The sequence below is a fragment of the Manis javanica genome, chromosome 3 (assembly GCF_040802235.1).
Source record: "Manis javanica isolate MJ-LG chromosome 3, MJ_LKY, whole genome shotgun sequence".
Classification (NCBI taxonomy): Eukaryota; Metazoa; Chordata; class Mammalia; order Pholidota; family Manidae; genus Manis; species Manis javanica.
Genome location: NC_133158.1, coordinates 204,230,415 through 204,518,772, shown reverse-complemented (window position 1 = coordinate 204,518,772; position 288,358 = coordinate 204,230,415). Strand labels below are relative to the sequence as shown.

Here is a 288,358-nt window from a genome sequence, read left to right as displayed (position 1 = left end):
CCTGTGCCCTGGGGAGTAATGGCAGTTTGGCAGCTGCTTCGATGCACAGAGCTGGGCATCTCTGAGGAGCACCATGAAGGGATAGCGGAGGAGGATGAAGAAAGGCTCTTCAGAAGCCTCTAGTGCTGAATCCTACAAGGAGGGCAGGGTTTCCTCAGCCACAGTGAGAGTTTGTGCAAGTACCCTGGACAGAGGCTTTATCCTCTGTCTGCCCAGTTGGTTGCCACATCCCTGTTTATTAAGTCCAGAACAATGTTACTCAAAAACAATTTTCTTAGCTCTACTGTGGGCCAACATGTTTTCCAGCATGCTGTTATTACACCAGGAGGCTTATTACTAATAATGGCAATAATATGACTATCACATCTTCAGCAAATGAGCTAGGCTCTTTGCAAAGTAATTTAACTGTGCTACCTCAAATCCTTGGGACAACTGGATGAGACAATTAGTATTATATCTTTTTAAATGCCTTGGCATTTCCAAATAACTGGCAGCTATGCATCACTGTTATTTCTGTATTTTTGGACTTGGCTTGTTGACAATCTGCCCACCTGCTCTGTTCAATGCAGCGGTAAATAGCATCAAAGCTGGGTTGACATCACTCATTCTCAACATATGTCCTATCTACAGAAGCTGGGCAGAGTTGATGTAGAGCATTATCCATGTTGTCCATTTGCCAGATCAATAAGCATTTATTGAGCTTCCAGTAGGCGTCTAGAGCTGTGCTTGATTAGGTGCTACAAGGAACACAGAAATAAATAAGGCATAGTGCTGGCCTTCTAAGGGCTCACAAGGTAGCAATCTAGAGATGCACAACCCAGCACAAGGTAAGTCAGATATGATAAATGCTAATACAGACAGCATTTAAATGTTATGCTTTAAATGCCTTCAAAGTTATCACTAGAGATGCCATATTTACAGCAAATGTGGTCGCTGTTTGTTTTATGTCTTTGAAAATATATATACAGTTTGAAACTAAGATCAATTCACAGTTAACCCACAAGATTCATAAAAGCATAATTATTAGTTCATTGTAATAACAGGAAAAATAATTTTTAGCAGAATATTTCTTAAAACAGAGACCAAAGGGAGAACTAAATTTTGTTTTCTATTACCGTGCTGTTCCATGATGGTCTACTTGACAAAGAACATAGAATGTAGATCTAGTAAGTCAGTTTCCTCAGAAGACTTGCAAAAAGGAAGTGGAATCAAGATATCACCAAGCTAAGCTGCACTTTGTCTGCCTTACTTTATGACTATTTTTGTTTCTGGCCTGGGTCCTAACTGTATCCCAGCTATGTGCATGGACAGCAAGGTCTTCACCCTAAGCCAGGATTCCTCCACCTTCATATCTCCCTGATACTGAAAAAAAAACTCAATCAGGTGGGCTCCACTTGCTCAAGAAGCTCAGAAATAGTCTTTTGTTGATCTATTTCTACAAACCAAGTCACCTAGAAGGTCAAGGACTCCCAGTGTTTTGGTCTCTGGAGCTCTCAAAGTTAACTTCTTCCCAAGGCCAAGCAGCCTATCCATTTTCCTTTAGCTAAGGTTCTTTGGCATGAGTGTAACTCTTTCCCAAGGAGGCTATAGACCAGGCAGCTAACAGGAACACTTTTATTTGCTGGATCCCACAGGCTGTAGCCATCATCTCTCTTAAAACTACAGTTCCTGTAAAATGAAAGCCAAACCTCACATTCACCTAGATGCTGACATAATATCTGAAGCCTTCTAACTTCAGAAGAGATCCGATGATTAGGGATACATGCAGTGACCTAGGTGGGTGTTGTCTACGTGTTGGAAGTCTTGTCTACTGTAGATTGTTATCCTGATCAATGTTGTCCAATCTATTTCTGCTTTCAACATGCCATGTGGCCAATACCACCTTATATATCCTAACCTCATTGTAGCAGCCAACACTGCCCTTTGTGAGTTAAACCAGCATCAAACTTGCCCCTTCATCTGGAACAGCTGCATCACCATGATGTAGACAGCAAGCTCCTTGAGGAAAGGCACTGTTATGGACTAACTACTTGTGACCTCCCAGAATTCATATGTTGAGGCCCAATCTCCAATGTGATGGTATTGGGAATTGGGACTTGGCAGATGCTTAGGTCATGAAGATGGATACTTCATAAATGCCCTTATAAAATAAACCCTTAGAGAGTACCCTTGTCACCTTCTATCACGTGAGGACATGGTGAGAAGACGTCTGTCTGTAAACCAGTAAACAGGTTCTCACCAGACACTGAATTCATTGGCACCTTGACCTTGGACTTCCCAACCTCCAGAATGGCAATAAATGAATGTCTGTTTTTTAAGCCAGCCAGTGTATGGCAATTTGTTATAGCAGTCCAAATGAGTTAGGCTTGTAACCATAGTTTAAGTTTTATGGTATGTCCTCCAGGATTTAGTATAGGGATGAACCACACAGTAGGCCTTCAGAAAGGACCAAGGAGATACTTTGTATTAGCAAAGGGGTCTTCTCAAACATGTGCAACAATAGTCATTAACCTATAGAGAGGCTCTGTTGGCTATGTTTTTTTGTAGCAGTGCCGATCGCCCTAGCCCCTGGCCTATCACTTGTCAGCCAAGCCTCTGAGCCAGTGCTGACCAGGACTGGAATAATATTAGTGACCCATAACACATACCTGGGAAGCTTATAATTAGAGTTAGTGGTGTGCCATAGAGATAATGTCCAGTGAACATTAGGCCTGCCAAATCCCTGCCTTCCCCTGTTCCCCATAATGTTGGCCAACCTCCTGGACAGGCCATCTACTTCAGTGTCCCTACTGAAGTCACTTGCCTAGCATCTGGATTTCTGTATAGGTTTTCATAGTTTCTTCCCTGATACAGAGGATGGATGGGTTACCTGTATGTAAAGATGAATGTGTGAGGCATAACATAGGAAAAGCCTGCCGACCCAACCTGAATTGCAGGTCTGGCTCTTGCTTGCTGCTAACACCTGTCAGAACCTAACCTAAGCTTGTCATTGTCCTTGGGGCATTGAAAGAATTAAAGAATAAGCCTCTCCCAAATGAGAAATGTTGGCATGTGGACTATTTTGAGCTGAAGGCAATCAATACTTGTGGGTTTGGGAGAAAATTTTATCCTCCCCACCTTAACTACCTAGAAAAACCTAACTTGAGGTCTTTCCCAAAATAAGGGTTAATACTAGAGATAAATTTTATCTGTGTGCCCCATCTGCATGACAGGACAAACGTCCAATTAGCAAACATCTGCTCTGCTTATTGCCCTCCTCCCCTCTGAAGCTCCAGGCCCCTATTCCTATTCCTTACCCCAGAATGGCTTATATCCCTCATTTTACCTTTCTGTCTTGGAATTTCCCATGTATGTGGGGTTCCCATAGTTACAAAATTAAAGTTCATTTTCTCCTGTTGATCTGCCTTATGTCAACTTGACTCTCAGACCAGTGAGACGAGCATTGGAGGATAGAAAAAAAATTTTCATCTAATGCTGCTACTGCTGAGAGATCCTGGCTATCTGACATATGGCCAGCAGAAAGTGAGGTTTCTTCCCATGTCAGCCTCCCAGAATCTCTGCCTGCAGGATCTGATGGAGCAAGAATGATAAGAGTCTTTTTTCTCGCTTTATAAATTTAGATTAGCAGGAAAAAATATTAGTGAAACTAATTCCTTATGTTTAGTGACTCTTGGTAAATTTGTTGAGTACACTTGTTTTGTTCTTCCCAGACATGGTCTTAATTTTCCTTTGTCTTTGTCATTTGTCCCATATTGAGAGCTTTTTGTGACCACTGAGAATGTTTGCTCTGGCTTCTATCAGCCGGAGAATGCGTGTGCCAGCCAGCATCTGGCAGGCACCCCACTAAGCTACGGGTCTGATAGTCCCTGTTCTTTCTCTAGCAGTGCCAGCTTTCAGGAGGATTTGTCATAAGAGGCCCCAGCCCATCACAACCTTTGTCATCTTAACCTTTGTTGCTTCTTAATACTGGAAAAATACCATTCCAGGAGTGTCACAGCTTAGTAGGTCTGTGACTGGAGGTATTTCATGTTCTTCTTGGGGACTAGAGCTTTATTGTTTTTCCTGTTACAGGTTGAGTTTGTTCCCCTCAGTGCTTGTCCCTGCCAAAACACAGAATTGAAAAGTAGAGGCATGAGAGTGAAACAGAGAAGCAGGTTTATTTGAATACACTCCAAGGGAGGAGTGGGCTAGAGTCAAGGGAGATGGAGGCACAGAGCTTTTAGGGGAGGATCTATTTATTAGATCCTAGTTGGGAGGTGCCTTTTTGATTAGCAGGGGGAGGTCATTTGATTGACAGGTCCATCTATATGGGACAGAGGGACAGAGCCATCCCTCTCAGGGAGCATGTCCTTTCCCATGGTGTGTGGTTTAGGCAGTTCTTAGTTTTGTTCAATTATGCCCATGTTAGGATCTGTTTGGGATGAATTTGGCCTGGTCCTCATATGCAAGGGAATTATCTCCCTTCAAAGCACTGTTGTCTTCAAGGGATTTCTTTCCTTGAACCTTATCTTCCCATTTCTTGGTTGCTCATTTGTCCCATTTGTCCCATTGTCTATCTTTCTACCTAACATGACCACCTATGCAATGAAAGCCTAGGCTTTCTTAGACAAACTATGGGAACAAGTCTTGGGGGGCTACAACATGTATCCACACCCAGAGATGTCTCTTGTATCCATGGTAAAGATTTAGTCTAAGCCTAGAAAGTTACCTTTGGATCGTTCTCTGTAAAGGCCTATTGGTTTGAGTTATTGCTATATAAAGTCCAGACAATGGACCTTTGAAATGGCCATATTTGGAAGAAAACAAAATCTTTTAGAAAGCTCCCAATTGTCTCATTGTATAATTGTGTAGGGAAAATGGAAGTTCCATCCTCACCTGATCCTAATCTATCCACCCACTGTGTACATGCAATGATGTAATACTTAGCCTGCTGTGCAGGTGCATCGCATGCTTGCACACCTGTTGATGATAAGCCATTATTGCCTGTGTTGCTCTAAAAAGAGCTACGCCCATTGCTAAGAGCAAAGGACAGCAGAGTCTAGAGTAGAGACAGAGCCTGGAGTGGAGGAGGTAGTGCCTGAGATGGTCTTGCTACTTGTAGATTGCCATGGAGGCAGGTGGGATTCTAGCACTTGACCTACTGCCATGAGAATAAAGCTTTCTGTAAGCCTGTTTTTACCCCAAACATTCTGTTGACATTTTTTGGTTTCACTGTATCCACAGTGAACTTCCTGGAGCTGGAAAACCCTCTAGCCTGGAGCTACATTTTGCTGTAGTTGGCAGAATTAGCTGTAGACCAAAAAATGGAACAAGCTGCCCTCATGGACAGGGAACTTCAGTGTGCTGCCCCTATGAATGGGGAGTCACCAGGTATCCCCCAGTGAGCATATGGTCCAAGGTGGTCGTCTTCCTAGAGGAGTGGGCCCCTCCTCAGTACTGAGGAGAGGTGGAGGTGATACCTGGGACAGTGGTGTTAGAGGTCCTCTATGACACGGGGAAGTCCTTGAAGAAACCAGACCCCCACATGGTGCTGGGACCCCTGGGTTGGTTATTTCTCACAGTATTAAGAAAGGCCATAAAGATTTTCCAATTTCTCTCTTTCCCCTCCAAGCCATCTGCCAGGGTGCATTCATGGGTATAAGTAAAAGCATGCAATTCATTCATTAAAAAAAAGGAAAGGCCATAAAAGAGAAGGACACTCCTGTGAAAAGCACAAGAAGTGGCAGCATGAGAAGGCAGGCTGCCAGGTGCTGTGGAGAAGGTAAAAGATTGGTTGACTGAGATGGCTTTGATGTGAAGCACTGTAGAGAAGCTGCAGGATGTAATTGCAGCACAGGATGAAGCAGCATGAAAATACGGTGCTGTGGGGGAGGTAAGGGACGAAGTGGTGACGAGACGGAGGTGCTCTGTGAAGTGGCAAGAGAGTGGCCATCAGCCCCAGAAATGGTAGAAGATACATCAGAAGAGGACAAGGGTGTGGGAGGGGTGCCAGAGGCTCCAGTCCTTCTTCTATTGAAATCATGCTTCAGTATAGTTAAGAAAATAAAGATGCAGCAACTGGGGAGGTGCAGCCCTCTCCCCAGGTCATGGAGCCCTCCACGCTCTGCCCCTATACACAGGTGGAGATGGTGGATTTGGGGCCCCAGTTTTGACAGAAACCCTTGGAGTCCATGTCAGTCTGGCTCCTGTACCTTTGGGATGTGGGGGTGGGTGGGATTATTCTGTCCAGGTTAGAAATGGGAAAGCTGGCTTCCCTGATAATTCATCCTTGCCCTGTAGCAATAATTACAAAATGCATACCAGACCTCAGGCAACCACTTCCTTCTTGATTGGCTTATGGCTGCACCGCATGCTGTATGGCCCAATCTGGGTGATTTAACATCTTTCCCTGCTAGATGGCAGACATATGCTGAACTCCAACCGGTGTTATGGGAGTTGGGCATAGCAAATGCCATTTATAACCCAGTCATGGCCTAGATGAGGAGCTGTTTACCATGGGAATGAGGGATATGGTGCTGCAAATGGCTCCCCTTCCCTCTATGGGCCCCTAGTGGCCATTCTTACCCCTCACTTAGGGCAACCTATAAATGAAGTTATTTGTACTGTGGCAGATTTGGGGGAGGCTGAAGCAATGTGGGCATGGAAGGGAGTGTAGTCTGCTACTGAGAGGGAGTTTATAGGGCCCCATGAAGGTCATGAGAACCCAGATGTTGGTTGATTTGATAAAGGCTAGAGCAGACAGAGAAATTACAATGGAAGTCAAATAAAATCTTGCTGGAGCTGTGCAGTAATTGAAGCCAGAGCAGTAGTTTCAGCCATTGGCTAGAGTGAGGACCAAGGAATGGAAGGTGGAGACAAAGCCACAAGTCTGGACCATGTACCTGCAGGACTTTCTGCTGGAGAGTGAGCTGACCCCACCTGGACCCTCACAGGAAGCTGATTGGGTGATAGGGTTTGACTGAGGCAGGGGTCAAGGCACCCACCTCAGGGAACTGGGTTGGGACTGGAGGTCACATGTTGAAATATCACTTCAGTGGTTCCCAGTGAATGCACAATGTATCCTAGATCCAGTCGACACAGATTTGAATGTTCAGTGATTTATGGCCACCCTGAGTGGTTTCCTGGGACCCCGTCTGTTATAGATGGAATGGATATGGGGGTAAGGCCATCAGAGTGAAACAAGCCCAAATCATATCGGGAGTAGGGTGTCTAATAACGTGTCTGACGTAATGCTTACTTCTGATTCTCTTACAGACAACTGTAACACTATTGCAGGAGTTTTTGGGTCTTTTAGGCTACTGGAGAGCATTTATCCTGCATTTGACACAACTTCTGAAGCCATTATACCATTTGGCATTAAAGGGCATCGGGTGGGACTGGATGATGACTTTGTCACCCTCTCTGGGGACTCCTCTTACACCCAGGGGGGATTTATTCAATACTTCCAGAAATAATTACTGTTTGTCCAGGCTGAAAACTGACAAGCAATGTAGTCAACATTTGGCCATATTAGAGGCTGATGTTCAGAGCCTGATAGGAATGCCTTCTTCCTTAGGTTAAAATAAAGCTATGTATCCACAGGGGAAGAAGCAAACAGGGGAGAATGTGATTGGATGTAAAGCTGTCTTGTAAGTTACAACCCAATTCTCTGAGAAATTTAAGGCAGTGGTCCTTACCTTACAAATCTTTGTGAAGCTAGAAATATGACGCCAGAAATAAACCTGTCTTTTTGCCAATCCAAAAACCTTCCCCTCTTTATCTCAAAAGCCTTGTGAGAATTGTCCTCAGGAAACCAAAGTCCCAAAGTCCTTCTTAGAGAAACTTGGCTGTATCTTTGTGCAAACTTTAGGAAGAGATTTCTCATCAGAAAAAAGAGAGAGAGGGAGAATTTAGAAATTGAAAATTCCTCTCCACAAATAATAGTAGCCATGAGGTTTCTGTTTGCATATGTATTTTTATATGTATGTGTTGTACATGTGTGAGATTTTTCAACATCCAGATGTTATTACTAAAATTAATTTTTAAAAGATCTGTTTAGTTGAAGGCAAGCATTTGCAAAGATTGGCTATTCAAAAACTCTCAGAAATATAAAAACTAAAACTAAAGCTTTTCAAGTTCACATGCCTGATGTCTCATGAAGGTTTTATAGGTAATCTAAATATAATTAAGAACAAGTAAATTGAATAGATATAAGCAAGATACTGGTTTATAAATGAGCTTTGCAGTACTTACTTTTATAACTTACAGTTAATTGGACATAACTAAGATAAACCAAAGATAAATTCGGATCTGTTGGCAGACATGTTTTGTACTTTATTGAAAGATAGTACTAGGAAGTATATATTTCTATAAATTATGGCATGTATTTATAAATTTGCCAATCTAAAGAATGCTGGTGTAACAGTTTATACTTACCTACCAGTTCATTTTAGTAGAAATTAAGGTTTATAAAAGGTAAGAATTTTAATAAGGGTAATTAATGCTACTAGATATATAAGAGAAACATCTATGTATGCAAGAAAAATAGGATATGAACTTTTGGTAAAAAATTAATTATGGGAAATGGAAATGCATTATTATTGAGGGTAAAGAAAAAGTAATTTTTCCTTAAAGTGAAGCTGGTTTTTTAAAGAGGAAAAACATAAGACAAAATCTGAATGTAAAAAAGAAAGTTTGTGGAAGTTTCATGGAAAAGGAATCTTAGAAAAGGAATTCAAGCTGGCTAAGGTACACAGTTTCAACATTAAAATTTGGTTTTCTCTCTGTAAAAGGACGAAGTTTTCTTGTACTATTGGTCTGCTTTTTATAATAAGAAATAAAGGATTTTTCTTTGCCCTTAACTGCCCCCAAAACAAAATCCTGTGTTTTATCAAAGTAATTTTCTGTGCTTCATGATATCTTCATGATCAGGTCTTTGATTACTTAAGAAAACCAAATTTTCTTAATACTAAAAGAACTAAATTTTGCTCCAAATATGTAGTCATCTGTATTTGCCTTTAAAATCTTTTCATATGGTAGGTGTTTACCTTTTTAAGAATCTGCCAAAGTGTTTTCCAAAATGAGTGGACCCTTTACATCCCCAGTGTTATGTAGTTATGTATGAGAGTCCAATTGCTCAATATTGTTATTATTCTCTCTGATGATATCTTCTTTTTATTAGGGGTTATTCATAACATTTATAGTTAATGTTGTTGATATGGTTAGATTTAAGTATGTTATGTTGCTAATTGTTTTCTATTTGTATTTTCTGTTATTTGTTCCCTTTTCCTCCTTTTTATTTTGGATTAGTACTTTTTTATAATATCGCTTTATCTCCCTTTTCTTAGTTTATTAGCTCATGCCATTATTCATTGCTTTACCACTTATGGCAAACCTTTAACTTATCACAGTTTTGTTCTAATAATATTATATGATGCCACTTCACTTGCAGTGTTAGAGTCTTACAGTAGTATAATTCCATTTCCCCTCTGATGCTCTGGTCTATTGCCATCTGTCTCCTTTTGAGTATGTTATAAAGCACAATTCTGTGTTGTTATTTTTACTTTAAACAGGTAATTGTGTAAACACATTAAATAATAAAGAAAAAAACCTTATATAGTTACCCAAATATTTGCTATTTCCAGTGGCCTTTTTTATTTTGTGCAAATCCATATTTTCATCTGGTACTATTTTCTTTTCACTTTAAGGAATATTTAATGTTTCTTTAACATTTCTTGTACTGTGTGTCAGAACACAGCCCCCTCCATGTAGAATACTGTAATAAATAAATAAAGTACTGAGGTGTGATGAACTGGTTGGTATCCATAGCGCAAAGTGCACTTAGCAGGAAGCCTTACCACCACACACAAACTGTGTCACTAGTCACAAGGGGTGTGGTACAGGATTAATGAAAATTCATTCTATCCTCTAAGAAGCCCAAGACATGTGTCTTCTAAGAATAAATTTATTGTGCTATGATTGCATATGAAGCAAATTCATAATTAAGCATATCATTACTGATGTATTTGGGAGACAGGATGAGGTAAATGAAGGAGGGTGCACTCAGTTACTAATCAGTTAGAATGGGTTCCAGTTTCATGAGTGTCACTGACTAGCAGTACATCAGGCAGGTCACTTAACCTCTCCGAGCCTATTATATCGACCAAAAAGTGAAGGTATTGTATTAAGTGATTTCTAATAATACTGCTACTTCTAAAAATGGCTGTTAGATGATATTCTAATTTTAGAAAATTCCAATAAGATTTATTTCAGAGTACAGTAATCCTTCGAATAGCATTTCTACAGTAAGAAAAATGCATCACAAATGGGCCTGCAGTTTAACTGAATCAAGGCTAAAATAAGACATTTTTAATAGACAGAATTATGACAGCATTCACTGCCATGTGCTCGGCCCCACGGTAGATCAAGCTAGTGTTAGAGAATGGTGAGTAAGTGCTGCAGAGATTCCTCTTTTGGAGCAAGAGGGGATATTCCCAGAGTATGGTTTCCATAGGTCATCAATGCAGCAGGTGGTGGACTCTAACCCCACAGGCTTACATGGGCAGATTTTTAGGACCTTATTGGGGCAACATTTATATGCCATAAAATTTGCCAATTTTAAGTGTACAGTTCAATGACTTTTTAACAAATTACAGAGTTATGTGACCATCACCACAATCCAATTTCCATCATCTCAAAAATATCCCTTATATTCATTTGTAGTCAATCATTTTTCCAACTATCATTCCCAGACAAAGAGTAAATCTTTTTTTTGTCTATATAAGTTTACCTTTCCTGGAAATTTCATAGGAATGGAATTGTAAAAATCTGGTCCTTTCATCTATCAAATGGTGTTTGAGGTGCATCCATGTTGTAGCATGTTTGTTCTTTTAATTTCCAAATAATATTCCTTTGTATGGGCAAATCACATTTTATCTCTTCACCTATTGATGGACATTGAGTTTACTTTCACTTTGGAACTGTTGTGAATAATGCTGCAATGAACACTTGTATCACATCTTATGTTTTCATTTCTCCTGAATGTATGCCTAGCCATTGAATCACTGGGTCGTGTGGGTTAAGCTCTACAATTAATTTAAAAAAAAAAACTGCCAAACTGTTTTCCAGAGTGGCTACAATATATGACATTCCCATCAACAATGTATGCAGGTTCACAGTTCACATCCATGCCAGTGCCTGCTATGGCACTCATTTTTGAATGTATCAATAGGCATTGATGGGCAGTGAGCACAGTATAAATTGGGTCATCTCTTCCTGTCAGAAGACCCTATCTCTAATTGACAATGGAATTTTGGGTCAGTAGCCACTAAAACAGTTGTTTTCTGGACTAGATTCTTCCTTTTTGTCCTACTAAGTTATCCTACTCAGTTGCATGGTGGGCTCTATGTTGTTCTCTTTCATTATCAAGATAACTCAAAGCAAAGTTCTAAAACAATGTACCCTTCCATACTAAATAGTACATTTTATTGCCAAAATGCCACTCACTTTGTAGCTAATGAGTAGGCCTCAGAGTAGAATACATTTGAACAATGTATTCCAGAAAATGTTCAAAGATATTTTTTTATTCACCTAGCATTCTACTCATGAAAAAGTACTTTTCAGGCAAGGAAAGTCTTGTGTACTTTATTTAGGAAAAAAATCTAAATCATTTTCCTCTATAGTGAGTTTAAAGGATCTCTTAAGTCTTTGTACAAGTGTAAGATATAAAAAATAAAATATAATGTGCACTGTAATTTTTAGAAGCTGAATTTTTTACCTTAGTAAAATTTTGCTGAATGAATCTGCCCTAAGAGTAAATTTCTTTTCAGGGGACTAAAGTGATACAAAATAATGACTTAGTGTTATAATAAAGTTTTGTCAATTTTATTAAAAGCAGATTCCATTTCTTCACATAGTTAAGTAAGTTTCATTTTTTTTTTAAAAAGCCCATTTTATTGTATTATTTAATAAGGGTAAGCTGGCTCAGTGAGACCATCACTGATAAAAATACACAAAGTTAGCACCACATGTTCATAAATGCAGTAGCCACAATGACCTTTCCAATATGTACAAACTCCCCATACTCATACACACACATATTTACAGCTAATAAATAACACTTAAAGCCAAAGCAATATTGATATATATAGTGAAGTCTGTAGAAGCCAGAGTTCCCCAGGGCCATCCTCTGATTTGATGAACATTTTCTAAAGTTTATGCACCCTTGCTGAAAACCCAAATCCAGAAAATTGATGAATTAGCAAAAAAGGGGGATGACAACAACAAATCGCACAACATTTTATTTTTAGAGAGAATCCATTCCAAGCTGGCTGATATCAGGCACAATGTGTGTCCTACTTTTTCTAGGCAGAGCCAAATTTCTCAGATGAAGGGCTGAAATTCTGGCACCTCTGGAACAACTGCTACTCTAATGTGTTCCAATACATCTCTTGAGTGTTTACCTTCCAAGCCACACTGAATAATAAGCATGCGGGGCTTTATGTGTGAGTTTATGTTCAGATAACCACACATGTTCACAGTCTAAATTCCCAGCAGTAGCCTCTGAGACATTTGACTTCTTTACCAATTTATATCAATATATAGAAAAGCATTCTGGAAATATGAGATCTAGTTTATAAATAGTTGTTCACGCACTCTTGACTAGTTGTTAAAAACAACTCTCATGGCATTTCAGGTGGCTATAGTAATTGAAGTTTCTTTTAATCATCCACAATGGTTTTAAGCACTGTTTAGGAATATATCCCAGTAACTTTTCCATTTATTTACTTAGTAAAAGTGGTTCTTGTCTAAGATGTGTCTTTGCATGATGTAAAATTTGACCTCAAACAAATATTTTCTTACTGAAACCAGGGAAGGAAGAGATGCTCAAAGTATGACTAAGGTAAACTTAAAATTGAACAGTAACTATGAGAATAACAGGCTCACTTTAAATGCTTACTCAGAGAAATGTAATCTTGGGACAAAGCCAGAAAAAGAGGGGAGAGGTTAAACAATAAACTGAAAAGCCCATTAAGACTTCATTGATCTAAATTTTGTATCTCCTGTAATTCATAACTTAGCTATGATGCAACCAACTGCAGTGAGTGTTTAAAGGTTTAGTGCTTTATCAACTACATTTTCCATTCACCTTTCCAAGTCACTAACTAGCTCCTTGTTAATGTCTGGGCTACATCTCAATGGTAAGAGGAGAACCATTTCAAAAAAGTTAGATGTTTTAATCAGTAAGTAAATGGGTCTACTCATGCCACAAAATATCATCTTTTATATTCAGACTTGGAGAAAATTTTGAGGTGTCAGTCCAGAAAATGCAGAATTCCTATTAAAATATGAAGCTCTACTGAGTCTTAGGTTATAGCTAAACTCACTATGTAAGGAAGCCTTATTATTTTACCATCGGCCCAAGAAATTCTCATTTCTTTCTCAAAGGACAATATGGAGTGCCTTTCAGATCTGCTATCTTTTAATGTTAGAAGACATGCTTTTGGGCCACTATACTCCTCAAATTGAATTAGCCAGTTTTTGGGTTTTGAGACTGTCTCCTAAAATAACGAGCAAGGATAGAGCTGGGATTAATACTCAAGAAAATCCATTTAACCACCCAAAGCACTGGGCGCCTCTTGTAAAAGTTGCTTCATTCTTCACTGAATTCATGTGCTGCTCCTCCTTCTGTAGATTTGCCCAGTTCTGAGAAAAAGCAGAAGAAGGGCAATTTATTTATCTGCTTAGTGTTTTAACAACCCTCCCCCCTTCCCCACCACCTTCATGATGAAAAAGTATTCACCTGGCAGTTCAAAGCAAAGGTTGTGAGAATGAACCCAGGGGACATGTGGCTAACGGAGCAGGGGTATTGGCAGGCTCATAGGAGTGGAAGACACTCTAAGAGCGACTCAGCCATGTCCCAGTTAAGAAGGATCGATTTCAGAGGACTGATCCAGATGATTTCAAAGTTTAGGAAGATTTCTTACTTCTAAAATTTGTCAAATGAAATGCCTGTTTCTGTGTCTGTGTGCATGTGTGATATGAGACTGCTAAAGAGTCTCAGAAGATGAGAGAAAGAGTGCTTTTATTTGGTTATTAATTTAGTTACAGAGATAACAGAGGTTGTTATAGGTTATACCTGCTTCATAGGTATCTCCTGGATAAACTTCAGATGCATACAAAGAGCTGCCTAAATATCTATTGTCTCAGTAATCCTATTATCAGATGAGGTATGTATAATTAGACTTCCTTAGATAAATGCTTGTAACTTATATAAATAAATAATATGATCAGAAGTACTTTAGAAACAAAATCCTAATTTGGGGAGCTCTGTTTTTACATTCACATGTAAGTTTGAAGTTTGGATTCTGGATGATTGTGGTGCTATAAATGCACATCTAAAACCTCATGTAGAAGTCTCATTCTAGAAGGTCTCATTCTAAAAGTTAAAGAAAATGTGATATTGCCTCAGATTTGTGACAGGGAAAAAGAAAGCAATAACCTCCAGAGTAGAGCAGTCTTCACTTAGATAAGAATTCAGTTATTCTGCCTGGCTTAACACCAGTAACTATGCTCCATTTCAACTTTATCTTGAGTGCCCTTACATTCATGTTTTAATCCAGATGGCTTCATCTTATCACTCATAATTTTAATTTTTTAATGAAAAAATATATAAACATTATATATATTTAGAGATAGTCTGAAAGGATATAAATTAAAATGTTAATTGGAGGTTGTCCTAGGAGAAAGAGTCACAGTGATTTTGTCTTTCTTTTTGCCTGTGTTTCCTAACGTATCCATTACCCATAATTCTCCATGGGTAAATTATAAAATAGAAATTAAAAATAATAGAGATATTCCACGTTGGGTGTCTAATATGTTCCCTCTGATTAGGCAAGTCTAAGTCTGTACTTTGGTCTATAAATGTAACTAGGAGAAAATAAACTAAAAACAATTGCTTTTTCTATTTCCAGATGACATTGTGACGAGCCTTTCCCATCATTTCTGGTGTCACTGAAGCGAGCTGAGCTGCCCCCCTTTGCATGTGTGACCTGTTAGCACTTGGCATCTAGTAGAGGAATGAGCGGAGGAATCAAAGTGGCATAATGTGGGAATTCAGGAGGGGACAGAGAAGGTCACATGCTTGGTCTCTACTCAGTACTGACGTTTTGGAAAGATTCAGCTGCCAGCTGCCATGTGGATTAGCATTAAAGGTCGGGAGGAAGGAGCCTGGGAACTGTTTTGAGATGGGAAAGAGAGTCACTTCCTACATCCCAACCTCTTCAGTCCCCCATCTGCAGGGTTTGAGCTGGATGCTCGGGAGCGCCCCTTCTGGCTCTCTGTCCTGCGTCTGCCGGTGCTTGGAGAGTCAAGGATTGGGTGGCTGCAGCTGATGCCTCACTCCCCTGGGCAAACACTGGGAGGAGCTTCACCCACAGCCACAGTGGCGACTCCTAACGTGCACGCTTTGCACACAAGCTTTGCAAAGGATGCGGGGATGTGGGACAGGAGAGCGTAGAATTGAAGATGGTGCAGTAGTTCAAGAAGTAAAATGAAATCCAGAAAGCACACCTGGGGTGAGGTCAGAGTTGGCAGGAAGCAAAAAGAGGAGTTGCTGAAAGCAATGGCCCAGGCTGCTCTGTAAGCAATGGCTAAGACAGCCCACCGGGGCGGGCCTGCTCACTAGCCAGTGCTACAGTCCCTGCAGCTACAGGGACAGTGGGGAGGACGGCACTGCGTGAAGCAGCATCGCTCAGGAAGCGAGCTCAGGGCACCCGGACAGCCTTGCTCACCAGCCAGACTTTTTACTCAGGGACTTATCGTGGCATTTCACAAACACCGCCGACGACTTTCCTTTCTTTAGATGAGACACTTTCTCCCTGGAGCAGAAGATCACCCTGTGGAAGAAAGTGGATATGAATAAGCCATACGGAGCAACAAAAACAGCTGTTCTTCAAACAGTGGTCAGGGCTGTTTACATCCTATATGTATCTGATGAATCATTTTGACATTTCCAATTATTAACTGTATACACTCAGGCCATCTGGTCAGCAATTCATCTGAATCAGAGAGTTATTTGGGGGCCTAACCACTGTTTAGCAATAAAGGTAGTTACCGATCTAGACAGGCATAGAGACAGCCGAGAGCAGCCTTAAAATCACAACACTTTTGGCAAGAGGTGACACAAGATCAGCTTCACCTCCTCTTTGCGTCTGCATTAGGGAATTTGCAAGCCAGACTTCAATTGGCCTTGCTGGAGAGACAAATGCTGCATGGCCTCTCCACTCACAACCTTTCTCTTTCTATTCCCCTTCCTCCCTTCTCTCTCTCTCTTTCCTTTTTTGATTATAAAAGAAAATGACAGAGAAAGAGAAAAGTATACGTCAATCCTAATTTAAAAAGTCATCTTTATTATCAAAAATGGCATACTATAGTTTGCAAAGTTCCCATACATTTAGCATAAATGATTTAAATCCTATGGGACTCTATATGCTGTGCATTTAATAGATTTACGTGGGGTGGACTGGGGAGACAGGACGGGATGATCCCGGAGTCTCATCCTTCTTGAAGGGGTTGGTTTGAATCTTTGAATGTCAAAGTAACATGTCCAGGTTCTTTCCGTAAGTGTTTTGTGCTTGTAAGAAACAGCTGTAAGTGAGAAGCGGGGGCTCCGACTCCTGATTCAGCTCTCACTCAATAACTGTGACCAATTCAGGGCTGGTGTTTTTTTCATGAAATGCAGAACTCCTCTTACTTCTCTAGTATGATAATAAAAGAACAACCCTCCGCCCTAAGTTATAGGTGTAATTATCTAGGAAATACAGTTTTAGAGACAACACTTATGAAAGTTTCATCTGACTGTTGAAGGCTCCAGAAATACGACCCCAAGATAATAACATGAAAGTGAGTCTAAACTGAATGGAAAAACATAAATTTCATTACTTTTTTTGAGTCTCTCCTGCCTTCACTCTGATCTTCTCAATGGCAAAGCTGGGGCTGCCCCACCAGTCCGACCAGCTGAAGTACGAATCGGTCTTCCACTTGAGTTTGAGCATTAGCAGCTCCCCAATATCCACTTCCGTGTAAATTAGAAATGAGTATGTCTTATTTGTGGAAACTTCAGGCCTGAATAAAGAATCAACATATTTGGTTAGTTCTGAAAATCAGGCTTTTTCCCCCTTTTCCTTCCTTCCAGATGTAAATAGCCTTATTGTTTGAGGGATATTTAAAAAATGCGAAAAAAAATGTCCAACAAAATGCTCAGGCTGAATGCCAATGGCATTTGGTGTCTTTTAAAAGACCTACACCCCTTTACTCTATTCCAACTTTGAGCCTAACAATACAGACTATTTAATACAATTCTTCAGAGAAAAAGACCCATAGGTCATTCAGAGACATAATTTTTATGTTCATATATTCCATTTCGATTTGTATTTTGTGAACATGCTTACTTTGTTAGTCAGAGCGCATATACAATTCTCCACCCTTCCATTGTTCACTTCATACTTTACCTTCCACCTTTTGCCATCTTTCATCTGGTATTCTACGATTATAGTTTTTAGAGGCTAGATTGATTCTATTGACTTGTTAAGCCACAATTCACTTAACCATTGCCTCAACATCAGGCACTTGCTTCGTTTCTAATTTGCGCTGTTTTATGTACTACTGTCGTGCACATCTTTTGACATACAACTCTTAAAAATATTTCTGCTGCGTATTTATTTCTCTAGAGGTCCTACTTTTCTTCTGTTGCTCAGATCGATGGCCATGGCAGGGGGCGATGCTGTGATAGACCCCCGGCTAGGAGCAATGTCATGTGGCTACTCACAGGGTGAAAGGGATGTTCTCGCTTTCGGCCACAGTGCCATACAGAGAGATCTCGAAGTCCTGGTTGGTCTGTGTATCACTCTCAGTCCCAGAGAAATGTATCTTTACTTGGTAATGGAAGACTAGATGGGGAAAATTGGAACAAGAGATCATCACTCTTTATGGAAACACCACAGGCCTCCAAATAAGCAGGCAATTCAGAATCACCAACCGCATCTCCCTAGTGATTGAACAGGTGCGCATGTATGATTCTCAGGGCCACTTGGTAAGATTTCTTCGTGTCTGTACAGTGTTCACTACTAGAAAATTTAGACCTTGAATTCTATGCCCTTCCAGAAAAGTGTGGTTGTAGTGGAAAGGAAAAATCCAGGCGTGTTTGAATTGCCAAGCAGTCCTAGAAAACAGTCATCTTTGATGGGGTGCTAGGGAGAGCCAATCAAGAGGACACAATACCCGTGGTGCCTTCTCATGACCTCCACCCTTCCTTGGCCTTCTTGTCTCTTAGCATCTGCACCACGTATATCTGGTATTTGTTACTGTGTCACTGTCTGTGACCACATTTCTCCATGTTTCATGGGTATGTCTGTCTCCCAACCCAGGGTGTAAGCTCCCTCAGGTCAGAGGATCATGGTCACTGTCTTGATTGCCTCATAGTCTAGCACAGAGCAACTATACTGCAGGCTCACAATAAAGTTCATTTCACTGAATCATCATTGAGGCCATAAGGGCTGCCAGTTCCTAGTGCGTTCTGTGTTAGGGGGCGCTTCTGGGAGCAACTCCTCCCTGCTCCCCCCCTCTCTACCAAAACCTGGAGTAGAAGGGGTGGGGACGAGGTTAAGGGGACAGGAAAGGCAGCAGGCTGAGGCACAGTTACTAACAGGTGCAGAGAAATAGAGTTTGGAATTAAATGGAGATCTGGCAGGCATCCCCACAGCCCAGGGCAGGAGAAGCCAAGACCACCACAGTGCCCCCCAGAACACCAGTGGCATGCTGGGTGGCATTGAGAAGGAAGGCTGGTGATGTGTGAGCCCTGCCTGGGCCCTCAGAAGGTTGCCATCTCCCCTCAGCCTCACGTGCCCATCCTTGTACATGTGGTACAACATCTTATAAATTCTTTCCCCTATCAGAGGTATTTTACCCCAGGAAATTGTCTTTAATATCATCCCTTCCCTCAGACTTCCACCTGACTCCATATAAGCCAGCCTTTCTGATTTTAGTCCCTCTCACTAGGTTTAGATGATTCAGGCTTATCTGCTTCAATGCCTATAGATCTTACTCTAAATAAGCTTCCAAGTTTGACATTCAACTGTGAACAAATTCATGATAAAATCAAAATTTTAGAAGGTTTGGTGTATTCTCCTCTTCTGTGAATAGTATTATTTTAAAATATAGGTGGTTCTTACTGCCACTTAAAGCAAACTTCAGGAATTGGTAAACCTTTCTTGTAAAGGGCCAAAGAGTATATATGTTAGGCTTTGTGGGCCATGAAGTCTCTGTCCCAACTACCCAAAAGCAGTTGTCTCTTTGTCAATACAGAGACAAATGTGTGTGCTGTATCCTAAAAAAACTTAATTTTCAAAAGGAAGTGATGAGCTTGGTTTGGCCCATGGGCCATAGTTTGCTGACCCTGGATGGTTAGTTTCAAATTAGCTCTGAGCCTGGTGCTAGTGGGCTGGCTCATGCTGATGGTCACAGTTACAGAGGGTGGAAGCAGGGTGGCTGTATCGGGTAGTGAGAGCTGTGCACTGGGCCTTGCTGGCAGTGAACATGGGGAGTTTCAGTAAAGTGGGTCAGTGTAAACCCCTCTCTACCAACAGGAACACTAGTGAGGGCTCAGGGTTAAGTAACATCATTTCATTATCTCTGTTGCAATGGACAGAACCCATATGTGTGATGTAATAAGGGTAATAAAAAAAAAAAGCAGGACCAAATAGATTTTCCGAGTTGCAGCATTTCCAGCCTACCTTTGTAGGGCATCTGGGAACGCGTCTTCAGGTACATCTTGCTGCTTCTTTTGGCTCTGACCTTATTGATCTCGTAGCCCAAGTTGTTACACCGGTTCTTTCTGCAACTCAGGCAGAGCCCTTTCTCGAAGGCTTCCTTTGAATTGCACCGATAGGCCTTGCTTGGGTTTTCTTCATTCAACAGAGAGTCAATGAAGAGGTGAATGGAGCGTTCGTGGGAGCACTTCACCAGCTGGTCCACATCTGGGGGAAAGAGTGGGAAATTTCGCTCTGTGAAAGTCCACAGTGAATTGCATGTCTAAAGGACGTTAGGTGTGGTTTTAAAATAAAACAACCTCAGATTGTAGCCCTATGATTTCTTGACTGTAGGTCCTATTTAAGGAGGTATTTTTGGTGGCTGGATCTCACCTACTGCCAAGAATATCAAAGTTGCAAGTTTACAGAGAATGTTTTACTTTTCTGCTATCTTATATTTGTATGTTTATGAAGTTATAATAAAAGATATCCAAGTTAGAAGTTGATTTCCCCCAGTTTACCTTGTCCTTCTCTTATACTGAAAGCATATACTACTTCTATATGCTCCTAAAACATTCTTCTAGAAACCACATCATAAAAGGCAGAGTTGTTAAGTGAATAGTATCTTACTATAGATGCTATGTAGGATTGAGAGTTGCGTCATTACTAATGACTTTTTACATTAAACGAATGATAGAAATAATCATCAATGTCATGAGTTATTATTACTATGAGCTTAATACCATAAGCTTTTATAATTGTTGAAAATGGAAACATTATGCTTTAAGTTTTATAACACAAAAGACCTGAACTATTGACTACAGGTTGGTTCACAAACTATGACAAGTTGCCTTAAAACAAATCACAAATTTAACACAAACTAACATAATTATTAAAGTAACTATTAAATGAATATTAAATTGTATTTTCTTCTTATAACTTCGGGATATGTATTGTTAGAGAATGGTGTTTTGTTTCTGATTTGTCAAAAAGGCTGACCAAAGAAATTTGGACTAATTAACATGTCCTTTACTTTCAATAAAATTCAAAATACTCTACTTACCTTTATCACTGCAAGTGCAATACTCAGTGTGTAGTATATGATATAATACATAAAATATAAAATGTCTTTTCGTCTAACCACAGGAAGTATTAAGGTCCTAAAGTGATCATGCTGAATATGACCACTTCTTCAGAAACATATCATGGCTAAATGTATATATTAAAACCACATCCTTGTGGAGAATGAGTAGGACACTGAGTCAATAAGAGTTATGAACAAAATTTATGTTTAATTAACTACTAAATCAAATTACCTCCAAGGCCTCTCTCTGCAATCACTCGAATAGCTTCCCCAATGTTACATCCTGGTTGAAAAGTGCCTCCATTAGGATAAATGTCAACGTGCCCTACTGGTTTCTGGATCCCAATACTTCGGCCAGGTGATCCTCTGGTGAACGTGTGTAAGACATCTACAAAATCCGCATCATCGGGAGAAAGGCGACTGGGAGCTTCTGCATACTCAAAGTTAGGTCCGGCTGGATCTAAGCCTTAATAGGGAACAAAAAAGGCTTCTCATGTTACTAATTCCCATTAGTTTTGGGTCCCTAAGAATCCCCTTTATGGTCTATTTCTCATCATTTGACTGTTACTGGCAGCCACATCGATTCTCATGAGCTCTTCTTCTATAGTGACTGGATCCTTAGGTTACTGAGAATCATAAGAGTAGGCTTAGCTCCTTCTAAAATGGAATTTTAGCCTCTTAAACTAGCCATTCAATGCCAATTTTCACTCAGGATGACTTGATTTCCCTTTGTAAATGATTCCTGAATCTGGGGAGAAAGCCTTTAAACAGGGGTGTGATCTTTCTCCCTTTCAGCATGTGCCAGACCATCTCTGACCACTGGTGACTGTCTTCTCTTTTCCAAATGGCGTCTGGTGCTGGTCCTTTTTCATTTTTCCCAGGACTGATATGAGAGGTGACATATGCGCCACACAGCACCAAAGTACGGAGCAGAGGGGAGAGGGAAATGGGCTTCTCAGAGACATTGTTGGGCTCCTGTGTCTGACTCCGCTCCATATTTCTCTTCTTCTGCCAGTAGTGGCAAGTCCGTGAGAGCAAGGGTATATTCCGCCCTCCTTACTCTAGCAAAAGAGCCCTCCCGTGAGATGATGAAGAGGCTGGGCAGACCCAGAAGAGCACTGGGCATTTGGCAAACATTCTGATTCTCTTGAAGAATGACAGGCACCTCAACTCTCCTGTGATAAAGACAAATGGCACTGCTTTCTTACCAGTAATTCTATTGACTTTCTTATTGGTCAGACTTCCTGCGATGCCAGCAGCATGGGCCCCAAGGCTGTATCCCAAGAGATGGACATTGTCCAGAGGGTAGTTAAATTCCTCCTTTGGAAGAGAAAAAGAAGAAGGGGTCCTTATTTGATCTGCAAAAGATCAAAGCTAAAGCAAATAGAGTATAAGTATTGTTTTCAAAATATAAGCAATATTGACAACTAATTTTATTTGTTTAAATTTTGTGGTATAGATAAGAGAAACACATGTTCTAGTGTTAAGAATGTTTTCTTCCCTTAACAACATGTTTAAATTGGAATGTGTTCCCATTCATCTGAAACTAATATGTATGGGAATCTGAATTGCCATACACTTGAAAATATATCTATGCATGGATATGTATATGTGTATGTATACATTTAGATAAAGATATATGCATGTGTATCTACATGTAGAAGCACACACGCCTTTCCCTTCACCCTGAAATAACACACTTTTGTCTGTCGGCTCACTTAGCTCTTGGTCTCAGCAGACCTACTCACTATGAAAACATATCAGAGCGCAGAGCAGGGCAGGCCTAAGCCTTGGCTCTGTGATTTTATCATTCTTATCTTAATGCTGTTTGGGCTAAAAAATTATGCCTACGCTCATTCTGAAGATTTGAATTGCCCCAGAAAAATATCCCTATTTAAGTGAAAAAGAGCTAAGACCAGCTACCTGTCCAGCTCTAGCCAAGAAAACTGCTTGGGACAGACAAGGCTACTTGCCAAGCCTTACCGCCATCCAGTTGATGAACCTGGCCACATCCTTTCCCACCAACTTGGTGTGCCCGGCGGACACCGGGTAATGCTGCTGGGCCCGCAACAGCCAGTCCACCACGATGACGTTGGAGTCTGGTTCTCTCTTGTAGAGGGCGGCCACGAGCTTTGGCACCCAACTCTCATACATTCCAGTCACCTGAAGAGGATGACACAAGCTTTCTCAAAACGTCCACCTATGACTTGTTATAGATATGCCAGCCCAATGCACCTACATTAAATGGAAAAAACAAACTCATAAGAAAGCCTATTGGCTCACAGAGAAAAATCAAACCATGTAAAAGGATGTTCAGAGACTCATTCCTGCCCCTTCTGAGGTGATCTGGAGTATGCCGGGAATGGGGCTGCTGAGCTCAGGAGTACAAACTGGGGCTCACCGCATTGTCCAATTCAAAAGCACATTTTGTGATTCAGTAAAACTCCAGTAACTTATAGTATGAAAAGTAAGATCAATCTGAATAAGTGAAACTTTTTTTTATTATTAAAATTTTTAGTTTAATTCTGTTCAATTAAACGAATAAAGCTTTCCCAACAGAATTATTTTTGGGGGTGTCAATTAACTCTTTTCCTTTAAAAGAGTCAGTTACATATAACATTTGATATGCTAATGAAATATAAACTTTTAAACATATGAATCTATCCTAACAGAAGATAACTGTGTTTAGCAACCTCTGTCTTAACACAGAAGAAAATGATCAGCTTCAACTCAAACATTTTCACAATTCTCTTAAATTCTTAACTAGCAGAGTAGAAATTAATGAGTTTTAATAGTCACATTCCCCAAATTAGTAGATTGGTCCTGCTTGGAGATAGGCAGACTACTAATTATAATTCTTTGCATCTTGTTAATAAAGGCCCAAAAATGCAAAGTCAAAAGAACTTTTTGTTGGTCCTCAAATTAACTCTATTCATGTACAATTTTAGTATATGCTTTTAGAGAAGAGGCATTGGACACCTTGGCAAAGATATACATTTTAAAAAACTGCAGATAGTACAATTCCACACCAAACTGCCAACATGCTATAAGCTTATACATAGCAACAACCTGATTTAAATCACCAAATCTACCCACCCCTAAAATGACCTGAGAGCAGATCTTATTGTAGTTACAGTGAAGGTTACTGAACTATGTACTCAATGGACAAAGAAGATTCTAAAGTCAATGTTTAAGGCAGCTTTTGAGAGGAGATCTGTGAAATCTATATCCTCCTTAGAGATCAGAAAAATAGGAGTCTTGAAGACCAAAAGACGTCACTTGGAACTTTGATCTTATATGGAGGGCTCTTTCAGATTTATTCTTCTGCTTTGTATAGTCTAAAACTATCAAGGCAGGTGCTCTCCCTCCACTCCTGCCACTAAAAAACCCCACAATTTTTCATCATATTGCTGTGCTCTGTCATTGGAGAAAGCAAGCCAGAGACTCAGGAGACCTTGGTTTCCACCCCAGCTCTTCCACTAACTACTTCTATGACCACAAGCACTGTTTCAACCTTACAGGCCATTCACAGAACAAAGTGGTCAGATTCAGATGGCCCTGAAGTTACCCTCCATCTCATAAATGTCCTCCTGATCTCATAAATGGTTCCCGATCTATTTGCAGGGATAAATGCCAGCTCTGCAGCTCTTCCAAGCATGAAGAGAAATCAAAGATGAAAAGGTACAAAGGTGATGTTATCCCACTAGGAACTTCCTTAAATCTTCTGTGAGCATGTCTCAGTGAGGCTGCTTTGAGTCTGGGTACAACCAGGGTCTTTGAGGGCACCAGCTGGATCAAAACCCTGAGGAATTGCTCCTGCCCCTACCCTTCTCCTGTCTTGGAGGTTGGGGGCTGGCGTCCTTTGCAGCTGCCATTCAGGAGAGGATGATGTCATTTCTCCAGAAGGCAATGTTAATCACTGCTCCTTTCAGCCAGGACTGAGGACCTACAGCGCAATGAGAACTGTGTACTTAACACGGGTCTGTAAAACCCAGCAGGTGGCAAGCCTCCCAGACAGCTGTATCTACCCTGCCATCTGGGATGCACCTTGTGCACACTGCATGCTCCCTATGCACACTGCAGGCTAAGTATTCTTTTGGGTTTCTCACAACAAGCTGCAGAACCCCCACATTCCCTTAGTTTTATGTCCTTGAGTCACTGAGTAGTTCACCTTAGATAATGCAGGAAAATTTTATTTGATTTAAGCCCCTGTTATAAGTTTGTCTGTACAATGTTTCCAAATTAGGCAATCTGTGAAAGGGCAAGTAATCCAATTTGCTCCTACCATAGTGACTGATACTTTTTTTTCCAATTCAATATACAATACTACTGTAAGTAATCCCCAGCAAAGGGAAGGGAAATCTAAGAATCCACCTTCTTCGACTCTGAAAAGGTATTATTTACTAGCTTTTTCTTCAGAGATTCCTCAAATCAGTACTAGCTTTTAAGACCTTCGATTCTCAGACATGCAGCTGAACTGAGGCCCCCCTCAAAACCCACACCAGGTGGGCCAACTGAACCAGCCAGGGAGCTCACTGGGATAAGCGGAAATCAGTTATCCAGCAACGCTGGATTCGTTATTACACAGGTCAACCAGCTCTATCCAGTGAAACTCGGTCCCATGGCCAGCAGCCCAGGGACTGGAGTTGTCAGGACACATGACGTGAAGGTTGCCGTGAGCTTAGAGGACAGGGGGTCAGATGATAGAAACTAGCATTATCTACTTAGGATACTGGGTGAGTTTTGTCATCTTAGAATGAGAAGAAAGCATGTTTTTAAAAAAGTCCCTAAAGTATAAAATTCTCTCAGAGATAAGATTGAGATGTCTGAGGTATTCAATTTATTCTCCTTGTATAAATGCTTACTAAAGCTCAAACTTTTTTCAAGAGTATTAAAAGCCCAGTTCCATATACAAACAAAGCATCTGTGAAATCACCAAAGATTACTTTTTTCTGGTTTAAACCTCTGAAAATACAAACAGATTTATGTTAGGAATTTGAATATGTGGTTCTATCATAAGGTATGTCATTTACTATGTTAACTTTAGTAAATAGATGTATTATATTAAAATAAATATCTCTGAATTGTGTTGGTAGTTGCCTTCATAAAGGTTATAGCAATTGACCTATACTGTCAATAAGGAAGACTCTTAAGTTATGTAGGAAAAGAAATCAGGACTAGAAGCATGTCAGATTTTAGTCAATTCATCTCATTAGAATTTAGTATCTTTTACTATATTCACAAGCTCCTTAACTGTTTCATTTTATATAAGTCAATGAAATCTGCCCACTAGGGATTGCAAATATTAAAATCCAACTAAAGCAGTTAAATAAGAACTGTACCATGTAAAGTGACTGTCTGGCATATTTAGAGATAACTACTTTACTCATATTGTTTAAAAATAAATTTAACCGCAGTTTTCACCTTTTCTAATCATCTCACATGACAGTGCCCTGGCTAGTCCTCTTTCACCTCTAGAGAAGCTCCCTAAAGTTTACAGCTGGAAAATATTGGAAGTGGAGGGCCATTTAGCCCAGCTTCTCCCTCTTACACACCAGAAAGCTGAGGCCCAGAGGTGAGATGTGGCTTGAGTCACATCGCAGAGTTGGAAGAGGGCAAAGCCAGAATGGGAACTGACCACCACTCTCACAGATTGTCTTCCTTAAGGACCTTCGGCATCCATGCACTGCAGGAGTCAGCATCATACCAGGTCTCCACCGATTCTCCAAAAGGACAACCTGCATTCTGCTCTGTAGTTGAGCAAAGCCTTACAGGAATGGCTGGTTTGAGGGCACCAGTTGGGTAGCAAGATGGCAAATGCAGCAAAATGAAGTTTGGCCTGTGGGAAGGAAGTGCTCACGAACCTGTGGCTTTAGATTCCACAATCCCTACCCTAAACCAGAACTTCCTTCCCTCAAGATTAAAGCAAAACCATCAGAAAGCAAGCAGAAGTACAGGGTGTGCAGAGCCATCACTGAGTTCCCAGCAACTTGGACAAGCCGGGCAAGATGCCCAACCGCCCCAATTGGCTCCCTCCCAAAGCCGCCCTTACCGTCCAGCCATGGATCACCACGAAGGTTTTGCTGCTGTGGTTGAAGTGGCAAGCGGCCACCGACTCTGTCACTCCAGGAACGAGGTGGCAAGTGTCCTCCGCTATGTCTTCAGGGGTCCTTAGGGCAAATTTACTTTCAATATCTATAAAATCTCTTCCTTCTGTAATTACTGAAAAGGCAACATTGGACAGTAGGTTAAATGGAGGGTTGCTTGTTTCATTTGCTGGAATGGTATATGTTTTAGGTTCACAAGCAAACACCACCCATGTTATTTTTGTTTCTAAAGTTTTTGTTTGTTTGTTTTTAATGAAAAAGTAACTGAGAGTTAAGCAGCATTGATCACTCCTGTGTCTCGCATCCTCTCCAACTCTCCTGTGGGCAGGGTGTGTGTGGGAGGGGCAGGCATGGCGCCGGGAGGGTGATACAATCTCAAGTGAGTGCACGGCCAGTGTGGAGGGAGCTCCTTGGTTAATTCCATCTTCTCTCAAGACAGAACTGGCCAAGGTTACGCAGCTAACAGTGGGAGGGAGATCCAGGACCTGAACCCAGGTCCCTTGGCTCCAATTCAAAACTCATTCTCCCAGTGAAAAATAGCTCATGGTTTGTATATCACTTCCCCTTCTTTAAATCTCTGATTATGTTAAAGGAATATTTTCCTGAAATATTACACCATGAGGCTCATTTGAGGGAAGGTAGTTTCCTCTTTGCTAGCAAAGTTTTTAAAAATCAGCAATAAGGAAATTCAGAAGCATAAGGAAGCTTTTGCATGCAGTTGTTTCGCCCGCCCATGGCAAGATACATGAGTTTAAGATGTTTTTAAAACTTCATTTAGTGAGTTTTTCAGAAATACCTGTGCTATATATGAGCCACAGTTAATTCTTTTTCCAAATATTTCTTTCCAACTTAATGTTTTACAACCTTTCCTATAAAGTTGAAGCTTAAAAAACTATAGCAGAACTGAATTGGGAAAGAATACACTTCAGTTATTCATAGTTAGTCCCAAAGTGAGCAAGGAGAGAAAGAGACCTTTAGCCTATCTTTTGACTCTCTGGACAATAAATCTAAGTATTGTTGAATCTTCACAGGCTTTCAAGACAGTACATATAACATCATAGTGAACATTTGAAGTAAATTGGTTTGCAGATAAACTCAGACTCTTTTAATTAGCACAGTAAAAAAGGGAAGTTATATTAGAGACAATTAATTTCTTGTCAAGTGAAAGTCAATCTATCCATTGACTCTAAAAAATACAATAACTTGTAGATTTTTAGATTTTCCTATTTAAAGCTTCTGGAAGATAAATAAAAATGATGTTGCTTAGAAATATTTCTGACTTCTGAATCTAAATTTACCCTCTTTTCATAACTCAAGTTGAAAATCTGTAATTTCAACTACCACTACAAAAGATAGGCAGAAATGAAAATGAATCATAGTACAGTGAAAGTAGAGGCATTCAAGTCAAGCTTGTCATATAATTATCTAAGGACTGGCCAATACTTTCCTTTTTAATTATTTTCTAAAATTCCTTAAGCAATATTTTGGTTGCTTGCTAAGTTACTCATTATATGCAGCAAGTTGATAGTATACATACATAAATGTCTATCACCTAAACATTCTAAGATAATTTATTCAAAAAAGAGACTCTGGTGAACTATTGATATTTAAAGCTTTTATTTTTTATTTCCATAAGTAAAACTGCACTTGAAATCCATTCATCCGTCAAGAATACGCTCTGCCTCCCATTTGAAGATGCAGTCTTTCTTTTCTTTCCTAACCCAGAAAGCACTCTAGTGGTTTTATTGTTTATCTGATAGTGGGAAAATATTGTAGATTTTTAATCCTATCCTGCTTTCAATGTCCAAGAAGTTCTTTTATTGTTAGAAAGTGCTTCAGAAAACTTAATTACATTGGCTCTGCCCTGTCCTGTATCTCTTCACATCAAACAACTCATGTCTCCTCTCTAACAGTTTCATTCTAGCATGTTTGATTAGCAATCTTTTTAAGGCAGAAATAATCTCAGTTACCTGTCAGATAGATATCGCTCACCACCTATTTGCCAAACTAATGTTTAAGACTATTGCTTTGCACAACTGCAGAGGACACCAATCACTTTTAGTCTATATTTTTCCTAGAATTATGCAACACAGTGGCCCTGGTGTTGCTGGTAGTTTTGAAATAACTATGAGTATTCTTTGAATTTATTAAGGCAGCCTTTGTATATTTCCATGAAAAAAAAAGTGTGTTCAATCCATAGATCCTGTATCAGATTATCTGCATGGCTCAATGAGAGCTTCAATTTCGCACGGCCGACATGTTCTGTTGGGTACATAGTGTGTAAAAAAAAAATTATAGGAAATTCATACATTCTCACACAAATTTGTATTTGGAGACTTTTATTTCATTTCTCAAGGAAATTATTTTTCATTTTAAGTTACAGAAAGCATAATGAAAACCTCAACAGGAAGATAGCACTGCTCTATATGCTATGTGATGTCTTCAATTATTTGTCAGTTCTACATATGTACTCATAAATGTTACTGGCACTTTCCTAGATATTAATGGCTCTGTACTTATCCTTCCAAGTGGATAAGGACCTTTTACCAGGCCCCCTGAGTAAGTAAAGCCACCTTAGAATAGTGAGAACTAAAGGTGCATAGGTGCATTCCTCGTCGATGGCCTCCATCCTGAATTTGGCTTATGGTAGGGATCAGCCCTACCATAGCAATCTGGCCCCATCAGACATGTCCTTTGTAAGCACTAAAGGGAGATTGGGGGGTATCAGGCAAATTACAAGTTAATGCATTCCTTGACTATGTAGTCTTTACCCCTAAATTCCTAAATAGATAGTTAAAAGCCTAAATAAAGACAAGAATTTATCTTAGTGGGGATAATAACTCACAAAGATAAAATTAGGCTGAGAAGTTAAAGCACTTTAAAGGTAAATTTATAGAGGGTACATTCTTATTACTAGATAGGGAACATTGAACATCCCAGGAAAGATACCCTAAAGGCCGTTCACAGTTACAGATGAAAAAGAATAACATTTATATGAAGATTTGAGGTACAAGAGCTCAATTATAATACTGTTCTCTTTGAAGTTTCTACTTCCTCTTTCTTTCTCTCTCTCTCTCTCTCACACACACATACTCTCCTAAAAGACCTCATCAGTATCTCATCTCCTTTCTGAAAATGATGGTCATAGTTATGGACTTAGTCAGCTTCTGCAGAATGCCAAAAAACAAGGTGGATTGGTAAAAATAAAAAATAAAAAAAAGATTGGTGAGGGAATAAAATCAGTGTCATTATCTGTCAGAATTGATTGCTCCTTGCAGATACTCTAGTGCAGACAATGCTCTTGACTTACCTAACAAGCAGATTTACTTTTCATTTTTACAGAAAAAAGGTTTGTAAAAATAGAGGCAGTAACTATATAACTCATTTTATCCTCCTCGAATAAAGCAAGATAGGAGGGCTAAGCTAAAAATATGCTGCCTGAAAGTAAAAATCTTCCATCCTAACTATTCCCCAGTGCCTGACAACTACCTTTCAATACAGCTATTAATCAATCACTCCCTTGCTGAGCTCTGCTGCATTCAAAAGTAGTATGTGCTATTTTGCTATCCTCACCCATCATGTTTAAGTCAGATGTTAGCCTGGAAACCAACTATGGCCAGTCAAATAGAAGTGCAGCTTCCAAGCACTGGCCCATATGCTCAACTCCTGGCTGTCAAGTTTCCTAATGAGGTCAGGCAGAGATGTATCCTTGTGGTGGTTCCAAGAAAAGAGCCTGAAGCAGTGCCTCTTGTCCCTGTGTTTTTCTTAGAAAGAAATCGAGAATAACTAAGTAATCAGAACCCAGAGGAGGTGCTGCTTGCCATTCTTTCACACGTTTCCCTCTGAAATTCTTACACCCCCAGGTGAATTCATACATAGGAGAAATGGGAGAGAAAGTTGCTGTGATGGGGTGTGGAATGGGAGGGAAGGATGAGAGGAATTAATTTCAAGTCTACTTAAAAATATTCTTCCTCGCTGAATGTATTCATAGCCAGGGAAAGCATGTGTAGGTTAAAATACAATTTAAATCATTAATCACTTAAGTGTGCTTTTAAGCCAAAGAGTAAGAATTAGAGGGAAGAGAGAAGAAGGAAGAGAACTCTGGGTCTGATCCAAAATCCTCAATTTCCAGTTGAGGGAGTTAAACCCAGAGAAGTTTAGGGCCATGAACTTGTAAGGGAGCCTAGCAAACACTTCACATCTTTTTGTGTTTGTTTTGTGGTAAAAGTTAACATCATGCTGAGTGTACTTCCTGAAGTAAGAATTTGGGTGTGTTCCTACCATATTCTTAGACACTCTCGAGGGGATCATGTCATCACATAATGTTTAAGACTTTTTACTGATTATCCAGTGTTCTCAAACTGAAATGTCAAGATACTTTTTTTATCGAATTCAGCTTTGATGTACTCTACGTTTTTGAAAAACCTAGCAAACAGGTTCTCTGCAACTCAATGCAGAAACAAACCGACTTTCCGTTGCAAAGTCACGAACAACTCTAACTTGAACCACAGCGGACATGCGGCCTGAAAGCAATCCCAACCATGCAGCCCTAACTGCAGTTCCATCCCTGATGAGAAAAGAAAGTGTCGTCTCCTTTTGTGACTTGCTTCTGTTGCCTTTTCAGTTGCTTTTGCACGTAGCTGAACTGAGGTTCAAGTTGTGCAGGCTGCCGCTATTACGGGCAGGTCTCCGGTGGACGCTGTCCTCCTGCAGCAAAGACGTGAGCCTTTCCCTGACAGTCTTAACCCCCGGCGACCGGAGGCCAGGGCAAACCTGCCAACCCCAAGTTCCCCGGCCCCAGAATGCGGGGCGCTGCGCCACGTTTTCCGGACGGCGCCCACCCTGCACGGTGTGTTCTGGGGACTAAGAAAAGCCGAGTGCAGAAGCTGGAGAGCTGCCCAGCCCCGAGCGCGCGCAGGACGCTGCGTCCCCAGGACTCCGGTTCACTGGCCCCCGCCCCCACCCCCACCCGCACCCCCACCGGGAGCCCGAGTGTCCCGTGCTTCTGCACGCGGCCCGCCCCGGCTGGCCTCTCGGAAAACGGGTCACTTTTGCCCGCGCTGTCACAGGCGGGCGCCGAGCCGCGGCCGCGGCCAAGCCAGGGTCACCTTGGCCCGCGTGCCTTTCATTCCGGGGCCCCCGAGCGGGGAGGTTACTGCCGGGCACCGCCAGCCGGGCCCTTCCTCCCGCCTCCCTCGCCCCGCCCCTCCCTGCCCGCGACCCTGCCCCGCGGAGTCTGGGCTCCCGGCAGCGCGGTCCCAGCCAGAGGGGAGCGGCTCGCGCCGAAACCGGGAGGTGGGGAAGGCGGGCAGCGGGAACTGCCCCGGCGGGGCCGCGGCGGAAACCCACCGGGTGACCCTTCTCGGGCCTGCGCGGGGGCGAGGACGGACCCCGGCGCGCCCCCACGACCCCTTCCGACGGCCTCTTCGCATCTTCGCGACAGGGGACAGTGACCACCGAGCTGAGCTCTGCAGGTGGAGGGGAGTCTGCGCGGAAAACTTACTGTCGGCGGCGGCCACCCCTTGGCGGGGGGCGGTCAGACTCTGGAAGCACAAGCCCAGCACCACCAGCAGCAGCGCTTTGCTCTCCATCTCTGGGCTACGGGGCAGCGCGGGGGCGCGGACGGGCGGGCGGGCTGCGCGGCCCGGCAGCAGCAGGCTGGAGCCGCGGTCCCGCGCGGGGCAAGGCTCCCGTCAAAGGGGTGGTTGGGGCCGCGGCAAGTGGCAGGTTTTGGAGGAAGAGGAGGAGGAGGAATCGAGTCTGACGCTGATTCCACTCCACAGCTGCTTATGTGACTGGAAATATGCAAATAAACCTCATCACCTATTGGCTATAAAATCATAAGTTGGGGGGAGGGCCCTAAATTCACTTCCAAATATTTGAGCAAACTGTAATGAAGTTCAACCCTGCCAGCGAGAAGAGGGGGAAAGGGCAGAAGGGAAATTTTGCTTTTTCTGTACCGTTCCTATTCGCTTTTCCTAAGAGGTCTGGCTTTCCAGGGTCCCCTGACCAAGTAACAGCTACAGTTCCTGTGGATTTATGTTAAATACTCTGCAATCACCCGTTTTCCAAGGAGGTGAAGTTGCACTGTTTAAACTACACTTGGTCAACACTTAAACCCACTCATCTTTTGATGGAGCCTATTTGTAAATTGCAGTATTTTTTTCCACCAATGTCTCCTGGACAATGTCAATTTAGGGACCCGTGGTCACACAGCGTTGCACACCTTGTGTTTGCACAGTGTGGTAAGACTAGCATAGTTAAAATGGATTAGCTTGTGCGGTGGAAAAAAACCCTCTTGCTCTCTCTAACTAGTCTATCATTTTTGCCTCATGCAAATTATACCCAATCCTCCAACTCATCAAAGAATGAAAGGATATTGTTTTTATCCTCAGAGACAAAAAAATATTGAGATAAAATAATCCAAGACTGTAGTGTTAGGCTGGGAAAGAAGTCAGTCACCAAGACACATACTGTATGATTCCATTTATATAAAATACCCACACTCAGGTAAATCCTGTAGATAGAAAGTAGGTTAGCAGTTGCTTGAAGCTGAGGAATAGGGGAGAGGAGAGAATGAAGAAGTTTTGGGCAGAGTGTGATGTAAATGTTCTTCTAAAAGTGCGTTATCACGATGGTCTACAACTGGGTAAACATTCAACATTGACCCATACACTGGTATATAAATTGTATCTTAATAAAGCAATTTTAAAAGGTGTAATGAGGTATGCAGGTAAAATAATAAGAATAATGTTGAAATCACATTGGATATTGTAATTTTTATCCAAAATGCTCAGAATACTTTTAAATATCTTTTTCAACGTAAAGGATTTGCATTCGCTGGGAAGGACAATTAACTCTATATTCTCTACTTTACATCTGAGAAATGGGCTCATAAATCAAAACCTCCAATTCACTGTCTATATTGGATTATTTCTCTGAATACCTTTAATGCTTTCTTTTACTCATCCCTCCGTCCATCTCTGTCTCTCTTTATCTCACAAAATCTACATTTGTATCTAAGAAGAATGAAAAGGCCATGATTTAAACTAGACTCACATTTTAAGTTTTTCTCAAAAGTGAAATACATCTGAAAATATCTAAATATTTCAAAGTTTGTTATTCTGTAGAATAGAGTTGTATATCTTTATGTAGATGCATTAAATGCCACCACACACTATTTTTGTCTTGCATTGCTATTATTAAACAACATACTGTGTGCATTCTTCCTACCCTACAAAGCACATAGAGGAATTTTGAAACCTGCCAGGAATTAAACCCCCACAAGAACCTTAGAAATGGCAGAAGAGACCAAGCAGAGAATGGATAACTATGATGTTATGTTCTCCCAAAATTATATAGTAAATCCTAACTGAAAAAAATAATTGACACAAGATGAGTATAATTGCATTGCGTGTGCTCGAGGTATGGATAGCTATAAACAGAAGCGCAAAAATGCCTGATATCCTATATAGAATACTCATGCAGCTTATTTTCCACATAAATCTCATTTCCTAAGACAACAAAACCAATCTGCCTGTGATTTTCAGAGAAGTGCAAGGTTTTATGTAGTTGTTAAAGGGAAGTCTGATGCTTATAATGTATATTTAAAATGATTTTCCAGGTTAACAGATAAAATCAAAGCACTCAATTTTTTTCATTTATGTTCTTAAATAATATGAAACCTGTTTTGTGGTGTCCTGTCCTGTTATGCTGCATGCACATTAGTGCTACAGAGATTTCCAGGAAGAAAGAACTCATAGCTGCTCAGTCTGGTAGATAAGGAGACAGGTTGGCTCTGATCCCCGGACAGGCGGTGGGCAGGTGGGTGTGGAGGCAACGCGCTCTCCTGATTGGCTGCTCTCCGACCGCTCAGGTGTCTGCGTTGTCTGGCAGAGACTCAGAGGATCTCCGAGTACAAATTGCATGTGCCTTAGCTAAGCGCCTCTTCCAAACTTCAGTAAAGTTAGTTAATCCCTGATAGCCTGAGGCTTGACTTTTTCCATAGGTGACATTTCCTTTGTTAACTTGCTTAAAAAAGGTTCAGGTTAAAAGAAGCCATTTTAGAATGTTTCTAAACATTCTAGAAATGTTTCTTTGATAATCCCAAGACAGAAGGAAAATGTATTTGATTTGTTATATTTGAATCTTGTAATCACAAAATGGAAAAGGCTGGGAAGCAGATTTGTACATGAATAGTTTAGGACAAATTTTATTTTGTGGCTTTTTTGCTAAATTAAAGGATGATGAAATGTCTAAGTGGGCTCTAAAGGGACATCAGTACTGGGACAGGTCTTCATCACACACACACACACACACAAAATGTAGAATAAAAAAGCATAGCTAATACAAATAAAAATTACAGATACAAAATCATAAATATAAAAAATACTTAAAATTGATTGACTTTTAATGAGAAAAAGATGTTTACTAAAAAATTGCCATACAAGATTTTCCCGTTGCTGCCCACTCATGTCCAGCATTAAACTGACACAGTTTGAAGGGAGGAGCACAGGCTGCATCCTAATAGAGCTGGCAGTGTGCCAGTGAGCGTGAGGCTGAGCTGGGGCTCAGCTCCGGGGCCTGCTGCCTGAGGCTGGCGCTTCCTAGGTGCAGTTGATCAATGGCAATGCCAATCTTGCAGACATCTTCCTTTACTTCTTGCTCAAGAAAGCCATGTTGAAGTGTTTCCGGAGATGGGTCCTTGGTCTTGTGATCAAGAATTCAAGAAGGGATGCAAAGGCCATTGAGCATTAACAATTTATTTGGAAAATAAGGTTCAGAAAAAGGCCAGAGTAAACACATAGGGGTTGGGGCACGCGCAGCTCCAGAGGACGCTGTGCAGAGAACAATAGGGAACCGTTCTCATATATGAAAGGAGATAAATGTTCACTAAATGGGATTAGGTTTGGAAGGGAACAGGTGGATTCTTCTTGGAGTTCAGGCTTCCTCCGCCCTCACACTGGGTGGAGGGATCTTTTACCATACTTGGTCACCATTATGTACCCGCTGTAACAGAAGGAATTCCAAGTAGCAGTTCAAATGAAGATTAAACTCAGGCAGAAAATGGTTCTCCATGGGTAAAATCTGGAAAAGTTAAAGTACAAATAAATATTATATTTATCAGATTTGAATAAAGGGATTATTATGCTTGGTAGATAGCCAGATAGGAGCAGGAAAGGGGGAGGGGAACTTCAGCTGGTGTTTGCATTCAGTTAGATACTTGCTTATATTCTACAAATTCCATGTAAGCTGTTCTTATGGGATATGGGATGAGAATATAGATAAGAGAATAGCCAAAACCATCTAGTTCCAACACGAAGACACTGACCCAAACTTCACCTGCAAACCATTGCCATAGTAAAAATATTGCCCCTCCATCATTAGCATAATAAAAATCACACCTCCCCACACCATGACAGTTCTGATGGGGACCAAATACAGTCAAAGATCCGTCCACCCCATGTGAGGGTGGAGGAAACCTGAACTCCAGGATGACTCCACCTGTTCCCTTCCAAACCTAATCTCACTTAGTGGATATCCATCTCCCTTCATATAAAAAAGACTATTTTTCCCTGTGTACCCCTCTGGGTCTGCCCAGACCCCAACCCTCAGGTGTATACTCTTGTCTTTTTCTGAACCTTATTTTCCAAATAAATTCTTAATGCTCAATGGCTTTTCTGTGCCCACTTTTGAATTCTTTCTAAGAAGAAGACCAAGGACCCATGTCTAGTAACAGGAGCTCGGAACAGTTACTTTCTTTGCTTTGGGGGTAAAAGAATTATGAGGTGTGAGGAGAATTGCTTTGAATGATTAAAGTATGTTGTTAAAAAGCCGAGACCCATTTTAAAGATTTTAGTTTTCTTGAATTGGGGTTCCCCTTGCCTCTTCCAAAAACAAAAGCAAACAGAAAGAAATCATCTTTTAATATTAGTATTAAAGGATTTATCTAAATAAAGTAAAGAAAAGAAATAAAATAAAATATAATTTTAAAAAAAGAGAGAGAGAAAAAAAAAAACACAAAAGCCAGTGCATTGTCATGGCAAGTCCTGAAACACGGTTTTATTGGTGAGGGGGACACATCAGAGCATAACAGACAATCAGATGCAGTCACAGAGGAAGTGCAGCAAACCAGGGGGAGAAGGATGTAGGCCTGTCCCAGAAAACAGCTCCTAAACACTAAAAATCATGTCCCACAAATAACCCACTGGATTTAAAATTCATGTTCATTTAAAAGCAGCTTTCACCCCTCCCTTTTCAAAAAGAACCCCGCAACTTTAAAATCAAGTTCATGTTGTAAATCAAAGGAAACTCCTATGAGACCTAACTCGTGCCTTGAATGTGCAAGACCACAGATGCTTCTGCTGAGGGCTTCACATTGGCATAACTTCCGACAACTTCGTAGACTGAAAAAGGGCTGCGACAAACACAGCACAGATATGTTGGAAGTGCCCCCTGCTGACTTCCTGCAGACCCTGTAACTTCTCAAAAAGCCATTTTAGGAGGCTCAGAATGGTTGACTGGGGGATCTTTAAGCTCTTCATTGTTATTGGAGCTTCTCTTACCTGTCCTGTTAAATTACCTGCAGTGTGAAGGAGGTACTCTCCTTCCTGCCTCTGGGGAACTTTCCACCGCATCAAACGTCCTGGACGTCAGGAGGTTCCTGGCCAATAGTTGCTGGGTGATTTAAACACTGAGTACAAGATGATCCGATGTTAAATGGAGAAGGAAGTAGGATTTTTTTTTTTAATTTAAAATCTTCCCTAGATTTAGTAATTATGAACCTGGAACATGAACTGCCCCCCACACTCCCAGCATCCAGCCTAGTTAGGCCCAGTCTGTCTGGGTTAGCGAGATGGAAAGCAAGTTCATTTTATTAGAGTTTTATGCTGGCCTCACATATTTCTCATTTAACTTTTAATTAACTCTTTATTTACAAAGTAACATATTCTTGGCCAAAATAAAATGAAACTGCAAAAAGACAAAATTTCAAGTAGTACAAAACTGTGTGCAGCCAAAAAGTCCTTGTCTGACCTCAGACTACAGATCCTCTAGCTTCTTTCCAGAAGTAGCTGGTTCCCTTTCTTGTGTATCTTTCTAGAAAAGTCTATGCATTTATAATCATAAATATTTGTAAATGTGTGCATGTGTATGTGTATATTCACCCACACATGCACAACTTATTTTTTACAGTCATGTCAGCATACTATTAATACTGTTCTGTAATTTATTTTTTCACCTAATAATGTGACTTAGACGAGTTCAGTACAGAACGGCCCTTCTTTTTCTTTCTTTTTATGGCCATATAGGATTATCTTATGTGGTTGCACCATCATTTATTAGGCCAGGCATCAGTTAATAGTTCTTTAAGTCTTTTGGTAATATAAATTGTGCTACAAGGAAGAAAGGCAAATTCTTTGAGTTAAAAAGTATGAATATTTATTATTTTAATAATTAAAGCCACTTGTCCTCTAAAAAACCTGCACAAGTTTACATTCTTACCTGCAGAGAGCTGAGTGGTGGTGGATATTCGGGCTGTTACTGTGGATTATTGAACTCTTTAATATCTACCAACCTGGAAAGTGAAAAAATGGCCTATTGCTTTAAGTTTCATTTTAAATAATAATAATAATAATAATAATAATAATAACAACCAACTCTCCTATAGTATTTGCTATGTGCCAGAAGGATTCTAAGAGCTTTCCATACATGACAAATGTAATATAAAACAGCTTTATTAAGATAAAACTCACACATCACACAATGCATCCATTTAAGATATACAATTTTGTATGTTCATAAGTTGTGTAAACATAGCCAATTGTAGAACATTTTAATCATACCCAAGGATCTCTGTACAGCTTAGCTGAGACCCCTCTTGCTTCCCTCCCCCGACCCCAGCCCTAGGCTACTTTCTGTCTCTATAGATTTATCTGTTATAGATATTTCACATACATGGAATCATATAATAAATATGTGGTTTTTGCGACAGGCCTTTTCACTTAGCATAATGTTTTCAAGGTTCATTCATGTTGAAGCACATGTCAATACTTTATTCCTTTTTATTGCCAAACAATATTCCATTGTATGGATATACAACTTGTATTTATTCATTCATTAGTTGATGAATATTTGGTTGTTCCTGCTTTTTTGGTTATTATGAATAATGCTTCTATGATCACTGATATACAGGGTTTTGCGTGAACAATAGAATTTTAATTCTCTGGAACATACATGGAGGAATACAATTGCTGCATCATTTGGTAAGTAACTCTACATCGAAATATTGGAGGAACTTCCAGACTGTGAAATACCTCTTTTTCAACACTTTCCCAGTTTTCCAAGAGTTTGTCACCACATCCCTCTGTTGCAAAGTAGTTTCATTCTACTTTAATGATCAGTTGTTCTTGATTATTATATTTATAACATGATATTCTCCACTGTTTCTCTGTTGCATGAGATTGCGCCCTTACAAAGTTGGGGATGAAATCTTATTCACAGCTTCTGTCTCCTTAGCACCAAACTTCGAGTGAGCAAATGATTGAATGAAGGAAAGAAGGAAACGTTTGAGAGGTGAAAATTAGTATACGTTGCAAGGTATTTACATTTAACTTAAAACTAATTTTCTAGTTTCCTTGGCAAAACAGTGAAATAAAAAAAGCCAGAATGAAAAGGAAAAATTGAAGCCTTTGATGTCTTAAAGAGGTTTATGTGTGAATTAACCTGACAGCGTGGTGTTATCCACAAATGAAATAAAAGTGAAAGTGAGAAGAACCAAATGAGGGAGGCCCAGATCTAAGCTTGTGTTGTCATAAACATCACCTGGTAGCGCCTTTTATTGTACATTATAGCAACTGACATAATTCTCCAGGGCTATTTTCTCCTACTTGAATTGATATTTTAGTGCAAAACTAATTGCCATTTTTGTGATTTTCTTTTTCATCATCACGGGTAAAGTTAGGCTACTGTTCTATTAAAAAAAAAAAATTTATGTTGTCCAGTACCAATTCCAGCACCTTTCATTCAAGTTATTTAAACAGCATTTTTCTTCCCCTCTGTACTGCCCTACATTCCCACCACCCAAGACACTGCTGCTCTGAGAGCACCCCGATCAGCTTCAGAAGACACCCTGGGAGGAACAAGTTTGACCGCTGTGCCAGCAAGTTCCCCCTGGCCACTGAGTCAGGCATGAAGAAGGTGGAAGACAAAGGCATGTGTGTTCACTGTGGATGTCAAGGCCAAGAAGCACCAGATCAAACAGGCTGTGGAGGTGCTCTATGAGCCTGATGTGGCCCCGGTCAACACCTGATCAGGCCTGAGGGAAAGAAGGTGTATGTGTGGTGGGCTCCTGATATGCAGCTTTAGATGTTGCAACAAAATTGGGATCTTCTAAACTGAGCCCAGAGGGCTTATTCTAAACAGAAATAATTTTGTCATTATAAAAATTTAAACAGTTTAATAATAATACTTTGTGTCATATATGAACAGTCTTTACAGCTGTGGAAGCTAAGGCATCATGAACTGAGAATTTGTCTGGACCTGACCTAATTCTCGAAGAACCACCTGAACCAATCAGCAAACTGATCTTCAGAATAATTTCCAAAAGTTCCACTCTCTCACTTCGCACCTCAATCACCATATTTCCTCTCACTACACAGGGATTTAACTGACCTTTGTCCAAAATTCTACCCTGCCATCCCAAGGCTACTGCACAACCCTACCCTAGATGCACTCCTTGGACCATTTCAAGCTACAGAAGGTCAATCCAGTTGACTTATTACCTAATAGCAATGTAAGAGGGGCATAAATCTGCCAGGACCTTGAATCTACATTATTAAAGGCTTTCTCCAGAGGCCTTGAATTAAATTTGTGTGCTTGACTGGCCAGGAGAAAATAGTCTCAGCTTGGTCCTGCCTGAATGAAGATGGCTTTTTCATCTCAGACTTCAGCTTTGACAGCTTCAGGGAAAGTTCCCAGGAAAGCGAACCTAATTAGATCTTGATAGGGAAGAGATAGAGAAAAAGATTGAGAATAGCAAGGTCCATGATGAAAGGGGAGGAGGAAACCTCAAAAAATTTGAGCTCTGGGACAATTCCTGGTTGGGGATCACTTGGATATCAGCAGTCTCAAGATACCTTGAGACGGAATGCTCTGTTCACACAATCCCTGCAAACCCTTGTCTATAATGTGCTGAAGCTGGCTTAACTCACTAATGCTGATTGTTAAATCTTTAGGAATTATGCAAGCAGGTTAATAGAATTTGTAGTTTGAAATAAGCCACTGAGGGAGTATTTACACTATGGATATTGGCAAACAGTACAAACTAAGGCTTTTCCCCCAAGATTGCCGGCTATTACAGTACTTATTCCTACTCTAGAAAAACCTACATATAAACTAATGGTTCACAACCACGAGTGATTTCCGCAGGTGGTATTTGGTAATGCCTGGAGATATTTTTGGTTGTCTTAAGGGTGTGTGGGGGGTGCCACTGCCATCTAGTGGGTAGAAGTCGGAGGTACTGCTAAACATTTTGACACGGCTCCACATAATAATTATCTATATCCAAATGTGAATCAATAGTGCTGAGGTTGAGAAACTTTGGTGTAAACCCTGAGAAAGCAGAGCTTCTTGATAGGACATACTCTTTATTGAGTAACAAACAGCTTTATTGAGATGTTATTCACATATCACACAGTTCACCATTTAAAATGTATAATTGAATAAATTTAATGTTTGCAGCATTCTGCAACCATCAACATATTCAATTTTGGGACATTTTCATCACTTCAGAAATAACTCCCAAACCCATAACCAGTCAATTCTAATTTCCCTCCTCTCTCCAGATTCAAGCAACCACCAATCTTTCTGTTTCTGTAGATTTGCCTATTCTGATATTTCCTATGAATAGAATAATATAACATGTGGTCTTTTGTGATCCTGTTGAATTGTGTCAGTACATCATTACTTTCTATGACAAACAATATTCCATTTTATGGATATACATTTTATTTTTTTCCATTTATCAGTTGATGAACATTGGGGTTGTTCCCACTTTTGGTTATTTTGAATAATGCTGCTATAGTAACTGCTACACTTGCCCAGTAAAATTGCTGTCATATGGCAACCTTTTCTTTAATCATTTGAGGAACTGTTAGACTGTTTTCCAAAGTAGATACGCCATTTTACATTCCTACCAGCTGTGTATGAGTGTTTCAATTTCTCCACATCTTCACCAACACTACTTTTTTAAAATTATAAACATCCTAGTTAGTGTGAAATAGCATCTCATTGTGAGTTTGATTACATTTACCTAATAGATAAGATATTGAGCATCATTTTATGTCTATTAACTATTTGTATATCTTCTTTGGATAAGTGTGTATTCAGATCTATTGCCCATTTTGACTTATGAATATGGTCCCATCCTTGCATCCCTAGAATAAATGCCACTTGGTTATGATGGATGATCCTTTTGATGTTTTTTGAATTTGTTTTGCTAATATTTTGTTAGGGATTTTTGCACCTATTTTCATCAGGAATATTGGTATGAAATTTTCTTTTTTGTAGTGTCATTTTCTGATTTTGGTATTCAAATGCTGCTAGCCTCATAGAATAAGTTTGGAAGTATTCCCTCTTCTACTTTTTGGAATACTTTAAGAAGGATGGATATTAGCTCTTTAAATATTTGGTAGAATTCAACTGTGAAGCCATCTGGAACAGCACTTTTGTTGACTGGGAAGTTTTTGATTACCAATTCAATTTTGTTACTGGTAATTGGTCTATTCAGATTTTCTGTTTCTTCCTGGGTCAGTCCTGGAAGGTTGTATTTTTCTAGGAATTTGACTGTTTCTTCTAGGTTGTACAATTTATTGGCATATAATTTTTCATAGAATTATCTCATAATTCTTTATATTTCTGTGTATCTGTTATGACTGTTCCTTTTTCAATTCTGATTTTGTTTATTTGTGTTCTCTGTCTTTTTTTCTTGTTAAGTCTGGCTAGGGGTTTGACTATTTTGTTTATTTTCTCAAAGAACCAGCTCTCAGATTCATTAATTTTTTTCTATTGTTCTATTTTTCTCTACTTTACTTATTTCTGCTCTGATCTTTACCATATTCCTCCCTCTAGAAACTTTGGGTTTCATTTTTTCTTCTTTTACTAGCTTCTTTAGTTGTGATTTTATACTCTTTATTTGGGATTATTCCTATTTATTGAGATAGGCCTGTATTGCAATATATTTTCCTCTTAGAACGGCTTTTGTATCCCACAAAATTTGAACTTTTGTATTTTGTTGTTATTTGTCTTCATGTACTGCTCGAGTTTACTGTGATTTGTTCATTGCTCCATTGATTATTTAGAAGCATGTGGTTTAGCCTCCAAGTGTTTGTGGGTTTTTTTCTTTGTGTAATTTACTTCTAGTTACATACCACTGTAGTCTGAGAAGTTGTTTGATACAATTTCATTGTTTTTGAATTTATTGAGACTCTTTATGTGGCCTAGCATGTGATCTGTTCTGGAGAATATTCCATGAACACTTGAGAGAAATGTGTATCCTGCTGCTTTTGTGTGACATGTTCTGTAGAAATCTGTTAGGTCCATCTGATCTAATGTGTTCAGTGCCTCTGTTTCCTTATTTATTTTCTGTCTGGTTGATCTGTTTTGATGTGAGATGTATGTTAAAGTTCCCTAAACTGAATGAGTTTCTGTTTATTTCCCCTTTTAATTCTGTTAGTCTTTGTTTTACATATTTAGGTGTTCCTGTGTTGGATGCATAGATATTTATAACAGTTATGTCCTTTTTTTGGACTGAGCTCTTTATCATTATTATTAATCATTCTTTTTGTCTCTTGTTACTTTCTTTGTTTTGTAATCTATTTTGCCTGATACAAGTACTGCTACTCCAGCTTTTTCTCCCTGTTTGCATGAAATATATTTCTCCATCTCCTCACTTTCAGTTTGTATATGTCTTTAGGTCTGAACTGAATCTCTTGGAGGCAGCATATATATGGTTCTTGTTTGTTTATCCATTCTGCCACCCTGTGTCTTTTGATCAGTCCATTCAGCCTATTTACATTTAAGGTAATTATTGATAGGTATGTACTTATTTCCATTTTATTAGTTTCTTTATATTTGTTTTTATAGCTCTTCTCTGTTCCTTTATTCCTCTCTTATACTCTCCTCTTGTTATTCGATGGTTTTCTTTAGTGCGGTAGTTGGATTTCTCTTTTTAATTTTTTTATCAGTCATAGGCTCTAGGTTTTCGGTTCTCATAAGGTTTAGGGATGGTTTCCTAACTATATAACAATCTGTATTAAGGTTATGATTGCTCTATTTCAAAGACAATCTGAAAGTACATTTTTCTCTTCCTTCTCCTCCACACTTTATGTATTAGATGTCATAATCAGCATTTTTTGTGTATCCATTGACTGATTTTTGTATATAGTTTACTTTACTATTTTTGTTTTGTTTTAATTTCATGCTTGCTTAATAAGTAATTGTTCTACTACCTTTACTGTGGGTTCATTTTTTACTGCCGAAAACTAGGCTTAAGAACATTTCCATCTACAGAAGTCCCTTTAATACATCTCGTAATTCTGGTTTAATGGTTATAAATTCCTTCAACCTTAATTTATCTTGGAAATGTTTAATCTCTCCAAGTTTGAATGATAATCTTGCTGGGTAGAGGATTCTTGGTTCAAGGTCCTTTCTGTTTCAGTACACTAAATGTTTCATGACACTCCCTTCTGGCCTGCAAAGATACTGCTGAGAAGGCTGCTAATAACCTGATAGGGTTTCCCTTATAAGTAATCATTTTTTCTCTCTTGAGATGGCTGCTCTCAATACCCTCTCATTATCCTTAATCTTTGTCACTTTAATTATTATATGTTTTGGTGTTGTCTTCTTGGGGTTCCTTTTGTAAGGAGCTTTCTGTGCTTCCATGACTTGACTATCTATTTCCTTCCCCAGACTGGGGAAGTTTTCACTAATTGTTTCCTTAAAGAGACATTCTGTCCCTTTGTTTCTCTCTTCTCCTTCTGGTATCCCTATTATGTGAATATTATTTCGCTTGGAATTGTCAGACTTTGGCATTTTTTCTTTGTTCCCCAGCTTTGTTGTGCTCCTGCTGTCTAATTTCCATCTCCTTGATTGTCTCCTCTGTTTGCAGCGATCTATTATTCATTTCCTCCATTGCACTTTTCATTTCACTTACGGTATTCTTCAGCTCTCAATTGCTCTTTTTCGACTCTTCTTGTTGTCAAAGTCCTCCCTGAGATGATCAGTACTTTTCTGCAGATCGGTGAGCATATTTACGACTGCTACTTTGAAATCTTTATCAAGAAGATTGGTGATCTCCATTTCATTTTGCCCTCTTTCTGGTGGAGTTTGGTTTGGAACATATTCCTCTGCTTCCTCATTTTGTTAGGGTTTCTATATTTCCTCCTTTAGACAAAAAACTATATGTATTAGATGGATCTGTTATGCTTCCTGGTCTAGAGAGTAATGGCTTTATGAAGAAGGCATCCTGTGGTGCCTAGAAGCTCAAGAATCTTTATTCTCCAGTGCCTGGTTCTCCTTTGCGGTGGATCCCCAGTTGCTGTTGGTGGGCTACAGCTGGAGTCTCCTTTCTGTCTGTCTGCTGGCACTGGTCTGTCTCAGTCCCCATGGCTGGCAGTTTGCCTCAGCTATACCTTTGCAACCAGAGCATCTGTGGTACTGTTAGGATCATTGTGAGTGGGGCTTCCCTCTGCCTGCCCTGAAGCTATGATGGTGCTGCAGGGCCAGTGGGGTGGGCAGGGCAGTCGAACAGTTGTTGGTGGCAAAGGGCATTTGGTACCAGGCTGGGCTGCCCATGAGGAAGAAGGAACACTCAAAGCTGGCTCCTGCAGTTGCCTTCCTTATTGGGCTGAAGCAGGGCCAAGAAATCTGGGAAAGCCTCCCTCTGCTTTCCAGACAGTAAAGTCTGACACTGCTGGGTTCAGTGAGTGAACACATGCACAGGGAAGCACGTGAGGACTGATGCCCCAGAGAGGGGTGATGGAGTTTCGGGGACTACCAAGAATGTCTGACCTGGGGGTCTGAGAGAGAGCTGGGGAGATGTCATGTAACTACCCTTTCTGTCAAGAGAGCTCCATCCAATCCTCTCTCCTCTGGCACCTGTCCCACTGCTGGCAAATCTTTCAAACTGCCACCGCTGCTTTGGGTCCCAGCAGGACCAGGGGCATGTGCCTGTCCTCCACAAGTTGCTGGATTATCAGGCTCCCACATGCTCTAACTCACCCTGGTGTCCAGCCCCACTAAATACCAGAACCCAGTGCAATGTGGACGTATATTCCCAGAGCAGATCCCCAGGGCCAGGTGTGCAGAGTTCCTGAGTGCCTGTCCCCTTTTGCTCAGTTCCTCTTCCCTCCTTTTGTGGGCTGGGATGGAGAACTACTTGGGTTCTGCACTGTCATGACTCTGCTATTTTATCCTTCTCTGGGGGGGTCTCTTTTTCACCAGGTGTAGGTGGTCTGTTCTGCTGTGTTCAGGTCATATACAAGTTTAGTTGTATTTGCTGTAGTTGTTTCCTTGGTATGTGTTGTGGGGAGGTGGTTTCAGCCTTGCCTACCTACTCTGCCATCTTCCCACTCCCATCCCTGGCATTTTATGTTTTGAATGAAACAATTTTCATGTTTTTGCATCATGTGGCCATTAACAAATTCCTGTTGCTTTAGCTATTTTTAATGCACTTTTTTCCTTTAGCTTTTATATTTTAGTTAAGTAGTTAACTCATAAGCATATTTTAATATTATAGTATTCTGAATATGACGAAGAGCCTGCCTTTACTGTGTGTGGTATGTTTTCATAGTATTAATTAGAATCCTTTTGTTTTAGCTTGAAAAACTCCCTTTAGCATTTCTTGTAGGATAAGTGTAGTGGGGATGCATTCCCTCAGCTTTTGTTTGTTAGGGAAAGTTTTTCTCTCTCCTTTATTGTTATAGACAACTTTGCTGTGAAATGTATTTCTGGTTGGTAGTCATTTTCTTTCATTCCTTGAATATATTACCCCAGTTTCTCTTGGCCTTTATGGTTTTTGCTACAAAATCTGCTTATAGCCTTAAGAAGGTTCTGTGTATAGCAACACTTTTTTCCCTTTTGCTGCTTTCAGTATTCCTCCTTTGTCTTTGCTTTCAGAGAGCTTTGTTAGAATGTGTCCTGTGGAAAAACGCTTTGGTTTGAAATTTGAGGATGACATACTAGCATCATGACTTGAATAATTAAATCTCTCAGTCATTATTTTTTTAAAATAAGCTTTCTACCAATTTCTCTCTTTCTTCTCCTTCTGGGACTCCAGTGATGTCTACACTGTTTCTTTTCATTGTCCTACAAGTCTCACAGGCTTTTTTTATTCTATTTATTTATTTTTTTCTTTGCTCCTCCGATTAGGTGATTTCCATTGATCTGTCTTCTGGTTCACTAATTCTTTTTGGGCAAATCTACTGCTGAATTCTCTGTTGATTCCTTCAGTTCAGTCCTCATATTCTTCAGCTTCAAAATTTCCATTTAGTTCTTTTATGCTCTTTTTTTTGAACTTCTCATTTTGTTTTTGTATGATTTTTCTGATATCATTAAATTGTTTATCTATATTCTCTAGTAGCTTTCTGAGCATTTTTAGAACAATTATTTTAAATGTTTTTCCAGGCAATTCCTGAATTTCCATTTCTTTGGGACCATTTACTGGAGAGTCACTTTATATCTTTGATGGAGGCATGTGTCCTGAATCTCCCTAATTTATGTAGCCTTGAGTAGATGTCTGGATGTTTGAAGAGGCACACAGTTTTTAAAGACTTTATGGATTGACTTCTGTAAGGGAAGGCTTTTACCTGTAAATGAGGGCACAGTGGAGTGTGCTGACTCTAGTGGTGCAGGACACCAAGTTCAGGGCATGTAGTGGCACTGGATCTGGGATGGCATGATGTTTCTTCTGTTCAGGCCACTGAATCAATGGTATTGACAACTGTGTGTCCTTGGCAAGCAATTCAGGGGCTCCAAGATGGCTTCAAAGCTGTTACCTTAATGGTGCTTTCAATTACAATGGCTAAGGACCAAGGTAAGTAGTAGAAGTGGCTGGAGTCAATGGCACACACGCACATGGCTGTGGGGGTAATCTCAGGTCCTTGTGAAATGGCAGGATCTGGTTATAGTCATAAATGTAGTTGTGTGGGGTCAGGGAAAGCAGCAAGGGCAAGGGCCAACTATGGGCTCACTATATGGACATCCTAACTTAGGCAGGCTTCCTGTGGCTATGCAGTTGGTCTCAGGCACATGCACTGCAAGTAAAGGGCCGTGAGAGGCATCAAGTCAGTGGTGTACAAGTGCAAACGAGGAGGTGCCAGACCTGAGATTTATTATGGTGGTGGGCAGTCGTTGTAGGGGTCCAGGCTGGTTTCTTGTACTTGTACATCTCTAGAGGGCTGGACTGGATGCTGGTTTGGTTCTGAGGCTCTGGCAAATGCCAAGGAGAGGGAACACAGAGGGACTCAAGTGGCTGGTGGGAGTGAACATGAATACCTGTGGACTGAAAGCAGATGACGTCTGCATGGGATCCATGGTGTCTGTGCAGTTAGTTTCTTTAGTAGTGAAATTTCTGGGTTTATCTTCAGAGCAGGATGCTGAGCCATGATCACTGCATGGCTCCTTTTGGTAAGCCTGGCTTTTCCTCCTTTTTTCGTAGCCATCTCTATACATCTCAGGTTTGCTGGTCTGAGTCGAATGAAACCTGTGTGTAGTGCTCTGTGAGGCTTTGAATGTCAGTCACTCACTCCATTTTCTTTCCCTGATGAGGGAACTCAGGGAACTCTTTCTAGCCAAGAAGTTTCCTCTTGTCACTGACCAATGCCAGCTTGTGGGATAGGATGATGCCAGGAAAATGGATCTGTCTTCCTTCTCTCCTGGCGCAATTATCTTCAGTTTTGTTGTTGTTCCACTGTGTTGCTAAAGTTTCTTAAGTGGACTCTGGAGCTCTCCTACAGCTATTTATGTTCATACATAACTGTCTAATGATCTTTCTGAGGTGATGGAGACTGGGTTTCCTATGTCATCATTTTGCTGCCAAGACAATTTACCTATGTTACAAAATGACATTTGTGTTTTCATTATCATTTGATCCATAAATATTTTCTAATTCATGCTAATTTTCTTTGCCCTATGAGCTTTTTAGGGAAGTATATTATGTGATTTCCAAATATTTATGGATTTCTAGATGTAATTATTTGAAATTTCAATTTAGTTCTGTTGTAGTCAGAGGAGATATTTTGTATGATTTCAATCCTTTGAAATGTATTTATTGTTTTACACCCTACCATACATTCTGTTAGTGAATTTTCCAGATGCATATGAAAAGAAATTATATTCTTCAGTGTGTACAGTATTCTATAGCTTACAATTAAGTAAAATTTGCTGAGAGTGACATTCAGACTTTACTGATATTTTTGTCTATATTTTTCTCATCAATTACCAAGTGAGAGTTGTTAAAATCACCAAAGATGATTATGTAATTGTCTATATATCTTTTTTTTGTTCTATTTTTACTTTATGTGTTTGGAAGGTCTGTTACTAGGTACATATCTATTTCAGTTATTCTTGTGTCTTTTTCACATGGGTATTCTTTTATTATTAAGAAATGACTTTAATTATCATTAGTAATATTCTATACCCTGAATTCTACATTGCTATTAACATAATGGCTCTATTTTTCTAATAAAAATGGTTTACATAATATATACTCTATTGATACTTTTTGGTTTATAATTCTATAAGTTTAATCCTTTGACAGACACAGTCATGCATCCATAACAAAAATCAATATATAGAAACTTTCTATTACCCTGTATATTTCTCTCCTGCCCCTTCTGTAATCCATATATCCTTCTCATCTACTACTAGTCATCCCTGAAATGTTTTCTGGTCCTATAAATCTTCATCTACAGAATGTCATATAAGTGGAAGGATATAGTATATAGCCTTTTATCTGGCTTCAATCTGGCATTGGGATTTTTCTATATGTTGTGTATCACTGGATGATTTATTTTCATTGCTAATTAATAATGGCACTTTATAGAATTATATACCATAGTTTGTTTATCCATTAAGCATTTGAATGGTAATCTAGCTTTCTGCTTAGTTTTTAATGGATTATGAAAATAACAAAACATTTGTCACAGGTTTTTATGAGAATATATGTGTTCATTTCACTTAGGTAAATATCTGGGAAAGGAATTGCTGGAAGAATGATGAACATATGTTTAACATTATAAGAAGCTGCCAGGCTATTTCCTCAGTGGCTGTGCCATTTTTTATTTCCTCCAGGAATGTATAAGAGTTAAAGTTGTTCTACATTCTGCCCAGTACTTGGTATGGTCAATTTCTTTAAAGACATTTTAATGGTATATGATGATAAAATACTGACGTGCTTATTTTCATTTCTCTAATAACTACTAATGTTGCAAAGATTGTCATGTGCAAATTCATTATCTGTGTACCTTCTTTGGTGCAAGTATATTGCCCATTTTTCATTGGTTCATTTGCTTTTTTATTTTTATTAATTCTTGATACACTTAAGAAACAAACTTTAAAGATAAGTGTTTGCAAATGTTTACTTCCAGAATATGATTTTTCATGTTCTTAAATGTGACTTTCTAAGAGTGTACATTTAAAATTTTTCCCAATTTATTGTTTTTTAAGTTTTATTTTTCATCCTTTTTAGTGTCCTTCATTACTTCTCATAGGTCTGAATTTCCATCTATTATTTCCTTTTAACCTGAATAACATCCTTTAGTTATGTTTTATAGTGTATGTCTATCAACAAATTGTCTTTGTTCTTATTTATTTGAAAATATATTCATTTTGTCTGTATTTCAAAGAATATTTTTATAATATAGAATTGTAAGTTGACAATATTTTCCCTAGAAGTTTCAAGATGTCATTCTTTTTTCCTGGTCTCCACTCCGTGATAAGAAACAACTTGTCATTATTATCATTGTTTTTGTGCATTTAACATATCTTCTTTCTTTATCTTTATCTGTTAACAATTTGATTACAATGTTCCAAGGTATAATTTTTCTTGTATTTCTTTTTTTTGGGGTTTATTAGTGTTTCCATATTTGTGAGTCAGTTTTTTTAAATTCAAATTTAGAAGAAATTGATTAATATGCAAATAGACTATTTTGCTCATTTTCACACATGTGTCTTCCTGGACTCTCTTTAAATTTACTTTGGACTGCTTGGTATTAACCCCTAAGATATTTCAAATATTTTAAATCATTTTTCTCCCTTGCTTTATTTTGGGTGATTTCACCTGATCCATTTTCAAGTTCACTTATCCTTACTTCTTCATTTAAAATCTCCTATTAATCCCATCCAATCAATTTTTTTATTTTAGATGCTGTACTTTTATGTACAAATTTTCATTTTTTTTAAACTTATCCTGTCTCCCTGGTACTCCTTAACTATTTCCACATACATCCATCTTTCTTTAGATTTTTAAACATTTTCTAATAGTTATTAAAAAGTCTTTGTCTCCTCATTCCAACATGTGCATCATCTAGGGGTGTTTTTGCACAGCTCTTTCACGCCTACTAGAAACCATGTCTCTGGTTTGTTTGGAATCTTGGCCTGTGAATTTTGGGTTTAGAAGTTGTCAAAGGACTTGAAATGGATTTATACAGAGATTTTACTGATCACTTTTCATATAATTCTGCAACAAAATACATATTTTGAAGTTAAGTTTTTCTTACTTTCTGGCCAGGATAAAATTCTAAGACTTAAAATTGTATTGAATTGAGTTATAATTATAATTACACAATTAATCAAATATAATGCAAGTTTTAATACATAATAAAATGTAAAAATACAATTTTGTTGGAAAAGCAGTTTTTAATGGATGATGTATTTTTACAAAATTTAATTTACATGCATATGTTAATTACCTGTAGAATGATTCAGAGTTCACACTGTTTTATTCTTTTTAGTTTTACATGTGTAAGCATTAAAAATCATTTTTCATGTAAATAGGTAGAAGTGGACAACAATATGTAATACTAATGTCATTCTGTCTTCAGAATTTCTTTGTAGTTAACATACAAAAATCACATAAAGATCTACCATTAAAAATGACTTTTAAGAAGAATATTTTGACAACTGCATTAGGTCCCCCTACTTTTTTTTTTAAGAAAGAGAAGAACTATAAAGTTATTGTTCCTGAGGTACAGTCATTTATTTCTCAACACCAATACGAATATTTTGAATTGTCCCATTGTTTAGTGTCTTCAAGGATTTTATGCCCCAGGGCAAAGACTCAATGAATGGTAGCTATTATTAACACTATCTCTGAGTCCCAGATACCCCTCAAGGCATTGACTAAACTGGTAATGTGAAAATCCCCTTTTGTTATATCTTCAGCATACCGAACATCAAGCAATAGTTTCTACTGGACTATAGACCTTTGTAGATAATTGTTACTTCATGAAAACTTTCTTCACATTTCAAGCCTTTGGCAGAACTCAAGCATTACAAACTATTTCATATGATGTCCAAGGTTAGCTACATATTGTTTTATGCTGTTTCATTTCTGGTGTCAGTCATGTGACCCACCTGAGGATAACAATTATGACTTATAATTCTATAGACTCTACCTCATGGATGAACATTAATTAGGTTTTTATAACATATATGCCACATTGCTCTTTCAATTTAGATTTCTTGGCTTCTAATCAGCATAAACTGTATTTTTGTCTAATAGGAATTTTCTCTTGTCACTTGATTATGATTTGAATTTAATTTCCAAGAAACTCAGCCTTAGGAATTATACAATTTCTCAATTTCACTCTTGAAAGTGAGGAAAGAGAAGGGAAAAAAAGCATTTAGCTTCTACATGGAAGAAATAATACTTACATAACTAAGATTACAATCAACAGTTTTACATTCTTGGCCATTACTATTCCTGAATATTATGAATATACTTGTAAATAAATAAGAAAATGAGATATGTAATAATAATACAAAAATTATCTAATTACCTTCATTGATTTTATATTAATTTTAAAAACATAAATAAGTTAATGAACTATGGATGCCTAGGGGAAATGACCATCCAGCACTCCATACCAATTTTTCTATAATGAAATTTTGGATATTTGGGTCATGTCAATTCTGACAAGCCCTTCTGTGGGTAAATTTGTAATATTTCCAGAATATCTCGCCTGGCTTTAGTACATCTGCATATCAATAGGCGTTCAGAGGTGGAAAGAAGTATGGCTTTAGTGCATTCGCATCATTCCTCAGGGGTGGAGAGAACTTCATCTCCGTATCAGTGGGAATTACCTGGGCAACTAGGGCTTATCAGTACCTGAGAGGGGAGGGGAGGGCCGGTTTTGCTGCTGCTGGAGCAGTAGAGAGAGATGGCCCTGGACTGCAGTTTGTAAGCAATAAGCGGGTTTTAAACTTTATTTCTCCCTTTGACTGATTTCGGTTTTTAGAGGTATTTTGCCCCCAGGATTTCCTTTCCCTGGACTCACACCTACTAAGGAAACAAATATATACTCCTTCATTAATCGCTTCATTGTTCATTTTTCATTCATTCCTTCACTCAGTACACATTTATTTAAAACACTGAGTCACACAAAGATGAATACATAACATAGCCCCTGTCCTGAGACTCGTCCTTGTTCCTGAATATAATGTGTTAACTGGAAAACCACTGTCCTCATGCTATTGTCACTTTTCTCCACCCTTCCCCCTATACAAATAAACAAATAATATGCTAAACTCCCAGTTAGGATAATATTCTCAAAGTCACTTAGAATTTAAAGAATGTAGTCTTGAGTAGCATTTCTCAACTTTTTTTCATTATCATCTTTTTAAGGATTGCTTACAGATTTTTTCCCCCTAAGTCCCCCTACCCATGGTATTTTAATAGCACAAATATACTGTCTTTCTGTTTATGTACTTCGGCTCTTTAAAAATTAACAAACTGTACAGGTCCGAGCCGGGGCCGAGGTCGGACCCCAGCCCTTCTAAGGTGGCGCTCACATCCGGTAATGGCACATCCCACGCATCCGCTCTGCAGAGCAGGAGAATCCCCTTCCCAGACCTTATAAGTACTTCCGTGCTCGTGCACACTGCATGATTTCAGCCCTGTCGCCAATAGAGTTAAAGGTCACGCCTGCTCTCCCCTTTGATTGGTCTAGGAAACATATATATAGCGGTAGTTAGTAGTAGGAAAAAAAGAGAAGCCAGGAGAAGGAGAAGCCAGCACAACCGGAAGCTAGCGAGCCAGCCTGCAGAGACGAAAGGCTAGAGAGAAACTAAAAGAGCTCTAACTCATACTTGCCTGCGTGCAAGCTGCAATCTTTCTGTAACACCGCCGGTGAGAAGAAATTAAAGCTGATTGAAACCGAACCCCGTCTCCTGTGATCGCGGGGACTCGACCCATGGGAAGCAGGCGCGATAGCTTGCTTACAGATTTTTTCCCCCTAAGTCCCCCTACCCATGGTATTTTAATAGCACAAATATACTGTCTTTCTGTTTATGTACTTAGGCTCTTTAAAAATTAACAAACCATTCTAATATATGAAACCTTTTCACTTCCTGAAAGCCAAATTTTTCTCCCTTGGGAACAATTATCACTTCCTTTGAGAATGTGTGTTACTGAGACTTAACCACTACACAGTCTGTTGGGTGTCTGGCTGGCTCTCACATGTTGTCTTTTGACTAGAAACAAGAGGTTACTGAGAGACTTAAGAAAGAGCTAGGTGTTAAAGATGTATTTTTGTTGAAAAGAGTCATTGCCCTTGCCCTGCTGAAGTTCTACAGTTTATTAAGTCGCAAAAATGATTTTAAATTAGAATTATGGCTCCTACTTCTGGGTAAGGTATAATAAATAGCAGAAGGTCATTTCTCCTTACTGCATCACTAGGAAAAATCAGTTCAATTTAAAACCATATTTTAAAGATACTAGATAACCATGATAGTAAGAGGGCTAGGTGAATTGAAACTCCAGAGAAAAAAAGCCCATTTGAGGCACAGATTATTGTCAAGACAGTTTTGCTGGGGGCTGAGATTTGGACTTGGTGTGGGTAAAATTGCAGTATTTCCAGAATCTCTCACCTAGCTTTAGTACATCTACATATCAATAGGTGTTTCCAAGGGGTGGAGAGAAGTAGCCATTTCCATATCAATAGGTAATTACTGGGGCCAGCGAGGGTTTGTCTGGACCAGAGAGGTTGGGTGGAGCTCCTCTTTCTTCTGCTGCAGCTGGTCAGGAGAGAGATGGGATGACTGTTTGTAAGAAATACATGGGTTTCTTAAACTTTGTTTCTACCTTTGATTGACTTCAGTTTCAAAGGTATTTTGTCCTGGGTTTTCCCCCAGAGTTATAATTAGAATAGGAAGAGAGGTGCTAAGATTATCCAGGTACTTCTTAAAGAATGGTAAGGCATAGCTTATTCAGGACTATCATGATAGATATGGAACTACTGCAATGAGGTTTGGCAGTAAAGGAGTAATACTGGACTCAACTCAGAATATGACAAGGAAAGGTGGGAATTTATAGCCAAGGAGCAGGGTGAAGGTCAGTAGAAGGAAAATTACTAAGATGAAACATAAATTGACCTAACAAGATCTTGCTGAAGGCAGCCAGGATGAGCAGACATCACCTGAGGGATGCTGTAGAATGAGGAACCTGATCACATATAGAGGATTGGGGATTCTGGCTGAACTGATAGCAGGAACCTTGCTAAAACCGTGCTCTAGAGAACATGCCCAAGGATGGGACCTGGTTGAGAAGAGCTGAGGAATTCAGTTAAGGGAACAATCTTTATCAGGACTTTTCCTGGGGGAAATAGAAGCCAACAGAACTTTGGTGGTTGGGCGGGCTGTGTGTGACAAAACGGAACCTCAAATTCATGGTCTCCTCCCCAAATGGAACATTTTATAAATACTCTGGTGGCAAGGGAGGCTGGGGAGCCTGGAAAGCAAGCACTGTCGCCTGACATTTCACCGTGTGTAGCAGACCAAACCTCCATACAGAAAAGCATTCAACAGACACATGAGGCAGCCCCACCTGGGGAGGTTTTCCTTGCACACTAGGATCAACTGGATCAACTGGATCGGGGAGGGCTCTTGACTCTGATCACAATAACTATCAGGTCTGTAACTCTGGGGGGATAATCTCGGGGCAAAATACCTTTGAAACCGAAATCAGTCAAAGGAAGAAATAGAGTGGGAGAAACCCGTTTATTCTTACAAGCTGTCCACTTCTGCTCTCCCATGTCAATCATGACCCAGCTGCAGAAAAAGAGTGCCCCGCCCAATCTCTCCAGTCCAGATAAGCCCTGCCGGCCCGCCCTTGTAATTACCTATGGATACAGAGATGGACTACCTCTCTCCACCCCTTGGATACACCTATTGATACGGAGATGCACTAAGGCCCAGAGAAGGATTCCAGAAATACTGCAATGTTACCCACAAGGTCTAACAAGTGCTAGCAAGAGAGGAATTAATTAGAACAAGAGTAGTAGTGAATGTGAGCAGGAATTCAGCCAGTAGAGAGCAAGGAAGAGCAGAGGGAGGAAAGGAAAGGAAAGTTCATTGAACTCCTGCTCAGCTTAGGGAAAATCTCTTGCCAGCACCTAAAGCCAGGGTCACCTGCCCTCCCATGTCTGCTTGATCTGCGCGGTGCAGGAATTATATCCTCACCATCTCAGAATTTGGGGGAACCATAAAGCACCAGATGGAATGAGATTATATTGTAAGAACATCCATTTCCCTAATGGTCTGAAATAAAACAGGGAGGGAGAACAATTATTGGATTTAAGACTAGAAAGCTGAATGAAATAGCAAAATGGCAAAGACATTTACCACCAGAAATAGAGGCTGGAGAGTTCTTTATAATAAAAAAGAATTCAGGGATGAAGTGCAGTAGTAGGCTTATGCAGCAAAAACGTTTATTTGATAAGACAGTACACAGTCAGATGGGAGTGCAGACCTCCGAAAGGAGGTTCACTTAAGGGTTTATTTAGAGTTTGGGGCTTTATAGGGCCTATGGAGTAGGGATCACACAAGATGTATATAGGCCATAAATAATTCCTTTGAAGTTTTGTCTTAAGAATAGGGCTATATGAGTTGCTTTTGAATTTCCAGTTCCTTCTAGGTCCCATTCTTGCCCATCACTTTTAACACAGCCCCCATTTTTGCTGCCAAGAAATTTAGACAGTGATTTTGGCTTTTTTAATTAAGCAATAAGGAATATTGGTTTTAGATTGCTGATCCCATGCAAAAAAATAGAGCAAAGATGTACATTTATTCTCGCTCTTTCCTTTTAAATATCATGCTCCAAATAGCACAATGTTCAAGAAGTAGTAAAAGTAGTAATTTCATAGGATGAAAAGAAGGAAGGAAGGAAGGAAGGAAGGAAGGAAGGAAGGAGGGAAGGAAGGAAGGAAGGAAGGAAGGAAGGAAGGAAGGAAGGAAGGAAGGAAGGAAGGAAGGAGGAGAGTAAGAAAGAAAGAAAGAGTAAGAAAGACAGGAAAGAAAGAATAGACAACAACCTAGAATATTCAGCCAAAAAAGTCTTTGAAAATGAAGGCAAACTAGAGATATTTTCAAACAAACAAAAGCTAAAGGAACTTAACTTCAGTAGACCCCACATTACAAGAAATATTAAGGTCTTCAAAAAATAATTGAGCTGTACATTAAGATTTGTACATTTTATTGTATGCATCTCAATATTAAAAATATTAAACATAAAAAAAATTAAGGGAACTTCTTTAGACTGAATATCATTGATCCTAGATGGAACCACAGAAGGTAGGAAGGAAGGAAAAGTACCAGAAAATGTAAATTTAAATGGGGAAGTAGGAAAAAATACTGTCTATTTAAAACAACAAAAATAACATTTGGAATAATGTATGTATTAACAGAAGACAAAAATGACCAAAACAGAATAAAAATAGCACAATGTTCAAGAAGTAGTAGTAAAAGTACTAATCTAATAGGATGAAAAAAAGTCAAGGAAGTGCATTATAATTTATAAGAATATGGCTAAAAGAAAAAAAACCTCAAAGTCATAGCTAAAAACCAAGAGAAGAGATCAAATAGGTATAAATGTATTAAATGACTGGATTCTAGGATGATGATGAAAGACAGCCTTTGCACCATCTCCTGCCGTGCTTATGCCAAAGCAGCAACTACATGCACGTAAAACAGCTCGCTCTGAAAATGACTTCGAGGCTGGCCGAACAGATCCTGCATGGCCAGTGACCAGAGAAGGCCACACTGAGAAGGGCAAAATGGGTGGGATCTCTTACTGTGAAGAGAAATATATGGGAGTACATTCTGGAGCAAAGGGCAAATTAAAATGGACCCCATAGTTTCGGATGGAAGACGAAATGAAGTAAATTGAAGGGAATGAGTAAGGAACTGAGGACTATTGAGAGAAAAATCCCAAAGATGCAATTTGAAGAATTCAATTTTTCTAAAGACATTAAATGGGTATGAGCAAGCTAGGCGTGAGGTAATAGGGTCTGCAGTGGCCTCAGTCAGGGTGAGGGGGCAGTCCCTCAAGGGAAGGAAGGAAACCTAGAAGAGGTATTAAAAGCCCAAGCAGGGTGAGAAGGGCATCCACACAGTGGAGCATCCTGGAATGAGGTGTTTGGGAGTACGCACGGTGTGGACGGACTGCTGGAGTGGGGGTGGCTTGAGGAGAACATTCCCCGGAAGGTGGGACTAGCAGACTGGCCTAGGGTAGGCTGTTGGAGCTTTTGCTTAAGGACAATGGTGGTGGTAATGGAAATATTAGTGTGTACAGGGGACTGACCATACAAATATATACTAACAACAACACTGTGAAAGAAGGAAATTACATGTTTGGAAAGAGAAAACTAGATGAATCTTATGGTATTCGATGGGCATTGGAGATATCTGTGTGAATTCATGGCTTTCAATACATATTGGTAGCCATGGAAATAAATATAAATAAAATATGTGTATGAATGTGTTATATATAAACTTCTATATTTATTTCCTAGTTCTTTCCTCTGTGTGGAACTGAAAGCAATGCTATTACAGAAACATTTGTATGTACAGTACTCAGACTATGACTTTTAAAAGGAATGAGGGATCCTTGGAGAAAGGGATGATTAATTTAGGGCTGCAACAGGGAAAGTACAAGATTATCCTGGAATAATTTCTTGTGCTACAAAGAAAGGAAGTGCTTAATGAACGAGAGAGACAAGCTGATAGGACACAGAGGCCAGATTGAAGAGGCTCCCACTGACCAAGCCTGGAATGATTTGAGTATCAAAGTAAGTTAACTAAATATTGGATTGCACGCTAGTGAATAAAGAAGCATGAGGCCAAACTGATATAAATAAATGAATAAACTAAGTTTGATGAGGAAATATTTACAAAGTTTTGAAATAACTTCTTACAAAACACACATTAATTATAAAAGGAAAAGGTATAAGTTTTTAGTGGAAAAGCTTATAGACACAACCTTAAATTAGTTAATTAAGTAATGGAAAACTCTTAAATCATGTCACCTGGGTGAATTCAGTAAGGGCTATGTTCATTGCTATAATATTTCTATCACAGGTTTTCTATGTTTGATGTTGTGTCAAGTTATTTTAAACATTGGGGTGTCAACAAGAAAGCAGAATATGAGGCTTATAACTTACTGTGTTCTCACAGACACCCTTAATAAAACAGCTACTACACATGAATCAATTCAGGCTGAAAGATATACAGAAACTAGTTGAGAGACTCCTGCACATTGAGCAACTGAGAAAATACTCACACGGAAATAGGAAGGAAAGACTGAGACTGACTCTTTCTGTAAACCCCACCCCTGTGAAAGCACCTTGTAATCAGGAGGAACCTCCAGCCCTGAGCCTCTCCCTGAGAAATGAAGGGTTTGGACCGAATATTTGGTGCTCTGATTTTTATGGTTACTGCCCAAGACACTGGTTCTGTATTCACCTGTATCTGTGAGATGACAGGGCATGTCACTCCCCCAAGACTACTGAAATCAAAGAGTTGGTTTTAAATGGGAGTATAAGCACTTCTCTCAGATTCCAAAGGTTTCAAAGGAGAACAAGGACAAAATAAAGCCCTACTCTCAGCTTCTCCTTGAAAGAGATTGGACTGCACATGTCTCAATTTTCCCAGCTGTTGCTCAAAGCTTGAGCTTCTAACGGGCCCACATCTAGCGCCTGATGGGACAGGTAATTAGCACTCCTTCAGGAGGTTAAACAGGAGTGTGGTCATTTCCTGTAGTTTTTCCCTGTGGCTCACTCCAGTGATAAACCTATGTCTCCAGTTATTTCCTGGAGGGAGTTGGTCCACAAACCTAGTGTCCCAACGTTTGCATCTTCCCCCAGAGGGACTGCTTCTTAACTCATGTAGCTCTGAGAGTTGAAAGGGCCGGGCATTTGCTAGTCTCCTGGGTCCACAGAGAGCAAAGAGCAGTTTAAACAGGTGCATAAGCACTTCCAGGGCTATTCCCCTGGCTCAAGGAAGAAGGAGCAGGTAATAATTGCTAGCTCCCAGTTTCTCCCTGGAAGGAATTAGATTGTGCTTCTAATGTTCTGACTTTTCTGGCTGCTCTCTCAGGGTTATTCATCTAATTGATGTTTGGGAGCTGGCCTAGCATTTGTTAATCCATGAAGGTTTACAAAAAAATAAAGCAGTGGTTTTGAATGGCCTTGTGAGATCTCCCATGATTCCTCCCACTGGATCACTCCAACAATAAATCCCAGCTATCAGCTTCTCTCTGGACAGATTATACAGTATATCTAGTGGCCCAACTTTTCTATGTGTAGCCTGAAGCTCTGGCTTCCATCTGCTTATCTTTATGAGTCGATGGAGCTGACAGTTAGTCTCCTAAGAGTTTGAGTAGGCAGGTGGATAACTTCTGCAGTTCTTCCTCTTGGCTCACTCCAGAGAGAGAATAGCCTCTGTCTAACCCTCATATCTTTGAGAACTGAAAGGACTCGGCATTTTCTAGGCCTTTGGGTGGAATAAAGAGGAAAACAAGGGTTTGAAAGAATATGTGGTTTGAATGCAAGTGCAAACTACTTTCTCTAGGTCAGTGCAAAGTGATGGATGATAAACTACATATCCCAGTTTCCCCCTGAAGAGAGAAGGAATCGATCCATACATCTAACACCCAACTTTTTCAGTTACCACTTGAGAGATTGGCTTCTATCTTATCTGTCTCAGGGCACAGATGGGACTTGGGATATCCTACTGTCCTGGAAGTCACTAAACATAGACAGCAGTTTCAATGAGCACAAAGATTTAAGAGGTACACAGAATTTCTGGTCAGTCTGATTGGTGAGGACAGTCTGTCAAGACTGGGAGAGGTGTCTGTTTTATCTAATATATACAAACCAACACAGAAAGTAAAATAAAATGAATAAAGAGCAAATATGCTCCAAACAAAGAACAAATCAAACCTCCAGAAACCAAACCTAATGAAATACAGATAAGAGGTTTACCTGATGAAGAAATCAAAATGACAATAAAGATGCTAACCAGGATCAGGAAAGCAATGCATGAACAAAGTGAGATTTCAATAGATATAGAAAATATTTTTTAAAAACCTACCAAACAGAGATCATAGAGCTAAAGAATAAAATTACTGTACTGAAAAACTAATAGAAAGGTTCAACAGTAGACTATATCTAGCACGAGAAAGGATCAGTGAACCTGAAGACAGGTTATTGAAAATCATTCATTGGAACAAAAAGAAAAAAGAAAAAAAGTGAAGATAGCTTAAAGAACATCAAATATATCAATATATGCATGATGGGAGTACCAGTAGGAGAAAAGAGAAAAAAGGAAGTTTATTTAAAGAAATACTAGCAGAAAAATTCCCAAAGTGGGAGAAGGAAATAGGTACTTGATACAAGATACCCAAATGAGGACAAATAAGAAACCAAAGACATATGCACAAAGACATATTATAAACAAATTGTCAAAATTTAAAGACAAAGGGAATTTTAAAAGCAGCAAAAGGGGTGACAATTTAATGTTTAACCGTTGAATCACTGCATCTATACTTGAAACCTATATAATATTGTATATCAACTATAATTTTTTTTAAAATTAAAAAGCAAAAGAACTTGTTACGTAACAGGAATCCCCATAGACTATCAGCAAATTTGCAACAGAAACATCACAGGCCACAAGTAAGTAGGATGATATATTCAAAATGCTGAAAAAAACCCAAAACTGCTGACTAAGGACATTGTATCTGGAAAACCTGTCCTTCACAAATGAAGGGGAGATAAAGACTTTCTCAGACAAACAAAAGCTGAAGGAGTTCATCGCTCCCTTACAAGAAACACTCAAGGGAGGTCTTCAAACTGATATCAAAGAATGCGGAAACAGGAACATGACAAAATAAGAAAGCATGAAACTCACTAGTAAAGTAAATATATAGTCAAAAATAGAATATTGCATTTCTATAATGGTGGTGGGCAAATAACTTTTAATTTTATTAGAAAAATTTAAAGGTAAAAGTCTTGAAAACTACAACTTCACTAACAGATGCAAAATATAAATACATGTTAATTATGACATCAATAGCATTTAACGGGAAGGGAAGAGACATAAAAGTTTAGAGCTCTTCTACGCAGAAGAACTTAAGGTATTACTAGCTGAATGTAGACTGTTACAACTGTAAGATATTTTACGTAAGCCCCTTAGTAACCACAAAGAAAATGCCTATAGAAGTTAAACAAAAGGAAACAAACAAAAGGAAAAAAAGAAGGGAATCAAAACCCACCAATTAAAAAAGTGAAAATCAAAGGAAGACAGCAAGAGAGAAAAAGAGGGGCAAAGGAACTACAGACAAAAGAATATATCAAAATATGGCAATAGTAAATCCATCTCTATCAATATTTATTTTAAATGTACATGAATGAAACTTTCCATAAACAGAGTCCAAAATGGATTAAAAAATCAGGATCCAACTATATGCTGTCTCTAAAACCTCACTTTAGATTCAAGGGCACATAAAGGCTGAAAACAAATCAATATAAAAACATATTCCATGTAAATAGTAACCAAAAGAAAGCAGGAGTGGATAATCAAAATACACTTTAAGCCTAAAACTGTCTCTAGAGATAAATAAAGTCATTACATAATGATAAAAACACCAACTTAACAAGAAAATATAAAAACTTTAAAAACACATGCACCCAACATCAGGACACCTAAGTATACAAGACAAATGTTGACAGCTCTGGAAGGAGAAATTTTTTTTTTTTTTATAGATAATTATTTTTTATTGAAGGGTAGTTGACACACAGTATTACATTAGTTTCAGGTGTACAACACAGTGATTCAACATTTATATACATGATAATTCTAGGTACCAGCTATCACCATACCAAGTTGTGACAATATTTTGACTATATTCCTTATGCTATACATTACATCCCAGTTACTTATTTATTTTACAATTGGAAGTGTGTACTTTTTTTTTTTTGTGAGGGCATCTCTCCTATTTATTGATCAAATGGTTGTTAACCACAATAAAATTTTGTATAGGGGACTCAATGCTCAATGTATAATCATTAATCCACCCCAAGCCTAATTGTCGTCAGTCTCCAGTCTTCTGAAGCATAACGAACAAGTTCTTATATGGAGAACAAATTCTTACATAGTGAGTAAGTTACATGGTGAACAGTACAAGAGCAGTCATTACAGAAACTGGAAGGAGAAATTTACAGCAATACAAAAATAGATTTCAATACCACACTCCAATAATGGATAGAATATTTAGAGTGTAAATCAATAAAGAAACAGCAGGCATGGATTCTGGGAAGATGGCAGAGTAGAGAAAGCCTGAATCCACCTTCTCCCACCTACAAACCAAACCTACACCCACACACAGCCTTTCCTCCTGAAGAAGAATGGGGACCAAAGTGAACACCCCCTAGACAATGAGGGATAGAAAGATCACATAAGAAATGAGAGAGACAGACACAGTAATAGCAGGAGCCCCACCCCAGCACAGTGACAGGCAGTGGGGAGGAGGAAGGATATTTCTGAGAGTGCCAGGCACAGGCTCCCTGCCCTGAATCCCAGGAAAAAAAGCCATGAGGTTTAAAGTGCAAAAAGACCATCTCTGAAAGAATCCAAGTTTCAGAACTACGCATCTGCTACTTGGCAAAGGAACCACTATCGGGTTAAAGGACCTGGCCAGCGCCAGTGTGCGCTTTCCTTCTGCTCATCTTAGTGCAGCCGAGAGCAGGGTCTGGGCACACACACCAGTCTCAGACTTGTTCTAGGTGGCCTTCTGGCCCCTACCCAGATCCAAACAAACCTATAGGATATCCAGCAGTCCCACCTTACTGCCCACTGCCAACCACAGGCCAGGCCCCCGTCAACATGATCAGGAAGTGCTCCCAGCCTGACAGGGAGTGTGTGCAAAACAGTGTTTGCCAACATTGGAATTCCCTGGAGTGGCCCAGAGCATGCACCAACCCACAGGGCAGCATGCACAGGGGCCACCTCTGCCCTGCCAGTGGGGCACTGCCAGTACCAATGCTGTAATTTCTCAGAGTAGCCCAGAGCATGTACTGGCCAAAAGGGGAGTAGGCACAGGGCCCACCTCAGCTCCCTCCATCCCTCCCTCCCTTCCTTCCTTCCTTTTCTAAGAATGAGCTGTATTTAATTTTAAAAAGGTAAAGGGGTGTACCCCACAAATGATATAGTAATGAGGATACACAATTAAATCCCATAAGCATGACTGCAGGCTTTCACTGTGTTTGATGTCATCACAATGGCCAATGACTTTTTTCAATGAACTAGAGCAAACAATCCTAAAATTTATATGGAACCACAAAATACTCCAAATAGCCAAGGCAGTACTGACAAAGAATAAAGCTACAGTATCAAAACAGTAAGGTACTGGCACAAGAACAGTCACATGTATCAATGGAACAGAATAGAGAGGCCAGAAATTAGCTCATGCATATATGGTCAATTAATATATGAATAAGGAGACATGAAAATACAATGGGAAAAGACAGTCTGTTCAATAAATGGTGTGCTAAAAACTGGACAGATACACTAAAGAGAATGAAACTGGATTAATGTCTAACTCCATACACAAAAGTAAAATCTAAATGGATTAAATACCTAGATATAAGACATGAAACTATAAACCTCTTAGAGAAGAAAACATAGGCAAAAATCTCTTGAGCAGAAGCATGAGCAATTTTTTTCTGGATATGTCTCCCCAAGCAAAGGAAACAAAAGAAAAAAGAAAAAAAACGGGACTGCATCAAAGTTAAAAGCTTCTGTCCAGCAAAGGACACCATCAACAAAACAAAAAGGCAACCTACAGTATGGGAGAATCTATCTGTAAGTGGTTTATCTGATACAGTGTTAATATCCAAAAATGTATAAAGAACTCGTATGTCTCAACAGCAAAATAATAAATAACCTGATTAAAAAATGGGCAGAGGACCCAAGAAGACATTTTCCCAAAGAATACAGGTGGCTAACAGGCACATAAAAAGATGCTCCACATTGCTAATCATAAGAGAAATGCATATCAAAACCACAATGAGCTCACAACAGTCGGAATGGCCACTATCCAAAAGACAAGAGATAACAAGTGTTGGTGAGGATGTGGAGAAGCGGGAACCCTCCTGCACTGTCGTGGGAATGTAAATTGGTACAGTCACTATGGAAAACAGTATGGAGGTTCCTCAAGAAACTAAAAATAGAAATGCCATACAATCCAGTAACTCCATTTCTAGGAATTTACTCAAAGAAAATGAAATCTATGATTTGAAAAGGTATGTGCTCTCCTATGTTTATTGCTGTATTACTTACAATAGCCCAGATATTGAAGCAACCCATGTGTCCGTCAATATATGAATGGATAAAGTGAAAGTGTGTACATATACACAGTGGAATGTTACTCAGCCATAAAAGAGAAAGAAATCCTGCCATTTGTAAAAACAGGGATGGATCTACAGGATATTACATTAAGTGACATAAGGCAGTTAAAGAAAGACAAAACGATAAGATTGCATTTGTATGTGGAGTCTAAAATCAAAGCAGAACAAAACGAACAAACCAGCAGTAGACTCACAGACGTGGGGGTGACTGGTGGTTACCATGCAGGAGGGAGGGAGAGGTTGGGTGTGTGAAATAGGTGACGGTGATAAAGAGGTACATAATCTCAGTCATACTATAAATTACTCATGAGGATGTTAAGTGCTGCATAGAGAATATAGTCAATGGTTCTAGAACATCTTTGTTGACAGGTACTGCATCAGTTGGGGTGAGGATTTAATATTTGTAACTATTGAATCACTATGTTGTATACTTAAAATCAAAATAATAAATCAACTATACTTCAAATAGATAAATAATGGAATATAAACAAAAACCAGATGAACCTAGCTCAGAAAGGAATATATATGATCCTAAAACTGAAGCAAGTCTCATGCAGGCAGCATGTATTTGGGTCTTGGTTTTATCCATCCAGCTACTGTGTGTCTTCTGATTATAGAATACAATCCACTTTTATTTAGAGTAATTGTTCATATGTAAGGACTTCACAATGCCATCTTAATCATTTTCTGGCTATATTTCAGTTCCATTGTTTCTTTACTTCCTCTCTTGCTGCCTTTCTTTCTTTTTTTTTTTTTTTACATAATATGCCTTTCTTTGTTATTTGATAATATTCCATACTGATACGCTTTTTCTTTTTATCTGTTACAAATCTACTATAGTTTCTGCTTTGAGATTATGATGAGGCTTACATTAAACATCATATAGACCAACAGTTTATTTTATGCTGATAACATTGCAAGTGAAAACTCTATATTTTTATGTTTTTAATGTCACAACTTATCTCCTTTTGTATTGTGTATACATCAACAAATTGTAGCTATAGTCATCAATACTCTTGCCCTATAGCCTTTATATTAGAGTTCAATGGCTAACACTCCATCATAGTCAAGTATGACAGTATTCTGAATCTGGCTATATACTTACCTTGGCAGTGTGTTGTATATTTTAATGTTTTCATGGTACTAATTAATGTGTTTTCATTTCAGCCTGAAACACCCCTTGCATTTCTTCTTTAAGGCAGGTGTAGTGGTGATGAATTCTTTCAGGTTTTGTTTGAGAAAATATTTACCTCTCCTTCATTTCTTAAGGTATACTTTGACAGAAAGTATTCTTCGTTGGCATATTTTCCCTTAGTGCTATGAATATGTCATTTCACTCTCTCTTGGCCTATAAGGTTTCTACTGAGAAATCCACTGATGGCTCATGGGGGTTCCATTATAATTATTAAGCTCTTTCCAAGATTCTCTCTTATCGGTTTTTTGAAGTTTTATTATAAAGTATGTATTATAAAGGCACTTTGAAAGGATCTTTTTCAGTTAATTTTTCTTGGTGATCTATGAGCTTTGTGAGCTTACATATTCAAATTTCTCCACAGATTTGGGAGGTTCTCACCATTATTTCTTTAAATAAGCCTTCTGATCCCTTTTCCTTATCTTCTCTTTCTAGAACTCTGATGAACAAATTAGTTCTCTTGATGGTATACCACAGATCACATAGTCTTCACTTTTATCATTCTTTTCTCTTTCTGCTTCTCTAATTGGAAAACTTCAGTTGATCTGTCCTCATGTTCACCGATTCTTTCCTTCATTAGGTCAAGTCTGCTGTTGAATGATTCAGTTCAGTCATTGCATTCTTCAGCTCCAAAATTTCTGTTTGGCTCATTTTTTATTTTATTTTTCCCTTCTCTCTGTCAAACTTCTCATATTGCTCTTGTACTGATTTCCTCATTTTTTGTAGCTCTGTAAGCATCTTGAGAACAATGATTTTGAATTCCTTGTCAGGCAATTCCTTTCTCTCTATCTGGGTCCACTTAGTGGATGTTTACAGTATTTCTTGGTGGAGTCATGGCCTTCAGTAGGTGCACATTTGAAAAAATAGTCACCTGTTCCAGATTTTAAGGGATGATTTTGGTAAGGGAGATATCTGCTTGTAGTTTGGAGCACTCCGGATCATGTTATGCCCCTGTGCCTAGTGTTGCAGGGTACCAAGTGAGAGGTGTGTGGTGACACTGGGGTTGAAAAGCATGATGTCTCTTCAACTCAGGCCAGTGGGTTCAAAACACTGCCAATTGTGTGGTCCTTGGCAGGGCTACCAGGTGTCCACAGTGGCTGCAAGGGCTACTGGGTTCCTCAGCTCTGCCTATAGGTCCAGTGATTGGAGACTACTGCAGGCAGTGGTGGTAGCAGAACTGGTGGTGTACACACGTTTGGCTGAGGGGGTCAGCTGCAGGTCCCTGTGTAGTGGCAAGGGGCAGTTGCAGACATACTTGTATTTATTGGGGCCAGTTGCTGGGACACTAGTAGTTTGGAGGCCCTGGCTGTTGGTACCTACTATGTTGCTTCTGGTATATCCTACAGTGCTGCTGGGTCTTGCTCCAGGTGCAATGCACTGCAGCAGGGTGAGGTGGTTAGGCTGGTGGCATGCAGGGACTCAGCTGCAGGAGCTAACCAAAAAGGATCACAGTGATGCAGCCAGTGACAGAAGACAGGGCCTTATGTGGGCCCACAACAGTGGTGTCAGCCATGGCTGCATAGTCTTTCCTGGGCATGCACACACAGTGAAAGCTGGTGATAGGTGTCAGAACAGTAACATGCAGGTTCACAACTAAAGGGGCTGGACCTAAGCACACCCACAGTTGCAAGGGACAACTAAAGGAGTCTGCGCTGACATCCTGCACTTATGCAGATGCAAAGGCATGTGCTAGTGGCTGGTGCCATTCCCGGGCTCTGGAGGATTGGGAGAAAGAGTAGGGAGGTACTCAGGTGGTTGGAGTCAGTGAATGTGAATACCTGGGGTAAAGCTGGTGAAGTCAGCAGGGGAGGGCTGTGCAGGCTATTGGTTTCACCTTCATTGATGAAAGCTGCTGTGTTCGTCTGTAGGGCAGTTCACTGTGAACCTTAATCACTCCCATGCATGGCTGCTATCAACTGCACCTGCTGTTCTTCATTGTTCCTCTATAGAGATATGCATTTAATATCTCTAGAATTTCAGCTTTGCCAGTCTTGGTTAGGGGGAAATTGAAGCAGGACCTTCATGCAGTGCCCCCAAAGGCTAGGAAATCTGATGGCTCACTCCACTCTTTTTTCTTAGTATGGGAAACTGTAGCTGGGAATTCCTTCTTGGCAGTGAGCAATGCCAGTTCGGGAGATGGGAAGATGCAGGGAAAATGAAGCTGTTTTCTTTTCTCTTTTTGTGTGGTTATTCTCAAGCGTTTCTTTAAAATTCTACTGTGTTGCTGAAGTTTCTTGTAAGGACTTCAGAGCTCTCCCAGAAAAGTTTTTGTTCGTGGATAGCTGTCTAATTGTTGGCTTTTGTTAGGGGACAGAGGCTGAGGTCTTCTATGCATTTGGCGATGTCCCTTTGGCCTCAATAAATGTTGACTGAATGCATAGATGTGGTAGTTCTTACTAAAACCCTCCATGATTTTCATTTCACGTAAGTGCACACTGGTCAGGATCTACTACATCTCATGGTTAGAAGTGCACCTTTCTGGTGTTAGAGACCTGGTTTTTTCCATTTATCTCTAGCTATTTGCAAGTGACACAGCTTTTGATTTGTAGATTGTATGTCACTTCGTTCAGGTCCAGGGATGGAAGTGAAAAAGGTGGCCTTACACATACACAAGGTATGTAATGTAACCTGTAGGATTTGATCGTTGGTTTACGTAGGCCATTCCCATTGGCATCTGGGGTGGGAGGTAGGGACAGGTGTCTAAATGAGATAAGGTTTTTCTAGTTCTCTTATTCCCTTAGAGTTCTGCTAAGTCTTAAATAAGACTATGTGTGAACACTTTTAAAAATTATGCAACACAATACAAAACATCTTATCAACAAATTGGTAAATTCATCTTTATGATATGCTGTCACTTCTCACAGTGTGAATTAAATATGTGATATCAAATCTAAGTACACACTGGGCTAGGCAATTCTCTGATTTCCTTGTCTCCTATAGAATTTAATTTCTACATTTTCATATTTTGTAGCATTTTACTCTGGTAGACATTTACTTTACATACCTGTTTTAGGATTTCCTGGCTTTATATGGCTGCTAATTTTGTTTTATGTTTTAGAGGAGAACTGCATATCAATTTGCCCCTTTTATTTAACCTCCTAACACTCTTGAGCAACTATAAGTAATTGCTCTTTGATAATTCTCAGTTTTCATAGTGACACAAGTTCTATGGGGCAAGATTTTTCTATTTTAAAATAAGTCTTTCTGTTACTCAATTCACATGGGTTGCTATTTGTCCTGATTGGATAGACATTGGAAGGTTGTAAAACACATTTTCACAATGGCTTGGAATTTCGAAATTCACACAAATATTGAAAACTGGGAATTTTCCACACACTTTCAATGTCAGATCAGAATTTTATTTAAAATGTGCAATACATTAGCTGTTGAGCTATTATAAGGTTTGTCCTGAGAGCTATGCAAGCAGTTAATACTTCTCATGTTGCATGTGGCAATGAAAACCCAATACTTAGGGCTGTAAGGTCATGCATTTAGGTGGGAGGAGAGCTCTAGAACTCCTGCCTAACTTTCCCTATGTCACATTGCCTACCTTGCAGGAATATGGACCCCTTTTGCTATAGAGAGCTGCTGACCTCAATTCCTGCAAAAGTACACTCTTGAGTATAAATCTACTCATGCTCCCTTTTAAGGGATTTGATCAGGTGGCAATTTCAGCATCTTACATTCATGGCCATATTTAGTTTTATTGTCATGTTGGTTCTACAAAGATGCAGAGACCAGTGTGATGAGTGCAGATCTGACCTGGACATCTGAAACATATGTGAAGAAAATAGGTATTAGACTATTTGTTTTTTGAAAAAGTATGCAACTTAGGTATATTTAACCTCTTACCCATTTTTTCTTATTACTAATAAAATAACACTCATCACTTTAGACTATTTTTACTTGCTAACAATATTCAGTTGCAATAAAATAAATGATCTGACAAATACCTTTAGACATGATAATTATAAAATACTTCTTATTTATAAAATTGATTACTTACAGTGACTTCAGGCATTGGTTGTCTCAAAATTTTGCCCTAAAATTGCCCTCAGTAGGAATCTCCATGGTCACAAAAGTAAGGCAGGTGCAAAAAGCAAGTTGATTAGGAAGGAAAGCAAGGCTCTTCTCTGTTACCTCTCAAAATGTTCTGTATTTATAAATCTATTAAATCAAATTTTCATGCCTTTGGAGAAATTATTGAGGCTTATTTTATTTTGAGAACTTTGACAAATTCAGTGAAAGGTGATTTTACAAATACCTTGTTCTCTGATATGAGCATTTCAAAATTTCAATGTGCAAATAAATCATTTGGTAACATTGAAACACAGATTCTGAATCAGCAGGTCTGGGGTGGGCCTTATATTTTGAACAAGCTACTTGGTGACATCCTGATTTCACATGGGCCGCTCTTTGAGTAGCAAGCGATGTTTTAGATTATTTCAACTCTGGTTGAATTAGCTAGAAACCTCAAGAGAGAAGGGAATAGATAGTTAGAAAATGAATCAAATGCTGAAGAACTAACTACACAATGTCAGTGCTAACAGGGCATAGAGAACATCCAAAAAGAAAACGTGTCTGAGCTGAAGAAAAACTAGAGACATGGGTCTGTGTTCTCTGTGTTGGTCCCTGTCCTGCTTTTTGTGTGCAAACTCCAATGCCTGAGCCTTCAGATCCTGCAGAGTTCACCAGGTGGCCTACAGTCACATCTCCGATGGCACTGGCGCTGCAAATGAGCCACTCACATTCTCCTTCTCTGTAAGAATAAGTGAGGATAATGAGTTAAGGTGTTTCATTTCTACCATAATACCTGAAATAGTATCATAATCATCTGAGCACACTATGTATATCTATTGTCTTCTTATTTATACAAATACCTACTCCCAGAACAAAAATAACAATAAAATTAAAACCATCACAGTTTTAAACTAAGTGATCCATGGTTCTGCTTTACTCATAAGAAATAATTTCCTTCTTTCCTTCTCCCTCTCTCTCTCTTGATTTCTTTGAGGTTTAGAGAACAACCCAGTCTTCTCAAGGATAACCTTGATCCTTTATAGGATAATAAGCCTCATATAGAAAATAAAAGTTTACCAAGCAAGAACAATTTCCAAAGCAACAACAATTAATTTTCAAATTGAATCTATTTTCTGCTGTTTAGAGAAGTTCTTTCATAAAAGAAGTGCTCTGGTCTCTGGTAGCTGAGGTTCTTACGCCATTACAGAAGTCACTCAAATTTCAAAGACTTTGCTTTCACTTTTGTATAGGCAATACTTTCTAAATTACCTTCAAAAAGACCAGCATGTAAAATTTTCTAGAAAGAAATATATCAAGGGAAATATTTATTCATAAATCTGAAGATGTTATTTTTATTCTAAAAAAAACGGATTACTGTTTAATAAACTATTTTGTTGAAATACAACCCTGGAAACTAACAGGACTATGTTTTTGTTCTGTGGAGTTTTAAAATATTTTAGAAGGAGGAGGCCTATGAGATAAAACCAGTGCTATGCCCTGGAATCCGTTCTCTGTGCTCTAATTTCTATAAAGCCAATCTATGTTAAATGTCATTATTTTCTCCAACTCAACCATTTAATAAGTCTCTATCTAGGGCTATGCAAAATCTCATTCTTTCAGATTACCTGTTTATTTGTTTGACTGTGAAGATAGGCAAAGTAAAATAGAAACAGCAGTCCTCTGACATCAGACAGACCTGTATTTTCCCCCAGTTTCTGTTATGACTAGTTGTGTGGCCTTGAAAAAGCTTCTGAAACTGAGTCCCAGTTTCTGTGTATAAACTAAGGGTAATAAGGTTTCTCAGGCTTGTTGTGAAAAGTAAGTGAGAAACATGCGATTCATCTACTAGACTGGAAAAATATAAAATATGAAGTAGGGTGTTTTGTACAACTAGAGATCAGAAGGCAAAGAGCTGTCAGCCTTAGTTGGGTTCAAATAACATTTATAGTTACTTGTCTTATAAGTTTCCAGTCATGAAAATGACAACTAAATTTGAAAACTCTAAAATCTTCAATTTAACTGGAATGGCAGAAAGTTCAACTAGAATTTAAAAAATCAGTCACTTGTTATTTATGGGAATCTTATTTTGGGTCACTCTGAAAGAAGAGCCTGAGGCAAGGATTTGGGTACAGGTACCTTATGTGGGAAGTGTAATATACAGGATTCTAAAGATGGTACTCCAAGATTTCCCACCCTAAAACCTGGGACTATGATGAGATAGCATGAGCAGGATTACATTAATGCTACATAGCAAATGGATTTGACAGATATAATTCAGCTACTAATAAGTTGGCTCTGAGTTAATCAAAAGGGGGATCATTCAAGTAGACTTAATCTGATAACATAAACACTGTAAGCAGAAAGTTCTTTCTGGCTGATTGCAGAATGGGAGGCCAGAGAGATTCAAAGCACAGGGAGTGGACATGCCATAACAGGCTTTGAGGATGGAGGGAGACAGTTGAAAAAGGCTTGAGACCAGCCTGTAGGAGCTGAAAATGACCCCTGGCTGACAGCCAGGAAACAGAGACATTAATCCTATAACTGCAAGGAATGAGATCCTGCTAATAATGTGAATGAACTTGTAAACAGATTCTTTACCAAATCCTCCAGAAAAGTGCTCGGCCTGGCTGACAACCTGATTTCAGCATTGTGAGCAGAAAATCCAGGCAATTCCATCCAAACTCCTGACCTATGGAATAAAGAATACATTAATTACAGGTAAAAAATGTGTGGCAATTGTTTGAAGTGATTTTTTTTTTATGCAGCAACAGAACTCTAATACAAGATGTGATTTTGAGAAGCATGATCAAGGGAGTGGAAATATTTTATCAATCCCTTTCTTCCCAGTAGCTCTCTGTTAATTTGCCAATTTAAGGGAATGGAGAGAGTTGTGTGTTAAAAGAGTAAGTCTTAAAAATGGACAGGAAATAAAAATTTCTCCTGGTCCAGAGACAGTGACTTTAGCCATGCTTATTATCATGTCCGTTTTACAAATAAAGGAACTGAGCTCTGAAAAAATGAGGATAAGAAGCCTTGCTTAAGATCACTCATCTGTGGGTAGAGATAGCAGTGAGGTTGCCTTTCCCATACTCCTCTGTTCTTTATATTTCTAATCCAAGTTCATTCATCTTCTACTTGGGTCTCACCATTTACTTGTTTCATCTTAAAACTGAAATAAAAACAACTCTGCTATTGACCAGTCTAAATTATTCAGTATCAGAAAAAAAAACAACAAAAAACAAACAAACAAACAAAACCAAAACCCACCCACTTTGCTTTTCTTTGGTTTCTATACTTACCACAGTTTGTTGTAAATACTGTGGTGAGTCAATTACATAGCCTTAACTATTTTCACAGTACTGTGTACATGTCATCTCTTCTTAAGGGGGAGTTGAGATGATGTTACTAACATATATGTATATTATATGTTGATAAAAGAGAGAGCACACAACTGGCTCAGAGGGATAACAGAAGGAAAATGTGGAAGACCCTGGCTTTAACTCTAATCCTTGCTGTAATTGTAAGTACCAATGGGGAGTAAAAATAAGATAGAATAAAATCATCAAAAGGGTCCCAGCAGAGAGATGAAATGCTGGAAAAACACGGTTTGCTAAGCGAAGGTGAGATTGGTAAGGCAGAGGGTGATGTGAGTGGGTGCAGAGGAAGCAATAAGAGAAAGCTGTCAGGTAGTTGCTGGGTAGACAGGTTGACAAGTGGAAGTAGGAGAGATGAATGCCAAGATTGGAGAGAAAGTGCAAGGAGAGGGGAGGGTGAGAGACCGATCAAATCCTAGGTGCCAGACAAGACAGGGCATGGGTAAGGCAATTATAGGTGACGCTGCATTCAGGAACCATTGCTCAATAAATTAATCTTTTCTGCTGCTTCAAGATTTACTTTCTAGGGTCACGTAGAGCTAGTGGAGGTGGAATTTGGTAGAATCAACTAATCTCTAACCTTGCTTTCTGTAATCAGTATCTATTTAGATTCCAAATTATATTGTCATAACCAATAACATTTATACTTTCAAACTCTGATACATCTTTAATAACACCCAGGATAGCAGATAAATAAGCTGGCTCTGTGAAAATTTGCTGGTCTTCTTTGAAAGCAAAGATTTATGACAAAGAGAAGAGCTAGTGAATTCATCTTTGCTTTACAAAATAAAAATATCAGAGTAAACTTACTGTGTTAGATAATTTGATCATTTCAGTTTGGTTGCCCAGAATGTACAGAAATGATATTCTCAGAAAAGATTAGTCAGTTTGGATTTCTCATTTCTTGTGGGAAAAAAAAAATGCTATACGATTAATGTGCTTAAGTGAATAAGGAAAAAGCAGAGGCAGGATTTAGGAAGGTCAGGCTAAAAGATATAAAATAGTGCCACCTACTGGTTATTAATAACACTTAAGAGGGCTATGAAGTATTTTAAATAATAAATAAAAACACAGAACACATTTTAAAGAGTCAAGTGTAATTAACACCACAAAAAAAAACACACGTGTACAGCCTCACCCCTTTCTCTCTCCTTCCCCCTTCTGGCTCCACAGAGCTGAGCACTCTTAGCCTTTATACCTGTTTTCTTGTACTCATCTTTAAACATCATTTCGGGAATCGTATCAAACTGCTGTTTCTTATTTATCCATTTTAGACATTGTTGATTTTATGTTATTACAAATGATTATTTTAGCTTTCTTTCTTCTCACTCCAATCTTAATAAATATTTATTTTGCAATCTGGGGTCCCGTCAGGCCCGGGTCTGTATTATTTCAGCATATGATGTTAGAGGCTTTTCTTCTGAGGCTCAGGTAACAGCACTTTCCCCCTTTCCTTATGCTCTTGGCTTTTCCTGAGTTTCTTCTTTGCTTTCATTTGTGTAAGTTTTTGTTCACCATTTTTTTTTCCCCCCACTGGTTTTGTCAGTGTCTGTCAGTAGTTCATTTATAAATGATTGCACATAGTAGATATTCTGTCAGTTCCATTTTTCCCTACACGTGGCCCTTGAGGAATCCTCAGTCTGCCTGTTCAAACTGGTGTCTGTGGCTCTTGGGCCAACTCAGTACGTGTCCTCCTGGGCGCCCCCGTCACAACCTTCCAGCAGGTCCTTCCCGAACCGCATGTTTCCTCCTATGTAGAGTGGATCTTACAACATCTTCTTGAGAAAGAGGGCACAAGAGGTAAATTTTTTGTCTTTGTAAGAAAGAATATGTGCTTTTCTCGCCATTACACTTGATTGATATTTTCTGAGGCATACAATGATTAGTTGAAAGAAATTCCCTCAGAATTTTAAAGGATTACATCATTCCCCCCCACATTACTGAGGTATAACAGACAAATAAGACTGTATATATTTAATGTGTATGGAAGAGTGATGGATGCAACCATAGACACAGTGCCTTTGGGGTGCTGTGAGGTCCAGCACCATTCCCCAGGGGTTTCTGGAAGAAATCTTACCCACCTGTGCATCAGTAAACAGAACTTGGTACCAGTGTGGACTGTGTAGTGGCCACAGTCCAGGAACCTCTGGAAAAGTGTCTTAGACAATCATCCACCAAGGAAAGTGCATTCATGGAACTCCGGGTTTCCAGAGGATGAGACGGAGCACATCCCTGGAGGAGAAAATACAAGTTTGGATGCGTAGGAGACGGTAGGAGGAGCAACCTGGCTTCATCATGCCACCCCTTCCCTGAGGCAGCACAGCTTGCCGGCTTCTAGGTCCATAATTTCTCTTGTGGGGAAATGTGAGTGCGTGTGAATGAGCACGTGGGTTTGCTAGCTGTGTGGGGCGCTGCCAAAGAGGCTTATTTCTCTCTTACCCCATCCACAGTAATAACTCATGAGCTGTGTGACTAAGGGGCAGGTAGAGCCTGTGAGAACAGCAGACAGGCCCCTTAGAGTGTATGAAATCAAGGATGAGGATCATACCAGTGATGCTGTGGGCTCCATCAAGAAGCTTACTCTCAACTTCTGGGAATGCCACACCCATGGATCCCCCAAAGTGACCAACAGGCACCCCCAGTGCTCAGTGTGCCACCTACCCACCCACACACGCACACACAGATCCCTGTGTTCCCCAAGGTGTTGACAAGAACAAGCTTTGACAGATGGCTGGTGAGCACGTGGAGAAGGCAGCCTGAATGTCCAGCAAGGAAGAGGCCGCAAACTCCGGCTTCACGGCCACCTTTGGGAAAACCAAGGGGGGATGTCAGCTCCTGGCCTGGTTTTTGCAGGTGAAAGAGAAGGCATACAAGCTTAACAATTCTACCACAAGACGCAGCAAAAAGTGCAGATCAGATGTATTCACAGGTTTAAGAAAACCTCAGAGTGCCTAGCAGGGGAGATGTAGGTATTACTCTACCAAAGGCACTTAATAACATTGGAGGACATTACTGCTACATCAAATGTGAAGACAGGAATGCAAAACTTTAAGGAACATGAAATACCAAGGAAATATGGTAGCATCAAAGGATCACAATAATTTTCCAGTATTTGACTCCAAAGACATGGAGATCTGTAATTTACCCGATAAAGAATTAAAAATAACTGTTTTAGAAACACCCAATGAGCTACAGAAACACAAAAAGAAAAACTCACTAAAACCAGTAAAGAACACTCAAACAAAACAAGAAGTTTAACAGACAGAAATTATTAAAATAACCAAATAGAAATTCTGCAATGGCAGAATACAATGAGTGAAATGAAAAATGCAACGGGGAACATCAGAATGGGTCAAGTAGAAGAAATAATCTGGGAGATAGAAGACAGGAATTTTGAAATTTTCTAGTCTGACAAGAATAAAGAAAAAAATGCAATTGAGCAGAAGAAGACTACATGATTTAGAGGATAACATCAAAGAGGCAATCTGCAAATTAGTGCAATTCCAGAATGAGAAGAGAAAGAAAAGAGGGAAGGCAGTTTTTTTAAAGAAAAAAAAATGACAGAATTCCTTCGAACAATAGAGAGATTAAGATATCCAAGTACATGAAGAAGCTCATAGATCACAAAATAATGTCAGGTTAAAGAGATTATCTCAAAGACACCTTATAATCAAACTGTCAAAATCAAAGACAGAGGGAAAATTTTAAAGCAGAAAGAGAAAAAAGTTTGTAACTTGCAAGGGGACCGCCATAGGTGATCAGCTGTTTTGTAGAAACCTTACAGACCAGGATAGGGTGGGATGATATATTCAAAGTTATAAGAGAAAAATATCCCAACCAAGAATTCTGTCTGGCAAAGAAGGCCTTCAGAAGTAGAGATAAAGACTTTCCTGGGCAAACAAAAACTGGTGAAATTCTTCCTAACTAGACCTGCCTCACAAGACATAGTAAAAGGGGTTCTTCAAGCTGAAATGAAAACATACTAGTTGGGAACATGAACACATATGAAAATATACAACATATTGGTAAAGGTAAGTATACATTCAGATTCAGAATACTCTAATACTATAATTTAGTGAAACATTACCACTTAATTCTAGTACAGGCATACTGTGGAGATATTGTGAGTTCAGTTATGGGCCACTGCCGTAAAGTGAATACCACACAAAAGTGATTCAAATAAATTTTTAGGTTTCCCAATGCATACAGAAGTAATTTTTATACTATACTGTAATCATTTGAGTATGCAATATGTCTAAAAAATAATGTACATAATTAAAATCATGTATTGCTGAAAATGCTAACCACCACCTGAGCTTTCAGCTTTTTGCTGGTGGAGAGTCTTGCGTCAGTGTTGATGGCTGCTGACTGATCGGGGTCGTGCTTGCTGAAAGCTGGGGTGGCTGTGGCAATTCCTTAAAATAAGACAAGAATGAAGTTTACAGCACTGATCGACTCTTCTTTTCATGAACAATTTCTCGTATCATGTGATGCTGTTTGAAAGCATTTTGAAAGCACCACAGAACTTTTAAAACTGGACCCCATCCTCTCAAACTATTAAGTTATGTAATCTAAATCATTTGTTGTCATTTCAACAATCTTCACAGCATCTTCATCAGCAGTAGATTCCATCTCAAGGAACCATGTTTTTACTCATGCATATGAAGCAACCTCCCATCAGTTACAGCTTAATCATACGACTGCAGCAATTAAGTCAGATCTCCAGGCTCCACTTCAAATTCTAGTACTCTCGCTATTTCTACCACATTTGCAGTTGTTCCCTCCACTGAAGCCTTGGAGGCCATCACATCATCCCTGAGGGCTGTGCTCAGCCTCATCCAAATTCCGGTTAATGTTGACACTTATTTTCTCGTGAATCATGAATGTTCTTAATGGCATCTAGAATGGTGAACCCTTTAAAATTTTAAATTTACTTTGCCCAGGTCCACCAGAGGAACCACTAAGACAGTTATAGCCTTATTAAATATATTTGCTAAATAATAAGATGTAGAAAGCAAAATTACTCCTTGATCCATGGGCAGAATGGGATGTTGTGTTAGAAGCATGAAAACAGCAGTAATCTTACTGTGTGGCTCCATCAGAGCTCTTGGGGGACCAGGTGCATTGCCAATGAGCAATCATATTTTGAAAGGAATATTTTTTTCCCCGACATAGGTCTCAACAGTGACCCATGGTAAGCAGCAGTCACTTCTCAGTGTCTTTGAGTCTACTGCTATTTTGTTCATTTGTTTTGTTTTGTTCTTAGACTCCACATATAAGCAAAATAATATGGTATTTGTCTTTATCTGCCTGGCTTATTTCACTGGCATAATACCTTCTAGAGCCATCTATGTTGTTGTAAGTGGCAGGATTTTTTTCTTTTATATGGCTAAATAATATTCCATTGTGTTATGTATCACATCTTCTTTATCTATTCACCTACTGATGGACACTTTGGCTGCTTCCTTGACTATTGTACATAATGTGGCAGTATTCACCCCTAAACATAGGGATGAATATATCTTTTTGAATCAGAGATTTTGTTTACTTTGGGAAAACTACAAGAGGAACCACTGGGTCATATAATATTTCTATTTTTAGTTTTTTGAGGGACCTCCATACTGCTTTCCATAATGGTTGCACTGAATTACATTTCTACCAACAATGTAAGAGTGCTCCGTTTTCTCCACATTCTCACCAACACTTATTACTTTTTGTCATTTGGATAGTGGCCATTCTAACTGGTGTGAAGTGATATCTCATTGTGGATTTCAAACTATACCACAAACCTACAGTAATCAAAACAATTTTGTACTGGCACAAGAACAGACCCATAGATAAATAGAATAGAATAGAGAGCCCAGAAAAAAAACACTCATATATGGTCAATTAATATATGATAAAATAGCCGTGAATAAGAGACAGTCTCTTCATTAAATAGTGTTGGGAAAACTGGACAGCTACATGCAAGAGAATGTAACTTGATTATTGTCTTACTCCAGACACAAAAGTAAACTGAAACTGGATTAAATATCTAAATGTAAGACCTGAAATCATGAAACTCTTAGAAGAAAACATAATCATGAGCAATTTTTTTCTGGACACATCTCCCCAGGCGAGGAGCAAAAATAAACAAGTGGGACTTCCTCTAACTAAAAAGCTTCTGCACAGAAAAGGACACCAACAAAACAAATAGGCAATGTGCAGTATGGGAGAATAGATGCATAAATGATTTATCTATGTCATATTTATCTATGTATCATATTTATTAAATAAGTAGCAACATCAAAATATATAAAGAACTCATATGCCTCAACACCTAAAAAACAAGTAATCCAATTAAGGAATGGGCGGAGGACCTAAACAGATATTTTTCTAAAGAAGCACAGATGGTCAACAGGCCCAAGAAAAAATATTCCACAATGGTAATCACCAGGGAAATGCAAATCAAAACCACAATGAGATATCACCTCAAGTTTATACTTGTGTATTGTGTAAAAGAGTAATCTGATTTCACTGTTTTGCATGTAGCTGACCAGTTTTCCAACACCATTTATTTAAAAGACTCTCTTTTCTCCACTGTATAAAATATATCCACTGGATATATTACTTTGTCATATATCATTTGACCATATAAATATGAGTTTACTTCTGGGCTTTCCTTTCTGTCCTATTGATCTATGTCTCTTTTTTGGTACCTGTACCATACTGTTTTGATTACTATAGCTTTGTAGTATAGTTTGAAATTTGCAAACATGAAGTAGGTTTGTTCTTTCTCAAGATTGCTTTAGCTATTAAGGCTATTTTGTGGTGCAATACATATTTTAGAGTTATCTGCTCTATTTCTGTGAAAAATTCCATTGCCATTTTGATAGGGATTACATTAAATATGTAGATTGGTTTAGATGATATGGTCATTTTAACAGTGTTAATTCTTCCAGTCTGTAAGCATGGAATAACTGACAGAACTTAAGTACATACACCTTTCTTCAGAGGCATGTGTTTGATATTTCATCCAGTGTATTCTCCTCAGAGATTCATTTACTCACTTGAAATGCTCATTCAGGACATATAACTACTAACAAAGTGACTTACAAAAAGCCAATGGGCCATGGTTCCACACACAGTACTCCCTGCCACCCTGATGAAATTACTGAAAATTATTTGGTGAACCAAGGGCTGTCCGTCTTCGGGAATGTCAAGACCCAGCTTTTGTCCTCTTCAGCACCCACATATTACTACAAGTCCAAGCCTAAGTATCATTCTTTTTGGGTTCTGGAGGCAACATATTTTGCATTTACTCATTTTACTTAATCTCAGTGATGCTGTAAATTGCAGATCATCCAGCTTAAATGGGGCGTCTGCAACAAAATGCTATGGAATATGTCCAAACTGAAATCAGTAAGCACTCTCACGAGTGCCCTCAGAGTTTCCTGCAGAGGCCTTAACAACCTCCTCTCAGATGCCTGGAGCCTCTGGACCGCCTGTGATGACCATAAGTCACCCACAGACTCCTGACACGAGTACTGCCCTTTGCAGCTCTGAAGAACACTGTTAGAGTAGCATTTATTGAGCACATACAGGGATCTCCTAGAAATAGAGGCTTATATGGATACTAAGCCTATGACCCTATTTACTCAATTGGCCATTTTGCTTTGGGTCTTGGAAACAATACCCTATAAGCCTGGAATTCTCCATTTGGTTCTCTCCCTTCTGGTCAAGTACCTACTTTGCTTTTAGGAAGGCATTTCTCCTACTCCTTAAAAATCTCACTCATCACCAAGGTTTAAATTGATGTCAAAGCATTGTATTGTAAGGCCCTAAATTTCATGTGTTGCTGAGGGAGGAAAAATTCTCCTCTACCGTTCTGGGGTCCTGACTGGGCCTAAGAACTAAACTGACATAAGACAGATTAACAGAAGTATATACACATTTTGTAGAATTTTTACATGTACACAGGAACCTTTGCAAGAGAATGAAGACCCAGTACAGGAAGTGACTAGAGTAGGAAGCTTTTATAGCTTTTAGACAAAGAAACCATAAATATGTGAAGAATTGACAAGCCAAGGGATTTGATCCTGGGGTGGTAAATGGTGAAGAAGGTCCAAGACTAGTTTATGCAGCCTTGCTGGCTCCAAATTCTGTCTCTGGAAGCAAGAATGCCTTCCTTCCTTCTGGTGTTGGGGCAGTGGGAGGTACCTTTCACATGGTAAATTTAGTTCCTGCTTTCAGGGCAGAAGGGGGAGGTGGGAGGTCAGAATGACCATCCTGCTTCTGCTGGTTCTTCAGACTCCTTCAGCTACAATATTCAACAGGCTAAGGCGCCATGTTTTGGCATACATGTCCTGAATCCCATCATTGCTTTGACATCTTTGACCCTCCCCAGGCTCCATGAATTCCTCCTAGGGGGCACATCTGCTTTCTGGGTCCTATCTGGTGAGAATAGATAGGCCCCACCCCACAGGAGAGGCTCCCTATCTGGCTTGTTACTCCATCAGCCACACCAGCTGCATTTACCTAACAGTATTCACTTCCTTGATAGCCAGAAAAATTACATGAACCAGCAATCATGTCTTCCTACCTGAACTGGGGTCACCCCACCCTCTGTGTTATTGCAAAGTCCACCTCCCACAGTCCCACTTGATTGCTCCTGAGTTCAAGTTCTCTGTGGCCCTCCTGGTGTGCCAACTTCTCTTCCCCTGGGCTCTGAGTGTATGTGACTGATAAGCTGTTAAATAACATCTGTACAATGTCAGTTGTCATGTGCTTGGCCATCCCCGTAACTCAGAGTGGAAATTGCTCACTCACCAGTGCAATGAAAGGAGCTGTAGTCAACAGTTGGGAGGTGTTCGAAAAAGAGAGGAACTACTAATAGGAAGATTTTATCAAAAAGCAATGAGGAAGCGTTGAAGTGTTTTTTAACAGACTTGATGTGCTCAGCTTTACATGCTAAGTGGTAGCAGGGTAGAAAATGGAATCTAAGCACTGACTGGAGTCAGAAGCGATAGGCTGTTTCAGTAATCCAGATAAGAAACGGTAAGGCTTGCTCTAGCCTTTGGAAGACTGGAGAGAGAAGAGGTCTAGATGCCATAAATATTAGGAACTCAAGTTCACTGGGATTATTGAGGTGGTCTCTGGCAGAGCAGTTTAGGGCAGATCTGCACTAAAGCGGCTTGAGGATTTGGAGAAGGGTGAAGAACTGCAGACAATGAACATGGACCTCCAAAGGGTACTGCCAAAAAGAGAAGGGATGAAACAGCAGGTGTGTTTTAGAATGGAAGTGGCTTGAGTTCTATTAGTGGGGTGAACAGTACACTTGAGCTGACAGAGTGAAGTTGAAGACACATAGACTGAGGAATAATGGACTGAGGTGTTTGAGTCCAGATCCTGAGGGCTGAGTTGCGGGGGGTTGGGGGGTGGTATCTGGTGTATTCCCATACTCTAAATAAGGACGGTATATGGAGTTATCATAAAGTAAGAGAGAACTGAAAAAAGACATGTTCTATCATCTCAAGGGACTTGAGAATATAAAGTACATCATTGTAAAATAAAAGGTTGGGGTGAAAATAAAGAAGGCATCAGCTATGTTCATGAAGTTTCATGGGACACAAACTCAGTCCTTTCCCTCGGTGTCCAGAGGTAAAAAAGAAAAAAAATTTAAATTGATCCAGATTATCAAATCGCAGGCAAAAGTGTGGAAGAAAGTCAATAGGGTCAAGCAGTTGAACATACTAATTAGGGGAAGGTTGAAGTGTGTTGACTCACTGACTTCATCCCACAAAGTAGAGATTCAGGAGTCCAAGAGGTAGAGCAGAGAGTAAAAGGGAGGGATATGCAAAGTAGAAACAGAGTCTGTGATTATCAAGATTCTGAACAGCCTAGGGTGTGGCCATGGGGGTCAAAGAAAAACTAGACAAGAGATTTGTGTGCTGTTTGAATACACTGGGGTGGAAAACTGAAAAGGATTGGGTCAAGGTTTATTAAGTTCTCACTCGATAAATCTAAAGTCATTAAAAATCAAAACAACCATAAAACATTATATGTACTAAAATCCTTAACATCTAAATAATTCAACAAAAGAGGCAAAATGAAATCATTTGTTTATTAGTGAAAGACTTTCAGTTGTAGAATGTGAAGCATGTAGACTGTGAGATCGTGTAATAGAAAAGATTGTAGATAGACCCTTGGGTTAGACCATGTTTTAAATTTTGGCACCATTTACTAGCTGTGTTATCTTTCTAAGCCTTATTTACCTCATGCATAAAATAACAAAATTAATAGTCTACAATTTATGAAGTTGTGAGAATTAAAGTAATAAATGTAAAAGTATCAGCATATAGCTTAGCACAGAGTAGCCTCAACAGGTACCTTATTATGTCACAATCCATTATTTCTTCTTCTAACAAGTATGTTATCAGTTTCTTACTGTATTAATTTACAATAGTGTATTAGTTTCCTATTGCTACTGTAATACCAGCAAACTCAGTGGCTTAAAACAACAAAATTTATTTTATAGTTGCAAAGGTTAGAAGTCCAGAATCAGTGTCATTGGGTTAAAAAATCGAGGTGTCAACAGGGCTGCTGCCTTCTAGAGGCTCTACAAGAGAATCTGTGTCCTTGCCTTCACCAGCTTCCATCTACCACCTGACTCCTTGGAATGCGACCCCTCCCTCCATCTTCGAAGCCAGCAGCATGGTGCATAAGGACTTTTGAACCCACCTTGGTAATCCAGTATAACCTCATCTCAAATCCTTAAATTAGTTCATCCTGTAAAGTACCTTCTCCTGTGGAAGTTAACATGTTCATAGGTATCAGGACATTGCCTCCTGCCAGTGTGTGTGTGTCGTGGTGGGGGACAGTATTCAGTTTACCACAAGCAAGTCCCTTAGAGATGTTAGTGCAGGACCATATGAATATAGTAGAACTTTAGACCAGTCATGTGTCAGGTTCCAAGTTCTTTTATTCTCTTGCTCAGTTTCATCAACAAACACGTCACACATCTGCAAATAAATAAATAAACCCATCCTCACCTTTTCCTTTATCAAGCTGCCCCTGGCATTTAGGGCCGGGCTCTGCTCTGTCCTCTCTGGGCCAGCGCCTGCACACCTGCTCTTCTCCCGTTCAGACAAGCAGCGGGTTGCTCCTCTCTGCTGCCAAGATTGCCCACCTCCACGCTGTCCCGGGCTCCCGCCTCCGGAGCTGCACTGGGTTTGGGCACCCCCGGCCTTCGCACAAGGGCGCGAACAGGAAAGGGAGGCAGGCTTCTGCAGGGACCCAAGCGCAACGTCAGCAGGCAGACAAGTGGTGGAAGGAATATCACGTCTGGAAGAACCAAAGGTGGGCTTGTCGATTTCCAATTCATTTTCAGTAGCGCTTCGTGGCCCACGGAAGCTGCCAGCGGCTGGCGGGGAAGAGCGGCGGCCGCGGTCGCCCGGCGCGGTGCCCTCGGGTTGCCGAGGTAGAGCGGCGGCCCCTCGCGCGGGGCTTCAGGCGCAGCCCCCTGCGCGTCCCCGCGCTCGGCGTGGGGCGCGCCTCCCGGGTCCCTGCGCGCGTGTCCCCACCCTCGCTCTCTGTCCGCACTCCAATTCCACCGCCCTGGGCGGACTCCGCGAACTATGCGAACGCGCTCGCCGGACCGCCGCACCCGGTTTCTGAGCCGAAACGAAACTCAAGCGAGACAAGAGGGGAAGGAAAGGAAACTGAAACAGCTCAGCGCAACCTCCCCGCCCTGCGCCGCAAGCTTTCCCTCCCCGCGTCCCGTCCCCGCCGCCACTCTGGTCCCCGCCGGCTGCTCTGCGGACGCAGCAGATGCCTGTCGAGTCTGAGGTGAGGAGCGGCAGGTGCCCCGGCGCCTGAAAGGGGGCGTCCTTAGGGGCGGTCGGAGTGGGGATGTACCCCGGGGCTCTAAGCCTCTGTCCCCAAGGGGAGGAGCCCAGAACAGGGATGCCCCCGAGGCTCTAGTCCGTGTCCCCGTGCAGAGGTAGCCAGAGTGGGGGTGCCCCCGGGGGCTCTAGTTCCCTCTCCGCACGGGGAGGTGGCCGGAGCGGCTCTGGGGCGCGCGTCCGGCGGGGTGCGGGATGCCTTGGCGATGGGACTCCTGCGGGCCTGGGGTCAGGGCGTGGAGACGAAGGGCTGCGCGTGAGGAGCTCGAGGTCCGCGGTCTGAAGCGACGGCAGGGCGTGCAGGAGTTTTAGGGGTCCTCTTCCAGGCTGGGCGGCCGGTCTGAGGATCAAGGGACGTCGGGTCTAGGCGCAGCGATAAAACCTGAAATGTGAACGAGGGGTCGAGGGGCAGCAGCGTCCTCAGCGCAGAACCGCAGGCCTAACTGCACACTTGGCGGAATGGGGAGCGGCACGGATCAGTCTCTCCAGTGGTGCCTGTGCAGCACCCTTACACTTAAGAGCCTTAACACAATAGAACGTGTTTCTCATACACTGTTAAAATGATGTATTTATGGTCAGGGGGCGTCTATTCACTTCCTATTGCTCCATAACAAATTATCACAAATTTAGTGGCTTAAGTCAACAGAAAATTCACTAGTTCAGTTTCCCTGAATCAGAAGTCCAGACCCAGGCTCACTGAGTCCTTTCCTTAGAATCTCACCAGGCTGAGATGGAGCATCTGCGGGGGCTGAGCCTTGTCCAGGCTCTGGTGCTCATTCAGGTTGTTGGAACAATCCAGTTCCTCACAGCTATGGCACTGAGGGTGACTGTTTTCCTGCTGGCTGTTGGCTGGGGGTTACGCTCAGCCTTAGAACCCACCTTTGGTTCCTAGCCACTGGGCTGCCTCACAACAAGGGGTTTGTATCTACACAGCCAGCAGGAGAATCTCCCCAGCTAAAACAGTTTTACATTATATAACCTAATCTCGGAGAGGCTGTGCATGAAATCCGCAGGTCCTGCCCACACTCCAGGGTAGGTTATTATACCAATGCGTCCACCAGGGTGGCTGGAGTCTTCGGAGTCATCTTAGAATTCTGCCCACTGCTGATCAGCTCTTCTGCAGACAATGCCTTGGGAACTTGACTTTTTGCATTCCGTAGGATTGTTCTCAGGATAGGACTGTGTCTCCTCCAATACATTACCCAGGATTCCTCTTTTCTCCCTTCTTCCTTTTTAAGATTATTGAAATCGGAATCCAGGTTAAGTTCTGACAGTATTGTGATTGGTTGATGTGTCTTTAAATTAGCTGTAATTTGTTTTCATTCTCTTTTAATTTATTTGTTAAGGTGTTTGTGTGTTTTTGTTTTGTAGAGATTCTCCTAGTTCTTGGTACCATCTAACATGTTCTTTCTTGTCCATTAGTCGTTGCTACTAAAGCTTTGATTAAATTCAGGTGAAACCTTCTTTTTTCTTAGTTAGAGAATTCCAATGACACAGAAGTTGTTCTTTATGGAAGCAGATATTTACCCCTATTTTTGTTATCACTTAAAATGACCAAGATCTATTAATTCATTAGAAATTGTGAAATGGTGATATTCTATCATTCTGTCTCGGTTTATTACCTGGATTAACCTCCAGCTAATGGAAATGAAACTTCCCCATTTCTATTATTTGGTAACTCAATGGTGCCATGCTTACAAGAAAGACAAGTTAACTTCTTGATTCCAGAAACCCTTAATTTTTGATATATTATCTTTAGATGCTTTCTCTGGACTTACTGCTATGAAAAATGAGGAACTTAGTATACACCCTTCTTTTTGTAGAATTCATCCTTTTCTGAACCACCCAATTTATATTATTTTTATGTTGTCAGGTTTTATCATAATTTACAGTATTTTATGACTTTAATGCCTGTGATCTGTTTCTATGTTGAGTGAAAAATTGAAAATCAGTGAATAGTGCTTACAAAATTATGATGACGTACACATTATTCATTATATAAGCAGGGTATATGTTTGGCTGGGAAATGTAATTTTATATCTTTAAGACTACTGTTTGAAATTGGTACTTTTTAAAATTCAAAGTATTATGTTACCTCTTTTCTTGATAGCTTCCTTTAAAGATTTTTCTGGATCATATGTGGTCTTACTATTTATTAATTGTCCTCATTCTTGATCTTTTTTTCCTAATTTTTGATAACATCTCTTTAAAAAAGTTATCATTTAAGATAGGTCATTGGTGATATTTCTGACTTCTTAAATGTTTAGTAATACTTGTCTTTTTTTCCCCTCTCAGTGGATTGAATGACTATTTGGATGTAGAATCCTAAATTCAAAATATTTTCCCCTCAGAACTTTGAAAACATTGTCTTCTTTTATCAAAACATCCAACAATGCTACTCATTTTAATGAATTCTGTGTGCCAGGTACGATTTTAATCAATTTGTATGCTTCAGGTCACCCATTTAAATGTCTTGAAAACACAACCAGAGGGGAGTAATATCATTGTGCATCCGAATTTTATAGATGAGTAAACTGAGACACAGAGAAGGCAACTAACTTGCCTAAGTGTCTAAACTCTCCAGTATGGTTCAGTACTAGTATTAATTTAAGTCTAGTCAGTCTGCAAGAGCCCTCAGGCCTTTATTCACTTTGCCTGTGGCCCCTTACATTTCTTCGTAGTGCATCTCCATCTTTATTTTTGGAGTTCTGCAGATTTAATCAACTGTGTCTCAGTGTGATTTTCTCTTTGGTCATTATTTCTGCACAGCACTTAGCAAGACTTTTCAACCAAAACATACATATTTTTCTCTAACTCTGGCCTAATATTATTACACTACTTAAAAAACCTATCTTTAATTGTTCTTAGGCCCACCATGTTTTGGAATCTTTGTTCTCTCCTACTGGAATTACTGTGGGATAGTTTTAGAACTTTTTGATCTATCCTCATATTTCTTAGAACTTTTTCTGTTTTCCATTTCTCTGTTTTTAATTCTGTCCTCTAAGATACTTCCTGGATTTTGATCTATAGATCATAACTAATTTGAGATTTCAGCATGTCCATTCTATTGTCCTGTACATGCATTTTTGTTCTGAAATTGTATTTAAATTTTTATGAGCCCATTTTTTTCTTGCTGTAGCAGCCTGTGATTATTTTATTAGGTAATATGATTGTGATTATTGAGAATTCTAATTGGTACTTTTTAAAAAACTATTCTGCCCCAAATCGTGTTTATTCATCTAGTTCTTTTTTTAATTTTCCCTCAAATGTCTAGTGATTCTTATTTATATATATATATATATAAAGTATATACATACATATATGTATATAATATATATATGTATTGTATATTATAATATAATATTAATATATTGCAGATATATTTATGAATATACATATATATATATATATATTCATTCAATGACTATTACGGTAGTTAGCTGGGGTGTTTTTCCCTAGTATGTCTTTCCCTTAAGTGAGAGAACACTGGGCTTAGTGATTGTGAATTCTGTGTGCATATTTAGGTGGGTATGAGTTTGGAGTAAAGTTAAATAGGATGTGTGAGAGCAGAGCACATAGGCAGGCTGTGGAATCCCTTTGTTACCAAATTAAGGAGGGCTTTTTTCTGCTGCCATGGCTATTGTTGAAAATTGTATAGTGTTGTCCAAGAAGCACAAGTCATTAGTAATTATTATTTAACTTTAAAAACTGTGTTATTTATTTTAATTTATGTGTATTATATTTTCAAGTAAGTTGTTAGGATTTATTAATTAGCATGGAATTAACTGCTTAACAAATAAACTACTAGCTATTTATTTTGTCCGAGGTTTCCCACAGTAAATTCTTGAGATATGAAGGGCGTGGTGAACATCTGGGAACTTCTGAATTAACTTACTTCATCTTGTGGAATCTGCCACTATCTTTTCTGAAATTCTCCCTGCTGAAACATACTGTGGGGTAATTTTCTTGTCTGCTTGGTTCTTGCTGACTCATCTTTTTATTTGATGTCGTGGTACCACTTAGAGAACTGAAGGAAGTCAGTATGGCTAATGTGCAATTGGTAAGGTTGAAGATTGCATGAGGTGCATGGTAGTTTTCAGGAAAATGTCTAAACTTCTTCCCTGGTTAAAAGACTCATACTCTGGTTCATAACTACTTTTCCTGTTGTCTTCAATCAGGTCACCCTGTATCCTGCCATGTAGAATGAATGACCTGCAGAATCTCAAATTTGTCATGTACTTTCATTATCTCTGTGAAATTAAACTAGTGTTATTTTTCTGCTTGGAATCTGATTATCTTTATCTCTTATCTTCCCTAGCATGCTTCCATAATTCTTCACTCTTTCAATATGTCTTTGAAACCTCAGAACACAGGACCCTGACCATTGCATTTATTGAAGAACTGTGTTTTCTAATTGCTTCCTCTACCATTTCTGCCAGTTTACTCAGCACAGTATACTGTTTGTTTTGATTCTTCTTAAACCATTGCCAGATTGTAAGGGGACATGTTTCATGATCACTTGCTTGTCACAGAATATAGAATGCTTGATGAGGAGTAGGTGCTCTAGGTATCTTTGAAAAAGATGTCATGACTGGCAAACAAGAGACCAGGCTTTTCCCTTGTCCCATTTATGTCTCCTAAACATCCCCACCCACAGAAATTTCTCCTTTCTTCAAGCTTACTTGTTTTTACAATCATATCCTTCCTTACATTATTATTTTAATATTTAATATCAATGTGTGCCTTACCATTATATGGTCCTTAACATCATGTAATATAAATCTGTCATCGTTACCATCATCCATCTCTATCTACCCATTATCTACCTATTTCTCAATATTTATTTATACATCTACCATCTCTCTCAGTTTCACAGCCCTAACACAACATACAGCATATTTGAAGAATGTCTTAATACTTGGTTTCTGTGACAATATGCTCATGTGTTTTCTTCTGCCTCTTTGGTCATTTCTTTCTCACTTACCTTTGCAGACTTGTCCCCCTCTCTCTTGCCATCTATTCAATTTCAGTGATGTACAAAATGAAATTTTAGTCTTTATCTCTTCTTCCATGATGCTGTATCTCTCTGTCCAATCATCTGCATCAGTGGTCTCACTTATCATAAATCTCACTTACACATTCAGCTCTAGCCCAGACCTTGTGTTTAACCTCTATCTTTAATTACCTACATGACATATCATATGGCAAGTCTCAAAAGCTAGTCTAACTCAAGATGACTGCAAATGAGCTCATGATCTTTCCCTGAAATGTGACTGTGTTCCAAGGTTCCCTCCCCAGGGATGGCCTCGTTGTCCATCCTGTTACATCTGAAGGTCTTCCTTGACAACACTCAGTTTCTGCTCTTCCCATCCATGTTTGATCTATTACCAAATTATATCAAACTTACCTTCTAAATGTATATTATCCTCATGTGCCTCAAACTACCACCAAACTATATTACTTCAAAGTACTACCATTATTTTTCTGAACAGTGTCTTTCTTTCTGCTCTGCTAACAGGAACATTGCTCCCATCTTCTCTGTTTGCTGTGCTATTCCCAGTGTAATCTTTCAAAGTGCAAAGTCAGTCATAATACCACCTGCTTCAGATCTGTCAGTGGATCTCTTAAAATCTCTTCACTCTGCCTGACTGGCTCTTTCAGGATCTAGTTCCTTCTGCACTCTCTTCTACCACAGGGCTTTTGCACATGGTATTCTGGTATTCCCTCTGCCTGGAATGCTACTCCCCCAGTTATGCTTAATTAATTTTGGTTTCATACTTCAGAACCCAGCCCAACCAAGCATTGCCTTTTTAGAGAAACTTCCTCTGACCTCTTTGACTTTGTCACATTTGCAATTTTCCATTGTTTGTATGATTTTATTTTTTTCCTGATAGATTTAAAGCTCTTTGAAAAATAACAGCATGTTGATTTTTGTTCATTCTTCTATTCCCAATGCCTAATATTTTGCTTAACACACAGTAGTCTTGCAGTGCTCTTTGTTAATGGAATATATGATTTTTCAATTTTTCTTCTTTTTTGTAGATCTACCATTTTCATTAATAACTTCCACTAGAGGTGCCAACGTAAAGGGCATTTGCAGTATTTAATATTTTGCAGTTCAGGTTGGAGGCCCAGGCAACAGCAAGAATGGGTAATTTTCAATTTAAACTATTTGTAAATTATAAAATAATGATTCTGTAAACTACACAGATTTAATAGAATTAAAATAATTTTTTCTTTCTCAAATAGTAAATAAATGATAGCTCTTTTAAAATGATTCACTCACTTTCCTTTTTTTTTTTTTTAGGTTTAGAAGGACACATGATGTTGTTAGAGGAAATGGCACAGTTCATTTTGGATGCATTACCAAAAGCTGAGTGAGTCCTGTTGCAGTAATAAATAATGAGATATAAAATTTTATATCATATTCCCTGTATATTTATTTGGCTTTAAAGTGATATCTGTCTATCTACCTACCAACCAACCATCTCAGGATACATATTATAGCATGTATTTAAATATATATATGTGTCTATATATAGTTACTTATGTTTAACACAGAATGTTTAGAGCTGTTTGATGGTGAATGAAAATAGTTTTGTTTTACTTATCCACAGCTGTCAATGAGCCTATTGTTTTACATAGAAATGAATGATTAAGTAGGAAGGGAATGTAATACAGGTGTATATTCAGAATAAAGGTGTTAAATTCCTAGTCTACTCAATATTCTGCCATGTGACCTTGGGTAATTTGCTCTGTCTCTCTGAGCCTAAGTTTCCTTATGTACAGAATGGGAATGATTTTGCTTTCTCCCTGTGAAGGATAATCACACATGTGGATATATTTGACAAATTTTAGTATAAAGCCTGACATAAAACAATTACTCAGCAAATGCATTTGTTGATGATAATACAAATGAGATAATAGTAACAATGCTACTGCCTTTTTTTGACCTTACTTAATCTCTGTGATTTTTGTTGTAACTTTAGATATTCCAGCTTATTCAATGACTTCGTTGAATCTGAATTTTTTCTGGTTGATGGAGATTCCTTACTGGTCACACTCATATGTGAGAAGACATTTAAGTGGGGGCAGGAGCTCCACTTCTTCTACTTGGTTGAGCGCTATCTGCTGGATCTCGTCAGTAAAGGGGGGCAGTTTGCTGTAGTTTTCTTCAAGGTAACGTGACAACTGAGCTCTTTTCTTAAGATTTGAGAACTGAAACGAACATTCCTTGCAATTTTATAAGTAGTTTTTCCCTTATTATAAAGATAAATTTATCTATAAACATTAAGAACATTTAAGAGGAAGAAGAGAAAAACTACCTATAATCCCAGTGTTCAGAATTATCATACTTAAGATTATTTTTTATTCCTCAGAGTGGGACTTTCTTGTAAGGACACACTGAATCATGAAGGAGGATGAGAAATCACCTCAGTAGTAGCCCAGGCAGCCTCTGGGTTCTAGTCTTCCAAATCTGAGAACTACTTCTCTCTTCAAAGCACTCAGTTTATATGAGCGCAAAAGAACGTCAGGCTAACAAATGCTGCTGTGCTATTATTTGCTCTATAGTAAACACCACTAAGGGAACATATTTGGTTTTTGTGGATAAAATGAAGGTTGTTGTGGCCCTGATTCTCACCTGGCCCTAGTCGGCTAGTTCACTACACACGTGTGGGCAATATGTTGTTATTGACTCTATATAAAGAGGTCTGCCTAGTGCTCTGGTGGCAGGGCTGCAAGGCTGTAGGAGAGCAGAGCAGAAGAGGCTGGAGTGGTGGCAGTGCTGAGGACAGAGGCCCAGAGGACGGCTGTGCGGGCAGAGACTGTCTTGCTGCATGCAGACTAGCTCTGAGTGGACAAAATTCCAGTGATTGACCTGCCACTGTGGGAATAAATTTGCGTTACAACCCTTTCACCCCAAGAACATTCTGCTGTCATTTTCTTTGGTCATACTGAATCCATAGTGAATTTGCCCAGGCCTGAAACCCATTGGCAACGTTCTTGGAGTGAAAGGGTTATACCCAACTTTATTATTTCCATGCTGGCAGGTCAGTCACTGGAATCTCGTCCACTCAGAGTGAGTCTACATGCAGCAAACTGGTCTCTGCCTCTGGCTTCTCTGCCTGCACAGTCGTCCCACACAGCCGTCCTCTGGGCCTCTGACCTCTGCACTGCCACCACTCCAGCCTCTGCTCAGCTCTCCTGCAGCCTTGTAGCCATGCCACCATGTCGTCCCCACACCACTGGGCAGAGCTCTTTATATAGAGTCAATAGCAACGTATTGCCCACACGTGTGTAATGAGCTAGCTAACCACAGCCAGGTGAGAATCCTGGCCACAGAACCTTTCATTTTATCCATAGCAAGACAGTCTTCTTTGTGATTATGAATATAATTAGTAAAATTTTTAAATGTCAAATACAGATATGTATAAGCACCACCACCTGTTCCCCATCCTCACCCCAAAGGAAACTCTCGTGTTTCTGTTAGATTTTGGTGTGTGTTTGTTCAATCATTTTTCAGTTTACATTACTGTTAGATTTTTGAACATCGCTAACTACTTATGAGAAATGTTTTGAATAAAGAGCTGGGGCTCTAGCCTAATACTAAGTTTTTTGCACTAATTTTGGTCTCTTGAGAAAAACCGATGGTGCTCCCGGGGCGTCACAATGACTTGGGACAAGCCTCTTAAACGAAGTGATCCAATTCAGCTTCCCATTCTGAATAATTTATACATCTACCATTTGCTCTTACATAATTTTTTGTCCTTTCTCTTTTTGAAGTGAGATTGGGAAGGAAAATAATTAGAGTGGGAAGGTGTCTTGCCTGAGGGTTTCAGCCCTGGGCAAGTTCACTGTGGATTCAGTGAGACAGAGAAATGACAATGGAATGTTCTTGGGGTAAAAGGGTTTAAACCTGTCTTTATTCTCACTGCAGTAGGTCAGGCACTAGGATCACATCTGCATCCAGCAGTCTGCAGGTCCAAAATCCACCTCCACCTGTGCCTCCACCCAGAGCACTGGGTGGAGCTCTTTATATAGTGACTCAGTCAATAATAGTTTATTTGCCTATGGGTGTGGAAGCGTAGCCTATCAGTAGGCCAATTACATCATAAGTAGTTTAGGATCAGGTGAGGATCCTGGCCAGAGGAACGTCCATTTTTACTGCAGAAGGAAAGGGCGATAAACCCTGAGTATTATGTGCCTGCTTAAAGGTACACATGTATGTGTAAGTCCAGATTGTGATTTATGGCGTGTTATTTGTGAAATGACAGTCAAGGTTTAAGGGTCTATTCCTTGACTGTAAAACAGAACAAAACTGTGTTGGAGCCTATTTCTTTAATGACTTTAATTATATGTGTTAACTAACTAAACTAGCAGTGAACTACTAATTAATAATTTCAAAGTGATATACTTCACTCCCACCCCCAATAGGATGCTGAGTACGCCTACTTCAACTTCCCTGAACTTCTTCCTTTGAGGACTGCGCTAATGCTTCATCTTCAGCATAATACCACCATTGATGTCCAAACAAAATTTTCTGGATGCTTATCACAAGAGTGGAAATTTTTCTTGGAAGAGAGTTACCCGTATTTCCTGATAGTTGCAGATGAAGGGCTGAACCATCTACAAACACACCTGTTCAACTTTTTAATCATTCAGTCGTGGTCAATGAAGGTCAATGCTGTGCTTTCCACGGGGCAAGCATCCAACATACTTAGACTTTATGGGTACCTTATGTCAAGCCTGTATAAAAACCAGAGCTTTTTTGAGCAGGTAATTTATATCTAAGAGAAAAACTTCTTCTGGAATTCATCAAAAATCTTTAAATGACTTGACTCAGTCTTATTTCCACTTCTATGGAAATTACCATAAGGCTTAATGGAGATTTAGAAAATTAACAGTAATAATACAAATGCAGTCATTTATTGAGAACTTACTACCATAAGAGCAGTGCTTGACACTTCTCAGGTGTCATTTTATTTAACCCCGGAAGGTAGGTGTTAGTATCATCTGTGTTTTGCAGATGTAGAAATAGGTTCTTGAATAAGTAACTCATCAACACCAAATGAATGATAGAGCATGGATTTGAAAAGAGACACTCTGTCTCCAGCCCTTAACTACTGTGTGGTGTACTGCCTCCAAGTTAGTGAGGGGAAGAAATGCATTCAGTTGAAGGTAAAATTTATGGCTCTGTTGCTGAAACCTACTAGTGAAATGACAGTTAATATGGTAGCCTTTAATGACAAAAAATTGCAATGGTTGATGAAGAAGGGAAATAAATGTTTATTTCTTAATTTTAAATCATCAATAGTATTTTTAAAATATTTAGAATTAAATTCCATGATTTTATTATTTTTGCTTTATTGGTATATTTAATTACTGTATTGAACTTTTGAGAGTCAAAAATACATACTGATTTTATGAATAAATCTAGTTCCTATTTACTTTTCACTTCCTACAAGAATTCTGATTATGAATATCATTCTATATCTCATCAAAATGATTTTTGAGTCAATTGGCATTTTTCATTCTCTGAGAATAGTGTCATGCCTTTCATGGTATTTGGAGACATCAGGTGGTTGTCATGAAATCTGATAAGAAAGTTTATTTTGCTTTAGTCAGAACTCCAGTCATAAATTATCTTCAACTCTATTTTCCTACAGCCCTGGGATTCATTTTTATGTTAGGAAGAGACCAGAATCAGCTGTTCTCATTTTATTCTGTTAGAGCCATTTCTGAACCTGAGTTTGAAGAGTGCCTTACAAGAATCTGCACTAATCTCTCCCTAAGAATAATTTTTTAATGGAAGGTTTTATTTCTGGTAAAATAGTTTATTTCCTAAATTATTGAACACTATATTACTTCATTTATTAGTTTGAGGACTGTGTGAAATGCAAAGCTGTTGCATTGTGGCTGTTGGCAGGTGACACCTACTTCGTAGGCTATGCTATTCTCTATTTATGTGTGCATTTGAAACTTATCCTAATAAAATGCAATACATTCAATGGATTCAATGCTTCTTTTTGAGATGTTGGAAATATTCTAAAATTAGATTAAGGTGATAGCAGCACAACTCTGTAAATTTACTAAAAGTCATTGAATTGTACCTTTAAAGGGAGTGAATTTTGTTATGGTATTTTTTCTTCATAAAGTTGTTAAAAAAATAAGATGCACTAAATTCTCAGACAGAAATGAATTTGTCAAATACAAAATAGTGCCATTTGACAGGTTTTAAAGGCACTATTTATGACATTTTATTACATTACTGTAATTTTTTTATTTAGAAATGTATTTTAACAACAATATCTTCAACATATGATTTTCTGTAGTTGGAAACTAATTAGATATTTTATTTATGACAATTTATGACTTGTCTTCCTTTTACAGAATAAAATGAAGATTGAGAATGCTTATAAAGCCCTGATTAAACACTTGGAAGAATGTAGAGTTCTAGCATTAGAATCTCTTTTTGGAAATTTAAAATGGAAAAATATGATGGAAGAGGTACTGAAACTTAAAAAAACTTATTATTTGAACTAATTGTTTAATTATAAAAAGGTTGCAAAGAAAGCACAGAGTTCACATATACGTCTCACCCAGCTTCCCCTAATGTTCACGTCATATGCAACTATGGCACATTTATCAAAATCAGGCAATTAGCATCTGTAGAATACTTTAAGCTTCAGACCTTATTTGAATTTCACTAACTTTTCCACTCATGTCCTTTTTCTGGTCCAAGATTCTACCCAAGGACCCACCTCCCAGTTAGTTATTTCTCTTTTGTCTCCTGCAGTCTGTTAATAGTTTCTCAGTCTTTCCTTGTCTTTTATGACCTTGATATTTTTTAAAGTTATTGACCAGTTATCTTTGTTTCCCCTCAGTTTGGGCTTGTCTGATGTTTTCTCATGACGGGAATGAGGTTACGTGTTTTTGGCAAGAATACCACTGAATTGAGGTTGTGTCTTCAGTGCAGGGTCAGAGGGTTCCTGCTGTTGACATGTCTTAGCGCTGGTTAAGCCGGCACCTGTCAGCCTTCTCTTCTCTGAAGTTACTGCCTTTCCTAAAGATGCAAATCCTGTTTCACCAGAAATATCTGCCAGTGAATTTTAGACTCTGCCAGTGGATCCTATCTGCAGCAGTTATTTCTGGTGTTTTTGCTGAGTGGTTATGTTCTTTCCCTCTTCCCTTCTCCATTTATAAATTGGAATTCTACATTCCCGATTAGTAAAGGGGAGAGCTGCTCTAACTCTGCCATTTATTTACTTTTTTTATATCGTTATGGACTAATGGGTACTTATTTTATATTATGTGCTAGAGTCTAGTGTGATAATTATTTCTGTGCTCAGGTTGTCCCAGGCTTGAGCATAGAAACCCCTTCTGGTTTGTGCCTGTGTTCTTTTACAAGCCCCCATCTGTTTTCTTTCCTTAAAACATTGTATTGAGGGATGATGGCATAGATTGGGGTGATGGTTACACGGATGTCTGTTTATCTCCAAACTCATCAAGCCCCAGCTTTTTTGAGCACTGTCCCACTTGTTGAAACCATCAGACGTTCCTCCAGTCTCATCTATATTTTCCCTGCTCTGGCCCTGACATCAACCACTTCTCCACAGTTCTGGTCACTTTTATTCAGAAATGGTTTTTAGAAGCCAAAACCTAGGAACTATGTTAATTGTTCTTGGAGTGTCAGTGCTTCTAGGCCTTTTCAGCAGACATAGGGAATATATGGATGTGTACCAACTGAGTGTATATACATCTATTTTAAATTTCACAATCTTAAATATTGTGTTCATACTGATAAATTTTGCTCCAGCTCAGTCCATATAGTTCCTTTTACCCCTTTCTCTCTATTTATAATTTCTTTCTCCACTTGTGAGAAATTCAGCTATCATCACCTACGACATATTTACTTATTTTTTGCAATTCTAGTATACACATAAAGCAGTTTTTAAATTGCTAGCTACATCTTGTAAGAAACATACACTAACTGAATTTATGTGCCTTTTTTGTTTTTTCAAATCTGTAGTCATAGAATAAGCCAAAATATGTTAGAACCCTAATCCATTTGGAGTTTATCCTTGTGTATGGTGTGAGCTATAGATATAATTTTATCTTTATCAAAGGGGTACTCAGTGCCATTTACTCAAAAGCCCATCTTTATCCCAGCGACGTCAGATGCCACCTTTGTCATTTATTAAATTTCTCTATGAATTTAGAAGTAATTGTGGACTTTCCGCCCTATTCTGCTGGCTTATTTGCAAGTTTTACACTTTCAATTGGAAAGACTTCATAGTATTTTCAATGTTTTGATGGGATAGTTTTTCCACTTACAGTTTTTCTCTTAAGTGTTTTCATAGCTATTCTTGCATCTTTATCTTTTCATATTAACTTCTGTTGTCAACTTGTCTAACTTCAAAATATACCCTGTTGGTATTTTTATTGGAGTACATTGAATTTATAAATGAAATTGGGGAGAATTGGCATCTTTATTATGTTAAGTTATTCTATGGAAGAAGAAAGGATATATTTACATTTGTACAAGTCTACTTTTGTGAATTAAAAATTTTTCATCATACATATTTTGCCCATTTCTTGCTAACTTTCTTCCTTAGTATGTGATGGTTTTGTTGTTATTGTCATGGGATTTTTCTCTACCCTTATGTTCTCTCTTTGTTTTTGCATATGAAATCTGTTGATTTTTCATAATTCTAAATCCTGTTGCCTCACTGAAAATTTCATTTTTTAATTAGTTTTACTATTGGTTCTTTGAGGTTTCCATATATACTATCCTTATGCCTTATATTGCTTTGTCTTGTTTAATTTCATTAGCTAAGAAATCTAGAATAATGGTGGATAGTAGCAGAGATAGTGGACATCGTTGTTTTTCTCCTGATCTTAGTAGAAATGTTTCTACTGTTTCTATATTAAATATATATATGTTCTGATGTTAAGAAGATAACCCTCAACTTATATTTTTGAGTGTTTTTATCATAATGTGTATTGAAAGTGTGGATACAATCATATGATTTTTTCCCCTTAGATTTATTAATATGGTATTTTGATATCAATGGTTTTCCTAATATTGAAGTAACTCTGCATACCTGGAATAAATCCCACTCATGGTATATTATTTTCTTACTATGGTGCTAGATTCTGTTTATAACATTTTGTTTGGAAAATTTGCATCAATGTGCATGTATGAAACTTTTCTGTAGTATTCTTTCTGTGCACTGTATCTTTTTAGTTGTCAGTGCCAGATATGCTTTATAAAAACATTTGATTATTTTCCCTTCCTTTTCAATATTTTGAAGAAATTTATAGATCGTTAGGATTTTCTAGTTTTTGAAGATTTGATAGAATGCTCCTTGTAAAACCATATGGGCCCTGTGCTTTTTGTGTGGTAATTTCTTGATAATTTTCTCTATTCTGTAGAAATTGATTTCTTTATGCTTACTAACTATAATGGGGTCAATTTTAGTAATTTGTTCTTATGAAGAATTATCCATTTCATACATTTCAAATTTATTTGTGTAGAAGTTTGCAAGGTAGGCTTTTATAACAAGTAGTTTCTTCTGTCTCAGTACTTTTTCCCTTTACATTTTTATTTTGTACATTTTTTACTTTTTCTATTTCTCAATGATCATTACATAGTAGTCTGCCTATTTTTAAAAGTTTTTCAAAGATCCTTAGAACTCTGATTAATTTAGTTAGATCTACCAATTTTCCTTTCTCTTATTATGTTGTGAATTATTTTATCTTTGTATTTTACTTCCTTTCCTTGCTTTGGTTTATTTTGTTCTTCCATTTTAGATTTTTAGAGCTAAGAATTTGATCCACTTTTTATTTTTTCATTTCTATTGCTAAATATGTTTAGTGCAATGAATTTTTCCTCTGATTACTGTACTAAATTTATCCCATAGACTATAATATATAGTGTTTTTGTCATTACTTTTATAAATACTGTAATTTCAGTTTGTATTTACCTTTCACCTAGGTGTAGCTTAATAGAAAATATTTTTAAGTTCCATATTGAAAGGACTTTGTGCTTCTTTGAAAATAAATAAATTCTACCTTTACTGTATTGTGATCGAAGTGCTATTTGCAGTATTTCTACACTATGGAAGTTACTGATGTTTATGATTTAATATATAATAGATTTTTATGAATATGCTGGACATATTTAAGGGTAATGCATATTCTCTAACACTGGGGTATAAGGTTTGAACTGTAAGATGCATCCTATTGAATATGCTATTTAAGTCTTCTATCTTCTTAGTTTTTGTCCATTCATATCTCATATTCTGAAAATGGTAAAGTCTATATTACTAGTACAATTCTATATATAGTTCCTTTTTTGTCCTGTAGTTTTTACTTCTTAAAGTTGGTTGTGGCACTATGTGGAAACATAATTATTCATGTGAAATAAATTATTCCATAACTTGCAATAATTCTATATCTATTAATACTCTCAATAGCAAAATATAAAAGAAATGACACATCACAAAATTTTCAGTGCCTTCTACTACCTTTGCTAACTTGAAAGTGAAATATGTTATCTAATTGTTCTTTTTTTAAATTAAGGGGTTGTATTTTTTTTCTGTTTTATTAATATTTGGATTTCTTTTGTGGATTATCTATTCATTTTATTAAAGGCTTAGCTATTTTCTTATTGATTTATAGGAGCTCTTTGCATTTTTTAATAGCTTCACTGGAATATTTGTACTTGTTTTCTCATTTAAAAATTTTATCATTTTTAACAGAAATATTTATAGTTTAATGTAGACCTATCCTTTTCCATTGATTTCTTTTAGAATGCTTACTTAAGAATAAAAATATTTTTCTAGGTATCATTGTATTTTCTAATTTTCTTCTGTGGCAGGCATGTGAAACTATTTCTCTGCTTAAGCAACTCTGGCCAGAAGGATCTGACATTCGACGTGTTCTTTGGGTTACTTCATGTTCATTGTCTTTGAGAATGTATCATCACTTTTTAGAAAACAGAAAGATGACTACTTCTGATGACAAAACAAAAACCCAGCAGGTGTGATTGTTGTTACTTTACTGAGAAAAATTGCACATGCATGCATTCAGACACTCACATGTGTACACATACTATTTTATATACAATCTGAGGGCTGGGGATTCTTGGTTGGAGAGTCTTATTACAGAAAAGAAAGTATCTCTTTTCTCTCTGAGTTCAGAAGTAAGCAAGGCTCATAATCTTTTACCTACCATCCTTTATATTTGGTTTCCCAGTATCTGTTTGAATATATTCTTAGTAAAATATTTCTACATGACTGGGCATGCCACTTTAAATAGTTATCACAAAAGATGGTAACAACCAAATATATATCTCTCATATACATTCTTCTAATCAATAGACCCAATTTGTCCCTTTGGAAGTAACTGAAACAAGTCTAAGTCTTGTTTCATTGACAACCCTGCAATGCAATGCCCAGTTTTTCTAATTGGGGTCAGTGTTTTACATAATCCTGGTTTCCTCACCCTAGTAATTTTCAATATAACTTTTAAATTGTGATAACTTGGATGGAATAGAGCATTTAATGTATGGCTCCATTAGTGCTTGGTAGTGGAATCATGACTTCACTAGCTGCCTGGTCAGCTCAGACTAAATTTGGCTTAACTAAAAATACTAAAAAATGCTTTAGGTAAACTACAATGGAGCTGGCAATTCCCTTTTCCTTTTACCTTGTATCTGTATAAATGCAGTTGAGTTTATACATGAAGAAAAGGACTCTCAAAAATGTAGAATCAAGAATGTCATAACATGTGATTTCTGTACAGCAAAGTGTAGCTGCTGACTGCTGTAGGGCTGCATGTGTATCATATGGTTTTGCAGCCAGCTGTTCTCTGGTTTAACTTCTTTAGGTGCAAAGTAATTGCTTAACCCTGCAAGAGGTGGAGGATTTATGTAGACTGCAGTGTCTCAGTGTGGTGTTTCTACTTCAAATACCACTTTCTCAAAGAGCTTGTGCAAGAGTCATCACTTCCCATTGGACTAAAAACATTAAGACTTTCTTAAACATGGTAAATATACTCTTTATTATTTTTTTGTTTCTACTCCTCAATATCTAAAAACTACCATCACCTTCAAAATTGTATTTATGTGGGAACAATGTTAGCCCTTTGGGGGCTTTAAAAGTTTAATAACCTAAATCAGTCATTTTCTAATTTTAACAGCTCTGGTAGTAATAACAAATAGCATGATATATATCCAACCTAAGGAGAAAGCTTGTTTTCCTTCTTCCAGTCTCTGTCAAGACCAGGTTATTGTAGCGTCAGCTATAAGGGATTGGTGACAATTATGTTCCTCTCTTGAGAGGAATTGAAGAAATCAGTATAATAGTTTGTTATCTGTGTACATTATAGAGGATATTTAGAGAAAACTTGTAGACTTTAGGAAAATAGCAAAAGAAAAAGAAAAACCCAGCGACCCACCACTGAAATCAATGCTGATAACTATTAATATTTTGGTTTATTATATTTCACTGTATCCAAAATCCTAGTTGGGACCTTTCCTCTAGGCATTTTCGATAGTTTGCCAGGAAGAGGCGAATATGCTTAATTAAAAAGAGTAGTAAGTCTTTATTTCTAGCCCCTATTTAATTTACTTTACATATTCTGGTATAAGTCATGTCAGTTTAATACATTGAACATATTGATACTACATGTCAGATACTGAAATAATACATTATAATATCAATATTATGCTAAGAGTTTTATTGTATTGCTCAGAAATATTCAAAATTTTCCTCATTTTTATATAGCTTGAATTCCATGACTCAACGACTGAATGGTATGAATGCAAAACTGTGGTTTTGATTTGCAGATTTAAGTAAATGCTCTGTATAGATAAGTTTCATTTATAAAGAGTTTTATAAATTTTTTATGCTAAAGGGGCATTAGGTAAATGGACATTACAAAATCTTTCTAAATTAGGGAATGTTCTAAGATGACTCTGCAGGACATAGCATTTTAGCTGGTAAAAATCACTCCTTGATTAGGAAGGCATGGGTCACTGGACCTGATCTGGATGGCTACCATTTATTCTGTGCCTGCTTCATATGTGTACCTCAGCTACGTTACCTCAGTAAGACACAACAGCAAGCCCCTATGTCCTCATTCTACAAATGGCGAACTTGGGCTTAGAAAGGCTAGGTAGCCCAGTAGCACAGCTTGGAAATTATCATATTGAGATGTACCTTTCTCTCTGTGTAGCCCCTACATCTGTGCCCTTCCCACATCCTCCGGTACCTCACTGTGGGGAGATGGCTGTCTCAGTTCACAGCCCCCTGGTCTTCCCCATTCTTCATCCTTCATGTTAGTAGACACGGGCAGCTGGAAGGGTAGCTTCAGGTAGTCTCTGACATTTTCACAGGAAAAGGCATATTCTGAGTCCTTTGGAGAAAGCAGCTGAACCAACAAAAGAGAAATTCGTGGTACCTCACATCTGGATGCTAGAGATCATGTGGATCCTTACTCATAGGATGTAAAGAAAATGAGAACCTTGTGCTATACAGTTTCTCACCTATTCCTGTGGACTCTGTGGTATTGTGGCAAAGGAATGGCGGGAGGGGAAGCCTTACATGGTCAGTGGCTCCCTGACCAGCAGCATCAGCCTCACCTGAGAGCATGTTAGAAGTGCAGAGCCTTGGGCTCCACCCCAAACCCGCTGCATCAGTCCCTGGATGGTGCCTAGCAATCTGTGTTTTATTTAGCAAACTCTCCAGGTAAGACTTATGTTGGCATTTGAGAACCACTATTCTGTGGCTCTGTGGTGACCTCTGCAGTGTTTTATTTGTAGATAAAGCTACAGTCTAAGTAGGAGGTCTTCCTTCTTTGGTATTTATGACTTCATCATGAACCTTGGGCAGCATCCCTTAAATACCTGGTTAGAGTTAGGCTGTCCAATGCAGTGGCCAAAAGTAGATATTGAACACTTGAAATGTGGGTAGTCTGAATTGAGATGTGCTGCAAGTTTAGAAAAAAACCAGATATCAAAAACTTACTATGAAAAACAGATAAACTATTCTGTTAATATTTTTATATTGATTACACATTGAAATGCTAATATTTGGGATATGTTAGTTGTGTAAATAAAATAAAATTAATTTCAAGCATTAAAAAAAATGTGACTTCCAGAAAATTTTAAATAGCATATGCAGCTTGCCCATGTTACATTTCTATTGGATAACCCTAGGTTAAAATTCCATATCAGTATAGATAAATAAATTGTTCACATTTGGAAAGCTTTTATGTCTAATCATTAGGGAGCATGGTGCAGAGGAGACCCAGTCTTCTCCCTGTGAACTTAACTTCTCAAACACTTTGGAACTAATAGAAATCAGAGATATTTTCACCTTTTATTATAAGTGCCACAAACACTTGTAATAAACGATGATTAGGCTCTCACTTTCTGAGGTTGCCATTCATGTTTCCTCTACCCTGAACATAGTATGGTCAGTGATGACATCCTGTCTGTGTCAGGTGGGAACAGCCTCACCATAGACTCAGTGTGGGCATACCAAGGTAAATGGATGGGGCGCTTTGAGTTTGAAGGACTTGGCATCTCTTACATCCCTGAAAAATCAAATGCTCTCTACTCCTCTCTCTCTCTCAGTCTCCTCCCCCACTTTTTTTAAATAAAAGCTCTTTTGATCTGAAAGTAAAATTAGAAAACAGTAAGACTTACATAAAGAACAGAGGCACATTTGAAAGCAGAAGTATTTCTATAGCCTTGGGTCTGTATCTGTGGATTACAGTGTGAGAAAAAATGTTTTTAATAGCCAAAGTGGATTTCTATGCTTCAGAATAAAGAACTATACTGAATTAATTTTTTGGTCAGCTTGATTTCATTTTTTGCTTTAATTTTTTAAGGTATAAAGCATTCATCATTCCCCAGCCTGAAAGGGCTTATATTAATAAGAATTGGAAGAGCCCTACCAACTTGCTTTTCTTTGCATTATTGATGTGTTTAAGTCATAATATTGTTTATCACTAATACCAACATTGTAAATAACTTGGTTTTATTTCTGATTTTCAGAAAAAGTGGTGTGACTATTTCATCCTAAGCAATATAAATATTTTTGAATTTTGGAATCTGAATTTAACTCACCTTTCTGATTTAAGTGATGAGCTTTTGTTGAAGAACATTGCTTTTTACTATGAAAATGAAAATGTTCAAGGTACCACCTTAGTATATTACAATAATTATACTTTTCCCCAGAGACAAACATTATCAAGGATTTAAAACTTCAAAATCATATTCCTATATTTCCAACATGTAACAGCAATCGTTTTCCTTCCAGTCTTTGTTTACACATGTATGTAAGTTTTACTCAGTTGTGATCAGAGTGAATATTTTAAAACATTTCTAATATTACTCCACAATGATTTTGTAAAAATACATGTCTGGGTATTTGTCATTTATAGATCATTTTGACAGCTGAATTTGTTCATCTAACATAGTATTTATTCTAATTAATGCAATCACCCTACTGTTATTAGATTTTTAAATAGTTTTAATTTTTCCCAAAGATAAAGATGATTTGTGTATTTGTTATAAGTAATTTACTTTTCTTTCTTTGCTCTATTTTCTTAGAATAAATTTTCTGCTGTTTCTTAATAGTAAAAAGAACCATACATTTTAAGAGAACTGTAATTGAACATTAATGAAGCTTCTTTGACAGCTAGGATTTTGTTACACATATTACAAACATTGGAATGAATTAGCTACATAGAAGTTTAGAAATCTTCTACAAATTTTTTCATCTCTGAAAAATCAGTTTTTATTCAATTTTGTTGGCTGTAAAGTGCTGTTGTAATATATTTTTATTACCTTAAAGAGTAATTAAATACTCACCATCTGTTACTGTTAGCTAAGTTATAATTTTAGTGCTTAGTTATCAAATAGGAAAACATGATATATTTTTAAATCTGCAGTCTCACTAGGGACCATTTTCACTTAGGTGCAGTGTAGAACTCACTTAAACTTTCCTGTTTACAAGAATTTCATATCTATCAGTTTAGTCAAAATGTGTACCTCTGCGTATGTGGAAATGACTTCCTGTACTTAGTTTAGTACTCTTAACTGTCACATAGGTTTACATTTGAACTTGGGAAATGACATTATGAAGGACTTTGAACATCTCTGGAATACTGTGTCCAAGTTGGTCAGAAAGTTTGATGTTGGAAAGCCATTTCCTCTGAGGACAACAAAACTTCCTTTCCTTAAAAGGAATCCGTCACCAATCAAAGGTAATAAATTTATAAAAATTTGAAATAAAAGCATCATTCCTCTGAAAATGTTATAAAAATACCATTAACTAGATTCGGCCAGTTCCTGGCACTATACATTTTAATAATAAATTACCTTTATTGACATATCCTTGGGGTGATACTCTATTACTATAATTTTGTAGCATTACATGTTTTGCTTGTAACTCATATTATTGCCACCCAAAGACAAAAACAAAAAGAAAAAGCACCAACAAAAAAAAACAAGCCAGATATATGACTTCCATTTCTATCAATATGGCAGTATAGATTAAGTGAAAGAATCTCTTGTGGGAACCAACTGAAATGCTGGAAAGTAGATATCAAACTTCTTTTTATATAATCAGACCTAAGCTCAAAACAATAGAAGGGAACTCGCAGGAGCCAAAAAGGAATAAAGACCCTGATCTCTAGGTGATACAAAACAAAGCACCCTCACAATTTCTAATTATAGGTCCATCCTTCCTAGAATCTGGGGTTTCAGTTTACTCAATTAGCAGGGTCAAGACCATTCTCAGCCATTGTCTTATTAAATTATAAGCAATGAAAGGAATCTGGTACATTCTCTGTACAGGAACAATATCATAAATCCTGGTTTTATAGGATTTTCTGACAACTATGAGTACAAATGCAAATTTATAAAACAACAGAGAAATAAGCCAGTAAGAGAAATAGGAAGCTACAGTACTAGAACTTCGGATTTTGTAATTATCAAAAGTAGAGTATACATGTGTTTCAAAATGTTTAAAGAAATAATGTAGGAAATTTAAAACATAAAAGAATAACAATACCATATAAAATTATTCACATCTTAAAATAACTAAAGTTACAGAAACAAAAATATTGTCAGTGGATAGGTTGAAAGCTAATTGGATATGGCTAAAGAATTCATGAGCTAGAAATAGATCAAAGAATTAAACCTAAAGATAGAGATGAACACTGTACACCCTGCACTTATAAAATGTTATATATCAGTAAAGCTGGAAAAAAAATTTAAAAAAAAACAAAGTTAACAAGCAAAAGAAATAGAGATGACAAAAATATTTTAAAAAATATGTTAAAAGATCTGAGAGAGAGAATGAAGTCTAACCTTGTGTTCATTTGGAGAATTAGAAAGAGAAAATGAGCCAGTGCAGATTGGAAAATATTTGGGTAATTGTCTGGATTGATGAAATATAAGAATTTTCACATTTAGGATATCTGATGAACCCCAAGTAGTATCAATTAAACATATGCACATACAGAGAGATACACACAAGGCACAATATGAAATTGTAGAATATCAAAAATAAACTTCTTGAAAGAACCAGAGTTACCTACAAAGGAATGAAAATTAGTCTAATGACAGACTTTCCCAATAAAAATGCTAAAATATGTAATTCTTAAAATGTAATTTAAGAATGAAGGAGTAATGTGGATATTTTCAGAACTACAGGAATTGATTTACCCTTTATAGAATCACTGAAGATACTTCTATATGATGATGTTCAGGAAGAAACCAATGGCTGAGAAGGAATGTGAGAAGGAAAGCTGACAGGAATTTAGGGTGCATTGATATAAGTATATTTTTCAGAATATGCAGGAAGAGCATAGTCCTCTTTCCTAACATTAAGATAAGTTTGACCAAAGACTTGAGTACAAGTAGTTTACTGATGTCAGGAAGCTCAAACAAGGGAGTGGGTAGGTAAGATCAAGAAGAGAACAGACCCAAAGCATGTGAATGAGTAGGTTTCTGCTGTGTGCAGCTACACAAAAACCTTACTGGGAATCTTGGAATGATGTACAAACCACCTTGGAAATGTCTTACATGAAGAGCAATATAGCTGTGGTCTTTACCCTGCCAGTTTTGTCACATGTTTTGCTGACGGCTGTCTCTGGGACATTAAATCCTGAGTACTCTGTCCTGCTCCACATGGCTATAAGAAAAGTGCTTAGGCAGAGAGTTGCACAGACATGCAGAAAGAAGGTACCAGGCAAACCCAAGAACACTGAGCACCAAGGGGATATTGGACCCAACAGGGGCAGCTCACCTACAATTATGAACTAGATATAAATAAAAAGGCATTCATTAGCCAACACATATATAATATCAAGGAGGATGTAAGAGGATACTGTAATGACATCAAATACCATTGATTCATTACCGTCTGTATTTTTCTCCCAACTTTTAAAAATGTTCATTTTCATAAAAGTATGTATGTGGAAGATCTCTGAGTGAGATTGTCATATTCAAATTACTTGTTTAATAATAGGGAATAAGAAAAGGAGTAAACATTTGAAAATAAGAAATATAGGGTCTATATCAAACTAAAAAGCTTCTGTACAGCAAAGGACACTATCAGCAGAACAAAAAGGCATCCTACAGTATGGAAGATATTTGTAAATGACCTATCTGATAAGGGGCTAACATCCTAAATATATAGAGAACTCACTTGCCTCAACACCCAAAAAACAAATAACCTGATTAAAAAATGGGTGGAGGATCTGAACAGACACTTCTCCAAAGAAGAAGTTCAGATGGCCAACAGGCACATGAAGAGATGCTCCACATTGCTAATTATCAAGGAAATGCAAATTAAAACTACAATAAGATATCACCTTACACCAGTTAGGATGGCCAACATCCAAAAGACAAACAACAACAAATGCTGACGAGGATGCAGAGAAAGGAGAACCCTCCTACACTGTTGGTGGGAATGTAAATTAGTTCAACCATTGTGGACAGCAATACAGAAGTTCCTCAGAAAACTAAAAATAGAAATACCATTTGACCCAGTAATTCCACTCCTAAGAATTTACCTAAAGAAAACAAGATCTCAGATTCAAAAAGGCATGCACCCCTGTGTTTATCACAGCACTGTTTTTGATAGCCAAGATATGGAAGTAATCTCAGTGTCCAACAGTAGATAAATGAATAAAAAAGAGGCGGTACATATATACAATGGAATATTATTCAGCCATAAAAAGAAAACAAATCCATTTGCAACAACATGGATGGAGCTAGAGGGTATTATGCTCAGTGAAATAAGCCAGGCAGAGAAAGACAAGTACCAAATGACTTCACTCATCTGTGGAGTGTAAAACAACTAAGCAAAAACTTAAGGAACAAAACAGCAGCAGACTCACAGAAAGGACTAGTGGTTTTACCAAATGGAAGGGTTTGTGGAAGGTGGGTTGGGAGGGAGAGAGGAGGGAATTAAGGGGCATTATAATTAGCACACACAATATAGGTAGGTCACAGGGAAGGCAGTATAGCGCGGAGAAGACAAATAATGACTCTATAGCATCTTACTACACTGATGGACACTGCTTGCAATGGGTGGAGGGGAACTTGATAATATGGGTGAATGTTGAAACCACAATGTTGCTCATTTGAAACCTATGTAAGATTGTATTACAATGGTACCTTAATAAAAAAAAGAAGATATAGGGGCTTTCCTTTTTATCTATCTATCTATTTATCTATTATCTACTTACCTCCATGTCAAAATGCTATTTCTTTATATTTTGCTGTGTTCCAAAATGTTTTATGTGGGAAATAGCTTTATGGGAAGGGCTGGAATTGATTAATATAAATAAGATCAATGAGAAATGTTTTTTAATGTGAATTTTTAGGAAATGTGTATTATATGAATATTTGACCATGTCTTAATTTTTAACTTGCTTACAGATACTCCCAAGGAAAAGATATCTAATTTGGGTTTTATTCCAGTGTCGTGTAAGGTGGTTGATAAGTTTGTTGGAGACCTTTTCAAAGATTTGCCTTTCTTAAAGAGGTATACAGCTAAATGTGCCTTTGTGAATACTTGGGTGGAATGAATGAGTTATTCATTAAAGACTCGATGAAATGCAGCCAATTAGACATATTTATGTAAACATATTACATATGGGTTTGTAACATAATGCATTTAATATAAAATTTATCAGTGTCCTTTGATCATAACTCAAACTCCTTTGATCGTAAATCAACATGGTTTTGATCTTAGAGTAAAATCACTTCAGCGGCATCATTTTAGTTAATGAATTAACTAATGAATATTTGTTGATGTTGATTGGACTTTTAGGGATACAGGGTGAATTCTGAGTTCTTATGCTCCAATAAACTATGCTTTGGATTCTACCACTAACATCATGTCTCAGGAAGAGGAGAGGTGGCTATGATTTGTAAAAAATATTAAGAAATGAAAGCCATACTCTGCTGTATCTGGAGGCATGCAATTTAAAACATGCTTTTATCTTATAGTGATGATCCTGTGGTAACTTCACTGGTTAAACAAAAGGAATTTGATGAGCTTCTGCACTGGCATTCTCACAGACTCCTTCGTGATGACTATGACAGGACAAAGTGCCAATTTGATGGTGAGTCCTGTGACTGGTGAAAAAAATGTTTAAAAATCAATTTCACTTGCTGGCTTTGATTTTATAATGAAAAATAATCAGTCTGAGCCACAAATTATATTTCTTGAGTAATAGTATTCTACAACATGTTTAGATGTATCTTGTTAAAGATAATAATGAAAAGTCCCACTGTTCAGTGACAGTCACATGTACATAGGTCTGCAGATGTCTCAGGAGAAAGTGCACACCTATGGTGCTTGTCTCACAGAAGTTAGAAGCTGTTTTAAGCAAAATGGTTTGTGGTTTCGAAATTTGTGTATGCCTCCAAGTCAAGAATATTGAGGCAATCTTTTGATCAATTTCAGCTACTTTCACACCACTCAGTTGATGTGTAATAAATGCCAGCATTTTACCTGCCTTCATGCTCAGGATGATTGGAACTGCAAAGGGAGGCCCTTGAAATCACTAAGAGTAGATCAACAGAGATGAATTAGGGATCTCTTGTCTTCATCTCACTTTTGTCTACCCCTATGCTCACCTCCACTCTTCTTCGAGTTGACAAAACTTACTTTCAGAAGAATCTAGGCATGTGCATAGTAAGCATGCTCGTATGAAATACTTGTCATTTTGCTTATCTAAACAGCTACAAAGATCCTGCAAGATGTGAAGGGATCTTTTAGATTAGCCATTGACATCCTTCAAACTGTATGCTGTATATAAATACAGACATAGAAAAATTATCCAGCCTAAATATTCCCTTTAGGTGAGTACTGTGGTTTTCTGCAGTATGGGAGGAAGTCATACCTTGATCGTTGGGATTTCCTGTCATCAGATTTTTCCACAGTGACAGTTTTTCTCAGCTGCCAAACTCTTGGCTCTGTGGCCGTGGTCTGGAGTAAGGACTTTTTTTGTCATGTGATGCAAGAAGCTAGAATATCCTAGATGGATATCTTCTTGTCTCTGCCTCTACTTTCCTCTTCTTCACCTCATTCACAGGATACATGACAGAGGTAATGCCCAGAATCTGTCACTCCTTGTAGCATCCTGGTATTTGCTTTGGGAGGTAGACAATGAAAGAGTCGCCTCCATCTTTTAAATAAGGTAAGGAATTATTCTACACAAGAGAGAGACTGATTTAAGATTACCTCTTTAACAAAAGTAATCAGAGTAAATTACTCTGACCAACTAAAAGAAAGTGCATGTGTGGGTGGGATGGTATGAAGAATTAGTGAGAATGATATTAAAAAGATAGTAATGTTACATTTTAATTTTTTTTTCAGAAAAATCTAGAGATCCGCGTTTTCTTAGATCTCTGCAAAAATACCATGTTTTTCAACGGTTTTATGGAAATTCATTAGAATCAGTCCCGTCAAAAGTTGTTGTATCCCAAGCTGTCAAGCCAAAGAAAAATTTCATTGAACCAAAGAGCAAAAAGGCACATGTAAGTTCTATTAATTTTACCAAGACTTTTTCTTTGTCTTTTCTTAAGCTGATATTTGTTCAATTTCTTGGTAGTTTATTTCCATGTTACGCCTTTTCTTATTACATATGATTACTTATTATTTTACTTACTTGCTAAGAAGGTCTAACCTGCATATAAAAGGTTATATATGGCCCTCTATACATAATAAAATCTATGTTTATTTGCAAAAGAGTAAAAGACATTAAATGACTAAAGGCTTAGATGTGGAAATGTTGAAGTAACATTAAAAATATAGTTCTTTGGGAGTTCCAATCCAAGATGTAATATAGGAGGTTCCTGAACTCACCTCCTTCCATGCACTCACTGAATTTACAGCTTTACATAGAGAAATTCTGTCTGAAGGAAACCCAAAACTATCTGAGTAAATTGTATATATTGGGCAAACAAGAAGAAACCCACAGTAAAACAGGGAGAAGAGGCTGAGATACACCATAAATCTCACCTGTGGCACAGCAACTACAGTTAGGAGGGAACTCCCACTCCCAGCTTCTCCCTCAGAAGGGAAGGGTTTGGACCCAATACCTGGCACTCCAACTTTTGAGATTTCCACCTGAGATATAGGTCCCCAAAACATCTCTCTCTGTTTTGCCAACAGGGCTTACATCCACAAGAACCCACACTACTATAGCAAACAAAGAAAATTCTCAGCAGGCTTGTGTGAACTTGCCTGGCTGTCCCCCCAGGGCTCAGCACAGAGGCAGCAGAATGAACCACTCCTCCCAGTCTTTTCCTGAAAGGGGCTGATTTGCATACCTTAAAAGCTGTGAAGTAATCTAAGCATATCACTACAGAAAATCATCAAATCAGAAAGGAAGTGGCAAAGAGAAGAAGAAAGGAACAAAGGGATTATAAACCAACCAGAAAAAAATTAGCAAAAGGGTAATAGTAAGTCAATACTTACCAACAGTTACTTTACATATGAATGGACTAAATCCTCCAATCAAAAGACAGAGTGGCTGAATGAATTTTTAAAAGAGACCCAACTATATGCTGGTCACTTCAACTTTTTCAGACTGGAAAGGGATGGTAAAAGACATTACATGAAGATAGAAAACATAAGAAAGCAGGAGTAGTAATGGTTATATCAGGGCTAATAGACTTTAAGACAAAAGACTATAATAGACAAATAAGGTCATTTTACAATAATAAAGGTAAAAACCTGAAAGTCTTCCAAGATCAGGGAACAGGGCAAGCATTCTCACTCTCATCACCTTTATTCAACATAATTCTAGAGGTCCTAGCCAGAGCAATTATGCAAGAAGAAGAAATAAAAGGCATCCACGTCAGAAAAGAAGATGGGGATGACATGATATTGTATATAAAAAAAAACCTAAATACTCTGACAAAAAACTGTTAGAACTAGTAAATGAATTCAGTAAGAGTTGCAGGATATAAAATCAATATGCAAGAAATCTGTTGTGTTTCTATATACTAACAACTAACTATCAGAGAAATTAAAACAAAATCTCATTTACAATAGCATCAAAAAGAATTCTGGGATCATGGATTGGAAGAATTAATATTTGTTAAAACTCTATACTCTCCACAGCAATCTACAGGTTCAATGCAATCTCTATCAAAATTTCAATGGCATTTTTCACAGAAATAGAATGCACAATCCTAAAATTTGTATGGAACCACCCAAAGCAATCTTGAGGAAAAAGAACAAAGCTGGAGGTGTCACACTCCCTGATTTCAAACTGTACTACAAAGATAATGTAAAACAGTCTGATATTGGCATAAAGACACACAAATACATCAATGGAACAGAATAGAAAATATATAAATAAATCCAGGCACATATGGTCAATTATTTTAGGACAAAGGAGCTAAGACTATACACTGGGGAAAAGATGGTCTCTTTAATAAATGATGTTGAGGAAAACTGGGCATCCTCATACAAATGTATGAAGCTGGACCTCTATTTTACAGCATACACAAAAATCAACCCAAAATAGATTATAAAAACTTGAATAAAAGTCATGAAGTCATAAGACTTCTAGAAGAAAACATACCGGGTAAGTTTCTTGACATTCATCTTGGAAACTATTTTTTTGGATTTGATACCAAAACAACGGTAACAAAAGCAAAATTAGACAAGTGGGACTACATCAAACTAAAAAGCTTCTGCACAGCAAAGGAAACCATCAACAAAATGAAAAGGCAACCTGTGGAATGGGAGTAAATATTTGTAAATCATATGTCTGATAAAAGGTTAATATCTAAAATATACAAAGAACTCATAAAACTCAGTAACAAAAACTTTTTAAATGAAATGATCTCATTTAAAAATGAGCAGAGAACTGAACAGAAATTTTTCCAAAAAAGATAGTCAACATGTGCATGAAAAGGTGCTTCAACCTCACTAATCATAAGGGAAATGCAAATCAAAACCCAGTTAGGTATTACCTCATACAAGAAGTGACAAGTGTTAGTGAGCATGTGGAGAAAAAGGAATCCTTATGAATGGTTGGCAGAAATGTAAACTGGTACAGCCACTGTGGAAACAATGTGGAATTTCCTCAAAAAATTAAAAACAGAACTACATATGGTCCAGCAATCCCACTTTTGGGTACATGTCCAGAGGAAATAAAAACAGTATAGAAGAGATATCTGCACTCCTATGATCACTGCAGCATTATTTGCAATAGCCACTATGAAAACAATATAAACCTCCATTTACAGATGAATGAATAAAGATATGGTGTGTGTCTATATGTATAAAATTGAATATTATTTAGCCATAAGAAGGAAATCCTGCCATTTGTGATAATATGGATGAATTTAGAGGTGCTAAGTATAGTAAGCCAGACAGAGAAGGAAAGATAAATACTCCATGGTATCAATTATATGTGGAATCTAAAAAGAAAGTCAGACTCACAGAAATAGTTTTCCAGGGGCTGAGGGATGAAGGATATAGGGAGAGATTGGTAGAAGGGTATAAAATTTAATCTATAAAAAGATTACCATGCAAAACATGGGAACTATACATAGATAATGCTATATCATTGAAATTTGCTAAGAGAGTAGATTTTAAATGTTCTTATCCCCATTCCCCCCAAAAAAATAAATACGTGAGGTGATAAATGGGTTAGTTTCTGATGCTACTCAATGTGAAGAATCCTCCCACAATGTATACATATATCAAACTGAGACAGGGACCATGGGTTTAGACAGAGTAGGGGTGAGGGCCTTTGGAAAAAAACAAAGCAAGAGAATACATTGTGGGATTTGCTTTGGCCTGCTGGGGGGTCCCAGTTTACTTTTTTACTTTACCCAGGTGCTAGTTTTCTTCCTCCAGCCCTAATCAAGTGATTTGCAACCTGGGCAATTGATTAAGCAAGCAAGCCCAAAACAATGTAGTAAAAATAGGAAGGATTTCAGACTCTTTAACAAACAGGCAATAACTCAGCCCACCTTGGGGGCGAAGTAGGTAGTCTTGATTGATATGCTCCCATACCAGGAAGCTGCTATCCTGGGAGGAAATCAAAGCAGTAAATTTCTTGGAAATAACCGGAGGACTGATAAGAAACAATGTCTCTTCAAAGATAAACATTTTTGAACCACTTAGCAGGTCTGCATCCCTAGCCCTTTGTCTCTCAAATGCCTATAAATCTAGACAATGAATCACCAGGGATTCTCTTGTCCCTTCCTGGTGCAAGCCAGGAACTCAACTCTTTCTTCTCACTTTATCTCTAAATAAAAGCCTCTCCCTTGCCTTCCTACTTTGAGTGTTAGCAAAGTTCATTCTTCGACTCCATGAACAAGAACCGGGCATCAAAATCACCATGACGTAGACTTCTAATATCTTATAATTTTACTTTTCATCTGTGTCTCAATAAAGCTGAAAATTTTTAAAAAGTCCAAGCAGAACTTAGGACTTTTGCTTTAATAGCCAAAAGGCAGCCTCCCCAGGCCAACTAGTTGGTCATTGTTTATCTTCTTATGGTGACAACCTCCTTTATATTTTTGTAGTCAATTTTATTGATAAGGCCGTCCAGTTACAACTTTTCCCTTTTTATTTAGGGCTCCCAAGAAGCCTTTTCTGTTTTATTTTTCAAGAGATAAAAAGATTCTACAAACTTTTTGGTAAAAAATTTTAATAAAAAGTTCATAAAAATTATCATTCCATAGCACAAAGGATGAAGTCTGAAAAAAAAGCTCATGTTTTTTTCCCTTTTATGTTATTAGAAGTTAAAAAAATGGTCTCATGGGAGTTACACACATTTAGCACTGTATAAATGTGTTCTTCAGCAACAGTTGCAAGTCTGCATATCAAAGATAAAACAAGCATTGCACATGGAAAATAGCCAAGTGTTACCCTTGTCCTGTTGAGATGGAATTATTTTTGAGTTAACCCTAGACTGCCTGTTGCAAAATTAAGACATTGGGAAAGCTCATATATTATTGATAAGAATTAAATTTTGAGAAAGTGATGACAAAAAATGGCTTCATTATAAGCAAAGTTTAGATATTAATTTCATGACTAACCAGAATAGTGGGAGGTTTTTAGAAATCTCTTGCAAACACAGTTCTCTAATTTGTCTTTGCAGACTAACAAGTCAAATTGGTAAATGTATAGGAAAAGTGGGTCCATGTGTTCAAGTGAATTGGAAATGTTTATCTAGATAGAGCACATAACTTACATTTCCATTATTCCTTCTATCTACTTTTTCCTTCGTTTCCTTTCACTTTTCTCATTCACTCATCAAATGTTATGAACTAAATGTTTTGTGCTTGGGACTTACTAACAGCTATGGCATGTTCCTATCTCAAGAAATTAGTCTAGAGAGGAAGTATGACCAGTAAAATCACAACTACAGTACCTGTGGTAAGTGCTTTGATAAATGAGCTGTCCAGGCATCTAATACATGACTTAGGCTTGGGAGAGTTAGGAAAGGATTCATGGGAGAACTCTCTTAAAAGACAAATCAGGGCTAGGGAGGTGAAAGTGGGGGAAGGGCCGAGGAAGTCCATTCCAGAAAGAGCAGCAGGAACCAGTGTACAGCCATGAAAAAAACAGTGGCGTGGTGTTTCTAATTTTGTTATATTTTCTGATTTATAACCTATACTATGCAGAAACTTGAAAAATTATCTGTAGAGAGGCTTTATAGTCATTTTATGTACTTGTCATAAGTTTTCAATTAAGAAAATTTAAATTTAAGAAACGCATTGAAAATAAAATTGTGGTGGCTATTCAAGAATGGGATGATGGTTGGAGTCATCAGGAGACACTTAAAAACATTGTCTCATTCATGAAATGTCATCTTGGAGTATTTCCAGGTTATTTCATGGTATGTTTCTTTCCTTTTGGGGCAGGAGACCAAGGCTGAAATAATTACTAGAGAGAATAAGAAGAGGTTATTTGCTCAAGAAGAACAGAAAGAAGAGAAAAAATGGAATGCTCTGTCACTTTCTATTGAGGAGGAAATGAAAGCAAATTTAAACTCTGGAATAAAGAAACTGGAAGATTTTTTGAAATCATGTAAAAGTAACTCGGTGAAATTTCGGGCTGAAATGGTGGGGTTAACTGCTTGCCTGAAAGCGTGGAAGGAACATTGCCAAGGACAAGGTTTGCGATTGTGTGTTTTCTGTTGGGATGAATCAGAGAATTAATAAAGAAGCAGAGATGGTGGCTGTCATTTATGAAGGGAAATTTGTGTGAGAAGCCTTAGGTGCATTACCTGATTTTATCCTTACAAAATTCCTCTCAATATTTTATCAACAAGCAAGGAAATCTCAGAGAGCAAATATGCAATACATTCATAAGCCAATTCAGATAAAATCACAGCCGAAGATAGATTTAAAAAGAACTGTTTACAGAGAGGTGAGCATGGCTGAAGGAGCCCACAAAGATGGTGCGGTACCCGGAGAGAATCTGTCATAAGTCTTTGAGATCTGAGGCATAAACATGTTCTTTCTGGTGAAACCAGGATCATGTCTGCCTAGCACGCTGAGTTCTTCCAAAAGTTGCTGGCTTCCATGTGCTCTGCTTTAAAAACTTCTATAGTAGATAGGAGAAAAGAAAAAAGAGAGACAGGCAGAGAGAAGACTGGGTGGAGCGACGTAAACTGCCAGCAGGTGACATGAACATGACCTCTCTCCAGCTGACAGTTCTTCTGAGTAAGTCCAGGTGGACATGTTAGTCTTGAGCATCTCCACTCTGGAATCCTTTTAACACATGGTCACCAGGTTGTTCTTTCATTCCCGCTCTTGTTCTACCAACTTCAGTTTGCTCTAGCGAACTGGATTCCATCACGGGGAGAGCCTGACTTCTGGTGTATTTCTTATGCATTTCTCCCCAAACAAGATGTGCTGTCACGATTTGCAGTTGGTTGCTGGTAAGATAGGTCAGAATTAACAGTGGCTTACCCCTCCAGAGGGTAAGAATTCTGTATTAAATTTGTTTTGTAGCCTCATACAGCATTCAGAGTTTGGTAATGCTTATTAAATAGATACAATGTAGGTTGCCTAGAAGAAAGGTGGAATAAAAAACAGCCCTAATATGGTAGGTATGGCAAGGTTATCAGTGAGGAGGAATACAAGGATATATATGACTGTAAAGAAATGGAGAGGAATCAAATTCTGCACCTGGCAGTTGTAATAGACAATTGAATTGACAGGCTCCAACCGTTACACCAAATACTTATCTGTGTCAACAATAGGACTCAATAAATGTTGTTCAAGTGTTTAACCAGATATTTAAAGTCATCTGAATATTTTTCTTTGGAAAGAAAATGGTATGGAAATAATAGGCGGAGAAAATATTTATTATTTCCCAGACTTTATACAAACTTGAACTTTAAGAATCTTATTTCTATCATGATGTACAAGCTTTTTCTTTTTCTTCAACACTTACACAGCTATTTCTAAATTATCCTTGGAAATAATGAGATGTATAGAGTTGACCTTTAATTTTATTTCTTTAGTCTTCTGTGTTTCAAAGCTCCATTAATGTTAACTAACTTAGTGAATTTAATTAGGTCATATTGATAGCCTGGGTGACTAATGTTGGATAATCAAACATTTATTTTTGATGGTCTTTACAGCAATTTTATTGTTTATTCTTTGCCAAGGTGACACCATAAAAGATTTAAATATAGCTGTTCAAATGATGAAAAGGATCCACTCCTTGATGGAAAAATACCCAGAACTAATACAAGAGGCCGATCAGAATTTCATAGCCAGATGCCTTAAGTATTTAGGATTTGATGAGTTGGCAAGCTCTTTATATCCAACCCAGGTAATGTTTCAGAATGGCTCCCTTTTAATAGAGTAATTATTAGGCATACATAAAGTGTCTGGTAAATACAGTCATCTCTTCTAGATTTTTTTTTACTGAAAATATTTACTTCGAGTTCATATGATTATTAATAACCCTAACTTGAAGCTAATCTAGTATTGAAAACTTGTACAAATGCTTGTCTCAACAAACATATTAGATATCAGATAATCTCTGCAGACACTTAAAACTAATTCTCTGTTTAATTCTAGCAAACAAAATTTAAAGTATATTGTGATTGTTCAGTTGTCTTTAGCTATATCAGATTGTAGCTACAAATACTGTGATAGATCCTGGGAAACCTTGATGTCTGCCAATTTATACATAGTTAAGTCATGATTTAGGTGGTAAAGGCCTTATTTAAAAAATATTACAAAATTTGGAAAGTGGTAAAATGCTTTTCTCAAAAAAAGTGTTCAGTAATAAATATTTCATTTAAATGATTTTATACTTTAAAATCACTTTCAATATGGGCTTTTAAAATAATATAGGCTGCAGGAGATCACATAAAGAAGAAAAAGAATAAATATTCAATCGGCATTGGGCCAGTTCGGTTTCAACTGCAACACATGGGCCATTATTTGATACGAAATGAGAGAAAAGACCCAGATCACAGAGTTCAGGATTTTATTCCTGACACTTGGCAGGTAAGTTTTAGTATTTTATTGTTAAACATGATCTCAGGAGCTTTTCACGATCATGGCATTGTGTGTTATATTTGGCACAAATTCTTACTATTAAGTCATCAATTAAAATTATTTGCCACTGTGAATGTCAAATGTAAACTCTTTTTCCCATTTAAGAAAGTGAAAATTTTGTTTCATTCATTTTTCCTAAGTAGACCATTTCCTTGAAGGTACTTTGATAATTCACAGGTACATTTTTGAAGTTTTGTCTCTGTTATCTAGTTATGTATCATTATGGAGCAGCTTCCAACTTTTCCCTGTGTCTCTCCTAAGATTTCATGTGTAAATATATAAATGTGCACAGAGGAATTTGGGTGGTTTAAACAGTTTAGACAATAGTTTCATATTCATATGCAGTACCTGTAACCATATCGTAGCTGTTTTTCTATAAGTAAATGTAAAATTAATATTGATGGATATAAAATTTAGAATAACATTATGTGTTTCTGCAAAGATTGAACCATAGAAGATTGCTGATAAATTGAACACATCTGCCTACAAAAGTGCAATTTTGTTGGTTCAATCTAATGGACTTTTCTGTGCAGAATCTGACTTCATCATGTTGATGACAGCAGGTAGGGGTACCTTAAAAATACCCTGCTTCCTTTTCAGGAGCAGGAGGACCAGATATTTGCTTCAGCGCGGGGTGCCTGCAGCCCCGTGTTCCTCCTCAATCCCACACACTGCGTTCTGATGCCCAGTTCACTCTGAGGTGTGGCCCTAGTGGATCTAGATTAAGCGAGTATGCAGACTGGGGCTTTGTGGTGTTTTCTCATCTTCTGCCCATCACATGGGCTTATGATTCTTTGTCATCATTGTGGTGAATAAAAGGGGTGCAGGTCCCACATGTCCTTTGTACGTAGGTACCTGGCATTCTTCTGTGTAGAAAGTGGAAGATAAGTAGCAAAATTATGGATCCTTGATGCTTTTTTTCTCTCTTCAGCCACTTTTTCACCATCCTAGAACTACATATTGGCTACTTCTTAGAACTTAATCAATTTCTTACATCCATGCTGCACTTAGTCAATGACAAATATAAAAAAAAATCTTCCCTATAAAAGGATATTTTATTCAGACTCACATTCCATTTTTTCACACACAAACCTACTTTCAGATCCCGAAAGCTTAACAATTCTCTCTTTAAAAAGCTGTGAGTTCTTCAGATTTTCCTAAACATCTGTGTATGTGTTTTCAATTCCCAATCATTGCATTTTAGGTGCAGAGAATTATATTGGAAGTGTATTAATGTATTTGTTTGGGCAACATGCTGTTCATATTATTGACATAAATGGTGCTCTGACCCCTGCAGCGAGAGCTCCTAGATGTTGTGGATAATAATGAGTCAGCGGTGATTGTCGCTCCGACGTCCTCGGGCAAAACCTATGCTTCCCACTACTGCCTGGAGAGGGTGCTGAAGGAAAGTGATCAAGGGGTGGTCGTGTACGTCGCACCAACAAAGGTAGCACTGAAGCGAATGTAGTATTCTCTTTAATTCCTGAACCTCTTCTTTTAAAATAATGCATATCGTTCTGTGGGGCATCCATTTCACTTTTTATTTATTTGTTTTCCAGTTTTCTTGGGATGCAAGTGACCTATGACATTGTATTATGTAAGGAGCACAACATAATGATCTGATATCTGTATAGTGAAATGATCACCATAGTATGTCACCACAACATCCATGAACTCACAGTTTCACAATTTCTTTCTTGAGAGAACTTTTAAGATCGAGTCTCTTAGCCACGTTCAAATACGTGAACAGTGTCAGTAACTGCGGTCACCAGGCTTCACATCACACCCTCAGGACTTATTCATCTTCTAACTGGAAGTTTGTACCCATCACACCCTTCCCCTATTTTGCCCACCCCAATCCCTTGCCTCTGGCGACCACCAGTCTGTTCACTGTTTCGGAGAGTTTCACTTTATTTGTTGACCTGCATTTTGTCCTTCCTGTTTGAAAGGCCAGAATAACACTTGGAACCACTGTGAGGAATGAGTACAGCTTTGTGGCTTGACATTCAGCATTATGCTTGAATTGAGAGAAACACCCACATTTTGCTGAGCAATGTTGAGTCACTTCAGAACCTAGCATTGCCATGCATAGTTTATGGGAGCTGTCCAATCTCCTGTTGGGCATTGGTAAACTGGCCTGTTTCTCTGGCTGGGTGTTTTGCCATATTTCTTTTTCTTTTTTAGTCTCTTTTTAAAAAAAATTAAACTACCATTAATATACAATCTTAGGTTGGTTTCAAATGTACATCACAGTGGTTCATCAGTCTCCGTGATCAACTTACATTGTGATTGTGAATTATGGTGCCCTTTTATTCTCTTCCTCTTCCCCATGACTGCACCCAACCAACCCCATCTCTCCCCCTTTGTAACCAGTAATCACTTCTCAGTGTCTATGAGTTTACTGCTGTTTTGTTCCTTCTGTTTTGCTTTATTTTTATATTGCACAAATAAGTGAAATCATATTGTATTTGCTTTTCTTCACCTGGATTATTTCACTGAGCATAATACCCTTTGGATCCCTCCACGTTGTTGCAAATGGCAGGATTTCTTTTCTTTTTATGGCTGAATAATATTCCATTGTATATATGTACCACATCTTCGTTATCCATTCATCTGTTGATGGACACTTGTATTGCTGCCATATTTCTTTTATGTCTAGTGCTTCATAATGTTGACCTTTAAAACAGAAAGTATGACCTTTGTCATTTAGGAGAAAGACTGTTTTACAGGAAATATAAATTTGCATATCATCATTCACAACCCTTTGGTTTGAATGTGATTGCTTTTAAGAGAGGCATATTTAGCTGGATAACTTTAATTTTACAGAACAAAATGAATTCAGGCTCCACTTTAGCTCCTAGGAAAATGTGTAGTGTTGAGTGATTTGTGGTCAGCCTCAGAATCAGATTGATCAATATGATTAGTTGAAATTAGCACTTTATTTTTGATTGTAGCTGTTTTGTTTTTCATGTTTATGGAAGCAATAGGTGCTCATTGCAGGAAATTAATAAAATATATCAGGAAAAATTAACCTTACTAAAAGTGGAATTGGTAAGTCAATACAATATATATTGCCAAATTATTCTTCTAAAAGTTTAAAGCTATTTTTATTTCTACTGGTAGTATATTGTCTTATGTTTTATAACATTTCCACTATTGCTTGAAAAGTTTTATTATACAGATAGGTGAAAACTTCTACCTCATTTTTTATTTTGCCTTTTGGTGATCACTAGTGATTTGGTCATGGTATGTATGTTTTTTTGGACATTGACATTTTTTTATTCATGAACTACTTGTGGATACATTTACCCATATTTTCTTTTTCTTTGGGGAAAGAGGGATTGTCTTTTTAATGATTTATCAGAACTTTATATATAATAAGTGTATTACTCTATGTATATATAAAAATTATAAATATATTATTTTATTTGCCACTTTGTCTTTTCACTAAATTGTGGTCATATTAATGATGATAATATTGTGTCAGTATCTTTGTATAGACAGAGCTATCAATACTTTCATTTACCACTTCTATGTGTATGCTCAAATATATGAAAATATTCTCTTCCTAGTATCTTTAGGCTTATGTTTTAAAATTTATATTTTAATCCATGTGAATTTTTGTTTTAAGCATAAAGTGTAAAATAGAGAGATGTTTGTATTTTTCCAACACTCAGATTCCACTAGCCAGGCTACCTGCTTGATCCAGAGTATGGTTTTACTCATTCATGTATGTATTCAAACTTTCGATGTCTGGTGGAAGTCCCCAAATAGAACCACAAGTCTATTTCAGCTCCCCCTTCATTTGACCTTTCCTCCATAGAATACACACAGGTTCTTTCTAAGCCTTGGTCAAACAGGTTTTCAGCTGTTTTATTGCTATTGATATTTGTTTTCTATTGTGTGAGTAACATTTACTGTTCTTTTCTTTCTGATGAAGTAATTTTTTTTTTCCCATTTTGCTTTAGGTTGAGGTTTATCAATGGGGTCCACATGCTTACTCACTTCTTTCAAAGAGAACATGTTCATGTATTTAGGTATAAGAAGGGGGATATCAAGCTTTCTGCATTCATAGCACTACATATTTTTAAAATTCCCTACAAACCTCAAAAGCTTCTAGGATTTTACTCTTTCTATAGCCCAAAGACCTGCAGAAGACAAAAGGTACCCATCCCTTGAACTAAAGCCAAAAAGGACCACCTAGCCAAGATGGCTATATCATTAAAGCCTAGACTTCCTGGTTTTATAATCCAACTGCTATTCATTTACTAATTCAATTTTTTAATCAGTAATTTTTGAGTCTCTACTCTGAGATTAGGCTAGGACTATTATCAAATAAGGATACTAGGATATAATAAGAGGTTTCTTTTTTTTTGTTTTGCTTTGTACAAAAAGTAGATTTTGTTATAAATACTCTTTTTCCACTTTTATTTATTAACAGTCTGTAAGTTATTTTCCTTCTTTGTTTTTATTGACATATAGTTGATATACATTATTGTATTAGCTTCAAGTGTACAACATAGTAATTCAACAGTTATCTACATTATTAAATGCTCACCCCAGCTGGTGTGTTTACTATCTGCCAAATCAGAAAAATGTTACAGAGTTACTGACTATATTCTCTGTGTTGTACTTCATCCCTGTGACCAATATATGTTATGGTTGATATTTTTTGCCTCTATTCCCTTCACCTATTTCACCCATGCACCCCAAATCCTTCTCCACAGTAACCACCAGTCGCATAGTGTCTATGAGTCTGTTGCTGTTTTGTTCATTTTGTTTTATTACAGTCCACATATAAGTGAAATTATGTTGTATTTTTCCTTCTCTGCCTGGCTTATTTCACTCAGCATAATACCCTTTAGGTCCATCTATGTTGTTGCAAATGGCAGGACTTAATTCCTTTTTATGGCTGAATAGTATTCCATTGTGTATATGTACCACCTCTTCTTTATCCATTCATCTACTGATGGACACTTTGGTTGCTTCCATATCTTGGCTATTGTAAATAATGTGGCAATAAACATAGAGTGAGTTGTATGGTATTTCTATTTTTAGTTTTTTGAGGCACCTCCATACTGCTTTTTGTAGTGGCTCCACCAGTTTACATTCCCACCAGTAGTGTAGGAGGGTTCCCCTTTCTCCACATCCTTGCCAGCATTTGTTATTTCTTATCTTTCAGATAGTGGCCATCCTAACTGGTGTGAAGTGATATCTCATTGTAGTTTTGATTTGCATTTCCCTGGAGATTAGTGATGTGGAGCATCATTTTATGTGGCTTTTGGCCATCCAATGTCTTTGGAAAAATTTCTGTTCAGGTTCTCCATCCACTTTGTTTTTTTGGTGTTGAGTAGAAGTACATATTTTTAGGCAGCTCCTGTTGCTCTCTCAGGTTTCACCTGTACTTTGTCCTGTGATTAATGGAACTCTTTCCTTGCCCATCAGGCCCTTGTTAATCAAGTGGCAGCAACTGTTCACAGTCGTTTTACCAAAAGTCTACCAGGTGGTGAAGCGCTATGTGGTGTTTTTACAAGAGATTATCGTCATGAAGCCCTAAACTGTCAGGTAGGATATATTAATTAGTGCATTTGTTATCAAATTATATAATAGTATTTTCTTGCCTCTTTCACTTGAAATTTGGCATCTTTAAAAGATGCTGTGGAAATAATTTTCTTGAATTTATCAAAGAGAAAACAGCTTTAGAGAAAATTTAATTTTGTTACATTTCAGAATAAGAAATAAAATTCGTCTTTAAGAACATGCATTTGGTTTCAAATTTCAGTTATAGTTCATGGCACCATGTTGGTTTTTAAATGGATTCAAAATGATCTGAAGAACCCAATGTTATTAAAAAATATATAAACACCAATTTCTAATCAGAATGACTTCTCTTGATAAGTAGATATGCATCATAATTTCAAAAATGTATTAGGGTAGCATACAATATATTAAATCAGTCATAGATAGTTTTTCTCCTTATTGAACTCATAGATAAACAAAACTAAACAAAAAGTGAAAACATGGTTATGAAACATTGCAAGGTAGGCATGAAGATGTGCAGCCTGCATTGCCCCGCAGGGAAGGGCTGACTGCCCACATGCGCAGTGCCAGCAGACCTGTCTTGACATTCATATACTGTGACTGACCCAGGCAGGGGCCCAGACGCTGCATCATTTTAGCTTGGTGTGGAATAGCCTGAATGGCCAATACTCACTCCGGAATCTGAGCCAGCTTGCCAAGACTTTATCAGGCCTGTTTTAAAAGTTTAGCTTTTTTCCTTTGCCAATTCTTGCTTCTCCCACTTCTATGGCTGTTGATCCTACAAAAACATTTTCAACCTAACCTACATCTCAGGGTAGGATTTTGAAAAAATAAATCTGTGACAACCAACTTGTTTTATTTTTATTACTTTGAATGATTATAAATGATCATTTTAACTTCAAATCTGGTATTTTACCATTTTGGCCTCTAAAAAATTACAGTTTTGTAAGGTTCCAATTATATATCACAATTTTAATGAAACATTCTCAAAAACAATATTCTATCCTAATTATCAGCAGGTACATTCAGGAGTTGAAACTCTTTGTTTTATACTCTTATATCTGCACATACTAAGTGTTCAAAATGTTCTTTTACACAGTATTATTATTTTTAGGTCCTTATTACAGTCCCTGCCTGCTTTGAAATTCTGCTGTTATCTCCTCATCGCCAAGCATGGGCGAAAAGGATCAGATATGTTATATTCGATGAGGTAGGCTTGGTATTAAATTTCTGGGTTGATTTCCTACTGTGCTTAAGTGCTATAATGAAGCTATTTGGTGCTTTGGGACATTTCCCTCTTGTATGGGGTTCAGGGTGGGAGGCACTTCCTTCCGAATGGCTTACCCAGTGAAACATGGTCATTTGACTCTGTTTTCCTGTTGTGACTCAATAGAGTGTATCAGCAGGTGCCGCAGAATTCTGCATAGAGAAGGAAGCTGTCATTGGTGACTATCAGAGTAGCAGCGTTAAACCACCATGGCATGCATCATCCACCCAGAGATTTCAAAATCCCATCTTTGATCTCTAAAGAAAGAATTTTGAGCTATAACACAATTGTATAAGTTATTTCACATTCATGATTCTAACAGAAAACAATTATCAGATTTGAAGTACAACAGTTCAGCAAAAGTGTTTTCCAAAGGAATGTGTAAGGGAAGCTATAAAGGTCAGTGCAATAACCCAGACTTACTCCTAAGCTTAAAGGGACAAGGCAGTCACTGAGACTCCAAAGGAGAGGCTGATTGCATTGGCTACGCTGGGAGGGACACTTTCCTTAGTGGAGGAACAAGCTGGCTCAAGGAAAGTGCTCAGGGAGAGAGCCAGTGGAACCAGAGCCCAGTCACATGCCTGCAGGGGCTCCCCTTTGGCCGAGTCTGATGGGTCCAGAGAGCATCAGAGTTCTTTTGAGTAGTGTCTTTAGGTCAGTTTCCCTGGACAGCACGAGCTGGGTGGAAACAATGGAAATTTAAAGGGAAAATAGATGCTATTTAGAAATTTTTATAGCAGCATGATTAAGAATACTTATTCAGAGATTTAAAACATTATAAAAGGGTATATTCTTTTGATCCAAGTAATGTTCTATTTAAAGGGGAAAAATGATGAGCATATACTTATGTTGTAAACCTGGAGTTACCAAGCGATCTGTACTTTTAATTTGTTTGCTACTAATTTATTGTGCTCATTTTTGGTTAATCTGTATATATTACATCTTGAAGGCATTGAATATTTCTGTTCAAAAAAAAAAAAAAGTCCAACAACTGTCATTGCAATCTAGAACCTTAAATTGAACTCTAATCTCAAAATTCTGAAATAATATAATATTGGGTTCCTCAGTGTCTTGCCAATGGGTTTCAGCCCTGGGCAAGTACTATGGATTCAATGTGACCAAAGAAATGACAGTACAATGTTCTTAGGGTGAAAGGGTTATACCCAACTTTATTCCCACGGTGGCACGTCAGTCACTAGAATCCTGTTCACTCAGAGCGAGTCTGCATGCAGCAAGCCTGTCTCTGCCTCCGGGCCTCTCTGCCTGCACAGTCGTCCTCTGGGCCTCTGTCCTCCGCACTGCCACCACTCCAGCCTCTGCTCTGCTCTCCTGCAGCCTTGCAGCCATGCCACCGTGTTGCCCAGACCATGGGCAGAGCTCTTTATATAGAGTCAATAACAGCGTATTGCCCACACGTGTATAGTGAGCTAGCCAACCAGGGCCAGGTGAGAATACTGGCCACAGGAGCTTTCATTTTATCCACACTCAGTTTCCCCAATTTTATATAAGGGTAAAGCTGAAAAGTTGGAAGACTAATGTCTATTCTGACAGTCAGGGAAGAGTGCTCTCCAGTGCAGAGGAGAAGGTTAATATTCGGCAGAGTGGTATGTTATCTAACTAGGGACACATAATGAAAGTCAAAGGGGCAGTGGAAATTTTTTGAAAAAATTATGGCTATGAAAATGTCCTTCCCAGCTGATTGCTGATGTCATAATTTAATCTGTTTAAAGAAGACCACATTTGAAAACCTTCCCTGAATCCTGCTCATTTGCTTTATCTGGTTAAAGACACTCAAATATTAATTCAGCAAATATTTAAGGAGTGCCTCTGTAAAGCCAGGCACCACCCCTTGTTAGGAATACCCAGGACCGAGGTCACAGAGTCATTGAAAAAAGGGACTTAAACAATTAAGTGTAGAAATGACTATACCAGGCCTCCCACTAGAATGTGAAAAGAAAGATCAGGCTGTCATGACTGATAATGGTAGGGAGGGGATAGGAGGATGACTCCGGAATGGGCAGCCAGAAAAGTCTTCCTGATGGGGTGACATTAAGCTGAAGTCCACAAGTTGAAAAGAGGGGGTAACAGCCCTCTAAGCAGAGGGGACAATTTATGCGAGGGCTCTGGGGTTGGATGTTGTCTTCAAGGAACAAAGAAATTTCCAGTGTTTCTGGAGCAAAGAGGGAGCAAGACAGTGGGAGTGGCTTGACAGGAAACTGGAGAGACAAGCAGGGGGCAACTTATGCCAGGCACATTACACACCTTGTTAAGTTTACAATTTGTTCCACCTGCAATGGAAAGATACTGAATACATTTAATTAGGGGCATGGCCTGATCTCATTCATCTTTTTGGATATGTCATCTTGGCTGTGATGTGAAGAATATAGGGGCAGCATGGAAGCTTTGCTAGTGGTCAGAATGGTGTTTGTACAGCTGGGACGTGGCTACTTGGTGACAGTACATGGAGAGAAGTGCATAGATTCAAAATAAATTTTTGTAAGTAAGAAAAAGAGGAATTATCGATGGATTGGTTATGGGGATTAAAGAAAAGTTATGTGTCAAGATTATCTGTCACCTGAACTTGCCAATATTTGTATAAACTTGACATGGTTGATTAAAGGTAATAGGAAATTGTGTATGTTGATTCAGACTTCCAAGTCTTTCTTTCATTTGCTATTTTTAAATCAGCATTTCAATGGAGAAATTTTTTTCTTTAATAGGTCCATTGTCTTGGTGGAGAAATTGGAGCAGAAATTTGGGAGCATCTCCTTGTCATGATCCGATGTCCCTTCTTGGCTCTTTCAGCTACAATAAGTAACCCTGAGCATCTCACTGAGTAGGCATTAGGTCCCAGTTACGATAAAACACTTTTCTGTTTTGAATGTTTAAATGGCATGCTTTCTATATAGGTTCTGAAAAGTTTCATAACTTTCTGATGATCTTGTTAAGTTCTGTCTGAGGACATATTTGAGGAACAGAATTTCTACAGCACTTCCTGGCGGGTGCCAAGCAAGGGCACACTCAATAAAGCAAAATCAAGGTGCCCACCAGATTCGCAGCTGACTGGGGAATTCTCCCACATCTCAAAAAAGGCTCACAAGAAGTGACAGACCTATGTTCCTTTTTTCTTCATCCTTTAACAAGAAATAAAAAATAAAATGGTGTAACGACATACTCGGTTTTGGACCTTGAGATTCCTTATATTGTCCCACTTTGTAAATGTTTAGAAAGATAGCAAAGCCTTATTCACTGAAAACCCCATATCATTTTATCATTGGGCTATATTTTTGCCCACTAATAGTAGCAATTACAGAAAAGACTCCTGTGTGCCAGTCACTGTTCTAAATGTTTTGCAAAGATTAATTTATTTAAAATATCCATCAACCCTTATGGCTTACTTTTTCCACTACTACTATTAGTATTTCCAATACTGTTATTACTATTTCCATTTTTAAATGTGGAAAGTAGGCACAGAGAGATTAAATGATTCAGTCATGAGCCACAGCTACCAGTAGGCTGGGGTCCAATCTCAAGTAGTCTGTTTTCAAGTCTATTCCCTATGTATAATTTTTAAGGCACATGAAAATTCATTATTTAAAATATTTAGCATCATAGGAGTAGTACTATATTATTGCCTAAATAGTATGTGGATTTACTTTTTAAGGTGGCTACAATCAGTAAAACATTACTGGAAACAAGCAGACAATATAATGGGAAAAAATGTTGCTTCTAAAAGAAATGTCAATTCTCACAAGGACTACTTGCAAATGAAGCAATCATACAGAGTTAGACTTGGTATGTTTAATGTATTCATAGGAATTTTATCTTTTGCTTTAAAATTATTCCAGTCATTATGTGTTCATTGATTTGGAAATTCTTGCTCTTCATATTTAGTGCTCTATGGAGAGAGATACAATGATTTAGAGAAGCATGTATGTTCAATAAAACGTGACAACATTACTTTCGATCATTTTCACCCATGTTCTGCACTAACAGCAGATCATGTAAGTAATACTTCAGTCATATTTGCTCTGAGTAATATAAACTTTTTGTACATATAATTAAAAAGCTGCCTTGTTGATTCTTATCAGAATTACAGGATACTTTGTAACAGATATTTAACTTAGTTTGATTTTTTATTTTTATATTGAATATATTTGATGTATAATATTATATAAACTGAAGGTGTACAAATTAACATTTGATGCATTTGTTAATTTGACACATTTATATATTGTAATATGATGGCTATTGTAGTGATATTTAGCACCTTTATCACTTTACATAATTATAGTACAATATTGTTGCCTATATTCATTATATGGTATGTTAAATCTCTAGGCTTTGCTTATGACTCATTACAAGTTTGTACCCTTAAACAGCACCAGTCTTATCCCCTGCCCTGTGCTCCTGGTAACCATGGTTTTTGTTTTTTGCTAACTGGACTTTTTAAGATTCCACACCTAAGTGATGTCATCCTGGACTTGTCTTTCTCTGTCTGACTTATCTTACCTCAGGGTCTATCCACATTGACACGAGTGACATTTACCTTCTCTTCTCATAGCTGAATAATATTCTTAACCCTGGTTTTAAAAGTGACAAAAATAACTTAATGGTTTTCATTAGTTCCTCAACGGTGTCAGATCCACAAAGCTGAAAATGTCCAAAAATGTTTAACTTGCAGGGGTTTTTTGGTCAATTTCATTTATTGGTGGGCATTATCTTCGCCCATTTCCGTCTCCTGAGCACTGTCCGCCTCTGTAGTCTAACCTTAGTGGGGCCACAGCTGACTGTGGACAGCTCCTAGTACGTGTGAGAACCTGATCACTATGAATGAAGTTAAATAAGGAAAAGACTTTCGCCAACGTAACAGTCACAACATGACTTGTATAATACACTTCAGGTTAGTATGAAAGAACTGAGGGGAAGGAAAAGCATAATAAATTGTGACAACATAAAGAGAAGAACCAGCCACCTTGACAGTCGCCTCGATAGCTCTATCATAGAAATGGTTTCAGAAGGGCAGGGGTGAAGCAGCGTGAGTGAGCTGGCCTGAGGTCAGCTGAGGTGAGGGATTGCTCGATCAGCATGCATCTTGTTCCTGGCAAAGAGCAGAGTTCAGCCTTTACCACAAATTATCAACCCACACAGGAGAACTGCTCGCTCCAGCACAACTGTTAGCCACCCCGCCGTCCTTGAAAGAACTGTTGTCTGTCTCTTTCTGCTCAGTGTGGACTGATGCTTCCCATCTCGCATGGCATAGGGCTAATGTCATAAAAATAACATCATGGTGTATATAATACTACCATTTATACTGTGTGGGGGAAAAATAAATAAATTGAGTTCCCAGCTTTTAGCCACAGATTTATTAAACTGATTTAAAAATTAAAACCTATAAATTGACATTAATCACATTGACAGTTGTTGAGGCATCAATCATGTGCCAGGTGTTTTACTAAGGCCTAATACAAATTTTATGTAGCTTAATTCTTACAACAAATCTGTATCATAGGCAGAATTGTCCTTCATTTTAGAAATGGGGAAACTCAGGCTTCTGTCAAAGGTTAAGGACTTCAGAAATCATAAACGCTCCAGTGACCAAAATAGAAGATTTACATCTTAAAAATTATGATAACTCTAGGATTTGTTTTATGATTTTTTTTAGTTAGGTGAAATAAATTACCATTTTCAAGTAGTAATAATACAAGAACAAAATTCTAACCCTCTAAAATAATGTTAATTTTCTATTTTCACATTTTCTCCTTACTTCTGGCTAGTTCTGAATGCTCAAACGGAGAGATGCTGAAGGATGATTCCATGAAATTATTTGCATCCTGTAGATTTTACAAACCTAATTCAAAACCTAATTGATTTTTTAAGTTGAAATATATTTACACTGTACGTGTAAAGTGTACAACATGTTAATTTGGTATATTTACATATTGCAGGATAATTGCCAGTGTAGCCTTAGCTAACACCACTGTCAGTTCCCATAGTTATCATTTTGTTTTTGTGGTGGGAATAATTAAGATCTAGTCCCTTAGCATGTTTGATGTTTTTAATACAGTATTGTTGTCTATAATCACTACTATGCATTACATCTTCAGTACTTATTTATCTTCTAATTTTAAAAGCTAAAAAAATATGCTGACTCTGTAAGGTAAAAGTACAGATATTTTAATTATTATATTTTGGAGGAGGAACTAGCATTTAGAGGTGGAATTAGAACTAGATATCCTACTTCAAGCTCTACTGAACTTTTCATTCTACTAACCAGTTTTGTACAACTGCAGAATCGTCCTTCATTTTAGAAATGAGGAAACTCAGGCTCTGTCAAGGGTTAAGGATTGGTTTGGAGTTGCCTTTTTAACCCAGAATTTTCAAACCTGGGTTTCATAACTTACTAAGCTATTTACTAAAACAAGTGCCTTATTGTCACATATTTTTGGAAAAGTCTGTTTGCTATGGTCCCTTCTTTGATATCTAACATTTCCAATGAGAAACCTTCAAGAAGCCTATTTAACAGAACACTTATGAAAACAACCCCCACTTTTTCTTTTAAAGAATACATATTAACATCTCAGGGATCATGGTTTCATAGGCAACAGGGGTTGAAACCAGTAGAAAATGCTAAAATGCAAACTTCTTGAGAACAAGAATTTTTTATTTATACTTTAAGGTATTTGTAGAAAAATTAATGACATGTATATCCAGAAGGCTTAAAGCAAAACTAACTCAGTGACTTGGCAGAGAAGATTCCTTGAGTGTCCCAGAGGTGATCTGAAGTTGGCCCAGCTGATACTTTAGAACTTCAGCAAATTAGCTCAATTAAAAGGCCTTGGGAAATAATACAAAAACTTTTGTTGGGCTTTGGGTTTTTTTCTGTTGTAGCAAATCAGGGACAGGCTTGGTTAGTATTTTGTTTGCATTTCAACACTACTCAGCATTTGAATATTTTAGTTTAGTGGTGTTTTTGATGTCTTTGAGGTCATGATAGTGATTATGAGGTGGTCAACCGAGGAAAGGAGGATTGAAATCAAACCAGGAGCATTTATTTGAGGGAGGAGGCCATAGGTTTATGGAGCAACCCAAATTATGTCCCACTGTGGAGTAAAAGCTAGGGGTCTTTATTATCAAATCATGGAGTATCAGGTTGTTTTCCAAAACTTATGACTGGAAGATATAATTACATTTTATAATTCATTGGTTTTATGAGTGCATTATGTCAGTTACTATAAAATATCTGTTGTAGGATGTCCAATTTTTATCAAGAATGTGGATGCCTCTCTTCTGTGTTCAGTCAGATGCCTTTGCCCCACTTAATAATAATTCAGTGTGATTCTTGGTTCAAAAACAGTAGGAACTTTTAGTCCCAGAATAGAGTCTTTTATGTTTAGAGGTTTTCACACAAACCAAAGGATGGAACATGAGATAAAATAAAGAGATATTAAAAATTTGAATTTTATTTTAAATGTAGATTGAAAAGTATGGATTCCCTTCCGACCTTGCCCTTTCACCTCGGGAAACCATCCAACTTTATGACGCCATGGCTCACTCCTGGAAGAGCTGGCCCAGGGCCCAGGTAAGTATAATTTTGTAATTAATTAGAATCAGTCCTTTTGTAGTGGATTGTACCACTGACATCCAGAAAGACCCACTTACTCTTTCCACTCATTTGCATCCGATCTCCTAAAATTATCATTGAACTCTCTCCAAATAAAACTTTGCCTTCTCAGATGTTCTTCCTTAATATTTTGTGTTTTACTTGTGTAGGGGGGAATGCCACTGACTTCCTGAAAACATTTCTTCTTTCAATTTCTGGAACACTATAATTTAGTGTTGTCTTACATCTGGGATTTATTCTCCTCTTCCGGCATTGCACTGCCCTCTCTCTCTATACCCTAAACACTGTCTGTTTTCATCTCTTTGGTTTTGCTCTGCATCCTTTTGTTTGAAGAGTTCATCCACCTTATTGGGTTTATGTCCTAGAGCTCTGGGGGGAAGAAAAGAGATTCAGCACTCTGTGCTCTCAAGAAACTTTAAATTCTGTTAATGAAACATGTAACTGGGAACGTCTTTGGGTTTTCGTGCATGATTTTTTAAAATTTTGTGATGTTTCTTTTCAAGGAATTCTGTCCAGAAGAATTCATTCATTTTAAGAATAAAATCGTCATTAAAAAGTTGGATGCCAGAAAATATGAAGAGAGCTTAAAGGAAGAATTAACAGATTGGATTAAAAATGGCAATGCTGATAAGGTAACTTGCACATGTCTTTGGCAAAGGATGGCATTTACTTTTCTTGAGTTGTATTGTTCAGTCACTACTGTTTTCTCTCTTTTTTAAAAATCTTTAATGTTCATTTTAGGATTTTAAGTTGCACTTGAAGTCTAGCGATTCTGAGATAGACTGAAAAGAGAAAGGGGAAACAAATCTTTGTCTTTCCCTTTGGGCCTTACGAAGCACGGCCAGAAGCCATTGGTTTCTGCCAGAGGCTCCAGCAATAAGAACAAAGGTGTCTCTCTCCAAAGTCCATGTTCTTGATTTCTTGGTGGGAGAGAGATTGGAGCCACAGTAACAGGAGCTGAGAATTTTTTCTCCTTTATCCTTCTGTGTGCTGGAGTTTTTTCTTTTATGATTTTTATTTCAATTTGTGGATTAAAGCCTTAACCTGAAGTCATATACATTATACATATTCATTTTAAGTAAGTTGATAGTCTTTATATTTTGAAATTTGCTTTGTTGGAACATGTTGAGGTTCCTGATTTAGGGAATCTGACACGTACTAGATTTTTCTCATGTGATTTTATTTTCATTACATTTTAACTCAGATAGTCACCCCGATTCAAAAATGTAGTATGAATAACATTTATTTTCTTCGTTGTTTTGTCATTTAAAACCTTTACAATGTATTTGGAAGTGAGTTTTTTATATGACATGGAGACAAACTAATTTACCCTACGTCCTACCAGAGTGGAACAAGCATCATGTACTGGACAATCCATTTTCTGACTGATTTGTGTTGCCTTAAATAGTTTCATGTTAAATTGCATGAAACTGACATCCAGAAAGACCTGTGTATGTGTGTGTATTTGCCCATTTATTTTATCTTTATTGCATTAATTTGTATATTTCTTTGATGGTGCTTTGAAAATTTTTATAATATACTTTCCTAATTATTATTATATTTTATTATAAAGTAACCACAGAGGCACTGTACAACTATGAAAATATGTTAGTCAAAAGTAATAATTCCTTTCTTTATTATGCATAACTTAAATAGTTCTTTATTCATCACTACAGGCCAAAATAGTTCTGAGGAATCTTAGACCTGATTCAGTTTGTAGCTCAGGAAACATGGTACATATGTTTCCACTTCTTGTTGAAAAGCTAAGGAAAATGGAGAAGTTACCTGCACTATTTTTTTTGTAAGTCATTTAATTTAATTTTTGTTTGTAATTTGTATTTGCCCTATTGTTTTAAGTTGAGGAAAGTTGTACAAACTTTACTGTTATAACATAGTTTTCTTCACTATTTTTGATGCTCATTAGTTAGAAGAATGCACATTTTAAAATAAACCATTCTAGTTCATTCTTAAAAAGTATTTTCACTTGTGCTATTTCAAATATTTTTAAAAAGATTGAAAAATTTCCTACTTCATTTTTTGAAATTTTTTTCCTGTAAACTATTATATTTTATGTTGGTCATAAATTTTCAATAAATACCTAGGTTCTTTACAAAACAAATTGAGTGTTTGTGCACACAAGTATTCAACATGAAATTAAAGATCCTTACAACAAGCTAGAGGACTTATTGGTGGGGTATTTTATTGTTTTTAATTAATAGTTATGAGAGCTGTAACTTAGAGGCACTTGTGAAATTTTATATGCTGTAATATAAAAAAGCTTAAAATTGAATGTAATAATCCAGTTTCAGAAAAGTGTAAATTATATCAAAGTATGATTTATTAAATGGAAATAACAGTATATATCCTGGATTAGCCTTGATCAGATAGTTTGATCAGAATAGAAAGCTTTATTTAGTTTAGACAAGTTCAAACTACTTTAAACCATGGAAGTTATATGTAAATAAGGCACAGACTCTTGCTGAGGTGGTAAGGTTAAATGAAACTTGTTCACGTATAATGAACATATGTCTATAGTGAACATACTGTATGTCTAATAGACATATAGTAATGAATCATCATTGGTGATATATATTTAAAATAATGATGAAAATTAAATGTGCAGTTGCATTTGGAACTTTTGGGGATTGCATTAAAATTGTTCCATTCGCATTTTTGGTTACGGCAAAGAAGATAAATTTCTGAACCACTAAGCTACACAGCTCACCTACTTTATGTTCTGCATGACTACAGATTTTCATTAGAAACAAGAACAATTCTGTACCTCTGGGATATTTCTGAAAATCTAACTGCAAAATAAAAATCCAAAAGTATATATCCCTTATTCACATACACATGTACGTAAAACATTTAAAAGTGAAATATTTTCACCAAATGTCTGAAGAGAGTCAAAAGGCACCAACTTTCAGTTATAGATAAGTAAGTCATGGGGATGCAATGTACATCCTGGGAACTATAGTTAATAATACTGTTTGTATATCTGAAAGTTTCTAAGAGAGCAGATCTTCAAATTTCTCATCACAAGAAAAAAATTATGTAACTATGTGCAATGGTGGGTGTTGACTAGCTTAGTTGTGGTGATCATTTCACAGTATATACAAATATCATGAAAATATTAAGTTGTACACCTAAAAGTAATACCAGGTACGTCAATTAGACCTCAGTGGAAAGAAAAGAGAGGGCAGTGTCCAGTAGAAGAGCTGGCTCTTCATGCACCAGTAAAAGCTTCTCTGGAAACTGCACAGGAGCATACTTGCTATATTTTAGAGTGTGGACAAACTAATGGGAGAAATGGAACATGATTTTTTTACTAAGTGGCTTGTTAGTTTATGTACCATCAATGGTTCATGGTGGTTCCCATTTTGACCTATCATTACAAGCATGTAGGATTTGGTTTTCTAATCGTTGCCATTCTGATTGTGTGAAATCATGTCTTGTAATTTGCATTACTCGGATCAGTATTGAGATTGCACCTTCCTAGCAAGTAAATAATGTTAGAAGTTTGATCTCATGGGCTGTTCAAATAATTAGTCCATTTTTCTTTTGCATTTTTATAACATTTACTTGCTGTTTTGTAGGAATTCTAATTAATTCTTTATCAGTTATTAAGTTGGAAATCATATTCTCTGAGTTTGGCATCAGTCTGTTAACTTTATACTATCTTTTGTTAAACTCTTGATGTATTAAAACCCATCATTTTTTTTAAAGTAAAATATTTCACAAAAATATCAAAGGTTTAATTTTGCTTGAAGATTTTAATCTTGGCACATCTTTACGGAATTCTCGGTTCTCTCAAACATATTCTGTGAAAATCCTTGGTCTTACTCAGTTTGATTTAGTTCTGAGTAGCCCCAGATCATCAACAAATCTGAGGATTTGTTAGGGCTCAACTTGTATATCTGGAAGCTTTTCAAATAATAGTGTACCTGTCAACCTTCTCTATTCTGATCTCAGAAAAAGAAATGCATGAAGCGTGTCTAGTGCTTGATAAGAGTGTCAGCATGTGCTTAAAAGCACACACTTCATGGTCACGGCCTCATGTGCATCCCGCCTCTGCCCTCGATTAGCTCTGTCACTTCTAGGCAGCTGTGTGAGGGCTTTGAGCCTTAGTTTGCTCATTTGCAAAATGAGATACCACGATACATAAGATTGGGGGGAGAATTAAATAAGAGTAAGTTATGAAAGCACTGAGTATTGACTATTGACTCAGGTCCAATCTCTAGATCACGTTTGCTCCATGTGGGTTATCAGAGAGACTTAAGAGAAAAAATTATTTCCAAGGGATCTAGGTTTTAAGAAATTAAGTACCGTGATGAAAATGACACAGAGTGTGCACCCAGATCAAGTAACCTGCACTAATGTAAAAAGAGGAGCAACATAATGTCACAGCTAAAACATGGGTTTGGAGGCCAGACTTAGCCACAGACAAGTTGTGGGGTCTTGGGCAGGCCCCTTAGTCTCTTTATGTCTCCATTTTCTCATCTGCAAAATAAGGAGAATAATAGTGCTTCCCTCCTAGGGTTGCTGCAAACACTGAATGAGCTAATGTATTTCAGACACTTAGAATAGTGTCTGACAGGAGTGTGTTCCTCTATTATTTTATTTTCTACTGTATAAAATTTATTGCCATGTGTTACAGACTACCCCTTTCTTCATGCTTGCTTTACCAGTGTGCCAGTTTTTCACTAGCTAACATTTCCTCTTAATGCTAACTCTTTGAAGACTTTAGGAAAGCCCTGTGCCTTGTGATTCACGCTTGAAAGACTTATATTTGAAAGACCCAACCTATAATTTTGTGTAATAAGCTACAGTTAGTAGAGTGAGAATGGGTATTGGCTGCTTCCAGCTACTGCATTTTGCCAATAAGTTGTTGTGGGGAAATAAAGCTTCTATGTATTTTTCAGTCTTCAGTCCCTAGCTTCCTGACACAGGGAAATGTATATAATCTAAAGATAAGGAATGCTTGATTTTACTTCCCCTAGAAATATTTTGCTTGTCACATACCATGAGAGTTTGAACTGTAAACATTTTCTGAGTTAATTGTTCAGGTCTGAAAGTGCCACATGGGACAACCGGAGCTAGGTCTCTTGTGTTAGTCATAAGGTGACCAGAAGTGTGGACTACTATGTCTGTAGCAATTAACATTTTAAAAGGTTTAAATCTCAGACTCAGAGACATTTCTGGATTGTAAAGGGACAGCAACACCTGCAGTTTATCTGGGCTCTGGAAAGAAGTAGTCACAATCCCAAATATTTGGGTGAGAACCAAAGACTCTCTCTCCATCCTGCCTAAAGGAGCAAAATGTTGCTTTTTAATGTCACTTATATGTAGAATCTAAGGAATTTGGACTTACAGAAACAGAAAGTAGATTAGTGTTTGCCAGATGTTAAGGGGAGAGAAATAGGGAGATGTTGATCAAAGGTGCAAACTTCAAAGTAGAAGATAAGTGAGTTGTGGGTGTCCAAGGAATTTGGACTTACAGAAACAGAAAGTAGATTAGTGTTTGCCAGATGTTAAGGGGAGAGAAATAGGGAGATGTTGATCAAAGGTGCAAACTTCAAAGTAGAAGATAAGTGAGTTGTGGGTGACTAGAGTTAATAATATTGTACTGTTTAATTAGAAACATCTAAGAGAGATCTTAAAAGTTCTCAGCCACACATGTATGTTATTATGCTAATCGTTTTACAAATATATGCAATCATCAGATCCTCATGTATTCCTTAAACTTGCACAATGTTATATGTCAATTATATATCAATAAAGCTGGCAAAAATAAAGAAAAACCAGAGGAGGTGCTAAAATTCACAACAGATTTGGCTATCAAGAAATCTGAACTTTGTATTTATATAATTTAAGGGCCTTTGATTCTCTTACGAGGCAGACTTACAAATCAGTGGAATTAAATATAAGAATAACTACAACAATAATAAAAATAAATAATGGCAAAAATTCTTCTGTTTGAGTTTCTTTTCCTTATCTTTTGGTGGGAGGCATGTCCCTTCTTTGCTCAGAGAAAGTCTTGTCCTCTGTCCCTTGCCTATGGAGCATCTGACCACCCTCATGTCCATGGGTCCTCTTTGCCATTGGTCCAGGGGTAAGGTCTGGGGCAAAGAGGGAACTTACTATTTACTGTAAAATAGTCTATGAGAAGTCTGCTGACCCAGAACACCTTATATATCTATTCAGAATAAAACTCTTAGAGGTGACTACTTAAAACTCATATACCTATATGTCAGGATGATAGCAGTAGATGGAAATATGATTTGAATTTTATTTGTGATATTGTTTTCAAGACAAGCACTCTTTTTTATTTATTTCCAGATTCAATGTAGGAGATGTAGAGCAAAGCGCTAAAAGTGTGGACACTTTCCTAAAGAAAAAGCAAGAGAGAAAACGGCCTCCCAAAGCTGAAAAAGAAGCCCATGTCATGGCTAATAAACTTGGAAAAGTTAAAAAATCCATCGAGAAACAGAAGACATTGTACGTATTTAAACACATTAGTGGTTAAGGGGTCAAAATACTTTACAAACCCCAGCAGGAAATATAGATTAAATGTGCTCCAGGAACTTCTAGTTACTGTTTGGACATATTTTCAAATTGAATCTGATTCCGATTTCTCAAATTCTAGAGCGAGCTAAAATTTCTGCTGATTTTCTGCCCATTTTCCCTCTGCCTGTTACTCTATCTTCTTGGAGTTAATGGGAGGTATAAGCCTTTTCATAACTGATCTTTAGATGACTTCCCTTCAGGGCACTAGGAGCCACCATTTCCAGTTGGATTAGTGGCCAACAGTTCATGCTATCAAAATATAAAGAAGGTTTTAATGTCTTGTGCAGCACCGTCATTGCATTGAGGGTGAGTGGGGGCCCCCCTGGGCCCTTTGCTCTGCCTCTCTGCCTATCAAATCAGGAGTCAGTGGAGCTTGAAAATGTACCCTCCCAGAGCTCACTCTCACCTTTCAAAATTCCAAGTTGTTGTGGAGCTCTGTTTGTCAAGGCTGGAGGAGTGAATGTATTTTATTTGATTTAAAATACTTGATTTAAAACTTATAAATAGTTGGACAACACATGGGCCTCTGAACGTGCGGCACTGCTTGCAAACGTTAGGGCAGGCCTTTGCATCGTCATGCGGTTCCATTGTCCTGGCGTTCTCCCTGGAGTTACAGGAGACCTTAGTTGGATGTGAGAGCAGTTGGTGATGGGCAGCCTGTGAACTCATCTTCTCATATCTGGAGTTGTCTTACATGCACTCTTAAGAGGCCAACCCAACAAAATAATGAAGGGAGGGACAAGTGATCAGGCTGTCTGTGAGAGGCTGTCACATTCCAGGCGGAGGAGAGCATAGTCATCTGGAGTGACTCCGGTCAGATGCCCAGGGGGCGCTCTGAGATGGGCGGGCATGTCTGCATGTGCATTACTGAAGGGGTGCACTCCTGAGGGGCCTGTAAGCAAGTGAGGGAAGTGAAAAAGGGGAGGAGAGGAAGATAGGCAAGGGTGTGGCCTCCTCTAGAGTACTGCCCGAACCTGGAGGCCCATAGCCACCCAGCACAGAGCAGGGGTAGCATCTGCCCAAGGAGAGGAGAGTGGCCTGCAACTGGCAATGTGGGGCAGGGGGACGCCAGCCTTACCTAGAGCTAGTGTCATGAAGGCTGAGGAGAGGTGCTCATCACCTTAGCAAAGGGAAGCGAGGCCATCTGGGGAAAACAGGATTTGGGAGCAAGACCACCTGCAGCAGGAAGGGAAGGGAATCTTCCAAGGAAATACAGGTACACAGGGGAAGTTTCTGATGAGGGACCACAAGACCCCGAGGGCCGACTGCGTCAGAACGGCACAGATGGAGACAGAGCGGGGGTCTGGGTGATGGGAGCATGTGCCAAGTCCCGGCTTCCACCATGGCCACATCTGACGATTCATTACTTAAAATCTGTTTTTTATGAATAGAGATGAAAAAAGCAAGAAAAAGCCCAGAAATATGGATCAAAGCCTGATACATGAAGCTGAATATGGTTATCTGCTCAAGATTCTAGAGAAGAATCTGGAAATCCCTGAAGACTGCACATATGCTGATCACAAAATGATCGACATTGAGGTCAGCCCTGGGAACAACGCGGTCCTCCGTGTGACTCGCCCACCTTCACTTCCGTCTCGTTCAGACAGGGCTGCTGTGAAACCAGAACCATCTCTTCCCGGGTAGAAATCTCTGTATATGACCTGGCTACACGTGCCTCCTCGGGACGCTGGGGAGCATGTCTGAAAAGGACAGGACTAGGATTTGAAGATTTTTTTCCTAGCTTATTAACAACTAACCCGTGGCAGCATCTGCCCTTTCATTGTTTTTTCCCATGATATGGTTTTTTACACCCCCAATTCTAAACTTGAATCTCACACAGCTCATTGGAATATGTGGGTATATGTGGTCCAATACACTTTCAACAACACACACAGAGTCTCTTAAAATCAGAGATTTTCTGTTATTGTCAAAACATTCCACTAAGAAGGCATTGACCTACCTAAAAGTGCTATGCCATTTCTTCTTTAAAATGTTTTTCATTGCAAGTAAGTCAAGCTTTTGGTAGACAAATTTGAAAATACAAGTTAGTAATAATAAAAGCAAAGCCATCCATCCGCAGCAATTATTGCCCTGGATGAACCTGTTATCTCTTTATCTGTGACCACACACACACACACACACACACACACACACACACACACACACACTTTGCTAGACTTCATGGTCTCTTCCTTTTTAGTAGGCATGTATTTACGTCAGCAGTTGACCCCTGATAGTCCGTTGGATGGATGATTCAACAACTACTGTGCCTTTTGCTTTTGGATACTTGGGTGTGTTTTTTTTTTTTTTACTTTTTTCCTTTTCATAAGCAGTATTTATCTTCATACATATGACTGTACATAAGTGGGTTTCATTCTCAAGGCCTGGATATTTTTAAGGCATCTGTGACTGATTTACAGTGAGAAGAAAGCATTCACAGAGCGAATGAGCTCTGCCTTCCCGGGGAAGTCTCTCCCCTCAGGGAGGGCTCCAGGGCTCCAGGAGGCAGCTGACCTCTCAAGCAGGGGCAGGCCACTCACCTCTGGGGTTTCACCTACTGCTCTGTCAGTACTTTTCACTCCCGAGGTGCGATGAAGGGTGCAACTGTGGGAGACAGTCTGTTCAGAGGTAGGGAATATTTTCCATAGTTAAGTGGCTGCCATACATGCTCTCTGTTACTAATGAAGAGTCAATTTCAAGCAGTTACCTCCTGTGGCCGAGTTATTACACAGTATGCCAGTTATTTTCAATTGTATGTTTTTGATCTGATTCAAATAAAAATTAGGTAAGAAACGATCAAAACTCCTAAAATCCTTTGCTTCTTTTAGACTTTACACATGGTGTTTGATCGAGTAAAATCCACAAGGAAAGGTGAAGAACTGAAGGCTTTGGCAAGAAGGGGCATTGGATATCATCATGCATCTATGAACTTCAAAGAAAAACAGTTAGTTGAGATTCTTTTCAGGAAAGGATTTATTAGGGTATGTAAATTTTTTCATCTCTAAAAATTGAAGCTGTGTCTACATCAAGCTGAATGCCCATGAAAATTAGAAATTTACTTCTTTTTTCTTTTCTAATTATGCCTTTTTTTTGGCAGCCTACAATACCACTGCATATTCCCCCATCTCGTTTAATTGAGGGAGGGAGCCAAAGTTTATCATCCAGTGGATCTCTTTTTCATGAGATTAAAATATTCCCTTAACTGATACTTTTTTGAATATTTCTATAATGAAATATACCTATGGTGATCATGGAACAACTTCTTGCTTTTTCGTTTGTACTATCTGGTGGATTTTGTCAGCTTTCCCATAATTTTGGCTATAAGGATTCTTTCATGAGTTTGGAGGATATTTATGAGAGCATTTTGATCAGATATTTTCTCAGTGTAATAGTTTAAATAAGAGCAAGAATGTACACTTCCTCAAGGCCCATTGCATATCTTGGCAGAGTTTTAAAATGTGTCACTCCTAAATGCTCTCTCTCCTGTCTCTGATAGTAGACAGGGGGAAGATCACCTTGAGTTGTGTGCAAACCAAAACCTTGTATGTTTTATTTATTATGTTCCATGAGGATGCATGGGATAAATTCACAAAGAGGGTTTATATAATTTCCTACTTAATTGAGACCTTGAGGAATATTTAAAAATACACCCTGAACTTTTCAAATTATCCATATTAATTTTTTTGTGTGATGTTCATTATATTTGTGTGTGTTTGCATGTGTATGAGAGAGAGGTTGATTCTGTTATTTTAGGTAATATCTTTTAATTTTAATAAAGCTAAATTTTGAGAAGGATTCGACAATCTAATTAAAGGCTAATTTTGCAGTCTGAAAATAAACCGAAATATATCATTAACAACTTTGTTTAGTTTTTCTCTTAACTAATAATAAGTTATTTATTTGTTTTTAAAGTCAATAACTACAGGCAAAATTTTCTACATGATCATGAATTGAGGGAAAGAGGCACAAGTATTTTGATTAGCATATACTGTGTCTCAGTATCTGTTAAATAACAGTTGCTTAATTAGTATTATTTAGCAAATAATTAGATCACTATAGAAAAGGTACTATGGAACTAGTAATAGTTTTGTTATAGAAAACTTATGTTTGAAAAGGTATTTATTTTAGCTTAAGTTCTTATTTTTCCCATTTTTATTCTTATAAAAATTTAGAAAAACAGTTAACAAATGGTGTGTTTCATTTTAACAGATGTATAGACCCAAGTTACAGAATAATTACAGAAAATTATCCCAAATATTTATATTTCAACATTTAACCATGGCATGTATGGTAATCAATATAAAGAGAAAGAAAGAGCAATTGGGAATATCCAACATTATATGAAAAAATGAGCAAATGTGGATTATTTAAGAAACTTCAAAGTTTGCCCAACTCTTTTTCTGGTCAGTTAGCATTGGCAATTCAGCAGAAAAAAATGAAACTTTCCTTTGCTCCTATTACCTAAATATGTTATTTCCATAGAAATAACTTCCACAAATAAATTATAGCGGATGTTAGGCAACTGACTAGAAGTGGGGTTTGTAAAGTATTATTGTCCTGTCTTAGGGAGATTCCCTTTCTAGTCATTTATTAAAAAACATTTACTAAATACATATTGTGTGGGGTATTGTGGTGTATAGAGCTTGGTGTCTGGTGTAAATAATATGGCTTGAGGTTGTCATTTAAGGCTCTGAAGAGAAATAATGTAGATAGGGAGAGAAATAATGATGATAGAGGTTGTTTTGGGTGTGGTAGTCCAGAAATTTCTCTTTAAATTTGGGCAGAGAATGGAATGAATGATACATATTCAGAAGAACATACACAGACTGCCTGGGATGGCCCTGAGCTGGACACGTGCGTGTGGCTCTGTGATGCAGCAGGTGCACCAGGGCACCTGTATCTCTAGGTTCCTTGTGGCTCACTTGAATTTCAGAGTTTCAGTCAGTACTCGGCATTCTACTGAAATGACATTTTTTGAAGTAATTGGTTTATTCTCTTGCTAGGTGGTGACAGCTACTGGGACACTTGCTTTGGGAATCAACATGCCTTGTAAATCTGTGGTTTTTGCTCAAAACTCAATCTATCTGGACGCTTTAAATTATAGACAGGTACTGCAATACACATAAACTCAATGATGTGTTACTAAAATATAGCCATAAATAGTTTGCAAATGTTACCTTCTAGTTTACAAATCTGTTGTAATTCCTGGGCTAGCACGCCTTCACATTCACTCATGCCTGACCATCACTCTGGCTGTGCTGCAGTAGCCAGCACTTGGCTTCAAGATGATGAGGCCATCACTAAGCCGATATGTGACCTTAGGTGGGACATCTAAATGGCCCGTGGCTCCTCTCTTGTCTCCAGAATAGGCATGACAAACACAAATCCACAGCTTTTGCAGGAATTTAAAAAGTGCTTTGCAGGAAAGATGCACCTCAGAGGTGTTGAGTAAACTTTTACTTGCTCACTTTCTGGGCACGTGATTTTGCTGCCTAAGCTGCAAGAGCACTTCTCTCTTCTGTGCTCCGAACACACACACTGTTACCAAGCCCACTTCATCCTCTCTGTAGCGGCATTCGATTTTGCCTTGCAATTTCTGTTTGCACAATCTCACATCACACATTCGTGGCCTTGTATTACTGAAACAGTTTTCCTGATTTTCAATTCTCCCTGTGCCACTGTGTCCTGCACACACTGTGGTCTGTCTAGTCTGTCTTCACGTGGCTGCCCCGCTTAGGAACGTTTGATGAATATTTCTGCTCGCTGCATCAAACTGAGATGTATTAGCCAACATTCAAGGTTTTATCAAAGTGCCCCTCCCACCTCTGTAATCCCTCTCATTCCCTTATATGCCTCCTTTCTACCCAGTATAGCATCCTTATTATTTGCCTTTGCCAATCTGTCCTTTGATTTCTCCTCCTGCTGCTAAGCTGTATGTGAATTCTCCTCCCAAATCACCTTTGGGAATCTTAGATTTACAGCTCTGGAGCCAGGATGTTACTGTATTTCAGATGATGAACTTGAGAGTTGTAATGCCAGGGTTTGAATCATCCAGGGTCTCCCAATTCCTGGTGTCTGACTGTGGGCGAGTTTCTTATATTCCCTATGCCCCAGTTTCTACTCTAAAACGGAACAAATGACCATATTTTCATCCTATGCTTATTGTTATGAGGTCCTTATAAAAATTTTAAAGGACTTAGCACATTCTAAGCACTTAATCAATGTGAACAAATATTATGTAAAAAGTTTGTTTTTAACTTGCTTTTTACAAATGTTTCTTAATTTTATCTCATGTATTTCCTCCATTTGTGCATAATTTTTATAGTGATTTGCAACTCAACACACCGGTGGATGAGAGAGAAAGGGACAGGGAGTGGGTAAGGAAAGGGGAGAATAGATGTAGTAAGTGCAGCTGTAAGTGAATTTGAAATAGGGTCTAGTCTTATTTTTTGTTTTTTCTATATATCACAAATATGTAGGTATCACAAATATCTAGCACAATTTTTGGCATGAAATAAATACATAGTAATGACAAATGTGTCATTTTCAGCTCTGTCTTAGATATGGTAAATTTCCAAATTTTACTTTCAGGTATCTAATGATTGGACATATGCACAGTTTACTTTCCCCAACCCAGCAAGGTATTTTCAATTCTTATATTGTGATGGAGAAAGTATTTAGCCAAGTTTTAATTTGTGTTTCTCTTCTCTTTCCAGATGTCTGGACGTGCTGGGAGACGAGGTCAAGACCTGCTAGGAGATGTATATTTCTTTGATATTCCGTTGCCCAAAATAGAAAAACTCATAAAATCCAAGGTTCCTGAACTGAGAGGGCAGTTCCCTCTCGGCCTCTCTCTGGTCCTGCGACTCATGCTGCTGGCTTCCAAGGGAGATGACCCAGAGGACGCGAATGCAAAGGTGCCCACTCAGCGCTGTCTCAGGCAGTGTGGTCATGGTGGCCTGGTCAGGCTGTGGTCACGTCACTCTTTCTTGAGCCGTCTTTGGCAATACCTTCTGAGTTTCATCAGTCATTAATGCTTTGCAATGCCTTGAACAGTATAAGATGGGGTGGGGCCTTAGAACAATAATCAGTTTTGTTGATCTTCTCTATCAATCATAGGATTTGTGGCTGGATTTGCAGTGACCCAGGATTACTTTTTTCATGTGAGATATGCATTGTCCTGTAGTAGTTAAGGGTCATGGCTACTGTTTAGATTCCTGTTTCCACGTTAGGAACAAAAAGATTTACTTTTATAATTTCATAATGAAAGGGTTTATTTTTCATAAAAAAAGTAACCTAAGTTCATCACAGAACATTTGGATAATGTAAAAAGTTGGAAGAAGACAAAAAGCACCCATACCCAGTTTCACTTTCCAAAGACAATCATATTATCTATCACTTTGGTATTTATTTTTTAGATACTTTTTTCTAGGCATAGGTGTCCATCTGGTTTTTAAACACTGATATATTTACGTTTAGGTGGACTTCAGAGTGTGGGAGTAAACTTTTGCTGAACTTTTTTCTCAGATAAATGAATATTTTGCATCCACGCCCACAATGAAAGATTTAAATTTCATGGTGAAATAACTTGATTTTCATACTTATGAAGATGTGTCATGAAAGGGACCCACTCTCCCCAGTTGTGTATGATTAGTACACCGGTTAAATCAGATCATCTTTGCTGAGGTGAGGGTTCTTGTAGGACTTCTGTGACGAGCTGGGTCTTGTGTTTCTGATGGTCACAGACAGGCATATATCAGTTTAACCCAAAATTTCCCTGTTTTTGAGTTCTTAATATTTACCTCTGTAAAGGAGAAAATACATCTTCTTGCAAGCTTTTAATTTTTTTTCAGAAAGGTTACCAGGGAGGTTTATTTCCTTTGCCTTGGCATGTTTAAGATCTATCTGTAACCCTCACATGTCAAAGACTCAAGAGTGGGCATAAGATTCTTAGAATATTCTCTTTACTCATCCCATCGAATAAAGAAACTTCATTTCCTTCTGGCATTTACTGTTGTTAGAGGTGCACACTCTTAGCATCTCCTCTAGAGAAGGCATGCTGATTCCTGTTCTCTTTTAGTTAAGTTGATTTTTTTCTGCCTATATAATTATATCAATCTTTTTAAAATTCTTTTATTTCAACTTCTTCTCCCCAGGATTTTCTATTTTGTGGGTCTCTTTTCCTTAATTGAAGCATAGTTGATACTTGATACTAATTTATTTTTTGCTATCTACATTTCCTCTTTTTTAATTGAAATATAGTTTATACACAATATTATATTGGTTTCAAGAATACAATACACTGATTCAACAGTTACACACATTATTAAATCCTCACCCCAACTAGGGTAATTACTATCTATCAACATAGAAAGATGTTACAGGATCACTGACTATATTCTCCAAGCCGAACTTCCATTCCTGTGACTAACTTATATTGTGATTGAGAATTTTTGGAACTTTTAAGCCCCTCACACTCCCCACCCACTCACACCAGTGCCTGTACCATGGTAACCAACAGACTTATCAATGCCTTGAGTCTACTGCTAGTTTGTTAATTTTGTTTTGTTTTGTTTTTAGATTCCACAAATAAGTGACATCATATGGTATTTGTCTTTCTCTGCCTGGCTTGGTTCACTCAGCATAATAACCTCAAAGTCCATCCATGTTGTCAAAGTGGCAGGATTTCTTTCTTTTTATGGCTGAATAATATTCCATTCTGTATATGTACCATATCTTTTTTATACATTCATCTACTGATGAACACTTTGGTTTCTTCATTATCTTCACTATTATAAATAATGCAGTAATAAACACAGGGGTGCATATGTCTTTTTGAATCAGGAATTTTGTTTTCTTTGCATAAATTCCTAGAAGTGGAATTACTGGATATAGTATTTCTATCTTTAGTTTTTTAAGGAAATTCCGTAATGCTCTCCACAGTGACTGCACCAATTTACATTCTTACCAACAGTGTAGAAGGGTTCCTTTTCTCCACATCCTCACCAACACTTACTAGTTCTTGTCTTTTGGATAGTGGACGTTCTAACAGGTGTGCAATGATATCACATTGTGGTTTTGATTTGCATTTCCTGAATGACTAGTGATGTGGAGCATCTTTTCATGTGCCTGTAGGCCATATGTATACATTAGGAAAAATGTATGTTCAGGTCCCCTGACTATTTTTTAATCAGGTTATTTGTTTTTTTGGTGTTGAGGTGTATGGGTTCTTTATATATTTTGAATGTTAACCCCTTATCAGATAAATAATTTACAAATATACTCTCCCATAACGTAGATTGCCCTTTTGTTCTGTTGATGATGTCCTTTGCTGTACAAAAACTTTTTAGTTTGATATAGCCCCACTTGTTCATTTTTTATTTTGTTTCCCTTGCCCAAGGAGATATGTCCAGGAAAAATTGCTCATGATTATGTTCAAGAGATTTTTGCCTGTGGTTTCTTCTAAGAGTTTTATGATTCATTAATTACATTCAGGTCTTTGATCCATTTAGATTTTACTTTTTTATATGGAGTTACACAATAATCTAGTTTCATTCTCTTACACATAGCTGTCCAGTTTTCCCAACACCAGTAACTAAAGAGACAGTCTTTTCCTTATTGTATACTCATGGCACCTGTGTTGTATATTAATTGACCATGTATGTGTGGTTTTGTATCTGGGCTCTCTATTCGGTACCATTAATCTATGGATCTGTTCTTGTGCCACTAACATACTGTTTTGATTACATAGCTTTGTAGTATGGATTGAAGTCAGGGAGCATAATACCCCCAGCTTTGTTCTTTCTGAAGATTGCTTTGGCTATTTGGAGTCCTTGAAGGTTCCATATGAATTTCAGGATAATTTGCTCTAGTTCATTGAAAAATGCTGGTGATATTTTGATAGGGATTCTGTTGAATCTGTAAATTGCTTTGGGGAGGATGAACAATTTGACAATATTAATTCTTCCTATCCATGAGCATGGGATAGATTTCCATTTATTTTTGTCTTCAGTTTCTTTCATCAGTGTCTTATTGTTTTCAAGGTATAGGTCTTTCACCTCCTTGGTTAGGCTTATTGCTAGGTATTTCATTTTTTTGATGCAATTGTAAATGGAGTTGTTTTCCTGATTTTTCTTTCTGCTAGTTTGTTGTTACCATATAGGAATGTGACAGATTTCTTTGTATTAATTTTGTATCCTGCAACTTTGCTGAGTTCAGATATTAGTTCTAGTAGTTTTGGAGTGGATTCTTTAGGAATTTTGTGTACAATATCATTTCATCAGCAAACAGTTACAGTTTAACTTCTTCCTTAGCAATCTGAAGGCCTTTTATTTCTTTGTGTTGTCTGATTGCCGTGGCTAGGCTCTCCAGTTCTATGTTGAATGAAAGTGGTGAGAGTGGGCATCCTTGTCTTGTTCCTGATCTTAGAAGAAAAGCTTTGAGTCTTTCATCATAGAGTATGCTGTTGGCTGCGGTTTTGTCATATATAGCCTTTATGTTGAGGTATGTACCCTCTATACCCATTTTGTTGAGTGTTTTTAGCATGAATGGATGCTGAATTTTACCAAATGCTTTTTCAGTATCTTTTGAGATTATCAAATGGCTTTATCCTATTTTTGTTGCTGTCATTAGGGTGTATCACATTGATTAATTTATGAATGTTGTACCATTCTTACATCTCTGGACTAAATCTCACTTGGTCATAATAGATGATCTTTTTGATGTATTTTTGAATTTGGTTTGCTAATATTTTGTTGAGGATTTTTGCATGTATGTTCATCAGGGATATTGGTCTATAATTTTCTTTTCTGTAGTGTCTTTGTCTGCTTTTGGTATTAGAGTGATGCTGGTCTCATAGAATAAGTTTGGAAGTATTCCTTTTTCTACTTTTTGGAATACTTTAAGAATGATAGGTATTAGCTGATTAAATGTTTGGTAGAATTCACCTGTGAAGCTATCTGGTCCTGCACTTGTTTTTTGGGAGTTTTTTGATCACCACTTCAATTTCTCTACTGGTAATTGGTCTGTTTGGATTCTCTACTTCTTCTTTGGTCAGTCTGGGAATGTCTACTTTTCTAGGAATTTGTCCATTTTTTCTAGGTTGTCCAATTTATTGGCAAAGAATTTTTCATAGATTTCTCTAAAAATTCTTTATGTTTATGTGGTATTCATTGTGACTGTTCCTTTTTAGATTCTGATTTTGTTTACTTGTTGTCTCTTTCTTTTTTCTTGATAAGTCTGGTGAGGGGTTTGTCTATTTTGTTATCTTTTCAAAGAACCAGGTCTTGGTTTCATTGACTTTTTTCTGTTGTTTTATTCATCTGTATTTTATTTATTCCTGCTCTGATCTTTATTATGTCCCTCCCTCTAGTAATTTGGATTTCATTTGTTCTTTTTCTAGTTTCATTAGCTGTGAATTTAGACTGTTTATTTAGGATTATTCCCATTTATTGAGTAGGCCTGTATTACTATGTACTCCCCTCTTAGAATTGCTTTTGTGGCATCCCACAAATATTGGACTATCATATTTTTGTTTTCATTTGTCTCCATGTATTGCTTGATTTCTGTTTTAATTTGATCATTGATCCACTGATTATTTAGAAACATGTTGTTTAGCCTCCATGTGTTTGTGAGCTTTTTTGTTTTCTTTTTCAATTTATTTCTAGTTTCATACCATTGTGGTCTGAGAAGTTGTTTGATAAGATTTCCATCTTTTTAAGTTTATTGAGGTTCTCTTTGTGGCCTAGTATGTGATCCATTGTGGAGAATATTCATTGTGCACCTGACAAAAATAGGTATCCTGCTGCTTTTGGGTGGAATGTTGTGTAGATATCTGCTGAGTGCATTTGATCTAATGTATTGTTCAGTGCCTCTATTTCCTTCCTTACTTTTTGTCTGATTGATCTGTCTATTGATGTGGTAGTTTGTTCAAAAGTGTATATATCACAATCTACTTACCCCTTTAATTCTGCTAGTATTTATTTTACATATTTATGTGATTCTATATTGGAAGCATAGATATTTATGATGGTTATGTCCTATTGTTGGACTGACCCCTTTATCATTATGTAATGCCCTTCTTTCTCTCTTGTTAGTTTCTTTGTTTTGTAATATATTTTGTCTGATATAAGTACTGCTGCTTCTGCTTTTTCCATCCCTTCACTTCAGCCTGTGTATGTCTTTGGGTCTGAGGTGAGTCTCTTTAGGCAGCATATAGATGGGTCTTGTTTCCTTATCCATCTGCCGCCCTGTGTCTTCTGATTGGTGTATTCAGTCCATTTACATTTAAGGGAGTTATTGATAGGTGTGTACTTACTGCATTTTATTAAGTTTTTTCTGGTTATTTTTGTAGTTTCTCTCTATTCTTTTCTTCATCCCCTATGCTCTTCTCTTGTTATTTGATTGTTTTCTTTCATGTTGTGATTGGGTATTTAAAAAAAAGTTTGCCTATTATAGGCTTTAGACTTGTGGTTACCATAAGGTTCATAGATATTTCCTAAATATATAGCAGTGTATATTAAGTTGAAGTTTGCTCTGTTTCAAACAGTCTAAAAGTATTTTTTTAAATCTTATTCCTACTCCACACTTTATGTATTAAATGTCATAATCTGCATTTTTTGTGTATATCTTGACTGATTTTGTTATTGTTGATTTTACTACTTTTGTTTTTTTTTTGTTTTGAACTTCATACTTGCTTGTTAAGTAATTGGTCCACTACCTTTACTATGGGTTTATTTTCACTGGTAAAAAGATTTAGTTTTAAGAACATGTTCATTTACAGAAATCTCTTTAATATATCCTGTAATTCCTGTTTAGTGGTGGTGAATTATTTAACTTCCATTTTTCTAGGAAACTTTTAATCTCTCCTATTTTGAATGATAATCCTGCTGGTCAGAGGATATTTGGTTGAAAGTCCGTTTGTTTCGATACGTTGTATACTTCATGCCACTTCCTTCTGGTCTGTAAAGTTTCTGCTGAGAAGTGTGCTGATAGCCTGATGGGGTTTCTCTTGTAAGAAATATTTGCTCTCTAGCTGCTTTCAGCAACCTCTCTTCATCCTTAATCTTTGTCATTTTAAGTATTTTATGTCTTGGTGCTGTCTTCCAGGGGTTCCTTTTGTTAGAGGTTCTCTGTGCCTCCAAGACCTGGGTATCTATTTCCTTCTCCAGATTGGGGAAATTTTCAGCAATTATTTCTTCAAAGATATTTTCTACTCTTTTGTGTTTCCTCCTTCTGGTACCCCCTATGTGTGACTATCATTTTCATTTGTAGTTGTAACACAGTTCTTTTAGCATTCTCTCATTCCTAGAGATTCCCTTTTCTCTCTGTCCCTCAGCTTCATGGTTTTCCTGTTCTCTAACCTGCATTTCATTGATTATCTCCTATACTTGCAGCAGTCTCCTATTCACTCTTCCCATTGTATTTTGTATTCCAGTTACTGTATTCTTTAGCTCTGACTGGGGTTTTTTTCAACTCTTCTATCTCTTTGTTGAAGGCCTCCCTGAGATCTTCAATACTTTTCAACAGATCAGTAAGCATATTCATGACTGTTGTTTTGAAATCTTTATCAAGAAGATTGGTGATCTCTGTTTCATTTAGGCCTCTTTCTAGTGTCTTATCCTGTACTTTTGTTTGGAACATATTCCTCTGCCTCCTTATTTTGTCATTGTTTCTATGTTTCTTGCTCTGTATTAGACAGATCCACTATGCCCCCTGCTCTGGAGACTAATGGTTTTATGAAGAAGATGTCCTGTGGTGCCCAGAAGCTCCAGATTCTTTGTTTACCTGTGCCTGGTTCTTCATTGTGGTGGAGCTGCAGTTGCTGTTGGTGTACTATGGGTGGGACCACCACCTTTCTCCTGTCTTTCAGGAGTGGTTGATGTCAGTGTGCTGTGGATGGCAGCTTTCCTCTGCTGGATGTTTGTGAGATGAGCAGCAATGCTTGTGCTGAGATCATTGTGGGTAGGGCTGCCCTCTGTCTGCCTCTCAGAGATGGTGGTGCTCCTGGGCTGAGCATGCTGAGCAGACAAGTGGGTATGCAAGGATGTACATTATAATTGAGCTATCAGGGATGGGGGTGGAGCATTTGGGGACTCCCATGAGTGCCTGAACATTTAGGTTCAAGGAAGGCTGGGGAAGCATCAACCTCCTGCCTTTTCTCTTGCAGTGAGAGCTCCATCCAACTCTCACCCCTGTTGCACCCTTCCCACTGATGGTAAATCTTTCAAACTGCCACCTCTGTATTGAGACTCAGTGAGACAGATGAAGTTTGCCTGTCCTCAAGTGGCAGGATTCTCATCCTCCCAGAGGGCTCCAACTCTCTCTGCTGTCCTGCCCTGTTGATGAACAAAGCCCAATGCAATGTCGACTTGTGTTCCCAGAGCAGATCTCTAGGGCCAGGTGTGTAGAGTTGGAGCCCTCCCTGCTGCATTCTTCTCCCTCTGTCTTGTGGGCTGAGGTAGGGAAGGGGCTTGGGTCCCACCTGATTGTGGTTCTTCTGCTTTATCCCTCTCTGTTTGGTCCTCTCTTCCTTACCAGGTGTAGGTGGTCTGTCCTGCAGTCTTCAGGTTGTTTTCAGGGTTAGTTGTATTTGCTGTAGTTGCTTCTTTGCTGTGTGTGGGAGGAGGTTTCTGCTTTTCCTTCCTACTCTGCCATCTTTTCCCCAGCCTTCCAGGACCTTCCTATCTTAAGACTTTAATAATGTTGTCTACAGTGAGCCTCCATGAATTTCTCACCCTTAACCCTCTGCTGTGGTCTGGCTGTTGTCATCTATGACTAAATGTAGAGCAATAGCAATAAGAGGTTGTAGGAAAGGGCATTTTTGGTACCCTCAAAGAGCATTACACCAAAGGTGGGGTGATGGGGAATAGACACGCTTCCTCCCTCCCCCTTTCCTTCCATCTGCTCCACTGGCCTGATAGTGAATAGAGAGTCTTCCTGGGTCCTACAAACTCTCAGGTCTTAAGGCAACCTGGTTGAAATTTTGGTGTTGTTAGAAATTTACCTTTCATTGAAACATCATAGATATTTTAATAGGCTGTTTAAGGATATCTGAAGAGAATCATCAGAAATGAAACATATTGTCAAATAATCTGATAATAAATATGAATTCAGTTTAAGGGTTTATAGTTCCTGGGTTGTTCTGGAACAAAATAAGATAGTATATTATTCCATGTTCTTCAATATTGTTGGATAGTAATAGGACTAGGTCTATTAAAACCAAAGTGATAAAAATACTGCTTGGTTTCTAGTGTAAACATGATACTATACAATTATTTTTTAATTGCTATGAGCTGTTTTATGATTAAAAAAAACTACTTGGTTCTAAGTGATTTTAATGTTCAAATTCTAAGAGTAATCTTTAGTCCCAAATGAACTTGATACACCAAGATTTTTTAAAAATTTGATGCTGTTTTTTAAAGGTGCTGTCAGTGCTAAGGCATTCATTGCTGACCTTCAAACAACCCAGAGTCATGGAGATGTTGAAACTTTACTTCTTGTTTGCTTTGCAGTTCCTGGTGAAGGAGGTATGGTTGTACTTTTTCTGGTGAAGGAGGATTGGTACTGTCCCCACTTCTGATCATGCTGAGCTAATTGTAGTCTTCAGAGGGTTGTAGCCGATGATTAATACTTCTTATGAGTAATAGAATTATCCAATTTGGGCCATGTAATGATTATCAGTCTCTCTTGTCTCTAGGTACTGTTTTAAGCTAGCACTTAATAAATTACTTATTAATTAATGTGTGTGGTGAGTTGAGCCAAACTAATTATTTTTGTTCTTTAGGGCTATTTAGATCAAGAAGGTAACCTGATGGGATTTGCTGGACTAGTATCACATTTGCATTACCATGAGCCTTCTAATTTTGTTTTTGTCAGTTTTCTTGTAAAAGGCCTTTTCCATGATCTCTGTCAGCCAACTAGGAAAGGTAAGCTTGACGCTTCCTATGTACAGACCAATAGTAACAGGCTGTAGTGAAGGCAGCACTTCAGGAATATTTTTTTCTATAAGGAAAATACAAGTTAATATTTCGATAATGTAGAGATACCAAATTAGATTAAAAAATGTTTTTATGTATACCTCCTAATATAGATTATATGGGAGACAGCCATATTTTGTAGCACCTATTTTTAAATTTTAAGTTCTTATTAACATCAGTGATTTCTTGACTCCAGGATTCAGAACATATTCAATAATATATGAATTTAATAAATGTTTTCTTCTAATTCAATATGTAATATATGTTCATCATAGAAAAATGATATAGGAAATCATTATGATAAAAATAATAGTCAATGTTGATATTTGTGAATATTCCAAACATTTTGTTCTTTGAATATAATTATATATTGTATTTAAATATCTCATATTATATCAGTTGCATAATCTAAAACCTTGTTTTCTCTATAAATATATTTTTGTCAATTCATGTAAATTTTTTGTGAAATTAATAACTGCTGTTTATTTTTATAATTAAACCATAGATCCTTAAATTGTCTCTAAAAGAAATGTTTCCCTCTTTGTGCTTAAATTTGGTATATGACTGGGGAATCCTTTATTGTTAGCTTGTAGGAACACTATACTTCACACCATAGGTCTAGTCACTATGCTCTGAACTTGCATTGTTCTGTGAAACAAGGATCCTAAGGAAATTCTGCCCCACCAAAAGCTCTGTAAGAGGAGAAATAATTTCAGGCAGCTGGAAGTACATTTCTGTTCATTCCTGTGTATGTGTGTGTGTGCAAGGGAATATATGGCTATAAACATGCAGATAGAAAATTTGGTAACAGTATGAAACAGATAATATGCTATTTTGTAAATGAGGAAACTGAGACACAGAGAGGTCAAATAAATTGACATGTTCATGAAATTTTAATAAGTATCAGGGCCAAGATTCCAATATTAGTAGTGTGACTCTAGAGCCCAACTTTTATATGCAGGACCTTTTCAACCAGTATACCATAATGCCCATTTGCTGTGAAGGGCAGAGAGTAAGTCAAGTTGATCATATCTTAATGTGAGTGACAGGAAGGCAAGGCAGGAGATGAGGCTGGCAGGTTACTTGTGTGCTGAATTTTGGAAGACCTTAAATGCTAAGCTAAGGAGATTGGATTTTGTTTATGAGGCACTGAGATGCAATCAGAAATTTTTGAGTAGGTGAGAGATGTAATCATAAAATGCTTTAGGAAAACTGACTCTAGACTGAAGAGGGGAGAATCCAGGTCAGGAGTTAAAGTCGTTTGTGGCTGGAATGATGAAGGCCTGAACTAGAATGGTAGAGGCAGGAATGAAACAGAGGGAGATATAAAACTGCCAGCAAATATAGTCATTCGTAGTAGCTCTATTTGTCACAAATTTGTAGTTTCCGTTAAGTAAAATGCAGTGTAATATTCAATTTAAATATTAAAAATGGGGTTAACACACTTTTTTTACATTTATAACAAAGATACTTTGTTTTTTTAGGCTCAAAGCATTTTTCTCAAGATGTCATGGAAAAGTTAGTGTTAGTGTTGGCAAATCTGTTTGGAAGATGCTATCTTCCAGCCAAGTTTCTGGAAACTTCTCACAAGTTTCATCAATCAAAGGTAAAATTTATGATATGGTAACTGGAAATAATTAAGATCATTAAAAAGATCCTGTCAGCAGCAGTAGGATTCAATTTAAATATTAAAATATAGGATACAGGATTAATTGTTCTATAGATTAATTTGTTTTGTAAAACAATAATTTGTTCTTTTCCTTCTCAGTGTTTTGTTTAATATTCAATTCAGAGGTCCCCTTATATGAGTCTGTCAAAAGATTAAATGCCTTGGAGAAAAATAGGATAAAAACTTTTGCTCATGTTTTCCATTTGATTCTATCAAATTACAGCATTCAGTAGCTAAAGAAAAAATACAGGCAATTACACATTAAGCATACTAGTAGTTCCCATCACTGAATCTATAGTTCCCTTTAGACTCTTTTGCCTTGAGGTAAGACTAGACAGGAAGTATACGTTGTAAATTATAATGTCCTCACTGAAAAAATACTAGAATATTCATCGAAGAAACATCCCTTGACTCACATAGACTAAAAGCAGGAATCATGGAAAGGGTCATCATAAAAATATGGTTCAATATAAGAAAGGTTTTCAGTGGAGGCCTCCTGTCTCTCTCTCTCTCTCTCTCTCTCTCTCTCTCTCTCTCTCTCTCTCTCTCTCTCTCTTTATTTTTCTTAAGGATTATTGGAAATTTTTATAACTCCCAGCAGGATACAATAGGTACATCAGTTTTATTGCAACAGAGAGATGTGGGAGTAATGAAGATTAGATTGCCATTAGATTATAAAATGGCAGAAATCGGTCGAATGTGTGATAAGAATCTCAAATCATGATTTTTCTCCCAAAGAATCTGTTGATTATGGAAATGGGTTGAAAATGGTACTTAGCATATGCAGCAAGCATCTGTGAGATTAAAAACAAACAGGCAAACAAAAAACCAATAAAGCTTTGAGTGATCGCACGGGGCTTGGGTGACTAGAAACTCCAGAGTCATAGCAAGTTTTAACCATGGGACATATCCTGAGCTGGATCTCCATAAAATGTCAGGCAACTGCACCAAATTTCTTTCAGTCTTGTAGCATTTATAAGTAAAAACGGTGCATTTATTCATCTGCTGTATCCCTCTCAAGACATGTTTGAAGCCATCTAGGGCTAGAAGATGTAGAAGCAGTTTGGGAAAGTCTTCAGGACAGAGTAGGTCTTTTAGAGCCGGGGAGACTGCGATCCACCAGCCTTAATCTCAAAATCCCAGAGGGCCATGACCTGGGAACAGAGATAAATCAGACAGAGACTGAGATTTATTAAAACTGGAAAACAACCCAATTTGCTTCAGTCTTACTTGGATTAAGGTGATTGCATTTCACACACTTGGCCAGAAACAAAGATGGAGAATTCACTGTGGCTTCATTTGAAGCCTATTACATCCTTTTTAAACAATTTCTGGTGAAAAAATTAAAAAAATAAGGAAGTAAGAATATATTACCAATTGGCAGGAGAAAAGCAGGCAAATGCACAAATGATTCAGATACTGGAGTTAATGGACAGGGACTTTAAGTATGTTTCATATGCTCAAGAAAATAGGAGAAGAGATAGACAAAATTCATGAAAGGATGGAAAATTACACCAGGTAATTAGAATTTCACCAGATGATTAAATGGATATTCCAGAATTAAAATATGTCTGATCAGAATATGCGTATCAGAAGTCAGAATCAGTGTGACAGACAGCTCAATAGAAAGTATCCGAACTGCAGCACAGGGAGAAAGAAAAATAAAAGCAGGTAGCATAAGAGAAATGCGGATCATATTCAAAAGGTTTAATGTTATGTAATAAGAGTCCCAAAAGAAGGGGGAGAAAAAAATGGCTGAAGACTATTCAAAACTAATAGCTGGGAGATTTCCAAAGCTATGAAAGATTACATTCCTTAGTTTCAAAGCTTAGCCAACTTCAAAAAGGTTAAATATAAAGAAGCATTAAACTAAAACTGCTGAAAATCAAAAACAAAGAAAAATCATGTATCAGCTAGAACAGAAATAGACTTTTCCACGAAAAAAATCATTAAGATTGAAAACTGACATTTTAACCAAAATAATGAAAGCTAGAAGAAAATGGAGAAAATTGTTTCACTCCACTCTGTGTTTTCATGCATAAATGTACATATACTTAGCACATGCTTTACACATAATTTAAATAGGGTATGGTGATTGATTTAATAGCATCAGTAGGATACACATATGTCTACCATTTTTGCTTTACTGAGGAATTATTAATATACAAAAAATCACACACATTTAATGTATACATCTTAATGAGTTTAGACATATGCATATACACCAATAATATTATCACCACAATGAAGGTTCTAAACATATATATCACCTCCCAAAACTTCCCTGTTTTTTTTTAAGTAGGAAGACTTAACATGAGATTCATCCTCTCAATGTATTTTAAAGCCCATGATGCAATATATTGATAATTATAGGTATTGTGTTGTACAAAAGATCTCTAGAACTTATTTATCTTGCATGACAGAAACTTTATATCTGATGAAAAGAAATTCCATTTCCCTTCCCCAATTCCCTGGCAGTCATCTTTCAATCTTCTGCTTCTAAGAGTTTGATGATTTCAGATACCTCATATCATGCAGTGTTTGTCCATCTGTGACTGACTTTTTTTTTTACATATCACGGTGTCCTTTACGTTCATACATGTTGTTGCAAATAGCAAGATTCCCTTCCTTTTTAAGACTGAATAATATTCCATTATATGTATATCCCACATTTTCCTATCCATTCATCTGCTGGATGGACATTTAGATTATTTCCTTATCTTGCCTATTGTGAATAATGCTGCAGTGAACATTGGGGTGCAAGTAGCTCTTCAAGATTCTTGACTTCAGTTCTTTTGAAATATACCCAGACATGGGCTTGCTGGATCATAGGATAGTTCTTTTTGTTTATTATTTGAAGACATCTCCATATGTTTTCCATACGGACTGCACCAACTTGCATTCCCACCAAGTGTACAATGGTTCTAATTTTTCTACATCCTCCTCAACACTTGTGATCTTTTGTGTTTTCAGTAAAAGCCATCTTAATAGGCATGGGGTAATATCTCACTGGGGTTTTGATCTGCATTTCCTTGATGGTTAGTGATGTTCAACAACATGGTGGCCATTTCTATTTCTTCTCTGAGGAAACATCTATTCAAGTCCTTTGTCCAATTTTTGCTATTGAGTCGTAGAAGATTTTTGTATATTTTGAATACTATATCTCCTTATCAGATAGATAGTTAATAAATAGTTTCTCATGTTCTGGGAAATTTTTGTCACTCTTGATTATTTCTTTTGCTGTGTGAAAGATTTTTAGTTTAGTTTAATGTAGTCCTAGTTGTTTATTTTCATTTCTGTTACCTGTGCTTCTTCTATCATATCGAAAAAAAAAAATTGTTGCTAACACCTTTGTCTCTACTATTTTCTTCTATGAATTTTACAGTTTCAGGTCTTATATTTAAGCCATTATTCCATTTTGAGTTCATTTTTATGTATAGGATAAGGTGGGGGTCCAATCTCATTTTTTCATATGTATATCAAGTTCTGCCAATACCCTTGTTGAAGAGACTATCTTTTTGCTATTGTGCGTTTCTGGCACCTTTGTCAGAGATGTGCTGGACATTTACACATGGATTTATTTCTGTACTCCGTACTGTGTTCCACTGGTCTAGAAGTCTGTCCTTATGCAGCATCATATTCTTAATTACTGTATATCATGTATTCAAAAATTAGGACTGTGGTGCCCTGGCTTTGCTCTTTTTTTTCCAGATCAGTTTGGCTCTTGGGGACTCTTTTGTGGTTCCATATGAACTTTAGGATTGTTTTTTCTATTTCTGTAAAAAACGCCATTTGGATTTTGATAGGAATTGCATAGAATCTGTAGATCACTTTGTTTTGGGTAGTTTGATATCTTAGCAGTATTAATTCTTCCAGTCCATGACCATGGCGTGCCTTTCCATTATTTGAGTCTGTTATAATTTTTTTCATCAGTGTTTTAGTCTTTCAGTGTAGAGATCTTTATCTCCTTGGTTAAACTTATTCCTAAGTATTTTATTCTTTTTTGATACTACTGTAAATAAGACTATCTAGTTTCCTTTTCAGATACTTAGTGTATAGAAACAAAAAGATTTTTATATAGATTTTATATCCTACAACTTTGCTGATTTTGTTTATTACTTCTAACAGTATATGTGTGTGTTTGTGTGTGTGTTAAAGGTCTATGGTAAATATATACTTTAGGTGTATAGACAAAATCTTAACTTGGGAAATATAAAAATGTAGGAGGGCATGAATAATAAAGAAATATATATCTACCATACCCAAAAATAATTGTAATGTGTTATACATTTTCAAATATATTTATTTCAAACATATACACACACACACATGGAACTAAAAGGCATGACAACTATAATGCAAGTGTTAGGGAGGGAAAATAGAGTTAAATGTTTTAACTTCTTGTAGTATTAAGAGTTGTAAAAATTGAAGATATGTTTTATAATCTCTGTAAAGACTAGGAAAGTAATACACATATAAATGTTAATAGATGAAAACTAAGTAAAAAAAATACAAGAATAGCAGAGAAAAGAGTATTTAACAGGCAGTCTGAATAGAAAACAAACACTAATTAATATAGTATGTATAAACTTACCTGTTTAAGTAACTATGTGGAATATATATGTACTAACTACATGAAGTAAAATACTAAGATTTCAGATTGTATTTACAAACACATAATAATCTGCTGTTTACACAAATCACATCTTAGCTATACAGTCCCAGAAAGGTTGTAAGTAAAATGAAGGAAATAGATATAGACAAACACTAACCAGAAAAATCAGAAATATTTTCATTGCCTGAAAATTAAACAAACTCATTTCTAAGAATTCTAACTCATTACATGGGATGAAAACTAAATAAGATGGAAATTATAAAATATTTTAATTATATAATAATGAAGAAAACATAAAACACAAGATGTAGTTCATACAATGATTGAAAGAAAATTTACAGTCTTATAACAATTCCTTAGAAAAAAAGTAAGGCTGAAAATGGCCAATGATTTGACTTTTCAGTTTAGAAAGCTAGGAACAAAGACAAGACAAAACAAAAACCTAACCTAAAGTAAATGGAAGGAAAGAAATAATAAAATGAGAACAAAATGAAGTAAATTATAAATAATTATACAAAATAGAAATCAACAAAGCCTGAGTTGCTACTTTGTAAGAATTATAAAATTTTTTAACACTTAGGACCTTTTAGCAAGAAAGATCAGGAAGGGAAATTGGACATTACTAGAGATCTTACTTTGGACATCAAAAAGAACAAAAGATGTTATGATGAATGACTTTATGCCAATAAATTTGATTTTTTTGGACAAAATGGAAAAATTCCTAGGGAATGCAGCTTTCCAAAACTAACCAAGGAAGATATTAAAAAACTCATTTCTGATATCTTTTAAAAATATGATCAATTATTCAACAAAACCTTTTCCACAAAAACACAACCAGACCCAGGTTCATATGGATTTGTTGGTGAATTCGCCCAAACATTTAAAGAGTAATACCAATTTTTCACAGGCTTCTTAGGGAATACCAAAAGAGGAAATGTTTATTCTTTTTGGAGCAAAACCTAAAATTAATACCAAAACCTGATAAGGACATTATAAAAGGAAAAATAGAACTGCATCTCTTTTATAAATATAGGTGGAAGAATAATTAACAAAATATTAGCAAGATAAATATAGCGATGTTTTAAAAATCTCATTCTTGTGTTTTTTCCAGGCATGCAAGGGTGATTATATTGTTGCTTACTTTCCAAAAATGCCACTAGTCTAATGTCATTTGAGAGTGTGCTTCTATTTTTTTAAAAGATGGTTTTGACTAAGTAGTGTGAAAGCAAATTTTTCAGAGTACTGGTATTGCTTTTTGTAAACGCAAATAGAAACAAAAAATGAATTTTACCTCAATTTCACAGATGAAGGAATGAAACAGTTACATAATTGAATAAGCAGGTTACTGTAGAATTGTATTGCAGTGATCTTTACTCTTCTTAAAAATACTTGACCTGTAGGTGTTTCTGATGCTTTTCTTGATGATTTAGGTGTTCCTTGAGGATCTCCCTGAGGATTTTAATGCCGCCTTAAATGAGTATAACATGAAAGTTACTGAAGACTTTGCCTCCTTCCTCTTAATTGTTTCCAGATTTGCTGATATGAAACAGGAATATGAACTGCCACTGTCAAAATTAAGTGAGTCTATCTTAGCTCCACTGTGAAACAATTTTAATAATAAATAATCTTGTCAAGTATATTTTATCTCAGAACAAGAGTAGAGCCCTGGAAAGTTCAGCCTGCCTTAGCATGACAGGGACCCTTGTCCTTTCCAGAGAAACTGTTACTAGAAGTCAAGAAGGTACTGGATTTATAAACCATCTTGATTAAAAGTTGCTTTGGGGTCAAGTGTGGCAAAGGGAGGTGGGGGGACATCTGTGAGATTATGGGAAACCAGAGACTATTCTGTCACTTGTTTTATTGAGAAGAAAAATGCACAGTGTTCATGGGTGTAGACTCTCAGCAGATTCCCCAGGTCCAGATTCTGGCTCTGCCACTAATTAGTGGTGAGACCTTGAGCAAGATTTCATATTCATGCCTCAGTTTTCTCAAAAGATACCTGAGAATGCAGATACCATTGCCTGCTGAATTTGGGTAAGTTTTAATTAAATAATTAAGTTAATATATGTGACTGTCTTAAAACAGTGCCTAGTATATTGTAAACAGTCTCAATCTTTGCTCTTATTTTTCCTAAGCTATTGGATGAAAATGCAGGGGAAAGTACAGGAAAAGGTGACTGGGATGAAGGGAAAAGTTGAGCTGTGAGTAGCTATTTCCTGATTCCATTGTACCCTAACATTGTCAGTTGGAAAGAGTCAAGGCAGCAGAGCTTGTAGCTGCCAGGGCCCTACTAAAGAGAGGGGCAGTGCAAACAAAAGACAGTAAAGTGTAGCATGATGAACATCTCAGAGACCAAAGGGGGGCATGTGAATATTCTGCCTCCATTGCAAATTTGAGCCAGTTTTGAATGAACGATCTTGTGTTTATAAGAGTAGGAAAGGAAAAAAGAAATTCCCATGTGCCATTTCCAAACCTACTGATATTGGCTGCTTGGAACACCCTTTCTAGAAAGATTCTGAGTTGGTGTGAAAAAGCACCAAGGTGAAAACACTAATTTTGTGTTAAAAGAGTATACAGTTTAAATTTAGTCTTTCATCAACTGTTGATCAAAGCAACTAAAATAGAATATGAAATGTTATAATATAGCTACCATTTATTGAATGTATACTGTGCCAAGATGTGCTACTCACTTTCTGTGATATACCTTATCGAGTCTTCATTACAGTGTAGGACTAGAAAAGCTGACGGCATCCCCTGCAGCACTGTCTAGAATAGGCGCGTGACGCTCAACAATTTGGATGATTTTTGAAAGTGAATCTATCCTATCCTATTATGGCCAGATTTTGCAGGTAAAGAATGTGAAGACTCCCAACTTGTGTTTCACCTGATGAACTGCAAGGAAGGAAGAGTAGCCATTTCTCCATTTGTTTGTCTCTCTGGGAACTCGGATAGGGATTTGCTTCGAATAGATACTCCAAACCATGTAAGTGGGGAATGGGGTTTATAAAAACAAGGGCTTTAAAAAAGAATTGGATTTCTACTTCTAGGTAGTTTCAAAAGTACTTCAAAATTTCTAAACTGAAAAAAAAATTCCAGGTGTACCAACAAAAACATCCAGGAAATATGCTCTTGAGGCCAGTGGGACCCTGACCCACTATACTGAATTCCCAGGACCACCACTTTTCTTTAATTTTTGAAGACTGACACAGGTTTTCTGTGAACATAGCACATATTTCTTAACGCTTTCTTAGAGTTGCTATAGATGCTATAAATCGCCTTTATATTCTGGGTCACTGATGTGCAAAATGAAATATAAACAACTAGAAAGACTTGGAATGTGCTGGATGACCCATCTGAATGTTGAAATAAACTTGTAGAAATTTAATTTACATTCTAATACAAAATTTGAGAAAGGAAATAAAATTTGTTATGTTTCATATTATGGATAGACACTGCTGTCTCAACTCCACTCTATTCCAAAATTTGATAGCCCTCTATCATGTAAAATAGTCCAGTATCACTTCAAATAAGTCTGAAAAACTATATAGAACCTTGTGCATTTTATTTATTTTTTATTAAGGTATCATTGATATACAATCACATGAGCAACATTATGGTTACGAGATTCCCCCATTATCAAGTCCTCCCCACCTACCCCATTACAGTCACTGTCCATCAACGTAGTAAGACACTATGGCATCACAACTTGTCTTCTCTGTGCTATACTGCCTTCCCCATGCCCCCACCTACATTATGTGTGCTAATCATATTGCCCCTTAATCCTCTTATCCCTCCCTTCCCACCCACCCTCTGCAGTCCCTTTCTCTTTGGTAACTGTTAGTCCATTCTTGGGTTCTGTGAGTCTGCTGCTATTTTGTGCCTTCAGTTTTTGCTTTGTTCTTATACTCCCAGATGAGTGAGATCATTTGGTACTTGTCTTTCTCCACCTGGCTTATTTCACTGAGCATAATACCCTCTAGGTCTATCCAGGTTGATGCAAATGGTAGGATTTGTTTGCTGCTTGTGGCTGAATAATATTCCATTGTGTATATGTACCACATCTTCTTTATCCATTCATCTACTGATGGACACTTAGGTTGCTTCCGTATCTTGGCTATTGTAAATAAGGCTGCGATAAACATGGGGGTACATATATCTTTTTGAATCTGGGATCCTGTATTCATAGGGTAAATTCCTAGGAGTGAAATTCCTGGGTCAAATGGTATTTCTATTTTTAGTTTTTTGAGGAAACTCCATATTGCTTTCCACAATGGTCAAACTAATTTATATTCCCACCAGCAGTGTAGGAGTGTTCTCCTTTCTCCACATCCTTGCCAGCATTTGTTGTTGTTTGTCTTTTGGATGTTGGCCATCCTAACTGGTGTGAGGTGATATCTCATTGTGGTTTTTATTTGCATTTTTCTGATGTTTAGCGATGTGGAGCATCTTTTCATGTGCCTGTGGGTCATCTGAATTTCTTCTTTGGAGAACTGTCTGTTCATATCCTCCACCCAATTTTTAAACAGGTTATTTGATTTTTGTTTGTTGAGGTGTGTGAGTTCTTAATATTATCTTGGATGTCAACTCCTTATTGGATATATCATTTATGAATATATTCTCCCATACTGTAGGATGCCGTTTTGTTCTACTGATGGGGTCCTTTGCTGTACAGAAGCTTTTTAATTTGATATAGATCCACTCATTTATTTTTGCTTTTTTCCCCTTGCTCCTTTTATTTATCAGATATATATTCATGAAAAAGTTGCTCATGTTTATATTCAAGAAGAGTTTTGCCTATGTTTTCTTCTAAGAGTTTTATGGTTTCATGACTTACATTCAGGTCTTTAATCCATTTGAGTTTACTATTGTGTATGGAGTTGTACAGCAATCCAGTTTCATTCTCTGACATGTAACTGTCCAGTTTTGACAACACCAGTTGTTGAAGAGACTGTCATTTCCCCATTGTATATCCATGGTCCTTTTATGGTATATTAATTGACCATATATGGCTTGGGTTGACATCTGGACTCTTTAGACTCTTCCATTGATCTATGCGTCTGTTCTTGTGCTAGTACCAAATTGTATTGATTACTGTGGATTTCTAGTAGAGCTTGAAGTTATAGAGCATAATCCCCCAGCTTTATTCTTTCTTCTCAGGATTGCCTTGGCTATTCGGGGTCTTTTGTGGTTCCATACGAATTTTATAACTATTTGCTCTTGTTGAAGAATGCCTTGGTATTTTGATAGGGATTACATTGAATCTGTAGATTGTTTTAGGCAGGACGGCCATTTTGACAACATTAATTCTTCCTACCCAAGAGCATGGGATGTATTTCCATTTATTAGTGTCCTCTTTAATTTCTTTCTTGAGTGTCTGGTTGTTTTCAGGGTATAGGTCTTTCACTTCCTTGGTTAGTTTTATTCCTTGGTATTTTATTCTTTTGGATGCAATTGTGAATGAACCTGTTTTCTTGATTTTTCTTTCTGCTAGTTCATTGTTAGTGTATAGGAAGGAATCAACATATTTCTGTGTCTTAATTTTGTATCCTGCAACTTTACTGAATTCAGATTTTAGATCTAGTAATTTTGGAGTGGATTCTTTAGGGCTTTTTATGTACAATATCATGTCATCTGCAAACAGTGACAGTTAAACTTCTCCCTTACCAATATGGATGCCTTTTATTTCTTTGTGTTGTCTGATTGCTGTGGCTAGGACATCCAGTACTATGTTGAATAGAAGTGGGGAGAGTGGGCATCCTTGCCTTGTTCTCAATATTAAAGGAAAAGCTTTCAGCTTCTCGCTGTTAACTATGATGTTGGCTGTGGGTTTATCATATATGGCCTTTTAGTATGTTGAGGTATTTGCCTTCTATACCCATTTTATTGAGAGTTTTTATCATGAATGGATGTTGAATTTTGTCAAATGCTTTTTCAGCAACTATGGAGATGATCATGTGATTTTTGTCCTTCTTTTTATTGATATAGTGGATGATGTTGATGGATTTTCAAATGTTGTACCATCCTTGCATCCCTGAGATGAATCCCACTTGATCATGATGGACCTTTTTGATGTATTTTTGAATTCGGTTTGTTAATATTTTTTTGAGTATTTTTGCATCTATGTTCATTAGGGATATTGGTTTGTAGTTCTTTTTTTGTGGTCTCTTTGCCTGGTTTTGGTATTAGAGTGATGCTAGCTTCATAGAGTGAGTTTGGAAGTATTCCCTCCTCTTCTATTTTTTGGAAAACTTTAAGGAGAATGGTTATTATGTCTTCTCTAAATGTCTGATAAAATTCAATGGTGAATCCATCTGGCCCAGGGGTTTGTTCGTGGGTAGTTTTTGATTACCAATTCCATTTAATTGCTAGCAATTGGTCTGTTCAGATTTTCTGTTTCTTCCTGGGTCAGTCTTGAAAGGTTGTATTTTTCTAGAAAGTTGTCCATTTCTTCCAGGTTATCCAGTTTGTTAGCATATAATTTTTCATAGTATTCTGTAATAATTCTTTCTATTTCTGTGATGTCTGTAGTGAATTTTCTTTTCTCATTTCTGATTCTGTTTATATGTGTAGATTCTCTTTTTTTCTTGATAAGTCTGGCCAGGCATTTATCTATACTGTTTATTTTCTCAAAGAACCAGCTCTTGGTTTCATTAATTTTTTCTATTGTTTTATTCTTCTCAATTTTAATTCTTCTCTGATATTTATTATGTCCCTCCTTCTACTAACTTTGTGCTTCATTTGTTCTTCTTTTTCCAGTTTCAGTAATTGTAAATTTAGACTACTCATTTGGGATTGTTCTTCCTTCTTTAAAAAGGCCTGGTTTGCTATATACTTTCCTTTTAGAACTGCCTTTGCTGTGTCCCATAGAAGTTGGGGTGTTGTGATGTTATTTTCATTTGTCTCCATATATTGCTTGATCTCTGTGTAATTTGGTCATTGATCCACTGATTATTTATTTGCATGTTGTTAAGCCTCTATGTGTTTGTGAGCCTTTTTGTTTACTTTGTACAATTTATTTCTAGTTTCATACCTTTGTGATCTGAGAATTTGATGGTAGAATTTCAATCTCTTTGAATTTTCTGAGGCTCTTTTTTTGGCCTAGTATGTGGTCTATTCTGGAAAATGTTCCATGTGCACTTGAAAAGAATGTACATCCTGTTGTTTTGGATGGAGTGTTCTGTAGATGTCTATTAGGTCCATCTGTTCTAGTGTGTTGTTCAGTGCCTCTGTGTCCTTACTTATTTTCTGTCTGGTTGATCTGTCCTTTAGAGTGAGTGGAGCATTGAAGTCTCCTAAAATAAATGCATTGCAGTCTATCTCCCCCTTTAATTCTGTTAGTATTTGTTTCACATATGTAGGTGGTCCTATGTTGGGTGCATAGATATTTATAATGGTTATATCCTCTTGTTGGACTGATCCCTTTATCATTATGTAATGTCCTCCTTTGTCTCTTGTTACTTTCTTTATTTAGAAGCCTATTTTGTCTGATACAAGTACTGCAACTCCTACATTTTTCTCCCTGTTGTTTGCATGAAATATCTTCTTCTACTCTTTCACTTTTAGTCGGTGTTTGTCTTTGGGTTTGAGATGAGTCTCTTGTAGGCAGCATATAGATGGGTCTTGCTTTTTTATCCATTCTGTAACTCTGTGTCTTTTGATGGCTGTATTCACTCCATTTACATTTAGGGTTATTGATAGATATGTACTTATTGCCATATCAGGCTTTGGATTCATGGTTACCAAAGGTTCTAGGGCACTTTTTTACTATCTAGCAGTCTACCTTAACTCACTTATTACACTATTATAAACACAGTTTGATGATTCTTTTTTCTCTCTCTTTTTCTTTCTCCTCCACTCTTTGTATGTTAGGTATCATATTCTGTACTCTTCGTGTATCCCTTGACTGACTCTTTGGGTAGCTGATTTAATTTTGCATTTGGTTAGAATTTAATTGGTCTACTTCCTTTGCTGTGGTTTTATTTTCTCTAGTAACAGTTATTTAGTTTTAGGTACACTTCCATCTAAAGCAGTTCATTTAAAATACACTGTAGAGATGGTTTGTGGGAGGTAAATTCCCTCAACTTTTGCTTATCTGGGAATTGTTTAATCCCTCTTTCAAATTTAAATAATAATATTGCTGGGTAGAGTATTCTTGTTTCTAGGCCCTTCTGTGTCATTGCATTGAATATAACATGCTACTCCCTTCTGGCCTGTAAGGTTTCTGTTGAGAAGTCTGATGATAGCCTGTTGAGTTTTCCTTTGTAGGCAATCTTTTTTCTCTCTCTGGCTGCTTGTAATACTCTGTCCTTGTCCTTGATATTTGCCATTTTAATTATTATATGTCTTTGTGTTGTCCTCCTTGGGTCCCTTGTGTTGGGAGATCTGTGGATCTCCATGGCCAGAGAGACTATCTCCTTCCCCACAGTGGGGAAGTTTTTAGCAATAATTTCTTGAAAGACACTTTCTATCCCTTTTTCTCTCCTTCTGGTACCCCTGTAATCTGAATATTGTTCCGTTTGGATTGGTCACACAGTTCTCTTAATATTCTTTCATTCCTAGAGATCCTTTTTACTCTCTCTGCCTCAGCTTTTTGTTCCTGCTCTCTCATTTCTATTCCGTTCACCATCTCCTCTAACTCACCTAATCTGCTTTGAAATGCCTACATTGTTTGTTTCATTTCAGTTATCATCCTCCTGAATTCATCTCTTAGCTCTTGAATATTTTTCTGTAGCTCCATTAGCATGCTTATGACTTTTATTTTGAATTGTTTTCAGGAAGTTTGGTGATTTCAGTCTCACTGAGCCCTCTTTCTTGTGTTTGAGGGATTTTGGATTGAACAAGGTTTTTCTGCCTTTTCATAGTCCTGGAGCTAGGGAAGTAGTTGCTGGTGAGTGGTGTGGGTGTCATCTGGGAGGACAAAGTCCTTTTCTGCTTGCTGATCACTGAGCCTGTCTCTGCTTTCTGTGACTGTTAACTGCACACATGGAGTGACCTCTGGGTTAAACCCCTGAGCTGCCATGGGTGGGGCAGTCCCTGGGATGGCTGAGGGTGCTGGTGGGATTCTGAGGTGAGTGGTGCAGGATCCACCTCTATAACAAAGCCCCTTCATGGCTCCTGGTCTCAGCCCTTGTCTCCGCTGTCTGTGCCAGTCAACCGCATGCTGGAAGGAGCCTCTGAGTCTGGGCCAGTTAGCTGCGTGCAGGGAGAAGCCTCTCTGTTAAGCTGTGTAGTTGCTATAGGCGGGGCTGCCCTCTGCCTGGTCCACAGGAATGGTGGGGACACCTAGTTTGGACACAGGTGCTGGAGAGAAGGAAGGAGTGGCAGGCTGCTTATCACAGTGAGGGGTATTGGGGCTAACCAGGGAAATAGGGCACCTGAAGCTCCTGAAAGTTCCCAGCCTGCTTGGCTGGGTGTGCCAGGACGATTTTGTCCACCTGTCCCTTTTCCTAAAACCTGGCCCCTTTAGCAGCCCTCTGACTGTTGAGGAGTCCCTTAAAATGCCTACTTTCCTTTTGCCCCAGGGCAGTTGGTTGTGGGAACCCGTTAGCTGTCTTGGTCTCAGACTTTGCTTTTCAGCCTGTCTAATCTCCAGAGCACCATGCGATGTGCTCCTGGGGTTTATTTCTAGGCTGGATATTTAGCACTCCTGTGCTTCCACTCCCTCCCCACTCTGATTCTTTACCTCCTGCAAGGGAGCTGGGTTGGGGTCAGTCATCGGGTCCTGCCGGGTCACAGCTTTTTACCTTACCCTTTTCCTTGAGATGTTGATTTCTCCCATATGTAGACTGGTTGGTGACCTGTTGCTCCTGGTCACTGTTTTAGGAATAGTTGTATTTGCTGTATTTTCAAAATATATGTGGTTTTGGGAGAAGATCTCTGCCACACTACTTACACCGCCATCTTTTCTCTGCCTCCTCCCCTTGTGCATTTTAAATGGACACATACATTTTTATCATAATTTAAATAGTTTCTAATAATATAGTTCCAGCCTTTAGATCAATGTTGATATGTTAAAGTAAAACCATTGTATCATTCTTTTAAATGTATAAAATGGAATATAAATACCAAAGTGTGCGTAAACCCATACCTATCAATTTATCAACAAGTCAAGAATACATTTTTTAATGATTTAAAGTTTGGCATTTTTTCTCTTGCATTTAAATTCTACATTCTCCCCCATAATTTTCCCTTAATGTAATATTTTTAAAAATGAAGTCACCCCACCTATCCTATTTCTTAGCTTAATATGCAGTTCAATTTAAACTGTTATTTCCTGTTTGAACATGTTATTTGCTTGTTATTTCTTGTTGATGACAGAAACTTGAGTGTAACACAGATTTTGAGAAGTATTACTAAAAGTAATATTACTATTGTAGTGGAAATTTATATATTAATGAGATGTATGACACATTTATTTTTTAATTAGTCCATATAACTAAGGATGAATGTTTATTTACTTTTGAGTAAGACAGGGTTCTGACAAACCTTACTCAAGTAGGTAAGTAGCTCAGAGTAGAACAATTTTTATTACAATGATATGTAATTCTGATTCCTTCTGGGTTGTATGCCCCAAATCACCTAGCAATCTGTCACAAAATACATTTTTAATGTTCTCTTAATCAACAACTTGATTAGATCCACCTTCAATTGTATTGAATTCAATTCAAATAATTTTGTAAAGTTTTTTCTTCTTTTTTTACTTAGTATTTGAAAGTTGTACACTTTCTAAGCAGGAAAGCAATATTGTCTTTTGCTGCTACTCTACATTTTCTACTATAAGGAATGTGCTCTACTAAGTTGGAGGAAGCCACTTATTTTATGAAGTGAGAAAAAAGTTTTCATAGAAGAAGAGGAGAAAGGGAGAAAGGATTTTTTTAATGATAAAGTATCTGGATTAAAATCAAATTGGAGACCACTTCTCTAGGTCCCATGTGAAATTCTATGGGGCTAGCTCTGTATGGCTTTACCCCCATTTGAGTGAATTCTTCTAGTAAACTTAAATTGCCTTTGAAGAGTGTGGAATTCTGATTTAGAAATAATAAAGGACTGCCCATCAAGTTATAAGAGCAATAATTTTATGAAGATTTTTCTCTGTATTTTCTTGTGTGATAAGAAACAATTACTTATATAAGAAATTTGTAGCTAGTCACATTGGAAAAGAGAATAGTAATTGTTAAGTATTGTGATTTCCCTTTCTATTATACAATTAATTCAACTTAGGGACAGTTTGTGCCATTCTCTTTTGTTCCCTTTACATATGCAAGTTTTTCCATGGTGTTTTAGAGGGAGACTAACACAGTTATAATAGGATATCATGTTTATTTCTTTTTGCTACACAATCGCCATGAATCAGAAAACACCTTTAAGGGATAGGGCATGAACTGATTCAGACTCAATTGTTTTTGACCCCATGCTAGAGAGAAGGGGCCATTTCTATTTCATGTGTTTTGAAGCGTGTTGCACTGGAGAATATTTCCAGAGTATTGCTCTATGTTTACAGGCCCTTTGCCTTATCCAGTGCACTTTATACAAAATTACTTTATTTATAATCTCTTAAAACTTATTTTGCTTTTATTGCTTGTCTGACTGTTTTTATTTAGTGTAACACTAAATATACATATTTTTAAATAGCATAGAGATAAGCTAGATAGCATAAAACTAAAACGAACACCCATGGACTTAGGACCCAGGTGTTCCTGCTGTTTCTCTTCTTTCCCCATGACATCAACTTGAAATTCTCCTTCAAAAAGTGGTATATTCCAACATTGTTTTTTTTTTATTTTTGCTGCTTTTGGATTTTACAAAAACTGAAGGAAACTTCCTGCTGTCTCCTGGAAGTTACTTTTTTTTTTTGCATTCCACACTATGCCCCTAAGATTCATTCATGTTGTAACATGAGGCACTGTTTTATTTTTACTACTTCATAATATTTCACAGTGTGAGAACGGAGCGACCCTACTGGTCTATGCCCCTCCTAGTTAACATTCACGTTTGTTTCTAGTCTTTACAAACAGACTTGCTATAAACATCTGGTACATATGCAACAGTTTCCTGTGAGTGTAAATCTTCCAGATTTTCAGGCTCAAACAATTTTCTGAATCATAATGATTAAAAATATTCCAAGAACTTTTAATAATAAAAACTTTCCAAGATACTATCAAATCATTTTAGACAATAGTTATACCAATTTATATCTTTCCCAGCAGCACACCTGGGCTCCTATTGACCCTGTATACTTTTCAAAAAATGAGCAGATGGGAAACTACTGATTTACTTTCTTTCTCTTAATTTTCTTTCTCTTTTACCACCTTCTTCCTCTCCTTCCATTTTATTCTCATAACTGGGTTCTAAAGATCATTAAGAGTTGTTCAGTTGAACTCTTGGAGACCTACAGGGCACCAGCTCCCTAATACACTGTTTACAGACATTTCCTGTTCCAATGAGGATAGTAAAATTTTAGATTAGCTCTTCTTTCCTAGTGAGTCTCACTATATTCTAGGGGCTGCATGTTGAAATTGCCATCATTATGTTGTGAGGCAATAATATTCCTGGATTTGGGCACCACCCCAGTGTGTATGAAAAGACGCTCACCCTCCACTATGAAGACTGTACTTTACAAACGTTGATTTAAGGAAGTAACAACAAAGCCCATTGTCACAAATCGTAAACTTGCCTTACACATAAATAACAAATTAAGAAGAGTTGTATTTCTCAGGTCATTCTGCGCACGACTGGTATCAGTCCAGGTCAGGCTCCTGTGCTGTGCTCCCAGAGATTTGATAACCAAGGTAGAAGAATGCCACTTAATGCTTATGCACTTGATTTCTACAAACATGGTTCCTTGGTGGGATTAGTCCAGGACAACAGGTATGTTTTATCTATCTCTAGCACTATCATTTCTACCTTTATTTCTATCTCCATATCTATATCGAATTGATGAACTTCATGAATTTTTGGGAAGATCCTTTTTACAATTTCAAGATAGGTTAATCATGTTAAACTTGCTGGGATTTTCTTTTTACCGACTAATGATAAGAAAGAATAACAAATTCTGTGGTACTTTTGTTCATGGTTTGCCAGCCAAATCTTGGGTCTTCTGCTGACTCATTTGAAATAAAAATATACTTTACAGATATAAGTATTTGTACAAAACTCACAGATATATTTGTGTTTATTACTATTCTATTTATTCATTATTAGATATTTTAAAACTGAGGAACAATAATAAATAACGTCTTGCTCACCATTATCTAAGAGAAGTATATAAGAGTTGTATTTGCTGTATTTTCAAAATATACGTATTCAGACTTAAAAAGGAATGAAATTCCGACTTAGGCTACAGAATGGGCCCTTGAGGCTATGATGCTAAGTGAAATAAGTCAGACATAGAAAGACAATCTTGTGTGATTCCACCTATATAAGTTATTTAGAACAGGCAAATTCATAGAGATAGAAAGTTGAATGGAGGTTACCAGGGACTGGAAGGAGGGGATAATAAAGAGTATATAAGAAATATATATTTCATATATCTGAGGACTGAGACAATGCTAATTCTTAAGCTCTTGGTCAGGGAAATCATTTTCAAAAACAGTCAGCAGAAGTAAACTCTCCTGGATTTACCTGGAAATGGAGAAATTGGCCCAGGCCCTGAGCATATAGATATGGGGAGGGGCATTCTGTCATAACAATCAAGAATTCAATATACATTTTATATACAATTTTGAACAATCTTTATTAAAGTATTGAACACTCTTGAGAAATGTTGATTGTTTTTAAAAATATGACTCACTCTCGTGAATAAAATAATTGTGACATTAGTAAATAATTCATTTGGTTCTTTCCTTTTGATTTGCTAACTCCCATTCACTCCCCTGAGCTTCACTTTCCTACTTTGGTTTTCTCCTGAGCTGACCACTTCCTGAGTTTAATGATTATCTGTGGTTGTGTTACTTGTGACTCTTGAATTCATGGTCATCATTCCCACAGATTAAATTATCATTTTTGAGTCTAAGGCAGAAATGAATCTAGTAACTATGTCTTGACAGGCAAAAATAATCCATTATTGACAAATCCAGTATTTCAATATGAAACAAGCTCTTTAATATTTTTACCATTAATTTTCAAAATGTTGTTTTGTTTAGGATGAATGAAGGTGCTGCCTATTACCTGTTGAAAGATTTTGCCCACACCATTAAAGCCATCAGGTGTGTTATGTGTTTTAAATATTGATTTCATATTTTCCAGTAATTTAATGGCAATTTGAAACATATTGAGCTCAAACTTAAGGTGCCATTGAGTTTCTTATGTGCTATGCATTTCAACTCCCTAAAGTCTTTGAGGAACTTCTCAACACCTTTTTGGGTTGTTTCTGTAACTGAATCAATTACAAAGCCAATTTGACATGAAGCATTATTCAGAGAAGAGCCTCAGACCCTAGGCACCAGCACTAACAGGCAGCGGTATTCCACAGCCGCAAGAATTCCTAGGCCCTAGTATTCTCTATTTCCACACTGGTGGTTGTCACATACAATTCAGAGGACCCCTTAGGGCTCCATGAAATCTCTGGTTTACATATTCTTATTCTTACATATTTTTGACTTGCTTGCTTTGTCCAATATTTTCTCCAAGCTTTGTTGGACTCATATCCCTCATACTGGCTTCCTATTTTCATCTTTAACAGAGACCACTGGGGACCCAAGCAATTCCACTATGTGGATGACCCATCCTTAGGCTCCATTAGATAGTCTATCCTTAGGGCCATCTAGTGCTGCCTGGTTAAATACCCGTCTTCCCAAACGTCCAATCTGCATGTACTTTAATATTTGTGTGTATTCCTTTTTCTATCACTTATTTAAAAAATTATGTATACACACACACACACACACACACACACACACACATATAATTTGCCATGAATCCCTTCATTATGGAGTTCTTGCTAATCAGGTCACTGTTTATTTTTTGACCTGAAATTAATCATACCTGTTTGGACATTTTTACAGAGAAGAAAGCTTTTGGGATTAAGAGCAGAGGGAACTGCTCGAAACAGTGTGTTCCTTGAGTATCTCTAGACAGTGTACTCCTTGGGTGGCTTGTAGTTTTCCAAGAACATCCTAAGAACTCCAGAGACTTTGGAGCTTCCAAAAGCTGGGCTGAGGAAAATCATTCATTCACCTGTCCAAAACAATGCTGAAGTATTACTGCTTTGATCTATACTTGTAAGCATTTGAGATAGAGAGAATCATTAAATATATCCATGATTTAAAAAATAAATCTTATGGTGTAGTGAGAAGAAACCAATGTGTAGATATCCCATAAGTTCTGGGGTGCCGGATAAGGGGCAACTAACTCTACCTGGGATTCCAAGAAGGATTTTCAAATGAAGTAATTTTGTGACTAAGTCGTAAAGGATGGGGCAGAGAGGATAGTGTTCGCGAAGCACGGGGTAGGCTTCAAGCTCACTACAGTGGCCTGTACACTATGGGGTTTGTGATGGGGATGGGGGAAGGTGTTGATTTGCATAAAGAGGTTTTAAAGACAATTTGGATATGTGTTGGAAAGGGTCTTAATTGGCATATTATGGAGTTCAGACTTAATATTTTGATCATTTTATAGACAGTACATAAGCATGAGTGTAATGTGGTCATATAGTCTATTTATGGGGCAGAGACTCAGCCTGTAACAGTCATGTGGTGAGAGTGGGTGTGATTCTGAATTAAGGAAATAGAAGTAGTGCTGGAAAGTTGTGGTTAGAGATCTACTTCTGAGTAGAGGTCAAAGAAATTGTCAGTAAATTTCATGCAATGGTGAAGATACAAGGTTTCTATTTTAGTTAATGATACATAGGAGTGAGGATGAGATTTGGGGACTGGGAATCAAAAATCATGAGTTAGAATTTATACATATCATGTTCTATCTATGGGGGATTGTTCAGGAAGAAATAAATGTCCAGTGGTCACAGTGGAAAATCTGTGACTACGAGGAAGTTCTGTGTTGTAGACACATACAGACCTGGTCATTCTTCTGGGTGGGTCAATGAAGACACCAGGGAAAAAACTGAACCTGTAGTGGAACCAAGGTAGGCACAATACAGAAGGCTGATAATATGGCAGGTCCCCGTTGTTTCCAGCCCTTGATCAGCCCTGCAGCACTGTTCATTCGTCATTCTTGAATTTCATCTTTCTTGTTGCTTGTGTATCGGTTTGTTTTTGCTGCTGTAACAAGTTACCACAAACTCAGCAGTATAAACCAACCCAGGTTTATTATCTTACAGTTCTGGAGGTCGGAGGTCCAAAACAGGTCTCACTGGGCTAATACCAAGATTCTGGGAAGGCTGCATTCCTTTCTGGAGGCTTTAGGACAACCTGTTCTATTGTTTTTTCCAGCTTCTGAGGCTGCTGGCATGACTTTGATTGTGGAGTCCTTTATTTTCATAGCCAGCAAGGCTCACATGGCATCAATCTGATAGTAACTCTCTCCTGCCTCCCTCTTTTTTAAGGACCTTTGAGACTACACTGGGGCAACCCAGATAATCCAGGATAATTTCCTTATCAAGACAGCTGATTTGCAATTTCAATTCCATTTGCAACCTCATCTCCTTTGCTATGTAACCTAACATATTTATAAATTTCTGGAGATCAGGGCATGCAGATCTCTGGAGGGACATTATTCTGTTTGCCACACAGCATTTTCTTTATTCTCACACATCTAGGTAAAGGAAGGAATATTTGTTCTTCATAGAGATAGCTGCCTGTTGGTTTTAGGATATGCTGGACCTGATAGCAGAAAAAGCACAAGGCTCTGTGAGATGTGTGGAGAAAAGAAAGGAAATTTATGTGTTGCTTTTGAAGGGAGGGGGGATTAGGTTACACAGAATTTGGTGACCTTAAAAATCCTCTTGGTAGTAGACATTAAGAGAAACTGCATGGGAATTGTCTTGTTATCTTAAGGTTTTTGTTCAAGGTTTTTCAAGGGCAATTTGTTTCTAATCATCATTAATATTTTGCTAACATTTGAATATATGGTGGTATTTACTAATTTTGAAGAAAGCATTCCTAATATACTGTTACTAAATGGATGTTATACACATCCATATATATGTATGTACATAGACACATATATATTTCCATTTGCAGTGTTTCTTTGCATGAACTATGTGAAAATGAAGATGACAACGTGGTCTTAGCATTTGAGCAACTGAGTGAAACTTTTTGGGAAAAGCTTAAAAACGTCTGAAAATAAGGTTTATCCAAACCACTTAAAAACTGCCATGGGCATTTTTCAAGTCAAATTTTGTGATTCTCATACTCTTTGTCAGAAATACACATATGCGAAGTGGAAAGAGCAAATACTTGGGAGTCAGTCATGATCAGACCTGCCGGGTTCTCTCTTGAGTGCCCTTGGAAGAATTATGTAATATCTCTGAATCTTGGTTTCTTTGTATAGTTGAGTAATAATAAATAAAATAAAATAAATAAATGCAAGGATTTCAAATGTGACTGAAGAATAGTTTTTTACTCTATGAATTCGAAACATATTACAGTCTCAATAGTTTTCTCTTCAATGTCATGATTTGTGAAAAGTCCATTAAGGATAGAATAAATGACTGAAGTCTGCTGAAGTTGAAATATATTGTCTTCTATTTGACTTAAATGTGATTATATGACTATTAAAACAGTGCCTTCTAGTAAACTTAAACCACTTTTTAAAAACATAAATAGGAGTTTGGTATAAATTTTGTGATGCTTTAGAATAAAACATAGCTGTTGATTTGGCTTGATTTTGATTGTATACAAGTGACTGGAAAACACAAATAAATAAAATGTGTTTAATCAACTTACCATTGGTCTCTTGTGTTAAATCTATTCATCTTTCAATTCATTTGCACACACATATATGTTTATAGATAAACTAGTTTTTGTGTAATAACTTTCCCTCCCTAGTCTCAGCCTTAGATCACAGTTCTGGAATCTATGGACCCAAAGTTTGAACAAAGCATTTCCTCTTCAGAGCTGAAGGTCTGCTCTCTCCCCTTACTCAGATGTCTTAATGAAAGGTGATCTTTTGTATGACATTATTTATACACATATTACATTGGCTTAGAAAAACCCCTGTGGTTCATTTTGTGTGGAGATAGAAGAATACTCTTCCTGGGAATTGACCCATCATTGCATGGGCCATGTTAAAGGTCTCTACTTTCTTTGGGCTAAACCTATTTTCATTATTTTAAAACATACACTACAACAATTTCTGAACACCAAGACACTTAGAAACCAAAGTGGTTTCTACTGCCCCCTAATATCTCTACTCAAAACAATTACACACAATATTAATATATTGTCATGTTGTTTTCCACCCTGCTTGTACTTTCTTAGGTCTGATGGAAACATGAAGATTTTTTTTTCCATCTGACTGAGGAAATCTTGTTCCCTAATTTTTAAGAGTATGATAAAATTGTTCTTGTATTGTTCAAATTCTCCTAAAGGAGGGAGTTATACCTAATCTCTTTGAGGTGAATCTAGTAGGCAGATTTCTTTTTGAATTTTAGTAACAACTTTAAAGAATAACTTGGAACAACTTATGAAAAGTGAGTTTACACAGGACCTCTGAACACTGTAAGTGGTTTTAATAATGTGTTTTCTTTCTGCAAAACATGTACAGAGACTCTGATGAGATTTGCTGGAGAATCACTATTACCACTATAATGCATTCCCATCTTTTTTCCAAGAGGGAAAATTTATATTGGTATTGGGACTATAAAGGGTCTTCTGGGAGAGCCAATTATTAAAAATTTTTATTTAAAAAAATTGTAAATGCATATGCGTTGTGTGGCGAATTTGATAACCGCTACACTACGGAAACAGAACAGCATATGCTTTTTATAGGGAATAATATGTCCATGCATATATGATTGATTAGTATACAAAAAAGGATCCAAGAATATATAATGAGGAAAAAGACAGTTTCTTCAATAAATGGTGTTGGGAAAACTAGACAGCCACATGCAGAAGAATGAAAATGGACCATTACCTTCCAATGTACACAAAAAATAGCTAAAGATGGATTAAAGAATTGATCATAAGACCTAAAACAATAAAACTCCTAAAGTACAACATAAGGGGTAAGCTCCTTGACATCCATCTTGAAGGCGATATTTTGGATCTGACATCAAAGCAAAGGCAACAGCAAAAAAATAAACAAATGGGACCATATCAAATTGAACAGCTTCCGCACAGCAAAGGAAACCATCATAACGAAAAGGCAACCTACTGAGTGGGAGAAAATATTTACAAATCATATATCTGATAAGGGATTAATATCCAAAATATATAAAGAACTCATACAATTCAAGAGCAAACACAAAACAAAACACCCCTCAAATAATCAATTAAAAAATGGGCAAAGAATTTGAACAGACATTTTTCTAAAGAAGATACACAGATGGCCAACAGGAACATGAAAAGATGCTCCACATCCCTAATCATCAGGGAAATGCAAAGCAAAACCACAATGAGATCTCACTACACTAGCTATAATGGTTATTCAATTGCTGGGAAGAATGTAGAGAAAAATGGGATACTTACACAATGTTGGTAGGAATGTAAATTGGTCAAGCCACTATTGAAAACAGTTTGGAGGTTCCCCCAAAATTAAAAGTACCATATGATGAAGCAATCTCATTATCTAAAGGAAAAGAAAATGCTAACTTGAAAACATATGCACCCCTAAGTTCATTGAAGCACTATCTACAATAGCCAAGAAATGCAAGCAATCTATCAATGGCAGAATTGATTTTAAAAATGTGATATATATCTCAACCATAGAAAAAGAAAAGAATGAAATCTTGTCATTTAGACAGCATGATTGGATTGAGGGCATTATGCTAAGTGAAATAAATCATACAGAGAAAGACAAAGACCATATGATCTCACTTAAATGTGGAATCTAAAAAAAAAAAAAGAAACCCAAAACCAAAACTGAATTCATAGGTACATAGAAGAGATTGGTGGTTGCCAAAGACAGGAGGGGGGTGGGGAGGCAGGATTGTTGAAATTGGAGAAGGGGGTCAAAAGTTACAAAATTTCAGTTATAAAATAATTAAGTCATAAGATCTAAAGGACAGCATGGTGATTATGGGTAATAATACTGTTTTGTATATTTGAAAGTTGCTAAGAGAATAAGTCTTGAATGTTTTCATCACAAGAAAAAAATGATACCTATGGTGATAGATGTTAACTAGACACTGATTATTGCACAACATATACAAATATCAAAGCATTATTCTGTACATTGAAACTAGTATATGTCAATTATTCTCAATAAGAAAAGATAAAAAAAAAGAATACAGAGATCCCATATAGCCTTTATCCAATTTCCCAAGTGGTAACATCTTGCAATATTATAATATAGTACAATACCCAAACCACATTATTGATGTAAATTTAATCCATTATTAAGATTTCATCAATTTTGTCTACACTCACTTGTGTGTATTTAGTACTAGGCATTATTATTGCATGTGTAGGTTTATTTATCCACCATCACAGTCAAGATACAGAACAGTTTCAGAACCACAAAGTATCCTCTTCTTGTCCTGTGTAACCACAACCACCTCCCTCTCACTTCCTCCCACTTCCCCCCTTACCCTTTGCATCTGATTCTACCCCTGCCCTCCAGCCCCAAACCCTAACATCTGGTGCTAGCTGTTCTGTATTTCTATAATGTTGTCATTTCAAGACCTATATAAATGGAATCATGCAATAGGTAACCTTTTGAGATTGGCTTTTTTCACTCAGCGTAATTCCCTGAGTCCAACTGTTGCATGTAACAATAGTGCATTCCTTTACATTGCTGAGTAGTATTCCACAATAATGATGCACCACAGTTTGTTTAATCATTTGACCACCCTTTGAATAGCATTTGGGTTGTTTCTAGTGTTTGGTTATTAGAAATAAAGCTGCTATTAATATTCATGCTTCCTCTGTTTCTTGTTCGCCTGTCTTTTCTTGCCTTTCTGTGAATTGTCTGAAAAGTTTTTTACTCCATCTTCATTTATTTACACTTTTCTCAGTATATTAATTTGCATAGCTTAATCAGTGGTTGCAATATACATATATACTTTATCACAGTCTATTGGTATCAAGGTTTTACGACTTTACTCTAACTTAGGTCCCTTTAGCCTCCCCTTTTTTGAAATGAAATTATTTTAAGTATTTTCTCTATAGACATTGAGCAACACATAAATGTGATGCTTAAATTTTTCAATTCAACCATTAAATATTACTTAAGAAGCTCGTGAGAAGATTATTCTATTATACTTCATCCTGTTTTTACCTCTTCTGATTTTCTTCTTTCCTTTCTGAACATCTAAGCTTTCTTTTTGGTTTAGAGAATTTGACCCAATTTTGAAGGATTATTTTGCTACAATGGACAGAAATTCTCTTTACTTTCCTTCAGTGGACAGTTTTTATTTCCTATTAATCCCTAAAGAATATTTTCACTGGATATTGTACCACTTCCTCTGGCCTCTGGTTTTGGATGAGAAACTCACCATTGTTTGAATCTATCGATGTTCTGCTATTGGTTATGTGCTGTTTTTCTCTGTGTACTCCAAAGATATCTTCTTTGCCTTTAGTTTTCAGAAGTTCAGCTGTAATGCTTCCTTTGCATGTTTTTGTCTTTTTTTTTTTCTTATTTGGAGTTCACTTCACTTTTTCACTCTATAGCTGTATTGTTAAATTTGGGGAGTTTTCAGCCATTACTTCTTTTACTATCTTTTCAGTCTCATCCTTTTTTCCTCTTTCGGTGCCTCCAGTGATATGAATGTTAGGTATTTTTTGTACTGTCTCACAAGTCCCTAAAACTCTGTTCATTTCATTTTCAATCTACTTTCTGCTTGTTATTATGACTGATCAAGTCTACTGATCTGTCCTGAAGTTCACTAATTCCAGTCTACGTCATCTCCGCTCTACCACTGACCTCACCCAGAAATTTAAGCAAGTTTTTCTACTCTATAGTTACCAGTTAATTTTTTTTCATAACTTGTCTTTCTTGAGATTTTCTGTGTTTTATCTGTTTCAAGACAATGTGTAGTACTTGTTGAAACATTTTAACAATAGAAACTTTCAAACACTTGTCAGATAATTCCATCATCAGCTTTGTCGTGACATGGACATCCGTGTCATCTTCTCATTCAAATTTTGGTTTCCCTGCTTAGTGGTAATGATGATTTTTTTAATTGTATCTGGATATATTTGGACATTCTGGGTATTATGAGACTCCAGATCCTATTTAATATGCTTTCTTAGCAGGTGGGGTGGGTGAGGTGTAGCATGAGGAGGGGCGGGGCTCAGCTTCCTTCTGGGCCTGCTGACAGCATTGTGGCAAAGAGAGTATGACTGTGAATATTGGGTTCCACTGCCACCTAATTCAACCAATATGCTGAGAGACAGAGGTGAGCAGAGAGAGAGCTTTAGTCAACAAGCCAGTGGCGTGGCAGATAGGAGGACTATTTTTTGAAGACCCATCTTAGCTCAGAGTTGATTTCATGCTCCTTTTATGCTGAAGAAAAGGGAAGATTGGGAAAGCAGGAAGTGACAGATAACTGCAGACACCAGACACCAAGGGTCTGACACTTTAGTGAGACTCCCTGTCCTTGGTGGGCTGACTCCTCTCAACACAGATCCAGTCACTGCTGCTGCAAACTCTTGATAGGACAAAAATTGTCTTGTATCTCAAGCTGGAAGGAAAATTATGAACCAGTCTATGTGCAGAGCTGCAGCTGTTTCGGTAAATTTAAAAGGGAGTGTTTTAAGGGTCTTATGGAAAATTTCAGTTCCTCTCCTTGGTTTGTCCTTGGACTATTTCTATCTCTGAACTCCAGGAACAAAACAGATAGTGTTGCCCTTTCCGTCCAGAGACTGTGCTTTAACTACTCCAGGCTTAGATAAAGGGCACTGGCCTACACTGCGTCCGTGCACAATGTGGCAAGGTTGGAGCCCAGCTTCCCTGGCTGTCCCTTTGACACCTTCCTAGTGGGGGCAGTGCCTTCATTGTCTCCTTACGCATCTCTGGGTGGGGATACATAACAAACTCCCTTTTGGTTCTTGCAGACACCAAGGAGGGGGCAGCAAGGCTGATTTATACCGCCCTGTTGTTTCAGAAAGCGATGGAAGCTCAGCTGTCACAGGACATGTGTGGCACCGAGTTCCTTGCACCTGCTCATTCTTCTGCACCGATACTGGATGTGGTCAAAGGTTCAGCCTCCCAACACCCATCTACAAGGCAAGAGGGTGAGAGCAGAATTCTGATCAGCATCACGTCCCACTGCCTTGTTCATTCTCTTCGTCTCCAGGTCAGGGAGAGGCTAGACGGCCCGGTGAGACCTGGACAGGTGGGGCATGCGGTAACTAGCCCCTCTTCACAATGCTCTGGGGATAGGGAGGCATACGGACACCTAGAGAACTCATTGCCATGTCATTCCTCAAGTTTCAAGGTAGCCATTCCTGTGTTATGTCCAGGGATTTCTGCTGCAAGAGGCAGACCTAAGAGAAATGGGGCTGCTCTGTCTGAGATTTTTACTAAAAGAACGGAAGATTCAAACATGTTGGGGAAAGTTTGACTCTATGTCTTTTACTTGCATCAGTAACTGGGTCAAGGGAAGGCTCCGCCTCTTCAACCTGATGCCATGACTTTAGCAGTGACTTGTGCCCAGTTCAGGCAGCCTCATGGCCAGTGGGCAAGACATCCACAGCTTGAGAATATTCTGAAAGCCAACTTTTTCTCCACTCAATATCCCTTCTAGATCCTGTTTAATATCTTCCTGTTGAATGAAGGCCTGCTCTATCACCTTTAGGATATCAGAAGGAAATGAAATCCCTACCTGATTCAACACTTACGAGAAGTGATGTCTTATCAATGTATTTGATGTAAAAATCAATTTAGTTCTTATGACCTATGTGCGTGTGCCAATGTGAAACCAAAAATCTAACTTCCTACTTAATAAATAGATCAATAATGCTTGCGCCAAACATCTACGTCAAGCTAGAGCTGATAAAAAACCTTTATTGTTGCTGCTGCAGCTGACCATCGTCCTAGAAGCCAAAGAAAAAAGAATGCACTCTTTCACTGTGGTGACTTACTCTCCTGAAGCAGCTCTGCATGGATTTTAGTCTCCTAAGGAGGAATATATTCTCATTCTGGGATCCTGGCTGGTTTTATGCAGGTTGGGTGCGCAGGAAGTTAACATTGGGGCTAAAATAAAATTTGGTTTAACAAATGGCATATTTAGCTAGCACTGTTTATTGCTAGATTGCTGTAATAAGCATTTCAAAGTTCCTATTTTTTTCTCACAATCTTTGAGCCACAAGTTGTTACAGTCATCAACTGTGGCTTCTTTTCTCCTCCATAGCTTCCAATATTTTTTCATTATGGCACTTTCAGGATTTTTTATGGAGTGAAATGAAAGCTACAAAGCCTAAGGAGAAAAGAAGACACATGGGAGTATTTCCTTGGTACATTGCAAAGAGAGTGTGTGTGATGGATTCTTGGTGTGCGTGTGCGTGCGCACATGGTGGATTCTTGGTGTGTGTGTGTCTGTGCATGTGGTGAGTTCTTGACTGTGTACCATGAAACAATTCTTTCTTCTCTAGAAAATATTAGTTGGATAGGTAAATCGCCACTAGTGCTTCCAAGAATAGTGCTGAAAGCCTGGGCTGTTCGTGTTGTTAAGATAATTCATGTGTGATATAACAATGGAAGGAAATGAAAGCATGAGATTTTCTACAAAATTTTTATATTTTTCTTAGTGTGTTGTGTGTGTACTTTTGATCCATCCTTTGTGTCCAATATACTAGGGGGTGTGGCCTGAAGTGGTAAGGCAATATTGAGACTCTGTAAGTAGTGAACTATTTACACTTCCTCTCTTTTTTTGCCTTTCTGGGAAAAGAAACTAAGAAAATTGTAACTGAAAAACGGGTGACCTAGCTGGGACAGAGAGGAGCTGCGAGGGATCTGGTCAGAAGAAGAGCTCGTTCTGTCTGCCTCCATGATCTCACAACCCCTCCAAGGACTCATCCACCCACCTTGGGCTAAGCAGGCTGTTGGACTCTGAAAGGGAAACCACAGACCATAGGTAAGGGGTTCAGTGCCTATGTGGGGAAGAAGTGGCAAGGAGAAAAATGAGTGTGTTTGTTTAGGGGTCATTTAAGAAAGAAGAACTGGCTCCTAAGGACCAAGTCAAACTTAAGGGTTAGACTTGGGGAGAACCAGTGGTGATAGTTTCAGTCCCAAGACAAAATACTTTATTTGCAAATAAATTAATTCCAAGGCCCCTTTGAGATTGGTGTTAAAATGGCCCCTTTAGATTGAATTCACATTTTTAAAAACATGCTAAGGCTTCCTGGTTAACAGGTTGATTTAAAAAAAATATATGTGATACGCAATTTTGGGTTTATGTTTTTGCAGTATTTCTATGTTCTTTGGGGTTCTGTGTTCTGCAATATTTCTGCAATGATTCTGAAATATTTCAATAGAACTGGAAATCAAAGGGAAAGTCAGTTCTTGTCTCTGTAGCTGTATCTCAAAACTCTAATTGTGAGGCTCACTGAAGTAGTCACTTACCTGTTAGTAACCATAGTAGTATTGCTGGTCTATTAGGAAAGATTAGGGCCTTGAATAAGATGCACTCAGTTCTTCAATTTATGAATGCACTCAGTTCTTCAGTTTATTAACTGCCTGGTCCTCTGTAAGCTATAAAACCATTCTTATCCTCTGATTACACATCTGTAGAACTAGAGGTAATAATTCCAACAATATGGAATTATTCAGAGGGTTATAGGAGAAAGCATAGAAATTTTTTTTCAAAAGCCACATTTATATTAAAAATGCTTACATAATTTGTGGTAAGATATGAAATGTATATACATTTTTACTAAAAAAAAAAAAAGTAAAGAATGGACATCCATGAGATTGTATGCTTCCAGAGCAGTTGTTTGATCTTGCCCTAAATTCTCTGCTTTGAGGTATTTCAGGGGAAACACTTGAGGAGGAAACAGCTTTTGCGCTAATCATTGAAACAAACATGATTGTCCAGGCTGTGCTTCCCATTATTTCTCAATACAACCGACCGGTGGGCTTAATCAAATAAGGTTTACACACGATCTATCTGCAGACCGGGGAAGGTGCTGATCCTCTTCAAGGGCACACCCTGAGCACGCCAAGTGAGGAACTCCAGGGGAAGTCTGCCTTCTCCGGGCTGCTGTTGGCCTTTGAACACCCTGTTCTGTTTTTCTAGAATGCTCTTACCCTATATTTATCTGAAAACTCCAGATAATTCATCTTCAAAATCAGTTTCAAGTCATCACCTCCTGGAGAAGGCTTCAGCTTTTTCTGGCACTCCCTGCTTTGGCCCCCCATCCTGTCTAGTTCATTCACCAGCCAAAATATACCCTCAGCATATCATCACCTCTTAGTGATCTTCCAACTTGTCTTTTTATTTCTCTACACCATGTGCTTCTTGAGACCAGTGGCCTTTAGGATATTGCCTGGAAGAATGTCTGATATTATACTAAATGCCTAATAAAAGTTGATTGAGTGAATTAATTAAAGAAATAGTCATCAAAATTAAGTTTATGAGGAATTGTATTGGCTAATAAAAGCTAGAAACAGGAATTGCTGCAAAGGTAAGGATTTGTGACAGAGTGGTATGGCCAACACTTCTGGAAAATGTCCAGGAGAGAGTAGGAGTGGAATACACCTAGAGCACAGATGAAATAATTTATGTAAAACACAAGACAATAAAGGGAGGAAGAGGTGGCTGGAGCACAAGTAGTTGTATATGAGGCTGGTGGCAGGAAATTGAACTCTAAGCCATGCGTCTTTCAGTGCATGATACCATCAATGCAGGAAACCACCACTACAATCTCTGGAATGTCATGTTGACCAGTGTGCAAAGACCAGACTTGTCTACCATCTATTAAATATTGACCCTGGTAAACTTCGTGGAGTCAATGAAGGGGAAGACACAGATCTTGAGGAAAATCATAATTTTGTCACATATCTACTTCAGGTGAAGTCTCAAGGGGAGGGCACTGCTTTGTCAGCCTACAGGATTTGGGGATTTTAGATTCTTAAGCTTGCCTATCTAAGTATCCATACCAGGGCTTTTCCTATCAGGATCTTTGACATAACAGTCCTCTCAAGATTGTGCCATTTCCTTTCAGTGCTGTCACTTCTATGAGATGAAAAGCAGATATCCTTGTTTTGTTTCTGATATTAGGAAGAGGCTTTCAGGCTTTTATCATTATTATGTTAGCCTGAGTTTTATTAAATGTGCTTTATAATGTGAGGAAGTTCTCTTGTATTCCTAGTTTTCTGAGTATTTTTGTGATGAAAAGACTTTTTTCAAATGCTTATTCTACATGAACTGAGGTGATGATTTGTCTTTTTTTCCTTCACTCTGTTGAAGTTGTGCATTACACTGATTGATTTGCTTAAATCATTCATGCATCCCTGGGGTAAATCCCATTAAGTCACAGCATATGATCTTTTCAGTATGGTTTTGGACTCTGTTTGCTGGTATTTTATTGAGGATTTTTGCATCTATATTCATAAAGAATATTGGTCTGTATTTTCTTTTCTCATGTTATCTTTAGTTTGGCTTTGGTACCAGGACATATACCAGCCACAGAGAATGAGTTAGGAAGTATCTCTATTTCTTCTATTTCATGGAAGAGTTTGAAAAGATTGGTGTTAGTTCTTCTTTAAATATTTGTTAGAATTTACCAGTGAAGTCAGCTGGTCTGGACTTTTCTTTGTTGGGTTTTTTTTTTTTGTAACTGATTCAATTTCTTTACTCATTACAGGTTTTCTTATATTTTCTATTTCTTTTGAGTCAGTTTTGATAATTTGTTATTTCTAGGAATTTTTCCATTTAACCTAGGTTTTCTATTTTTTGTGTGTGTATAGAGTTGCTATTCACAGTACTCTTGCATAATACTTTTTATCTCTATTGCATCAGTAGAAATATTTTCATGTTCATTTCTGATTTTGTTTTTCCATCATCTTCTCCCTTTTTGTCTTTGTCAGACTAGCTAAATGTTTATCAGTTTTGTTGAACTTTTGATCATTGGACTTCTCTATTGTTTTTCTATTCTGTATTTCATTTATCACTACACTAATCTTTTTTATTTCCTTCAGATCACTTAGGTTTTAGATTACTCTTCTTTATCTAGTTCCTTAAAGTGTAAAATTAGGCTGTGGATTTTCAATCTTTCATCTTTTTTCAGTGTAGGCATTAACGGGTATAAATTTCCTTCTGAGCACTTCTTTTTCTATATCTCATAAGTTTTGGTATGTTGTGCTTTTACTGGCATTTGTTTCTAAGTGTTTCTGTGATTCTGTTCTTGACCCATTGTTTGTGTGCTGTTTAATTTACACATATTTCTCCATTATCCAATTTTCCTTCTGTTAATGATTTCTAGTGTTACATCATTATGGTCTGAGAAGATACTTTGTGTGACATGTATTTTTGAATATATTGAAACCTGTTTTATAGCCTAATATATGTTCTTTTCTAGAGAATGTTTGAAATTCACATGGGAAAAATGTATATTCTGCTGTTAGGTGTAGTCTCCCAAATATGTCTGTTAGGGCTTGTGGTTGAAGGCACTTATTTCCTTACTGATCCTTTGTCTATGTGTTCCATCCATTGTTGAAAGTGGAGTATCAAAGTCTTAACTATTATTTCAGAAATGTCAGTTTCTCCCTTCTAGTCTGTCAGTGTTTGCCTCATTTGGGGAGGGTTCTGTGGTTTGAAGTCAATTTGTTTTTAATTGTTATATATTCTAGATGAAATAACACTTTAATCAATATATAATTTCTTAAAACAGATTTTGATTTAAAGTGTATTTGTCCAAATTTAGGAAAGCTATCCTGGCTCCCCTTTATTTATTCTTTGCATGGAATGTGTTTTCCATCCTTTCACTTTTTTTGTAGGGAATCGGTAGTTCACATTTAAATAAAATCTATTTCAATGCAATAATATATTTATTCCATGATACACAATTTAATGAACTGCTGATTTAGATAATTAGTGCAAATCCAGTCTCACATACTTTTATCAATAGATTTTTCTTTGGTTAGAATAATTTTAAGATAGGAGAGAAAATATGATTCCAGAGTTTTGCTATAGTGCTACTAACTGCAAATTCATTACAAAATCTATATTTTGATGTATCTATAAAGAAGAATACACAGTCCTCCGAATCTTCCCTTGACTTAGTAATTGTCAGCATCGCCAGCACAGATCGCAAGCAGAGCTTTCTCATAATGCCCTGACGCAAAATTCTGGAAAGAAAAAAACACAATGTATTTGAAATAATGTCATAGTATTTCTTAAAAAGAACCATCATTACTCTGAAATACAGTATAAAAGACCCATGGGCCATTAGCTTTTCCAAAATTACTTCTTCATCTAAAAATTTAATGTGTACTGAGAACAATATCCAGTGGAAGCTACTGAAAAATAATGCCATCCTTATAGTCGGTAGAACTGGGTGTATATAATGTTGATTGAACCCTAATGTGTATTTATAAGAAGAATAACTTGCAGCAGAATTTAATCTTCTCCTCAACTTTAGAAAAATGCACCCTAATATTGTTATATATCAGTATAGAGTCTGGAGGGCAAATTGACAGTTTGTCTCAAAAGTCTTAAAAATGTCTACACTCATTAATGCAGTAATTCTACTTCAAGAAACATATCCTAAGGAAATACTTATCAATTATTGATAAGCATGAAAATTTATGCGTAAAATATACACCATAATATTATTGGCAATGGAGAAAAAGTAATCAGCAATATATAATAATGTGGGGTAGTTTACGTGCATTTCAACTTATGCAATGAGATACCATGATTCAACAAAAATATTTCATAAGACATATTAATATTTCTATTTTAAAAAGATAGAACCTAAAAAAATTTTATTACTGGTTATCTGTGACAGACAGTAAGGGCATATTTTATCTTCTTTTTATGGCCTATAATTTCTAAGTTTTTCAAAACAATGATAGTGATGAATAAATTGAGTTATAAAACCTTTGTTAAAAATCAACTATCATTTTAATGTGCAAAGTTATGCAATTATAATTATCATTCACTGCTTTAAATATACATAGGAGAGTTGCATTTACTAATATGTAAGTATTAATAGACTTTGAGGTGGCTATGATTAATTGCATTAAATATATTAGAATTAGTTTATTCATTTGGAAAATGAGTTATGACATTCATTTCTCAGTGAAAAATGTTTACCATCACTAAAGTTTAAGTTTTTGGTGATGGATGTAAGGAGCGATTTATCAGACAAAAGAATAAGATTTCTCTTAACTGCTCTGACTTTTCCTCTTGGAAACTGCTTTGGCTACCCAAGGGCCTAACGGCCTTCTGGTTTTTGTGTTTTCTTGGTCCTTGGATTGTTAACGTTCTTCTGGATCCCTCTTTTAATAAGCTAAAAATCTATTTTGTACAATTGAAAATTTCAATGGAAAACAATGTGGACAGGGTAACAGCTCTTTTATGTACAAAGTATAAGTTAAGATATATTCTCAGGGCCCTGTGCTTGGTTTAATGCTCTGCTGCTGCCATCTTAAAATTCTTTAAAAGTTTTTGAGCAAGGGATCAAGCATTTTCATGTTCATTAGGTGTCCAAATTACACAGGCAGTCCTGTGTATTCTGAACATTGTTTGCTAGGTTTTATGAAAATCCAGGTTAAAGTTTAGCCATATCGGAATGAAGAAATGGGCTTGCTTCTGACTCATTGCTTTTTTGATCTTCAAGGGCTAAAGGGATAAAGATATGTAGAATTTCACAAAACTGTCAATGGTAAATTCCTCCAAATGATCAGTTTTGGAATTTGAGCACATCAGTCGTCATTGTTTAGCATGCGTGGAGGGCCGAAGTGTGCTGCTGAGGTGTGGCCATTGCCCGAGTGCCCGCCGAGGCTGTCAGGGGCACACGGCATGGAACCCCTGCTAGAACATCAGCATTTTAGACTCTAACATGACGTTATTGAAGGCTCTTATTTCAGCTTCCAAAAGGATAAAATGTGGGTCAAAATAAATCACATGTAGGACACTTACTTTGATATCATGAAATAGGGATTTTCCGTATCTTTCCTTGTATCGTTTTCTTATGGTCATCAGGTCTATTTCACTTCTGGCAATTAGAATCCTGATTACGGTTTTATTATGGAAACCTAAGTCCTAAAAGATATAGAAAATGAGAGGAAAAAGTGAGAGAACAGTATCTTAATCTGTCTGAAATAGACTCACCCCTTTTCCTGAAGCAATAAAACAATCTTTATCCTGCCTGTATCCCTCACACTCTGGCACCACCATCGGGGGATGCCCTAGTCAGGTACAGTCACCTCTGTGATGTCTCCCTCCCCTTTACTGTGTACATACAATGAAGTATGCCACCTACTTTGCTTCAGTTACTTATTAATTTACTATTTGTGTATTTATAGTATAACTGGCATACAATATCTTACTATTTCTTTAAGTAAACATCATAGTGATTCAATATTTTTATACATTAAGAAATAATCCCCGTTGAGTGTAGTTGCCATCTATCCACCTACAAAGTTGTTAAAATATTATTACCTATATTCCTCGTGCTGTACATTACATCCCCATGACATTTATTTTATAACGTGTACCTCTTTATTCCTTTCACCTGTTTTGCCCATCCCCCAACCCTTTTCCCGGCTGGTAGCCAACAGTTTGTTTCCTTTATCTGAGAGTCTGTTTCTGTGTTGTTTTTTCTGTTCATTTGTTTTGGTTTTTACACTCCACATATAGGTAAAATCATATGGTATTTGTCTTTCTCTGACTCACTTCACTTAGCATAATGCCCTCTAGGACCATCCATGTTGGTGCAAATGGCAAGATTTCTTTCTTTTTTTTATGGTTGAGTAATATTCCTGTGTGTGTGTGCAACCCATATCTTTTTCGTCCATTCATCTATTGATGGACGCTTAGGTTTGCTTCTATAATTTGGCTGTTATAAATAATGAAGCAATGGACATAGCGGTGCATATGTGTTTTTGAGTCAGTGATTTTGTTTTGGTGGGTAGTATGGAATTTCTATTTGCAGTTTTTTGAGAAACCTCCTTGCTTTCCATAGTGGTTGCACCAATTCATATTCCCACCAACAGTGCACAAGGGTCCCCTTTTCTCCACCAAATAACTTCATCAACACTTGTTATTTCTTGCCTTTTGGATAGTGGCCATTCTGACTGGTGTGAGGTGATACCTCATTGTGGCTTTTCCCTGATGATTAGTGATCTGGAGCATCATTTCATGTGCTTGTTGGCCACCTGTACATCTCCTCTGGCTGGAGCCAGAGCTGGGGGTGGAGGGTGGCCTAGTAGCAACCTACATCTTGGGCCCTGTGCCCACCTGCACCATCAGGGCAGAGAGGATGGAGAACAGCACTCTGGTACCTTGGATGTATGAGGGTTCCTGCAGTTTCCCCCATTTGGCAGATGCATTAGGGTTTGTAAAAGTGTAAATAGATTCCTTCACTTATGGTCTACTTGCTCTGTGCATGGCAGGGTGGTGGTGGTGGTTTTTTGCTTTGCAGAGAGTGACCCAGAGCACTGTATATGGGCCACTGAATCTGTGTGGGCCCCTCAGTGGGACCTCTCTCTGCTCTGGGATCCTGGTTACTTGCCTCTGTCTGCCTCTCCTTTCCCAGGTGGTCCCCTCCACCCTTTGTGTCATGCAGGAGCAGCTCTGTTTGTGGGTGTAGATGGTGTGCCTGGGAGGAGGTGGGCTGGTCCTTCTAGACCACCCTGGTGTCTCCCTTCTACTCTACTTCTCGAGTGCCGTGTAGCCCCACCAGTGTCCTGGCCTTAGTCTTGGCCCTCATTGTTCATCCAGTTCCTCAAGTCTTGCTGCCTTCTTATCCTGGGCAACTTTCATATGCCTCCGTCGCCTGCCTTAGGAAATGCAGGCCTGACACATGCTCTTTCTAGGCATCCTGTGGTGCCAGGGGATCCCAAATTCTGTTAGGTGAACATTGATGTGTCTGAATAAGACAGCAATTATATTCTTATTCCATAGTCTATTTTTAATATTGTAAAAATAAGAATTCCAGGTACTTAAAGTATTTGCTGTTTTAAATTTGAATACTAAAATGTACAAAAATCAATTTCTGTGCACTAGCTCCAGAAAGCATACTGCTTTACAAATCAATTTCAAATTGTCTGTTCAAATGGAGTAAGGATGACATCCAGTGGACAGAAAGCATAACCTAATTTTTGATTTTGGAATATTTGAGTGTAGACCTAAGTTTTCATAATTTGAGGTGGTTAAAGTAATTGATCTAACCAAGTTTCCATATTTAAGTTATATATCATTCACTTAGAATGAACTATTAAAAAAAAAACCCAGAGACTTTCTTTGGTTAGGAGTGGTGAAAACAGCTATTGACCTACATCCAAAGTCCTTGTACATCAAAATGTGATTACTTGAATATACAACCTCCCTCTTTATCTCCAAATTATCTGTGAGGATACATGCCTTTTTTGCATTGCAACCCACACAATAGAGATGTAATTTTATTTATTATTAGAATAAGTAGCTCTCAATTTGACATAATTAGAATCAGAGTAATTGTGCTTTATTTCCTGTCATCATTCACAGGTGAAACTTTATTCTGTTGTTGGAGAATAAAACCGTTGAAATCACCCAATAGCATTGCCCAATGCACTATTTCAAATAAATTTTTAATCAAATCAACTTTCTCTGTTTGGATATAGAATAAAAGAGAAGCAGAGGACTGTGAATACTGATCTTTTCCCTGTGTTCTGAGGGTACATAAGTTTTTGCACATAAATAAAACTACTTTTTACACAAATATGTAGTAGAAATATTCTTCACAGTGAGCATATTTTCCCAGGATGCTAGCTACTTTTAAGAGGTTAGGCTATAAAAAGTACTTTGAGGATAAAATACTCTATTAAAATTACTGTAGACTGAATTGTTTTTTAATAATTTTCATTGAGTTTTCAGGGCTATGATAAATATATAATGATTTGTATCAGACCTTTTCCTTTTCTAAATACGTTTCATGCATATTATGGATAAGGTGTGCATTATCTTATGCATTTAAGAGTTTGTTTCTTTAAAAATGAATGCACCAAAGGATGTGTGATTCATATCACATTGAACTATGAAAAAGTTTCATTTTATTACAAAAATAGTTTATGGTCTATCTCTTTTTAACTATTCTTAAAAATAACACTCTATGTTTAAAGACAATCACTGATATTATTATTACTTTTTTTTAACTTCAGGAATATAGCAATTAGCAATTTCTTCCTAAGAGTTTGTAATGTTTTGATATTTTCTGCTTGATGACAAACTTGCATAAATATGAAGTTGAGGTGTTTGGCAAGATATCAAAGCATTTGGATTTGCTACTTTCCTCAGATACATAATTCCCTTAGGCACATAGGGGAAATGTTTCCCCCAAATCTTACTTCTTAGGTAACTCAATTTAATATACAATTCAAAGCATTATTTTTATTTGATGGGTCTCATTTGGGTGTATATTTTCTTCACTCAAGCACAATTTTTTTGAAATGACTACGTTTGCATACAAGTTCAAAAATGGGAATCATAATTTAAATAAAGGAAGTAAAACTAGTCCTTTGAGGAAGTTGGCATGGTTTTTGGAGAAATTTTTAAAACATGTGGGCATACTTACATGGATTGCAGTATGTAGCCTATAAGCAAAATAGGCTGGTTTGTCTTGAACACAGAGTACTAGAAAAAAATCAGAGAAAATAGAAAGTTTGAGAATGACATGCATTTTCTTGAGAATTTGAGAAACCATGAGAATGCTTTTTATTTTTTTCTGTTACAATCCTGGGAGAATCTTAAGGAGAAACAGTATGGACCACAACTGGTCCGGACCAGCATTAGAAGGCATCTAATCAAAACCACGATGACATTAGAACAGCCTAGAACCTAGTTAACAGTTGTCCTTGATGAAGTGAGTTGATGATTCTGTAGACATTCCATAGCGTTGATTTAAATAAGTAAATACATAGCTGATTTAAATAAGTTGATTTAAATAAATGAATTAGTACGATTATGAGGCTATAACTTCCAGGCAAAATAAAATCATTGTAACTGGTTTCTCTATAGTTCAAATGATTGCTTTAGGTTGTGAGACCATGGCCTCGCCTTTCATTTATAACGTGGACCTATAAGCACTCCTGAGTCACTGTACTGCAGGAGCGCATGCTGTGTTGTCGCTTCTCTGCTCCAATTGCAGTGCCTAAATAAATGACTGGAATAGTAGATGCTCAACAAATGTTTATTGGATGACTAAATGATCACTTAAATTATTTTCTAGTATTTCTGACACTTGCTGTTCCCTCTCTCATGCTCACTATTTGCTTTGTGGCGAGAGTCCGGCAGCAGGAAGAGAGTTGCCTTGAGGTGCAAATGGCTTGGGGTCTAGTCACAACTTTGTTGCTAATTAGTTGATAGACTTTGGGGCAGTCGCTTAACCTCCTCAGTCTTTGTTTGTAAAATAAATTTTGATGTGATATGTGGTTATTAAATTATGTTGAGAATTTGCTGAATTATGCACCTTATTCTCAGAAAAACACATAGATGTTTTATATCTTGTATACTATTCTAGGGATTTCATAGAAACTGCCAAACCCTTTTGTGGAACCCTATCTTTAAACTCCCTTACAAGATAAACTATAAACTTTCTGTCTTTTCTCAGCTCTCTTGTCGATGTTTGTCTATCATTCTGGGAATGGAGAATCACAGTATATATTTTCAAAAAATCCCTGACTAACCGGTTACTTGGTGTGTGCCTGCTACGGGCACATTTTACCACAACCCCTCATTTGTAGTCTCTCCAATGTGTCTTTTCAGTCATAGCACAGCCCAAGGTAAAGCCTGGGTGGTTTAGTGGTTTTTATGGACAGCCTCCACTGTTTCCCACTGTTACCTTTTCCTACCAGGAGGGAGGGGGAGGCATACCCCTCTCAAAATAGCCTGGAGAAATTGCTACAAAGTAACAATGTGGCAAATCTTTTTTAGGGTAGAACTTACTGCTAAAGGCAACCCCATTAGAGATGGTAACAGAAAAGGCTTTTCCTCTTGGATAAAAGGAAGCTATATTGTGAGAATTTATCTGCCCTTTAATGAGGGATGGAAATCAGTATACATAAAATAAATTAAAGCCGTGAGTCCCAATTACCTGAGAAAGAATATCTTCTAATGTTTCCTAGTGTGAGAGTTGAACCAGCTATTAAGGAAGGTATTATTTCATTAAAGTTCTCAAGTTTCCAGTTTAGTTCATTGTACCAGTAGCTGATGTATATTTTTCTTCTATAGAGTTAACATCTATTCTAAATAATTAAATTTAGGGAAAGTGACTCAATAAAATGCTTATGCATGCATCCTTAATTCAATCAAGGTGAATCAACATTTACTGTGCAAGAAGTCTGCATGCTGTATACCAAATAAATTATTACTTACCAATTGCAGCTAGCAGCTCTTGAAAGTATCCATCATAACATTCATTAATAGCATCCACTATGGTTTGACCAGAGACAGTTTGAAATTCCTGGAAAACTTCAACAAATTGATATAATTCAAAGGATGTTTTGTAAGTATTATAAATTTAAATACAAATGTTGATTAGATTGCTCTACATAGTGATGGTAAATAAAGTATAGGGGTAGGAGTTGAGTTGGAGTAGGCCATCTTTTAAAAAAAATGTATAGACATTTGTGGGTTTTATATGTAGAAAAAAAACTAAAAGAATTTTAAAAACAAGGGGAACAAAGGTATACCAGTTTGAGGAAAGTCAAACTCTAAACTAAATAAATCATGATGACCTTAACTCATTATGCACCTAATTAAACTGTACTCACCATATTCTTTTCAAGACAACATATAATACACCTAATAGGAAATAGCTAATTTATTTGAGTAAGTTCTCCATAAAAAACAGACAGTTTAAAAATATTCCGTATTTAAAGGTTTTATAATTCATTTACTGGAAAAAAAATTAATTACAGGGAAATTTTATTTCTTAGTAGCATTACTAGGTGAGGCAGATCTGTGTAAATATAATTCAAAATAAGGGCCTGTGAGATAACTGGCCTTCTTCCATTTCTATGTAACATTTCCCTTTTCCCCCAGTTAACTACTTGCCTTTTGTTATGTAGTCAGTTAAGTAGCTGAAGAGAAACATGAATAATTACCCAGCCACAGCTGTTGATAGCTTTTGTTGCACAGGATCATTTGCAGCAAGGTTTTGTGTTCCCCTGTCTTCAGCTGGCAGGCTTCCCACAGGACCTGAAACGTCATAGAGCAGGAAACAGCAACATTACAGCCCAGCCCAGGTTAACTAAGGCTCTTGGCAGCCGTACTGAGAGCTGGCTCTAGTTACCATTGCATCCTGAGCAGCCATGGCAGGGTCTGTGTATCCTTCCTCTCTGGTTCCCTACAAATAAGCACAGGTTTCCCTTTGTAAATGTTCTTAATTGACAACCCATATGGGATTATTGTGACACAAATCTTTGAGCTACAAACTCAGTGATAATTCCTAAGAAAGTTCTATCATTATTCAGTCACTCTACATTTCTTGAAAACTTTATGAAATACGGTATTTTTCAAAAACATGGGTCCTTGTTTTGTTTCCATTGCAGCAGTGGTAATCTTCCCAAGGTGTTGAGATGTTTTGACTGTTCCAACCCTATGTGCAGACCCCCCAGCTTCTTTCCCCCCAGCAAACTTAGCATCCGAGAACGCCTGGCCATGGTGGGACAGGTGGGGTGCAGATATCGTCAGAGCAACAGCGCAGGGGGAAAGAAGAGGTTCGTGTTCAGTCTTTGACTCATAAAAATAAGAAATATGCAGCAATAAAATAATCATGAAATCCAGATTTTATGGAGAGAGAAGATTTTGCAAATGTGTTTCAGGCCTTCTCCTTCATCATAGAAAGAACAGACATGACCAGGTTGAACTAAGAGGTGTCCACTAAGCAGGATGGAAGGAGGACGAGTCAGTGCAGGACCTCTGGTCCCCAAGGAGTGTGAGGCAGGAGAGATATGATCCGACAGTTCATGTAACCTTTCCTTTGGGTCGAGACCCAGAGAGAATGCATCTGTGTGTCCTTAAACTATGCTGAGAGAATGCTGAGGGTACAGTGGCTTCTGGTCCTCTCACCTTTCTGGAGTTTGGAAATAACCACACTGCAGTGAACTCAGTGATAACAGCAAGATTGAACAGAGGAAAGTCCCAAATACAACTCTCTTGAATTCATATGAATCTCTAAGTAGCATGAATGGGCCCCAAATTTATTATCTGCTCCTGATGGAGGAACTTGGATGCTAGTTGAGAACTGGCTGTGGAGCATCACAGATGGAGTGTCTGTGACCAGGGCAGGGACCGATTGTTCCTCCATCTGGAGACTGCAAGTAAGACCCCACTGGCTGGAATTGTGTGGGAGGCACAGCTAGACATTTGGGGGATTCTTCATCTACAGTGAGAGCAAAGGTGAGGCCAAATCATCACGAAAGGTTAACTGGCTCTGACCAGACAGAAAATGAATCATAGATTCACCAGCTGCTGGTTTGGCATGTGACACTGAGGAACACTCATATCCCCGTCATGTACATCTCCTATGTTGCATGGCCAGAGTTGCTCTGAACTTCTATTCCATAGCCGGGGTGAACCAGGATGCAAAAGTATCTTGATGATCCAAGGACCCCAACACTCTTGTCACCAAGACATCTCATGAACCACACACACCTCTTCACCAGGTACCCTCTTGGAGAGAAGTAGAGGGGAGCCCCAGACATCTGACAGTTGGAAGTTTAACTCAGTAAGTTTATGAATGAGATTGAACATGCAGTTGCATTGACTGTTCAAAGCATGGATTAAATCCATCATAGGAGGTTTAGGGTTTTTCTCTTGTTTACCAAAAGCTGGGGGCATATGAGAAAGATCAATTTATTCATAGAGAGATAAATAAACAACAATTTCTTGTGAGTAAATTTGTAGCCCTTGAAAACTTAATATGTTCACTCATAACTCCACAATTGTGAACCATCTAGAGGTGAACAGCTAAAGGAAGAATGATATGAGCTTATCAAACACGTTCCCTCTGCCTCATTTCACTAGCCTAAAGTATCATGCACACACACATTTATTTTTAAAACCCGTGTATTTATGTATAGAAGTGTGCTTCATACATATATGAGCAAGGAATACAAAACACTTAAAGAGTGAATGTAATTTTAGTGAGTGGTAGAATTATGGGTTTTATTTTATTTCCAAATTAGTGAAATGTTGAGGTGCAGAGACCTTAGGGGTTGTGTAAGTCTTGCTCTTAACTTGAAGGTAAAAAATAAACAGGCTTACAGAAATGAAGTGATTTGCCTAGGGTCTGATAGTTAGAAAACGGGGTCACTTTTCTCTCAGTGCCATTTCTGGCCCTGAGATTTGGTTACTATACTCTTCCCTTATCTCAAAGAATTCATTATTTTCAGCCAGTGTCCTCTGGTCATTCTCTTATGGTTTTACTTATACCAAGCAACAAATAACTAAAAACAATTCATATGTTATTAATATGCCAATCAATATGCTGTATGTTCTGTGGATATATACCATTTATTTGCTACCATGAGCTTACATGGTAATTCTCTGTCTTTAGCTCATCTGGCCTCTCAGTGGGATGTGATGTGACTGGTCACTCTCTCCCCTTGCTATGTCCATCACTGCCCCCCCAGGACCCTGCACTCTCTTGTTCTTTCTCTTTGCTTCACTGGTTACTCCTTCTCAACCTTGTGTACTGTTTCCTTTTTTACTTTGCAATCTCTTAATAATGGAAAGTCATAATATTCAGTCTTTGGGCCCATTCTTGTCTGTATATATAATCCTTCTGTATCTACAAACTTTTACCATTTGTGTGGCCTTAAATTCTATCTATACAGTAATGACAGCCAAAGTTTATATCTCTCACTCAGATCTGTCATCTGAACTTCAGATGTGTATTTTCATTTCACTTATAGTAAAGGCCAAAATCCTTACAATGGCTGCAGATACAGCATCATCTCACCACCTGTTACTTCTCCTTCCTCATCTACCACTACTCCAGAACATTCCCTTTGTTGGCTCAGGTGGCACCGACTGGCTTCCTTGCTAAAATTTATACCCATCAGCCATTCTCTCACTTTAAACTTTTCCTCTAGTTCCTCCCTTTGCCTGGAATGCACTATCAGAGACATTCATTTGCCAACTCATTCATTTCAAATCTTTGCTCATATATCATCTTCTCAGCGAGGTTTACTCCAACCAACTGGTGTAATATTGCAGCCTACCCATGACACCCAGCCCAACAATCCCTGTCGCTTACCATGCGCTGCCATATCTTTCATCACCTTCTAACATTCTTTATAATGCCCTGTTATTAAGATTTCTCTTGAGTTGTCTATATTCCCTCACTAGAATGTAATCTTTTAAAGTCTGGTGTCTTTGTCTTGTTTGTTCACTACTAATTCCCAATTGGCATATTGTAGGCATTAGACAAATCTAACTGAACCAATAATAAGTGCAGGAAGGAAAGCTAAGGATGACTTTTAGACAGCAGAACTCAAGATCATTTAGCAGATATAGAGAGATTTTCTGCAGCATTGACATTTTCTTAGTGTTTTCTAATCAAACTATATAGTTAAGTAAGCAAACTTCCCTTGCAATGTTTGTGAGAAATATTTAAGATTTTCTGCAGTTCTATGTATTTGAAAATTTTTTGAAAGATAAGATTTTTGGGTATTTAACTTGAAATGGTGCCCATCTGTTTACTTCTTTGTGCAGGTAATTTCCAAGAGCACTCTAAGTAGACTGGTAGCTTTAAAAAACTGTGAGTTTAAAAATAAAGACATGGATAAGCAAATTTATAAGAGACTACCGAGGTGGAGTCAAGCTGACTTTGTCCACACAAAAGCTTAAGTGTTTATGTGTGACTGACATAGATGTCAGAGAACAGACAACAATGAGTACCGAATGTGGCTTGGGGCAAAATAAAAATGAGACAGGAAGATATAAAGGGAGTTAAAATCTAGCTGAAAATATCTGAGGAGATTAGTTGACTGCTGATGATTATTAAAAACCAGTGGTACCAACACCCCCGGAGGCCTCCCTGGACAAGCAGAAAGCTCTCACGAGGTGAAGGAACTCTGACAACCAAGATGAGGAGCAATCTGGGTAGTTTCCATTCTTTCTCTCTGGAAGAACACTTATCAGCTCCAGTGTAATTTGCATATACTGATTAATTAATCTCTAAGTGATTATTATTTTTTTAAATTTGACTGGTATTAGATCTTCTGTCAAATATAGTGTAACAAAAAAACACAGGAAGTGTTGTGAGCCAGTCTAATGACTGGCATAAGTTTTCAAGAAAAATGTGTTCTGGCTTGAGTTGTTTCCTTATCAGAAACAGCCCTGTCAGAAAATACTTTGTAGATTAAGTGAAAGATCTTCTCTCAGACTCAGAGAAAGAGATGGCAGAGTAGGAAGGCAAGGCAGAAACCTCCTCCCACAAGCATGTAAAGGAAGAAACTACAACCAGTACAACTAACCTGGAAAACGACCTGAAGACTGCAGGCCAGGCCACCCAACCTGGGGAAGAAGAGAGGACCACACAGAAAAGGGCAACATGGCTGAGTGTCACAGGAGTGGGACCCAGCCTTCCCTCATCACAGCCCACAGGGGGGAGGAAGAGGAACCCAGAAACTCTGCACACCTGGCCCTGGATCCAGATCTTCTCCAGGAGAGCAAGTCCATGTTACCGTGGCTCCTGGTGATGAGCGGGACTGAACACTAGGGAAAGGTGCAACGCTCTGAGAAGAGGAGACTCCGGCTGCTCGTGGAGGACAGGCACACTTCACTGGTCCTGAGACCCAAAACGGAGGCAGCAGTCTCAAAGACTTGCCAGCAGTGGGAGGGGTGCCAGAGGGGTCAAGGACTAGATGGAGCTTTCTCCTCAGGAGAAAGGGCAGGTGGAAGATACCTCCCCAACCCTCCCTCAGCCCAACAGCTAGGGAACTTTTGGGAACCCCAGACACTCCACCCCACTCATTGGCAACTCAGCCCAGAGGTGCCTCTCTGCACACACTGCCAGTGAGTAACCCACTTGGTCCAGCAACAGTGATAGCTGCCTGGCAGGCAGAGGTAGACGTTCCCAGCTTTCTCAGCCCTGTCTCAGCCCAACTGGGGAGATGCCTGCAGGAGCCAGCTCCAAGAGCTCCTTCCTACCTATGGGTGTCCATGCCTGCATCCTGTCCTGCCCCAGAGCTGCACGATGGCTTGGCCCATCCCATTTCCCTGCAGCACAGCCATCGCTGTAGGGCAGGCAGATGGTGGCCCTGTTGCCCCCATTGCAATCCAGGCAGAGGACTCTGCTATGATCACAAAGGTGACTGAGGCAATCTGCCAGTGCTGCAGATTCATTAAGGCAGCTCTGCCCATTGCACACCAACAGCCACTGAGGCTCCCACAAAGTAGAGCCAGGCACTGGAGAGTAGAGTCTTAAGCTTCTAGGTACCACAGGGCACCTCCTTCATAAAGCTATTACTCTCTAGGCCAGGAGGCATAGCAGATACATCCAATACAAGGGAAGAAACACAGACACCCTGAACAAATGGGGAGGCAGGGGAATATGTTCCAAACAAAATTACAGGACAAGACACCAGAAAGAGGGCTAAGTGAAATGGAGATCACCAAATCTTTTGATGAGGATTTAAAAGTAAAAGTCATAAATACACTCCCTGATTTTCAGAAAAGTATTGAAGATCTGAGGGAGGACTTCAACAAAGAGATAAAAGAGCTGGCAAAAAGCCACTTAATGCTGAAGAATACAATAACAGAATGAGACACACAGTGGAGGGAATGAATAGTAGATTGGTGCAAATAGAGGAGACAGTCAATGAGCTGGAAATGAGAGAACAGAAACACAATGAAGCTGAGGAAAAGAGAGAGAATATCCCTAGGAAGGAAAGATTGATGAGAGCTGTGTTACCTATCCAAATGAACAATATTCACATAATAGGGGTACCAGGAGGAGAAGAGAGAGACAAAGGAATATAAAATGTCTTTGAGGAAATAATTATTGAAAACTTCCCCAGTCTGGGAAACAAAATAGACACTCAGGTCATGGAAGATCAGAAAGCCCCTAACAAAAGAACTCCAGGAAGACAACACCAAGACACATAGTAATTAAAATGGAAAAGATTAAGGATAAAGAGAGAGTACTGAAAGCAGTCAGAGAGAGAAAAAAAGATTACTTATAAAGGAAACCCATCAGGCTATCAGCAGACTTCTCAGCAAAAACTTTACAGGCCAGAAGGGAGTGGCATGGAATATTTAATGTATTGAAACAGAAGGACCTTCAACCAAGAATCCTCTACTCAGCAAGATTATCATATAAATTTGAAGTAGAGATTAAACAATTTCCAGAAAAATGAAAGCTCAAAGAATTGATAACAAATAAACCAGCATTTCAGGATACGTTAAAGGAAGTGCTGTAGATGGAAATGTTCCTAAGGCTGAATAGCTTTTACCAATGAAAACAAACCCACAGAAAAGGTAGTAGTCCAATTAACTACCAAGCAAGTAGGAAATTAAAACAAAACACAAAAGCCAAATCAACTATACACAAAATCAATAAAGGGATGCACAAAAAGTACAGATTTTGGCATCTAATACATAAAGTGTGGAGAAAGAAAAAGAAAAGACACTACACCTCCTACCAGTTAGAATGACCACTATCCAAAAGACAAGAAATAATAAATGCTGGTGAGGATGTGGAGAAAGGGGATACCTCCTACACTGTTGGTGGGAATGTAAATTAGAGCAACCATTGTGGAAAGCAGTATGGAGGTTCTTCAAAACACTAAAAATAGAAATATCACTTAATGCAGTAATTCCACTCACAGGAATTTACCCAAAGAAACCAAAATTCCTGATTCAAAAACACATTTGCATTCCTGTGTTTAATGCCTCATTATTTATAATAGCCAAGATATGGAAGCAACCTAAGTGTCCATCAATAGATGAGTGGATAAGGAAGTTGTGGTACATATACACAGTGGAATATTATTCAGCCATAAAAAGAAAACAAATCCTATCATTTGCAACAACATGGATGGATCTAGAGGCTATATGCTCAGTGAAATAAGCCATGTGGTGAAAGACAAATGCCATATGATTTCACTTATTTGTGGAATACAAAAACAAAGTAAACAGAAAAAACAAAACAGCAGTAGGCTTATAGGCATTGGGAAGAGACTAGTGGTTACCAAGCGAGAGGGGCTAGGGTAGGTTAGTGGGGTAAGGGGAATAATGGGGGACAATAATTCTCAGTCATAATATAAGTTAGTCATGGGGATGGTAATACAGCATGGAGAATATAATCAATGATTCTGTCACATCTTTCTCCGCTGACAGGTAGTAACAGCACTAGAGGGGATAAGGATTTAATAATATGGGTAATTGTTGAACCACTGTGCTGTACATTTGAAACCAACATAAGATTGTATATCAGCAACAATTCAATAAAAAAAATCTTTTCTCCCAGAAAATACAACAATCATTTTCAACACTTTCTGTTTTGTGAATACCTGAAGGCTCTTATGCTTCAATTCTGTCAATCTCTAGTAATGCTCAAAAAAAAAGATTTGTCTAAATTTTCATGATGTTGAAAAGCTGTGGACAGTCTTTCCTTTGATTTTGAAAGTCAGGATTCAGAGGGAGGTAGAGTATATGATTATAACCAAAGTCTTTATGAGTATTTGAATTGGAAGGAAATTGGGGGAAGGGTGGGTTCACATCCCTTCATTTACAGAGTAAAGTTCTCTAATCTGAATCTCATGAAGGTAAAATGATAAATCCAAGGAGATACAACTGACTTATAACGGAGCCAAGAGGAAAAGATAAATAGATACACATCTTGTTCTACTATCACTATCTATCTATCGTCTATCAACTATCTATCTATCTACCTATTGGTAACACACACACACACACACACACACACACACACAGACTGAAAGTGGGAGAGAACAATGATTCCATTTAGAAGGTGGAAGAGATCTGGTTATATCACAGGACCCCACAGTACCTGGTTCGAACTTATCAGTTCTACATTTTACAACTTGGGGAGAAATTCCATTTTGTTTTTGAAACATATCTAGACAGATTCTCTCTGAAATGGTATACACCACAGACAGTGGTCAGGAGAAGTGATGGACTTTTCAAAAGTCTAATACACTTTACATTTTTTCCAATCTTCTAAATTTTCTCATCCTAAATCAGGAGTTCCAGACTGAAAACCATTAATATAGAAGTCATGAGTCAATGGAAAATCTTCAATTATTAAAAAATCTGAGAGAAAATACACAGTCTACTAAGCACTGTGAATTGCCATGGGACTTCTGATCTTCATTAAGACTATTATTAAATAGTCTATGCTATGTCTTTGAGAAGTTTTTACTTCCATTTTCTAGCATGAGTAAGGTAATTTCTATGAAATTTGTATTACTTTATACTTATAAAGTCTGTTCTACTTTTTAAGGGAAATGTATTGTGAAACCTTGTAAGTATATAATCTATGAGTAAACCGTATCAATTTTCCTTGGCTTCTTATAAAATCTAGCCTCTAGTCACCCTTATTTTTTGATTCTCTATGTTGAAAGGAAAATTTACTACACTGAAAAGCTATTTCAAGGTTAAAAAAACACACATTTAATGTTCCAACTCTAAATATTGAATTTAAGAAGTAATAACTAATCCTGTAAAATCATAATCTAAATTAAGTGAAACCCAGTGATAAAAATGAATTGTTGTTTTAAATATGCAGGTCTACACACATAATATTATTACAAATACATATATATTCACATATATACTCTATCAATAATAAAGCATTATTATTTAATTTCAGGAAAAGGTAACTGCAATTATGAGTAAGACTGATTGCCCAGTTACATCAAGGGAAAACATTATTCACTGATTTTTTTCCCCTTGTGACTTATTTTCTCTCAGGTTTCATTTTCAGACTTTTTTTTTTCTGAAATATGTTTGCTTTCTAAAAATACACTGCAATCCTAATTCTTAGAAGTCAATTACTTTTAGGTGGTTTATAGTTAGTTCAGTGTTTAAAGAGGTGCAGAGAATCTCAGAGGTATTTGTGTATAGGTTATTGACATTTTCCAAAAGAACAGAATTGGCAGGAATCAAGTGCGATTGGAGGAGCAGTTTAATTTAACGATGGAGACACAATGTACTTAGGTCTGTGTTCATGTTAGCCTTTCATTCAATGGATAATGTTGCACAAGCCACTTCATCTCTCTGAGCTTCAGTTTTCTCATCTCTACAAGGACAGGATATAGCCGGTTGGGTTCTCTGGAAAGCTGGCTCTGTGATGGAGATCAGCATCTATATTGCTTATTATGGAAGGTACTTGGGATCAGTGCCTATGGAATGGAGAGTAAAGAAGCAGGATTTGGCACAAAAAGCCTAATTCTGATACAGTACTAATTCCTAATGGAATGTAAAGTAGTCCCATGAGATATATTTTTTTTCTCCTAGGGAACTTATATTTTTCTTCAATAAACTGAAATAAATTTCTATTTGGATATCAAGGAAAAAAAGGTTTGATAGTACAGTGCAGCTTATGGATTTACAAAGGGCTGACTGGCTTTATTCTATCGGGGGTAGTACCTATGCCAACATGAGTTTCTGACTGGAGACTGTTGTTTTAATTTCAGTTATATATCATCATTATTTGAAAATCAAAAAAATAATTGACTTTAAAATTGAGCAAATTTGTAATTAAAATTAATCTTATGACATTTAAAAGTTAAGAAATATTCAATTGACATGTTGCCAAGTGAGATTATTTAAAAATGTTAATAGCTATTATTAAAATTCTTTTTCTATAATGACTTCACTTTCTCTTCCAAATTAAAATAAGCTTATTTCTACAACTTACAAAAATCTCAAATTGGACTGCAGAAAACCACTCTATCTACTCTCTATTAGATTAGATTCCTCAGAATAGGACTTGATTAATAGAGGTTGGTGATAAGGACAGTTTTATGAACTATGCAGTCAAACCATGCAGATCGAAATCAAACCAAACACAATAAAGGAAATTCTTCAATTTATTTTTAAAAATCAGAAATTTAAATTTAATTGGGAAGACAGTGCATTCATTTTTAGTACTATGCCACTTTTTTTCAGTTGTACAATTTAAAGGAGTCCAATCAACCCAGATTACCAATCTCTCTTCAGTCTGGGGCAGCTAATACTTGGCTTCTTCAGCAATGTTTTCCTTTGTATTTATTTCTAACTCAAAACTGACAATAACTTGGACACACAATCACAAAAAGGATAAAAAGAATTAAAATTCATGTTGCTTTACAATGAACTGAATTCTTAGTTTGTGTTCCAATCTAGATAACATATCTGTGCATTTTTTAATTAAATCATACAAAATATGTGCAAGGTACAGTATGAAGTTTTTAATCACAATAAACACACAATAAAGGAACCGTACCCCTGGTGTTTGATTGCATATGTTTATCCACTACAAATGAGGAAAACAGCAAAATAACATAATTAGAAAAAAAGGGAAGTAAAGTAATAATTTAAATTTGCACACTGCCATTGATGTGTTTTAAAGAAAAAATTATTATTAACAGTCTTTTTCTCACTTTAAATATTTTCTGTATACAGAATAGTTCTAAGGCAGAGTAGAAACCGTTCTTTTTTTTAACCTTTCTTGTGTGAAATAATACAGTATCTTAACTTCAGAAATAAAGTTGATTCCTTTTTTCAAACAAAGCCTTGTAGAAATAAAAAAAAAAATAGAAATCTCTCTAGGCAAATATTTGAGCCAGCAATTTTAGGAAAAATAAACATCCACATGTGGCTATGGGTCTATTTCCCTAAATGGCTGGGAAATTTTCTGTATAGTTTTCCTGACTTGAAGCTTTCCTTGTTCCCTTTTATTCTATAATCTGAGCTAGAACATCATGAATTCTAACTGCTTTCCCTCCGAGAAGATGGCTAGTGATACAATCTGAGTAATAGAACAGAGAAATCACTAATAGCATTTTCTTGCCTAAAAACAGGTCCCTTTCCTCCTGCTGAATCTTCTCATTGTTTGTTCCGTCACTTCAGCATATACTCATTTGCAGCATATGATTGATTAGTTGTAGTAAATGGTCATGGCATGTGCAGTTCGATTTGTTTCCTACTTATGTAGAGATGGTAATAGCTAAAATCTTCCCAAACATCTTGCATCCTCCTCAAAATTTTCCCTCTGGCTCTCAACTGCCAGGGGCTTCCATTGTGGCAGCTCAGTCAGGTCCTTCCCTGGACAAATGTCCCCCTTTCAGCAGAGGTCCTGCGAGCCAGCCAGCATGCCCTACAGGACCTTCCCACCATCCCGAACTACCCTCCCTCCTTCTCTCCATGTGTGCAAAGGATGCTTATTTTCCAGAACCCAGGATAGACCCACTGTACATGAAACCTCTTATTTTACTTTAGCCAGCACTGAACTTTGTTAACTCAGATTTTCTAAAGAATTTGTTTTTTGAACCATTTATTTCCAAAAAATATGACTTGTTTTTATATACAGAGAGCTTAGTTCAAACACTACAAAACTGAATAGGACATAGTTCTCATGCTTGAGAAACTCAGTCTACTGGGAAAAGTGGATCTGTAAACATGTTCAACATTACGTGGTAAGATGGAATAAAAATACATAAAACAAGTTCGGAACAGCAGTTCTTACGGAGTAGGAGAAGGCTTTGAAGAGAATGCTCAGTCAGAGGCTTGGCAGGAAATTATTAATTTTGTACTAGCTTCCATACCAGTGTTTTTAAAAGTTTGCATTATTTGAACATCTTAGCAAAAAATAAATACAAATACAAATAAATGTTGCACTAATTTTTTTTACCTTCACATGCTTTATCAAGGCCAAAAACAAAAAAGAAGGAATAAAAAAGATTAGCTTAATCTTTCAGTTTTTATTACTTCCATATAAATTAATTATTCATGACAGGATTAGCTCTAAATAAATTAACATCATAGGTGATATATTCATATTGATGCTGTATGCCATGTCTATATATAGTATAATGAATGTAATCATCTGCCAGTAAGATTAGAATGGCATCAAGAACCTTCCAACACTGACCTCTTTAAAGATCATTAAAATGCTGATACAAAAAGAATATGCCAAAAATTGTGAAGCATGGATAGAGATGAAAAGATCTACCTTTTAAAGTACTTTTAAGAAACTGAAGACTTTCATAAATGAGTTTCATCTCCTTTGAGGACAAACTGGACTGTATTTTGCAGCCACCCCTGAATTAAGTGCAGCTGTTCGCTGGTGGTATGGCCAACAAAATGTGAACAAAAGTGAAATGCATCCTCACAAGGCCCATACAAACTCCACGAACAGTCCTCACTGTCCTCCTGCTTGTGCAGATTGAGGACAGGCACAATGAGCAGAAGGAAGGGGTGAACATGGATTAGCCACAGATGGAAAGAGATTGAGCATCTGGCCCTTTTTGGAGGAGAGCTGCAGTCTGGTCATTGCACCTGTCTACTGTCCATGTCAGCTTGAGAAATGTCTTTTCTTCATGCTCTTGGCCATGGGTTACAAGAAAGACCGAAGCTCAGTGAATAGTTGGCTGGTTTGTAAGCAGCAATAAAGGAATAGAGAGAAAGTCCAGAAATGTGGTATCTCTCACTGTTAAAAGGGAAACCGTTGATTCTAAGCAATATGAGCTGAAACTTGAAGATTTAAAAGGCGAAGGCCTTTTAAGATTCAGGCCTGCAGTAAGTATCCAGCTAAACTTATTAGCTAAGAGGACTTTCAAGGAATCGGCTTTAAGTTGTGAAAAACAAGAAGCATGCTAGCGGGGTGTTCCAAGGATGCAGAGAACTCTGTCCATGAGAGAACTTTGGGTATGGCTATGTGGTGTAGGGTGGAAGCAGTTAGATCAGAATTCGTCTAAGTCTTTAGATATGTGCATTTGCAAAGACATTACAAATCCAAATTAAAGAAGAGTGGACTACTCAAACTATAAACAAACTGTTAGTCCTCTAAATTTGCCAAAATTGAGCCATGGAAGAGATACAGCCCTCACAGGATACGCTGCACAGAACCGCGTCAGACAAAGCCCAAAACGATAAACACAAGGAACAACATCTCAGATTTTGGCAACAGTGGCCGTAGAAATGTTTAGGTTAAAAGTAAAATCCAGGGACTCGTGGAGGCCATTGGTCCTGGAGAGGTTCAGAGGACATGAAGGAAGAATGCTCGGTGGCCTGTGCTGCACTTTCTCCCGGTGACTGAGTCCTCACCTCCGGGCCCTGGATTCCTGAGGGCCTCAGGTGGCTTTCTCACCCTGTCTCCTTCCTCTGGGGTCTTTTTCTCTGTCCTTCTAGGCACCAATTTCCCACCTTTATTCCTCCCAAAAAGGCTTCCATTTATTCTTCCTTCTGTGCAGGTGATAGAATCTTTTCTTAATTTTACACCTCCATGTATAATATTCAATCTACCTGTGGCTGTAGGTGAGATTCTCTGCCAACTACCAACTACTTAGTTACATTCTTGACATAAACAGGAAAGGTGTGGGGATTTAGAAATCCTTGTTTCGTTACACACGTACACCAAAATACTGGCTCTTCAGACATTTTCCCCAGCTATGAACTTGTACTTCCTTTCGATAGCAAACAACTGAACGCTGACTTGAATGTCTTTGCTGAATCAGATGACAGATTCAAGAATATGCATAAAACACAGGATAGTTATATCTAAAATATTATTATTACAATAACTCCCTTATAATGTATAATATTTTATGTATCTATAATTATAATCATCTTTCATATGGTAGATATTTTTTGAGAGCAGAGATGATGTATTATTCGTATTTGGTTGTCTCTGTAGCCAACCCAAGTTTCTATTGTGCTTTGAGTTTATCTGGGATTCAGTAAATGTTATTATACAGAATTTACTGTTAGGTCAGAGTAAACTGGAACTTTCTGTCCTATTTTTTTGAAAATGAGACATATCTGCTTTTTCATAGTACAAAATGGTGTGAACTTTGGAATTTCATACCTGGACCAAGTTCATGAGAGTATCTCTGAAGTGTCCTGAGGTCTCTGAGTAAATGTCCTCTTGAAGGTTACTGCTGTATTCTGGGTAAGAAAACATCTACATTGAAGGTCTGATTTATTATAGAGCCACATATCATTGTACTCTGAATAAGTTAATGCTACTTTCCCAGCCATCAGTGGATAGAATGCAATCCTTTGACATTTTCTCATCTTTTACTACCTTCTTTTCAGATGAAGCCAATAACCAGTCCCCTGAGGAAATCTGATGACTAACAGTAACAAAGGCATGGGTCTTTTTTTATCTTAAAAAAAATTAGGTATTTATTCCAAGCTTGAAAAACAACATTGAGACTCAGTTCACATTCTATAACTCTTGATATTCAGAACTATGCCTCAGTTTCCACAGACTGCTGCCCCACTCAAGTGTTTTTCCCAAGTGTTTTTTCTCATTTTAATATTTTAAGTGTAAGTTCTTACCTCCTTTCCCTCAGGAAAGTACTGATTTGTTCAAATGTGTTAGTTCTGACTGTCTGGACCATTTTCTTGACATTCAATGCCACATAATACACGATGAAATGGAACTGAAGGCGTGAAGGTTTTCTGACAGTGAAGTTAGTAGCCGTTCTACTTTCAAAATGTGTAAAAATCTGATTTGGAGGTAGATTACAGTGTTTATTGAACTTGTGAAGTAGTTACCCAAATTTGTAGAATTTGCTGAGTGATTATTGCACTTTGCTCTGTTTCATCTGGTCCAGGTCTCTCCTGGGGAAGAGGTAAATGACACAGGTGCTGGGCACTTACCTGCCTTAATATAAGTAAATATTCAGCTCATAGAAACTTGCCATTGTTTTCCCTGAAATGTGCTTAACTTGATTGTCTAGGGAACTGTTTCATTTTTGTACCTTAATCACCAGGTTTACTCAGTGAGTTCATTAGTCTTGAGTAATATTACAAATATAACAATGTCTTAGAAAATTCTTTAAAATATATATACTGAAATATTTTGTGTGTCATTAGAAAAATATAAAGTTTAGGTATGTGTTAGATATATGTACATATGTATATTTCCTTACGCAAACAATAGGCTTCTCGCATTTGGAAAATTTCTCCATTTGTTCTTGAAGCTAATATATCAATGAGGCAATGTTCTTCAGTGCCTGCTCCCTAGAAAGACAGAGAAAGATAGTCCTAAAGACACTCATATTGAGAATAATAGTACACCTTAGGTACAACAAAGAAATACAGCATTGCTGGTATTCTAGGAGGTTGCAAAGGGGAAGGGTAGGGTGTTTGGGATAAAATAGGATGGATTCATTTCTGGCTCTACTATTTACAAGCTGCTTGACTCTTAAGATGATATCTGAAACTCTTCATTTAGAATAAAACAGCATTGGGATTTTCCAAATAATGTGGGAAAAGATACCTAAACGATGCTAATATCACTGACATTTTTTGCAGCTAGAGTGTCAGTTCTTCGTCAAACTGAAGTTAAAAACTATTTTCCCAAGTATGTTTCAGGGACCTCTTCCTGCCTTTCCCTAGATGTGTATTTTATACGATTTTCCTACACCTTTGGACTGGGTATATTCTATGGTCTCTTACAGACATATACATATATTCTTTGATAGTGATTTTAAAGACAACATATCTTTTTCAGGAAAGCTTCAGAAATCCTTACTATTTCATGAGATATTCATGGTATAAACGTTTCATCTAAATAGTGGCATATGACTTCCTTCTTATAGTTTTTAGTCACATAATTTTGTGAGACGTAGGAATTGACATATGCAACTTAAAAAAAAGCAATTAGTTGAAATCATATGAATTTTACCCTATGCCTATTATGATCCACACATTTGGTGGCCCGAATCCTGGTTCCCTTGATTGTTCTTGCTTCCTCTCTTTGCTGTCACACATTGCTCACAGACTGTGGTGATCTGGTCATTGGCAGGCACCACACTGGAATGATTTCAACAACTCTGCAGGTGTTTAATATCAGCATTTGGAACGATGTAAGAAGACTTTGTCCCCCATTCCTCGCCAACAAAATCTCTAACAAATCTGCAGTTAATTTATTTCACAGGAACAACTTTCCTATAAGAGAAAAATTATTCTAACCCTTCAGAAGTTAAATTTTGATACATCTGCGCAATAGTTTTTGCAGAGGGCTAACTTAAGGTCACAAAAATAAAGATGTCGTCTATATTTTGTCTCTGACTCAGTACTCTGTTTTTATGTGATGAGCCTACATTTCACAAATAATATCCCCTTATTGACTATGGGCGAACCACATGACGTATCCCCTTAATGAATGAATAAATATGAGGGAGAGATAAACCTGAGTGGCCCCAGAGGCTTCCTGACTTTTTCCTTCTGTTTTGACAGCACAGAACTGGATCAGTGAGTCTCAGTTTGTCCAACAAAGGGAATAGACTGATCTCAGTCCCGGGGCTTTAGTGGCCCACTCCCCTGACCACAGGCATTTCCATAGTTTCAACTTTGCTCCGATCCTCTGCCACCCCTCCCCGATCGCACAGCAACATCACAGGAAAGTCCCTCTCTATGAAACTTCTGCCTGTCCTGCTACAGGTGTTTCAGTATCAGGTATTACCTTCATGGCATGCCAGAGTTCGTGAGCATCGTAAGAGGGTGGAGGGTACATGAGGCCAACCATCACATCTTTGAAGTGATCTGAAAGCTTCTCCTTAAGGTCACCAACCAGGTCCTATGGAGGGAAAGTAAATACTTTCAGTTATAGCAGTTGCCAATTTTATAAGAGAAATGGGGTAATTGCATAAAGTCTTCTGGTAAAATTTCCTTTTCCATGTCATGTCACATAGTAACAAGTCTGGTTTTGATTCACACATATACGCATTTGATTCACACAGCATGCCGGACCCGAGGGTTTGGAAATGCCTGGTGTAATCACACCTCTGCGAGAGATGTCATCTATGTGGACATTCAATCCTATAAACACAGAAAGTTGTCCCTTCCCCAATCCGGAGCCACCTCTGTCGATCTTGTTTTGAAAATGAACCAAAGTTGAAACCTAAAAACATTTTGGTTGGGAGTTAGTTTTCTTTGTGGAAATGATTCTTAATGAAACATTAGTCCTTAAATAAAATATGCATTTCATTTTATTTTATCACTGTAGCAGTCTCTTTCAGCAGGGGGTTATACTATCGCTAAAAGGCTTGTGTAAATGAATTAAGTAATGTTACAACTTTCGTCAAATTTAATAATTTATTTAAAATATTGAAAGTTAAAAACTTAGAAAAACAAGCATGCTGGATTTTTGTCTTGAAATACAGATATTTAAAGTGTGAAATAGTTTTAATTTTGATTTTCATTTTACTACTGTAGCATGGGTATTAAAAACATCTATGTTAAATTTATTTTTGTAGGATTACAAAGATATCTGAAAGGTATTCAGAATTTACCAGTTCTTGCTAAAATGTATAGAGTGCCTTCATTTTTACTTTTAAAATATGGAATATTGTAGTTCAAAGGTGGTTCAACAATAAAAATCAAGGCAAAGATGCCAATAAGGTATAATAAGCTTTATTAGAATAAAAATAGTTGTAATCTCTGTTTTATTTAATATAACCTGACAACAGCTTTTCTATACTGTGGATTTTCTTTCTTAGCAAATAAAAGCCTTCATCTGTGCATGGTGGTAACTGGTAAAACAGATCATCTGTTGAATTTTTGCTTGGGTCAATGTAATTCATTTTGTAAGCAATTAATAAATGTCCAGAGTTGGGTCAGGTACTTGGAGTATATATAAGCAGCATAGGATATCCTGTTTGAGGGAGCTTCTATTTTATGCAATTCCCTCATTAAGCACCAGACTGCTTCCATTTCTTTACCAAACAGGTGCTAAGGTGCATCAGAAGCCAGGCACTCCTCTAGGTAGGGGCGCTGTGGCAAAGAGTAAGCCGACATGAACATATTTGTGCAGCTTGTATCTCATGCACACAAGGAGCTTGATAAATAAGTTGAACGTAAGAGCAGTTATGCTACAGGTGTTTACTCAGTACTGTGTCCCAGACATGGTGTAAGTGCTGGCCAGGCAGCAGTCCGTTTTCATGGACATGCATGACGCACAGTGCTGGAGATAGCTTAAGTGTTAATGCGAGCTGATACACTTCCCAAGGCTTGCGACATCACGGCTCACATTCTCCGACCCTAAAGCAGTGATGCGAGAGGGTCGTGGGAACTCACGCGGGAGGTTAGGCGGACCTTCAGGACTAGGGCCATGGCATACTCTGATTAGAAAAAGCCAAGTAGCACAACGACAGGAAGGTGGAGAGGCTGTTGGCGATGGCCGCACTACCCAGGCAATTAATTAGTCAAATGTCGTAGATGTGCTGTGTCCTGCCTAGGAGAAGCCTCGTGCCCCTGGAACTAGTTCCTTACCTCATCGCCAGTTTTTTTGTCATTGTGAAAGTCTAGGATATAATAATTATTTTTCTTAGTGGTCTCTCCCGTGTCAAAGGGAATTCATCAGAGTTGGCAGCAGAACTGATGACTGCAGCTTATTTAGACATCACCAAGTAACTTTAAGCATCGATGTTTGTTCCCTCATTGGTGATCCGGTTTTGCCCGGCAGAGGTGGTTTCGGGATTCAGCCAAGTAGGTGCGCTGCATGTGTCCTGCCCATCTGCCTGCCTGAGCTTTGCTCTGGGGCCAGGCTCCCCCTGGACCTGGAGGCCAGGCCTCCTGAGCTGCTCCCCTGCCAGAACTTTGCGACCCTGGAGCAGCATATGACTGGCAGAAGTCCCTTCAGGACCCTGGGAGGTTCCTCTGGGAGCCTGTCCTGTCACTTAAGGGTATTTCACTTCAAAACTAAAAATATGGGTATATTTAGGGAATGCCAGCTTTTTGGAAATTTAAAAATATGCTTCTATATGAGTCGAGGGTCAAATGACAAATCAAGAGGAAGGTAGAGAACACTTTCAATTTAATGGAGGTTAAAATTGGTGAGATGCAGTTAAGGCAGTGCTTGAAGATGTATATTTTATTTTGTATTTTCTTAATTGAAGTGTAGTTAATACACAATATTATATTGGTTTCAAGAAAATAACACAGTGGGTGAACAGTTACCCACATTATTAAATCCTCACCCCACTAGTGTGGTTACCATTTGTCAACACAGGAAGATGGTACAGAATCAATGGCTATATTCTCCATGCTGTAGTACTAGCCTATAACCAACTTATATTATGATTGACAATATTTGTGCCCCTGTATCCCCTCCCTCCCTACCCACCCACCCCAGCCCCTCTTCCATAGTAACCATCCATCACTTCTCATTGAGTCTACTGCTGTTTTGTTCATTCTGTTTTGTTTTGTTTTTAGATTTCACAAATAAGTAAAATCATACGGTATTTGTCTTTGCCTGGTTTATTTCACTTAGGGTAATACCCTCTAGGTCCCTGCATGTTGTTGCAAATGGTGAGATTTCTTTCTTTTTTATGACTGAATAATATTCCATTGTGTTGTTCCATTGTGAATCACTGATAAAATCAAATATTTAAGGTAGAAGTGAAATCAAGTCTGTACAAAATATTGTAGAAAATAGAAGATGAAAGAAGACTTCTCAATTTATTTTATATGGCTAGTATTGCCCTAATACCAGAATCAAAAAATAAACTTCACAAGCAAGTTGCACATTTATATCCTTTATGAACACATATGCAAAAAAAATCTAAATACTTAATAAATCAAATCCATCAATATGTAAAATATGTAAAAAGATGTCACAAATAGGATTTATCTCAGAAATGCCATCGATTTATACTTGAAATATCAATATAATTCCTTATTTTAGCAATATAAGGAAGAAAGTTTTATCATGATATCAACAGATGTAACAAAAGCATTTGAGAAAATTTAGCACATAAACATGACAAAAGCTATTAGGAAAGGGTAAATGAAAGGAATTTCCATCAGCTGGTAAGAGGGCATTGATGAAAATTGTATAGCTGAGATGGTACTTGGCAGGAAACCCTGAAATGTTTATGCCCTAAAATTGGAAACAAAGCAGGGATTTGTTCCTTACTAATCCCTTACTACTTTTATTTAACATTGTGCTATGCACCTAAAGAGAAAAGCTCCAAGCTAAATTGTCTAGAAAGCATAGGAGCAAACCTTTGGGTTTTGATATAAGCAAAGAATTCTTAGTACATAGAAGTACACACCATAAATGAAAAAAATGATGAATATGACTTTACCAAAATAAAAACTTCAATTCCTGTAAGGAACCACAGGTTGTCATTTCACATGCCTGACAAAAGACTCATTCCCAGAGGCTATGAAAATCTCTCAAACTCAATAAGAAAAAGATAAAAATATAGACAAGGGATTTGAACTGATACTTAGCCAGCAATAATACACAAATGAGAAATAAACTCATGAAATGATGCATAACAACATTAGTCATAGAGTAACAGGAATTAAGATTACAATGAGAATAACACTACACATTCCCTTGAGTGGATGCAATTATAAGAACTGATAATAACAAGTGTTGACAGGATGTGGGCCATCTGGAGTTGTCATATTATTACTAGTGGGAGTGTAAGATACTACAACCAAAATATTTTATAACCTAGAATAATCTTAAGAAATACTTTTGCAGTTTCTAACAACTATAAACTCATACTTAAAAATAATGACTGCTCTGAAGTAGTAACTAACAAATTGAAAAGGTATGAATATAAAGAATGTGAATTTTATAGGAACTTTATTTATGATTGGCCCCAAATTGGAAATCAATGTGCATCACCAGTGAATGGATAAACAAATAAAGGTATATCCCTTTGCTGGAAGACTACTCAGCAGTAAAAGGATAGTCTGTGCTGAGAAAATGAATCCAGACATAAAGCATTTATTACTTGGTCATATAAAATTCTAGAAATGACAAATCTATAAATACAAGCAAAAAGAAAGCAGGTCAGCTGTTGCTGTGAGCAGGAGGACAGGAATGGCCTGCCAAGGGGCAAGAACAAAACTTGGGAGGTTCGAGATGCTCTGTGTCTTGATTGTGCTTGTGGTTGCATGGGTGTATACATTTGTGAAAACTCAGCAATCTGTATTGAAGTGAGCATGTTTCAGTTTGCATAAATTGCACTTCAATATTACAGATTTTGAATTTTATTTTAAGATGTTACTTTAGCCTCTCTAAAGTGAGTATTTTGTAAATCAACTTATTTAACTCTTTCAAACTGATCTTTTACTCTACTTACGTGCCACACTAGTTAATACCTGGTTTCAAGTTAATCTGGTTTAGTTTTTAGCATTTTGTTGCTTAACTCCAACTGAACTTCACTGAGATGGAAAAAATGGGGCACACACACTCGAAGCAATGCAATGCTATAATCTAGTGTGTTATTAAAATGCTAAAATGAGACTCAGAGAATTGTAGAAATTCACAAAAAAGAGGTTACTATCAATAAAATGAGGGTTTATGGCAAGTGTGGATATGAGCCAAGCCTTGGAAGATAAGGTAGGGTTTGGTTAGGAAAAGTCATAGGAGATTTCAACAGCAGTATGGAAGGACAGAGAAGGCACTGGTCTGGGTGGACTAGAAAGTTTAAAAAGTTAGCTTTGAGTAAATGTTGAACTGATTTGAAATGCAAATGTTTTAAAAGAGACTTTGCATGCCAATTAATACAATGTCTTTTCTAATTCAGAAAGGAAAGGCCCAAATGACAGAAATTCAAGCAGGTCAGTCGGAGGGTGTGTTGAGTGTAATAGCCACTAACACTTTTTGAGTGTTTACTATCTGCCCGACGAGATGCTGAGTATTAGGTAACTGTAAAAATTTATGACAACAACCCTATGAATTAGAACTATAATCATCCCACCATATAGATGAGAAAACTGTGTCACAGAGAGCTTAAGTAGCAAATTCCATATATTCAACAGGTGAGTGATGGAGTCTGGATCTGATATCAGACGTTCTGACCTACTTGTCTCCTGTTTTATGTTATGTAGGCCATAGAAAGCCTCTAGGGATGTATTAGCAAGGTGGGGAACATAACTTATGGGTGGTAAATGTAGCATTTAAATTATAGTGACATTTAAACCTTGTGACAGCATACTGAAGGTTTAAATGCAAACAGACCAATGCAATTTAATTTCATTGCAATAGGATAATGGTACCTGGCAGTTGATGGGAAGGTAGAGACATTCAAATTATCATCTCTTTCATAAGCCTTCCTCTAATGCTACATGAGGTTTATTGTTTCTTTGCTGCCACTGCACCATCTTCCCATTGATTACACTAGCTTTTAATGACTATATTATGCACATTTATTCCCCTCCAAAATCTATCAGGACATAGACTTTCTCATAAACTTTCCTAAATTAACCATCTAGCATAATGCTTAGATACAAAATATGCAGAGTATATAGTATATGTAATATTTAAATGAATATAAAGCAAGTGATAGAATGAAAGAATACGGAGAGAGAAAACTTCTAATTTACTGTTTACATGTAAGGGATAAAGTGACTGTTCAAGCTGAAGATGATTTAGGCATTGTGGAGGCCTTTTGTTTTATCTTTGGTCACATTTCTTTGATCATTTCCATCCAAACATACCACATCTTCAGCTCCCTTACCTACCCACCATAGTGAACTAGTATGAATCTGCGTGTGCATTCCGCTGCAAAGCGTGATTAGAGCCACTAGGTGGCGCCAGTGTACCTTTGTATCGGGTGTGTGGGCGTGCCTCAGTAAACTAATTTTATAAAAGATTTGAATGACGTTGTAGTATTTCGATGAAAGAAACAGTATCAGATATGATTCAGTGGGCAAGTTCTGGCGGTGGAGGGCTTACGTGGAATCCTGGCTGTGCAGGGTACCAGCTGAGAATGCAAGCAAGTCCCTTCACCTGTTTGGCTCTGCTGCCCAATCTAAAGTGGACCTAGTAATAGCACCTACTTCATACGGTTGATCTAAGTGTAACGATACTGAACTCGGGTGAAGTTCTTAAACTATTTTTCAGGCATGTATTAGGCACTCAAAAATGTCTTTTTTTGCCTTCAAACAATATTAAGTAATTTGCTGCAGATCAAAAACGACTGATGCTAGATGTCTCCCTCCCTCTTCTTTCTTTCCTTTCACCTCAGAAGTTTATTATATTGTATTTCTCACAACTTTTACAATATGGTCACTAAACTCTGTAGTCTCTAACTTAAAAATATGGATGATTTCTTACCACTCGAGGCTGCATCATCATAGCCTGTATTAAGGTAATAGCCTCCCTGGAAGTCTCCCTTCTGTCCTTGCACCCCACTGTCTCCCCTCAACACACGTGACAGTGCGATCCAGTAAAATGCAAACCAGATTAGTCACTCCTCACTTGAAAGGCCCTTTCCCACTCTGAACTCCAGGATAAACTGCAGTGGCTTTAGTGCAGTTGATTTCAGAATAAAGCAAATAAGGCAGGTGTTTTCTTCCATGTGAATGCTAGTCTTTCTGCCCTCAATCTCCTCTTACTCTGTGCTGCTGATTTCTCGACTTCCTCTGCAGTGGGCATCTTCCTGATCTGGAATGGAAGGCCTGCCCTTCACTCCTTGAATGTTCTTTAGGTGGTCACACAGCCCACCCCTCCCTGCCTTCTCGAGGAAGCCTGCCCTGGTCACACTACCCGGTCACCATCACTTCCGTATTTTTCATGAGGATTCATCTTTTCTTCCTTAGCACTTACTACCTTCTAACATGACACATTTAATAATGTTTTATCTGTCTCACCTGGGTAGAACGTAAGCTCCGTCATGGTCTCTTATCCATGGCTGCTTCACCAGCCCATGGAACTGTGTGTGCCTGCTGCATAGCAAGCCTTAGAAAATGAGGATAGAGTAAATGAATGGATAAAGACCAGTTGTAATGTAACAGTGATTTGTTTGGAGTCATTCTTGGTTATTCAAAGATGACCAAAGGTCCCTACCCTCAAAGCAGTTTTATTTAGTGGGGGGAATAGTATCACAGGAATTACAATTACCTTGCAATGCAAAATGTGCTAAGTGCTATAGTAGTAGAAATAGTATGCTTATACCAGAACATTGGGAAGGATATAATACTTGCAGTTGGGAAGATAAATATTGAATAATATGTTTAAATAGCTCTACTTTGCAAGTTCAAAGAGGAGCCTTCAAATAGATTTTCTAATGAGAGTGTTAAATTCTCACTTGGAGTTATATAAATAACTTTGCAGTTGCAGTCTTTGGAGTGTGACTTCTCCCAGCCTGATTGCCTCTCCTTTCTGTTTGCTGAAGACTTGTCCTAAAGGGACTCTGTGGGTCTCACAGCTTGGCTTGTGTTAAGCTAATGAATCCTTGCTTTTCAGAAGGAGCCCTTTTGTGCTGCTGATAGAACTGCAGATTAGCCCTGTTGCAGCTCTGACCACTCCAATTTAAACTAAAGGTAAAATGGCACTTTCTTCCTCCTTGTTTCCTCTTCCCTTTAACTAATTATGTGTAATGGGGGCAAGAGGGAGAAGTCTGACTAACATTTTGTTTGTCTGAATTGCTTAGAGGAACAGTTTTATGTGCTTTTAATTTATATGTCCTTTCTATCACCATAAAAAATGATGCTTGCTGTTTAAACACTTCAGGAGATAGGCGTATATAAAGTATCACTTAGAATTTGTCTTAATTCCACTCCCCTCAGTTTTCATTTTGTAAATACTTGAATAGTTTTAGATCATATTTTGAAAACATTTGTGCAATCTGCTGTGTCCCTTTGTAATGGCAGGTGAAAATTCTTTTGAATAGCTTCACTTTACAGATGTTTTCACAGTTTATTTAATGATTTAATTGTCAGTGGAAATTTGAGGTGTTAATTTCTTTCTGGTAATGATGACAATATTTGGTCTTCTGGAGGAACAGTATATTAAAACTAAAACCCTCCCCCTCCAAACACCACAATAAAATGTAACATTCTTTTCAAAATATACTTGATCTCAGGAGAAAGAAGAAACTCTGGGTGTAAATACCAGGGTATAAATGAAAACCAGGGAGTCAGCAAATAAGCTGGCATCAGAGATGACCTTGTGGATGTGAGACAGGGACCATGGGTTTAGTCAGAGTAGGGTGAGGGCTTCTGGGAAAAACAGGGCGGAATATTTACAGTCAGAGCAATGTAACAATGGGCAAAGAAGTCCTCACTGAAACTCTGTTAAGCATTATGCAAAGTCAAGGTCACACTAATTCTGTAGGGGAAGATACCTAAGAATACAGACATCTTCAGTGAGATCAGTTAAAGGTCAAAAGGCTGGGAGCAACTTGGTCTGGAATGTTTGAGTGTCCTGCAAGGGTATCAGCATAACCTGTGACTCCCGCTGTCAGCCCTGGCAATCAGACTGTGACCCAGCCCACCTTGAGGACAGGGCAGGTGATGCGAGTCCATACCACTAAGTCTTTTTTTGATGTTCTCGAAAAATCCTCAATTGTCTATAAAACCCCTAGACAACGCACCATCACGGGCTCTCTTGTCCCCTCCTGGCATGAGCCAGGAGCTCTATTCTCTCACTTTATTTCTAAATAAAAGCCTGTACCTCGCTCTCCTACCTTGAGTGTTTGTGAAGCTCATTCTTCGGCTTCGTAAACAAGATGGTTGGGAGAGTAGGGGTTGGTTTGGAGAACTATTTGTCTTGGGTTTTAGTGTTTAATGTGGGACCTTACAAAAGGGCAGGAGAACATTATGGGGCCAGTGTAGCACAGACAACTAGTCTTAAACATATGAGGTGGTACCCTCAAAGGATTAGACCTTCAGTAAAAGTATAAAATAGGAAAAAAAAAAACCACTGACACTGGAAGATAGGCAGAAAGTTCACTTCTCCATTCCTGGGTTTTCAGTAGAAGAATATTATCTCTAAGAATTCAAAATCATAGATGGGTGTGAATTTCGAATTTACTGTACCCCGCCCACATGAATGGAGACCTCCAGGAAGAGAAGCCACCGTGAAACTTGATCCTAAACTGGTGATTCTCCTGGACACCGGGAAGGAGCAACTGCAAATCAAATCTAGAGAAATTCTCTGACTCTCAAGAAGAAAAAAATGATTCTCACTGAAAAAAAGCCCAGTTTCAAAGTTCTCACAATAATCATTGATATGCACTTAAAATCAGTTTTCCAGAAGGATGGACAGTGAACTCTAGAAGCAATAGAATTAAAACGCTAATAACTTGAGACAATTAATAATGATCTGAAAGAACATTATGGAAAAAATAAGACTTGAAAAGAAAGCAAATAAATTCTGTAAATTCAAAACTTCTAGAATTAAAAAATGCAGTATCTGTTTTAAAGAGCTAATAAACAGCTAAGTATGGAATTAGTAAACTGGAAAAAATATCTGAAAAAGTAACAGAAAATTCCACAGAGACAAGAAATAGATGATACAAAGATAAGGTTAAGAGAGGTTAAGGGACTTGGAAGATTGAGTGGCAGGAACAGACTTTTGGAGCAGGATTTACAGCAGGATAGAATGTAGACAATGCCAGAGAGCCACTATTTCACATATTATATAGTAAGTGAAACCTTGGTTTAGACAAAAGTAACCTGTTGACTAACACAATGAAATTGCTGAATATCTGTGAGAAAAGTTTCTTAAGAATAAATAGAATAACAGTAACCCACCGTGGGGTAAATTGCAGTATTTCCAGAATCCCCTGCCTTTCCTTAGTCCATTTACATATCAATAGGTGTGCGGGAGAGGGGCTGTTCTCTCCTCCCCTCTGTTGCCTAATTGGTCTGGCACCTGTCAGTCGCTGGGGAGAATCTCCCAGAAGGGGCAGGTGGAAGGACAAGAGAGGGGCAGGTGGAGGGACAAGAATGTGCCAGGTCAGGAGACAGGGGAGCAAGAGCCGCGGCCCAAGGGGAAGGGCGGGCCAGGCCTCATCGTGAGCAGTAAGCGGGTTTCTCCCAATCTAGCCTTTCTTTAGACTGATTTTGGTCACACCAGTTCATTTGCCCTGTGCCGGGAACATCACTGTCCCCCAGAGCCACCACTACAAAAGCAAACTAATTAGGAGAGAAAATCATCAGCAAAGGAAAAAAATTAAAATTATGTCTGCAAAGACCTTAGAAAAATAGTTAAGATTGAGCCTAAAATTCTATACCTATCTCAACAAATATCCATCAATGAAGCAAAAAGGATGAAAATATACTTAAAGAAATGACTGAGGTAATTTAACACTCGTTCTTTGTTTCTGGGGAAAAAAACTGCTAATAAATGTCCCTTTGGATAAATGACATTGATGTCATTGATGGAGTTGGTTATTAGAAGAAAAATGAACAAAGAAATTGAAAATTATGAATAAAATTAAGGAAGCATTGACTTATAAAACAGCATAATAATGATTAATGTTGGGGAGTGTAAAATAAGGTATAATAAAAATATTGGACAGTAAGAATATACTACCTGGAAAATTTCTTTAGCTCTTACATCAATGCCAGTCAAAGAGTGAAGAGATGCCTTCATGAAAGTGGGGCAGTGGATGTCACAGAGTCCATTTCAAAGATGGACTCATTAAAAAACACTTGCTGAGAGAGCCAACTTCAACTCAGTCAGCGGGTGCAAGCTCGGTGTCTGTGGCCAGGAAGAAATGTGGCTCTGGCCACTGAGTCAAGAACATATGAAGCTGGAACGTGGTCATCAGTGATGAACTGGACCAGTATAGGGTTTTGCGGAGGCCAAACACATAGAAAGTCCGTTTGACGCATGTATGCACAGCTGACACCCAGAAAATAAGTATCTTGCTTAGGGGTCCTCTGTCTCCCCTCCTGTTCCTTGGTATTTCTTTTCCTCCTTCCGTTCTACTCCAAACTCTGCTGCCGTCAGTAGAGGAACTATTAGGGGTGGGACCAAGGTCTTCCTGGTCCACTGTGTGCTGAATGCCATTCACTCACGTCTGATAGTGCTGGTGGATTTGGGGGAAAGGACGCAAGTTTTATGGATTCGTTGAATACCGCTGCCAAGCCACCATTCTGTGTGGCCCCGTGGGTTGAACTGGGGGAAAACCAAAATTCAAATGATGGGCGTGGGCAAGGTTTTCAGTGGGAGAAGGAAGCTAAAGGAGTGTGATCGGGGCCCTTAGGGTAGATTTACTCTGCTGTTATACTAACTTCTGTTCTTGAGTGTAGTTGGTATTTATGTTTTTTTTTGTTTCCACTGTGAAGGCTTGTTAAGTTCCAAAGGGGAAACTTTTGCCAGGGAAATAGCCACCTACAGGGATGCGCCTCACCCGGTAGCCATGTATGGGAAGGCCCCTTTACCCACGTGATCACTGCTGACAGAAGTCTCTGACAGATGTCAATTGATTGGAGCTCTGGTAAGAGGAGGTAGCCTTCCAGTTTAACCTGGTGTGTTACACTTGTCGACTTCCTCAAGTAACTTCCAGGTCCATCATTTTTGAAAAGCAGCCCTTGGCTTGCTGCTGGACTTGTAGAAATGGAATGCCTGGTCCCTGGAGGCTTGCGACTCTTGTGCCCAGTTAGCCCCGTTTTTGTGGGTCAGCTGGGACTCAATGGCTAATAAGGTGGAGAGAAATAAATCTCAACAAGTGGAAGTGGCACACTGAAAAAAACAGCTGCCTGGTACCAGGAGCTCTTGTCTTTCTGTAAAAAAATGGCAGCTATTCCTTTTAGGTTACCTTTAATCCCCATTGTGCTGCTTGAAGCAAGCTGCTGAGTCAGTGAGACATCAGTCGGTGGCCCTAAATGCTTTGCCTTGCTTCTCTGACGGTTTGGACAGGCCAGAGCCAGATGGTGTCCACTGGGCTGCTGTGGGTGGTTTCTGTCCCATGGGAGGAAGCCAGGCTGTTATCACAGCTGTGGTCTGCGCTCCTCTTGACAAACTTTTTATCTTTTTCTCATTCTTGGGCTCTCAGACCTATGTCTTTGGTTTAACACTCAGAAAAGTACAAATTGCATATGAAAAGGGGTTTCTCTGGGGCTGTAGTCTTTGGAAGCAAACAGGACATGGGTCATTCTTGTCGATGTACACGGTGAGGGCTGGTTGCATGATGAGACCAGCTGGAATCCAGCTACCGATCAAGCCTGCATTACCCAGACTGTTTCATTGCTGCCTGGACCCCCATCATGCTGGACATTACAACACACACACCATCATACCCTGGGCATGTAGTAAAGTGTCCCACCTGTCTGACACCCACATCACCACTGCTTGCCAAGGTGGTGATTCCAGTCAAGTGCAGACTGGATTTGTTTGTGCTGAAGGAAGTTGCGGTTCACAGGGCATGGCTCCTGTGCAGCCCTGGCAGATGCACTGTCAGTCCCTGATCCCCTCTTGAGGCAACTAGAAGCCTTCACAGCCATGGACACTTTTTAAGTCACGATGCTGCTGTTCCTGTTCAATCGTGCATGCTGGACACGCAGCTTCTTCGAAGCCCATCTGTGTCATGTGTTCGACTTTCCGGACTGCTTTTAGTCCGACCAAGTATGACTTTTATTACAAAAGCCCCTCAACAATAGACTAGTCGTTGCGGCATTTGACGGATCTTCATGTTTCCTGCCCTCCATAGGTTTCTGGTATTGGTGGGAGCTGATCACTTGCTAAGATTTCTGTCTCCTTCACCTCCTTGTGGTGAACACAGTTCACTCAACAGGGCATTTGGTCACTGAATGCAGCCATCGCTCCTGGATAATGATCATGACAAAGCAGGGGAGATGGCTGCTGTGACATTGGCACAATAAAAGTATATATTTGGTTTTCACCTGCAGCTCCTAGCACAGAACCCCTAAATCTGTGTAATTTTCTGAGTATTAGGGGTGATAAGGGCATCTTTTCTTAGTCATCTAAGCCCCATTCAGCCACACCTGAGTTTATTTTTGAGGTGATCTTAGAGGAAAGGTTGCCAGAGGAGCCTGCCATGTGTTTGGAGAGTTGGAACCCTCAGCCTCACCCCTGACCTCCAGGGGAAAATGGGCTGTAGACCAACTTACTCACCAGTGACCAGTGATGTGACCAGTCATGCCCATGTAGTGGAGGCTCTCAAAAGAATTCTCACTAGAGGTTTGGAGAGCTTCCAGGTTGGTGACACACCAAGGTGCCAGGAAGGTAAGATGCCCTGAGAGGCCAGGGAAGCTCTCCTCCCCTTACCACACACCTCTTCTCTTTGGCTGTCCCTAAGATGTGGGACATTTATAATAAATGGGTAATCGTAAGTGCAGTACTTTCTTAGGTGCTGTGAGTCACTTGAGCAAACCGAAGAAGGGGGTCATGGGAACCCTGATTTATAGCTGGTCAGGGAGAAGCATGGGTGCCAATCTGGGGGGCTAGCAGTTGGTATCTGAACTGGGGGCGTATTATGAGGCTGAGTCCTTAACCTATGGGGTCTGTGGTAACTCTGGGAGTCAGTGCCAGAATTACTTAATTCGAGAGAAAGAATTCCACACATTTAGAGTCAGAAGTGTTGAACTGTGTAAGTGTACGGAAACAGGATTTTTTCTTTAGTTACATAGACATATTTTGAAAGTTTAGGATTCTACCCTGACCATTCCAGGGCACAATGATTCTTCTAATGTCATGAACCTCAAGGTGTACTGGTTGGTCCTCTCTGGGTGGCAGTCTAGTCAAAAGGGGGCGTAGGATTTCAAACAATGCTGGTGCAGCCACCCAAATTGTCTCTGGACTCCTGTGTCCTACATGCTAAGTATAATGACTACGTGGTTGAGTATATTGCCTGTGTGTGGGCCATAATGACTTGCTAAAAGTTTTATTAAAATGCCTCAGTCCCTCCTACACCTGACCCCTCAAAAAGACAGCTGTGGGTGTAAGTTGGAAATAATAGGAAAGTGGTGCTAATACCGCTGCTAGCATAACGGCCGTTCTCTGGGGGGCGGGGCTCCTGGGAAAGGAGTACCTCATCGCAGCACCCAGGGCCTTGGAGGGTGTCCAGGACAGCCTCACTCCCCGGCCAAGATTCATGGATGATAGCCTTGCCTAGACTTCCTCCTGTGGGCCACGGTGATGTTTGTGCCTTCACTGATGCATCCTGCCGTGTCTAGATGAAAACCTCAAACCAAGTGAAAAGGTCATTACTAAAACTTAAAAAGAAAGCCACTCAGCTTTCTAAAACAGTCCTGATGATTAATGGGATTTGTTCAGCTCATTGGGCCCAGGTCTCTGTGGGGACCTGGTTGAGATCAATACTGCCAATTGACCCCCTGCTCTTGGAGTCCTTTGATAATTAAATTCTGTGTGAGACAAATTGATGGATTTAGTCTCAGCTTTTGTAGGTCAGAATAATAAGCTTAGGTTCATAGAAAAAAATTGTCTATAGTGAAGTTGGCATAGAAATGAGAAGTGGTATTGTTGGGAGATGATTTTCTATAGGACTCATGTTTCTGAATGCTCTGCAGAAGGAGGCACTCACAGCCTTTTGTCCTGGCCAGTGTATAATGAATAGCATCATTGGAAGATGGAGATAGTGGTAGTGTTTTCCTCTTGAGCAGTGGACAGCCACGCATTCTGCCCTTCATAAGTGATTTGAGTTTCTAATCATATTGTTTCTCTTTGGCAAATGCGAACATTGCCAAATGTTTACATTATTATCATCATCTTTGCATTGATCTGTGGGATTGAGGCTCAGGGAACTGGGACACAGCTCCTGATGGTCTGGCTACCCATTACTGGGAGAGGTAAGCTGCCCTCTGCTTCTAATCCAGGAGTCTCCTGTCTTCTACGAACCAGCTGTCTTGGCTGGTTAGCTCATTATCTTATAAAACTTCGAGTCGAGTACCCTTAACAGTTCTTGACCCAGGCTTGTACCACATAGTGTGAAATCAATCCATATGTTTGGAGCAAATATTTTCAGTCACCATACACAAGAAATGATTAATGTACAAATTATATAAATTAGTACAAATTAATCAATAAGTGACAAGTTAATGAAAGAAAAATATAAAAAGAATATAACAAGTTAAAAGAAGAAAACAGAAGGAAAAATGCAAGTTAAAACCAAAAATAAGAGTCCATTTACACCCCTGAGATTGGACAAAACCTAAGGAGTTTTTATGAGGATTTAATGGAAATGGGAATTGTTATATATTGCAGGTGCGAGTGCAACTTTATAGAACTGCTTTAGAGAGTGTCTGGAACCTGAGGAGGCCTGAATTTAGCAGTATCTGATTTTCTTCTTCCTCTTTTTCTCCCTCCTTCCCTTATTCCCTCCCCAGTAGAAAATATGTATGTTATTTCAAAGAGAAATCATTGTTCACACAGTAATAAACATACACAAAAGGCTTTCTAAACTTATGAACCTTTGATTCTGTAGAAAATCTTTTTGAAATTATGAATTCATTTCCCTGGTAGTTATGTTCCCACCAAAAGGAGTATATCTAACCCATTACATATTTTAAAGATAAAGTAGCTATACCAATTTAGATTATTTAATTCATGCTTATAAAATTGATCTGTGATAAGTCATATGATGAAACTCAGCTTTCATGGCTAAAACTGCATGTGCTTCTCACTTCTAAACTAGCAGTGAGGGGAGAGGGGAAGCTACACAACCTATTACTAGTGCTAGTGACATGATAATTCCACAGTTAAAGTAGGTACAGTAATTTCCTAGCCAGCAACTTCCCAGGCATGTTGATACTTCAAGATCAATATTTTTAATTGTGACAGGAAAAACTTGTTATGAGAACACAATGGGCTTGAAGAGTGAATTTGAACTTGACATATATTCTCTGTATGTGCCAAATGAATGCCACTGCTTGGGCTGCCACAGCAGCCCACCACAGACTTGGCACCTTAACGAGTTCATTGTCTCACCGTCTGGTGTCTGGAAGCCTGAGAGGGACGCGGGCAGTGTTGGTTTCTCTGGAGGCCTCTTTTCCCGGCCAGGAGGGCCCCCTTCTTTTCGTGCCCTCCTATAGCCTTCCCTCTGTGCATGCCCCTCCGCTGTCTCTTCCTCTTTATGAGGATGCCTGTCCTTCAGAATTAGGGCCCCACCCTTATGACCTCATTTAACCTTAGTTATCCTGAAGGGCCTGTCTCCAAACACACTTAGACGGGATCAGGGCTTCAGCACACAAATTTTGAGGGGACACAGTCTGTAACATCAACCCTTTGCCTGACACTCTCGTAAGTGCTGGGGACACAGTGAACAAAACAAGATTCCTCCCTTGTGTAGCTTGTGTTCTAGAGGGGGTTACCAAACAATAAATAGTAATTATAATATGCAAATAAGGAGTGTACTGTGTTCTGGAGAAAAGCAAAGAGTGGGTGGAGGGTGTCTGGAGGGCTCTCAGCTTTGGGGGTGGGTGACAGTTGTCAGTAGGGCAACAGAATAAGCCCTTGAGTGACTGCTGTTGAGCAAAGATTTGCATATATTAGGGAATCAGCAGGTGGATGTGTGCTTTTATTATGTCTGATGTTTTTTCAGTTGAGAACAACAGGTGTCATTGAGAAGTTTTGGAAGACACGATTCAGAGTCAGATAACCTTGGTTCAAGTTCTAACTTTGCGTGGTTTTGGGCAAGTCAGCCTCTGCACTCAGTTCCCTAAGGGACACCACAGTTTATGAATTCCAGATGCCAGGATATTAAACAGCTGATGATCCCTGTTTTAGATGAAAACTGGGAAAACAAATTATATCAATGCTGAATTTGAACTCCGTCAGGAATCCTGTGTGATTGCCAGACTCACCAGGTAAGGGCGGGCCCTCTCCCCAGCCCCTGAGGCACTTCACTGCTCCCTTGGTCTCACCGACCTGTTATGGGAAAGCACTTGCTTGGTGTGAAAGATCAGGGGTGACCTCATTCCTTATACTGATCGATATGTCAGTCTGAGGATTTCAAAGGGTCTTCACTTGAGTCTAGGGATTAGTCTCTGCTTTGGGTGAGGCCACGTTGTTGATGGAATTCAGCAGCTCTTCACTGATGAAAGGTATCAATTAATAAGGATTTATGGAGCATGCCTACAATGCACTTTTCTCAGCAGTTAAAATAATTCTGTCAAATTTTGATTATCCATGTTAATAAAAAATAAAAATATCAATGACTAACATACGGGAGATCTATAGACTCTGGTCATAGAAAGGGAGAAGCAGCAGGAAGACGCTCTGTGGCCAAGTGGAAGCAGTGACTCTGAAAGTGAGCAGCCGGGAGGTCGGAGCCCTAACTGGAGACTCACCTGGGAGCAGCTTGAGCAGGGAATGGGGGACATGAGAAGTGTAAGCAGAGTAGGAACATTGATTTTACCTGTAAGGTGGAAGATAAAGGGATGCTTTTTCTTTTTAAGAAAAGTGTCAGAGGGCAGAATGTAATTCCTTGTTCCCTCATTGGATAAATTAAGCACCTCCCCTGTGTTAGATGCTGGGGGAGCTCTGGAGGAGTGGCAGCAAGTAACCCAGCCCCTGATTTTCCAGGGACCTGCAGATGAGCCAGCAGAGGTAACACTAAACCCCTGCGACCCAGTGAAGCAAGGCCCTTGGTGGTCTTTCGCACAGGGAGCTCTGTGAGCCCAGCAGGAAGCACCTGGCCCAGGTAGAGGGTGAGGTGACAGGTGGGACAGGCTTTTGGGGAAGCCAAAGTCTGAGTGCAGTGAGGAGGACCTGCAAGGAGCTATGCCTTCACATTGCCGTTCAACAAATACTGATGTGTTAGTTAACACTGTGCTGGACATCTGGGCTAAGCTCTAGGGATGAACAAGATGCACGCCGACTTTAAAGGCCACAGATCTAAATCAAGCTCACCAGTGTGTCAAAAGGTACAGGGGAAGTTACGTAAGACATTCAACAGCCTCACAGTCTGTTCCAGTCTAGGAAACAGCGGTGGAGGACAAAGGTCCAGGCTTTGTGAAGGTGAGTAGATGTGCAGAGTGTGGCCTGGGGACTCCGGCCATTAAAGGCAGATGAGCCACCAAGGGTGAAGTTGAGGGAGCCGCGGGCTTATGTGTAGACCTGCAAGCAGCTTAGACTGGCTGCAGTGTAGGTGGGTGACCAGGGGGAGAAAGCCCGAGAGGCGGAGCATGGCTTCCTACACCCTGGGGAAGAAGGCGTTCGGGCTCTCAGTGTGAACAGCATATTCTGTGTGGGAGAAATAAGAAAACATCCAGGTTTTAAAGCAGAAGTTTAGGTTTGGACTCATCCCAGCTGACTTTGGGGGACAGCCCAGTGGGAAGAGCCTTGGCGGGCAGCTACCCAGTAGGAGCTCCACACTCATCAGGGCTGGATGATGAAGGCTGGCATGGGGTAAATGGAAGTTCTCAACCAGAACTTTTCATGTGGCCCTGATAGTGATATACGTGTAAGGGTCCACTTGCATATCAGTGGAATGTTTACCATGCAGAGCTGGTCCGGGGTAAGGGGTGGAGAGGAATGGCCATTCTCTCCCCCCATCTATTCCTGGCAGGTAATTGTTCAGGTGCCAACCAGTCATCAGGGACCCACCTACGGAGCTCCTCAGGGGAGAGGCAGGTGGAAGGTGAGCATGAGTCTCAGTTGGAGGGAGGGAGCCTGGGGAGCAGAGCCAAGTGGTGGGGGGTAGAAAGCCCACCAAGGCCAGAGAAGGGGGGGACCTGGGAGCACTGTGAGACTCTTTCTCCCACTTCCCCTTTCCCTTGTCTTCCCTCAGTCTTACCGGATTCATAGAGAACTTGGCCCAGGCAGGAAACTGCCTTCCCTGAAAGCCACAGCTTGAATCAAAACCATGCAAATAAGGGAGGGAGAAATTGAGGAAAAATGATGGACAAGACTGGAGAATGGACGGCTCGACACGGCTGTGTCGGAGGGCAGAGCCGCGGACCCCATGCTCTTCTAGGTGGTGCGGTTTATCAGCCAAGCTTTCCACACACTATGGACTGTCCAGCAAAAGAGATTTTAACAAAGGTTGAGGCCTTCTGTGTACAGTGAAAAGTCCTTTGATAGAGAATAAATTGTTTAATGGATTTTACATTCCTCGAGCATACTTCATTTTTTAATCATTTCAGTCTGTTTTGGTGTAATTCTGTGAAAGTTGATGAAGTAATGCTTTAACTCAAATTAACCTAGTGTATAAAAAGCAAAGATCTATGTAAACTTTTGGGTTAGAAAAAAAAATCACTGAAAAATTACCTCTCTTACAGAGTATGTATATTAAAACAATACTAGATTACTCATTCTACAACTTTTATAGTTAAACCTTTTCTTTTGAAAGAAAACTAGTACTGGTGTCTTAGGAACATAAGCTAAGGTTACAGTTTTGCCTGGAAAAAGCATAAATGTTTTCCTTCTGTGGCTTAATTCAACTAATTTCACTACTAGAGGTGACATTTGACATTGTTCATTCTAAAACAGAGGTTATCCTTTATTTCATGTCTTAAAGTTGTTCAAAGACTGAGGCTTAGAGATGGAGTAAATTTATATAGACTAGCTCTATGGAGAAAGTTTTATGATGCTGTTTCATCCATAGCGCTCAGGGGACAAGCTAAGTGCTACTTCAGGCCCTTTTGGCCTGAAGAGTTTTTGTTCTGAATCTGTGGTTTAAATGCATAACAAAAGAAAGGCGTCTTTAATGGTGCTTGCTTTGAAATTAGAATGTGATTACTTTAAAGCACTATGAGTAGTTTTATTGCCTTAAACTATTTTTAACTGCCATTCTTTTTTAATGGTCTCTGTAACTGCATGCTGAGAGGTGAAAAGCTAGTGTAGAATTCACTTGGGTTGAGTTAACGGTGAGGGCCTGTGGAGAATTGCAAGAAAGATCTTCTGTGTTGACATAGTGATCATTCGTCCTCCTATGCCTTCCCTAAAGCTTGGCACAGGGTGCTTCCAGCACAGTATTTTTAGCCTAATTGGACCAACCATCAGCATAAGGCTATCAGACTTCCATTTTATGAAGCTGAATGATTTTTGAGAAAGGACTGGAGCAGTCAGTGTGGTGTTAACACCTCACACATAGATGCATTTGCTGCTGTATCTTTACGTTTCTTGAAGCATATTTCTGACATGCAGTGAGGTCTGAAACCTGTGTGATCTGTAAGCCTGAAAAGAATAGCATCTCTGAGAGTGTTGTTATTCCTCAGGAGTTCACACCAGAGAGAGGTGGGGAGGAGGCCTTACCCGGCCGCACATGCCCTCGTATGCCTCTGCAATCATCAGTCTCTGTGCATTACAGCGTTGAGTTAGAATGTTGAGCAGCACGTCTTTGTCACACCCTGGGAAAAAATATTTGAAGATTGGTGAAGTTGCTACTCAGTCATTAAGAATAACCCATGATCGAAGGATCAAAACCAATGTGCAAGCATCAGTACTTTATAGCCGTGAGAAATTTAAACTAAAATTGGAAATCACAGAGCAATACTTGATGAAGACTGGGATCTTCCAGTCTCTGATTTTGGTGTTTTACTACAGATATTCCCTTAAAAAAATCAATTAAAAATATGGAGGAGTACAGAATATCATTTTTTCAACCATCTCTCTCCATCCACACCAAAGCAAGGCTTCCCGGACCTTGGAGCTGACTAGTGGCCAAATGGACACACTACATCCTCATTTTAGAGTTGGAGAAATAAGATTACAATGAACACACGTTAAGACAAAAATCACTGCTGTAGTTCAGTATCTCCAGAAGAAGGATGAATAATAGAGATGGAAATTATGAAAATACAAGGGAGATGCACCTTGCTGAGGGATGGTGTATACCATTTTTGGTTTCCCTGGAACTTGGTCACTCCCAAAATAGAAGCTCTGTTTCTGGGCTTTAAGGCCCCCTCTTCCTTGTATATCAGCTCATATAACACCTGAAAGCACAACTGGTTTAGATAAATTTAGCTCCAATTATAGTCATAGTAGAGTGACCACGAAGGCCTGAACATTTCCCTCTGCTTGATTAAAATTTAGACAGAGGTTTCTTTCGGATTATAAATCCTTGATCTTCCTTTTCTGAGGTCATTTACTTCGGAACACTCACAATTGCAAATTCTTTCTTTACCCCTTTGAAATGTAAATCTTCCAACGACTTGCCAGTTTTACAACACAGAAATGTCTTTCTCAAGGACTTGGGAGCTATCCCTCTGAAATTCAGTTGACCCTTGAACAACATGGGGCTCAGGGGCACTGACCCCTGCACAGTCGAAAATCTGTGCAACTTTGACTCCCCAGAAAACTAATAGGCTACTGTTGACTGGAAGCCCACAGATAACACAAGTGTCAATTAACATATTTTAATAGTATATGTACTATACACTGTATTATACAAGAAAGTAAGCTAGAGGAAAGAAAACGTTTTTACAACTAGTCACAAATCTCCAAAAATTTCTCCAATATATGTATTGAAAAAAGTTCATCAGAAAGAGCATCTGTCTCCCACTCTATGAGGAAGGGTGGGACCTCAAACTCTATAATGCCAATTAACGAATGCTTATGGCCTAATCACAACCCTCCACCATTTATTTCTTCAAGCACTTTTCCCTAGCTCACCCCAGGTTTTACAAACTCTTGCATTCCCACCAAATTGGTGCAGTCACTGGGGAAAAGAGTATGGAGGTGCCTCAGAAATTTAAAAATAGAACTGCCACACAGTCCTCTGGGCAGTTATCTGAAGAAAACTAAAGTACTAATTCTAAAAGATTAATGCACCCCTATGTTCATAGCAGCACTATTTATAATAACCAAGATATGGAAACAATCTATTGATAGATGAATGGATAAAGATGTGATACACACATACACACACATATATAAAATGGAATATTAGTCATACAAAGAATGAAATCATGAAATAAGTTATACAACCTATATTTCATTTTCATGTGGAATCTAAAAAACAAAATAAAACAAAACAGAAGTAGACTTATGGATACAGAGAACAATCTGGTGGTTGCCAGAGAGAAGTGGGAAGGGTAAAATAGGTCGTTATGAAATAAATTAGACATGGGGATGAAAGCACAGCACAGGTGTGGGTAAAATTGAAATATTTCCAGAATCTCTTGCCTGGCCTTAGTCCATCTCCATATCAGTAGGTAATTACGAGGGCACACAAGTGCATATATGGACTGGAGAGGTTGAGTGGAGTCTCTTCTTCTGCAGCCAGGTCAAGAGAGATGTGGGACAACTCCTTGTAAGATACTAAATGAGTTTCTCCCACTTTATTTCTCCTTTGGCTGATTTTGGTTTCAAAGGTATTTTGCCCCGGATTTTCACCCTGGGGTTTCATCTGGCTGTAGCTGGCAGGACCTCTGAACCCCAAATCTGTCTACATGGGTGTGACCCTTGGGCAGGCTGCCACTAGAGATGGTGGGGAGATGCTAGGAACCCCCCACCCCAATGGATGGTGGGGAGGCCCTAGTGGCTGCAGTGGTAAAGAGGGCAGCTTCACTTAGGAGCCCCCTAACTGTGGGGCTTCTAATTGGGGAGCCCCTAGTGGAGAATTGGTCTAGGGCAAAGCACCTCCTAGAGGGGTGGGGCCTTTCCCAGAATTGGGGAAGAGTGGAGACACTGGAAGCTGAGAAATTAGCCCTCTGTGAGATAGAAGACTGCTTAGAGGCCCTGAGTGGCCATGTAGCAGGTGGGGTTCTGGGATGTCTTTTCCTCGATACAGTGGAAAATATTATCGAGGAGAGACAGAGACTTTGGCAGGAGAGAGACACACTTCAGCAACGCCTGGAGGAGCTGGGCAGTGACCTACAGGATGCCCTTAAGAAAGAGAGACAGATATTGAGAAGACAGGTCGCACTCCTGGAAGATAACGTTAGCAGCAAGGGAGGAGATGGGAGAATCCGCGTTGCAGGAGGCCATGGGGGAGGGGGAGGAAAGAGCGGTGCTTTCAGCCCTGGAGAAGGTGGAGGAGATATTGGACGAGGATGGGGGCGATCAAGGGATTGATCTGTTGCCGTGGACACTGTCCAAGGAACAGCCTCTGCTGTATTAAAGGCCGGTCTAGTTGAAATTAAGAAAGTAAAAACACAACTGTGGGTTTCTCGGGGGAAGAGCTGCTGCCTCCCCAGGTTGTGGAGCACTCCATGCTCTGCCCCTATACCCAGGAGGAGCTGGTGGACATGAGCATCCGGTATTGGCAGAAGCCATTAAAACCTCTGCCTATATGATTCATGCGTCTCTGGAATGTGGGGGGTGGAAAACATGGTTCTGTTGGGTTCTGAAATGGTTAGACTGGCTTCCTTGAAAACTCTGGCAGTTGTTAAGTGCCTGTTACACCTCAGGGAATCAAGTGCTTCTGGGTTGGCTGATAGCAGCCATCAGGGCAATTTGGCCTAATCAGGATGATTTACCATAACTACCCACTAGCTGGAAAATGTATGCAGAGCTCCAGCAGGTGTTATGGAAGCTGGGCAGGAAAAACATCATCTATAATATGGACCCCAAGGGCCTCAATGAGGAGTCATTCACCATAAGAATGAGAAATCTGGTGCTGCATACAGCTCCCCCATCTCTCTCTGGGTCCCTAGTGACTATTCTTGCCCCCCACATAGGGCAACCCATAAGTGAGGCTACTTGTACTTTAGCAGATCTGGGGGAGGTTGAAAAAATAAGAGCACAGAAGGAAGTATGGGCTATCACAGAAAGGGTCTGTGAAGGTCTCAAAGACCCAGATGTGGGTTGATTTGATAAAGGCTCGGGTAGTGAAAGAAAAACTTGATGGGCAGCCCAATAGGAACTTGTTAGAAATGTGGCACCAATTAAAGCCAGAGCAGCAGTTCCAGCCGCTGAGGCCAAGGACATGGAAGCTGGAGACAAAGCCCCACGTCCGGCCTGTGTCCCTGCAAGATTTCATGGGGGACAGTACTCAGGCTCCGCCTGGGCCCTCACCCCCACAGGATGATGATTGGGCGGAATTACAGCAGGGGACAGTAACATTGTAATAATTTCATATGGTTACAGGTAGTAGCTAATCGTGGGGATCACTTTGTAACATATGTAAATTTTGAATGAGAATAAAAACTCTTTGCCTTTTATTTTGGAGGAGTTGAGTTCTGTCTCTCTCCTCTATTGAAAAAGTCTTGAATTTTTTCCTTGCCTGTTTAATTCTGTGAGGTACAGTTTTACTTTCACAAAAGGAGATGTTTAAGGGAGAAAAATGGATTAAACATCTAGGATGTTGTAATTCTTTGGGGGAAAATCCCAGGGAAAAATACCTTTGAAACTGAAATAAGCCAAAGGGAGAAATAAAGTGGAAGAAACCCGTTTATTTCTTATAAGCAGTTCAGTTCTGCTCCCCGGTGTCTCTTGCAGCCAGGCTGAGAGATTCTGGAAATATTGCAATTTTACCCACAGAAGTTAAGCAGATCATCTTTGTAGATTAAAGCCATCCTGGGTGTCCCTAGGGAAGCTTTGAGTGTGGTTGAAATATCCAGTGAATGAGGGCATGGGACCAGGATTTACATAGATGACTGTGTCACTGAGGAACAAAAGAAAGGGGAGGCAATTTTATGGAGGTGAGAGAATGATCCAAATGCTGTAAAATGAAGGTGGGGGAGGTGAAAAATCAGCTCCAAAGACATAAATGTATGGTTTGTGAAAAGGAGGGTAGCCTCCAGGAAAAGGTGTGGAGCACCATGGTGCCCTAGGTATTGCCCAGCTAAAGCCCTGGACTCAAAGAACATTAAGTGGTTCTGTTGGACTCTGCAAACTGTCTGGTGGGCATTCCTCAATGAACATATTTTTTATATCAAATAGAAAGTTTTTCAGTTGTATCCATTGTTATTTTTATCTTCATCACAGACATGTGATTATTATATCTTTTGTTTTGTTGTTGTTCAATTGAGACTATCCAAAGCCTACGTCTCTGAATTACTCTTCATTTTTCAAAGTGTGCATAGAAATTCTTGCTCATTTATCCTTACAGAGATACTTCAGAATAATTTTAGGTGAATCTTGAAAATGTCAAAAGTTTTGAATTAAAATAACTGTACAATTAGGAATCAATTTAGAAAAGTCTTTCTGTCATTAACATGGTGTATTGTTGCAAAATTATTGTTTTCTTTTCTAAAATATCTAGTAGAGATTTATAGAGTTTTTGCAAATGACAAGACTTAATTTTGTTAAAATTCAGGTTTGCATTTCTATGGATACTTCAAATTATCTTAATTTTGTTTCTTAATACCTAATTCCTTAAGTAAATAAATTATTTTGAATTTTATTTTTATTTTGAATATAGAAAGATAGTTGAACTCATAATTTTTAATAATTCTTAATCAATTTAGTTGAGCCATGTAATATCCTCTGCAAAATATAAGAATTTGATTTCTTCTTTAGAATCATTGATTTTGTTTTTTTTTTTTTTTTGTCCTATTTCATTAGGATAGGAAGTTCTAGATAATTCTTTTTTTCTGACTAACAGAAACAGACTGAAGAAGTTTGTTGGGGCCTCTTTGCAGCTAGGTCATGAGAGACATGGGAGACAAGGAGTAGATAACTGCTTGTAAGCAATTATCCCTTTTGCTTTGACTCCCAATTTATTTTCCCTTTGACTGATTTCAGCTTCAAAGGTTTATTTGCCCCCAAACCCCCCATGTTCACTGTAGCATTACTCACAATAGCCAAGACCTGGAAACCACTGAAGTATCCACTGACAGATGAATGGATAAAGAAAAGAAAATGTGATATATGTTATACATATTAATCATATATATATATATATAGTGGAATATTATTGAGCCATTAAAAAAAGAAGGAAATCCTGCAACTTGTGAATACATGGATGAATCCTGAGGTCATTATGTTAATGTGAAATGAGTCACACAGAGAAAGGCTAGTATCATATATTATTCTGTTATGGAATCTAAATAAGCAGAACTCATAGAAACAATTGGGGGTTGGGGATGGGAGAAATGGGGAGATGGTGGTTGAGGGGTACAAACTTTCACTTATCAGAGGAATAAGTCCTGGGAGTCTAATGTGCAGCTTGGTAACTATAGTTAACAATGCTGTATTGCATGCTTGAAAGTTGTTGAGAGTAAGTCTTTACTGTTCTCACTGTAAGAAGAACAAAAATGGTAATTATGTGAGGTAAGAGATATGTTAACTAATGTTATTGTGGCAAACATTTCACAATATATACATGCATCCAATCATGATGCTGTACTCCTTAAACTTGCATAATGTTATATTTTGGTTATATCTCATTAAAACCGGGGGAGAAAACCATAGTAGCCAAGGAAAACATTAGCAATTATCCCTTTCAATTGCACTTTGTGGGGCCAACATGATGGATGACCTTTAAAGCATTTTTATCTGCATTCTTGTTCTGGTATGTTAGAGTGGACACTTATGCAGTCAAAACCAAATGCTCCTGAAATTCTTCAGCCTAAAATACTGACAAGCAAAAAATTACGATGGTCAAAATGAATATATGCTGACCCTAAAATTGCTGTAACAGGAAAATTGAAACGAGCAAAGAAAAACTTTTCTAGTGAATGGATTGCTCTGATCTATAGTTCTAAAGCAAAAATTATTCTCCTGAAGAAAAAAATGAATCCGTAACTTTTTGTTACCTTGTCTCTATATTTTTCTAGTGGTGATTGGTATTTTAAAAGGCATGAGAGCATTGCAAAGTGCTGCAGTAGACTTTAGAGAGCATACTTAAAGTCCTTTATTGCTTTCCTTGGGGTTCTGCTAGTGAATAAAACATAAAGATGAACATGCATGTGTGCATGTGTACATGTGCACACGCAAACACCAGTATAGTTCTCTTAAAGGCGAGCTTGCTTTTAATGTTAAGAGCTTGCTTTCTTATGAAAGGCTCTGCTTATTTTGTCTAAGCATTTCCTTTATGTGTCAATGTTTGTCTTAGGGCTCACCAGAAGTCTCCTTAAAACAGTGTTTACTTAAGGAAGACTTGTGGATGTTTAAAAGCTCTTTATCTTATCTTAAAGGTTTAATTTTTTCACAAGAACTCAATTTTCTCCCTTCTTTCCATATGCCTTTTCTAAATTACAGTTTCATTCATTGAACGTCCATCTATTAAGAACCTTTAGGCCAGACTCCATGCTCTGGTTGCTCACAGACCCTCCAGCGAGTGAGACAGAAGGACAAGAAACACAGTGACAATAGGCTCAGTGACAGAGCACAGACGTGGAGTGCTTGGGGTTGGTACAGCTGGTGAGCCTGCAGTGCCCAAGGAAGGACTCAGAGAAGAAGGCTCATCTTAAGATCAACTTGATAAAGAGAATTTGGATGCCCAGGAGACAGGAGAAGAAAATAGCATTCTAGGAAGGGGGGTTATTGGGTCAGTTTCAGAGATGTGGAAATGCAGGTGCATTTCAGGAAATGGCAGAAAGTGTGACTTGGCTGGGAGTGGAAGTAGCAAAAGAAACAGGCTAGAAAACAAGGACAAAGAAGGATGTCTTATCCTAGATTAAGATTCTTGATTGTGGATTTCATTTAGTAGTTAGTGATGAGACATTTAAGATTTAAAGCATAAACAGGATCAACAAGATCATATTTACAATTGAGAGGTAAATCTGTACACTGTTACTGTCCTTTTCTATTATTTTTCTTCTTATTCTAGTTCTTTTGCCTAGCTTTTTGTTTTAATCTGTGTTTGGTTTATGTTAGACATCAGCTGTTTACACCCCATTACACTATTAAAACAGTCTTTTTACAATAAAAAATGATAGACTTTTTCAGGCTTACCAAATCCTTGGAGAGCTCCCCCTAGCATCTCAGCATCCATTATGGGGTTGAAATTGGGAGCTGGGAAGATGGTTCCTTGAACCTGGTAGGAAGAGTCAGTGAGAAAGAGATTGCAGTAATTCACATGGGAGGTTGCAACACTTTTTTTCAGATAAATAAAAAAATTACATTCTATATGTTCAAATTACTCTAAGACAAACAAGTCTGTTACACAAATGTGCTCATTGTATGTTAATTGCAAAGATCAAATTTTATTGAGTTTTTTTGTTATCCATTGGCCTCTACTATATTGGCACCTATGATTCATCTAGGAAATTGAGATACAAGAACCAATAGTAGAAACATGTAAGAAATAGGTATCTTCTTAATAAATAGTAAGCTTTTTCCTAGGGAATGGAGACTATTTTATAGAAACTGAAAAGAGAACGATTGAAGGGTTCCTGTGAATTAGAAGTGGCCACCACAGCTTTTTTTACACATTAGGGACCTAAAGTCATATTAGAGAAGATGGAAATATTTGAATTTGATTATGGGATTCATAAAAATCTACGTGGTGTAGATAGGGCAGAGATTTTTTTTTTTAGCTGCAGAGAAAAGCATGAAAACCTGACTGACATTCCGTTTAAATTGTCTCTTTTGCCAGGAATAATATGGCAGAACTTTTAAGTTAGGCTTTGAATCCACATGGTTTATGATTTTAGACTGAGCGAACCAGGACTAGGCACTGTTCGATCCCACTCAACACAAGAGAGCTCTCCATCAAAATGTATTAAGGGTCTGTTGCCAGTGTGCCCAGAAACATTGGGAAAAAAAATGCCTTCTCACAGCATATGGGCCTACCCAGCCCCAGGCATTTAGACATTCTCTGAGCTCTTCTGCAGCAACTCATCTTTGCTGAAGATGACACTTACCAGTGTCCATTGTTATATGGTAGAAAATAGATTAGAAGAAGACTGGACTGTAATTTCTAGTCTAAGAAATACACATATACTGATACCACCATATTTATAAAAAGATTTTTGGAGGATTAAAAGTATTGTTCACTTAAGTTAAAACTAAGAATTAGATTCAGTGTGGATTCCATTTGACTGACATTAATAAACATGCAACTGTGTACTTGAAGTGGACTGGACACCATATGATAATTGTTATATGGCCCTATTTGCACACTTAGAGTCACCACCATGTTCTCCTTAAATTTTTATATGAACAGGTATATGGAATTAAAGTAAGAGAATACTATGTACCTTACATTATTAAAGGGCCTATGCATTTACAGACCAATGTCCAGTTCTGATATCTCAAGTTTATTGGAGGTAATCTAGAAACTAAATTCTCTTGAGCCAGTCCTCAATTCTGCAAGTTATATATTAGGAGACAACGTGAGTTTTATCTCCCTTTTTCATTAACCAGTCCCACTGGGTGAGATTCTATTAGGAAAATACACTGATTCTTTTTTTATTTATTAAATTAAGTTCCGATATATTCTAATGTAAATTTCCAGACTGAATTTCCTCACCTCAAACATTTTCTTTTGAATCTTATAATCCCAGAGGAATATAAGCTTTAAACTTTTGAAAAAACAACCATATTTTTAATATAAAGAAATTTTTTTTTCTTCTACTTGTCACTGCCTTGTAGTAAATACTTTTTGTCTGTGTAGGTCTGTCTCAGTATTTTCTTTGGGAAAATTAAATATTTTTGAGGCATGGGAAGGAAATACTTATTTTTCCTGTTTTAGGAGTGAGAAGGCATGTTTGGATGAGTCTTGCATGGACAGCACCATGTATTGCCTTGGTGAGATTAATCTTGCTGAGTGCTGTCAGCCCCAGGGCTGATTTAAAATATAAAAGAGAAAATGTATTTGAAAATAATAAGACATACTGTTCAATATGTGTAGGTTATTTAGGCACTTTCAAACACAGACGGCACAAATGTCTACCATAAAACATTTCATTACGGGCCAGACTAGGATCCCCTGGAATTTCTACTGGAGTAAGTGCTATAAAATGAAACTATATATCTTTATGCAAAACAAACATTTTTGAAATTTATACATAAGGATAGTTAGAAATGTTTAGTGATTTATCAGACAATCTGTAGGTAAAAGAAAAAAGCCCACAAAGCTTTTCTTCACGGTTGTTTTTAATCTTTGTATAAATTACTAGTGCAATGTATTTTTACAGTATAATGTAAAAAATACTATTTCTTTTTTTACAGTTCTTATCTTCTTTGCCACTTACAATTATTATCTCCTTGTCATTGGCCTTAAAATAATACTAAAAATGTTCTGGAAATAAATTCAAAACTAAAAGTAAAAAAGAAAGCTTAGTAATTCACAAAACACCATTTTTCTAGTAAGCATTTGTCATTCATGTCTGTTTATATTGCATATTAAATCATTATATTCATTTCTGTGCCAGTTACTATGCTACAGTGACGCTCAAGTCAGACACTCTGCGTAAGGCACATACTTAATGTTCCTTTTACTTATTTTGTCATTAGAATACTGACTTTGTCTTAAAAATGATTGATTTTCTAGCTTGTTTGAGATATAAGTGATGTATATATAACATTGGGTAAGTTTAAGGTGTACAGTGTGATGATTTAATACCTGTTTATATTGCGAAATGGTCAGCACAATAAGGTTAGTTAGCACATGCATCACCTCCTGTATTTTCCTTTTTTTATCTGTTAAGAATACTTAAGATTTACTTTCTTAGCAACTTTCAAGCATATAGTACAGTATTATTCACTAGAGTCCCCAGGCTGCATATTAGGCCCGCAGGACTTATTAACTTGATAACTGGAAGTTTGTACCTTTTGACCACCATCTCCTGATAACCCCCTCCTGCTACCAGCCACTTCAAACCACCAATCGTTATAATGATCGTTTTGTCCGAACTGACTAGTTAGGTCTATTGAAATAGTCAGTTGCCAGTTTTAACTTTGTCCCATCAATTAAACAATTCTTTGAAAAAACTAATTGGTTACTTGCTTTCATCCATAAAACTTTTTTCAAATGACTACACTGTTTCTATAGCATATGTTCATCTGTTTTATGGTAATTTGACTTGTCCTTTAGATTTTTTCCCAATTTTTGTGCTCAGTCATACTTCGTACATTCCTTAACACCTAATACCAGTCTCTTTGATAAAAGTCAATCTGTGCTGAGCAATTGTTTGACTAACTCCTTAGCACTTACTGCTTTTCTATTTATATTAGTATGTACTTGCTACTCATTCTTGAAATTGGAAATTTGATGATGTCCTAAATAGTATTGTTTTATATTACTGTACCAAGTAGTTGTTCTATGATTTCATTTCTTATCCTTCTGATTATATTGTATGCCCCTTGTCTTCAGAAGACACATCAAATTTTACCAGGATTTTCTGTGTAGGGAGACTTCTATTTAAACTCTTCTCATTTACTAGTGTTGCGACTTAATAATTTCTGAAAAATTTCTTTCATGAGATTTTTGGCAGAATGACCTGGCTTTATATATAATTAATATGATTAAACTTGTTTTTACAAATGCAGAACATATATGAATTAACATGAAGATTCTTTTAATCATTATATTTATCAACTTTATTGTTTTGCGTTAGGGAAACAGAACAAAGACAAATAAACCAGACATAAAAAATAATTCGCCTGCAGAAGAAGGTCCAGGGAAGGAAGATAATCCCAGCTGAGAGGGTATTTTTCTCAACCACATGTGTGAGCAAGTGCATAAATAAGCAGGTAACAGCTGGGAAATTGGAGTATAAGAAGCTTGACGGTCGTTTTACATGAGAGGTTAAAGATAGAGGTGAAGGGTGGCAAAGACATGGTTACTAAAGGAAGGTTTTTAAGCAGAAGTGTGAGGTAATCTGATCTGAGTTCCAGTAGTAACACTATAGCAATATAAGGGATGAAACAGAGAGTCCTACCAGGTTTCTTTCAGGGTGGCTAATTCAGAACCCATTGAGATATAATACAGCCCTGAATTGAGACAAATAGTACATTCTCAATCATTACAGATTGCTGGGTTAACTGAATGTAACTTAGCTAGTAACTGTGTTTCAAGTTAACTGAGTTTAATCTTTTGAAGAGTCAAAGACTGTTGTTTCGAATGTTTTTCAGCATATAAACTTTTTAAAGCAGTGTCCTTTCTTATGGAGATGTTCCTAATTTTTTTCACATCTCAGAACAAATTGCAATTTTGAATAAGTGGGCACTTTCCAATGTGACATGAAAAATAATGTATATATTGTAAAATTATTTTTCTTGCTTTTAAAATTGACAGATTTAGAAATAATATCATTTGTCTAAAGCAAAATACATCTAATGCCTGTCATTTCAGTTTGAACTCCTACCACAAGGTAATCAAAATATAATGCTTGCTTCCAGTCATTTGTGAATTTAGGTTTTTGCAGAGGAATAAAAAATGCTTCCTTTTTACAGGACAGAATAAACTTCCTCATAAACTCACTATGTAAAAGTTGTTTCTAGAATTACTCCCTGAGTAAATAATGAATTTCTTTAACAGAAATATTTCAGAGTTATTATCTGGAACCGAGTACAGCCAGACAAAAAATCATATATATTGTGCTTATGAAGTTGATAAAATTATTTTCATTGTCTCATAGCAATAGGTACATTGATAAATGCATTAGTTTTATTTATTCATAGCAAATCCAGGGGCCTGGGTCCATAAAACCATATTCCTCCAAATTCAGTGCTCTCAGACTACCCACATTTTAATCCTTTTCTCATGTGGCTTTTGAGTCACCCTCATGTTGACAACCTGAGCCTTGAGACTTTTAGCCTTTGAAATGCTGGCCACTTGAGTTGGTAAATGGACTGGATGCTTGCTTCAGTATAGGTTTCCATGAATAAGTCAGCATCATTGAAATACCTTAGTTTTAGTGTAGCTGATATTATTAGATCTATAGCTAACGTAGGACTTTTAGAACCTGGAGAGGAAATTCTGCAGAAATCCTGGGATTCTCTTTCCATAGGGCCCTTCTCTTGAGCCAGAAATGACTCTCTGCTGGGGCATTGGGCCTCGGATTTCCATTGGCTCAGACCCAAATGCCCCAAACTCCCCGAAAGGTCTTCAGCCTCCCTAAGGTCCTCTGCCTCACAGCTGACAGGACCTGTTCTGAAGTGGCTTCATGGCTTTAAGCACAGGTGACACTACAGAATGGGCTGACAAAGTCCTTCTCTTTGTGCTTCCACAACTGATACGCCTTTCAGCCTTATGCCGGTGGTCCTACCTCAGCAGCTGTCCTATGGTCCTTTTAGTTTCTGTTACAGCTGCCTTCATAGAAACCTTTACAATTTTCCCCTTGGGTTATCCTCAATAACGTGCTAAGTAGGTCCAGTTTGTTTTCACTCTGGAACAAGCCTTCTAGAAGATCAAACACATCACTTGCTTTTCCATTCCTAAAACCCTCAGTGTCAAAGCAATGCTTCTCAATCTTTATTTTCTGTCTGGCCCACAGGGTGGATGATTTTCACATGAAAGGAACATCTCTGGCGACATCTAGGTTTATGAACACATCACCATCTGCTAGCCTTAATGACAAACCTTTCTTGCCTGCTCAGCAGAATGTATTGTAATAAAATTAAGTGGGAAAATCATATTATACGGCAAAACATGAATTACACAGAATATAAAAAGACATTCATCCTTTGGCCCATTAGTATTAATCGTAGTATTTTTGGTGCCTTCTGCAGCTTATTCCTGGGACTGGGATATTGGTGACTTGTGGGATTCAATCCCAATATTCTTCATGATTTGGTCCTTTACTGTCTGTGTGGGTTCATATCCTATTTTCCCTCTCCTTAATCTCTCTTCCTACACTGTGACACACACAGCCATATACTTCAGGCAAAAGGGACTTCTGTGGCATTTTTTCTTTCTGTTCCATGTGTTTGGAGTTTCCTCCCTCTTATGATTCTGGTGAACATCTATTCAAAATTTAACTTTAAGACTTAGCTCCAGTGCCATCTTTTACAGGGAGCCCTCCTGATATCTCTAGTAGCATTGTCTGCTCTCTGCCTGGTGCCGCCAATCAATCATGGACCAGACTGTAGCACATCCTGTAGAGCGTGAGAGCACGTCAGCAGAAAATGCTTGTTTCTAGTTCTACCAGGTTTCTAAGAATAATGAGTCCTACTAAGTGGGCTCTCTTTGTTTTGTGGAGAATGAACCTTACTGTGAGTCGTTGTGCAAATTTGGAGATGCAACTGTTCTCACAAATGAAGGAAGAATATTTGGATTTCTAGGAAACCATTTGGGAAGAGATATGACAAGTACCAAGAATGGATAGTGAGGGAGAATTACTCTCTGTGATTTCTCCCTGCTATTAACAACTTTTCATTAATATTTGTTAAAGGTATTTTACGTGGATTTATTTTATTTTGCAGAAAGTAGGGAAAAGGATGAGTTACTTGGGTTGAGTCTGGGTGAAAAAAGAAATAACATGTAGTCATAGAGGCTCATGAGGAAAACATTGTGACAGCATAGATGTTAAGAATTTGAAGTCTGAGGGAGAATTTGGCTTCACATCCCATAATCAGGGTATTTGAGGTAATTTAATGTGTATACCCCCCCCACACCACTGTAGCTTATATGCCTGCCTGCTTCTCCAAACTCTAGCTCCTCAAAGCCATAGATTGTATAGTATTATTTTTATTGATGATGCTACATATGATTTGAAGTTTTTGCTGATATAGCCTTTTCAATGTCTTCAATAGAATGTAAGAATTTTGATTACATGTATTTCTTCACAAAATTAAGTGGAAATTTGTCTAAATGTGATATAATGACATCAGTTTTAGGAACTGACCCTCAGTTTTTAAAATTCACACAACTGGAATTTAGTTTTACTATATAATGTTATGATTGGACTTAAAATTTATATGCAAATTTTCATTTAAATCACTTACTAGACAATCCAATAAAAGATAATTATTTCCTAATCATCTGATGTCAGTCAGGAACACCCTTGCCCTCCTCTGATTACCCTTATATTTTAGGGGGCTTGGAAGCAATGCCAAGATGTTACTGATCCAAAGAGACTTCAGCTGACATAGATTTTAGAGAGGGTGTCTTCTTAGCAGGAGATGAAAGTGGAGGATGGAAAATTACACAACTCACAGAGAATGCACCTGCATGAAAAGAGCATGTTCAAGGGGAAACAGATTATATGCAAAATAAAGAAAATGCTTTTAGTATGTAATCTATAGCTTGAGAATATGATCTTGAATATCCTAAAAGATTAAAACTGAAATTTAACTGAGTAGCACAGCAAATGTTCTCAATTTTTAACTTCCAACTATTTAGTGCACTGATAATATATTATTTTTAATCAAATTTTGGAATTGACTTTGATATTATCATCAAGAGTGAGACCGTTAGCTTGAAAAATATCTGTATATTGGTATAATTGCAGCTCACACAGGTTGTAGTTTTATAGAATTTAAATATAGGTCTTAACAAATACCAAATGATTCCCCTCATTTGTGGAGTATAACAGTGAAGCAAAACTGAAGGAACAAAACAGCAGCAGACGCACAAACTTCAGGAAGGGACTAGCAGTTACCAAACAGGAAGGGTGGGGGAGGGTGACTGGAGAGGGAGGGAGAAGGGGACTGAGGAGCATTATGATTAGTACACATGGTGTGGGGGGATCACGGGGAAGACAGTGTAGCACAGAGAAGAGAAGCAGTGATACTGTGGCATCTTACTACACTGATGGACAGTGACTGCAATGGGGAATGGGGGGAACTCGATAATATGGGTGAATGTAGTAACCCCATTGTTTTTCATGTGAAACCTTCATAAGAGTGTATATTAATGATTCCTTATTAAAAATAAAAAAAATAAATAAATGTAGTCTTACATTGCATAATTAGAAAGCTATTTTGGGTTCACAGGTAAGATAATATAATTTCCTATTTTTATGCAGATATTTGCTACATAATTTAAGGTATCTTAAATATTAATTGATCTTGGCGTTACATATATTAGCTTATCATATCTTCTTTTTACTAAGCCATCTTTGAAGAAAATTAAGCAACTAAAAATATAATAGGTTGTGCTACATATCATCATTAGTTATGTTACTACTGTAGACATATACACAATGGTTCAAGGCAGAAGATGGGAAGTTGTATCATAAATATCTAGCAAAATACTACAGAATTTGGAGGGAAGACATAATCTTCAAGTGTAAAACAGAGAAGAGTTCAAGGAAAGGCTTCTTGAAGAGATTTTATTTGAGGCAGATTCTTATGTTTCGGCAAGTGAAAATGCGTTGCTTGGAAATCTCACCATTCTTCGGGAGATTCTGCCTCACTTCTGAGAGTTTATGGTCCGACAGTACTGGTTCCCTTTTCACTGTATCATGTTATTTCTCACCTGATTTCCTTATCACAAATCTAAATAGAACTAAACGCTTGAAACTAAGAGAGCAAAAGACCTAAGAGATAGATTCTTATACATTATGGAAAAAATATGTATCTTATCATATATATAATTATATATATAATGTTATATAACTATTATATGTCTCTTATTATATCACTGCTATATATAATTTTTCTAAGAAAACATTAGATAAAAATAAAGCTACTCCTAATTAGATATAAAAACAATCATACAGATACTAAATATTTCCAGCTAGCAGAGTTTCTGTCATTGTTGATTATTTGCACAAATATTATTCTGTTTGGAATGACATATTCAGTTTAGAATGACATAAAATACAGAGAAATACAGAAAATCACAAACAGTAATGTTACTTCGTGATATGATCTCTTTCTGCAAATAAATAGTAACATGTACCATAAAGGTGTCATTACACATTTCAATAGTATTTTCACAACTGTTTCCTTCTCACTTAAAAGAATACATACATGCATATATATATATGTATGTATTTATATATACACATTTTTTTTTGCCTTTCAAGCAAATCTCTAAAAATCTCCCTCCACATCATATATGGATTTCTGAGGGAGAAATCCTCTATAGTATAGAATATATTTTATAAGGCTTAAGACCTTCTTGCCAGTGACTCACTGGCTGTATTCTGAATAATTCAGGTAAGAGCTCCCCACTCATTAGTGTGCCTTATTAGGATAGACAGAACACACTAGTACCATTCAATTCCCCCACTCTGATAAAGAAATCACATTACAATCACTTCACCCTCAGACTGGTCTAAAGGATTTTTCAGGAACTGAGAGCACAGCATAAATCAAGGTGATAAGAAGAACCTGCAGAGTTACAATAGTTTCTTCCCCAAAATAGAAATGTGGCTGGATCACTAGGAGACTGATCATTGGGTGATATTCCACATAATCATTTCAGCCAAAGAGAGGGACTTAGATTTCTATTTAATCTTTTTGAAGGCTCAGCCATTTAGTATCCAATGCTAAAAAGGCTAACTATGCATTTTCTTTCTTTTTTTGTTTATAGCTTTACAGCAAGCAGTCCCTAACCCTTACACAATGGCAGAACTGCACCGGGGTGAGTCAGTCCCTACTCACAAGAAGCTTAACACTTAACTGGTAAGACAAAGACTGTGATCAGTGATGTGATTTACTCCTGCTAAAAATTGGAAGAATACAACATACATTTATATATTTAACAGTCTGGTGCATTGTTAAAAGAGTATTTTTGGGAAGATACACTATTATACCAATTGTTCAAATATCATTTTAGGGTCAACTATTTCAGACTTGCTTAGAGCTATTTGAATATTTATCAGTAAATGATGGATTTGACATTTCCAATAAACAAAGCAAGGGCTAGTGATAGGAAGAATAATATAGGTGGCTAACTTTTTTTTTTTTTTTTTTGTTGAGACATTCACTGTGAATTAGTGAAACTGGGGACAGTTTCTAAAAATCAAATTAAAAAATTAAAATTTGCCAGTAAATTGCATAGTGTTTCATTACCCTGTGTCTCCAGTAAACCAGACTTCACTTAGCTGATACGTCACAAAAAGCATGGGTTAAAAAACTAACTGGGGGTTTGGCTAACCCTATTCCAACTTCTGGAAAAATATTTTTCTTACTGATCCCTGGTTAGTAGTCATCTTGTAGGAAGAATAGTGCCAGTTTCTAATATCATCATTATACCATAATGGAATTTTTCTCTCATTTATTAGAATTAATTTCAAAGCAATCAACTTTCCTCTATAATAATAATAAAAAATATGAAATTTAAAAAGAGTGTCTTTATTTAAAGTTAATGTAACTCAGACATATCTGATTCAGTAGCTTAGGCAGAGAAAGTTGCAGATACTTTATTTGGGGGGATCTGAAGAGGCTAATTCTAATTTTTTTCCTTTTATTCTGATGATAAAAGAGAAAACAGTGGTGAACATCACTCCTCCACATTTTGTTGAAGTTGATGGTCCCCGACCTTTTACCATGTGCAATATCATTGACTTGGAGGAATACTGCAAATATAATTTGTACACAGAGGGATAGGTGCAGGGAAAGAAAACTGGGATAAGTGATTTTGTGCAGAATCTCCAAGTTGCTCTAAACTCTAGTCTCAGTCTTTGGGTTTTATTCATACTTGTCAGTGGACTGCTTAATAGTAACAGGCCGCATACTTCTTGGGTATAGATTAAAAAAATCTTTCTTTTTCTAATTGTTCTGCATACATAGTTGTATTCCATCCAAACTCCAGACTCAGTTCAAATTGCACCTATTATGTGAAGTCTCTTCAGATTTCATCATGTTATTATTTATTTTGCATTTCTATTGTACATGGCCTTGCATTTTTTTTTTTTTGTATTTGTCTTTTCCTCTAAATTTTTAACTTCTGGAGGGCAGGTACATTTCTTTTCTTGCTTTTCAACACATGTAGGGTAATGCCTTAGATATAACTGGGCTCTAAGAATGTTTATAAAATATAAAAATACATGTACATGAGAGACACCTCTAGTTTACCCAGCTGTTTTTTAAAATTCATTGTTCACATAAGCATGTGTGCTCTCAGCATCGTCACCTGCATTTCCTTGATAATGACCTCAGCAGTCTTGTGAGACTGAGAATATTAATCTCATTTCACAGCCGAGGACACTATGAGGCCGAAGTTGTTTAAAGCCCTGCAGATAGTGTGTCATGAAGCCAGCACTCGAGTCCAAATTTAACTTCAGGGTTGGTGCCCTTTCCATAATAGCTGTAATTGATTTAAAATTAAACAGCCTGTACTATTGGGGATTTTTTTTTTAATCTTTGAAAGAAAAAAATTTTATTTGCAAACAATCTTACAGGTAAAAACAAAACTCTAAAAGCACACATGGGCTGGCTGAATGTTCCCTAAACTCATTGCAAGAAATGGAAACATAGCTTGAAGTGAGTAAGAGAACCGGAATTCATCTTTATTCTGTTTTGCTAGCCTCAGACAAGAAACTTCAGGGAGACAGAATCACTGGGATAAGGGCTTTTGTGAATTTAATTGGAATCTTAAGGGACAGTATGACTTCAGCTTATGTCATATTTGGTTTATGCTTGATAAAATATATGTACATATTAATGAAAATTAAGTTCAATGATCTGATGACTACCACAGCTAATGATATTATGATAGGCTTATATTATTTTTTCAAGTTGATGCAGAAGTGTTGACAAATATGAATCAATCACTAAACTAGTTGTTATAAATTCCTTACAATTTAGTAAACAAATATCAAGGTCAAGGAGTTCAAGGAAGAGACAGAGAACTGAATTCACGTACACAGCCTGTTATAATTAAGATACAAGACAGTCATATGACTTTACTCTTTAAGGAAACAATTTCTTAGGAAGCTGTGATTGAAAATAACTTTATCTTAGTAACAGGTACTATTAATTTCATCTTAATATGTAATAGAAGACGACTAACTAAATTTACCTTAATTAGAGTAAAATCGATAGCATGGAATGGCTACTTACTTTCAAGGCTCCAGATATCTAATTCCTAATCTCTGAAACCTATGAATGTTATATGGCAAAAAGGACTTTGCATATGTGATTAAGAGTTTTGAGACAGATTATCTTGGATTATTTGGGTAGGCCACAAATATAGTCCTAAATGTTCTTATAAAAGTGGGGCAGAGAGAGATTTGCCTACAGAAGAAGGCAACATGATGTTGAAAGCAAGAGGCTATAAGCTTGCTTTGAGGATGGAGCAAGGGGACCTGGCCCAAGGAATGTGGGCAGCTTCTAGTAGTAGAAAATGCAAGGAAACCATTTCTTCCCTGGGGCCTCCAGAAGGTTTCAGCTCTACTGACACTTTAACTTTTGCCTAGTTTAGACTTCTGACCTCCAGAATTGTAAGAGAATATCTTTGTATGATTTTAAACCACTAACTCTGCAGTACTTTGTTACAGTAGCAATAGAAAATTAATACATTCATCTTGAAATCCTTATCTCTAGGACACTCCAAACCTAAACCCTTATGTCACAAATTTTCCCAATCCAGTGAAGCCCCTAACCCCCTCATCAAAAGACAGAACTTAAACCAAACCTCTAGACCTCATAAATACCCTGCTGTTCCCTCTGTTCTCTGAGATTTAATTAAGACTGTCAAGACAAAGCTGCCCCTCAGATTTATCTCATCACTTGGGATTTTTTTGGTGGTATTTTCAGGGAATTAGCATTTGATAGGATATGGAGAGGAAATTGGAAGTAACACTGTCTGGATAAATAAATGGTATACTTTGGAATGATTATAGTTCTATTAGTAAATAGAGTATCATTGAGACACAGAAATAGAATAGGTGTAATGGTGTAAAAAATCATAGAAGAATTTCATGTGATTGATACCAACTAATGAGAGTTATAAAAAGATGATTACCACTTTGATAATTATAAATTAGAAGTTTAGAAATTTAGAGAGGTTAATTTCTGTCCCCAGTTCACATAGTAAGTAATGGTGCTCAGATTCAAACCCAGATCTGTCTTATTCCAAAGCCTATGCTCTTAATTGCTAGACTCCATTCCACATAGAGAAGAAATACAAATGGGAATTTTTTATTATTAAATTAATATATACTCAATATAATTGACTTGGCAAACTAAGGAAATATCTGACAAAAAAGATTAAAAAATTATCACCTCATTGTCTACAAATTATTGTTAAATATTTTAATGGCTGTAATAAAGGGAAACACATACCAAGTATTCTCCTTGTGCTTTTCACATCTTTACATATATTTTTCCAGGTGGAATCGTATATTACATATTACTTGGTAAATTGTCTTCTTTGCATATTGTACCACACTAGAGAGGAGATATCTTCAAGTCTATCATGCTATTTTCTTATCTTTGAGGGTAAAAATCATCTTGGAGCAGATCTAAAAATATTACTCAACCTTCCTTATGAATGGTCTAATAATAAGGTGTCATAGAACCCTTCTTATTTTCATCAATAATACATTATTTAAAGAGATCTGAAGTAACATTCAGAACTAATGAACATACCCATGTTCCAATAAAATAACATGTGAGTATATTATGCAAGCCATGTGAAGTTCTAGAGGCGAAGTAGCCACATTTCTTCTTACTATTTGTATAGCTACTTTACTACTTAAATAGCCCCTTTATATTCTTTATTTAATTTGAAGTTATTGACAAGGCTGTATCAGGCAAGGTAAGCGTTCTTATTTCTGTTACATATACAAATGATGCCTCAATATTATACAATGCCATTGGCTTCATAATTGGCAGCCCAGAGTAACAGTGTTCTGGCTTCAAACCCCATGCTTTTTCATTATGTCTTATCTCTCTGTGCTCTTCTTTCGTACTCTCTATTGGTTATTATTCTCCTATTTCAAAAAATTAATGCTTCTTTCATGCTTATTTATGTCTTTTGTAAATTGTTAAAAAAATCCTAATGCATGTAATGCAATCTAGAGAACACAAAGCATATAGTAACTTAATTTTTTTAAAGGTTAAATGAAAAGCCAATTCAATATAGGCTGTAAGTGATTTTATACTCAAGGAACACTGCAGACCTGAATTTCACACTCTAGGTAGAGATTTGATGACATTTAACATGTGAAGAAATGCATTGCATGGATTTATTAGAACAATTTCTATAAAATGATGATAGCTGTTCGGTGAATGGTGATTCTAAAATGTCAGCAACTTTTTCTAATTGCTGTTTTTAGAGGGGCTGGTAACTAGCATTCTCAATGTACAGTAACCTATTTCACAAATAGAAATAGCTTCCTGGTGATTAAAGATTCTTTAGCTTTCAATAACAAAAATCAAAAAGATGTTATCTAGCAAATTATATGTTCTTGAGATGTTAGTGGGAAAAATAACAGTCCCTTTTGTCTGACAATGTGCTTATTTTAGGCACTGAAACATTAGGACACTGGAAAATTGGATGCTGCAGTCCCAACAGATTTTGCCTTTATAATAATGGTTGATTCTAGCCAGGTAATCCATAAATAAGTTGTTTAGCTTTTATGATAAAGAACTTTTCTGTTTCTACTTTAAAGGAAATGTAAACCAGAATTTAAAAATTTCAAAATTAATCTTGATGGACATACAACATATATTAAAGAGTTAGAGTAATGGCCAGTTTGTTTAGGGGAATTTTTGTCTTGCACTCTTTTAAATAAATGTCCTGAATAACCTTTCTATTCTATTCAGTGAGTGAAGATGTACAAATCTCAAGAAAAATTGTACTGAAGAAAAAAATATGGTATCATAATAAAAGTGGAAGGCATTCACTATCAGAAGTTTTCCTTACAGACATTTGTTGTACATTTAGCCTCAATTTGCCCTGGAGATGAAGGAGCCAAAAGAGGACATTCCATCTCAACTGGCTTCCTATCAGCTCACAGCTTTCTGCTTTAATGAAATACATTGATGGCACTGTAGTAATGAATCCAAGATAGGCGAGGTATCTTAGTCAACTTTACAGCCAAAATGATTTTAAAATGTTTGAAGTATTTGAAGATAATTTTTAATTTCTCAAGAGTACCTGGTTAGGTAAGGACAGGATTTAAATTTTATTATACTTCCATTTGCAAAAGTTGATCAATGTTCTGACAAATAGCAATTGATCAGTGATCTCATTATGAAATACATATCTCAGAAGTCATGACATTTTTAGGAAGAAAGGATAATTCAAAAAATATTGCTGGTCATCAAAGTATATGGTAAGGTGTTCTCTCCTCCCACCCCATACGCCTTTTCAGAAAGTCTTCAAAGTAATCTGTCAACCATATGCCACACCACGTAATGATACCAAGATAGATTCAGAAAATGATAGTCATCCACTGAAAGGGGGAACCAAGTCTTATGCTATCTTTTTAAAGTAATATTTAAAACACTTAAAATACTTAAAACACTTAAGTGTTATTTCTACACTTTGAAACATTGATAATGTGCCTAAATTTTTCATAACGTGTTCAGGTACAATTCCATTTTCTGCTCCAAGTAGCATTTAGAATGTTTTTACATCTCTCTTCTTAATTAAAAAAAATCTTAGTAGCTACAGAGATGGACAGAGTAAGAGTTAAAGCAATACTAGTACTTAGATAATTAATGGAAATTGAGGACATAAGTTGAAAGGACTAAACTCCATCAACATTCATATAGTGTCTTTATATTAAAGAGAAAATTTCTGCCAAATAAACATGGGGAGTTGTATAGGAATAAGTTATGGGTTGCAAATATACATCAGTCCTCTTTCTGAAAGTAGGGAGTTGGTAGAAATACTCATTTGAGAGAAAAATAGTAGGAGAAATAGTGGCAAACAGTCAAGTTGTTCATATAATACTATAATAGGGTTTTAACTTTGGCCGTTTATGATTCAGATTTCACTGAGGTTCTACAAAACTGTAGATGCCAAATGCTTCTACATTCCAAAGTGAAGGAGAAGCCACCTAGTGGGGTCTGCAAGATAATTCTAGAAACCAGTTTTACAACACTTAGCCATTCACCAACCTGGAGGAATTGAAGAGGCCCTATTTAAAATTATAGATTAGATTTATTTGGGTAGCAGTGATGGTATTCTATGAGACTTAGGCCCTGCATGAAGAACTGAGGCTAAAGGTGGTGATACCATCATCAAGGAGCCCACCTAGAGAATTTGCTTATAAGTCCATTAAGTCCGTGGAGTTTGGGGAGCACAGCGGGCTTGCACTGGAGAAGGGCTGCAGCTGAGACCACATGGCCAACTCACTGCCATAAGTGCGGAGGGAGGCTCTGCTAGAGTGTCTGACTCCACGAATGTATTGCACTCTCCGAGTTTGTATGGATATACATGTATCAGTGTTCACCACAGACTGGTTAAGAGCCACAAAGCTGGAGGAGTGAGTTGTAAGTAATTTTGGAGTGATTGGGCTCCAAATCTTTCTTCATGAGGGAGCAATACAACTCTAAGAACTGAGTGATAAATAAACTTTTGGAGAAGATTCTTGGCAGTGAGAGGTGTGCTACAGACCTACAGTGGTCTCAGATAACTTTTATGGCCAGAAAGCATCAGAGCTATGTGACTGAAATACCTGTTAAATAAGCCCAAATACCTTCCTGATTTTTTTTTACCACATACTCACTCTTCCCTAATTCTGGAGGTATTGGAAGCCTCAGTCAGACCACTCTCACTATGAGGGAATGACCCGCAGAAGGATAAAAACATTAATCTTGTCCTTTTTACTAGTATAGGTTTTTGGCTTGAGGCTGGCAGGAACAGGTGAGGGAGGAAAGCTTAAATTAAGAGGAAATGTTCAAAACTTTTACCCTGCACACTCGTAGCTGTTTTTAATTTCTATGGATTTTGTGAGTGGAAGTGACATATGAATATTAATTGGCTAAGAGTAATAGGTCATGAGATTGCTTGTGGTCAAATGTTTATGTCCACCCTAAATTAATATATGAAACTCTTAATCTCCAGTGTGATGGTAGTTGGAGGAGAGGCCTTTGGAAGGTAATTAGGTTTAGATGAGGTCATGAGGATGGGGTCCACAATGGGATTACTGTCCTTACCGTAAGGGGAAGAGACCAGCGCTGAGTCTCTGCCATAAGGAGACACAGTGAGAAGCCAGTAAAGGGTTCTCACCAGACCCTGAGTCTGCTGGCACCTTGATCTTAGACTTCCCAATTTTTAAAACTGTGAGAAATTAATTGTCTGCTCAAGCCACCCAGTCCATGGCATTTTCTCAGAGCAGCTCGAGCTGACTAAAACCAGACCTCTGGGAACTAGCCCTATGGAGTTAAACGGGCAGTGTAAAAATAGAGTAAAGGCATATATGTTTTCATTTCCAATAAATAGCCCAAGTTTAATTTCACTACCTGAAAAAATTATTTTGGTGTTTTCCAAAAATACATGCTAAGTAAAATATACATTATTTAATAATACATTGACTTATGTAGTCAGGAATTTAAATTAACAATGTGTTTGATATTCACTCAAGAAAAACTCTAAAGATTTAAATTGCTCCTTATCTTTTACTGAAATCCTTTGTTCTGATTCACTTCATTACCCGTTTATTGAATTTCTCATTCTGTATTTCATTCCCAAAGAACTATGAACAATGAAAATTGCAACAAACTAACAATCATTTTGACTATGAATTATAAAGTCTTATCTTTATACTTTTTATTTTACATAGGCCTGAATTATTCAATCTTTGATTTGTAATCAAGTAAATACACACCTTCTCTTTTTGTTTGGTCTGCTTATACCCCTGCCAGTAGGCTCTATGTTAAAGAATGATGCTATGGTGATGATTTTGATTGGCAGAAAGACAGATATGAGCAGGATGAAAAGAGGGTGGGGCTGACCAACCTACAGGAAAAGAGTTAATCAGATAAAGCCAGAGAGCCAGAGATAGCTCAGAGGATTAATTAAATAAAACCACAGAGACCAAGAGTGACTTGAAGGACACAGACACTCCTCAGATAAAAACATCAGAGTACAAGCACTCCCCAGATAACAAAAATTTCCCCAGATAAAAAATGTCAGAAATCAGCCCATGACTTCAATCCTCCAATCAGATCGAGCCCCCAGGGCAAAAGAATGTCAGTCAAGGACTTCTCTGCCCTGCCAAAAACCCCATAAAAGAAACCTCACAGTAAGCAGCGTGCCTTTGTCCACCTTGACTCTGGCCCACTCCTCCCTTGGAGTGTATTCAAATAAAACTTACATTCTGCTTTGCTGCTCTCTCTGCCTTTCAATTCTTTGTTTTGGTGGGGACCAGAACCAAGGAGAGAGAACTCAAACTGTAACAATTCCATGCTATACCTTGGTCTTTTAAGGACCCTTCAGGGAGGAATTAAGAATTCTCTCTTTTTAATTATTCCTACGAACTCCATGAAGTTGTCAATGCTTTATGCCATTGTCTTAAATCCCTCCTATTTGTCTAGCTATCTAACCTATAACTAAGGCATCTTTTTTCTCTATGGTTTACCATGTTCCTGATTAGAGGAAGAGGGCATGGAAAAAATCATACATTTTTCAAGTAAGCAAAAAATTGGAGTAAGTATCATGTAGCACGTAACCAGGAAATGTCTGATAATTACCTTATCTGGACATTGAAAAAAACAAAGCTGGCCACTAAAAGTCAGGACTCTCTGTCCATTTCCCTTGTGATAAGCATACATATCTCACTGGAGTAAGGCTTTGTTACTCTAGTAACAAAGTAAGGAATCCTTGTTCCTGACTGGACAATGTAGCAATTTACTTAAATTCTTCTAATTCACACTTTGTGGAGTTACAGTATAGATACTTTGTACACTGAGTTATGGTGAAGATTAATGGAATATATATTTAAATCATTAGTAGTTATTATTAATACTATTCCTCCTCTCCTCTCCCTGATTATCATAATTAGCTTCCACCTGTAACTCCGGTTAGGTTTTTGATTGTTCTTCTCAGAGTTCCTTGGGATACTATCATTTTCAATAATTATTTTTATATAAAATTAGAAATACTTGGGAGCTGTAAAGTTAAAGCTTTAAGCCTACAGGTATCCACAGATCTATTTCTAATATTTTTCCATTTATTATATACATATACTATCTTAAGAATAATACTTAAAATATTATTGATCTAAAATTGCTTATACTGTACAAAATTAAGAAGTTGATCACTGATTCCAGCAGCTTTCAAGACTATACGTACTTTTCTTAAAATCATGTAGGAGAAACAAAGTGAGCCATCTACATCATTATGCAAATTTTCCATTTACAATTTTCAGTTTCTTTCAGTTCTTAGTTAAAATATATAGCATTAAATGCATGTATTTAAACAAAAGAAAGTTTTCAAGTCAAAAATTTAAGCTTTCACTATAAGAAATTAGGAAAATGATAGAAAATTACACTCAAAGCAAGGAGAAAATAAGATGTAATAAATATGAGTAGAAATCAATAGAATTAGAAAGATAAAATTAAAATGAGATCACAAGTTTATTTTTTGACAATAAAATTGATATAACTGTAGCCAGACTGACAAAGGAAAACAGAAGATACAAAATATTCATATGAAAATAGCTGAGGACATCAACACCAGAAGGAATGCTAGGAACAATTCTATGCCCACAGAAAAGACAATTTAAATTCCTTGAAGACAAAAACTATCAGAACTAGAAAAAGGGAAGTAACATGAATACCCTGATATCTACTGAGGAATGTGAATTCATAGCTAGAAATATGTCAACAAAGAGAACTTAAGGCACATAGTTCCCCTGGAAATTTCCACCAACCGTTCAAGGAATAAATATTTCCCAGTTTTGCAGAATTTCTTAATCTCCCCTAATTGGTCTGTGGATTCAACACAATCCCAGTCACAATCCTAGCAATATTTTGTATAGATTTGGACAATTTGATTCTAAAATATTCATGGAAATGCAGAGGACGTAGAACAGCTGAAACAATTTTAAAAACGAAACCAGAGGAATACTGCTAATTGTTTTTAAGAATTACTGTGCAGCCATAGTATAATGAGAGTGCGGTATTGACCAACATTTAAAAAAAATTAGATCAGTGGAATAAAATAGAGAATATAGCTATAGATCCGCATGAATACAGACATACTTTGTGACAAAATTATAAAAGCAATTAAATGGAGAAAGAACAATTTTTCCAAGAAAAAGTGCTATAAAAACTCGCCATTTATATGAAAAGAAAAGTTAAGCTTGACCTGTTTCTCATACCTTATACAAAAAAATAACCCAACATTGATTCTAGACCTAAATAGAAATATAAGTATATAGAATATTTGGATGAAAATATAGGAATAAATCTGCATGACTTTGGGTTAGTCAGAATTTTTAGACATGACAGCCAAATATGATCTGTAAAGAGGAAATAGATAAATTGGACTTGGTCAGAATTGAAAAATTTGCTTTCTGAAAAATACTGTTAATAGAATGTAAAAAAGAGGTCACAGAATGAGAGAAAATATTTGTAAATCAGATTTCTCATGAAGAACTTTTATCTAAATTAAAACATATGAAGGACAGTAAGATTAAAAAACACCAAATTAAAAAAAAGGTAAGCATTATAAGCAGACATTCCCAACGAAGGTATGGGAATTAGGATATGAAAAATTATCAATGTCAATATACATAAAGAAGCTCAAAGTAAAACTACAGTGAGAAACTGATGTAAAACTGTTGGTTGGAATGCAGAATTATTCAGCCACTTTGGGAAAACAGTTTGGCAGTTTCTTAAAAAGTACAACATACCCTTACCCATATAACCTGGCAATCCTACACCTAGATATTTGTCCAAAGAAATTGAAACTTCTCTTCATTCAAAACCCTTAACATGAGTGCTCATAGAAGCTTTATTCTCAATTGCTGAGAGTTAGAAACAACACAATGACCTTTAAACTGAATGAATAAACAAATTGTGGTGCACCCATACAACACACAGCTTTTTAGCTATTGAAAGAACTATTTATTCATGCAACAACTTGGAGAAATATTAAATATATTCTACTAAAGTGAAAGAAGCCGTATCCACAAGGTTTCATAGTCTGTGATACCATTTATATGATAATCTGAAAAAGATAGAATATTGGAATGGAAAACATCAGTATTTTCAGGGTTTAAGGGTTGGAGACATGGTTGACCATAAACAGGAAATGTGGAGGAATTTTGGTATTAGGGAAGTCTTCTATAAGGAAATGTACAATAGGATGCAGGACTCAAAAACCAAAATACCTCAAAGAGCATATTTTACCATGCACAAATTAAATTACAACAGTCAGCTCTGATGTAGGGGGAACCCAACAGGGGATGCAGATTGCAACAAACAAATCTGTCTAAATTACAAACGAATTTCCTAACCACAGTAAAGTGGGTTGGGAGAAGGGAGATGCCGTAAGTAACTTTGGAAAATACTGTAAAGCTAAAGATGTTAAGTACCCAAACAATTTCCCCTTGTTGGCAAATTTGTTTCTCACAGTTGTATGACTTAGCTTGTTTTAAACTGTGTGCTAGAGTTGAACAAAAAAGCACATATATTTTTAGATATTGAGAATCATTGTTTTTACTGTGTGAGAAAGAAAGTATAAATAATAAGGCTAAAATTTTGGTGTTGGATCAGATTGAAGGTATCAGTACCAAGATAGATGACAGCAAGATAAATCTAAATATACGTACATACATATGTACAAAAATAAATCTAGATACAATGCAGGTATATAGGTTAGTAAACACATACACACTCATTTCTTTGGTCTGCAGTCAGAAGGAGCATATAAGCAATGATCTTCCTGTAGCAGTGAGCATCCTAGCAAGCAGATCTTGATTTTTAAATGTCATTCTTCAGTTAGGGTAATTAAGGCTCCTTGGAGAAGTGGTTAATGCCAGGGCTGGGGCAGGGAAAATGCAATAGACCATTTACTACATTACGGAGTACACTATCCTTGCCCTAACAGTCCCTATTTAAGATTCTAGATTATGTGGATGTCCTTTTGATTGCCTTCTAAATATACAAAGAGAATGAAGGAAGAAAATGAAAGGAAACAAACCAGATCATAAAGCTGCACTTGTGCATCTTTCAGGTGAGGGTGGGAAGCATAATGCTTGAGAGGGATACATCTCTCAAACAGATACACTCTGATACACCCACCCCTACCCTGTAACTTGGTTGTTATTGGAATAACTCTGTTATTCTGAGAAGGGTATTACTTTATACTTATGATCCCCCGCTAAATAACACTTCCTAAAACCATTTTCCATCTCTGAAGCATTCAAAATACTCCAAGTCAATGTTACACATAAGAAAAATACCAAGTCCACTAAGTCATGAAATTGGATGTCATTGACTATCTTGTCGTGAAGGAAGTGGCACGTCCACTCCTATTCATAATGTCCAGGATGAAAGAAAGCAAGAGCTGCAGGGGACTGTGATCCCAAAGAGCTTCCATTGGCCGTTAGTTGAGACAGGCTCAGTGGTGACTTTGGTTGTACAAAAATTTCCCACTTCAAAACCAATAATTCACCGATCACTAAGGGTTCACACATCCAACCCTTTTTTGCTTTGGAGGTAGTACATTACTCGCTATGAATATTTACCTTCTTATATATGAGCTGTGTGCTCGAGTGAACACCCGGCAGTGAATACAACAGGTCATGAAAGGCACACAGAGGTGTGTGCATCCCCAGGCACCAGTGCCTCTATCAGTACCTTTGTCTGTTTTCTTGTTGACCCTTTAAAACAATGACATTGTGAGACTGGCAGCTAAATAGAAGCCTAGGAGAATATCCATTCAACATCTCAAAAGATTTGAGCAAGAAAATTACTACTGTAGTGATGTCATCAACACAAGAACCACCCAACTATAAAGTACAATATGGTTCATGTATTTTTTAAACTCTTGCCGATGTATGTTACTTAGAACAATGTGTCTGCTGGGGTTCACATGCTTTTTTTAAATAACTTGAAAATATATTTCTACAGTGCATTCAGTTCTAGCTTATTTAAAAATAAAATAGTACAAATGTTGCAATTAAAGGATTGAATGATAAAATAGATGTTGCTTTATTACAAATTATCACAAAATAAAGATGAAAAGCCAATTCAAAGTAGCCTCTGAGTGAAGTTGATTCCCACTTTATCCATAATTGGTGTACATGAAACTCATTATCTTATGTATAAATTGCCTGTAATTACTTTTATGTTTTGTACATGATAATTGTCACAGTCTGTTAACATTTTTTTCTGGTTCCTTCTAGTATAATTACCAGAATGTCTGAAGGAAATAAAGAGTGTAATTTAGAAAGCATATATTCATAAGTACATGTTGATGTAAGGTGGGATGCTGAGAAAGAAAATGCACCTTTAACTGTATTTTCCATTACTTGGATGAGGAAAAGATGTCCACAATTTAAGAAAGTTTATGAACTCTTGGAGACAATTCAAAAGAGGCCGAGGCAGGGAGAGTGACAGAACACATTTTGACATACTTAAAAAAATAAGATTTCCTATAATTCTTTTTTGGTGAATCAGGCTGAGCTATTCCAGATTACAAGGAGTTTCTGCTGATAGAAGAAATATGGTAGATAAAGGTCTGGGTGTTGGTCTGGGAGGTGGTACTACAAAATGAAAATCAGTAAATCATACCCTCCAAATGGTGTCTTTCTATCTGCTTTCTGAATTCCATCTAATCTCCCAGAAATACATGACTCATTAAAATAATTATGATTCTTATTGCTAAACATAATTTCTTAAGATTTTAATCTTGTGATTTAAGACAAGAAGTACAGATTTTAAAAGTGATTTGTGATAATCTCTGGTAATTTTCTTTGCTGTTTGTTAAATGGGTTGATCACTTAGAAAAAATAAAATAACAGTTAACCATATTTTTTGTTACTTCTGTTTTACAATTCCTAATGTTTAAATTTGAAGAGGGTTCTGGTTTAACTTAATGCTTATTCAAATGAGTGCATTGTATTAATGTTGATAGAAGTACTATATCAAAATAACTTTCTAGCTAATTTTATAATTACCTGGAAACCTCTAGCATTTAAGAGAATCTAGTATATCTTTAGAGGTGTCTTATCTTCCACAGGTCCTGTGATACTGTAAGCACTTTGGAAAATGGAAATGTCTGTACAAATTTAAGCTTTATTATTGTTCTTGCTATTGTGGTAGATGGTATAAGAACTTGAAAATAAGGAACAAAAACCTTTTGATGCTCTTCTTTAGTGTTTTATCTTCGTACTCCATGACTTTGTCTAATTCCAGAATGAGGACTGTTCTTATACAATGGGATGGATGTGTGTGTCCAAAGGGCAGTTTTTGGCAATCATATTCATTGTTGTATCCCCAGTACCTAGAAGTGAGAGCAAAGGTCGGAGCAGGGAGACCAGGTAGGAAGCTGTTGCATAAAGTTGGCAGATGATGGTGGTAGGTTGACTGAGGTGGTAGGAGGAGGGTCAAGGCTGGCAGTGAGTACACTGTGAACACAGAGCCAGAGATTTGTTAATGCATAGTTGTGAGGTGTAAAAGAACGATAGGGGCCAGGGATAACTCCAATTCTTGAATTTTTACATTTTTTTCTGTGCTAATAAGAGGATGGAATTTTCACTCACTGAGTAGACACCTGGTTATATGCATCTGGGATTCAGATACAGATGCTGTGTTGAGATATAAATTCAAGGAGGACTTTGTGTGTGCATTGTAATTAACACCATTATATTGGACATAATAGCTGAAGGAGATGCTGTAAGTAGGAATGAGAAAAGTTTCAAGAATTTAGGGCTGGGACACTTCCGGCAAAGGAGGCTCTTGAACACTCATATATGTACTTAGATGAGGAGTGAGACCAGGGGTCCGCTGCTCACCTTCACAGGGCAGCTCAGGTGCAGCGGGTGGGTGAAAACCCAGGGAGAGAGGGTTTAGGGAGAATTGGAGGAGAGGAATTACATATAAGGAATGCAATACACTTCTGAGGACTTTCTCCACAAAAAGAAGAGAATTTGGCATTAACTGATGAGGGATGTGGGTTTATGGAATTCCTTAGCATGGTTGAGTCTATTTATAAATAAAGATTGAGCTGAGTTTAAAAGACTATATGATTTTTCCATTCATGAAATTTTTGATGTTGGTCAAATTTATTAGGAAATTTATGAATTATACACACATATGTATGTACATATATATGCACAAAATTAACCTTGGTAATAATAGACCCCTTATCTCTAGGGGTACGTTGGGCTGTTGCAGTCCAGGGCTTTGGGTTACTGTTGGGTTCAAGCACTGGCACTGCTGTTTAATAAAACTGTTGATAATCACTCACATTTTGGGGAGAGGGTGTTTATACTCCTGGTCTTTTTAGTGTTTTACCTGCCAATTAATTCTCAGGAGACTCTATAATATGAGTCACGTGGATCTGGGGGAGGCTGGTTCTGACTGTATGTTTCTGTTATTCTATAGGCATGGTTGCCCAGCTCTTACATTGAAAGAATCTGTAGCTGTTATAAGGAGATTTAAAAGAATTTAACAACATGCTTATATATCATTGCAAGGAAAGAGTTACTACCTTACTCTTTTCAATCCAATACCTATTGTTTAACAGAGGCTGCTGTAAAAGTTGAAGCCATAGGCAGCATGATTCATAACTTTTGTTGAATCAAAGTGCGTAAAGTTCAGACAGTGTAGTCTTCTGATAGTAAAAAGCAATAAAAAATATGAATAACCTTTTATTAACATTTGTTCAGTAAGTCATATTGCAGATAAACAATCAAAGTCAGCTTTCTTGGATGGAAGTTTTTCTCACAGAAATACTTTCAGTAGGAAAAGCCTCCTTTAAAAATATTCCTGCCTAATTGACAGCCTCTGCTCCCTGGGGAGGTCTTCTCTGCCAGCAATCACTTCTGGATAGAGGGCCCTGAATTTATTTCTGATTCACTGAGTGCTCTTTCTTCATTACATGGTACTCACTGCTAAGTACCAATGTGGTCATTCCATCCTAATTGGGCTAAAATGCAGAATGTCTTGTTGCCTACACTAGACATTGCCTAAATTGCTGAATTGCTGTTGTCTGACTTTGGTGCTCTTGAGCCATTCTGGGTGCAAATTTATGAAAGAGCACGTTTGTAAAGATTCTGCTACTAATTTTATATCTCTTCATTGGGTTCCTGAAGGATCTACTCTTTGCTTTATAACATAAAGTTAATAATTATGAAGTATAATCATCCTTAGGCATTTTTACCTCTTTCTTTGTGGTAGAAATAGTTTTGAAGTTAGACAGGATCCTATAATGCCATTTCCTGTTTTTTTTTACCCTGGGGAAAGTAACTTCTCTAAGCCTTGGTATATTCATGTGGAAAATAGGGATGGTAATACGTTCCTTGAAGGTTGTGAAGACTAAAAATAATACATGCAAAACCACTGAGCAGAATATCTTGTGCCTATAAGAATTTCAAGACCTTTGAATGTTAAATGGTATTCTTATAAAAAGATTTGCTGTGAGTATTAAATTAGACAAGATATACAAAACTCTTGATGCAGACTAACAAAGTCATCATCACAATTTTTTCTTTATGTGTAATATATAATGTTAATTCAGGTATGGAGTATTCTATCAATATGTTATATTGCTTGTAATACTGTGATTACCATTTTTCTGTCAGTCAATATATATGGTAAAAATAGGAAACTTGTCAAAAGGACAGGAAGAGAAATAGGATTTAAGTTTACTTATAGGCAAAAAGGGAGGGTATAATCAACTAAATGAATCTATAGGAAATAAAATGCTACCATACAAAAAAGTAGGATCAGTTAATGACAAAACAGGACAAAACCAGCCATTAATTTCACAGAACAACCAAGGCACACACACTGAACAGGCAGTATATTTTAGTGGATACAATGGCACAACAATGCCTGGTTTGGACCATGGCTTAAACAAGTTGTTTTTAAATACTCTACAGTTCAGTTTCCTCTATTCTCAGAGGGACATTATAATAACATCTTCCTTATAAGGTGATTTATATCTGATTAATTAATACATCAGAACAATTTCAGGCTTGCCATATCATTTAATTAAATCTTGCTTTCAGTAGATGGTCTAACAGTCAAACACATAAATAAAATACATTTATTGCATTAAAAGTAAATTTACCTTGTTAATGTAACTAACCCACTCAAGCTGCTTTAATCATTAGGGGTCATTTAACTTCATAATTCTACAAAGTGATTTAAAGGATTACATACACTTATTTCTTACAGGAATTTAACGACTTTTTCTATGATTCTTGTCTCCTGTTTGGCTTGTATTTAAATTTTTTGTACTTGTTACTAACACTAATGAATTAATTTGGTGGCTTTTGAAAATATTCATGCATTTCTATCAACATGTAAGTTCAAAAGTCATATATATTGAAGCTGCACTGCTGAGTAGAGGGCCTAGGTGTCTATTTTTAGGAAACAACCAAATCAATAATTATGCGCAGCGTAATATGAGAACTTCTGCTTTCTTCCCTAAGGAAGCGCTTGTCTTTTGCTTGAGGATACCAGACCCAATATGGAGATTGAACAGAAGAGCTTGACCTCACCTATTGGTCTTTTCAATGCCAAACTCTGTTTGGGCTGTCTAGCTTAAGACACCAGGTAATTGCTTTAAATATATGACATTGATTATGTAAAACCATTTTATCATCAAAACTTGCAGAGATAATACATACAACCTAAGTTTTATGTTTGACATAGCTGAAAATACTTAAATGAAATTTTAGATAAGCTCAAATCCAAGTATTTAATCTGATATTCTTTATCTGCTCCAGAAACATAGCAAATCATTGCATTTCTTGAAAATCTTGTCACCATGGTAACTTTTAATAATCTCTGAAATACAGTTTAAATATTTTCAAAATGTTTCTTTGATAAATTGACATGTAATTGTTAATATAAAACTATGTCATACAGAATATAATGTTATTTCCAAATAATTGTACTTGAATGAATTGAAAGGGAGAGAACAATAGCTTTTTACAAGTTATATCATTTACCATATTGGTCTGAATTACCTAATAACTTTTATTTCTCTGTAGTGAAAGGTAACTGCCACACAATTAAAGCAATAACGATAAATTTCAAAGCAAATGAGATTCTGAATTCTGAAGATGAAATTAAGATTTTTAAGATAACAGTTACAGAAGGTAGTCATATTTTAGATCCCTATTCAATATTTAATTTGAAAAACAAGATAAGAAAATAATATTCTCTAGGAATTTTGTAAATGAATAAATACTGTTTTTTTTTGTGCTGAACTTTAACCAAATAATTATGTTGTGATTTTTTTTGGCATAAAAAAGTTTAAAAATCGAAATAAAAATAAAGATTCCTGGAAGTATTTTTTATAGTATAGATTTAAAAAAATCATTAACACGCATCACAATTATGTAAAATTATCAAGACAATGTGAAATGGGTATCTTTTCAAGCAATGCATAGTTAGGTAACCCAGTATCTATTCTGGCTCTTCAAAAGTTTATAGGCTATTAGAGTAATTGGACTGAAGTGATTTCAAAGAAAAAAATGAAATGACTGAGTTATACATTACATAAATTCAAGAACTATTAAAAAAATAAACTATTTTTCTATAGAGATCAGACATAATTAAAATTAACAGTCATACAAAAATTAAAGACAAATATGAAGATAAAAATCTTACTTTAACTTCATTTAGAGTTCTTAATCAAGTTACTTATGAAAGGGGTAACTAAATTTCCTCTATGAAATAATACATTATTTCAAAATTAGCATGGATTTGAGATTTGATAATAGTAACCTTGTTAAATCATTATATTGAGCGCTCACTAAAAATTTAATGAAATAAATTTTCATCAACAATATTTCCTGATGAAAATGTCAAATACCACAAATGAAATTTTATAAATAAGACTCAATCTCAAAACTCTGAAAGTTTTACAGAAATAGATATTATACTTACATAGTCTCCACAAAACATTTTGACGATATTACTTGACTTCAGAGGATAGCAAAAGATTTTTAGTAAATGATCAGTTGCATAGACTTGTTTTACTAAGTAGCAACAAAGAATTGAAGTTCACTGTTAAAATTTAAATATGTGTCCTGTTCAATGTAGGGTCAATTCTAGATACAGCATGTCTCAAGATACACTACTTAATACTGAGATATTAGTCATAGGTGAGGCAGAATTATTTCACAAAATAAATAAAACTCCTGGTCCTGTGTTGATTTAAGAAACCTAAATTAGCCAATCAATGAAAGAAGTGTAATCTTTTGAAAAACCTGATGACTTATGGAAAGGTAAGCCAACTAACCACAAAGTTAATTATTTATTTTCTGCTTTATTTTTTTTAACATTCACACTCTTTAAGGCACTCAAGTTCCCCTAGCTTCATATTTCAAGTGGCTAGGTTCTATGTACATCTAGACCATTCTTTAAATATTTTTAACTCTCATATTTCAGTTCTTATGTTAAAAAGTAATGTATTTAGGACATAATTGATTATCCAATAATAAAAGCCTTTTGAAAAATCATATATTCACCATCATTTTCAATATTTTCTTATATATTTTACTTTAATATTTAACTTTATTACATTTTAAGGATACATATTAATAAAATATATTCAGAGTCCACTATATTGTTAGGAATTATCTACCCCCACAAATTCATACATTATTCCAAAATAAATAAAAGTGTTTATATCATTTTACTGCTATGTGACATTTAGCGAACAATACAGCGTTCATTTGGTATACAAAAATGTTCTAAGATTTTTGAAGACATATTAAGGATAAACAATTCTTGGTTGAAATAACAGAAAATTACAATAATAGGTATCAACAGATTAGTAGCCAAAAGTCTGGGACCACTTTGCCCAAAATAAATCTGGTTAAAATATGAATAAGAATCACTAAGCAGGATTCAATGTAATAATTTATTATTAGGAGAAAAATATCTGATTTGTGCAGCATTTCGTTCTTAATGGAATCTGCTTAACTTATTAGTATACTTGGTACTATGAAAGACATGCAGAAGGACAATACTTGCTTTCAAAGAAGTTACAATCCCTTAAGTCATTATGTATGTATGTGCATGTGTGTGTGTGTATGTTTGTGTCTATATTTTTTAGAGAGAAAATGAATGTATAAGAAATAATAGTTAATATCCATAATATATAAGGAGCCCTTATAAATCCAGGAGAAAAAATATTCAATAGAAGTATTTGTAAATTCACACACACACATACAGAAAAGTACAAAGAACCAATGAGCATTTGAAACATGTAAGGGTCTTAAAAATCAGGTGGGGAATAACTCTCTTTAGAAACCAGGAAAAGTGAAACTCTAGCCAGCTTTTGCTGTGTTACTGTAGATCCTATTTAGCTCTCTCAATGAGCAAAAGGAATTCCAGTTTCAAAAGGAACTATATCAAAGGGTACTTCTGTAACCTTGACAGAAAGGAAAGTAAGCCAGTCTGATGACTAGTAAATTGGAACTAAACTGCCTTAAACGTGTTCCCAAAAACTAGACACAGTCTTTCTGGTGCTGCTCTCCCTGAAAGTCAGAACTGAGAATACAGGACTGGGAATCCTGTTTTTCAAACACTGGTGATTCCACTAGGCTAGACCACCAGGCTTTTGGGTATGTATTTGCCACAGCTTGCCCAAATTCTAAAGATTATATACACTGGAAACCTAAATCTAAAGATTACATACATGGCCTTTAAGATATGAGGGTACTCAAATAAGGGTTGACCAGTGTGAGATGCTAGCAAATTGTTTTATTAACTCAAAAGTGCTATTTGTATAATGAATTTAATGTCTTAAAATAAATGAACTCCCATAATTCCCCATGCTCATGGTCTACGGTTCTGTTGAGGCTGGAGGATCCTGTGACAGGATCCAAAGAGGTAAGTGGGTAGCCCTAGGGGTGAGAAAGAGGACAGGAGAAGACTCCTTCTGCCTCTGTTGGTGATGTGCATTCTCTCCACTCTTGCTTCTTTCTTGGACTAGCTTCCTGCCAACTAATATAAAAATAGTTATAGAGAAAAAATAGGGGTCAGGTAGGAGAAGAAGAGAAAAAAGTAGGCTTAAAATAATTCTTGAATAAAGACTAATGCAGACCTAAACTGGAATTGAAATAATTATTTTTTTGCCTGTAACTTTTTTTCATTGAAGTATAGTTGATATACAATCTTATATTGGCTCAAGTGTACAACACAGTGGTTCAACAGCTACCCACCTTATTAAAACCTCACTCCAACTAGTGCGGGTACTATCTGTCAATATATGGGGATGTTGCAGGATCGTTGGCTAAATTCTCCGTGCCGTACTATTTTCCCTGTGACCAACTTATATTATGATTGATAATTTTTGTGCCTCTTTATCCCCCTCATCTTCCCCACCCAGGTACTCCATACCTCCCGCCATGGTAACCACCAGTCACTTCTCAGTGTCTATGAGTCCACTACTATTTTGTTCATTTTGTTGCGTTGTATTTTTAGATTCCACAAATGAGTGAAATCATATGGTATTTGTCTTTCTCCACCTGGCGTATTTCACTTAGCATAATACTCTCTAGGTCCATCCCTGTTGTCCCAAATTGAAGGATTCTTTCTTTTTAACGACTGAATAATATTCCATTATATATATGTTCCACATCTTGATGGATACTTTCGATGCTTCCCTATTCCCTATCTTGGCTATTGCAAATAATAGGCAATGAACATAAATATGTGTATTTCTTTTTGAATCAGTGATTTTGTTTCCTTCAGGTAAATGCCTAGAAGTGGAATTACTGGGTTGTATGTGATTTCTAGTTTTAGTTTTTCAAGGAACCTCCATACAGCTTCCCACAGGGACTGAACAAATTTATATTCCCACCAACAGTATAGGAAAGTTCCCTTGTCTCCACATCCCCACCAACTATTGTTATTTATTGTCTTTTGGATAGTGGCCATTCTAATTGGTGTGAGGTGATATCTCATCATTGTTTTGACTTAAATTTCCCTGATGAATAGCAATGTGGACCATCTTTTCATGAGCCTATTGACAATCTGTTTCTTCCTTAGAAAAATGTCTGTTCAGGTCCTCTGCCCATTTATTAATCTGGTCATTTGTTTTTTTGCTTTTAAGACATATGAACTCTTTTATTTTTATTTTTTATTAAGGTGTCATTGATACACAATCTTATGCTCAGGTTTCACATGAGAAACATAGTGGTTACAACATTACCCCCTATTATCAAGTCCCCCCCACGTACCCCATTATAGTCACTGTCCATCAGCATAGTAAGATACTACAGTCACTACTTGTCTTCTCTGTGCTATACTTCCTTTCCCATGTCCCCCCTATATTATGTGCACTAATCATGATACACCTTAATCCCCTTATACCTCCCTTCCTACCCACCCTTCCCAACCCTTTTCCCTTTAGTAAGCGCTAGTCCCTTCTTGGAGTCTGTGAGTCTGCTGTTGTTTTGTTCTTTCAGTTTTTGCTTTGTTTTTATACTCCACAAATAAGTGAAATCATTTGGTACTTGTCTTTCTCTGCCTGGCTTATTTCACTGAGCATAATACCCTCTAGCTTCATCCATGTTGCTGCAAATGGTAAGATTTGTTTTCTTCTTATGGCTGAATAATATTCTATTGTGTGTATGTGCCACCTCTTCTTTATCCATTCATTTACTAATGGAAGTTTTCAGCAATTGTTTCTTCAAAGAGATTTTTTGCCCCTTTAACTCTATGTTCTCCTGGTTCCCCTACTTTGTGAATATTGTTTCATTTGTAGTTGTCACACAGCTCTCTGCACATACTCTCATTCTAGAGATTCTTGTTTCTCTCTGTTTCTCAGCTTCATTGTTTCCTTGTTCTCCAATTTTCTTCTCATTGAGTCTCTCCTCTGTTTCCAGCGATCTATTATTCATTGCCTCCATTGTATTTTTCATTTCAGTTGCTGTATTCTTTAGCTCTAAATGGCTCTTTCCCATCTCTTCTATCTCTTTGTTGAGGTCCTCTCTGAGATCTTCCATACTTTTCTGCAGATCAGTGAACATGTGTGTGACTGTTATTTTGAAATCTTTATCAAGAACTTAGGTGATCTCCATTTCACTTATCCCTCTTTCTGGTGTCTTATCCCATTATTTTGTTTGGAACATATTCCTCTACCTCCTCATTTTGTCAGGGTTTTTCTGTGTTTCTTACTTTGTATTAGATCTGCTATGCCTTCTGGTGTAGAGAGGTGTCCTGTGATGCCCAGAAGCTCAAGACTGTTTACTCAGCAGTGTCTGGCTCTCCTTTGAGGTGGAGCCCCAGTTGCTTTGGGTGGGCTGTGGGTGGGGATGCCCTTCTGCCTGTCTGCTGGCTGTGGCTGATCTCTGTCAGCAGAGGCCTTTTTGAGTGGTGCAGTGGTGCTTCTGCTGGGATTGGTGTTGGTGGGCCTTCCCTCTGCCAGCCCAGCAGCGATGGCACTGCAGGGAGCTTGGTGCCGGACAGTGCCACCATCAAGGAAGAAGGAGCATTTGGACATGGCTCCCCTGGATGCCCCCCCGTTGGACTGTGAGAGGGCTGGCAAAGCTGAAAAAGTCTCCCTCTGCCTGCCAGGCTTCAAAGTCTGATGATTGCTGGGCCAAGGAAGCTGGGCAGGTGGGCGGGTTGTGTGCGGGAAAGTGCCTGGGGGCTACTTGCAGTGAGGAGGATGGAGCTTCCGGGGCCGGCTCTCACGAGTGCCCACGCAGGTGGGCTGAGGCTCTAATTCCTACCCCTCTGGCGCACCCCCAGCTGCTGGTACATCTTACATACTGCTGCGTCTGTGTTGGGTCTCAGCAGGAACAAGGGGGCGTGCCTGTCCTCCCCAAGCAGCAGGGGCTCCAGCCTCCCAGAGCGCTCCAAGCCCCGTGAACCACCCAAGCCCAGCGCAGTGTGGACTCGTGTTCCCAGAGCAGGACTCCAGGGCCAGGTGCGCAGGCTTCCTTAGTGCTTATCCCCTCCCCGGTCCATTCCTGTCCCTCCTGCTTGCGGGCTGGGACCGGGAAAGGGCTTGGTTCATGGTTGTGCCGCTTTGCCCTTCTCGGCGTTTCCTTCCCCTCCTCATCAAGTGGAGACGGTCTCTTCTGAAGTCTGAAGGTCATTTTCAGGGTTAGTTGCATTTGCTTTAGTTGCTACTTTGGTCTGTTTGTGGGAGGAAGTTTCTGCCTTGCCGTCCATTCCATCTTTTTGAACAAAGTCAAAATTTTATTTATCTCTGCACTTTGGACATATTCTGATAAAGTCCATTCAAGGTTCACTGGGATTGGAAATTTGCACTGACCCTTTCCATTTTGGGGCAAGAGAAATCATGAATAAAAACAACCCATTTTTAATTATTTTTCTAATATCTCCAAATCCTTATAGAAAAAATTTAATTAAAAGTCAATGAAAAAAGTAACATACTATAAAATTATTTTCATCACTTTAAAAATTAGATTCTAGCATATTAGTCATGTGTATTAATTTGAAACAAATTTCACTGTCCTGGAATAATAATTTTCATATATTTCACAAAGATTAGAAGTCAGAGAATCATTATCATTAAAGGAGAAGAAATATTTGTGCTGCTTAATTGATCTCATCTGTGATTAATATTAGAAGCAAAGTACACTAGAAGGCAATATCAAACGTTTCTGGATCATGCTTACCTTTTTAAATACCTTTTGTTTCGAAATGAAAACATAGGCCGCCTCTTACTCATCCTTGATATGTTTAACCTGATTCTTATGTGTTCTTATGGACAGATACGGCCAAAGTAGAGACTAAACTTGATTTAACTTTATTTGAAATCAGTAAATAAAACTTATGCTGTAATATACAAATACTATGTTTTTAACATATGCATATACTAATCTTATCCATCAAAATAAGAAACATGTCTTTAGTAAAACAAGAAATTTCTTTATGATGTGTGACTATGAAGTAATTAAAAAACATCCTAGAATATATGTATCTAAGTGTGTATGGTCCTTTACCTTAGGAGAATATACAGTAATTATGGTAATGACGCCATCATTTCAAGGATAAAAGGTAATATTTTTAGGAATCCAGTGTGCCGGCTTTATTCTAAACAATTTGTATGATTTGACTTATTTCTCAAACAACCCTATGAAGCAGGCATTATTACAGTGCCCCGTAATATAGATGAGAATCGAGTAGATTTAAAATGAGACTCAGGTAATTGAAGGGGCTCCCAAGACTCTGCAGAGCATCCTCATGTAAGGCTTTATAAAGCGAAGAACACTGCACGGCGGGAGAAAGAGAGTTCAGGCGAACAACAGGGGCCTGCCTTTTAAGGTCCTTCTCATTTGCAGGGATGTGATTCATTTCCAGATTAAACTATCATTTGTGCAGTACATCTTGCTTTGGGAGAGTTTGCAAAAGTTTCTGATGGGATCTTTTATGTCTCTCTGGCTACATAGTCAAGCCTGACTAACCAGTAATACATTACCAGGATTATTTTGGGAGTCATTTGGGGGTTTTTGGAAATGCTGCTTTTTGATCCCACCTTTGATTCCATAACAAATGTTGCAAGACAGCGCCCCTCTTTAGTTGCCTCAGGCCCATTTCCGGACAATATGGCAACCCTACTGGGTACTACCTAAGAATTGGCAAAAGTCCCTTTTGTTATTATCTGGATTCTCTGATGCCACAAGGAACACTGCTCAGTTCTGTGCACTGAGAAGATGAATCTTTTATGTCTTTAGTTAATGTAATGCCATCAACACATCAGCAGTTCCTAGGTTACTTTCTGGGTTGGATGCAGGTTGAGCTGGTCTTTCATCTTTGAGGACTGTCTATTTGTTTGGTACCCTTTGCTAACATGTCATAGAGAAGGGCTCATTGTTGCATCCTTACATAACTGCACAGGGAGATGTAGGGCACAGAGAGAGGGCAGCGTCCTGTCCTGTGTGATAAGTACCTCTGATGGTTCCCTTCTTGCCTGTTTTTGAATGTAGTTTTCATTTAAAGAGGGAATTCTTCTTTCCTTTCCCTTCTATGTAGGATGACGATATCTTAGAACCCACCCTGATGGGTATCTCAAGTCTCAAAATAAATGTATGTCCTTCGTAATAGAAATAATTTCAGTTAATGCCCGCAATAACAATAGCTAGCTGAGTTATTTTCAAATGGTGTTCTTGAAGTAGCTTAAGGTTACTTTTCAGTCCAAAAATACCGTGAGTTACCACTGGGTGGCAGGGACGGGCTTTTTCCAAATGCTGCAGTCAGCTTTTAAGGGACCCTTGAGAATTCACTTGAGCTAAAGTGAGCAGAGGATAGTAGGGTTGTGGGTTTGACTGTGTGCTATGGTTCTTTGAAGTTGCTGTTCCCCCAAACGCCTTGATCAAATTCAGTTTTTTTGTCTTGGTAATTTCATAAATATATGTCAGTGAGTTTCTCAGGTGTTGTATATGATTTGTATAGGAACCAAACAACCTAATCAATTTTCACTTGCTTTGATTTTGGAGTTGGCAGAAACAATAACATATATTTGGTTGTCTGAGGAATGCCCTGGTCATCCCTATCTGAGAAATATCTGGATATTCACTATTCTTTGCTAATCCCTGTACTTAAGTTGGGTTAATCAGCCATCGTCTGGGGTCATATGACTAACAAGCACTTGGAATTCATTTTTATCTTAGTAATAACTGTCATTTCTAACTATAGTAAATAACTGTCATTTCTAACTGAATCAAGTGTCAGTTTATCTCTAATATCCAAGATATATAACTCACACAAGTCAATAGCAAAACACAAACCAATTAAAAAAATGGGCAAAGGAACTGAACAGACATTTTTCCAAAGAAGATGTACAGATGGCCAACATGTACATGAAACGATGCTCAACATCAGTAATTATTAGGGAAATGCAGATTAAAACCACACTGAGATATCACCTCACATCTGTTAGAATGGCTAATATAAAAAAGACAAGAGATAACAAGTATTGGTGAAGATGTGGTGAAATGAGAACTCATACATTGTTAGTGGGAATGTAAATCCGTGCAGCCACTATGGAAAACAGCGTGGAGGTTCCTCCAAAGATTAAAAATAGAAATACCATATGACCCAGGAATTCCCCTTCTGGATATTTACCCAAAGAAAACAATACTTTGAAAAAATATATGCACCCCTGTGTTCATTGTAGCATTATTTACAACAGTAAAGATACAGAGACAAACTAAGTGTCATTGGATAAATGGATAAAGAAGATGTCATATATACAATAATAAATAAAATATTATTCAACCATGAGAAAGAAGGAAATCCTGCCACTTGTGACAACATGGATGGACCTTGAGGGCATTATGCTAAGCGAAAAAAGTCAGAGAAAAACAAATAATGGATGATATCACTTATATGTGTAATCTAAAATGGTTCAAACTCACAGAAACAGAGAGTGGAATAATAATTACCAGGGCAGGGCATTTGGGGAAATGGGACTGGTCAATGAGTACAAACTTCCAGTCTAAGAAGAGTAAATTCCATGCATCAAATGTACAGAAATATACATCTGTTTATCTCATCAGGTGCGGCAATAACGGAATGATTTAAACATCTTTGTGGAAAGCACAGTAGAATGTGTTTTCCAATCATCTCACATTAATGCAGATTGAATTTCTTCATGAGCAGGAGTGGAGAAGAAATCATTAGCCAAACTGATCACAAAATTATAGTCTCCCTTGTTGCCCAGTTTGAATATTTAATATCACATTGTGCACACCTTGTACCATGGGGGTTATTATTTATTAAGTTTTGTATAATCTACAGTAAATCTTCAGGATTCATCAGTTTTTCTCATAGTCCATTAACCAAGGAATCTGTGGGTACTAATGTGTCTGCATCTGAAAGTACTTTTCATAAAATCAACATTTCCTTATGCACCTCAGTTATCCACCTCAGTCTATTCTAATTGTTTTAAATTAGCCACTAGAGTGGACTTAGATAACTTTAAAGTTCCCATCCAACATGCTTCATTAATAGAGAATGAAGAGCAGATTTGCAGGACAACCTTTACCCAATAATTTGGGGAAGATAAGAGTCCTCATTCCAAACATCATATCCACTCCAATAATACATTCTGGCAGGATGACACAACCATACAGAACTTCTGGTAATTAATTTGCTTGTTTAAGCCATGCTTGATTTTACCTGTATGTTTACAGTTGCTCATCATATCTCCCCAGTTTAATTATACTGTCTGTGGACTCTTCATTTTCAGGCTTTAGTGTGACATCCTATGGCCGCCAGTGTCTAGCAGCCAAGTTTCTTTCCCACCCTCAGGCCATCTCACCCGTACCAGCATAAACAGCATTGAGTCCCTGGCTGGGCAGTTGAGCCAAGTGGCTCCTGTCACCCAGAGACATATTCATCCCCTCTGTTCCACATATTTTTAATTGGCATTGACTGGACGGATTATAAATTCCTTTCTGTATAATAACATATTTTTAAAAATTCATTAAGGCTAGGGTAAATTGAGCAAATCTGTCAATTCCTATCACATCCTGGAGGGTTAGTTGGGGGGGTAGTCAGATCACCTTATCTTTATATAGTGAGTCATTAGAACGTTAGTAGTCAAGCCTTCCATCACCTTCTTTTTAGTGTTACTTTTAATCAACCTTATGAATAGTTAACGTTCAGTTTGATTTTTCTGAGTCTTTTTTTTTTTTAACCCATTTTATTCTCATTTCGTTTCTCTGGAATAATCCTAATCATTTTTCCACTATTTGCAGGAACCGGGCCAGAGGTGCCCCCAGTTTTCCACACCTCACCTGCTCCCACAACATGGAAGTCCGCTGAGGATGCCCAGCAGCCAGAGATTCTGATGTCACAGCACCAGCCGTATCGTGACCAAAAGTATAGAATTAGGAGAAATTGAAGAATTATTACAGTGGATCAAAATGAATTCCTCATTTTCTCCACACTTCGGCCACCTCAGCAGAAGTGTTCTGTTTAACATGGAGGGCTGGATTCGAGCAGCTCTTTTTAGATTTGTGTTGTTTGCCTTTGCGTTTATAGAGCAGAGCAGACTGGGAGTTTGCCCTGCATCTACCTTTCTGAAAAAGCTGCTGCAAATGAAGGTTCTGAGTATCTGATTGACAGTATCTGATGCAAGAGAAGCAGCTCTTTGAAACGAAAACAGGATTTTGATGAGCTACATACACAATCGTATTTACTGTAGCATTACTCACAATGGCCAAGCTCTGGAAACAACCCGCATACCCATCAATGGATAAATGGATAAAAAGATACAGTACATATACACAATTACTCAACCATGAGAAACTAAGGTATCCTGCCATTTACAACAACGTGAATGGACCTTGAGCACATTATGCTAAATGAGTACCGTGTGATATCACTTATATGAATCTATAAAAGTGTCAAACCTGTCAACAAAACAGAGTGAAATGATGGTCACCTGGGGATGGGGAATGGGGGGCATAAGATTGATTGCGCTTAAGGGAACAAACTTCTAAGAGTAGCAAATAAGCCACAGAGATCTAATGCATCGTATAATGAATACAGTCAACAATACTGTACTATAATGATATAATATAATAAAATCACCTCAGTAGGAATCATATTAGGTATATATCAACATGCAAGGTACCTTAAAATTGCAATTGTAATGTCAAATTTATCAAATGAGATAAATAAATATAAAGGCATAGTCAGTCATGAAGAAATTTTATTTTATTCCCTTTGCATAAAATTTGACTTTTATTAAAAAAAAGAAGATAATATCCAAGTTATGCAAGATGAACAGGTTGTAGAGATCCCATGTACATCATGCCTATAATTAACAATACAATATTGTAGACTTAAAAATTTGTTAAGAGCGTAGAGCTCTTTTTAAATGTTCTGACCACAATGTATATACATCCGTTTGCATTATAGCAAAATCAAAAGGTCTTTTCACATTGATTATCCAAACAATAAAATATGAAAGTAGAATAGTACTTAGTACATAGAAAAGGATATGTAAAGTAAAAAAATAAAAAAGAATTGCAACTATCATATGTGTAGAATAAATAGTTTGTAATATTGAATAAAGAGAACAAAGTCTCAAAGATTAAGTTAATACTTTATGATTTTAGCAGAAAGCACAATATGGAGGGAATTACAAAAATCAAAACAATGGATTAAAAACCATTTAATGGGTATTGATTTACATGTAATGGTTTCTATTACTTTTAATATCACAGTTAAACACTGTTTTTAGCAACCAAACTAATATATAGACAGTTTTGGAAACTGTCTAGGCAAAGTCACCTTCCCTTCTGTATTTAAAAGTACTTTAATTATAAATCATATCATTGGAAAACAGATGCTATTTAAGTGCACTGTAAAAAGGTAAAATCACTACATGCAGAATTGCATCAAACTTCACAAAAATGAAACATATTCTATAATAAAATAAAGGTTTTTAAATATTTTACCATTGGATTCAATTTAATTAAATTGTGTTTATCTATTTCGCTTTTTCTCCTTACATGACTAATAATATAATGTTGTAATAATAAGAGTGAAAATCACTATACTGTCAAATTCAAAAGGAAATGCCATATTTGAAGGAAAAATGCCTTTCTTCCTGAAGCTGAGAAAATGTAGCAATAAATTTCTAAATATTCAGTTATTTGCTGATCTGACAAATATCTACAATTTTATTACAGCCAATAAAGAATTTCTGCCCAAAGAAAAAAAAAAGAGCAAAATCACCCTCCTAATTCTGCTGGAAGGAGAGGCCACGGAGCACGCGTCTGCAGGGCTTTTGCATAATGAGTCTCTGCAGGTTTTCTTAGTGATTTTTTTCCTCTGATGAGTTCATACTTCTCACACGAGCAAGAGATGAGAAGAACAGTATAAGAAAATATACCAAAGACATTTTAGACAAATCTATTAGGAAACAATATGTACTGGATTTTCTCCTTCCAGTTCTTGGAGCCCTCATGCCCTCCTCCTATCCACCATCCCTCTGTTCCTGCCATACACACAACACACATACACAACACAAACAACACACACACACACACACAAATATCAAATACAGCACAAACAATGCAACGTACACATGCACACACAATTTACGGCAACCAGGCTCTTTCTTATCAGTGGGTTCAGATGGAAAAAAGAAAACATTTGTTCCTGTAAATCTGAACTTTAGCTTAAAGGAGTTTAAAATCATTGCCCTTGTCCATTTGTTTATGCTATTAAATGCCAATGGCTTCCTTTAAATATTCGTCAGAGGTCATATTATCCAATCTTAGTTTCCAATTGTAGGAACAGATTAATTAAACATATTAACTCATTAACAATATACAATGGTTAAGAGGTCTACATATACCATAATATGGTTTCCAGTTTGGTAAATTTCTAAAGCCAGAAGAAATTTGCATCATTTTCATTTAGTTAAGTTGTAAACAAATATCTCATGTGGACTTTTTAAAGACTCAGCTCACCTGTGGGGGTTTTTAAAAATTAAATATGACACAGCATATTAAGTATATCAACCAGTTTCATCAATTTCACAAATACCACGATGAGAAACTTCTTAATCTCTTTGCTTTCACGTGTTAAACGTGTTTTTTATTTTAATTATATTTCAATGTGTTATACACACCTGCAGCTGTTTCTTACTGAAATGCCTTTCCCTTTATACTTTTAAAATTACTTCTGTAGTAGTCACGTTTACAGAATTCTGTTTTGAGAGCTATTTGCCTCTGGAACATATGAAGAA

The 288,358-nt window shown here is 37.7% G+C and overlaps 3 protein-coding genes and 2 long non-coding RNA genes across 12 annotated transcripts; 2 read left to right on the top strand and 3 right to left on the bottom strand.

Annotated features, from left to right (window-relative positions):
- Window positions 1-12,263: 12,263 nt before the first annotated feature.
- Window positions 12,264-32,724, bottom strand: LPL (lipoprotein lipase). Its single transcript, XM_037024635.2, has 10 exons — window positions 32,479-32,724; window positions 26,921-27,090; window positions 22,852-23,031; window positions 22,077-22,188; window positions 21,101-21,334; window positions 19,770-20,012; window positions 17,807-17,927; window positions 16,921-17,103; window positions 15,771-15,875; window positions 12,264-13,683 (listed from the first exon to the last, which is right to left on the bottom strand). Coding segments are annotated over exons 1-10 (1,437 nt in total). The 5' UTR covers window positions 32,567-32,724; the 3' UTR covers window positions 12,264-13,682.
- Window positions 32,725-62,928: 30,204 nt separating this feature from the next.
- LOC108384236 (uncharacterized) lies at window positions 62,929-85,687 on the bottom strand. The gene is made up of 5 exons (XR_001849971.3): window positions 85,552-85,687; window positions 78,833-78,936; window positions 76,603-76,753; window positions 73,746-73,836; window positions 62,929-71,886 (listed from the first exon to the last, which is right to left on the bottom strand). It is a non-coding gene; the product is annotated as an uncharacterized lncRNA (long non-coding RNA).
- A 63-nt stretch (window positions 85,688-85,750) lies between these two features.
- DDX60 (DExD/H-box helicase 60) lies at window positions 85,751-182,603 on the top strand. Of its 7 annotated transcripts, none has more exons than XM_037024656.2 (38): window positions 85,751-85,858; window positions 92,446-92,554; window positions 92,711-92,780; window positions 93,393-93,582; window positions 95,839-96,180; window positions 97,795-97,911; window positions 102,287-102,448; window positions 103,297-103,455; window positions 106,472-106,613; window positions 107,530-107,685; window positions 111,374-111,479; window positions 111,947-112,062; window positions 113,322-113,482; window positions 118,844-119,096; window positions 120,601-120,767; window positions 121,298-121,453; window positions 122,802-122,951; window positions 126,950-127,069; window positions 128,160-128,255; window positions 131,033-131,148; window positions 131,977-132,107; window positions 132,207-132,316; window positions 135,790-135,894; window positions 136,440-136,568; window positions 137,613-137,737; window positions 142,276-142,434; window positions 143,895-144,042; window positions 145,332-145,484; window positions 147,507-147,611; window positions 149,220-149,420; window positions 157,926-158,030; window positions 158,288-158,429; window positions 159,965-160,086; window positions 166,195-166,342; window positions 167,605-167,747; window positions 177,480-177,631; window positions 178,906-178,968; window positions 181,900-182,603. In XM_037024656.2, exons 2-38 carry the CDS (start codon window positions 92,551-92,553, stop codon window positions 181,997-181,999), a joined length of 5,124 nt encoding a protein of 1,707 aa, XP_036880551.2. In that variant the 5' UTR covers window positions 85,751-85,858; window positions 92,446-92,550; the 3' UTR covers window positions 182,000-182,603. The 7 variants fall into 7 exon arrangements, 6 of the variants coding, with proteins under 6 accessions (XP_036880551.2, XP_073088736.1, XP_073088738.1 ...); XM_037024655.2 differs by lacking the exon at window positions 85,751-85,858 and adding an exon at window positions 86,203-86,347; XR_012129632.1 differs by lacking the exons at window positions 85,751-85,858; window positions 177,480-177,631; window positions 178,906-178,968; window positions 181,900-182,603 and adding exons at window positions 86,201-86,347; window positions 166,748-166,798; window positions 166,900-166,965 and having other exon boundaries at window positions 167,605-167,744.
- A 5,318-nt stretch (window positions 182,604-187,921) lies between these two features.
- LOC108384742 (uncharacterized) lies at window positions 187,922-286,574 on the top strand. Its single transcript, XR_005063024.2, has 6 exons — window positions 187,922-188,055; window positions 189,711-189,896; window positions 226,372-226,448; window positions 256,100-256,191; window positions 274,083-274,206; window positions 285,351-286,574. It is a non-coding gene; the product is annotated as an uncharacterized lncRNA (long non-coding RNA).
- Window positions 193,792-275,757, bottom strand: ANXA10 (annexin A10). Of its 2 annotated transcripts, XM_037024737.2 has the most exons (13): window positions 275,548-275,757; window positions 270,779-270,925; window positions 246,625-246,706; window positions 239,095-239,189; window positions 218,623-218,736; window positions 217,085-217,175; window positions 216,013-216,092; window positions 202,261-202,314; window positions 202,073-202,166; window positions 201,342-201,437; window positions 199,543-199,601; window positions 195,909-196,031; window positions 193,792-194,110 (listed from the first exon to the last, which is right to left on the bottom strand). In XM_037024737.2, exons 3-13 carry the CDS (start codon window positions 246,662-246,664, stop codon window positions 194,042-194,044), a joined length of 915 nt encoding a protein of 304 aa, XP_036880632.2. In that variant the 5' UTR covers window positions 246,665-246,706; window positions 270,779-270,925; window positions 275,548-275,757; the 3' UTR covers window positions 193,792-194,041. The 2 variants fall into 2 exon arrangements, with proteins under 2 accessions (XP_036880632.2, XP_036880631.2); XM_037024736.2 differs by lacking the exon at window positions 270,779-270,925.
- Window positions 286,575-288,358: the final 1,784 nt, after the last annotated feature.

Excerpts from the sequence above, each read along its gene's own strand:
- ANXA10 (XM_037024736.2), bottom strand. Across the intron at positions 239,190-246,624 it reads GGGAGCTCTCCAAGGATTTG|GGTGTGACAAAGACGTGCTG; the intron begins GTAAGCCTGAAA and ends ATTTTTTCCCAG. Across the intron at positions 199,602-201,341 it reads AGAGCTGCTAGCTGCAATTG|TACTCTGTGTTCAAGACAAA; the intron begins GTAAGTAATAAT and ends ATTTTTTTCTAG.
- LPL (XM_037024635.2), bottom strand. The coding sequence starts at position 32,566 with ATGGAGAGCAAAGCGCTGCTGCTGGTGGTGCTGGGCTTGTGCTTCCAG. Across the intron at positions 23,032-26,920 it reads TGGTGATCCATGGCTGGACG|GTGACTGGAATGTATGAGAG; the intron begins GTAAGGGCGGCT and ends CATCCTCTTCAG. Across the intron at positions 17,928-19,769 it reads TTCCCAGATGCCCTACAAAG|TCTTCCATTACCAAGTAAAG; the intron begins GTAGGCTGGAAA and ends TTCCCCATCTAG.
- DDX60 (XM_037024656.2), top strand. Across the intron at positions 97,912-102,286 it reads GGAAAAATATGATGGAAGAG|GCATGTGAAACTATTTCTCT; the intron begins GTACTGAAACTT and ends CTTCTGTGGCAG. Across the intron at positions 167,748-177,479 it reads GAATAGATACTCCAAACCAT|GTCATTCTGCGCACGACTGG; the intron begins GTAAGTGGGGAA and ends TGTATTTCTCAG.